General features: G+C 41.3%; 17 protein-coding genes across 40 annotated transcripts; 10 read left to right on the forward strand and 7 right to left on the reverse strand.

Annotated features, from left to right (window-relative positions):
- Positions 1-12169: 12169 nt before the first annotated feature.
- Positions 12170-19294, reverse strand: LOC147307374 (uncharacterized). The gene is made up of 6 exons (XM_086275481.1): positions 19198-19294; positions 18774-18881; positions 14318-14578; positions 14057-14217; positions 13724-13977; positions 12170-12821 (listed from the first exon to the last, which is right to left on the reverse strand). Exons 1-6 carry the CDS (start codon positions 19292-19294, stop codon positions 12671-12673), a joined length of 1032 nt encoding a protein of 343 aa, XP_086131607.1. The 3' UTR covers positions 12170-12670.
- Positions 19295-24117: 4823 nt separating this feature from the next.
- On the forward strand, positions 24118-27882 carry LOC147307375 (CD209 antigen-like protein C). Its single transcript, XM_086274283.1, has 5 exons — positions 24118-24124; positions 25849-26109; positions 26210-26370; positions 26450-26703; positions 27608-27882. Exons 1-5 carry the CDS (start codon positions 24118-24120, stop codon positions 27756-27758), a joined length of 834 nt encoding a protein of 277 aa, XP_086130409.1. The 3' UTR covers positions 27759-27882.
- A 15944-nt stretch (positions 27883-43826) lies between these two features.
- LOC147307376 (hepatic lectin-like) lies at positions 43827-48228 on the reverse strand. Of its 3 annotated transcripts, none has more exons than XM_086274660.1 (6): positions 48090-48228; positions 47610-47699; positions 45616-45882; positions 45375-45541; positions 44667-44803; positions 43827-44590 (listed from the first exon to the last, which is right to left on the reverse strand). In XM_086274660.1, exons 1-6 carry the CDS (start codon positions 48226-48228, stop codon positions 44434-44436), a joined length of 957 nt encoding a protein of 318 aa, XP_086130786.1. In that variant the 3' UTR covers positions 43827-44433. The 3 variants fall into 3 exon arrangements, with proteins under 3 accessions (XP_086130786.1, XP_086130785.1, XP_086130784.1); XM_086274659.1 differs by lacking the exons at positions 47610-47699; positions 48090-48228 and adding exons at positions 46150-46239; positions 46676-46830; XM_086274658.1 differs by lacking the exons at positions 47610-47699; positions 48090-48228 and adding exons at positions 46150-46239; positions 46661-46829.
- A 3652-nt stretch (positions 48229-51880) lies between these two features.
- On the reverse strand, positions 51881-54750 carry LOC147307377 (uncharacterized). The gene is made up of 6 exons (XM_086275482.1): positions 54591-54750; positions 53697-53804; positions 53187-53447; positions 52939-53099; positions 52734-52864; positions 51881-52582 (listed from the first exon to the last, which is right to left on the reverse strand). Exons 1-6 carry the CDS (start codon positions 54709-54711, stop codon positions 52432-52434), a joined length of 933 nt encoding a protein of 310 aa, XP_086131608.1. The 5' UTR covers positions 54712-54750; the 3' UTR covers positions 51881-52431.
- Positions 54751-60395: 5645 nt separating this feature from the next.
- On the reverse strand, positions 60396-63213 carry LOC147307378 (C-type lectin domain family 4 member E-like). 2 transcript variants are annotated; one of them, XM_086274832.1, is made up of 6 exons: positions 63114-63213; positions 62564-62653; positions 62100-62366; positions 61853-62019; positions 60760-60896; positions 60396-60683 (listed from the first exon to the last, which is right to left on the reverse strand). In XM_086274832.1, the coding sequence occupies exons 1-6, from the start codon at positions 63193-63195 to the stop codon at positions 60539-60541; spliced, it is 888 nt and encodes a 295-aa protein (XP_086130958.1). In that variant the 5' UTR covers positions 63196-63213; the 3' UTR covers positions 60396-60538. The 2 variants fall into 2 exon arrangements, with proteins under 2 accessions (XP_086130958.1, XP_086130959.1); XM_086274833.1 differs by lacking the exon at positions 62564-62653.
- Positions 63214-69165: 5952 nt separating this feature from the next.
- Positions 69166-77619, forward strand: nek9 (NIMA related kinase 9). The gene is made up of 23 exons (XM_086275921.1): positions 69166-69965; positions 70306-70483; positions 70580-70635; positions 70726-70796; positions 70887-70992; positions 71440-71571; positions 71661-71771; positions 71892-71956; positions 72035-72085; positions 72184-72376; positions 72458-72602; positions 73393-73593; positions 73763-73809; positions 73912-74073; positions 74190-74298; positions 74386-74547; positions 74670-74837; positions 74923-74982; positions 75075-75265; positions 75359-75517; positions 75613-75717; positions 75810-75863; positions 75963-77619. Exons 1-23 carry the CDS (start codon positions 69780-69782, stop codon positions 76140-76142), a joined length of 2892 nt encoding a protein of 963 aa, XP_086132047.1. The 5' UTR covers positions 69166-69779; the 3' UTR covers positions 76143-77619.
- A 190-nt stretch (positions 77620-77809) lies between these two features.
- Positions 77810-81964, reverse strand: LOC147307380 (uncharacterized). Its single transcript, XM_086275925.1, has 3 exons — positions 81739-81964; positions 79161-80411; positions 77810-77947 (listed from the first exon to the last, which is right to left on the reverse strand). Exon 2 carries the CDS (start codon positions 80317-80319, stop codon positions 79177-79179), a length of 1143 nt encoding a protein of 380 aa, XP_086132051.1. The 5' UTR covers positions 80320-80411; positions 81739-81964; the 3' UTR covers positions 77810-77947; positions 79161-79176.
- acyp1 (acylphosphatase 1, erythrocyte (common) type) lies at positions 81845-82763 on the forward strand. Its single transcript, XM_086275926.1, has 3 exons — positions 81845-82004; positions 82162-82249; positions 82375-82763. Exons 2-3 carry the CDS (start codon positions 82169-82171, stop codon positions 82588-82590), a joined length of 297 nt encoding a protein of 98 aa, XP_086132052.1. The 5' UTR covers positions 81845-82004; positions 82162-82168; the 3' UTR covers positions 82591-82763.
- A 922-nt stretch (positions 82764-83685) lies between these two features.
- On the forward strand, positions 83686-91573 carry mlh3 (mutL homolog 3 (E. coli)). Of its 3 annotated transcripts, XM_086275919.1 has the most exons (13): positions 83686-86580; positions 86667-86768; positions 86873-86952; positions 87085-87189; positions 87285-87369; positions 87459-87527; positions 87643-87751; positions 88411-88570; positions 88660-88683; positions 88801-88879; positions 88983-89134; positions 89238-89311; positions 91472-91573. In XM_086275919.1, the coding sequence occupies exons 1-12, from the start codon at positions 84087-84089 to the stop codon at positions 89307-89309; spliced, it is 3531 nt and encodes a 1176-aa protein (XP_086132045.1). In that variant the 5' UTR covers positions 83686-84086; the 3' UTR covers positions 89310-89311; positions 91472-91573. The 3 variants fall into 3 exon arrangements, with proteins under 3 accessions (XP_086132045.1, XP_086132046.1, XP_086132044.1); XM_086275918.1 differs by lacking the exon at positions 91472-91573 and having other exon boundaries at positions 83687-86580; positions 89238-89400; XM_086275920.1 differs by lacking the exons at positions 86667-86768; positions 91472-91573 and having other exon boundaries at positions 89238-89400.
- fosaa (Fos proto-oncogene, AP-1 transcription factor subunit a) lies at positions 90623-94370 on the forward strand. 2 transcript variants are annotated; one of them, XM_086275923.1, is made up of 4 exons: positions 90623-91572; positions 92267-92494; positions 92823-92930; positions 93051-94370. In XM_086275923.1, the coding sequence occupies exons 1-4, from the start codon at positions 91435-91437 to the stop codon at positions 93717-93719; spliced, it is 1143 nt and encodes a 380-aa protein (XP_086132049.1). In that variant the 5' UTR covers positions 90623-91434; the 3' UTR covers positions 93720-94370. The 2 variants fall into 2 exon arrangements, with proteins under 2 accessions (XP_086132049.1, XP_086132050.1); XM_086275924.1 differs by lacking the exon at positions 90623-91572 and adding an exon at positions 91889-92052.
- Positions 94371-94626: 256 nt separating this feature from the next.
- Positions 94627-99207, forward strand: LOC147307384 (jun dimerization protein 2-like). The gene is made up of 4 exons (XM_086274300.1): positions 94627-94874; positions 96722-96939; positions 97788-97892; positions 98005-99207. The coding sequence occupies exons 1-4, from the start codon at positions 94787-94789 to the stop codon at positions 98188-98190; spliced, it is 597 nt and encodes a 198-aa protein (XP_086130426.1). The 5' UTR covers positions 94627-94786; the 3' UTR covers positions 98191-99207.
- A 116-nt stretch (positions 99208-99323) lies between these two features.
- flvcr2a (FLVCR choline and putative heme transporter 2a) lies at positions 99324-129821 on the forward strand. 5 transcript variants are annotated; one of them, XM_086274295.1, is made up of 11 exons: positions 99324-100839; positions 119227-119368; positions 121161-121301; positions 122069-122136; positions 122408-122511; positions 123765-123875; positions 124687-124792; positions 124896-125007; positions 125928-125992; positions 126786-126905; positions 127215-129816. In XM_086274295.1, exons 1-10 carry the CDS (start codon positions 100276-100278, stop codon positions 126858-126860), a joined length of 1488 nt encoding a protein of 495 aa, XP_086130421.1. In that variant the 5' UTR covers positions 99324-100275; the 3' UTR covers positions 126861-126905; positions 127215-129816. The 5 variants fall into 5 exon arrangements, with proteins under 5 accessions (XP_086130421.1, XP_086130420.1, XP_086130423.1 ...); XM_086274294.1 differs by having other exon boundaries at positions 126786-129817; XM_086274297.1 differs by lacking the exon at positions 126786-126905 and having other exon boundaries at positions 127215-129814.
- Positions 129134-132645, reverse strand: erg28 (ergosterol biosynthesis 28 homolog). Of its 2 annotated transcripts, none has more exons than XM_086274301.1 (5): positions 132523-132645; positions 132113-132267; positions 130464-130554; positions 130256-130374; positions 129134-130139 (listed from the first exon to the last, which is right to left on the reverse strand). In XM_086274301.1, the coding sequence occupies exons 2-5, from the start codon at positions 132243-132245 to the stop codon at positions 130051-130053; spliced, it is 432 nt and encodes a 143-aa protein (XP_086130427.1). In that variant the 5' UTR covers positions 132246-132267; positions 132523-132645; the 3' UTR covers positions 129134-130050. The 2 variants fall into 2 exon arrangements, with proteins under 2 accessions (XP_086130427.1, XP_086130428.1); XM_086274302.1 differs by having other exon boundaries at positions 132113-132250; positions 132523-132632.
- A 758-nt stretch (positions 132646-133403) lies between these two features.
- On the forward strand, positions 133404-197598 carry ttll5 (tubulin tyrosine ligase-like family, member 5). Of its 7 annotated transcripts, none has more exons than XM_086275316.1 (32): positions 133404-133497; positions 134091-134230; positions 137431-137537; positions 137644-137726; positions 138509-138615; positions 138829-138959; positions 139093-139175; positions 141652-141721; positions 141812-141896; positions 143787-143888; positions 144002-144093; positions 144216-144323; positions 151179-151260; positions 151602-151663; positions 155835-155890; positions 156443-156484; positions 157336-157443; positions 157569-157660; positions 158200-158262; positions 158803-158951; positions 159243-159489; positions 160410-160527; positions 160945-161091; positions 161227-161318; positions 161405-161553; positions 161831-162394; positions 162481-162668; positions 164553-164680; positions 173859-174048; positions 177535-177737; positions 182567-182649; positions 197334-197598. In XM_086275316.1, the coding sequence occupies exons 2-32, from the start codon at positions 134172-134174 to the stop codon at positions 197393-197395; spliced, it is 3852 nt and encodes a 1283-aa protein (XP_086131442.1). In that variant the 5' UTR covers positions 133404-133497; positions 134091-134171; the 3' UTR covers positions 197396-197598. The 7 variants fall into 7 exon arrangements, with proteins under 7 accessions (XP_086131442.1, XP_086131445.1, XP_086131444.1 ...); XM_086275319.1 differs by lacking the exon at positions 197334-197598 and adding an exon at positions 188607-189603; XM_086275318.1 differs by lacking the exon at positions 197334-197598 and adding an exon at positions 184223-188560 and having other exon boundaries at positions 173865-174048.
- Positions 190651-202728, reverse strand: tgfb3 (transforming growth factor, beta 3). Its single transcript, XM_086275323.1, has 7 exons — positions 201944-202728; positions 197425-197588; positions 196075-196204; positions 195813-195920; positions 192489-192645; positions 191763-191916; positions 190651-191673 (listed from the first exon to the last, which is right to left on the reverse strand). The coding sequence occupies exons 1-7, from the start codon at positions 202287-202289 to the stop codon at positions 191515-191517; spliced, it is 1218 nt and encodes a 405-aa protein (XP_086131449.1). The 5' UTR covers positions 202290-202728; the 3' UTR covers positions 190651-191514.
- Positions 202729-203114: 386 nt separating this feature from the next.
- On the forward strand, positions 203115-218342 carry ift43 (intraflagellar transport 43 homolog (Chlamydomonas)). 6 transcript variants are annotated; one of them, XM_086275324.1, is made up of 11 exons: positions 203115-203231; positions 203802-203943; positions 207175-207276; positions 209909-209979; positions 211048-211095; positions 212216-212251; positions 213048-213094; positions 216704-216776; positions 217547-217622; positions 217751-217911; positions 218050-218342. In XM_086275324.1, exons 2-11 carry the CDS (start codon positions 203899-203901, stop codon positions 218057-218059), a joined length of 669 nt encoding a protein of 222 aa, XP_086131450.1. In that variant the 5' UTR covers positions 203115-203231; positions 203802-203898; the 3' UTR covers positions 218060-218342. The 6 variants fall into 6 exon arrangements, with proteins under 6 accessions (XP_086131450.1, XP_086131452.1, XP_086131453.1 ...); XM_086275326.1 differs by lacking the exon at positions 203115-203231 and adding an exon at positions 206671-206733 and having other exon boundaries at positions 203676-203943; XM_086275325.1 differs by lacking the exon at positions 203115-203231 and having other exon boundaries at positions 203704-203943; positions 217751-217813.
- A 21629-nt stretch (positions 218343-239971) lies between these two features.
- On the forward strand, positions 239972-265663 carry LOC147307390 (G patch domain-containing protein 2-like). Of its 2 annotated transcripts, none has more exons than XM_086275171.1 (10): positions 239972-240067; positions 242044-242691; positions 247953-248014; positions 248590-248748; positions 249065-249144; positions 249240-249304; positions 249396-249435; positions 249533-249624; positions 254763-254848; positions 262213-265663. In XM_086275171.1, exons 2-10 carry the CDS (start codon positions 242048-242050, stop codon positions 262356-262358), a joined length of 1374 nt encoding a protein of 457 aa, XP_086131297.1. In that variant the 5' UTR covers positions 239972-240067; positions 242044-242047; the 3' UTR covers positions 262359-265663. The 2 variants fall into 2 exon arrangements, with proteins under 2 accessions (XP_086131297.1, XP_086131298.1); XM_086275172.1 differs by having other exon boundaries at positions 254767-254848; positions 262213-262348.
- The last annotated feature ends 5342 nt before the right edge of the window (positions 265664-271005 follow it).

Below are 271005 nucleotides of genomic sequence, written 5' to 3' on the forward strand. Positions count from 1 at the left end.
AACAGAAGATGACAGCACATTAAAATGAACTGAAGTGATAATTACAGACAAATAGTTATCACGATTATTCTTTTTACTTTAAAACTATTCGGCCACTGCTGCGTTTTATTTATTTGAAAGTGGACTATTTTCTATTTGATGAATTTTCCAATTTCCAATTTTTTTCCCTCCTCTTCATAGCATCTATAAAACAGTTCTTGAAAGTAAAAAGCTCTTCATCTTATTAAGAAATCTTATTATTCTTGTATTAGGTATAAACGGACTATTCACCCCCCCCGGCTGCACTACAGACACATAAGCACGAGTGCGCATGTGTCTGTTTTTGTCCCAGAATACGGTCGGAGGGGCTAAAATGTCCCTGTTGATGTTGAAGGTTGGTGAACCCTGGTCTAGGGACTTGCTTGAAATGACATTTTCTCATAAATCAGTTATCCTGATGCTTCTAAAAGTTTAAACCAGTGCCAGTTTTTTGTCATGACTATTGTACAGATGTAGTTAACCACATACTGTATATGTCTGTGAAGGTTCTCAGTCATCCAGGTCATCGTAGTCAAAGGAGCTTGCAAAGAAAAGCGTCTGGACTTCTTTAAGTTGCTTGAAGACGTTTCACCTCTCATCCGAGAAGCTTCTTCAGTTCTAAGGTCAAATGGTGGAGTTTCCCACCTTGGCTCAGGCGATTAGAGGATCATCAGGGGGTCCTTTTGTCCCTCTGTGGGGGGAAACTCCCACTAGGTTTCTATCTGGGACTCTCCACCATTTGACCTTAGAACTGAAGAAGCTTCTCGGATGAGAGGTGAAACGTTCTGAGTGTGTTAGGGCAGCATAATTGTGACAAAGGTGAGGGATGTATGAAATATTCTCTTCACCAAAATAGATGTTAATAATTTAATAGTTCAAACTCATAGCTCCTGTAGTCTTCAGTAATGAGTTAATGTTATTTTATAGTTTCTTACTAGAAAATTTAAGTTCTTTAAATTTGTTACTTATAAGCCTGATGATAGTTTTAAAGTAAGATTTATGATAATTATCATATTTTAGCGTGTAAAAAGTGTAAATCAACGCTTTCCATTTATTTGATGAATGGTATTCTGCTGGTAGTCGTTGGAGTTCTTGGGATAACTGTGTCCATGACAGTCTACGTGACAAAAATACAACTTCAGTTTCCCTTTTCTGTAGAATTTCACAATGTCCGACTACCAAGAAAATGAAGGCTGAGCAACTATATAAGGGGACAAGGGGATTTTACATGTTGGAAATTTATTTTGAGCCTTTCATGGAAACATGCTAATGTGGTGAGTTTTGATCAGAACTGCTGTTTGTTCCAAAGTTTAGTTTGATGTTGGATATTTTACATTAAAGACACAAACACACAGATGTGATGTGATCGAAGCTGAAGAGGAGGACAAGAAGTTACTAGAGCATGTGAACAAAAACCATGAACAATGAAAGGTGGATATTGAGCAGCTAAAGACCATCAGTGATGGAATATTACAATTCTTGCAGCATTCATTCACACAGTCAGCTTACTGATTGCATGATCACTGCAGCCTCCAGGCTTATGAATTTAAGGTCAGCATCTTGTATCAGACTACCTCTTGTGAAATGATCACTTTTTTATTACTCTTAATTGTTTTACTGTGTTTATTTTTGCGTAGAAAACTTTTTGTCTGTAATTGTTGAGTTTGCATCTTAGTATCATGTTTACCTGAGTTATCAGACTGCTTCAGATTGAGTAGATCTCAAATCGGTTGGCAGAATAGGTTTTAAACCACAAAATACGGACATATTTAATTAAATATGTCCAAGGTAGTTCCCTCTGCAGATGTGCTCTCTCTTTATTTAGATTGTTTCTGACATTTACATTTGTCTTAGAAACTGTTTTTCAAAAGTTATGATTTTTAGAGGAACATATTCTAACTCTTTTAAAGAAGTAAACTGATAATATCATGCGCTGTACACGTGATGGACAGCAGCTACTCTGTCAGGCCTAAAATGAATAACAGGAAGCAGCCACAAAATTCACTTATTATCCCTTCAGATGCTCACCAACATGCTTGATCTCGTTTCTAAATTATCCAGTAACCCAGTTAAGTTGAAGTCCTATCCTAATCAAACAAATAAAATAAAAGTTATTAGGGTCATTCTATCTCCAATCAGCAACGTTTTTGAACATTCTCTTGTTGACCATCTCTGATTTGCATAAAATTATTATGGTCCAAAGTCTGAATATATATAATGATTGTTGCAGATTTCAGTTTTATATAAGAAATAGTTTTGAACATTGCCTCTTTCCACCCTGTTTTACTTGAGTGGACAGAGGCAAAGTCTGAACGTGAATGGAATGACTGATAACCGGATGAGGCAATTATTTTTAACATGAATATCTGAAAAACCAAGATCGATAAAGGCCTGGAATGATCACTACCTGGTCTTAGCATGAAAATGAATCTTTTCTGTAATTTGGGACATTTATATGAAAAACTGTCTGAGTTTTGGCTAATTAAAATATTTGTAAAAATTCAAGCTGTCCTGTAAAGTCTTATATTAAAAGTGATGATTTCACATAAGGTAAGATGCTGACCTTAAACCCATAATCCTAACACCTAACCAACCATAAGCGTAATGCCACGAATGCTGGAGGCTGCAGTGATCATGCAACTAGTATGCTGACTTTGTCAGTGAATGCTGCAAAAATTGTAATATTCCATCATTGATGGTCAATATCCACTTTTCATTGTTTATGGTTTTTGTTCACATGCAGTGGTTCTCAAACTGTGGTATGCATACCACTGGTGGTACTTGGGCTCCCTGTAGTGGTATGCGGGAAATCTCCCCCCCAAAATTTAAGATTAAACTAGAAAAATTTGCATTTCCTGCGAAAATGCTGTGTGGATGCCTTAACGCTGAAGATGTCTGCTGAAAAAAGCTGAAAAAGTTGAAAAAAAACAACAAAAAACATTGCCCTGAGCAGGATTCGAACCTGGCCCTTCTGGTCTAAAGGCGGCAATTCACCTCACTGCACCAAACTCATTCACACAAAGAAGAGGTGGAGAGAGTGACAATTGTGGTGAAATTAGCAGAAGCTGCTTAGAATTGTGCTGATAAGAGGTGAAAAAGCTAAACATTTGGCAGAAAAGAGGTGAATCAGAAGAATTTCTGCTGAAAAGAGGCAAAAAGATGAGCTGAAAAGAGGTGTAGAAGCAGAAGTACTTGCTGAAGATGGCTGTATGTGTAATGACACACTGGAGAGCAGTGACACACAAGAAAGCAGAGCGCATGCAAGCAGGGAACATGTGTAGCAACTGTCACAGGTAGGATTCAAACCTCTGCCACCGGGTCTCACGGCAGATGCCCTACCCTCTGAGCCAAATGAGTTCTGGTCACAAGCAAAGATATGATGAGAGGGACAATGTGCACTGTGGAGCAGAAGCTCAAATTAGCAGAAAAGAGGTGAAGAGGAAGAACTTTGTTGTGAAATGAGGTAAAGAAACTGAAATTTGTGCTTAAAACAAGTGAAAAAGCTGAACTCTGAAATCCTGCTAAAACAGCAGAAGAGGCTGACATTTTTCAGCTACTCATTGAGCCAAACTGGTTCTCACGTAACTGAAAAAAGGTGGAAAAGCTTACAATTCTAATGAAAACAGCAGAAGAGGCTGAGATTTGTGCTGATAAGAGGTGAAAATGCTGAACCAATCAGAGGTACTGCTTCTGTCTGCTTCATCAGGCTGTGTACTTGTATGTATTTCTGCCATAGACTGTTAACAAGAATGTGAGGTCCATATTAGAAAAGCTGCTAAAATCATAAAACTTTGCAGAATTGTAATAAATTATCAATATGAATTACCGGTCTGTGATAGTGTATAAATTTGTACTCAAAAACTAGGTGGGATAGAAGCATAATTCTTGCACTGGGTGAATCAGCGGACTTTGGTGTACTTTGACTACGATTTACATAGCTCTTTGTATCTCCGTCGCGGAGACATGACGAGAGAAGAAATGGCTTAATTTTCGGAGTTTGAAAAATGAGAGGAGGACAGATTTCCACCCCTCAAACATGTTTTTGCAGAAACACTGTAATTCCGCTTAAATAGTATGAAATAGCAGTAATACTATGATTTGGCAGAAATACTACTTTTTAGCACAAATACTATTGTACAGAATGGTGTACGTCAGTTTAATGCTGGGTGGTGCTGCAATAGTAACTATCCTCGGTCAGAAGGAGAGGCTGACATCCAGGGATTAGATTACCACAGGTGGAGTTTATTGGCGGTCAGATGGATGGTACAGGGAGGCATGGCATACAGTAGGAGGATGTGGAGAGGTGATATGGTGTGGTTTCTATGATTAAGAACACTGGCAACAAATTCCTCCACTACAAATCAGTCTGATACCACTTCTTACAGGGTTCACGTTTACTAAGGCACTACCCAAAAGGCGCCACAAGAGGGCACTCCAACACAAGAGATGACCTATTTACACTGTAAACACCCCCTACTTAGCCACTACATACTACAGTGATATTACAGTATACAAATTCACACAAATACTATGATTTGGCAGAAATACTATGACTTAGTAGTAATACTATAACATAACAGTTCAATGTTCTTGCACAAATACCACAATATGGCAGAAATACTATGTTTTAGCATAAATACTGTGATTTGGTATAAATACTACGATTTGGCACACATACTATATTCCGCAGATACACTATAACATAACAGATATTCTACGACTTAGTAGTAATACTATAACATAACAGAATTATTAATTGGGCACAAATACCACAATTTGGCAAAAATACTATGATTGGGTACAAATACTATGATTTGGCAATAATACTGCATTTTAACACAACTACTGAGATTTGATTGAAATACTATGATTTTGAAGAAATACTATTACTCCATACAAATACGATGCTTTGGGACAAATACTATGTTTGGGTTCCAATACTATGATGTGCAACAAATACTATGATTTGGCACAAGTACTATGATTTAGTACAAATACTATGATTTGGCAGAAATACTATGCCTTAGTAGTAATACTATAACATAAGAGATATACTATGGTTTTGCAGACAAACCAAGTTTTCTGCACAAATACCATGATTTGGAACAAATGCTATGATTTAGCAGAAATACTAAGATTGGGTACAAATACTATGATTTGGCAATAATACTGCGTTTTAACAACAACTACTGAGATTTGATTGAAATACTATGACTCCATACAAACACGATGCTTTGGCACAAATACTATGATTTGGCAGAAATACTATGACTTAGTAGTAATACTATAACATAACACATTTCCTAAAAAAAACTATGAAATTGCAGTAATTCTATGACTTGGCAGAGATACTACGTTTTAGTACAAATACTATAACAACGCAGAAATACTATGACTTAGTAGTAATACTATAACATAACAGTTCAATGTTCTTGCACAAATGCCACAATATGGCAGAAATACTATGTTTTAGCACAAATACTGTGATTTGGTATAAATACTACGATTTGGCACAAATACTATATTCCGCAGATACACTATAACATAACAGATATTCTACAACTTAGTAGTAATACTATAACATAACAGAATTATTAATTGGGCACAAATACCACAATTTGGCAAAAATACTATGATTTGGCACAAATACAATGACATGGCAAAAATACTATGATTGGGTACAAATACTATGATTTGGCAATAATACTGCATTTTAACACAACTACTGAGATTTGATTGAAATACTATGATTTTGAAGAAATACTATTACTCCATACAAATACGATGCTTTGGGACAAATACTATGTTTTGGTTCCAATACTATGATGTGCAACAAATACTATGATTTGGCACAAGTACTATGATTTAGTACAAATACTATGATTTGGCAGAAATACTATGCCTTAGTAGTAATACTATAACATAAGGGATATACTATGGTTTTGCAGACATACTATGTTTTTGCACAAATACCATGATTTGGCACAAATGCTATGATTTACTAGAAATACTATGAATGGGTACAAATACTATGATTTTGCAATAATACTGCGTTTTAACAACAACTACTGAGATTTGATTGAAATACTATGATTTAGAAGAAATACTATGACTCCATACAAATACGATGCTTTGGCACAAATACTATGATTTGGCACAAGTACTATCATTTAGTACAAATAATGTGATTGGGCAGAAGTACTATGTTTCAGTACAAATACTATGATTTGGCAGGAATACTCTGATTTAGCAGAAATACTATGTTTTAACATAAATACTATCTTTTGGCAGAAATTCCTGCTAAAAAGGACTATTTCTGCTTTTTAGCAGAAATACTGTAATTTGGCATAAATACTATAATTTGGTATAAATACTGTGATTTGGCACATATAATATATTCAGCACATATACTATAACATAACAGAAATATTATGATTTGGCCCCAAAACCATGATTTTGCACAAATACCATGATTTGGCAAATATACTATGATTTTTCAAAAAATACTATGATTTAGCAGAAGTACTAAGATGTAGTAGAAGTACTTTGCTTTAGCAGAAATACTATGATTGAGGAGTAATACCTAAACATAGGAGAAATATTGATACACAGACACACATACACAGACAGTAAAGGGAACAGGAGCTGTTGAGAGTCTGGGCTTGGTATATGTAGGTCAGTTAAATTAGCTGCACCTGCTGTAGTCAGCCCTTACACACGCAGACACAGAGAGAGGTGTGAGTTTTCTTCAGTGTATTTCTGACATTCAGGATTCCCCTCGAACAAATGGCCATAATTTCCTAACCGTAGAGGCTAGAACGGTCATTCAGACATTGTTTTGTTCAGAAGAGATGGGGGAATCTTCAGGTCTTCATAATTCAGAGATAAAATATAAATTATTAAAGATATATGACTTGTAATACACTGTAACTGAGTAGAGGCGAAGCAAAAACTGCCTTGACTTGCTCTCAAACAACCTTTGGTAACTCTAAATCTATATGGAGCATCAAAATCATTCTTTCACCGTAAGAAACAGCAGGCTTTGGTGAACAGTCATGGAAATTTTCAGGGCTCTGTGGAAATCCATCAAAAAGATATGATGAGAGAAAAAAGTGACTCATTTCCAGAATTTGAAATCTGATGAAATCTGAGCGAGGGACAAATTTCCTACCCTCAAACAAGTCTAACTCATCTCAGAACGGTAATAGGTGAGAAAATAATTCTTGAATTGTGAGCATCAGGAGTGTCTGAAGATATACCGGGACAAGCCTCATGTCTTAACTTCGCTTCGTTAAGAAGATATGACAATTTGAAAATGCCTCTCATTAGAGAAAACCAGCGGTGATTTTGAACAAACTCTCCATTGAGTTTATATGGAGAGTTTTCTGACTTTGTGTTACTCTGAGGAGATTTGCAAAATAACTATGAGTCCCACAACAATGATAGGGACATTTTCTGAAAGCCAGCAAAAATACCTACGTTTTGGTGTATAATCTGTGGGGCTTGAGTGGAAATTGAGCGAGTAGCAAGAAGTTGTTTGGACATGAAGAGAAAATTCAAACAGTTTCACTGTCCCCTCTGAGTTAATTGCATAGCAACCATAGCAACGCATGTATTTTCTGAAAAATCACAATTTTGCAACTGAAGACTTAAAGAGAGATAAGTAGAAGATCTGAAAAAGCTGAATCATACAGGAATAGCCCAATCATTTGAGAACGTTTTAAAGTTTGAATGGAGTTTCTAGGTGAAAGTATGAGGCAGTAGTTAAGTTTCAAAGACAAGAAAGTTTTAGCAGAATTGTGGAAGTTTCCCATTCATTTCAATGGGACAAATTAAAGGAAAAAAGTGTAATATTTTAAAAAGTATAATAGTAATAAACACCAAAAGTCATAGCCGGCATAAGCAGAAAGAGCAGAACAGTTTAGAGTTTGAACGGTGAAAATAGCACAAAAATTGTGGAAGTAGATCCACGGTGAAAAGTGTACGGAAACACCCGGAATAATAAAGAATAAAGAGAAACAGGAACTCAATAGTGTGGATGCCTATTAAGGCATCCACACAATAATATACCATTGCGGAGGTATGCAAAGGTGCCAAAACGCTGATGGAAAAAACACAGCTTTTTCCCACCGTACCAAAATCTCAGGCACCATCGATGAGTTGGTGGTCCTCGGGAGTATCGGTGGGGATGAAGAAGATGCCGTCAGTGAGTCGTGAACTATTCCCTGGATGCCAAAGCTTCTGGTAGCCAGGTGAATGCGATCTGCTTCTTCTGCGAGTTAGCGGTAATCCTTCGCGGCCAGCAGCAACTGTCAGAGGAAGAGGTGAGTGAAGACAAATCCGCTGTCATCCGATCCTAGCAATCACAGCATGCTCTCCATGAGCTCGAGAGCGATACCATCACCCAGGCCTGAGAAAGAGGAGTTTCTCGGCCCACTCTGCATTGGAGAGGGAGTAGCGCCACAGCAGCAGTGCCTTGAGAACGGTGTATTTCCCTTGGGAGGGGGGATTTGGGAGGAGGGTCATCACACAGCGGGTGGACAGCGGATCCAGCGAGGCCACCACATGATGGTATTTCGACACGACGACACGTCGGCTGAAACACCACGAAGAACAAACTGGGCTTTGACATGCACAAACCACGAAGGAGGGTCGTGAAGCCAAAAATCCAGCAGCTTAATCGCCGCAGCAAAAATTAAAACGTACAGCTCTGTTAGCACTTCTGACATAAATGAAGAGAGAAAACTCAACAGCAGTGGTGTTTGTAGGGCTACTGAATTTGGGCTAGCTAGTATATAATAATGTGCTACAAGGTGGCTAGCTACACAGCTATGGTTAGCACCCCTTTTTGGGGGGCTTGTTCAGATGAAATAGAACAAGATAGAAGCATCAAAGCATGTTGAAAACACAACAGCCCTGATAAACGCAGAGTAGTTTGTTCATATGTCATCACATAAGACCGGATGTTTTATTGCAGTACAGTTGTTATTATTATCACTTGTTCCATCCTGTTTATGACAGTTAAAATAAATAACATTCATATAATAAATAAAATTGTCTCGTGTAAACTGTATGTGGTGCTAAATAGGCCTATACTACTGTACTTTAATGCCGGTCACAAGGGTGGTGCTTCAAGAGCCATATATTCTATGAGGTGGTACTCATTGTGAAAAGTTTGAGAATCACATGCTCTAGTACCTTCTTGGCCTCCTCTTCATTTTCGATCACATCACATCTGTGTGTGTGTCTTTAATGTAAAATATCTAATATCAAACTAAACTTTGGAACAAACACCAATGCTGATCAAAAATCACCACATTTGTATGTTTCCATGAATACCCTCAAAATACATTTCCAACATGTAAAATCCCCTTGTCCCCTAATATAGTTGCTCAGCGTTCATTTTTTTGGTGATCGGACTGTGAAATTCTACAGAAAAGGGAAACTGAAGTTGTATTTTTGTCACGTAGACTGTCATAGTAACAGTTAATCCCAAGAACTCCAACGACTACCAGCAGAATACCATTCATAAAGTGTTGATTTACACTTTTTACATGCCAATATATGATAATTATCTTAAATCTTACTTTAAAACTATCATCATCAAGGCTTATAAGTAATAAAATGATTTAGAACACACCATTTTATAACCTCAAAATATTTTGCAGTTGTTGGAGATGACAGGAAAAACACTTTCAGTTTGAGTCCTTGTTCAGTCCTCTGTGGGATTTCCATTATAATATTGTTAGTTCTGCTAGAGCCACTCGCCGAGCTGGGGAACCACTGCATCTAGTGCTCCGATTACCACTGGGACCACTGTTACCTTCACCCTCCACATCCACTCAAGCTCTTCTCTGAGCCCTTGGTACTCCTCAAGCTTCTTGTGTTCCTTCTTCCTGATGTTGCTGTCTTTTGGTATCACTACGTGTATCACTATGGCCATGCTTGTTTACCACTACTATGTCTGGTTGTTAGCTATCGCCATTCGGTCCATCTGTATCTGGAAGTCCCACAGGATCTTAGCTTTGTCATTCTCGACCACCATAGGGGGCGTCTAAAATTTTGACCTTGGGACTTCCAGGACGTACTGGGCACAGATGTTTCAGATTACTACGCCGGCCACCTTGATATGGCTTTCCATGTATGCCCTTCCTGCTAGCACCCTGCTGTTTGTGTGCTGGATTGTCTCAGGGGCATCTTTACTGGGGCTACTGCGGTCAGTTGGGTCTTCACCTAGCACGCCATGGCTGACTGATCTCGATAGGGACAGTGTCATAGGGCAACTCCAAGGTGGTGTCCCAAAAAAACAACTTGCAGCAGTATTGGGAGTGAGCTCTTTTGTACCATCTCCAAATTAAAGACCGAGTTAAATGACATGTGAGAGACAGCTTGAGAAGTTTCAGTCCACACATTAGTTTTTTCATAGCTGAATGAAATTATTTCAAGTGGATGTTTGTGTCGAGCATGATCATCCCCATAAAGAATTTAAATTGTCTAGTAAGAAACTGTAAAGTAACATTGACTCATCACTGAAGACTACAGGAGCTATGAATAGAAAAATATTATTTTAATTTCAAAGGTTTACAGTTGTATACAAGATGTTTCCTGTTGGGTCTGTGTTTCCACAAGCCCCGCTGGTTTAGAAACTTATTCTCGTTAACAACAAAAACAAGACGAACATCTTTTACTTGCTAAGCAAGGGAGACCCAGCCGGTGTCTCAGAAAGCACTCTGAATCCTACCGTAGACTGACCCCAACGACGGCCTCCGCTTGCTGCCTTTTATTGGGAAAACAGTTCACACAATACACATCACAGCAAAAGCACCTCCCACCGTGAACCCCCAAATGGTTCTAAGACAAGGCACTATGTGTGTGTATGTATAAACATCGGTATGCATGTGCAAGAACGTGTGTGTGTGTGTCATGTGAGAATATGTGTTTCTGTGTGCGTGACTTCCAACTGTTTCTAACAACATCCTTAGTCATAAAATGGTAATCTCCCCCACACCCAATATATGGTTCAATTCCTGTATTGGTTCACCATGCACAACACAGTGAAGCCACAAAAGGGCAGGAAGCTTACCACACAAGAAACAGAATCTTCACAAGGGATGTGTCTACAATAATCCTCCCCCAGCACAGAGTAGCTGGAGAGGTGGTCAGAGACAAAGGAATGTCTTGATCCTATAGACTGAACTAACACCTTACAGATTTAAGAAACACAATGACAACATTCAATAATTAGACTTAACATTTCCAACCAGCTCATTTAAGATTCTGAAAATCTGAACTGCAGTACGATCACATTAGCCACATCAAACTCCTCTTTTGTTGTGCTTTTTATCCTGTGACTCATTTGTTCAGTCGTAACCATCTTCTGGCTTTTTTATCTCAACCAAAGAGATGTAAATGCCACAAAAGTGCACATAACTTTTGTAAGCTGAAGCAGAATTTCATAATGATTTGTGCACATTATTGATTGGTACATGTGGGTGGTCTCCTCATTACCACCATTCATTTGCCCATTCATGTCTCACTGTGTCTTGTGCTAAACTTGTCGTGGACCTACCTAGAGATGGAAAGCTTAGCACCATAACTAGAAAGAATGTTCAAACGAGCCACTACTGGTGCTGAAAATTTGGTAAAAAGCATCCCTGTGATGACAGTTAATGACTGAAATGCAGACTTCATTCATGGAACTGAAGAAGTTTAAATAAACATGAGTTTGAACTATTTTGGTAAAGAGAATATTTCATACATCCCTCACCTTTGTCACAATTATGCTGCCTTAGCACACTCAGAAATTAGTTTTTGAATGTGAAATATACGATTCATTAAATATTCTCAGACACTGTTTTCCCTCTGCAGATATGCTCTCTCTTTATTTAGATTGTTTCTGACATTTACATTTGTCTTAGAAACTGTTTTTCAAAAGTTATGATTTTTAGAGGAACATATTCTAACTCTTTTAAAGAAGTAAACTGATAATATCATGCGCTGTACACGTGATGGACAGCAGCTACTCTGTCAGGCCTAAAATGAATAACAGGAAGCAGCCACAAAATTCACTTATTATCCCTTCAGATGCTCACCAACATGCTTGATCTCGTTTCTAAATTATCCAGTAATCCAGTTAAGTTGAAGTCTTATATAATTCAAATATTCCAGAAATATGTTATTAGCCTTCCAAAATATTTTCTACAGTTAAAAATACTGACTAAAGTATAAATAATGACTTTGACTCTCTATTTATCATCTTTCCTTTTGTACACAGGCTGCTAAAAGAAACAGGTTATTAAAGCTGCAGTTTTAATTGTTACCAGGCACAAGTGTTTCTTAATGTGTTCATCAGCAGATGAGGTGTAAACAGACATACTGGTATAATATTGTGTTAATAATGTAAAACACTGTAAGTCTGTATATATTTTAGATGAACAATTTACTGTAGCATTGCTGTAGATAAATACAGGGTACACATATGGGCATAACAGTTTTAAACAGCAGTTTACTTTATATAAATGTGCTGAATAATGCTTTTTCATGTTAGCTGTAAGATTTGCTAATATGCTAAAAGGTTTATTAAATGCTTACAGAGATTTGTCTGATAGCAACTTGTGTTCATGTAAGATTGTGATGCATTATTGCAGATATTTTAGCTCAGTGGTTTTGGTGCTTTTTCACAAATCCATTTCATTTGGGCATCACATTTAACGTCGTTCCAGCTCTTGTAGAAGTTTGCTTTGGGATACAGCGCTGCACAGTCCTCATTGTTGATATCATTTGGCTCTCCATCATTCCAGTACCTGAAGCAAACGACAAGTTACACTGCTGAGACAGGATTTCCTTTCACGCGATTCACATTAATTGTTATTCACCTTTTATCTTATTCGTGTAATTTATCCTTCAGGAGGACAAACACAACTGACCGCTGATTTACACAAGTTTCACCGTGTGTATACGTTTAATCAGGCCTCCTCCTGACATTCTTTTGTTATTTCAAAAAATGATTACCTTGATATTAATTGTGTTTTAACTTTTGTACAGTTCTTTGTTGCTTTTATGTCTTCAAAAAGAACTATATAAACTTTACTTTACGTACTTTTCATTCTTAATGTGAAATTTCCAGCAAATCTTACATTACATGCTACATTAAATGAAAAGATGCACAGTATTCAAAGACCAAGAAGAAGTTTTTGTATATCTGTATGTGGAGAATGGACTAAGTGTATAATTAAAACAAAATGAAAACATAAAAAAGTAGAAGTACGAATGTATATGTTCATCTGTTGTATTCTATTTAATCAATTTAGCGTAGCAGGGGGACTGGAGCCTATCCCAGCCACCGTAGGCGGAAAAGGCCGGGTACACCCTTTGCTGTAGTAATGTAGATTGTTGTTTTGCATTGTGCATTGCATATTGCATTACATATGTATGTGTATATAGAGATGTGTATTTGTATGTATGCATATATGTGCATATATGTCATTGCTGTACATATAGATGATATTGAGCTGATAATTTTAATTGCATCAAAGGGATTGGATTAAATAAGTTTATAATGCCTCCTAACTCATGCTAGCAGGTAAAATAAGCTGTGTAGTGTTGTTGGAGACAACTCAATGTACAGTACACTTTTGTTGTTTATGTTTATATTTCTTCATGTTTGAAATGAAAGCAGTCATTTTAAATGACACTGAACTCTTACCCTTCAGCAAGTAATGTTCCATCCCACCATTTCCAAGTCCCTTCCTCATGGACGTCTCTCAGTCCGATCCAGAAGCCCATTGGGGGATGAGGCGTATCTTGATGATTTATTCTTCTGCTTATCCAATCCAGAAACTCAGGGTCTCTGTGAGGCATCCAAGGTATCACACGGCGAGGAACGTCAGACTCCCAGACCAGGTCACGAGTTTGTGTCGGGGCAGCTTGATGATTTATCAAATAATTGACTGTTGAGTTCTAACGAAAAAAGAAACAAAACCAAAGATAAATTTTCAGAAATCTGCATGAACACCGCTCCACAGAAATACTAACAAACCTCTTCATCTTGGCTGTCTATGATTATAAGATCTCCTCCCTGCAGCTGACAGAAATCTCTGGATTCCTTCCATGTTTTGAATTCATTTGACTTCAAGGGGAAGTAGTAACATACAGAGTTCATTAAAATCCATCCTGCAGGACAGTGTTTGCAGCCATCGCCTGTTTCCAAAAGAAAATACCACCATTATAGAAAATTATGAAACAAATCATTATGCTTTTACAATTGTATCATATACAGAAACAATGAAACCGGTCTTACTAAGCATTGATAAGCGTGTTCTCATGGCTTCAATTTCCTTTGTGATTTTTTCCATCTGACTTTTATAGTCATTGCTTCGTTTTGTCTGGTGTTCAAGCTCCCAGTTGGTTTGTGTCTGACGGCTCATCTCACTGTCCAGCTGCTTCCTGGCATCCTTCATGGTTTCCACTGCAGTCTTGTAAGTATCCTGGAGGTTGATGAGCTCTTTGCTGATGCGTTCGGTATCATCGAGCGTGAGGTGAGTGTCTGTGAGTTTGTTATCTGCAATTGTTGAATACGGTTACTGTTAGATTTGTATTGTTGATTGTCATTTATGCTTAGAAATATTTACTTATATATGCTTAGAGTTTTGTAATTAGTTGTAGATTGGTAGAGGTTTTGATCCTTGATAGTCTGCAAACTTTGTGTGTATTAGACAGCACTTTGGGAGCATGAGAGGTCATACCGTGTCTTATTGTTTTATGGTAGGATTAACGTAGTTGCGTCTGTTCTAGTCTAAGTGCTCTTTGTTTAGATGAACTGCAGGACTTCCTCACCGTGTTATCTAGGATGAACCATCTAGGGTGAGGCTACCCTCTTCCTGACCAAGGATGTTTGACCCTTTGATCAGCAGGCCACACACACACACACACACACACACACACACACACACACACAGGCAAGGTACTCTTTGTGTGTATGTAGACGTCATATGTTAATGAACTTATACATATTCATGTAACCTCAATAAAAGAACAGTGGTACGGGAGAACGGACGAGAGCAACTGGGGTCAAGCAAAGGAACGGCGTCTGTCCGGTTCTCTCCCATGCACGAGAAACATGAAGAAGCTTGCCTACTTGTGTCTTGCTTTGCAGTGTAATTACACTCAACAAAAATATAAACGCAACACCTTTGTTACTGCTCCCATTCCCCATGGGATGGACGTAGAGACCTAAAATTCATTCCAGATACACAATATAACCATCCCTCCCAAACAGTGGTCACAAATCAGTCCAAATGTGTGGTAGTGGGCACATCTGCTATATTGAGATAATCCATCCCACCTCACAGGTGTGCCACATCAGGATGCTGATCTGACATCATGAGTAGTGCACAGGTGTACCTCAGACTGCCCACAACAAAAGGCCACCCTGGAATGTGCAGTTTTGTCTCACAGCAAAATGCCACAGATGCCACAAGCAATGAGGGAGCATGCAACTGGCATGCTGACAGCAGGAATGTCAACCAGATCTGTCGCCCGTGCATTGAATGTTCATTTCTCAACCATAAGCCGTCTCCACAGGCGTTTCAGAGAATATGGCAGCACATCCAACCGGCCTCACCACCGCAGACCTCGTGTAACCACACCAGCCCAGGACCTCCACATCCAGCAGGTTCACCTCCAAGATCGTCTGAGACCAGCCACCCAGACAGCTGCTGGAACAATTGGTTTGCACAACCAAACAATTTCTGCACAAACTGTCAGAAACCGTCTCAGGGACGCTCAACTGCATGCCCGTCGTCCTCATCGGGGTCTTGACCTGACTCCAGCTCGTCGCCGTAACAGACTTGTGTGGGCAAATGCTCACATTCGATGGCGTCTGGCACGTTGGAGAGGTGTGCGCTTCACGGATGAATCATGGTTCACATTGTTCAGGGCAGATGGCAGCTGAGAATGTCCCAGTTCTTGCATGGCCAGCATACTCACCGGACATGTCACCCATTGAGCATGTTCGGGATGTGCTTGACCGGCGTATACGACAGCGTGTACCAGTTCCCACGAATATCCAACAACCTCGCACAGCCATTGAAGTGGAGTGGACCAACATTCCACAGGCCACAATTGACAATCTGATAGACTCCATGCAACGATGTGTTGCACTGCATGAGGCAAATGGTGGTCACACCAGATACTGACCGGTTCTGGGTCCCCAGACCCCCAATAGCGCAAAAAACTGCACATTCCAGGGTGGCCTTTTGTTGTGGGCAGTCTGAGGTACACCTGTGCACTACTCATGATGTCAGATCAGCATCCTGATGTGGCACACCTGTGAGGTGGGATGGGATTATCTCAATATAGCAGATGTGCCCACTACCACACATTTGGACTGATTTGTGACCACTGTTTGGGAGGGATGGTTATATTGTGTATCTGGAATGAATTTTAGGTCTCTACGTCCATCCCATGGGGAATGGGAGCAGTAACAAAGGTGTTGCGTTTATATTTTTGTTGAGTGTATATTGTCTTCAACGTTCCAGCGGATGGGTTCAAGCTACAAACCTATCAGTTACTTTTCTTATTCTTAAGTAACAATATTATAAATCAGGTGGTTTGACAACATTGTACATCATCAGTTTTATTTAGAAATGTTATTGTAGATTTCCAAGATTTGTACAAATCATTGTAGCATCAGTACAATGAATCAATAAGCAGGCTGGCAGCAAATTACTCACCTCAGTACATTTAGTCACAGACAGACACATTTTCCCTGTAACTGTGCCTTCGCTCTAACTTTTGTTGAAAATGTGATTTATGTGATGATTTTGCCTAATAGTAAACAGAAATATTTGTCTTTTTCAACATCCTTAGAAATGTTGCTCAACGGCTATCACCAAATGGAGCACTCTAAACTCTGCACTGGAAAAATATCCCTTACTTCACCTGTGATCACACACTTTGGTTTTCCAGTGCAAAGGCAGCTGGCAGAGGAATGGCCAAGGAAAGGAAAGACCTCACTGAGCGAAAAAGATGAGGACAAAAGCTTCAGTGCAGCTGGTCTCAGGGGATGAAGCAAAAAGCCTGATCTCTTAGCAAGGTGAGTTTAATGTTATGATTTATTTTACTTTTTGATGGTATGTTCAATGTATGTTACTTGAATTATACAATGCTCAAGTCATTTTCCACCTCAAGTTTCTCAATATTAAACCTTGTAGCTTTATTCATTTTATTTTTGGCTTAAAAGTAAACAAGAGCAACAAAAAAAACCCTAACTTTTTAAAATTCTTTCTGTTCCTCTTTTTTCCTCTGAACACATCCTGACCAGGTTCAATGAGACGGGGGAAGTAAACAGCGATACATTCACCCAGACTGCTGATGTTCCTGTATGAACTGAAAAACTTTGAACATCCAAGAAAAAGCTGAGGTTATTTTCTTTACAGCTCATATGGATCTTGATTGACTGAACATTCAGACTTTATTCAGGACTTTGCTACGGGGAGAGAGGTACCAACATGTGTGAGCACATGTGTACACACACACACACAGCATCTCACTTCATGCTTGCCCTTCCCCTAGGCTCTTGTGTCACTCAGCAGTTTGTCGTATTAATGTCTTATTTGTTGAAATTTACAGTCCATGAGCTTGACCTCATTCTCAGAGGCCTCGCTAATATTTAATGGTCATGAAATATGTCAAACTTTTCTCCATCCCTAAAGTTAAACAGCTGAGAGCATCTTTAGCGCAGCAGAGAAAAAGATGTGCACCATGAACCAGAGTTTAAGTGATCCATTTAAGTGACCCTTATGCCTTTGCTGCTGATGAAAAGTTTTCATCAGAAGAAACACTTCTAATTGTACTTTGCTCCTCACTGTCTTTGAAAGGTAAGCGTAGACAAAACAAATCCAGTAGATGCAGTCTATCTGGAAGTTTAGTATAGTAATCTGTCTTTTTTGTTTTAATGTTTTATTTTGTGTTTTATTTATTTATTATATGGGGGGGAAAGTCCTGTCAGCCTTGTGCTGAGAGGGCTGCAGTCATCGATCTTTTTTTTCTAATAAACCTAAATCACAGGATCACTGATCTGTTCAGTTTTATTCATGTAGCACCGCTTAGCTGTCAACAACTCTCATCTCAAGTCACTTCATATTGTAAGGTAGAGATCCTACAGTGTTAATCTAGGATAAAGTAGTCTCGGCTTCATTGATGAAGTAAATGCAATGATTCAACAGACAAGAATAGAAACCACAGCTTAACAATTTGGCTGATGCAAAGAACCACGAGGCAGTGATTCCAGCTTAAATGTATTCTGGATGTTGTTAAATATTCTTACATTTTTTGTTAATGTTTGCCAGGTATCCTGTTTAAAGACAACACTTTGAAGTCACTTCCATGTCTTTACATGAGGACAAACTCATTTCAAGGAAAATAAAAATGCTCAAATTTTAAAGATTGTAAATTATTGTTTAGTCATTTTATGAGGAGATGGATGCCGGCATATTTTAGTACAGTTTTGGAATTGACGAGAATAAAAAGAAAAGAATAAAAACCAATTTTGTTGTGTACTAAAACAAACAAACAAACAAACAAAAAACAGAAGGTGTTCTGGCAGAAAAATTATCAGGACTTTTTTCAGTTTTTCTGAAGTTTTTTCTTTTTTTGGACTATTGGCAAAGTTTGATAACCATTTGCTAAATTGCAAAAAAGAAATTATTTAATAATGAAAACATTTCTGTGCACTATAACTCATAATGACTTACAGTGGATCCCCAGGCCAACATTCAGTATCAGAAGAACAGCAGCAAGAAGCGCCAGGCACGCTGCAGCCAGTCTGTGGCGTCTCCCAGGACTCATAGTGAACATGGACACTAAACAGGCAGAACATTATGAATTTTCAGCTTAAAGGCAGGTAACACACATATAACTTGGTTGAAGCTTTAAAAGAGTAAAATGTGATCATTTTAGGATTTAATATTACTGTTTACTAGTAGTTTATTTAACATCTGCTCTGTACTCTTTATTTATGATTAGAAAAATCCTGTTAGAGCATGTAAACCTTACACGTAGTTGTCTCAGATCATCAGGTCCTGTCATTAAATCTTAACTCTGTAAAACCTACTTCAATCAAAAGAATCAGAAACCTGACTATGGGAGTGCAATGAATAAAAATTTGAATTATTATACCTTGTATCCTGTTAGACTGATGGTAAGGAGGATACTCTTCCTTGTGCAAATCGTCTTCATAGACAAGTGTCTGAAAACCACCATTTGTCTCCTCCATTCTCACTGTTCAGTCTAAATCAGTCATATGTCAGTGCATTTAAGCAACAATCTGTCACAGATTGTGACGCCTACTGCTGAGGTAATCAACAATCAGTTCCAGTGAAATCTGCTGTCTGTAAAAACAAAGAGGGAAGTGATAGATGTTATTAATGTGTGGGTTCCACAATTACTTTCCAGATACACGGGATGTGCATCTGCTGATCTCTTTGAGAGAATTCAAAGAATTTGTCCAAATCACAGCTGAAGGAACCCTCATCAGTGTTCAGTTGAATTTTATTTATATAATCAAATGTCACAAGAACAGTAGCTTCAAGGCACTTTATATTGTAAGCTATAGACCGCACAATAATAAGAGAAACTCCAACTATCATACAAGCCCCTGTGAGCAAGGGCTTTGGCGACAGTGGGAAGGGAAAACTCCCTTTTAACAGGAATAAACCTCCATCAGAACCAGGCTCAAGAGGGGCAGTCATCTGTTGGTGAGGAGAGGGAGACAGGACTGTGGAGCGAGTTGTTAAAGACTTGTGACACTGACCAATAATTTGCAGTACTGCTTGCTATTTTTTTCATGATTGCTGGTTTCTGATGTGTTAGGTTACAAATTACTTAGAAGCCAATTGAAGCTCAAACTTTTAATTTAAGCTGTCAAGTTAGCTCACTTATAAAAAACAACTTATTTAATATTTTCTGCTGAAAATCTAATGTGAATGCTGAAAGATTTTTGATATATGAGATGATATGTTTTTGTGAGAAAATATCAGCCAAAATATCAACTATAGTTTTTGGTTAAGCTTTTACCGTATATCATGATGTGGGACAGCAAACAAAATACATTAGAGCAAATAGCAGTACCAAACACTGAATATGATACTGATTTTTTTTTTTTTAAGAAAAAGAAAGAAAGCAAAAATTTGAGTTGACAGGCATCAAAATCAAGAAGGTTTTGGTCTCAAATGATGTTGTCAGCACTGAGCTGAATGCATCACTTGAAAAAAAAAACAATGATCAAAATCATCTATAGGTAGATTTTTACGTTTGAAAGTGTTTAAAAGTTATTTTAAAACACACTGTGGGGGCCGTGTTTGAAGCAGATTTAGTCTGGCCCAGATATTTTTGGGGCACACAGATGTACCTAGTAAAATTGCATGTCAATATGAGAGTGAGGAGAGGGAGAGTGTTTTACTCTTTGATTTTTTTCAGTGTTACATTTAGATTGTTACTTTACTTTCTAGTATTTTTGAGCTCTCACAACTTCACAAGTACAGATGTTAGTCACATAGATTTTAAAGCCTTAAAAACACATTTAATCAATTAACAATTTAAAAGTGCAACCAAATCAAATTTTGATCAATTCACATTGTTCCAAATATATTATATTTTCAGTATCAAACCTTCACCAGTTTTAAGTCTCTGGCATAGATTAAGAGAAACAAGCACCAGTACTGGGTGTCATGTCTGTTTTGCACCAATTAACAGGAGAAAACTTCAATAAGTGCGTTTTGGTTAAATTAAAATTCACCAAATAAACGTACAATATTGGTTTTCAGATGATCTGAAACAAGAAGTTCCGTGTTTGAGCATTAAAAAAAAATATATCGTCTTCTGCGAACAATAAAAACCTGAGCACAAGTGTTAAAATCAGGGGCGATTTTAGCCCATTTTTGGGGGTGCTTCAGCACAAATGAATCAAAGCACCCCCAAAGATTTCTTACTTTTTTGACAATATTTGCTGTTTGTGTGACACACTACTAAAATTATAAAAAGCATACAGTACTTGGTTGGACGTAACACTTTAGCAATAAAATTATAGATTAAAAAAAAGGAGCCACATTCAGGTAAACGTGTAAAATCAAGAATAATGTCGAATCAGTGTTTCAATATTTATATATTTTATTACATGTTCATGTGGTTTGGTTATTTGCCTTTTGGTTGAAAGTACACTGAGAGAGGACTTTTTGTTAGCGATCTTAATAGTATTTTTTTATATTAATTTAATTTTTCATCTAATTGAATACAATCTATTTGTGTATGATTGTCAGTCCGAAGAGGGAGAGAGGAAAGAGGGAACGTGAGGAGAAAGTACAAGGTCAGGAAGAACCAGGTAAGAAAACAGACAGGGAGCAGTGACAGGCACAACAGAAACTGAAAAAAACCTGATTTTACTCATATAACATTATAATTGATCAGGGAGATTAAAATTAATGATATATTTTTATGTGGTTCAGCCACAACTCTGCTAAAACCTCAGCCAGTAATAGGTAGGCCAACCTTTGGACCGTCCAGTTGTCTGTATGACTGCCGCAGTACGTGCATCACATTTGCTCACTATCAGAAAGAGCCAAACAGCCCTGGTGGAGTGAGGAGCTGTAAAGAGAAGCAGATGCTCTGTTTCTAAAAATGTTTTAAGCTTGTTTCAAAGATTCTGTACTGCAGCTTTAAATGTTTTCCAAAAGCACACAGACACTTATCAGTGTTTCTCAAACTTTTTACAGTGTGGACCACCTGATAAAAATGTCAAGCTCTCCTAAGGACCACTATGAAAGCATGAAACTCATAAATCTTACAACACGAAATTAGTATCTGCAGTAAAGATTTTTTTCATGCATTGTATACATTCTACCACAGGCAGAGTTGCCTCCATTTTTATATTCTTTTTTTTTTAATATTTTGTAATAATTTATTCTGTTTTGTGAGTGTTTTTTATGTATCTGTATCATATTATACAAACACATTAAAAGTGAATCTCTGTCCAAAAAATGCACTCAGTTTACTTCTTACTCACTATGAGCATCATTCATTATTCTCCCAGTAATTAAGGTTAGGATGTTTTTTCCTTTTTTATTCCAATCCATTCTTCTTTTGCAGCATTTAAATAACCTTTATCAGATTTGATGGTTTTGTTACAGACTTTTCAAAAAAGTGTTTTGCTTTTATTTCACAAATGTGGGATTAAATTGTTAAAATGTACAAAACAGTGATGTCATGTTTTATGATGAGGACCCAGGCAGAGAGACTTGATGAATTTAAGAATCTTATGATTTAATAAAGAAATTTGCAGACTTGCACAGAGATGGTAAAATTATGATGACTGATAACGGAGACGAAGACAACAGACGACGAGGACAGGGAGGATGCAGGGACCGAAAGAGACAGGGAAGAAGTCTCATTGTGACGAGTAAAGTGTATCTTGGCTGGCTGGGCAGCTCTCTGGGTGCTCAACACCCCCAAAGCTCTGATCCTAGAATTGCCCCTGGTTAAAATACAGTTAAAAGATACAGGTCAAAATTCATTTTAAAAATCCAAACACAAGTCTTCAATGTATTTATTAATGTTCAAACCTGCACTGTAATATACTCTGCAAGACTAGAGGACATAGCAACAACTGCTATAGTACAATCAGGATCATCTGAAGTAATTGCTTGAGCAGTAGAGTTTATCTTAACCTCTTAAGACCTGAACTCTTTAATGGCATGCATTTTTGATTTCTCTTTGCTATTTTGGCTGATTGGGACCTGATGAATGTAAAAACAAAGAATTACGTGATTTTTTTTTTTTCTGAGAAAAATGAGATCCACATATCAGGACATCCCCTTTAAATTTCGATAAAACAGTGGCAGTATAATGTCCTCGTAAGTGGATATCAGGCCCTTGTAGAGCAAAATGTAGTATTTTGTTCTAGACAACCCAAAATGTGATGTCCACATATGTGGACACCAGGTCCTAGGAGGTTGATGGCATTTCACATATCCATAGCAAATGGTTATCAAACTTTGCCAATAGTCCAAAAAAAGAAAAAACTTCAGAAAAACTGAAAAAAGTCCTGATAATTTTTCTGCCAGAACACCTTCTGTTTTTTGTTTGTTTGTTTGTTTGTTTTAGTACACAACAAAATTGGTTTTTATTCTTTTCTTTTTATTCTCGTCAATTCCAAAACTGTACTAAAATATGCCGGCATCCATCTCCTCATAAAATGACTAAACAATAATTTACAATCTTTAAAATTTGAGCATTTTTATTTTCCTTGAAATGAGTTTGTCCTCATGTAAAGACATGGAAGTGACTTCAAAGTGTTGTCTTTAAACAGGATACCTGGCAAACATTAACAAAAAATGTAAGAATATTTAACAATATCCAGAATACATTTAAGCTGGAATCACTGCCTCGTGGTTCTTTGCATCAGCCAAATTGTTAAGCTGTGGTTTCTATTCTTGTCTGTTGAATCATTGCATTTACTTCATCAATGAAGCCGAGACTACTTTATCCTAGATTAACACTGTAGGATCTCTACCTTACAATATGAAGTGACTTCAGATGAGAGTTGTTGACAGCTAAGCGGTGCTACATGAATAAAACTGAACAGATCAGTGATCCTGTGATTTAGGTTTATTAGAATAAAAAAGATCGATGACTGCAGCCCTCTCAGCACAAGGCTGACAGGACTTTCCCCCCATATAATAAATAAATAAAACACAAAATAAAACATTAAAACAAAAAAGACAGATTACTATACTAAACTTCCAGATAGACTGCATCTACTGGATTTGTTTTGTCTACGCTTACCTTTCAAAGACAGTGAGGAGCAAAGTACAATTAGAAGTGTTTCTTCTGATGAAAACTTTTCATCAGCAGCAAAGGCATAAGGGTCACTTAAATGGATCACTTAAACTCTGGTTCATGGTGCACATCTTTTTCTCTGCTGCGCTAAAGATGCTCTCAGCTGTTTAACTTTAGGGATGGAGAAAAGTTTGACATATTTCATGACCATTAAATATTAGCGAGGCCTCTGAGAATGAGGTCAAGCAAAAATCCCTGCTTGTGCTCATGGACTGTAAATTTCAACAAATAAGACAATAATACGACAAACTGCTGAGTGACACAAGAGCCTAGGGGAAGGGCAAGCATGAAGTGAGATGCTGTGTGTGTGTGTGTACACATGTGCTCACATATGTTGGTACCTCTCTCCCCGTAGCAAAGTCCTAAATAAAGTCTGAATGTTCAGTCAATCAAGATCCATATGAGCTGTAAAGAAAATAACCTCAGCTTTTTCTTGGATGTTCAAAGTTTTTCAGTTCATACAGGAACATCAGCAGTCTGGGTGAATGTATCGCTGTTTACTTCCCCCGTCTCATTGAGCCTGGTCAGGATGTGTTCAGAGGAAAAAAGAGGAACAGAAAGAATTTTAAAAAGTTAGGTTTTTTTTGTTGCTCTTGTTTACTTTTAAGCCAAAAATAAAATGAATAAAGCTACAAGGTTTAATATTGAGAAACTTGAGGTGGAAAATGACTTGAGCATTGTATAATTCAAGTAACATACATTGAACATACCATCAAAAAGTAAAATAAATCATAACATTAAACTCACCTTGCTAAGAGATCAGGCTTTTTGCTTCATCCCCTGAGACCAGCTGCACTGAAGCTTTTGTCCTCATCTTTCTCGCTCAGTGAGGTCTTTCCTTTCCTTGGCCATTCCTCTGCCAGCTGCCTTTGCACTGGAAAACCAAAGTGTGTGATCACAGGTGAAGTAAGGGATATTTTTCCAGTGCAGAGTTTAGAGTGCTCCATTTGGTGATAGCCGTTGAGCAACATTTCTAAGGATGTTGAAAAAGACAAATATTTCTGTTTACTATTAGGCAAAATCATCACATAAATCACATTTTCAACAAAAGTTAGAGCGAAGGCACAGTTACAGGGAAAATGTGTCTGTCTGTGACTAAATGTACTGAGGTGAGTAATTTGCTGCCAGCCTGCTTATTGATTCATTGTACTGATGCTACAATGATTTGTACAAATCTTGGAAATCTACAATAACATTTCTAAATAAAACTGATGATGTACAATGTTGTCAAACCACCTGATTTATAATATTGTTACTTAAGAATAAGAAAAGTAACTGACAGGTTTGTAGCTTGAACCCATCCGCTGGAACGTTGAAGACAATATAATTACACTGCAAAGCAAGACACAAGTAGGCAAGCTTCTTCATGTTTCTTGTGCACGGGAGAGAACCGGACAGACGCCGTTCCTTCGCTTGACCCCAGTTGCTCTCGTCCGTTCTCCCGTACCACTGTTCTTTTATTGAGGTTACATGAATATGCATAAGTTCATTAACATATGACGTCTACATACACACAAAGAGTACCTTGCCTGTGTGTGTGTGTGTGTGTGTGTGTGTGTGTGTGTGTGTGTGTGTGTGGCCTGCTGATCAAAGGGTCAAACATCCTTGGTCAGGAAGAGGGTAGCCTCCCCCTCACCCTAGATGGTTCATCCTAGATAACACGGTGAGGAAGTCCTGCAGTTCATCTAAACAAAGAGCACTTAGACTAGAACAGACGCAACTATGTTAATCCTACCATAAAACAATAAGACACGGTATGACCTCTCATGCTCCCAAAGTGCTGTCTAATACACACAAAGTTTGCAGACTATCAAGGATCAAAACCTCTACCAATCTACAACTAATTACAAAACTCTAAGCATATATAAGTAAATATTTCTAAGCATAAATGACAATCAACAATACAAATCTAACAGTAACCGTATTCAACAATTGCAGATAACAAACTCACAGACACTCACCTCACGCTCGATGATACCGAACGCATCAGCAAAGAGCTCATCAACCTCCAGGATACTTACAAGACTGCAGTGGAAACCATGAAGGATGCCAGGAAGCAGCTGGACAGTGAGATGAGCCGTCAGACACAAACCAACTGGGAGCTTGAACACCAGACAAAAAGAAGCAATGACTATAAAAGTCAGATGGAAAAAGTTACAAAGGAAATTGAAGCCATGAGAACACGCTTATCAATGCTTAGTAAGACCGGTTTCATTGTTTCTGTATATGATACAATTGTAAAAGCATAATGATTTGTTTCATAATTTTCTATAATGGTGGTATTTTCTTTTGGAAACAGGCGATGGCTGCAAACACTGTCCTGCAGGATGGATTTTAATGAACTCTGTATGTTACTACTTCCCCTTGAAGTCAAATGAATTCAAAACATGGAAGGAATCCAGAGATTTCTGTCAGCTGCAGGGAGGAGATCTTATAATCATAGACAGCCAAGATGAAGAGGTTTGTTAGTATTTCTGTGGAGCGGTGTTCATGCAGATTTCTGAAAATTTATCTTTGGTTTTGTTTCTTTTTTCGTTAGAACTCAACAGTCAATTATTTGATAAATCATCAAGCTGCCCCGACACAAACTCGTGACCTGGTCTGGGAGTCTGACGTTCCTCGCCGTGTGAGACCTTGGATGCCTCACAGAGACCCTGAGTTTCTGGATTGGATAAGCAGAAGAATAAATCATCAAGATACGCCTCATCCCCCAATGGGCTTCTGGATCGGACTGAGAGACGTCCATGAGGAAGGGACTTGGAAATGGTGGGATGGAACATTACTTGCTGAAGGGTAAGAGTTCAGTGTCATTTAAAATGACTGCTTTCATTTCAAACATGAAGAAATATAAACATAAACAACAAAAGTGTACTGTACATTGAGTTGTCTCCAACAACACTACACAGCTTATTTTACCTGCTAGCATGAGTTAGGAGGCATTATAAACTTATTTAATCCAATCCCTTTGATGCAATTAAAATTATCAGCTCAATATCATCTATATGTACAGCAATGACATATATGCACATATATGCATACATACAAATACACATCTCTATATACACATACATATGTAATGCAATATGCAATGCACAATGCAAAACAACAATCTACATTACTACAGCCAAAAGGGTGTACCCGGCCTTTTCCGCCTACGGTGGCTGGGATAGGCTCCAGTCCCCCTGCTACGCTAAATTGATTAAATAGAATACAACAGATGAACATATACATTCGTACTTCTACTTTTTTATGTTTTCATTTTGTTTTAATTATACACTTAGTCCATTCTCCACATACAGATATACAAAAACTTCTTCTTGGTCTTTGAATACTGTGCATCTTTTCATTTAATGTAGCATGTAATGTAAGATTTGCTGGAAATTTCACATTAAGAATGAAAAGTACGTAAAGTAAAGTTTATATAGTTCTTTTTGAAGACATAAAAGCAACAAAGAACTGTACAAAAGTTAAAACACAATTAATATCAAGGTAATCATTTTTTGAAATAACAAAAGAATGTCAGGAGGAGGCCTGATTAAACGTATACACACGGTGAAACTTGTGTAAATCAGCGGTCAGTTGTGTTTGTCCTCCTGAAGGATAAATTACACGAATAAGATAAAAGGTGAATAACAATTAATGTGAATCGCGTGAAAGGAAATCCTGTCTCAGCAGTGTAACTTGTCGTTTGCTTCAGGTACTGGAATGATGGAGAGCCAAATGATATCAACAATGAGGACTGTGCAGCGCTGTATCCCAAAGCAAACTTCTACAAGAGCTGGAACGACGTTAAATGTGATGCCCAAATGAAATGGATTTGTGAAAAAGCACCAAAACCACTGAGCTAAAATATCTGCAATAATGCATCACAATCTTACATAAACACAAGTTGCTATCAGACAAATCTCTGTAAGCATTTAATAAACCTTTTAGCATATTAGCAAATCTTACAGCTAACATGAAAAAGCATTATTCAGCACATTTATATTAAAGTAAACTGCTGTTTAAAACTGTTATGCCCATATGTGTACCCTGTATTTATCTACAGCAATGCTACAGTAAATTGTTCATCTAAAATATATACAGACTTACAGTGTTTTACATTATTAACACAATATTATACCAGTATGTCTGTTTACACCTCATCTGCTGATGAACACATTAAGAAACACTTGTGCCTGGTAACAATTAAAACTGCAGCTTTAATAACCTGTTTCTTTTAGCAGCCTGTGTACAAAAGGAAAGATGATAAATAGAGAGTCAAAGTCATTATTTATACTTTAGTCAGTATTTTTAACTGTAGAAAATATTTTGGAAGGCTAATAACATATTTCTGGAATATTTGAATTATATAAGACTTCAACTTAACTGGATTACTGGATAATTTAGAAACGAGATCAAGCATGTTGGTGAGCATCTGAAGGGATAATAAGTGAATTTTGTGGCTGCTTCCTGTTATTCATTTTAGGCCTGACAGAGTAGCTGCTGTCCATCACGTGTACAGCGCATGATATTATCAGTTTACTTCTTTAAAAGAGTTAGAATATGTTCCTCTAAAAATCATAACTTTTGAAAAACAGTTTCTAAGACAAATGTAAATGTCAGAAACAATCTAAATAAAGAGAGAGCATATCTGCAGAGGGAAAACAGTGTCTGAGAATATTTAATGAATCGTATATTTCACATTCAAAAACTAATTTCTGAGTGTGCTAAGGCAGCATAATTGTGACAAAGGTGAGGGATGTATGAAATATTCTCTTTACCAAAATAGTTCAAACTCATGTTTATTTAAACTTCTTCAGTTCCATGAATGAAGTCTGCATTTCAGTCATTAACTGTCATCACAGGGATGCTTTTTACCAAATTTTCAGCACCAGTAGTGGCTCGTTTGAACATTCTTTCTAGTTATGGTGCTAAGCTTTCCATCTCTAGGTAGGTCCACGACAAGTTTAGCACAAGACACAGTGAGACATGAATGGGCAAATGAATGGTGGTAATGAGGAGACCACCCACATGTACCAATCAATAATGTGCACAAATCATTATGAAATTCTGCTTCAGCTTACAAAAGTTATGTGCACTTTTGTGGCATTTACATCTCTTTGGTTGAGATAAAAAAGCCAGAAGATGGTTACGACTGAACAAATGAGTCACAGGATAAAAAGCACAACAAAAGAGGAGTTTGATGTGGCTAATGTGATCGTACTGCAGTTCAGATTTTCAGAATCTTAAATGAGCTGGTTGGAAATGTTAAGTCTAATTATTGAATGTTGTCATTGTGTTTCTTAAATCTGTAAGGTGTTAGTTCAGTCTATAGGATCAAGACATTCCTTTGTCTCTGACCACCTCTCCAGCTACTCTGTGCTGGGGGAGGATTATTGTAGACACATCCCTTGTGAAGATTCTGTTTCTTGTGTGGTAAGCTTCCTGCCCTTTTGTGGCTTCACTGTGTTGTGCATGGTGAACCAATACAGGAATTGAACCATATATTGGGTGTGGGGGAGATTACCATTTTATGACTAAGGATGTTGTTAGAAACAGTTGGAAGTCACGCACACAGAAACACATATTCTCACATGACACACACACACACGTTCTTGCACATGCATACCGATGTTTATACATACACACACATAGTGCCTTGTCTTAGAACCATTTGGGGGTTCACGGTGGGAGGTGCTTTTGCTGTGATGTGTATTGTGTGAACTGTTTTCCCAATAAAAGGCAGCAAGCGGAGGCCGTCGTTGGGGTCAGTCTACGGTAGGATTCAGAGTGCTTTCTGAGACACCGGCTGGGTCTCCCTTGCTTAGCAAGTAAAAGATGTTCGTCTTGTTTTTGTTGTTAACGAGAATAAGTTTCTAAACCAGCGGGGCTTGTGGAAACACAGACCCAACAGGAAACATCTTGTATACAACTGTAAACCTTTGAAATTAAAATAATATTTTTCTATTCATAGCTCCTGTAGTCTTCAGTGATGAGTCAATGTTACTTTACAGTTTCTTACCAGACAATTTAAATTCTTTATGGGGATGATCATGCTCGACACAAACATCCACTTGAAATAATTTCATTCAGCTATGAAAAAACTAATGTGTGGACTGAAACTTCTCAAGCTGTCTCTCACATGTCATTTAACTCGGTCTTTAATTTGGAGATGGTACAAAAGAGCTCACTCCCAATACTGCTGCAAGTTGTTTTTTTGGGACACCACCTTGGAGTTGCCCTATGACACTGTCCCTATCCAGATCAGTCAGCCATGGCGTGCTAGGTGAAGACCCAACACACCGCAGTAGGCCCAGTAAAGATGCCCCTGAGACAATCCAGCACACAAACAGCAGGGTGCTAGCAGGAAGGGCATACATGGAAAGCCATATCAAGGTGGCCGGCGTAGTAATCTGAAACATCTGTGCCCAGTACGTCCTGGAAGTCCCAAGGTCAAAATTTTAGACGCCCCCTATGGTGGTCGAGAATGACAAAGCTAAGATCCTGTGGGACTTCCAGATACAGATGGACCGAATGGCGATAGCTAACAACCAGACATAGTAGTGGTAAACAAGCATGGCCATAGTGATACACGTAGTGATACCAAAAGACAGCAACATCAGGAAGAAGGAACACAAGAAGCTTGAGGAGTACCAAGGGCTCAGAGAAGAGCTTGAGTGGATGTGGAGGGTGAAGGTAACAGTGGTCCCAGTGGTAATCGGAGCACTAGATGCAGTGGTTCCCCAGCTCGGCGAGTGGCTCTAGCAGAACTAACAATATTATAATGGAAATCCCACAGAGGACTGAACAAGGACTCAAACTGAAAGTGTTTTTCCTGTCATCTCCAACAACTGCAAAATATTTTGAGGTTATAAAATGGTGTGTTCTAAATCATTTTATTACTTATAAGCCTTGATGATGATAGTTTTAAAGTAAGATTTAAGAGAATTATCATATATTGGCATGTAAAAAGTGTAAATCAACACTTTATGAATGGTATTCTGCTGGTAGTCGTTGGAGTTCTTGGGATTAACTGTTACTATGACAGTCTACGTGACAAAAATACAACTTCAGTTTCCCTTTTCTGTAGAATTTCACAGTCCGATCACCAAAAAAATGAACGCTGAGCAACTATATTAGGGGACAAGGGGATTTTACATGTTGGAAATGTATTTTGAGGGTATTCATGGAAACATACAAATGTGGTGAGTTTTGATCAGCATTGGTGTTTGTTCCAAAGTTTAGTTTGATATTAGATATTTTACATTAAAGACACACACACAGATGTGATGTGATCGAAAATGAAGAGGAGGCCAAGAAGGTACTAGAGCATGTGATTCTCAAACTTTTCACAATGAGTACCACCTCATAGAATATATGGCTCTTGAAGCACCACCCTTGTGACCGGCATTAAAGTACAGTAGTATAGGCCTATTTAGCACCACATACAGTTTACACGAGACAATTTTATTTATTATATGAATGTTATTTATTTTAACTGTCATAAACAGGATGGAACAAGTGATAATAATAACAACTGTACTGCAATAAAACATCCGGTCTTATGTGATGACATATGAACAAACTACTCTGCGTTTATCAGGGCTGTTGTGTTTTCAACATGCTTTGATGCTTCTATCTTGTTCTATTTCATCTGAACAAGCCCCCCAAAAAGGGGTGCTAACCATAGCTGTGTAGCTAGCCACCTTGTAGCACATTATTATATACTAGCTAGCCCAAATTCAGTAGCCCTACAAACACCACTGCTGTTGAGTTTTCTCTCTTCATTTATGTCAGAAGTGCTAACAGAGCTGTACGTTTTAATTTTTGCTGCGGCGATTAAGCTGCTGGATTTTTGGCTTCACGACCCTCCTTCGTGGTTTGTGCATGTCAAAGCCCAGTTTGTTCTTCGTGGTGTTTCAGCCGACGTGTCGTCGTGTCGAAATACCATCATGTGGTGGCCTCGCTGGATCCGCTGTCCACCCGCTGTGTGATGACCCTCCTCCCAAATCCCCCCTCCCAAGGGAAATACACCGTTCTCAAGGCACTGCTGCTGTGGCGCTACTCCCTCTCCAATGCTGAGTGGGTCGAGAAACTCCTCTTTCTCAGGCCTGGGTGATGGTATCGCTCTCGAGCTCATGGAGAGCATGCTGTGATTGCTAGGATCGGATGACAGCGGATTTGTCTTCACTCACCTCTTCCTCTGACAGTTGCTGCTGGCCGCGAAGGATTACCGCTAACTCGCAGAAGAAGCAGATCGCATTCACCTGGCTACCAGAAGCTTTGGCATCCAGGGAATAGTTCACGACTCACTGACGGCATCTTCTTCATCCCCACCGATACTCCCGAGGACCACCAACTCATCGATGGTGCCTGAGATTTTGGTACGGTGGGAAAAAGCTGTGTTTTTTCCATCAGCGTTTTGGCACCTTTGCATACCTCCGCAATGGTATATTATTTAATCTTAAATTTTGGGGGGGAGATTTCCCGCATACCACTACAGGGAGCCCAAGTACCACCAGTGGTATGCATACCACAGTTTGAGAACCACTGCATGTGAACAAAAACCATAAACAATGAAAAGTGGATATTGACCATCAATGATGGAATATTACAATTTTTGCAGCATTCACTGACAAAGTCAGCATACTAGTTGCATGATCACTGCAGCCTCCAGCATTCGTGGCATTACGCTTATGGTTGGTTAGGTGTTAGGATTATGGGTTTAAGGTCAGCATCTTACCTTATGTGAAATCATCACTTTTAATATAAGACTTTACAGGACAGCTTGAATTTTTACAAATATTTTAATTAGCCAAAACTCAGACAGTTTTTCATATAAATGTCCCAAATTACAGAAAAGATTCATTTTCATGCTAAGACCAGGTAGTGATCATTCCAGGCCTTTATCGATCTTGGTTTTTCAGATATTCATGTTAAAAATAATTGCCTCATCCGGTTATCAGTCATTCCATTCACGTTCAGACTTTGCCTCTGTCCACTCAAGTAAAACAGGGTGGAAAGAGGCAATGTTCAAAACTATTTCTTATATAAAACTGAAATCTGCAACAATCATTATATATATTCAGACTTTGGACCATAATAATTTTATGCAAATCAGAGATGGTCAACAAGAGAATGTTCAAAAACGTTGCTGATTGGAGATAGAATGACCCTAATAACTTTTATTTTATTTGTTTGATTAGGATATTGGGGACTGTGCAGCGTTGTATCGCAAAGCAAACTTCTACAAGACCTGGAACGTTGTTCTGTGTGTTACCCAAATTAAATGCGAAATAGCAACAAAACCACTGAGCTAAAATATCTGCAATAATGCATCACAATCTTACATAAACACAAGTTGCTATCAGACAAATCTCTGTAAGCATTTAATAAACCTTTTAGCATATTAGCAAATCTTACAGCTAACATGAAAAAGCATTATTCAGCACATTTATATAAAGTAAACTGCTGTTTAAAACTGTTATGCCCATATGTGTACCCTGTATTTATCTACAGCAATGCTACAGTAAATTGTTCATCTAAAATATATACAGACTTACAGTGTTTTACATTATTAACACAATATTATACCAGTATGTCTGTTTACACCTCATCTGCTGATGAACACATTAAGAAACACTTGTGCCTGGTAACAATTAAAACTGCAGCTTTAATAACCTGTTTCTTTTAGCAGCCTGTGTACAAAAGGAAAGATGATAAATAGAGAGTCAAAGTCATTATTTATACTTTAGTCAGTATTTTTAACTGTAGAAAATATTTTGGAAGGCTAATAACATATTTCTGGAATATTTGAATTATATAAGACTTCAACTTAACTGGGTTACTGGATAATTTAGAAACGAGATCAAGCATGTTGGTGAGCATCTGAAGGGATAATAAGTGAATTTTGTGGCTGCTTCCTGTTATTCATTTTAGGCCTGACAGAGTAGCTGCTGTCCATCACGTGTACAGCGCATGATATTATCAGTTTACTTCTTTAAAAGAGTTAGAATATGTTCCTCTAAAAATCATAACTTTTGAAAAACAGTTTCTAAGACAAATGTAAATGTCAGAAACAATCTAAATAAAGAGAGAGCACATCTGCAGAGGGAAAACAGTGTCTGAGAATATTTAATGAATCGTATATTTCACATTCAAAAACTAATTTCTGAGTGTGCTAAGGCAGCATAATTGTGACAAAGGTGAGGGATGTATGAAATATTCTCTTTACCAAAATAGTTCAAACTCATGTTTATTTAAACTTCTTCAGTTCCATGAATGAAGTCTGCATTTCAGTCATTAACTGTCATCACAGGGATGCTTTTTACCAAATTTTCAGCACCAGTAGTGGCTCGTTTGAACATTCTTTCTAGTTATGGTGCTAAGCTTTCCATCTCTAGGTAGGTCCACGACAAGTTTAGCACAAGACACAGTGAGACATGAATGGGCAAATGAATGGTGGTAATGAGGAGACCACCCACATGTACCAATCAATAATGTGCACAAATCATTATGAAATTCTGCTTCAGCTTACAAAAGTTATGTGCACTTTTGTGGCATTTACATCTCTTTGGTTGAGATAAAAAAGCCAGAAGATGGTTACGACTGAACAAATGAGTCACAGGATAAAAAGCACAACAAAAGAGGAGTTTGATGTGGCTAATGTGATCGTACTGCAGTTCAGATTTTCAGAATCTTAAATGAGCTGGTTGGAAATGTTAAGTCTAATTATTGAATGTTGTCATTGTGTTTCTTAAATCTGTAAGGTGTTAGTTCAGTCTATAGGATCAAGACATTCCTTTGTCTCTGACCACCTCTCCAGCTACTCTGTGCTGGGAGAGGATTATTGTAGACACATCCCTTGTGAAGATTCTGTTTCTTGTGTGGTAAGCTTCCTGCCCTTTTGTGGCTTCACTGTGTTGTGCATGGTGAACCAATACAGGAATTGAACCATATATTGGGTGTGGGGGAGATTACCATTTTATGACTAAGGATGTTGTTAGAAACAGTTGGAAGTCACGCACACAGAAACACATATTCTCACATGACACACACACACACGTTCTTGCACATGCATACCGATGTTTATACATACACACACATAGTGCCTTGTCTTAGAACCATTTGGGGGTTCACGGTGGGAGGTGCTTTTGCTGTGATGTGTATTGTGTGAACTGTTTTCCCAATAAAAGGCAGCAAGCGGAGGCCGTCGTTGGGGTCAGTCTACGGTAGGATTCAGAGTGCTTTCTGAGACACCGGCTGGGTCTCCCTTGCTTAGCAAGTAAAAGATGTTCGTCTTGTTTTTGTTGTTAACGAGAATAAGTTTCTAAACCAGCGGGGCTTGTGGAAACACAGACCCAACAGGAAACATCTTGTATACAACTGTAAACCTTTGAAATTAAAATAATATTTTTCTATTCATAGCTCCTGTAGTCTTCAGTGATGAGTCAATGTTACTTTACAGTTTCTTACTAGACAATTTAAATTCTTTATGGGGATGATCATGCTCGACACAAACATCCACTTGAAATAATTTCATTCAGCTATGAAAAAACTAATGTGTGGACTGAAACTTCTCAAGCTGTCTCTCACATGTCATTTAACTCGGTCTTTAATTTGGAGATGGTACAAAAGAGCTCACTCCCAATACTGCTGCAAGTTGTTTTTTTGGGACACCACCTTGGAGTTGCCCTATGACACTGTCCCTATCCAGATCAGTCAGCCATGGCGTGCTAGGTGAAGACCCAACACACCGCAGTAGGCCCAGTAAAGATGCCCCTGAGACAATCCAGCACACAAACAGCAGGGTGCTAGCAGGAAGGGCATACATGGAAAGCCATATCAAGGTGGCCGGCGTAGTAATCTGAAACATCTGTGCCCAGTATGTCCTGGAAGTCCCAAGGTCAAAATTTTAGACGCCCCCTATGGTGGTCGAGAATGACAAAGCTAAGATCCTGTGGGACTTCCAGATACAGATGGACCGAATGGCGATAGCTAACAACCAGACATAGTAGTGGTAAACAAGCATGGCCATAGTGATACACGTAGTGATACCAAAAGACAGCAACATCAGGAAGAAGGAACACAAGAAGCTTGAGGAGTACCAAGGGCTCAGAGAAGAGCTTGAGTGGATGTGGAGGGTGAAGGTAACAGTGGTCCCAGTGGTAATCGGAGCACTAGATGCAGTGGTTCCCCAGCTCGGCGAGTGGCTCTAGCAGAACTAACAATATTATAATGGAAATCCCACAGAGGACTGAACAAGGACTCAAACTGAAAGTGTTTTTCCTGTCATCTCCAACAACTGCAAAATATTTTGAGGTTATAAAATGGTGTGTTCTAAATCATTTTATTACTTATAAGCCTTGATGATGATAGTTTTAAAGTAAGATTTAAGAGAATTATCATATATTGGCATGTAAAAAGTGTAAATCAACACTTTATGAATGGTATTCTGCTGGTAGTCGTTGGAGTTCTTGGGATTAACTGTTACTATGACAGTCTACGTGACAAAAATACAACTTCAGTTTCCCTTTTCTGTAGAATTTCACAGTCCGATCACCAAAAAAATGAACGCTGAGCAACTATATTAGGGGACAAGGGGATTTTACATGTTGGAAATGTATTTTGAGGGTATTCATGGAAACATACAAATGTGGTGATTTTTGATCAGCATTGGTGTTTGTTCCAAAGTTTAGTTTGATATTAGATATTTTACATTAAAGACACACACACAGATGTGATGTGATCGAAAATGAAGAGGAGGCCAAGAAGGTACTAGAGCATGTGATTCTCAAACTTTTCACAATGAGTACCACCTCATAGAATATATGGCTCTTGAAGCACCACCCTTGTGACCGGCATTAAAGTACAGTAGTATAGGCCTATTTAGCACCACATACAGTTTACACGAGACAATTTTATTTATTATATGAATGTTATTTATTTTAACTGTCATAAACAGGATGGAACAAGTGATAATAATAACAACTGTACTGCAATAAAACATCCGGTCTTATGTGATGACATATGAACAAACTACTCTGCGTTTATCAGGGCTGTTGTGTTTTCAACATGCTTTGATGCTTCTATCTTGTTCTATTTCATCTGAACAAGCCCCCCAAAAAGGGGTGCTAACCATAGCTGTGTAGCTAGCCACCTTGTAGCACATTATTATATACTAGCTAGCCCAAATTCAGTAGCCCTACAAACACCACTGCTGTTGAGTTTTCTCTCTTCATTTATGTCAGAAGTGCTAACAGAGCTGTACGTTTTAATTTTTGCTGCGGCGATTAAGCTGCTGGATTTTTGGCTTCACGACCCTCCTTCGTGGTTTGTGCATGTCAAAGCCCAGTTTGTTCTTCGTGGTGTTTCAGCCGACGTGTCGTCGTGTCGAAATACCATCATGTGGTGGCCTCGCTGGATCCGCTGTCCACCCGCTGTGTGATGACCCTCCTCCCAAATCCCCCCTCCCAAGGGAAATACACCGTTCTCAAGGCACTGCTGCTGTGGCGCTACTCCCTCTCCAATGCAGAGTGGGCCGAGAAACTCCTCTTTCTCAGGCCTGGGTGATGGTATCGCTCTCGAGCTCATGGAGAGCATGCTGTGATTGCTAGGATCGGATGACAGCGGATTTGTCTTCACTCACCTCTTCCTCTGACAGTTGCTGCTGGCCGCGAAGGATTACCGCTAACTCGCAGAAGAAGCAGATCGCATTCACCTGGCTACCAGAAGCTTTGGCATCCAGGCAATAGTTCACGACTCACTGACGGCATCTTCTTCATCCCCACCGATACTCCCGAGGACCACCAACTCATCGATGGTGCCTGAGATTTTGGTACGGTGGGAAAAAGCTGTGTTTTTTCCATCAGCGTTTTGGCACCTTTGCATACCTCCGCAATGGTATATTATTTAATCTTAAATTTTGGGGGGGAGATTTCCCGCATACCACTACAGGGAGCCCAAGTACCACCAGTGGTATGCATACCACAGTTTGAGAACCACTGCATGTGAACAAAAACCATAAACAATGAAAAGTGGATATTGACCATCAATGATGGAATATTACAATTTTTGCAGCATTCACTGACAAAGTCAGCATACTAGTTGCATGATCACTGCAGCCTCCAGCATTCGTGGCATTACGCTTATGGTTGGTTAGGTGTTAGGATTATGGGTTTAAGGTCAGCATCTTACCTTATGTGAAATCATCACTTTTAATATAAGACTTTACAGGACAGCTTGAATTTTTACAAATATTTTAATTAGCCAAAACTCAGACAGTTTTTCATATAAATGTCCCAAATTACAGAAAAGATTCATTTTCATGCTAAGACCAGGTAGTGATCATTCCAGGCCTTTATCGATCTTGGTTTTTCAGATATTCATGTTAAAAATAATTGCCTCATCCGGTTATCAGTCATTCCATTCACGTTCAGACTTTGCCTCTGTCCACTCAAGTAAAACAGGGTGGAAAGAAGCAATGTTCAAAACTATTTCTTATATAAAACTGAAATCTGCAACAATCATTATATATATTCAGACTTTGGACCATAATAATTTTATGCAAATCAGAGATGGTCAACAAGAGAATGTTCAAAAACGTTGCTGATTGGAGATAGAATGACCCTAATAACTTTTATTTTATTTGTTTGATTAGGATATTGGGGACTGTGCAGCGTTGTATCGCAAAGCAAACTTCTACAAGACCTGGAACGTTGTTCTGTGTGTTACCCAAATTAAATGCGAAATAGCAACAAAACCACTGAGCTAAAATATCTGCAATAATGCATCACAATCTTACATGAACACAAGTTGCTATCAGAAGAAATTCTCTGTAAGCATTTAAGAATTTTTTTTAGCATATTAGTAAATCTTCCAGCTAACATGAAAAAGCATTATTCAGCACATTTATATAAACTGCTGTTTAAAACAAGTTTTGCCCATGTGTGCACGCTGTATTTATCTACAGCAATGCTACAGTAAATTGTTAATTTACATTGCATACAGACTTACAGTGTTTTACATTATTAACACAATATTATACCAGTATGTCTGTTTACACCTCATCTGCTGATGAACACATTAAGAAACACTTGTGCCTGGTAACAATTAAAACTGCAGCTTTAATAACCTGTTTCTTTTAGCAGCCTGTGTACAAAAGGAAAGATGATAAATAGAGAGTCAAAGTCATTATTTATACTTTAGTCAGTATTTTTAACTGTAGAAAATATTTTTGGAAGGCTAATAACATATTTCTGGAATATTTATTTAAATTATATAAGACTTCAACTTAACTGGGTTACTGGATAATTTAGAAACGAGATCAAGCATGTTGGTGAGCATCTGAAGGGATAATAAGTGAATTTTGTGGCTGCTTCCTGTTATTCATTTTAGGCCTGACAGAGTAGCTGCTGTCCATCACGTGTACAGCGCATGATATTATCAGTTTACTTCTTTAAAAGAGTTAGAATATGTTCCTCTAAAAATCATAACTTTTGAAAAACAGTTTCTAAGACAAATGTAAATGTCAGAAACAATCTAAATAAAGAGAGAGCACATCTGCAGAGGGAACTACCTTGGACATATTTAATTAAATATGTCCGTATTTTGTGGTTTAAAACCTATTCTGCCAACCGATTTGAGATCTACTCAATCTGAAGCAGTCTGATAACTCAGGTAAACATGATACTAAGATGCAAACTCAACAATTACAGACAAAAAGTTTTCTATGCAAAAATAAACACAGTAAAACAATTAAGAGTAATAAAAAAGTGATCATTTCACAAGAGGTAGTCTGATACAAGATGCTGACCTTAAATTCATAAGCCTGGAGGCTGCAGTGATCATGCAATCAGTAAGCTGACTGTGTGAATGAATGCTGCAAGAATTGTAATATTCCATCACTGATGGTCTTTAGCTGCTCAATATCCACCTTTCATTGTTCATGGTTTTTGTTCACATGCTCTAGTAACTTCTTGTCCTCCTCTTCAGCTTCGATCACATCACATCTGTGTGTTTGTGTCTTTAATGTAAAATATCCAACATCAAACTAAACTTTGGAACAAACAGCAGTTCTGATCAAAACTCACCACATTAGCATGTTTCCATGAAAGGCTCAAAATAAATTTCCAACATGTAAAATCCCCTTGTCCCCTTATATAGTTGCTCAGCGTTCATTTTCTTGGTGGTCGGACATTGTGAAATTCTACAGAAAAGGGAAACTGAAGTTGTATTTTTGTCACGTAGACTGTCATGGACACAGTTATCCCAAGAACTCCAACGACTACCAGCAGAATACCATTCATCAAATAAATGGAAAGCGTTGATTTACACTTTTTACACGCTAAAATATGATAATTATCATAAATCTTACTTTAAAACTATCATCAGGCTTATAAGTAACAAATTTAAAGAACTTAAATTTTCTAGTAAGAAACTATAAAATAACATTAACTCATTACTGAAGACTACAGGAGCTATGAGTTTGAACTATTAAATTATTAACATCTATTTTGGTGAAGAGAATATTTCATACATCCCTCACCTTTGTCACAATTATGCTGCCCTAACACACTCAGAAATTATTTTTTGAATGTGAAATATACGATTCACTAAATATTCTCAGACACTGTTTTAGTCATTGCATTCACTTTCAAACATTGTCTCTGGCCACCCATTGTTGCCTCGGGGTTAAAATTGGTGGATAGAGGCAGTGTTCAAAAAATGAATCCTAAAAATATTTCATATATGAAACTAAAGTTTCACAGGAGTCAATATATGACTTCAAATGCTCACTCCAAATAATGCTACAACTTGTTTTTTTGGGACACCACCTTGAAGTTGCCCTATGACATTGTCCCAACCCAGATCAGTCAGCCATGGCGTGCTATGTGAAGTCCTCAACTGACCACTGTAGCAGGGTCTATGCTCACAGGTACTGCTGATCAGGCACCAATCAATGTGCCTGATCAGCAGGTCTTCTGCGCTCTTCTGGACAGAGATCTCGGATGTCATTCCTGGGATCTGCTGGAGCCACTCGCCTAGCTTGGGAGTCACTACACCGTGTGCTCCAATTACCACTGAGACCACTGTTACCTTCACTCTCCACATTTTCTCAAGCTCTTCTCTTATATGAATACTTTTTACGTATTGTCTGTTACATTCTACCTCTGGTTATAGCTTTCGACAATTACATTAATCAACAGTTACAGCCAATTACTGCAGAACTGTAGTTTTATCAGTTAAACAGGTAAAAACGATGTATGGATGTTTTATTAAATGCATAATTAGCAAAAAAAAATTTTTTTTTAATTCCAGCGAGCCACAATTTTGCAACTCATAAAAACAAAGTACTAAACAACATGTCATAATGTAACTGGGATTATAGGGGTGATAATTGTGGATTAATAGTTAATTTATAAATTAGATGTTAATTAATTGCATGTATAAGTGGATTTTGTTGTTATCATATAAAGCAGCACTGTCTGTTTCCTGCTTTATAGCTAAGGTAGAGTAATTTATTGTAAGATGTGCTGTCAATTTACTTCTTCAAAAAAAAGAGGATATGTGTTTCTTCGAAAAAATTGCATCATAGTATCTGTTAGTAGTTTCTTAGACAAGTTTTCTGAAGTCAGATCTAGAAAAACAAAATAAAACAAAAAAAAACATAAGAGCACATTTGCAGAAGGAATGAAAATTTGAATTTGTGTAATAGCTTGTATTTTTATTATTCTACTAAAACAGTGCGATTTGAAAAATATAGTGAAATCTACAGTCTACAGTATACAGTATGTCTACAGTAATCTACAATCTATACAGTATGTGGTCAAAGGAGCTTGCAAAGAAAAGCGTCTGGACTTCTTTAAAAGTTATTTTAAAACACACTGTGGGGGCTGTGTTTGAAGCAGATTTAGTCTGGCCCAGATATTTTTGGGGCACACAGATGTACCTAGTAAAATTGCATGTCAATATGAGAGTGAGGAGAGGGAGAGTGTTTTACTCTTTGATTTTTTTCAGTGTTACATTTAGATTGTTACTTTACTTTCTAGTATTTTTGAGCTCTCACAACTTCACAAGTACAGATGTTAGTCACATAGATTTTAAAGCCTTAAAAACACATTTAATCAATTAACAATTTAAAAGTGCAACCAAATCAAATTTTGATCAATTCACATTGTTCCAAATATATTATATTTTCAGTATCAAACCTTCACCAGTTTTAAGTCTCTGGCATAGATTAAGAGAAACAAGCACCAGTACTGGGTGTCATGTCTGTTTTGCACCAATTAACAGGAGAAAACTTCAATAAGTGCGTTTTGGTTAAATTAAAATTCACCAAATAAACGTACAATATTGGTTTTCAGATGATCTGAAACAAGAAGTTCCGTGTTTGAGCATTAAAAAAAAAAAGTCTTCTGCGAACAATAAAAACCTGAGCACAAGTGTTAAAATCAGGGGCGATTTTAGCCCATTTTTGGGGGTGCTTCAGCACAAATGAATCAAAGCACCCCCAAAGATTTCTTACTTTTTTGACAATATTTGCTGTTTGTGTGACACACTACTAAAAATATAAAAAGCATACAGTACTTGGTTGGACGTAACACTTTAGCAATAAAATTATAGATTAAAAAAAAGGAGCCACATTCAGGTAAACGTGTAAAATCAAGAATAATGTCGAATCAGTGTTTCAATATTTATATATTTTATTACATGTTCATGTGGTTTGGTTATTTGCCTTTTGGTTGAAAGTACACTGAGAGAGGACTTTTTGTTAGCGATCTTAATAGTATTTTTTTATATTAATTTAATTTTTCATCTAATTGAATACAATCTATTTGTGTATGATTGTCAGTCCGAAGAGGGAGAGAGGAAAGAGGGAACGTGAGGAGAAAGTACAAGGTCAGGAAGAACCAGGTAAGAAAACAGACAGGGAGCAGTGACAGGCACAACAGAAACTGAAAAAAACCTGATTTTACTCATATAACATTATAATTGATCAGGGAGATTAAAATTAATGATATATTTTTATGTGGTTCAGCCACAACTCTGCTAAAACCTCAGCCAGTAATAGGTCGGCCAACCTTTGGACCGTCCAGTTGTCTGTATGACTGCCGCAGTACGTGCATCACATTTGCTCACTATCAGAAAGAGCCAAACAGCCCTGGTGGAGTGAGGAGCTGTAAAGAGAAGCAGATGCTCTGTTTCTAAAAATGTTTTAAGCTTGTTTCAAAGATTCTGTACTGCAGCTTTAAATGTTTTCCAAAAGCACACAGACACTTATCAGTGTTTCTCAAACTTTTTACAGTGTGGACCACCTGATAAAAATGTCAAGCTCTCCTAAGGACCACTATGAAAGCATGAAACTCATAAATCTTACAACACGAAATTAGTATCTGCAGTAAAGATTTTTTTCATGCATTGTATACATTCTACCACAGGCAAAGTTGCCTCCATTTTTATATTCTTTTTTTTTTTATATTTTATAATAATTTATTCTGTTTTGGGAGTGTTTTTTATGTATCTGTATTATATTATACAAACACATTAAAAGTGAATCTCTGTCCAAAAAATGCACTCAGTTTACTTCTTACTCACTATGAGCATCATTCATTATTCTCCCAGTAATTAAGGTTAGGATGTTTTTTCCTTTTTTATTCCAATCCATTCTTCTTTTGCAGCATTTAAATAACCTTTATCAGATTTGATGGTTTTGTTACAGACTTTTCAAAAAAGTGTTTTGCTTTTCTTTCACAAATGTGGGATTAAATTGTTAAAATGTACAAAACAGTGATGTCATGTTTTATGATGAGGACCCAGGCAGAGAGACTTGATGAATTTAAGAATCTTATGATTTAATAAAGAAATTTGCAGACTTGCACAGAGATGGTAAAATTATGATGACTGATAACGGAGATGAAGACAACAGACGACGAGGACAGGGAGGATGCAGGGACCGAAAGAGACAGGGAAGAAGTCTCATTGTGACGAGTAAAGTGTATCTTGGCTGGCTGGGCAGCTCTCTGGGTGCTCAACACCCCCAAAGCTCTGATCCTAGAATTGCCCCTGGTTAAAATACAGTTAAAAGATACAGGTCAAAATTCATTTTAAAAATCCAAACACAAGTCTTCAATGTATTTATTAATGTTCAAACCTGCACTGTAATATACTCTGCAAGACTAGAGGACATAGCAACAACTGCTATAGTACAATCAGGATCATCTGAAGTAATTGCTTGAGCAGTAGAGTTTATCTTAACCTCTTAAGACCTGAACTCTTTAATGGCATGCATTTTTGATTTCTCTTTGCTATTTTGGCTGATTGGGACCTGATGAATGTAAAAACAAAGAATTACGTGATTTTTTTATTTATTTTTTCCTGAGAAAAATGAGATCCACATATCAGGACATCCCCTTTAAATTTCGATAAAACAGTGGCAGTATAATGTCCTCGTAAGTGGATATCAGGCCCTTGTAGAGCAAAATGTAGTATTTTGTTCTAGACAACCCAAAATGTGATGTCCACATATGTGGACACCAGGTCCTAGGAGGTTGATGGCGTTTCACATATCCAGTGTAAGTTATGCCCGTTGCATCTTCCATCAAAACGAGTCTTCCAGGGATTAAAGATGGAGGAAACTGCAACCCCGCAATCCTCTCCGTGGGTTCCCTGGTCATTGGGTTCGCCATCCATCCAGTACCTGAGAAAAATTCTAATTCATTTAAAAATATGTTTAATGAATTATCAAACAAGAAAAATATTGTTTCAGCTCTCACCGTTGCTCGACCTCTGTGACATTATTAATCCAAACCCATCTGTTCTCAGTCTCTATGTCAGTGATACCGATCCAGAATCCGCTTTGCCACCACTGATCACTGGTTTTCATATTTTGGATGTTGCTACTGATAAATTTCTGTGTAACCAAAAAGAAAAAAAAATCAGTATATTTGAATATTTATTTAGCTTCAATTTTGTCTAAGCTCAGTCTTTCCTTTTATGATGCTGGATTTTATAAGTAATGAATTATAATGCATTTGTTGGCACTCTGCCTTCTGTAGAGCAGCAAAACCCATTTTGTTCTACATCTGTGTTCTTCTCCTGATGTATCGTAGGGTGAATCTACCTCAGTTTGTGCCTAAATTTCTAAACCTTCCCAGTCAGCATTACTTTGTGTTCATTGCTAATACAGTACTGCTAACATGATTAGCCTGTTTGATTGCTGTTAGTAACAGAATGAACTATTGGTTTTCCTATCATGCTTGCTGGCTGTTTGTAGTGTGATGATCTTGTAACAACGATGATGCAAATAAATAATAAAAACATCATATACTTAAAATAAGGTGTGACTGTTTGGAATAATAAAGTTCTTAAGTCTTCATTTTAGCAAAGTTCAAATCCATGTTAATGACTTTCTGTCAAGCTGTTAACTTGTGTTGTTTAGTTACTTTTTGTCAATTTTCCTCTCTTGCTTATTTTCAACCCACCTGCTCTTCCTGGTTATCGATCACAACCAGGTCAGAGCCATGACTAACACAGTCCTCTCTGCTCTCATGCCAGTTCTTTTTGACAGTAGAGGACTCGGTGTAGGAGAAGAAATAGCAGGACGAGTTGAAAAGAGCCCAACCAGGGAGGCATCCGCCACAAGATCCCTCTGAGAGAAACAAAGGATATCTCATCTTCTCAAGTTAACACAAGAAAACATAAATAAGGATAAAAGTTTCTCACCTAAAGCTGATACATTGGACTTCAGGTTTGCCTTCTCCACTTGCAGTGCTTGCATCTGTTTCTGATAACCATCATTGACGGTCTTCAGCTGCTCAATTTTCACCTTTACTTCTTTGTGGTTGTTGATCGCACTCTCTAACGCCTTCTTGGCCTCCTCTTCAGCTTCGATCACATCGCTGTGGTTGCTTCGGAGATAGTCGAGCTCACTGAAGAGCTGTGTTACAGCTGGGTTGGAAATGTGCAAGGAGCCCTCTTTGACTTTGGCACCTGAAAATGTTTGTGTCAAAATATCAATAGTTGAATCACATTTCAAAGTACTGGAAAATAATCTTGACACAGTTTTGTTTAGAAGGAACTAAAATAGTTTTTTAATCAACAAACTAGAACATTTTCTATTTAAAAGATGTGTTACTGCTTGTGTTAACATGATTACTCTAAAATCTTATAGTGAAAGTGTGTTATCAGCAGTTTATCAGTAAGTTTCCAAATTAAAAAAAGTGGGAAACGAAACTTAATGTGAATTTTCACACTCACAGTTAACTCCAATAACAACAGCCGTTATCAACAGCACAGCGTTCAGCAATCCAAGGAACGGTATAATCGGTGGGTACTTTGTTGATCCACCTTTAGTAAATAAACATAAAAATATTGTAATGTTTCAATGTTTGGCAGAAAACACAATTGACTTACATTTTCCTTCTTAGCTTCTTCTGCTTTGTAGGCATGCTTGAACAAGTGAACTGTATTTCCTCACAGCTGCAATGAGTTTGCGGTCAAGCCACAAACCAGCTACATTAGAAAACACATCTTATTTACTGTAGCTATATTTAGGTTTATCTGACCTCATACAAATACAACTTCATATGCAAGCATCCTACAAAAGCACACAGGTTTAGCAAATATTTAAGAATGATTTCAACTAATGTTCTTCCACTAAAATAGGCAACACTGACTTCAGGAAACTACCTGGAAAAAAAAGATGAAATGGAAAGAAAAGAGGAGAAAAAGTGATGGCTAAACGAGTCACTGTGGAAGAAACTCGTACCTTGCCTAAATATACCATTGGACGGTGTGTCATTGTTCTCGTTTGGCCTTCTCTGTGGATTATCCATGACTGCAGTGTTGGTTGTAATGCCTACTGATCTGTCTGACTTCTCTTTTATAGCCTCAAAAAACTGACTTTGAATACGTAATGCTTGCTGTGGGTGTATCAGTTCTGCCTTGAATTCTGGGCCATTGACATCTGTTCGTGTTTCTGTGAAAACCAGTAATTTGATTTAGGATGGAGGTCGGCAGCCACATGTGGCTCTTTCGTCCTCAGCTGTGGCTCCCTCAAGTTTTGGGCGGAAAAAATAAAAGTAAGAAAAATTTGCATGTTACAGGGATAGCCTGCTTTAAGAAAACAGTCTGATGGTCCGTGCCACAGGTTGAATGTTGTGGGGAAAACAGAGACGGCCTCTCTGTGCACAAGTGAGTGCGAGTTACATCTGCAGCACGAAGTTTAAAGAGTGAGAAAAGTATGTTTATAGTTGGAGCTACTGCAGCCAAAAGAGTCTAACCGGCCCAGTTGTGAGTGGTTGTTGATCGCGCTCTCTAACGCCTTCTTGGCCTCCTCTTCAGCTTCGATCACATCACTGTGGTTGCTTCGGAGATAGTCGAGCTCATTGAAGAGCTGTGTTACAGCTGGGTTGGAAATGTGCAAGGAGCCCTCTTTGACTTTGGCACCTAAACAGGGAAACATTGCATTTTATATTAGATTAGATTATGTAAGGCATGTAAAGATCAACTAAATGTTGGATATTATAGCAAAACTGTTTAAAAATGATTGTCATGTTGAAATGGATGGGGTCAAATTACATTTCTAAGTATTTTGCAATCAAGAAAAAAAAAGGTATCAGTTCTCCTTATGGGATTACTCAGGGTCGACGTGCATTGTGAAATTCTACACAATAGAGAAAATAAAATTGTAAGGTCACACAAACTCTAATACTCACAGTTAATCCCAAGAACAACAGCGACTATCAGCAGAACTGCATTCAAGAGTCCCAGACACAGAATAACCCACTGGTTAAATCCATCTCCACCTATAATACAGGGTCACACATACATTTTAAAAAGACAAAATGTGTCTGAATTCAGACAATATTGCTTTTTGGGAGGAAAGGTTTTAGATAAATAAAACAATCTGAATTCATTTTTAATCAGGTTGTTGTTGACAGCAGCCGACAGCTCAAGGGTGCAGCAAATAAATGAAAAACCAGAAATTCGGATGACGTAACTCAGAAGGTATTTTAGCTCATTTTGAGTTGCACACTTTTAAATATATAAAATGTCATATTTGATGATCATGATGATGAACCTGAACTACTTTCCTTGTTTCTTATTAGTAAGGATTCTTCAATCATGAAAATCTAAACACTGATAAATTCAACAGAAAGTATAATAGAAGGCAACATATAATTTTAAGACCATACCGTTTCTAAATATTTTATAGTTGTTGAAGGAAACTGATCCTGTCTTCCTCTGTGTCTCCATTGCACTGCTGCAGGTTTTGTGCACTGCTCTGCTTTCTTCTGCCTTAAATACACGTGTGGGCATGTCCCATAGTCTCATTTCCTCGGTGTCCTATGAAGCTTTTATTAGTTTATTTTTTCATAGCCTAGAAAGAAAATCCAAATGTGATACAAGATCAACCAAACCAGTTCTGTTTGTACGATGACATAGTTTGCACTGTAAAAAAAAAATTGAAACTCTAACCCTTGAAGCTCAGTTTTTGTTTTTTGGGTTTTTTTTGCACAGAGCAACTATTAATAAAAAATTAAATGTGTATGTGTGTGTGATCTATTTATTATTATTTGATGTTTTTAGTTAAAAACTGTTGTCAGCTTACCTGGAAACCCTTTAATTAGAAAGAATGTGCAAATACTTACCAGTTGGTCCAATAGTGGTGCTTGCAGATTTGCCATGCTGTCAGATACAGTTTCAATAGCAACCTGTGTTCAAGAAAAAAGGTTTGCTGCTGCAAAAGCACAGAAACCATAGCAGAAGCAGAAAAAAACACTGTAGAAGCTCATGAGGAGCTTCTACAGTGACACATTCAGTTAGAACACACATTACCTTGTACCTTTTTTCTCCCTCACAACACGGATGAATCCTCCTCTTCTTTTAAGCATGTCTTAGTGTAATCCTTGGTGTTTCCATTTCTGTCACTTCTGCAGCTCTTTCATAATGTCTCCCAAAATCACTTATGGTGTGGTGTTTAAGTTGCAATGCATTTCACCTCTCAGGCCCATCATATAAATCATTCTTTTGGCATTTAACAATTACTTAAAGAGGTCATGTTTCACTTGTAAAGTATGGATATGGGTACGTTTGCACATGACGAGTTTATCTCTTACAAGTTGGGAGGAGACTAAAGAAGTCACACAAACTTTTGAGGTGGAGGCACAGCGACCGTTTACAAATAGGATTACAAATGTAAGCAGTGTTTTCTACAGCCTTCATTCTCCAGCTTCGGACTTACTTACCTCGTTTGAGGTGAGTCGTACAAACCCGGTTTTCTGCGCTGTCATCTATCGTCCCCCGAAATACAATAAGAACTTCATAAGTGATTTCTCTGATATTTTTTTAGCTGGGATTATACCCAACTATGATAGTGTTCTTATTGTTGGAGATTTCAATATACATGTATGTTGTCCTGATAAGCCACTGGTAAAGGACTTTTTAAGCCTTATTGACTCTTTTAGCCTGGTACAGTCCGTACGTGGCCCTACACATGAGCACGGACACACACTGGACCTTGTTCTGTCATATGGTCTGCCTGTCACTAACTTGGAGATTTGTGACTGTGCACTCTCAGATCATATGCCTGTGTTATTCAATGTTGGTTTTACACATACTGTAGTTAAATCTGGTGCTGCTACTCGGAGCTGTGGGGTTATTAACCCCGCCACTGCCGCGCAGTTTTCTGCTGCTTTTAATCAGCTCGGTGGCCCTTCTGACTTGGTCTCCTCTGACACAGAAGAGCTTAATTCCTGGTTTTATTCTTGCTGTCAAACCGTCTTGGACTCTGTGGCTCCTTTAAAAACCAGGCAGCCCAAGGCCAAACCTGAGCCTTGGTTTAATGAGAGCAGTCGTGCTGTTAAGAGGGAATGTCGTCGAGCAGAACGGAGGTGGAAAAAGGATAAACTGCATGTATCATTTCAAATTCTCAAAGACTGCTGGCATCGCTACCAGAACACTGTTAAAGAGGCAAAAAGGGAATATTTTGCAAATATTATTTCTTCCAACTGTCATAACCCACGTGTGTTATTTAGGACCATTGACACTGTTCTTAATACTCCATTGAATGTCTGTTTGGAAGTTTCTCCTGAGATTTGAACTGATTTTCTGAACTTTTTTATTTAAGGTCATCACCAGCAGGGCTCTTATCACAGCTCCTGACTCTGACCCCTCAGTCTCTGTCCCTTACGCTGTTGTTTTCACTGAGTTTGAGCTTGTGACGCTCTCCACTTTAGAGGATGTGGTTCGCCATATTAAGCCCACAGGTTCCACTCGGGATCCTGTCCCTCCACAATTCTTTAAAGAAATTTTTCCTAGTATAGGACAGTATGTCCTTGACATTATTAAAAGCAGTCTGTCTTCTGGTATGGTTCCTGCAAATTTCAAACATGCAGTAGTGCAGCCACTGCTTAAGAAACCTGGCCTTGATCACACAGTTTTAGCGAACTATAGGCCTATTTCCAAGCTGCCTTTAGTCTCCAAGGTTTTAGAGAAAATTGTTTTTAGTCAACTGAAAGATTTTCTAGATGAAAATGGAATCTTTGAGGTTTTTCAGTCAGGTTTTAAAACCCTTCATAGCACAGAATCTGCATTATTAAGGGTTTTTAATAACATCCTTCTGGCATGTGATTCTGGTAACCATGTTGTTCTGGTCTTGCTTGACCTAACTGCTGCCACTGACACAGTAGACCACAATATTTTAATTTCTCAATTAAATGATGTAGTGGGTATTGGTGGCACTGGACTTAATTGGTTTAGGTCTTATCTGTCAGATTGGTGCAGGGATAGCTCAGTAGGTAGAGTGGTTGCCCCATGATCGGAAGGTCGGGGGTTCGACTCCACTGAACAGCTACCCTGAGGCACCCGAGCAAGGTACCGTCCCTACACACTGCTCCCCGGGCTCCCCCTGCATTGGTGGCTGCCCACTGCTTCACTGGGTGAATGGGTTAAATGCAGAGGAGTAATTTCCCTACGGGGACTAACACATACACATTATTATTATTATTATTGTGGCTCAAGAGTTGGAAGTTCGTCATGTAATTGGACGGTTGCCAGTTCGAGCCCCGGCTCGGGGCACTTCACCCAATGCCTACTGGTGGTGGTCAGAGGGCCCGGTGGCGCCAGTGTTCGGCGTATCTCCATAAAACCTCTCTTGACATGTCTAGATGACATTAAAGCTTGGTTGGCTCTAAACTTTGTAAATTTTAACAAAAAGAAAACAGAAGTGTTGGTGTTTGGACCCAGTGGTCCCTGTGAGTCCTCCTCTGTTGTTTTAGGATCCCTGGAAGTCTATTTTAAACCTGTTGTTACTGACCTTGGTTTTAAGTTGGACAGTGATTTTAAATTGGACAACCAAATCAGAGCAGTGAAATCCAGTTTTTATCATTTCAGGCGACTGGCAAGAGTAAAATCTTGTCTTTCGAGGCAGCACCTTGACACAGTGATCCATGCTTTTATTTCTTCCCGCCTGGACTGTAACTCACTTTATGTGGGGGTCAGTCAGTCATTGCTCTCACGTCTGCAGTTGGTTCAAAATGCGGCTGCACGACTCCTAACAGGAACTCGAAAAAGAGAGCATATAACCCCTGTGCTAGCCTCTCTGCACTGGCTGCCTGTGTCTTTTAGAGTTCGTTTTAAAATTCTCATGTTTGTTTTTAAATGCCTTCACAGTCTTGCCCCGCCTTACCTCTCTGAGCTTCTTCATCCCCACATACCCTGTCGGTCTCTCAGGTCAGCTGACCAGCTGCTCCTGGAGGTACCGAGATCCAGGAGGAAGCTCAGAGGGGGCGGGGCCTTCTCTATCGTGGCTCCTAAATTATGGAATAATTTGCCCATGCACGTTAGAGAGGCCCTTTCACTGTCCACTTTTAAATCGCGTCTTAAAACCCACTTTTATTCCTTGGCTTTTAACCTCAGTGAGACTCAGTTTCTCTTTTAATTGAAGTACTTATTTAATTAATGATTTCACTCTTCATTTATTTGGTTTTTATTTATATTTCATGTAATTTTATTTTACAGTTCCAATGTACAGCACTTTGTGTCAGCTGTGGTTGTTTTAAAGTGCTTTATAAATAAAGTTGATGATGATGATGAAACATGGTTTACTAGGGTTTGTAATTAATTGACTTTGCAGAGAGTTGAAGGCCAGCATCCCAATGCAAAACACATAGAAGGATGCATCTTCTATAGTTATTACATGTTATTACAGGCAGCCAAGTTTCCTTTCGCAGTAAGTGATGGGACACAGTTACACTGTCAGCCAGTATACTCCTGTCATGATTATTTCTGTGGCTAATGATAATAGGAGTATTAGGAGCAGTAAAGAGTCGTCATATTACCAGTTATAGCTGCAACCACAGCCAGACAACAACTGTGCTCATGACATAAAGGGTGGACACGCTGAGAGAGAGCGATAGAGACAGTGAGAGGTACAGAAAACAAAGTGAAGACAAAGTGAAACCACCTTATGCATGTTATGATTTAAAGAATATGTGATAGTTTACATATCTAAGACTGTATGCCTTATTAGACATTTTAGCTCATGGATTCTGGTGCTTTTTCACAAATCCATTTCCTTCTGACTCCACATCTAACATCATTCCAAGCTTTGAAGAAGTTTACTCTGGGATACACGGCTGCACAGTCTTCATCATTGAGATTGTTCGGCTCTCCATCGTTCCAGTACCTGAAGTAAAAGACACTTTACTTTACAGAGCTAACATTTTCTTTCAATCCATCCACTTTTTCATCTTCCCTCTCAGCCACATATATTATTGAGGAGAAGTTCATTTTTTGTAAGTGGCAGTTTCACTGTGTGTAGCATACTGAACTCTTACCCTTGAACAAGAAATCTTCCATCCAACCATTTCCAAGTCCCTTCCTCCTTGGAATCACTCAGTCCGATCCAGAAGTCTGTCGAGAGCTGGGAGGCATCTTGATGATTTATTAGGAAATTTACTGTCGAGTTCTAACAAAAAAAAAAAGATTAAAATTAATTTTAAAAAATCAATATGAATGGTCTCCACAGAAATACTAACAAACCTCTTTGTCTTGGCTGTCTATGATTATAAGATCTCCTCCCTGCAGCTGACAGAAATCTCTGGATTCCTTCCATGTTTTCATTTCATTTGATTTCAAGGAGAAGTAGTAACATACAGAGTTCATTAAAATCCATCCCACAGGACAGCGTTTGCAGCCATCGCCTGTTTCCAAAAGATAATGCCACTATTATAGAAAATTATGAAACAAATCATTTTTATTATATACAGAAATAATAAAACAGGTTTTACTATGCATTGACAAGCGTGATCTTGAAGTTTCAATTTCCTTTGTGATTTTTTCCATCTGACTTTTATAGTCATTGCTTCGTTTTGTCTGGTGTTCAAGCTCCCAGTTGGTTTGTGTCTGACGGCTCATCTCACTGTCCAGCTGCTTGCTGGCATCCTTCATGGTTTCCACTGCAGTCTTGTAAGTGTCCTGGAGGTTGATGAGCTCTTTGCTGATGCGTTCGGTATCATCGAGGGTGAGGTGAGAATCTGTGAGTTTGTTATCTGCAAGATAACAAGACAGTGTTACTACAAAATAGGGTTAGTTCTTTTTACCGTTTTTCTTATTCGTAAATAACATTATTTACTGACACTGACAAACAACAATCATATTTTAGTACATAGTACAAATAATTTTAGCCATTTTTTATTTATTAACATTTTTTTGTTTTTGTTCTGGATTGTTAACAAAATTCAGTATCTGTTTGATAATAAGAATGATTCTGTGCATTGCACGTCCTCAGACTGACTTACAATGGACTCCCAGGCCAATATCAACTATCAGCAAAACAGCAGCGAGTAGGGCCAGGCTCACTGCAGCCAGTCTGTGACATCTCCCAGGACTCATAGTGAACATGGACACTATACAGAGAAGAAGAATTTTCAGCTTAATGACAATGACAAATCTTTCGTGACCAACACTTGCTTGAAGTACATGTTATAAAGGCAACTTAATGTATCTTTTTACTACTTGCTGAACTTAAATCATGTGTAGTGACAGGCCCAAAAGAAGCAGTCCAAAACAGTGAGTCTTTAATATTAATACAAAGCCCAATTTAAAAAAAGTGTTAAAAGTGCAGAAATGATAAATAAGAACACGAGAGCCAAGCAGCGCTGCACACAGGAAACAGACATGTTTCCAAATATGAAATATACTGCAACAACAAAGAAACGGAGAATCAGAACAAAACAGAACTCAATGAGGATGGGAAACAGGTGAGGCATGAGATGCAGGTGAAACTAATTAACAGTCTAGGAATGAAGGGAGGGAAGCAAAACGAACCTAAAATACAAAACAAGAAAGAATGACCAGAACAAGGAAACAAGGGCACATAAACACAGGACGAGACAAGGGGGAAGTAAGAGAGAAAGTAATAAAGGAACAAAACACAAATACTCCAAAATAGGAAAGTGAATTTAAATAAAGATCAAACATCAGACTAGAATAAACCACTCAAACTCTACAAATACTATACTATCAAGAACTGCTTGGTGCCTGAAAGTTTTGAATACTTAATTGTGAGAATTAAGTATTCAACTTATTTCAACTTATTTTAGCAGTGGTATGTTCAAACTTGGTCAAAATAACCAACAGACACCCGAATCAGACTACGGAAGCCCATTAAACACAAATTTAATTTATTATACCTTGGTGCCTGTTAGACTGATGATGATGAGGATGCTCTTCATCGTAGAAGTCTTCTTCACAAATGAATTCCTTAAATCCACCATTAAAATTACCACCCGTGGGTTCTCTCCTCTCCTCCATTCTCACTGTTCAGTCAACATCGGTCATATGTGCATTTGAATAACAACTGGCCTGAGATAACGCAACCTGAACTTGCTGATTTCATCAAAAATTATTGAACACAATCAATTCCAGTAAAATGTGGAATGTGTGGGGGGAAAAAAGGAGAAGTGAAATAGTTGTTATTCATTTTGCTGCAGCATTCACTTTTCAAACACAGAGGATTTGAATGTGCTGACTCTTATAGCCGAATTAACCGTCTTAGATGCTGGACAGTAATAATGTTTTCTGCACTGTCCATGAGTAACCCCCCACCCGCAACATACACACACACATTAATTTTTTAACAAGAATGCCAGGTTCTGAAATTATTTAAACACAACCTGAGACAAAGGACAACACAACATACACAGAGGTTCCCAAAGTGTGGGGCCCACCCCGTGTGTGTGTGTGTGTGTGTGTGTGTGTGTGTGTGTGTGTGTGTGTGTGTGTGTGTGTGTGTGTGTGTGTGTGTGTGTGTAGGGGAGGCTGAGGCAACTCTTGGTTATCCCTGTGTTTGGAGCAGGCGCTGGGCTCTCCAAATCACAGAACAAACACTTCCTTTAATGACTAACTACTCCGGAGATGTTAGTTCTAAAGTTACAGTGGGATCCAAATAATATCAGGCTGATCCTGCCACAATTTTTTCCCTCTGTTCAAATCACGGACAAATAGTATCCCACAGTTGTTTGTGTTTTTGAACCCATTTTGCACAAAAAAAAAAACAAAAACAAAAAAAAAACTGAGTTTTTAAAAATCTCAATTGAAACAAAAAGGAGCACAAGAGTCCAAACACACAAGAAAACAGTCCAAGAACACAGGAAAACAGATCAAAAACAAAACCAAATCAGAACCCAACAAGAGTCCATGAAAAGTTCAGGGGGCCGACCGTGCACATGGCAATGGCGGCGACGGGCAAACAGTTCTGGAGGTCGACCGTGCACACGGCAACAGCGGCGGAGGCAAAACCAATCAGGCGGCCGACCACTTGGAAGGTAGTGGCAGCCACTGAGCAGGTCCGGAGGTCGGCCGCGATGCCAGCGGCGGCGCCGAAATCTTTCCGGAGGCCGTCCCCGAAGGCCATGATGCCAACTTAGAGGCCCGGAAAACAGCCAGCAGAGGCGAGGCGGAACGGGTCGAGCTGGCTCTGGCGGTGGTGTAGCAACCGCAGGACCAGACAAGGCCGGACCAGGCGAGGCCGGACCAGGCGTGGATGAAGACACGGAGGCCGGACCAGGCGTGGATGAAGGGACGGCTGCGGAACCTGACGGCAGCGGGACGGCTGCGGAACCTGACGGCATCATCACCTGCAGCATCATCACTTGCAGCCAAGTGGTCGGCTGCAGGTGATGATGCTGCAGGCGGTGATGTGAAAGTCGCGGGGGATGATTCAGCAGGTGACGGCTGAACCGATTTCCCCGGACCATCAGCAGATGTGAGGATGTGCTGGCTGGGTCCTCCGGGACCCTCAGTTAACGAGGAGTGATGCTGGACGGGCCCCTCGGACCCTCCAGCAGACGAGGCATGAGGCTGGACAGGCGACTCGGACCCTCCAGCAGACGTGGCATGAGGCTGGGCGGGCCCCTCGATCAGCTGACCGGGCTGAAGGTGGCTGCTGGGCAGCTGACCGAGCTGAAGGTGGCTGCTGGGCAGCTGACCGAGCTGAAGGTGGCTGCTGATCAGCTGACTGAGCTGAAGGTGGTTGCTGATCAGCTGACTGAGCTGAAGGTGGTTGTTGGGTAGCTGACCGAGCTGAAGGTGGTTGCTGATCAGCTGACTGAGCTGAAGGTGGCTGCTGATCAGCTGACTGAGCTGAAGGTGGTTGTTGGGTAGCTGACTGAGCTGAAGGTGGTTGCTGGGCAGCTAACTGAACTGAAGGCCGGGAAACACACTGTTCACTTTTAAACATGGGCACAGGAGTAGGCACAACAACTTCTGAATTAACTACTCCTGAGTTACCTGGCTGGGGCTTATGAATATCTGGGATGACACACATGTTGTTTGCGCTCACAGATGTGTTGAGTTGAGGACGAACAGCGGTCTCTACATGCTTGACAGGTTTTGAAGCATGACAATCATCCAGAACATTCCTAGCCGGCTGTTCAGACAAAATCCCAGACTCCTGCTGGGACTGAATGCTGGCGGCGCATCCGCCACTTGCCAGTTGAAATGGGATCAGGGCTGGCAAAAGGTGACATGGAGAAACACTGCTGCGGAGTGGAAATGAAAACTGCACCAGTCCGTACTACAGGAGAAAAGGGAAGTGTGGTTGGGTGGTGATGGCTAGGGTTGCATTTCTTCTTTAAGGATGGATCAAACGATTTGGCGACAAATCTTGGCAAAAACTGCCGCTGACGTCGAGAACACCACGTGGTGAGGGCCTCCAGGAGGGTAGCTGAATCGTCCATTCCTGGACCGCTCATGCCAAACAGTTCGAAGGCTAGCCTCGCTCTTAGAGCTGTTATTATTTGCTTAAGTCCATTTATGTTCAGAAAACTGACGGTGGAGGCAGTGGACGACAAAAAATTATCAAAAAACACTACCTCCAGCTGCCTCTTGTAGGGGCTCACAGCGTGGATTATCCTCCAACAGTAATCCCATAGGTGCGCGAGATTCTCTCCCTCAGAGGTGAAAAGTGAGTCCGCTGGATCCATACTGGTCGCGTCGTTCTGTCAGGGCTCTGTGTGCGGACAGGCAGAAATGTGGATCCAAATGCAGGACTCCGAGACGAAATGTAACTAAAACCACAGCTTTTATTGCTGGCATGAAACAAAAACAGAAACCAAGCAGGAACACACAGGCAGGGTCTGAGGGTACAACGCGACACCGAGCATGGGAAAACACAGGGCTTAAATACACAGGGTAGTAATGAGGGAATGGGCAACAGAAGGGAGACACAGCTGGGGGAGATCAGGGCTAACGAGACGGGGGAGCTAAGCTGCACACACTAACATAAGACAAAGACTTTCACAATAAGACAGGAAACAAGAATTACTAAACCAGATGCAGACATGACACTGAGAGACAGACTAGACACTGAACAGAAACTGCAACACACATGAGAACCCAAAACCTAAGAACTGATCCCTCACCAAGAATAACAGAAACAGATCTATAATGATAATAAACAAAGCACCAGAACATCAGAAAACAATCCATAATGCAAAAATAAACCAAAACATAATAAACTCAAAATACCGGGTCCAACGGACCCAGAACCGTGACAGAAACAGCTGCGTTCTCAAAAATACCCGTGTAGGTGTAGCGTAAAGGGGGGGTTCAAGGTTCTTTATTTGTCACATGCATAGTTATACAAGTATAACACACAGTGAAATGTAACCTGACACGCTCCTCGACATGTGCAAAAATTGGGGGGGGGGCGTAAGAGGAAGAACACACATATATATATATATATATATATATATATATATATATATATATATATATATATATATATATATATATATATATATATATATAATGCTCAGTGAATACCTCAGGCAGCAGAAACCCAAGAAAGAGGAGGGAGACGAGGAACCATCATGGAAGGACAGGCCCCTGCACGGTATGTACCACCGGCAGATAGAGGAGGTGGCTGATATCCAGAAATCCTACCAGTGGCTGGACAAAGCTGGACTGAAAGACAGCACAGAGGCACTAATCATGGCAGCACAAGAACAAGCTCTGAGCACAAGATCCATAGAGGCTGGGGTCTATCACACCAGGCAAGACCCCAGGTGCAGGCTGTGTAAAGATGCCCCAGAGACAATCCAGCACATAACAGCAGGGTGCAAGATGCTAGCAGGCAGGGCATACATGGAACGCCATAACCAAGTGGCCGGCATAGTGTACAGGAACATCTGTGCCGAGTATAACCTGGAAGTCCCGAGGTCAAAATGGGAGATGCCCCCAAGGGTGGTGGAGAATGACCGAGCTAAGATCCTGTGGGACTTCCAGATACAGACGGACAAAATGGTGGTGGCTAACCAACCGGACATAGTAGTGGTAGACAAACAGAAGAAGATGGCCGTAGTGATCGATGTAGCGGTTCCGAATGACAGCAATATCAGGAAGAAGGAACACGAGAAGCTGGAGAAATACCAAGGGCTCAGAGAAGAGCTCGAGAGGATGTGGAGGGTGAAGGTAACGGTGGTCCCCGTGGTAATCGGAGCACTAGGTGCGGTGACTCCCAAGCTAGGCGAGTGGCTCCAGCAGATCCCGGGAATAACATCGGAGATCTCTGTCCAGAAGAGCGCAGTCCTGGGAACAGCTAAGATACTGCGCAGGACCCTCAAGCTCCCAGGCCTGTCAAGGTCAACAGCATTTCAAGTAGGTAACACCTTGATTATTTTCTTTATTTAGTCATTATGTTGTAGATCTGCTCCTGTGTTTGAGATCATTGTTATATCACAGGGGTGGCCAACTCCAGGCCTCGAGAGCCGGTCTCATGCAGGTTTTAGATAACATCCTGAGTCAACACACCTGAATCAAATGATTAGTTCCAGGCCTCTGGAGAACTTGAAATGTTGAGGAGGTAATTTAGCCATTTAAATCAGCTGTGATGGATCAAGCACACATCTAAAACCTGCAGGACACCGGCTCTTGAGGCCTGGATTTGGCCACTCCTGTTCTATCACGACTCAGTCTGGCACAAGCTTTAGCTGTCAGACCTCTCTTTTGACCCCAGAACGATTTGGTACACAGAGGAGTTTACAGTCAACTCGACAGTGATTGCAAGGTGTCCAGGTTCTGTCACTGTAAAAGAAGCCCAAATCATCACCTCTCCACCACTGTGCTTTACAGTTGGTATGAGGTGTTTGTGTTGGGTTGGTTTGCTGTATTTGGTTGTTACTAAACGTGGCGAGTACATTTTGGACAAACATCTACATTATCCTTTAGATAGATATGTGAAACCTATGCTGTGCTGCCTTTTTTACAATTGCACTGTCACTTTTGATGTGTAGTCTTTTTTCTGTTTTTTGTTTTGTTTTGTTTTTCACTGAATGTTGGAGACTTTGTCACTTCTTAGCATGTGATCTAAGAAATGAATTCCCCCCCCCCCCCTCAATGCAATCAATGTTTGTAGGATTTTGGAACTTAAAGATGGAGATTCATTAATGTTTCTTGATTTTTCTATGAGTGCTTCCCATATGGAAAAGATATATATAAATCTTACAAAGTTTGTATCCGTCTTGTGTGAAACTTGTATGAAAAGCATACAAGAGTGAAAACAGATATAAAATCCCTTGAAAAATTATATAAATGAAACTTATGTTTTGGATACTTCCTAAAACAATATATGAAAGTAATGAGAAAGTGGCCACTTTCATGAGTAAATCATATAAGCCTTATATGATTCACTATATGAAGTAGGCCACATCTTATGCAAGTCTTTTATAAGTTTTTTCTTTTCCATATGGGTTTCTTTGTGTGTAAACCTAGTTAACTTTGTTCTGACATCACTCTGATCTCTCCACACAATATTTTGATCTCTCTACACTGCCAAACACAATGAAACTGGGGCTCCTGTGACTCCAGTACACTGATGCTAATGTGGTACTAATGATCATAATGATTTAACTTGGTAGATGTACGAACTCCAGCACAGCAAATCTTTCTATTGGATGTAAGCGGATTATAAAACTCATGTGTCCATGTAAGATATAGAAATTTCCAAAACATTTTAATATTGTTTACTGAACTGTAATACACTTTTCATTGACTTTAATACAGTTTGAATGATACAAGTTTAAAAATGCCCCAAACATAAAACATATGAATCATTCCAGGTTTCTGGAGTGAATCAAGACTATCTTGATGGTACTTCACATATCCAGTCTAACTTATGCCCATTGCAGTTTCCATCATAGCGGGTCTTCCAGGGATTAGAGGAGGAGTAAATGATAATCACACAATTTTCCTCCTCAACATTTGGTTCTCCATCCATCCAGTACCTGAGAAAAGGCGAGACAGATAATTAAGTGGAAATGATCTATAAAAATCTATAATTAATAATCTGTCTTTTCTTACCTTTGTTCCACCTCTGTGACATTATTAAGCCACACCCATGTCCCCACTGTCGCTATGTCAGTAAGACCAACCCAGAATCCGTTCACCCACTGATGAGGATTGTTTTTTAGAAGTTTGATGGTGTTACTCACGAATGCCTATGTGAGCAAAAAAAGAGAAAAATACATTTAAAATTTAGTCAATAAAAATTGTAAATTGCCTACTTACAAAACTGGCCACGATTGCCTGTGGGATGCAAACACAGAAACTCCTAAACAGCCTTAAGGCTACATTTAAAAATCTTTGCTAATCACTTTCAGTGACTATTGTCAAAGGAGCTTGCAAAGAAAAGTGTCTGGACTTCTTTAAGTTGCTTGAAGACGTTTCACCTCTCATCCGAGAAGCTTCTTCAGTTAGCCACTTCACAAGCGCATGGCACAACACAGAAGAGCCACCTCCACAGGACAAGACTCAGCAGTCCATCTGCATCTTAAGGATAAAGGACACTCTTTCGAGGATGCCAATGTTCACATTTTGGACAGAGAGGACAGATGGTTTGAAAGAGGAGTGAAAGAAGCATCTATGTCCACTGTGAGCGACCATCTTTGAACAGAGGCGGGGTTTACGACACCAACTCTCTGCCATCTATAATCCAGTTTTGAGATCCTTCCCAGACGCCTTAACGCCCACTCACATGCTGGGCCATCTGACCTCAGGAAATCGCATGATAAGGTGGGGCCAGGTTTCACAATGAACACACCCGAAACTCTGGCTGATTGGGACCCACACCCAGTTTCCCACCTTGGCTCAGGCGATTAGAGGATCATCAGGGGGTCCTTTTGTCCCTCTGTGGGGGGTCACTCCCACTAGGTTTATATCTGGGACTCTCCACCATTTGACCTTAGAACTGAAGAAGCTTCTCGGATGAGAGGTGAAACGTCTTCAAGCAACTTAAAGAAGTCCAGACGCTTTTCTTTGCAAGCTCCTTTGACTACGATGACCTGGATGACTGAGAACCTTCACAGACATATTCAGTGACTATTGTATGTCTGTGGACGATGTATGTAGATAACTTATCTGTTTTCAAGCTTCTTCTCTCTTATTTTCAACCCACCTGCTCCTGTTGGTTATCAATCACAACAAGGTCAGAGCCACGACTAACACAGTCCACTCTGCTCTCATGCCAGTTCCTTTTGACAGCAGAGGACTCGGTGGAAGAGAAGAAATAGCAGGACGAGTTGAAAAGAATCCATCCAGGAGCACATTTATCACAAGAGTTCTCTGAGAGAAACAAAGGATTTCTTGTCATTTCAGGTACTTTAATGTATTCAGAGTTCACAGATTAAAACAAAACTTCTCACCTAAAACTGATATGTTGGACTTTAGGTTTGTCTTCTCTATTTGCAGGGCTCCCATCTGTTTCTCATAACCATCATTGACGGTCTTCAGCTGCTCAATTTTCACCTTTACTTCTTTGTGGTTGTTGATCGCGCTCTCTAACGCCTTCTTGGCCTCCTCTTCGGCTTTGATCACATCACTGTGGTTGCTTCGGAGATAGTCGAGCTCATTGAAGAGCTGTGTTACAGCTGGGTTGGAAATGTGCAAGGAGCCCTCTTTGACTTTGGCACCTACACAGGTAAGAGAGACAGATATATTAATATAATCAGTTCATCATTATGAAATGATTAGTGTTTTGAAATATGGAAAATGTGCATTTCCCCTTGTGTGGTTGCTGAGAGTTCAACAATTATTGTATTGGCTAACCAATATTGTTACACAACCAAGCACAAGTAAACCGTATCATCACATGAGCTGTTACACTCACACTTAATCGCAAAAACAACAGCGACTATCAGCAGCACAGCATTCAAGAGTCCCAAGCACAGTAAAACCCATCGATTAAATCCATCTCCACCTGCATGGTCAAACATACAAATTTTGAAAACAAAAAAAAGATTTTCAGATAAACACTTTTCATTTAAATCTGGTTGTTGACACTTGAAGATGATTCAGAAATGCAGCAAATAAGTAAAAAGCTAGAAATTAGACTGAAGTAACTCGGAAAAATATATTATAAAACTATCAAATTTAAACTATTAGACGTTTTATTCCCATCCTTTGGGCCATCTATTATTCTCCCTACGGCTTTACTAATGTGTAGGTAGCATAATGAATAATAATTATAATAAATATCACTTTAAAACTACAGTTATTTGGGCATAATACCACAAATTCTTCATTTGTTAAAAATTATACAACTACCAAAAAAATGTGAATACATAAAATCACAGGCTGATCTGCATTTATGAAGGAAAAGAGTGGGAAAACTGTAGAAATGCACAAAATAAAAATCAAATAGGAATTCAGTGCCATACCTTGTCCGGATATGTTGTAGCTTTTGAAGAAAACTGGAGGAAACGTTGGCCTAACTGATCTTGTCCTCTGTGAAGTCTCCATTGCAATGCTGCAGGTTCTGCCCACTGAGCTGCTTTCCCCTCCTTATGTACAGACACAAGGCATGTCTCATGGACTCACATGCCTCATGAAGCCTTTATCATTTTGTCATAGACTAATTAATATGAAAACTCTCCCTAAACATTTTGGATTAATAGATAAAAAATAAATATATAAAGTCCCCATCAAATACACTGTGTGCACAATTATTAACCAAGTTGTATTTTTGAGGATTAATTTTCATTATGGATCAAGGACAGTGCTCTTGGTCAATCCAAAATGTTAATTAATCTAAACCCAAATGTTTAAGAATGTAAAAGTGAGGTTTTGTCTTTAAGAGAATATTTATATATATATGTGCAGAATTATTAGGCAACTAAATGAAAAAAATGAACATTTTCCCATCTCACTAGTTTATTTGCAAATGTTACAGTGAGAATAATAAAACAACTCAAAATGTACACTGTGTAATTTTGAAAATGTAAAATGTGTCAAAATAAAAAAAATTTTTTTTTAAAAATCAGTGACTAATATAGCCATCCTTCTTTTCAATCACTGTCACAAGCCTTCTATTCATGGAGTCTGTCAGTTAACTTTTTGTGCAGCATCCTTAAGGCCTTTACTGGCTAGCCATGCAGTGGAGTACTTTGATGCATGTGATGGAGCATTGTCCTGCATAAAAATCATGGTCTTCTTAAAAGATGCAGACTTTTTCCTGTGCGACTGCTTCTAAAAACTAACAGTAGGTTTTGGAGTTGATTTTCAGGCCATCTTCAACCTGAAGAGGTCCAACCAGCTCATCTTTAATAATACCAGCCCATACCCACCTCCACCTTGCCGGCGTTTAAGTCGAAGTGGAGCTCTGTGTCTGTTACTGATCCAGCCACTGGCCCATCCATCTGGTCCATCAAGAGTCACTCTCATCTCATGAGTCCATAAAACCTTTGAAAAATGTCTGTTCAGATATTTCTTGGCCCAGTCTTGACGTTTCAACTTGTGTGTTTTGTTCAGTGGTGGTCGGGTTTCAGCCTTCCTTACCTTGGCCATGTCTCTAAGAACTGAACACCTTCTGGACACTCTGGGTAGGTTGCAGTTCAGGAGCATGGCAGCACTGGAGGATAATGGGTTCCTGGTAGCTTCACGTTTGATTGTTCTCAAATCTTTGGCAGTTAACTTGCATCTTTTATGCTCAATGCGTTGCTTGCAACCCTGTTGGCTATTTGCAACAAAACGTTTGATGGTTCTGTGGTCACGCCCCAATATCTTTGCAATTTCAAGAGTGCAGCATCCTTCTGAAAGACTTTTTACAATTTTTGACTTTTCAGAGTCCATTTAAATCACTTTTTTTTGCCCATTTTGCCTGAGGGAGAGAAGCTGCCTAATAATTATGCACACCTTTATATAGAGTGTTGATCTACTTAGGCCACACCCTCACTCATTATGCAAATACAGATCACCTGATACACTTAAATCCAATAAGCACTCAAGTTTATTCATCTTGAAGTTGGAAAATATGCGTAAAAAATATGATATGGCCAAAATACCCACTTGCCTAATAATTGTGCACACAGTGAGTGTATGACTGTTTACATAAAGAACTTAAATTACCTGTTAAGAACATAATTTCCAAATTGTCTCCAACTAACAACTTCAATCAAGAATGATAACCTGTTTTTAAAAGATGGTGTGCATAAGAACAAAAAATCAAACAATTACACTTACTAGACACTTTATTAGGTACACCTTGCTGGACTTTTGCCTTCAAAACTGATTGACGTCTTCATGACAGAGATTGAACAAGGTGCTGGAAACATTTCTCAGAGATTTTGGCCTGTGCTGACATGATAGCAGCTACTACAAATATGTTGGCTACACATCAGTGATGCAAATCTGTCATTTCACCACATCCCACGGGTGCTCTACTGGTTACTGTGGAGGCCATTTGAGTACAATGAACTCATTATGTTCAAGAAAACCAGTTTGAGATGATTTGAGCTTTGGGACATGGCGCGTTATCCTACCTCGTTCATGTCTGACTTCTGATATGAACAAGGCATTTCTAGAGTCAGAACTGGTTCATATCAGTTGTTCGTGGTTGTTCAAGTCAATATGTATGTTTACAACTATATACTCTATGTATAGTCCACTAATAGAAAAAAGCATCCACAGCTATAAAAGTGCAAAACCTTCTGCACCAGGCGACAAATAGGAGGCTTGTAAGTTGACCAGTGAACTCCCCACACACTACGACAGCTGAGTCTGATTGCACAACATCCATAACACATTTCCATTTCTGTTGCAATTTTCATGTAGGCTCATGCTTTCAAGCTAGCTTCAGAAGCTGAGGAATGAGCTCTTTTTTGGTCCCGAAGCCTGACGTGCCTGGGCCTGTCTTCTCAGCATCCCCCTCAGTCCCACTGGTTACCATAATTGCTGCAAAACCACTAAACTACTGTGAACTGCATAATTAATTTGAGCTTGTACTGCAATAACTTATTAGTGATGTGGTTTTGAACTTTTTCATTACCAAAATACACAAATCAGTGTAACTTATATGTCAAGCGCATGTGTAAAATTCAGAGTGGCTTTATTGGGTGTGCCTGGACCCCCACTCACTGGATATTTTCTCATTTTACACCACTCTCTGTAAATACAAGAGATGGTTGCGTGGAAAAATCACAGTAAATCAGCAGTTTCTAAGATACTCAGACCAGCCTGTCATGCACCAGCAACCATAACACATCCAAAGTCACTGAAATCTTCTCTTTTTTCCTATTTCATCATTTGATGCTTCAGCAGGTCATATTGAGCATGTCTGCTTGGCTAAATCTCTTGAGCTGCGGCCGTATGATTGGCTAATTAGGTATTTGCTTTAACAAGCAGTTGAACAGGTGTACCAGTGACCAGTGATAGAAAGTAACCAGTGAATGTGGATGCCTACTGCCAATTTGTGCAGTCATCGTAAATATTAGAATATGTTCAGGACAAACTTGGAAAGACATTTTTGAGCCATTGAATAACCAAACAAATATTGCAAATTATACTGTGCTCTTACATAATTTATTAAGACTAATTTCAATATGGATGTTTTTTTATGTTACACAAGTGAAAAGATTTTTTTATTACTAGCTGTGAAAAAGCTTAATACTGTGCATGTACGAAATGTACTCCTTTCTTTTTTATGCAGTGGTTCTGACAGATGTTGAAATAATCTTAATTCTCTAAGTGCATGTTCAGCAACTTATATAGTTAACATTTGACCCAAAAAGAGGGAAATGAAACTTCTGGTGTCAAACAATAACAAGTGCAGTAACAACAGGGGTTATTAGCATTCAGCACTCCTGATGATCAATCTGCAAAAAATGGACATAAAAATGTTCCAATTTCTCAGTTCTCATTTCTTCTCTGGCATTCCTGTTCATCACTAACGCTCTGTGTCTGTGCCAGTCCATTAAACGTAAACTGGAATCCCTGATAACAGAAAATCAATTCAGTTCAGTTTTATTTATATAGTGCCAAATCACAACAGCAGTCACTGTTGTCACAACCTCAAGTCACTTTGAATTTGCGGTCAAAATATTGAAAACTACACCGAACGTGTCTTGGTTGCTATGCACTTACAGGTTTGTATATCTGAAAGTATTGTGGCCCATCTGATCTGTGGATCATAAAAGTACAACTTCACACACAGACAGGAGTGACTCAGTCACTAAATTATTTAAACATTATTGAAGTCCTGTCATGCTTTCAAGATATTCCAATTCCCATATATTATTTCCACTTGGGTGTTTTATTGAAAATATGCTTTCGTTTAAATGTCATATGAATCTTCCCTTGCCTCCTGCAAAGAAGGAATGTGAAACTGACGCCCTTCAGCCACTTATTTGGCACACAGTGTTTTACACATTACTGACAGAGCTAGGTATATTATACCCAATATAACATGAGTATCTTCCTCTTTAACCCCCCTCCCCAAAGGAGTTGTTTTACGTCTTCACAAGCCACCCGGTGGCCTCATATAGGCATACGGATGAGTGATGAATGCTCTGAACTTATATTATAGATACCCGGGATGTACGAATTTAAAAATGGTGAGCTGAGAGACTTTAAAACTGATAAGTATTTGTTTTGTTTTGTTATATAATTATTATTATTATTATTAGTAGTAGTAGTATTATGGTTTATGCTATTTGTATATGCACAGCATATTGTGAACCCAGGTTTTATGTTGAAGTGCATTATGGTAAATGGCCTGTATTTGTATAGCGCTTTTACTAGCCACTAAGGACCCCAAAGCGCTTTACACAACCAGTCATCCAGTCATTCACACACACATTCACACACTGGTGATGGCAGCTACATTATAGCCACAGCCACCCTGGGGCGCACTGACATTATAAATAAAGGTGCTATGGTATTAATGAAGTTCCTTTTCCTTGTACAAAAGAGGGCTTATATAACGACACAAACAAAATTAATTAATTTTCAAATCATTAATGTAAATAATGATATTGGTCCAAAATTCTTCACACCCTTGTGCTTTTAGCTTAAATATTTGTAAACCCGATCCGTCCTACAGGGTGTCGTGGTCTTTTTTGGTTTATGTAAGTATTCGCCCCCAAAAAACCTAGTTAAACAGAATTAAAATTAAAACCAACTTAAAATTATCTACTTAGCCTTGTCAGAGCTGTTAAAAGAAGGCTATTACTTAAAGTCACATATTTCCATATCCTCCCAATGACAGGCTAATTTAATGTACTTTTCTCTTGCCATACTGACTCATGCTGACTCCCATACTTTGCTATTACAGTCTCTAAGTGACCCCTTATGGGGCAAGGAAGAATCACTTTTTTCTCTGTTGTATTGCACAGTGCATCTGGGACTGTGCAGTGACTTGTATGCTGCTCACGTATACACTGATTAGCCACATAACATTAAAACCACAGAATGGACAGCTACAGTGAAAGAAGACGCTGATCATATCATAACACTGCAATGTTCTGCTGAGAAATACTGAGACCTGCAATTCACATGGATGTTATTTTGGCTCCCCCTGCAGGCCTTAAAAACAGCCAACGTGGAAGAGCTAAAAAGTGCAGTTCCACTAATGCCCACTTGAAGCTGACTCAAAAAGAAAAGCCTCATAGACTCCCAGAACCAGAGGATGATTTAACAGATTGTTGTAATGCATGTGCTGCCTTAAAATACAGTGATAGTTGACAAAGCTATAAAATTATTAGTCTGTCAGAGTAATTTATTAATCTGATAGTCCAGCAACACATGCAATAATTAAAATCAGTCAATCACCTTTTATGGTATCACCTTTAATCAATATTAGAGACTCCTGGTGACCTTTTACTGCACTACAGTTGAGAGTGTGTTGACATATGTCATAACTGTGTGGTAGGCTGCCTATACAGTGGCTGACAAGAAAAGAGTGCAAAGGGTGCAGAAGCATCAAAAGCAGAGCAAATACCTCAGGAAACCACTTCTTTTCTTGGTTGGAAGGACATTAATGCAGGTTTCTAACACCGGCAATACTCAGTTTAATTGCCCAGTGCAATAACTTGATATATATGTGACTTTAGTATCTTGTCAATTTATTGCTGTTTATGGCCTCCCCATCTGAGCTGTTTTATTACGTTGTTGCTTCTATATTGTCTGTTTCATTGTGTTTTACATGTCTTAACATGTCTTCAGATGTAGCACTCTGAAATTTCGCCGTACAGTATCTGTGCTATGACAACAAAAATTAATCTTTTTAATTTTTCATAAAAAACAAAAACAAAACTAGTATACATGTCTTGCTTGTCCTGATGCATATTTTATGGTACGTGTGTTAGTGTATAGTAGCTACAACTGTAGGCACAGGGGTCAAAATGAATAAATAAAAATAGTAATACATATGCAAGACTCGAGAAGGCCGAGAAGTGTTGATGTTTCAACCAAGAGACAGACCGCGCTTGACAGTTTCCGGGTCTGAGCGCGAGGAAAGGATGGGCGAGTTGTCGGTGTTGTTGTTGTTTGTGTGTGCGAGGTCAGCTCATTTTAAACGCTCGTAACTTCTGTATTTCTTAAGAAGACCTCCCGAAACTATTTTATCAGAGTATCATGTACTCAGCAATTTAGTATTTGACTCTGTCGGCCGGGCTGTAATCTCGTTTTGCTAACTTATTAGCCAAGTCAAGCTAACTGACAAAACACACCAGTAATGTTCCCGGAAATAAGCGTCGTGACCTTCAATATAAAACGCACAGCGACACGACAGAAGTTAGATCGTTTATTTTGAAAATTCACAGAAAATTTGACTGAACGTTCTCATTTTTGTTGTGTCGTGCTTGACACTAGTGCAACTACTGTAGTTGCACGCGTTTAGCTACGTTGTCTATAACAGTCGTTATATTCTATAAGTAGCTTTGAGAAATCTGACTTCACCCGAAATTTGACGGGTTTTTTTTTCATTAGCCGACAGCTGTAGCATGTTAGACGCGTGTGCGGCTTTCTAGGAGTCTTCCAGAAAGAGTTGTCGTCGGGCCTGTTCAGGTTATTTCCATCACTGCCATTGGCTAACAAGTTTCTAAAGAGAAATGTCACTGGAGGGCTATGAGAGACATCTGGACTCGATAAGCTCGGATTTGAGCAGCGGGTCTGTGGTCAGTGAGCGATCAGCTTTAGCCCATTTTAATGGCGAAGAGGAGAAGTTGCATTACATTCCTATCCGGATCCTGGGGAGGGGGGCGTTTGGTGAAGCGACTCTGTACAGAAGGACAGAGGTAAGCAGGGTATCAGCATAGCCTGATTTTGTTCTCGTGATTTATTGGCATGGTTTTCTTCATACCTAATGCTATGTGAGGAAATGCCTTGCTAATATATTATGACCTGCAAGTGTCTTCTATTAAAATTGAATGCCTCACTGTTCTCCTCTGTGCACATCCTTGGTATTTCTCACTGTGGCTCTGAGAAATTCTTGGGTGAAAACAAGATGAATGACTCTCTCATGCATTGCCTGTTAGTCCCTTTGTAATATGTATCTGCAAGATTAGCTGCTATTCTAATAACATCTTGAGACCTCTCTAATTGAGGCTCTTATTTATTTGGTTTGTTTCCCTATAGGATAACTCTCTGGTGGTATGGAAGGAGGTCGACCTGAACTCACTTTCAGATAAGGAGCGCAGAGATGTCATGAATGAAATAAGCATCCTCTCCATCCTGGAGCACAAAAACATCATAGCCTACTTCAACCATTTCATGGATAAAAACACTCTGCTCATTGAGTTGGAGTATTGCAATGGTAAGCCAGTGCACTGCTAACCTCTGATGATCTGATTGAGGTTAGTTTGGGTGTTGCTCATCTGTGACCGGGTGATAAATTGTCCTGTCATTGCAGGCGGAAATCTGTATGATAAAATCGTCCAGCAAAAGGGGACACTGTTCAGCGAGAAGGTATGAATGGACTATGACAGGCTGTTTATTTTAAACAAAATTGTTATGTTCTTTGCTGTTCTATGTGAATCTTGAACATGTTTTCTTCAGGTGGTCATATGGTACCTGTACCAGATTACTTCAGCAGTGGCCCACATTCACAAGGCTGGGATCTTACACAGGTAGGATGTTCGTGCTCTGACTGAATGTATCCGGCAGATGATTTTCGCAGATGAAACAATATTTTTTTTCTCTCTTTTTGTAAATGGCAGAGATATCAAAACTCTCAACATTTTCCTGACAAAGACTGACCTTATTAAGCTGGGCGACTACGGCCTCGCAAAGAAGCTAGGCTCCGAATTTTCCATGGCGGAGAGTGTAAGTTGTGGCTCCCTCCCCGACATCTCTAAACTGGAGGCTACGATTAAGGAAATCTCAACAGTTGTTAATCATCCGTTCACTCTATTTACACTTGGTGTAGCGGGAGTGTGGTTCTTAGATTTGTGCCTGTTTTACATAGATTACTTAAACATAGATTCCAAAGATAAACTTGTTCTGTTGCTTTGTAGCTGAGGCATAGCTGAGTTTAGATTATCTTAGCAAAAATAGCACACATACTGTAAATGGAAGCGAGTAGGTGTATATGTTTAGCATTCATTAGCCACCTTGCTGCTGTTTACTAATGAGACTCTGCACTAAATGCAAGTGTTTACTGAGAGTTTGCTTTGCAGATACATGCCAGGGTGGTATAGTTTATGAATCAAGTTGAGATAACATGTTTCACTAATGATCTTAATGCACCATTTCCTTCCTTTGTATGTCCAGTGTGTGGGAACTCCATATTACATGTCACCTGAATTGTGCCAGGGAGCAAAGTACAACTTCAAATCCGACATTTGGGCCATGGGTTGTGTACTTTTTGAACTCCTAACACTTACAAGGACATTTGATGCTACGGTAGGTTTTCAGGCTTTCTGGTAGCGAGCGTAAATTCTGGATTTTTGACTCGAGAATGTGTTTATCATAATGTTTTTCTTTCTTTTCAGAACCCTCTGAATCTCTGTGTGAAAATTGTCCAGGGCAACTGGACTATGGAGTTGAACTCGGATATTTATTCATCTGCAATAGTGAAACTTGTGCATGAGTGTCTCGATCAAGTAAGTGAGAAGAACAATCAGAGTGTTGTTTCGAGTTTAAAAACAAACGTCTGACCCCAGGGATAACACTGTGGTTAAGTAAAGAGCTGATTGATATCACTAACCCTTGTGATCTTTCAGGATCCTGCAAAGAGGCCCACCGCTGAGCAGATTCTCGGCCAGCCATTAATTTCCTCCTGCCGACAGTAAGAACGCTTCGAATCCTCATATTGCCTCATTATAATAAAAATCTGCCACTCATTGACAGCTTCACTGTTTAACAGGGAGCTTGAAGAGCGAGTTTGCCTGCTAAATTCAGCCATGAAGAAACCAAAGTGAGTTCATGATTCCTCAGCTGTGTGTTCACCATCATAGAAGCAGGCTCGACATCTTTCCAACATGATTTAAATGATTTGTTGTGCTTGTGCAATAGGCTGAGCACAGTGAGCGAGAGTCCTGTCGCGGTGGTTACTCAACGCTCGAGGGATGTGTATTACTGGGGTGGAGGGAAGTTCACTCCTCAGAAACTAGACACGTTCAAAGCAGGCAGCAGTGCCCAGTATGTGTGTGCAGGAGAGAACCACTTTGCGGTTGTGTCAGTGGAAAAGGAGCTGTATACCTGGGCTGTAAGTATTAATCCATCGTTCTGTGGAAGACATATTTGATCTGGTTTTTGCTGCACTACAGGGAACTTTTTCCACCCTCAGAATGTACAAGGCGGGGCTAAGATGGTGGGCCAGCTAGGGCACGGAGACCAGGCCTCGTATCGGCAACCAAAGAAGGTGGAGAAGCTGATAGGGAAGGCTATCCGACAGGTGGCATGTGGGGCTGACTTCACTGCCTGTGTCACTGGTAAGTGAAGAGGATTCCTGCTAAGGCCTGATTTATAGTGCTGTGGTAAATGTTTGCAGTAGCTGTAGCATAGCCATATAACACTGCACCCTAACTGAAGCTGTATCCTGATATGCAGTTTACCAAAACTACATGTCACAGTGATGTAGGTACCTTAATGTCACTCACTGGTTTGTGAAGTCTGCAAACAAGCTGTCCTGCAGCTGGCAGTGTTGGGGTCATTACACAAGATAAATAATGTGTTACACGTTACTTGTTACTTTTATTTAAAAGTAATGCAGTACATTATTTAATTATGATTAATTTTGAGGACACAGAAACTCCTTCAGCATGCTGTCTGTGAAGATGCTTGCAAAGAGTCAAAGATGTTTCTGTCCTGCATGCAGTTTCCACTTTACCATCACACTCTTATCCCTTTGTGCAATAAAACGAAGAGTAATGTCCATATCTGGCTGTTTGAGAAACTGCACCTCCATGTTGGCCTGGTTTTTCAGCCTGCCACCCGGGTTGCCACTTGAGTAATGCAGACTGCAGTGTCTGTATATCAATTAGCACAAGGACAGTGCCTGGAGTATGTTGTGAAGTCTTTTGTTTTAATGCATTTCAGTAAAAGTTAGTGTTGTTAAACAGTTAAATGCAGACACATCAGCACATAGAGTATAAATGTAGCGTGTGGTGTTACCCACCACAATGTAGGCTCTGCAAAGGTTCAGCACAGCACTACAAATGAAGCTGAAAAAAGAAAACAGGGTCTGTAAAGCCATCGAAAATTCCTCTGCCTCTTTTGCAGATGAAGACCAGATGTACATGTTCGGGTCGGACTATTATGGCTGCATTGGAATCGAGGGCGAGCTGGGCGTGGAGATTCTGGAGCCAGTTCTTCTGGAGTTTTTTGAGGAGCGACCGGTGCGCCAGGTTTCCTGTGGAGACAACCACGTGGTGGTGCTGACTCAGAATGGCGACATCTACTCGTGGGGCGTAGGAGAGTATGGTACATAGAGTTGCTGTTTTTAGCTGATGTTTGTAAGCATCTACCAGATTTCCTTCTTTGACTTTCATAATTGTAGCCAGTAGGTGGAAAAAGTGTCACTTAAATGTACTGCATTTTAAGATTGCATCTCATCTTTAATCTCTTTTTATTTATTTTTTTCACATGGCAGGACGTCTTGGCCTGGAGTGTGAGGATGATTTTAATTCTCCTATGCAAGTAAGACTTACTTCAGTGTCTTGGCAGAGGCCTCTCAGGAGCTGGTTAAATACAAATGAATTTAATGTTACATCTGCTGTTTGTTTGTTTGTTTGTTTTCAGGTGGAGATTCCTAAAGGTGCAACTATCTCATCAGTGTCGTGTAGCAGTGATGGGACTTTCTTTTTGACCGAGATGGGCAAAGTCTTGGCATGTGGAAACAATGACTTCAACAAGCTGGGGCTGACTCAAGGATTCTCTGGAATCAAAAACCACCCCGGAGAGGTAGTTAGCTGTATTTAAAGTACTATAATAATAACAGTCTTGCGCACCGCTTTGTGCAGCTGTGCTTATAAATGCCTTTTTCTTTCTTTTTCTTTCTCTCATGTTTGGCAATCCAGAGTTACCAGGGGATCCCGTACATCACCACACTGACCTTGGTAAAGCAGCTGTCTCACTTCAAGATCCGGACCATAGCTCCAGGGAAGACACACACAGCTGCCATTGATGGTACAACAAAAAATAGTTATTATCATTTCTCTTCTAAAAAATAACTGTGTCAAAGAGGTTTCGTTCATATGATTTTTGTCTTTGCAGAACGTGGTCGTCTGATCACCTTTGGCTGCAACAAGTATGGGCAGTTAGGCGTGAAGGACTTTAAGAAACACCAATGTGTCCAGGTCCTTGTTGGCCCGTTTGGAGGGAAGATAGTGACCAAAGTGTCTTGTGGAGATGGATTCACCATTGCAGCCACAGAGGGTAAGAGCATGTGCACTACTGTGGTTCATGTATTGCTAACTATTATGATATTTATATCAAGTATTTGTTTGTTTGTTTTTTTTCCTCCTCAGAACAGTATGACATAATTTTTTTTCTTGCAGACAATCAGATCTTTGCCTGGGGAAACGCAGGAAATGGGAGACTCGGGATGCCTGCTGATAAAGGATTCGGCTCTGAGGTTTGCCCCGCCATGCCGAGGCCAATATTTGGTTCCCTCCACCACGTCCCAGACCTTTCTTGCCGTGGTTGGCACACCATCATCATAATGGGTCTGTCTAGAAAATCACTGCACAGACACCAACAGAAGTTATTTCATAAAACAGCTAATTAATGCCCGTTTTTTCTAATTTGTAGAAAAAGTACTCAACTCAAAAACCATCCGCTCAAACAGCAGTGGACTGTCGACCGATAGGGGTAAATACGTTTGTTGACATTTGTGTTCTGATTAATTTTGTTTTCTTGAAAGTTAATTCGTGTGTGTGTGTGTGTGTGCGTGTGTGTGTCAGGGCTGGCCCATGAGGAATCTCCATCCACGTCCATGGATCTGGACATCGAACTTGGTGCCGAGACGGAGTGTCGCGACAGGGGTCTTGGGGGTACAATGGAGGTTAATACAGAGGATTGCTTCCTGGAAACTCCAATGATGTTGATGGCGAATCAGACCGGGGACAGCTCCTGCCCTCTGTGGCTGAGAAAGGTTTGTTACTGTGGAAGCACAAATAAATAAGGAAATCTTGATTTTTATTTATTTATTTTTTTATCTTAATTTTGTGATGTTCTCTTCCAACAGGAGCTCGAAGATGCAGAGGTCATCCCGATACCAGACAACTCGGAGCCTCTCACTCCAGGCCAGCTCTCTTCCTTCTCTAAGAGTGTTACTTTACCGTATGAAGAACTGAAAGAGCTTAAAGCAGCTGCAGCAGCAGTCGGCAGCATGAAGGACCTACCGGTAAAGCAATCAGCTGCTGTTTAAATACGATTTCCACTAAGCACTCTTAATAAAGTGGCTATATTCACTTTAAATTCTCTGTGTTGGCTTTACAGACAAAACGAATGAGCTGTGATAAGGTGAACGGACTGGAGGAGACTGATGGCTTGGCAAAAGGAGAGTCTTATGGGTGTTGCAATTCAAGTAGTGAGCTGACACAGGTAACATACTCAAGAATCCGAAGCGTGAGTAAATGCGGCATTCACCGCAGTGCTTCGATGACAGTAAACCCTTTTGTTGTGGTTTTTTGCAGCTGCGAGAGACAGTCGCCCGTCAAGAGATGAGAATCCAAATGCTTGAGAAACAGGTGATTGTTTTTGGTTTATGTTTCAAATCCAGTGACCTCTGAGCTCACTTTGATTGTTGTGTTTAAATAACACCAAGCACACATCTCTGCTGCCTGTAGATCAGTGAGCAGCGGCTGGAGAATGAGAGGCTCTGGGCGGCCATCAATCGTTCTGCGCTGCAGGGAGCAGTATGCGACAGTAATGGAAACCATCCCTCCGCTCGTACGCCCATGGATGGAGGAAGAAGAAGAGGCGGGCTCACAAATCACGGAGGCCGATCTGCTGGGGCCAGCGTGTGAGGCTTAACGCGCAGATGTCCTGGCCATGGGTGAAATGTCAAACCCTCCTAGCACATACTGAGTTGAGCAACGTGAGGTGGACGGGCAGCAGAGACGTCATCCTCATTTCCACTCAGAGGTTACATGACAGATGTTAGCACAGTGCTAAGTTTCACGATTACATTTTATTGCATAGGTGTAATAATGTAAAGATGCATCGCACACGCTCAGTGCAAGCCAGCCTGATCCTCCAGACAGGAAATGTTGGCTGGATTCAACAAGAAGCATCAGACCTTAACGCCTGGGAGAGACAATCTGGTCATAGTGTTACACTGCCACGTGCAGCAGACGGCAAGTCTGCACATTTGGTGGTGGTTTTGTTCCGTTTTGGTGACGCTTCAGTCCTTTAGTGCCTCAGAAGTTAGTATTTATCAAATACCAGGTAAGGCTAGCTTATGCAAATGTATCCAAAGTGTATGTATATGCAAAGGGTTGTCAGTCTGTATGCTGGCAGCTTCTTCCAAAGTAAAAACATAACATGTACATCATGTTTTGTTCCACTTTTTACATTTTCATTTCTTCTGATATTCCTAAAAGGTGAAAGCGCTAAACAGAACTCAGCCTCTAAACCTCTTTTGGTATTTATCGCACATTTTAGCGATTGCAAACTTATTCGAATTAATTCATGCAAACATATACATACAGCTTAAATTGCATGTTTTATTGTTGTATTAAGAGCACTTGTGTGAAGCAAAAAAACTACTGATTCTTTTTTTCTTTTTCTTTTTTTTAAATACGAGTTAGTTTTCCTGTTTTCTTTGTGACACTGAACACTTGAACAGTTTGCGTAAAAACAATTGTGGTCTTTCAAACATTTATTCTGTAGTTGAACATGAAGCTATAACATTTTTCTTTCTTTGTAACTGTTTTGTCTCTGATGCTTTTTGAAATTTCCTCATTTTTTGTTTGCAATTTTGTCATTTGTGAAAACAAAAAAGTTTATATTTCATTTTTCTTTTTTTGTAGCTCTGTTGAATCCATTTATTCTCATGTTATGAGCTGTGTGTGTGTGTGTGTGTGTGTGTGTGTGTGTGTGTGTGTGTGTGTGTGTGTGTGTGTGTGTGTGTGTGTGTGTGTGTGTGTGTGTGTGTGTGTGTGTGTGTGTGTGTGTGCGCGCGCTCACATGCTTCAAATATCAACTGTGTAACTCCAGAGTATTTTTTTTTTTAATGTTGGGGGAAAAACATCATACATTACAGAGTGCCTTAAGCTATTAAATCTTGAATTTGTGCATATATGACTGCTGTGCCTTAAATTGTTTTGTTTTTTGTTGTTGTTGTGTGTTCAGTTTTTAAAAATACGGTTTACTTTTGTTTTTCTTTAAATAGTTTACTAAATACTGCTGGGATGCAACGGTTGTAAAAAAACAAACAAAAAAAACTGTCTATGCTTTGTGTACAAGCCATAAATAAAACTGTTATCTTTCATTCTGAGTGTACAGTCAGCAGTTACCACACTTTATTGTGTTACTATTTATTGATGTCAACATTTCTGCTTTAAGAACATGAATTATATTAGACAATAATGAGGGAAATATTGAAATGGCAGCAGATGAATAAATTCTCCAAAGTGGCCGATCTAATAAGTGACACCATCATCATAACAAGGTGACTTTTGATGTGCTGACGCTCACAGATCTCAGGCTCGCTGTCAGGGGAGGATTTCTTGATCCGTTTTGGCTGCGATGTGCCAGCTTGGAGACGAGCCTGAGGCAGACTGCTTAGGTTTCCCTGGCAGTTTTGTGATCTGTTCTTTTTATTTAAAACCTGGACAAAAACAAATACAGTTCAAAATAAAATCCAGTACTCATAACAAGTCATGAGTATATCGAGGGGGAGAGCTTAGGTTTAGTAGTTTGGAGACAAAGTTAGAGAAGAAAGACTGAGATGGTTTGGACATGTGCAGAAAGAAAATTGGATATACTGAAAAAAGGATGTTGAATAGAAGGGAAAAGAAGAACACCACAGAGGATGTTCATGTATAGAGTGAAGGAGGACATGCAGAGGGTTGGTGTGATAGAGGATGCTATAGATGCTAGAGATAGGGTGAAATGGAGACAGATAATCTGCTGTGGTGACCCCTAAAGGGAGCAGCTGAAAAAAGAAAACGACTTAAACTTCGTTATACCTTAGTTATACCTGACTACTACCATGTTGAACCCCCCTTTTTTGCCAACAGAACTGCCTTAAGTCTTCATTGCATGGATTTAACAAGGTGCTAGGAGCATATTTGGTCCATGTTAACATGATAGCATCACACAGAACATGGTGCATTATCCTGCTGCAAATAGCCATCAGAAAATGCGGGTACACTGTAGTCATAAAGGGATGGACACAGTTAGCAACAATATTCAGACAGGCTGTGGCATTTTAATGATAGTTGGTACAAAGAGGCCCAAAGTGTGCCAAGATTTTTTTTCCTTTTGTTGATGCAAAATCCTGACCCTACCAAGTGAATGTAACAATATAAATTGACTGATTTTGCATGTTTTCTTTTTTTTAGATAAATTATTGTCAAATTTCGGTGACTGTGCAATTTGTAGCCTCAGTTTCCTGTTCTTAGCAGACACGAGTGGCACAGGATGTGGTTTTCTTTAGCCCATCTGCCTCAAGGCTTATCGTTTTCAGAGGCTCTTCTGCATACCTTGGTGGTAACAAGCAGATTTTTGAGTCACTGTTACCTTCCTGTCAGCTTGAGGCAGTCTGGCTTGTTCCTTGAGCTTTAGCATCAACAACTGCCGCTCAGGTTTTATCACTATTCTCTGTAAACCTTAAAGATTGCATATCCCAGCAGACCAGCAGTTTCTAAAATACTCAGACCACCCACGTTCCCAAATCTGATGCTCAGTTTGAACATCTACAGGTTTTCCTGCCCATGAGCTGCTGCCATCATGACTGGCTGATCATATATTTGCATTAATGAGCAGCTGAGCAGTGTAGCTGACAAAGTGTTCGGTGAGTGATCATGTTAGTGTCTTACCTCTGGACTGTTGTTTCTAGTGTGTTTTCAGGAACTGCTCTATCTGGGATCCTTTGGTCCTGTTAGCGTACGAGTTGAAGACTTGCCGGCATGAAAAATTCACCTTCTCACATATTCGGACGTGCTTCTCTAATCTTTCACTCGCAAACTTTCTGTTGCAGACTTTGCAAGGAAAAAGCTGGAGGCTGACTTCTGTGCTCTCCATGAGCACGAGCTCTCCCTGTTGTGGTCCACTCCATTGTGAAGGTCTAGATGGAAGAGTCGAATCCCAGAGCTGATTTCCTCCTGCCCCTCTGTGGTTTCCTGTATAAGGAGTTTTCTGCAGATTCACCTGAGGCACATCACTGTACTTTATTTTTTCTATTTCTCCACCAGTACCACAATCTGTCCCATCTCCTCGTTTTCCTCTGGTATGCTCTTTCACATTGTGCCATCTTGATTTGTTCAGTTCTCCACTCACTTCTTGTTTGCTGGATATGACCTTATAAGTGCCTTTATTTCCTTTCCTGTTAGGCTGAATAGTTTCTGAATCGTCCTGCTGTTCTTCCTTTGTAGTCCTCATTCTGTCCTCAGTCCTCTGATCTTGTTTGAGCCTAACTTGCTTAAAATCATCATACCTTCTGTCCTCCATCACTTTATCTGTGCCTCGTGCTAGCTCTCTAAACTGGAGCTCAGACATTCTGGTATTAGTTTGAGCTTCTCGCACCTGAGCTCGTCCTCTGTTGTGTCCCTCCTCCCTACTCGTTTTCTCATTACCTCCAGCATAGTCAGCGCTGGCCCTCTGGAGCTTTTGTCTTATTTTTAATTCAACTTTCAAGAGCTTCTCCTGCAGCATGAGCTGTTTTGCATGGATTGCTTTGGTCATCTGCAGCTCTTCACTGGGCAGTCTGTCTGACAGTGAGGCTACGGTGGTCTCTGTGATGTCATGTGAATGATGCTCCTGGGGTAACAAAGGGGCTACTGGTTGAGTAGAAACTGTGATGTTTTCAAAATCATCCAAATCGAGTGAAACCTGAGGCCTGCTAGGTCTTCTATGGCTCACAGGCTTGTTTGGAAATGGATGATTTACTGCATCTGCTTTCCTATTAGGCACGCCACATCTTTCCCCTGCAAAGTTGTGGTGCCCCTGAGGAGTGTCTCTTCTTCTATGTGTGTTCATGACTTCATCTGTTGTTACAGATCATAAGCTGTTGTTCCACAGATTCAAAGATACCTGAATCCACTATATGGGGTCCTTTTATTGTATAATTTCTGTGCAAAAAGCAAGCAGAAAAGGGAAAGGGTAAGGCTTGTACAATATCACTGCCCCAATTCCAAAAAAGTTGATGTATAAAAGCTTATTTAAAAACAGGATGTAGTAATTATCTGAAAATCTCATAAACCCACATTTTAGTCACAACAGATCATAGAAAGCATATGACATGTTTGAACTGAGATAATGTTATCAAATAGCAGTTTTACTGTTTCATAAAAAAATATTTTCGCATTTCTGAAAAAGTTGGGATGAGGCAACAAAAAGTCGGAAAAGTAAGTAAAAAAGAAATTCTTGAAAAACATTTTTTAGTTCATTAGATTTATCTGCAAAAGCTCAGTAACACCACTGGGTATAAAAAGATTTTAGAGAGGCAGGCTTTCTCAGAAGTAGCGGTGGGCAGAGGTTCACCAATCTGGAAAGAAACTGTGTCTGCATTTGAAACCTTTCAATATCATATCATATACAGTACATATTATCATCAAAAGATGCAGAGAATTTGGGGGAAATCTGGGGAAAAAATAGAGGGACCATTACGCTTGTTATCAATTCCAAATTTTAAAAGCTTTCAGCTCTGAGGGCATGGGGGTACATTTATGCCTATGCAATTGGCAGCTTGCACATTTGAAAAGGCTCCATGCTCAACCCTGAAAGGTACATACAGGCTTTATAGCAATGTATGCTTCTCCATGTGGTTCTTTTGGAAGGAAGGCCTTGCATATTTCCAAAAGATGATGCTAAACCACATACTGCATCTAGTACAGCAGTACTGCATCCACGAGCTGCCAAACTGGTCTGCCTGCAGCTTGGACCTTTCACCAAATGAAATCTTAAACGAGTGAAGAATGGGATGACGGCCAGCCTCTCCCAAAATTTCAGCAGCTCTAAAGAAATGTTTCTGCCATCACCTTTATTAAATGTTTCTTTTAGTCTAGGACTAGGTTTAATCCATGCTTGTAAAACAGGCTATAAATGCAGGGGGAAAAAACCTCAAGTACAAAGGTAATTAACGCACTGCTTTAAAAATATCTGTGTTACAGTTCAGTTTATCAACAGATATTTAGGCTTAATTTGGCGCATGGTGAGATGGTCAAATGCTTCAGAAAGAGACAAGCATGTTTATTTATTTATTTTTATTAAAGTGTTTTTAACGGCACAAGATAGGTTTTGTTAACTTTTTAACAACAAAGACCATAAATGTGCGCTCGACTAATAATTCAAAAAATACCGATATGTTCATGTCTTTGTCTGCAATAACATTTATTAGATAAAAAATAGAATCCAGTTTCAGAAAACTCTCATAAATATAATCTGCTATCTACTTACCAGCATACCGATGTATATTTTCCTTAAAAATCCTGTCCTTCCAGCGTTTACATTTGTTGCCTAGATACAAAGCTTCTCGGTTGTTTTCTGATTGGTCCGGTAAACAAACACCACTTCCTGTAATCCTCTGTTCCAGCTCAGTAGGTGGCGATAATGCAATTAGGAACTCAAAGAAGAAGAGGAAGAAGAAGTGGCGTCTCGTATGTTTTGAATTTGCAGTAATTCGGAACTGGGTCGGTGTTTCACGGCTTCTGGATAAAATTCAGGTAAATTAAATGATAGCGAGTTTTTGCGCAGTAAAGTAGCAGTAATACTAAGCTAGGTGCGCTATGTATTATTTATGTTGGCATAGCTTCAGTCACCTGTGATTACAAATCACCTTTAAGCATTAAAGGACTGCCTTTTTTTTCTTTTTTTTTTAAGATCCGTTATGGCCGATGAAGACCTAATTTCAGTGGATTATGAGATTTTTGGCAGAGTGCAAGGTGTATTTTTTCGGAAATACACGCAGGTGAGTTTGACATTGTCCCTGTATTCCTATGATTACCATTTTCTTACTATTATGACATCTCTTTTGCCCTCCACGATCTCAATAATAATAATAATAATCCCTTTTGCTTTTTTTTTTCCTTTCAGGCAGAAGGGAAGAAACTTGGCCTTGTTGGCTGGGTCCAAAACACACCAGCAGGAACAGTGCAAGGGCAGCTACAAGGCCCACGCAAAAAGGTGAAGGAAATGCAAGAATGGCTGAGATCCACTGGGAGCCCCAAGTCACAAATAACCAAGGCAGAGTTCAAGAATGAGAAAGAAGTTGACAGCCTAGAACATTCATCTTTCAACGTAGTAAAATAACTGTGCCTTTAATATTAACTTATGCAGATGTTTTATTTATTTAGTCTTTTTTGTTTTTACTGGTTGGAATTTAACATTTAAACTGAATGGGAGGAAGAGGTGTACTGCATTCGTTTGATCTCCTAAATGTTCACGGAATATGTAACAACATTAATAAATGGGAACTTCCTTCATTGGGACTCACATTGTCTGATTTTATTGCAATAACAGCAGTGAAGGAATATTCAACTCAGTCAGCTTTAACATGCCTGGTTGTGAAGGACCTATACTCTGCATTTAAAGTGGTTAGCGGAGGTGGCTACATTGTTCAAATTTTTTTTATTTTTTAGAAGCCTTTAACAAAATTATATTTGTTCTCATGGTCATGCAAACAGGCACATGTGTGTGCTTGCCTGTTTTCAAAAGAAAGCTGTAATAATAACACCTTTTCAGGGTTCATCAAAAGCTCTTAAAGACTATTTACGCATAAGGTAACATAAACTATTTTGCTAAATTATCAAGATACTGATACAAGCTCAGTTATTCCAAGGACAAACACCCTGATATTGTTGGGTCTTCTGGTTTAAGATAACAGGTAAACGCCACACATGCCAATAAAGTGGGTAGGTCAGCAAATAATTTGACTTCATGTTGGTATGAAAAACACAGGTGTATCTGATGTGTCTGTGCAGACTTACTGGCACACTTGTACACAAACGGGGCATTTAAAGTTATTAATAAAATGTGTTTTTCCACTGTAACTTGATGTATCGAGACATGTTAGGATGATGTTGCAGGCCTGGCCACTCTTGAGTTTGCTTGAGTTTTATCCATATCGAGGTATACAGTGGGCAAGCTAACTGAGGGAGATGTGACTGAAATTGTTTTATTGACTTCTTAACTGCAGAAAGGAAAACTGACTGGGTGTATAAGCACATTGAACAGCACACTCCGTACAGGAGGTGGCGGTATGCAGTAAAAGCAGGCTAACTTACGAAAGAAGATGTCTGGTAAACATGGCACATTCAAGTCAACGCGGTGATCGAAATTTTCCAGTAAAGCTCCGAATTCCCAGCTACAAAGACGCAAGTGTAAGCAATCGAAAGGGGTGACTATGACAAACTGTAGACATTAATATTAGCATTGTATATAGCTGAAGTCATTAAGTCATACGCATAGAAGTTTCCGAGTCGACGCGAACGCAGCAGTAAATTCAACCACACCAGAAGGTGGCAGTATTATAATATTAGCCAGTTTTAAGCGGTTTTGGCCTGTGTTTTTGTTTCACGTTGACTGTACACAACAGCTGAGGTATTTGAGGGCATGGTTTTATTATGCTAAATATTTTATCATATTTAATGAAATATGAAAGAGGTTTTACTTCAAAATGTCAAAAAGTCCCCTTTGGAATTAGCTAGCATTAACTACTTAGCAACGGTTAACTAACTTCTTACTTTGCGGTCGCCGGTACAGGTGATAGACCACAGATACAAAGAGAACTGAATTTAATTCCCATTATGATTAAGTGTTTACCCAAAGAGGTTCAGGGGAAGCTTCGCTCCGGTGTCGCTATCCCCTCGCTTCAGCAGTGTGTGGAGGAGCTGATTTTAAACAGCATCGATGCCGGGGCGACCTGTGTGGGAGTCCGAATGGACATGGAGGCATTTAAAATTCAGGTGATCGATAACGGTGCTGGGATGAGCGCCGAGGACATGGCCTGTGTTGGGAATAGATACCACACAAGTAAATGCACTTCTGTGGCGGACCTGGACAACCTCAGGTGGTATGGTTTCAGAGGGGAAGCCTTGGCGAGTTTAGTTTCTTTAGCCACACTTGTTGAAATCTCCTCCCGGACCAGATCATCTGTAAAAACACACGTTAAAATATTCAAGGAGGGGAAGGGCTTGGAGGTCTTTGAAGCAGAGGCTGCTCGACCCTCAGCGGGCACAACTGTCATCATTTGTAACTTCTTCCACAACATGCCTGTCCGAAGGAAGAGGGTTGATGCCGTCCTGGAGGGTGAGAGGATCAGGCACAGAGTGGAAGCTATTTCCCTGATGCACCCCTCTGTTTCCTTCACCCTGAAGAATGACTGCACAGGAGCCATGATGGTGCAGCTCCCGAAAGCAAGAAACACTTATCACAGGTTTGTTCAGATACATAATCTCGGGCGAGCAGAGAAGCTGGGAGAAATCAGCCACACATACAAACAGTTTGAAGTGATGGGTTACATTGGCAGAGAGGGCCACTACAACAACAGCTTACAGTTCCTGTATGTGAATGAAAGACTGCTGTTGAAAACACGTATTCACAAGCTGCTGAATGTTCTCCTGCGCCGACTGACCAGTTCGAACCAGAAGAATGACAGTCCGGATGGGCAGTCTGTCATCAGAAGTCCAAAGCACAAGCGAAGCCAAGATCTGTATGGAGTGTATATCATCAATATTAAATGCTCTTACTCGGAGTATGACATTTCCCTCGAGCCTGCCAAAACTCTAATAGAGTTCAAAGACTGGGATGGCATTTTGCTCTGTGTTGAAGAAGCAGTGAAAGCTTTCCTGAGGAGGGATAACTTGGTGGCTGTCATTACTCAAGACGACTTGGACTATGCATCTCCAAGAGTGTTTGGAACTGGCAAAACAGAACCAGAAGAGAACGGTGACAAAGGTGGCCAAACAGCTACCACTATTTCTACAATGGACTGTAGCGTTGGCACGAGACTGGCATCTGAATCTGTTCATCGTAATCACACAGGTGACAGTGTTTCTAAAGATGGTGTTTGCCTGGAGGCTAGATCGGATAAAAGTGAACAACCAGGCCAGCAAAAGATAAGTACAAATGAGTTGCAAAGTGTACACAGTGAAAAATGTTTAAACAATGCATGTAGCGATGAGCTGATGTCTGATCTGGCTACAGTGGAACCTTTATCTTATAAAATTAATAAAGAAGTAGAGCCCGCATATAGTGAAGCTGGGGAAGGTTCTAATATTTTGCATATTTCAAGAGAGCTACTTTTAAAAGAAGGAGATGACAGCTTCATTCAACAAGCCCAGCCTGCTTTAAACTACACTGAGAGAATAGTACCTGACTGTCAGGATACAAGCTGCCATGCACAGACTTTAGTAAGTAAGAGAAAGATCAGATTGTCTGATCAATATATTCAAGAGCGTCTGCAGAGTTGGGACCTTTTGCAAAACAATAGGCCAGTATTTCAGGAGGAAAGTTTAACAGTAAAATCTGAAGAAAAAGCTTCTGTTGCGAAACGCAAAATCTCACTAGACACAAGCAGATCTTCTCAGAAACAATACAGAGACTCTTCCTCTGTTGTCCCCTCAAAGATTTCCAAGATAATTTCATGCCATAAATTGTCTGGATCTCTTGACAAGTTTCGACGAACGTGTGTTAAATCTGGTGAACTCGAATCACAGTTACCCAAGGCTCATTTGAAGAACGACACTCCTCAGACAGACCGCGTTGTTTTGAATACATCAATTTTCCAGGAAGTTCAACAAGAAGATGAGATGCAGGACAAAGATGAGGCAAAGAACAGCCTCCAAAGCCTGCCAACTCTCTCTATTTTCACTAAGATAAAACCAGAATCAGCACAGAACCAAGGTAAAAAATCTTTGGCAGCTAAACTCCGTCATTTGAAACAACATGGGACTGATGATTCAGAGGTATCATTGGATTTTTCCAGAAGCATCTCAAAGGATACTATCTGTGTCAGTACTGGAATTGACAGTAACCAAGATAGCAATGAGATTCCCTGTGACCCTGAGTTCAATATGAGGCCAGCCTCAGGTTGCATTTTAAACCCTGAACTTGCTATGAATGAAGAGGCTATCACATCGAGCGACTGGCTCCAGCAGTACGACGCATCTGTCGGAAAGACGGTTTATGTGAACAGAGTGACCGGGCTCAGCAAATATGAGGACCCAGCTATGGAGGAAACTCAAGTGCGCTGCACGTCTGATGTCACCAATATAGCAGTTAGTGTCATTTCTGAAATGGGTAAGTTAGCACACAAAATTGCACATATGCACATTAATACAGATAATTTGTTTACTGTTTTAATGCATGCCGTCATGTCCATGTAGGGATGGAATACAGGTGTTACCCATTTCAGGTGGATCTAGTGTTGCCATTCCTGCCTAAATCCAGACCAGAAAGGGTGATTAGATCAGGGCCTGATTGTAGAGGTACCTCACAGATTTATAAGCGTGTAGGCTGTAAGGTCATGACCTCAGATAATGTACAAAATGCAGTTGATAATTTGCAGCCTTTTATTATCTCGTCTTTACAGGTGATGTTGGTGAAAGCTCAAACTCGCTTTTTTCATTGTACTCAAAATGGAATAATCCCGTGTTTGTCCGCCCTCCAATGGTAATGAAAACACATTTTTACTTTGTATTAACTCGATTTAGTAATGACTCGAACTGATTGGCTCATAGCAAAACACAAAGTCAGATTTCACTTCGGTGGTTTTGTTTTTGATACTACATCATCCCTCCACAGGTCGGTGTGGATATTTCCAGTGGACAAGCTGACGGACTGGCCGTAAAGATCCACAACGTCCTTTTTCCATACCGCTTCTCTAAGTCCATGATTCACTCCATGAAGGCAAATTAATCTCTCAGCTGTTACCACTTTTTATTAGCAGTTTTACAAATTTCAGTAAAACGCTGTCATAAAGCTGTGATGCAATTCTCCTATAGGTTATTCATCAGGTGGATAAAAAGTTTCTTGCGTGCCTTATTAGTACTAAGGATGACGAGCTGGTGGAACACACTGAAACTAAAGGTGAAGTTAGAAACATTAAATCTTTGTCATTTATTGTTTTCTTGAGACATGTTTGTTTATTTATTTGTACATTTTCAATTACAAAACAGGAAACCTGTTGGTGCTGGTAGATCAACATGCTGCACATGAAAGAGTGCGACTTGAAAATTTAATTGCAGGTAAAAAAAAGAAGAAGAAGTGAACAGTAGTTTAGTTTTGTTATTGAAACACTGATAATGCTGTTAATAGGTGCTTATTGTAATTCTGCAGTCATAGCTGTTTGTGCTGTCACAGATTCATATGCAGATGACCCAGATGTCCCAGGAGAGAGATGCCTGTGTACTTCAACCATTTTGCCACCTCTTGGGATCAGTCTAACAGAAGAGGAGATAAGGCTGCTTAGGTATGGAAATCTATTGGGTGTATTGGGCAACAAGCAAAGAGGGAAAGCCTGCAAAGACAGAATACATATAGTAAATATCTTCCAACACCCCTCATTTCTTCATATTTTGTTAGGAAAATGGGAAATGGGTGCAGTTGTTTATTGAAAATGTTCATGGAAATGGAGTATATGAGGCAAAAACAGAGTTTGTAAAGTTGTGATAATATTTGGTGACCACTTTTATCCTTAAGAATGGCCTGAAGTCTTTTAAGCAAGCTTTTCTTTCTTTAAGTAGTCTTCAGGAAGGATTTTCCAGACTTATTGAAGGACGTTCTTTGGATGTTGGCTGCCTTTTGTTCTGTTCTCTGTCAAGATGGTCCCACACTGCTTCAGTAATGTTGTAGTCCTCTAGGGAGGCCGGTCCATGAATGATAGTGTTCCAGCATATATTTTTTTTCTATCCAGGCATGTTTTTACTGTATTGGCAGTGTGTTTGGAGTCATTGTCATTCTGAAAAACAAAGTGCCTAGAGATACAATTTAATAAATGGTCAAGTATACTACTTTATTGTATTTTTTGCACCACATGCTTAAGCTTTGTAGACTAGCAGTAGTACATAGAGTTTGTGTTCAGATGTTATTTAGTTAGTACTCATAGACTGTTCTTGTATTTTCCTACAGGTCCTGTCAGCCACATCTAAGGAGTTTGGGCCTGGAAGTTCATTTTTCACGGGCAGCAGATCTAAAAGTGTTTGTCGGGAAAGTGCCATTGTGTTTTATGGAAAAAGAGAGTAATGAGCTGAGGCGAGGAAGACCATCTGTTATAAAGCCAATTGCTGAGGTAAAACTGTTTACTGTTTCACTGTTTTTGCTAAGTGAGGCTTTTACAAAGCTGTTCTCTGATATGTACCGCTTAATTTTATCTGACAGGAGTATCTTCAAGAGCAGATTGAGGTAAGCTAGTTTTTTTTCTGTTTTCCTATGTACTAAAGTTCTGTGATGCACAATGGTATGTACTATTTGCTTTGGAGTAATATATTTGGTTTGGTTTGGTCTTTTTTCATTCCCCAGCTACTCCGCTCAACAGGTAGAGTGAGAGGAACTTTGCCTCTCACTGTTCTGAAAGTGCTCGCCTCACTGGCATGCCACGGTAAAGACAATCAGCTTCTCTCAGGCCTTGAATATATTTTTTCTGTGATTCTGAGCCTGAAATCTTTATGCTTGTTATTTTTATACATGCTTGCATTGAACAGGTGCCATCAAATTCAACGACACCCTAAGTAGAGATGAATGCCACAGCTTGGTGGCATCCTTGTCTGCCTGCCAGCTGCCCTTCCAGTGTGCTCATGGCCGTCCATCTATTGTTCCCCTCGTAGACGTCCTTCATTTGGACAAAGACCACACGGTACCAGAACACATTGCACATTTGAACTCTGGACTAAAAGTCAGATTCAAGGAAATGTCCAGTGCAATATTGTGATGATGACTAAGTATTGTTGTCCTTGCAGGAAGTCCAGAAACCCAATCTCCGAAAGTTGAGAAGAATGTATAAAGCATGGAAGCTATATGGGAATGCTTAAGGGTGTGTATTTTGTTTTTAAATGTGTTGTTTTGTTTCTAAGAAGAAAAAAAAAGATTCATAACTTATTAAATGGTTCAGATATTCCTGTTTCTTTGCCCAAATTCTATGGCTCAAGCTTTTTTCTTGTAATCTAAAGCAACAGAAAGTCATAGTAAGATATATACAGCACTGTGAAAGCCTGTTTGCCCTCTTACACACTACTTAGTTTTTTGCATATTTATCACACTTAATGTTTCAGATCATCAAACTAATTTTAATATTAGACAAAGATAATCCAACTAAATATAAAATGCTGTTTTCAATTAATTACTTTATATGTTGAGGGGGGGAAGCTATCCAAACCTCTCTGGCCACATATAAAAAGGACTGTAAGTATAACGTATGTAACATGATTTGAGTAACAGTAAGTTTTGTTAGCTGTAGTAGTTTGGATTTTATCGTGTGGCGCTCACAATGTTATAAATGTCAGTGCTATGAAAATCCTTCACATCTTTGCTTCCACATGCGCATCATGTTCAGTTTAACAACTTTATTCTGGGAGTTTTCAGTTCCCACAAACATTTTTTGCCTATTATGTTACTTCACAAAAAAATTGCTGATAGCTCATTGAGATATGATTTATTTAAAATAATAGATATTACTATAAGAAATTCTTATAATTAATTCTTTTTGGCAGACTCAACAAGGTGCTGGAAACATTCAAGATTGTTGACCATAGTAATATGATAGCATTACACAGGTCATTTGAGTATGGGGACACGAGTGTCATGTTCAAGAAACCAGTTTGATATGATTTAAGCTTTGTGACATGGTGCATTAACGTGCTTGAATCAGCCACCAGGAGATGGTGCACTGTGGTCATAAAGGGATGATCATAATCAGTAACCGTACTCTGGTAGGCTGTGCCATTTAAATAATTCCCAGTTGGAGCAAAGGGGTACAAAGTGAATTAATAATAATTGGAGAGCTATGTTTAATTGTCTTAAAATGTATAGCAGCTTTTGGGTGTCTTTGCAGGCCTCCGCGCCTTGCAGCAGCACATTCTTGCAGACATGTTCTAGAGTTGGGCGGCAGAGAGACTTGAAGCGAGAGCGCTGTCGGGTACAGTAGGCGCACAGCATCGACGCAGCGCTGCTCCTTTGTTGTGATTGGAGTATTGAGCAGCTGTGTTGCAGACCCCTTCTTCCCCCACAGTTCCGGGTCATGCCACGTGACTTGCCCGCCCCCACATGTCCCTCCCAAGTAAACAATTCAGCATCATTTCATTATGTCTGTGAACAATCCCTGATTCTTATCATCGGGGGGGGGGGGGGGGGAAAGCCTGAGCTCGACAACAGATGCCTGTCACACAGCTAAAACCTCCCAGCATAGTCCGCATTTTATCAATGTGAAATGGCGAATGGAGATGAGATGGGTTTTTGGATTCGGATAAATTATGGAGCTAAATATAAATGCGAGCTGCAGTGTGTATTTTAAAATGGTCGAGCAAAACATGTCCACTTGACCTTGGAATCAAATGAGGTTTTATTGAAGAGGAGCCGTTTCCACCACGGCTCTATTTAACCTTTGACTAAATTGATACAGCACGGCGTTAAGTTTTTATCGCCCAGGAAATGGTTACATAGGCATATTTATAAATAGACTCGCGTTTTTCATCCCATATTGCATTAATAAGAGGCCGATAGCCATTTTTGTGAATGGGAGAGAGAGAGGGAGGGGAGGGGGGGTCTGGTCATCTTGCGGTGCCTAACTGGCGTAAATAAAAACAAACCAAAAGGGATAAAGTGTCAGATATCGCTCATGGAGTGCATATAATGGTGGATAAATGTCAACAGGATGGCCTTTTACTCCAAAATATGCCTATGTGGCTGTCAGTCTGACCCCCCTCCGCGGATGGTACAGTCTTGGTTCATTCATAAAATTCTAGCAGAGCATAAAAGGAGGGGCTTGCATTCTAGTCGTCCAGTTACCAGGTAGACTATACCTGGAGAAAAGACCCGAGCTGCTCTTCCCCAGCGGAAGGCCACAGTCATATTTGTCATTAATCAGGACTCGTGCGTGTGCGTGTGTGTGATTTTGCTTTTCTTTCTTTTTTTTTTCTTTTCTTTTTTTTTCTCCTCGTGATGTATCAAAACAACCTGACGCCTGACATGGATTCAGTCTCCCCCACCTGCCGGGCAGAGTCTCCTGTCGGGACACTCTGCCAGAAGACGCCAGAGGAGGCGAGCTCTCCAGCGTCCTCCACAGAGAGCAATGCAAAGGTATGAATGGCTTTGTTGATCATTTATTTAACACGCTACCCAGGAGGCACCCCGTTTAAAACAGATTAAAGATCACCATTTTCTCTCTCTCTCTCTCTCTCTCTCTCTCTCTCTCTCTCTCTCTCTCTCTCTCTCTCTCTCTTCTTTTTTTAAAGTGAGCCACAGACTGGATGCTCAAATGCTTTCATCTCTGTGGTGGGGGGGAGGGGGAACTGATTGATAAGATTTAAATTAACTGGATGCGGTTAATTTTGAAGCATCATATTTATATATACATATATGCCTATAAGACGTGAGACATCGGAAATCTGTGCATGTGGAAATGTGACAAAATAGCCCTGTAGGTCGGTTGTTATGATTCCGACGTCCTGGGACCAAAATGCAAGCGTGTCGATGCAGCGGTTCATTGAGAAAAATAAATCCATTCAGGAGACTCCACAGCATCTCTGCGTCAGTGTTGACGTCAGAAACAATGATAAAGTCAAATATTGATCTGGGAGAAGGCTATTTCTGGTCGGGTATATTTCAAGAAGAGACACCACATGCAGGGTGTCCTCTGTTTTAGACTATAAACAAATGATTAAGAGGCTTTTATTGATTTTCAGCATCACAATCAGAGCCACGTGAAACCTCTGGTATAAATGAATAAATGTAACTGTAGTCCTCATTGTCAGTACTATCTCTGCTTTTTCAGGAGGTCTGCCAAGACATGAGCACTGAAGACACTCCATTTGTTCCAACGGTTACAGCAATTTCCTCTACCCCAGATTTCCAGTGGATGGTCCAGCCTACGATTATTACATCTGTCTCCCCGTCTCTGGGTAGCAAGCAAGCCAATGAACCGCGAAGCTCTCACCAGGCAACACCCAAAGCGGGCGGGAGTAAGGGAAAAAATGCTGCCAGAAAGGGGAAAACAGAGCAGGTAGGTTAGCTCCGATGAAGTCTACCTGCTATTGGACAGAACAGTCAATAGTGTCAATTTGCATATGCCAATCTGAATTCCTTGTGTGCAGCCGAGCTATTGTGCATGCTCCTCTGGTGCCGTGTGCGGGCTGTGTGCCTTCCTTAGGCAGTCAATTTATATTCAGGTCACAGCAAGTCTGCAACAATAGTCTATTTTTAGACGCATTGCAGTGAAACATGCTTTTGCCACTCTTCAGAGGGCGAACTGGGAGCGGGTGTTGTGGATTAGGGGAAGAAATGGCTGGATTCTTCGTGGTAATGACTGAATTATTTCCCTTACATCCCAGCTGTCTCCTGAGGAGGAGGAGAAGAAGAGGATAAGAAGGGAGAGGAATAAAATGGCTGCAGCAAAGTGTCGCAACAGAAGGAGGGAGCTCACAGATACACTGCAAGCTGTAAGTAAACAGTGATTAATTTGCTCAGCTGTCATTTACACCTACTGCGGTGTGTTTTGCTTTTTGTTTGTTTGTTTGATTTTCCACATGGATGATTTTTTGGTGTCGATCTGTTTAAAGGAGACAGACAAGCTGGAGGAGGAAAAGGCTGCCCTGGAGACCGAAATAGCCAACCTAATCAAAGAGAAAGAACGGCTCGAATTTATTCTTGCTACACATAAGCCGGTGTGCCAGGTGTCAGAAGAGCTTGAATCCATTTTCCAAGAGTCCACAGGGTCTCCAGGCCTACCGCCCAGTCCAGACGAGGACAGGCTTCCAGAGGATGGCACGCAAGAAGCTCCATCACTCCAAGACATGGACGACCCCAGCGATCCGTCCACAGCCATCTCTGGGAACTCGAATATTTTGCTGTGTGCAAGTGCTGAAATCAACATCTGTGATCTCGAGCCCTCCCTGGACCTTAAGGAGGGGCTACTGGACAATATTTTACCCACGCTGGAGGAGAAGACTCCCATGGAGACAGCTCGATCCGTGCCAGACATAGATCTGAGTAGCTCTCTCGGGGTCTCGGACTGGGAGACTCTGTATAAGTCGGTTTCCAGCGACCTGGAGCCTCTCAGCACTCCCGTGGTCACCTCCACCCCTACCTGCAGCAGCTACCTGTCTGTGTTCACATTTGCGTGCCCTGAGCTGGACTCTCTCACAGAGGGACTAGACAGCCACAAAGGTGGAGGAAGCAAGGGCGATTCTGTCGACATCCTCAACTCTCCGACTCTCCTAGCCTTATAAAATGCAAAGAGGCGCTGATCTGTTTGATCTCTTTCTGGTCTCTCTGTTTGCAGGTTCCCGACGTTGAAATGATATGAACAACGTATGCTGTAATGCTTCAAGGAACACATTCATGAAAAGTCTTGTACATGACTAAGCAAACATATAAACTCTCTTCAGATACATAGTCAACAGAGTGATGTAGCTAAAAGCATGGCTTTTAATTTAACCGAAAGGACTGAAGTAAGTTTTGATTTTAAACGCATGCTGAAAAATTCCAAATAATTTTCAAAGCTCATATCTGATCTGTTACTAGATCTAAGCTGTAACGTGGAATTTAATGTAACAGTATGGTTTTGTGTTTTTTGGTGTCAGTAGTGTACTGATTGATGTAAATGTCTTTACATATCCATCTAAGTACCTGCGTACCTCATCAAGTGTGGTTTGACCTCATTGTTAAAATGTTGAAAGTTTTCCATGAAAACATTCAGTGCTATATACTATTATATATATAGATATATATATCTTATCAAGATGTAACTTATGATTTATTTTTTTACCTTTCAGACTTTGACTTATTTGTTTAAATTTAAAAACAAACAAACAAGTAAAATGGGCATATATTGCTTAACTATGCTGCTGAATAACTACAATAAATCTGCGTTCACAGTGGTGCTCGGTGCTGATCACTTTGTGGACTTTGAATTATGAGGGGGTTTTTCCTCCAAAGAAACTTAAAGTAAAATTCCTTTAAAATATTTCAAATACAAATATTTTTATTTTATTTGTAGTACCCTTTAGATATTTGCTGTTGAAGAAGCGGAGGTGGGAGTTCACTGTAGATCAGTGGCCGTACTGTTTTTCCAGCGCAGGCCTGCATCTGAGTCGTATTATTGTGGTTGCAGCGGCAGCAGCAGTATGCAGCCTCCCTGTTTCTTTATGGGAGGAGCGGTGCGACTTCCCCACTTCTGCCCCCACTATGTAGGCTACTTTTTTTTTCTAACATCCCTGCTTACGTTTGACTGGCATAGCCTAATTTCCGCATTCCCAAATCCTCCCAGATTGGGATCACGTTTAAAATCGGGCTGATGCAACGATTTCCACTTTTTAAAATATACTCTCGACCCTCGGCTGACCAGAAGAAAGGACATTTGTTGCACCTGGGATCAAAGTCAGGTCGGTATACAAAACTTCAGAAGTCGAGAGTTGCATATTTAATTTATTTATTTATTTATTTTTGGTACATGCTGAATAGCTTATTGGCGCGCCACACATAGGTCATAACGAGCATAGTTTGCGAAGAGGCAGCGGGCAGGTCTGATGTTTTCGATTATACGGTGCGATCGATGCATTCTCTGAATTTCTCTGTTAAAGCAAACCTGACATCTTTAGTGATCGTGCTGCAGAAAGGTCATTTTCTTTTGTTTGCATGCTCCCTTTTCATGAATCACGGCGTGCACAATTCAGAACAAAATGTTCTTGTTTTGTCTAGTCCGCCGTTTACATTAGTGCCTCGCACTGATTCTCAAAATACGGGTTATCCGAGCGGCTGTGGACGGAAAGCTGTAACATTTTATCACTGCAGGTCTCTGATGGAAACACAAAGTTACGTAAGATGGGCTTAATGCCGCACTGTAGAAAAAAAAACTTCCGCTTTCAAGTTGACCAATTCAGCTACACCACTATATAACTGGTCAAGCGATTACATTATTAAACGGCTCTAAATGTGCTTTCATGCATAGCCTGGGGGTTTCAGCATTGTAAACAAATAGTCTGGTGATAATAAACCATGACCAAGCGAGTTGTTTCTATGGGACATTCAGGATTAGCCATTAATAAAGTGACTATTAGTAGAGAAAGTTTAAAACCACCTTCGGGGCCCCTGCATCAACATTCAGATGGCAGTCACTGGCTCATAATGTGTGTTTGGGGTTTTATTTTGAGGATAGAAAAAATGATAAGCAAAAGTTACATTTGGCTTTAAGTGTTTTTGCTTTCATTTCAAGCTAAACTGCTCACACATTATTTCTCCGTTTTATCATGGCTGTTATGCTTTAATTGCAAGCAGAGTTTTTTTTTTTTATGGCCTCTCTACTTCCTCTTGGTCTTTATAACCTGAACTTTGAGGAAGTTGCAAAACTAAAAGTTATTCCCATGTGAGATTATTATGTAGCCTGTGAGTTCATGTTCTGAGGAGAGCCACTGCGATTTGACCCCCCTCTTTAATAAACATTAGTCTACACAAAGAACACAAAGCCAGATTGCTGTTTCTTGTGGTTATATATTTTAATTAGAATTTGCCTTGGTTGTTTTTGTGATGTGGGATAAAGGTACATCAGAAGTTTTTTGGGGGGATTTCATGTGACTTGGACATCCGCTGAGCTGCTGTAGTAACTTCCTGTATGTTGGGTGGCTCTCACCGTCTTTGTATATGCTGAAGTGTCCTTGTCTACATATTTGCCTGTGCAAAACTGTGGTAATGTGTTCACACAGTTAACTTTGTTTTTCAGCTAAAGAAAGCAAACTATTTTCTTAAACGTTACTGCATTATGCTATATTTTGGCTGCATAATTTCACGTCTTTATCCTCAATTTTGGCTCTCCCCCTCGATATGTCTCATATTCAGGAAATCACAGTCACCCTGTAACTATTTCTTGGCAACTGCTACCTTTAGCGCCCCTTGGAATAAAGTAGAATTTGTTTGAGTCTAGTCTTTGCAGTGTTGTTCACCTCTCTTTTTGGCCTTGTAGCATTAGATGATGTACTTTCTTGCCATGATCCCTGAAGTTTTAGAAATTGTTTTTTAGAAAATATTGCAAAATTGAATAAAAACAACATCAGTCCACCTTTTGCAAATGATTCATTGAAGCCCTCTAACAGATGGTACATAATGCACTTATATTTGTTATCAACTCATAAATGTAAAGCATTCCTGTAATGTATTCAGTTTTTTATGTGTTTTCCTTAATCTGACTTGGTTTGTTGTCTGAGTATATCTCCCGTTTTCTCCCTCTCCCGCCTAGCTGTGGTCACGACCGAGTCTGACACGATGCCAGGACAAATCCCAGATCCCTCTGTCACAGCAGGCTCCCTGCCCAGCCTGGGCCCACTGGCTGGGATCACAGCCACCACGCTGACTGACAAGCTCAAATTTGGCGACCTCCAGGAGTTTGGGACAATGCTATCACCTCTGCATTTCCTGGATAGTCTGGGGAAGAGGCCTCTAATAATCAAAACTGAGGTATAGGACACACTAAGCAGTTGATAACCGTTATCCTTTAAACTAAGGCCACGTTTTAAGTTTTTACTCAGCTTACATGTTCTTTTTAAACGTTCATTTCTAAAAAGTGGCTCCAAGGTGTGCTTTTAATGTATCTGCTGTTAAAAAAAAGGCATGGAAATTGTCTGCTAACTGTGTTTAAAATCTCGCTTCTGTATCCTAAAGAAATATGTTTGCTGTTTATATTTTATTCAACAGGACCATCTAGTGGACACAAAGGGACATGTAGTTTATAGAGCAGGTAGATTAGTAATAGTGGCAGAAGTACAGGTAGTTTTTTTAATGCTGTCCCAAAGTAGTGTTTACAAATAGAGTTAAAAACAACAACACCCTACATATATAAAACAATGAGAAGAAATGGCTTTTTATATGAACTTTCCCGCTGTGTCAGATGTCCGTGAGAAATCACGTCCTCCATACACTTGCACAGGTTTTCTTGGGGAGATTTGACTTCTCCTGCCTTAAAAAAAACACGTCGGGTTCATCAATTACCTGGCGTTCAAGGATGCTTAGGCATGCCAGACTGTGCCAGGTTAAAAAAGGCTTTTTTTCTATTTTTATGCATACCATGACTGAAACAGAAGGACTTGCACGCTAATGTAGAGGGAAAAACAAACCAAAAGGTCTTTAGTTTGGGGAAATGTCACTTTGACTTGTTTACAGTGATAGCAAAGAAGAACCCAGTAGGTTAAATACTAATATTAACACATACACATTCCCATCCTTACTCTGTTCATGGACTGCCTGCTATTGTATGGCAGATTAATTGTGCCTGAAGGTGTGTTTAAAACTCTTGTGCCTGTCTCTAGAGAGACGAGGAGGAAGAGAGGAGAAAACGAAGGCGGGAGAAAAACAAAGTGGCTGCAGCTCGCTGTCGAAACAAAAAGAAGGAGAGGACAGATTATCTACAAAAGGTGAGGCACATCTAAGGAGCCTCCTTTGCATGATTGCACACTCTCACATACTCAACTTGTGTCTCACTCTTTCCACAATTATTACTTTGTCTTCCTTCCAATCCCATGGCAGGAGTCGGAAAGGCTAGAGATGTTAAATTCCGACCTTAAAGCCCAGATCGAGGAGCTGAAGCTTGAACGACAGCAGCTGATCCTCATGCTCAACCGCCACCGCCCCACGTGTATTGTCAGGACAGACAGTGTCAAAACTCCGGAGGGTGAGGTGAGCCCCCTGCTGCAGCAGCTGGAGGCCAAGTGAAGGTTGTAGTGCGAGTTCCTACAGTTTACGATTGGGAAGAAGCAACAAACTAGCAGCACTTACGTTTGGGGCCTCGGTCGTGGAGGAGAACCAGCCACTGAGCGCTACACCACAAAATGTGGATCCACTGTGCTTAGACACTGTTTTGGCAGTTAAATCAATCTTCTTTCATAGTCTTTTTTTGTTTTGTTTTTGTTTTTTATTGTTCCTTCTTGCTTTTTCATTTATTCTTCATTTTCGTCTTCACAGGTCCAGCCACAATTAGTGTGAAAGTAAAGAAAAAAACACAGCACAACTTTTGGTAGAATTACAAGCCACACACGAGGCATTACTTTGATATATTTCCAGTAATTACACCTGTGTTTTAATGCTTTTTGTTTTGTTTTTTTGTAGTTAACCCTAAAACAGAACTGCATTCGATCAGTCAGCTGCACAGATGATTATTTGTTGCTGTGTGGGATGAAACTAAGTCACTGTTTCCATGCAGGGAAGAGGCGATACCCCAAAGAGACAGTGTTTGTAAGTTATCAGGCTACAAATAGACATCTTTGCAGCATGATGTGACCTTGACTGTCCTTCAGTTGTTAAAATACATGCAGGGAATTGTAGAAATATCATTGAAATCTGTGGGGAAATAGTTATATATGTATAAAAAAATAACTACTGGAATACATTAACCATCACATGCAGATGATTTTTTTTATTTCTGTATAAACCCACAGTCAAAGAAGCCTTTGTATCGCATAAATAACCTCAAGCATTTTTCATTTGTTGGCACAGCAGCTGAACATTTTTTCTTTATTCCATTGTTTTTTGGCGCAGGCGTCATGTATGCACATACATATATATATATACAAGTGTTTACATTGTACTTTATTTTCTGTTACCATATTGTTACTAGCAATTATGTTTATGTTTTTATTCTTTTGTATATGGTGTTATATAAGCATATAAGCTATCACAAAATCCCATTTTGTATTTCCTTAAGAAATAAATGTCTAGTTTCTTTTTTTTAAATTATTGAATAACATTTTTTTGAGTCTTGCAAAATGGAAGACGTTTTATAATAATATTTTGTGCACAAAAAAAAAAGTTTCAGGAGCAAAGTTTCTGGTAAACCCTGACATCTTGTGGTGAGCTGCAGCACAGCTCATTAACCTTCCTGCTTTATTAAGTGTGCCTATGCCAAGAGGCACACTTAAATATCTTTAAACTACTTAAAATGTATTAACTATAATATATTGCTCCATACCTCTCCACCTTTTTTAGTCATGATGGATTCTTTGTAGGTCCAGTAGTAACTAATGTGCAATAATAATAAAATACTACTTTAGATTAAATGTGGACCATCGTTTGGTTTAGACATGTAAATCATTTTTTAAATTATTGAAATAAGAAAAACACCAAATTCTCAGCATGCACGAACAAATAAGCACAAAGACGCCCGTTGTTGTTATCAGAGGGGATTTAACACGCAGATTAAAACCGCAGTGGCTGAGGCAAAAGGAACTAAAGCTTCAGGAGAGAAGTAGGCTGACAGCAACGTTACTGTAAGTTAGCTGAGCTCCGAGTGGGTGTTTTTTGCGGCATAGTGATAATTTGCTGTGTTGCAACAGGGGATGAAGTCGAAACATGCAACAGTACTGACATGAGCAGCTCAGACAGACTGCACTGTGTCGTCTTCAGAGGTTATCTCTGCTCTGTCATGTTGAGGGTTTCTCTCAGAGCTCCCGAGGAACAGCCACTGTCATTTCTTATCTCAACAGCTGGGTGGAGTAAAAGTCGGTGTCAACACGTTCTTCAAAGGGAATTTCTCAGAAAGCTCAAGTGTATATACTCAGGAGCCGGTTAGACATCTCAATTAAAGGCTGATCAGTCTAAAGGGGTTCGAGGCACAGAGGAAGTCCGACAGCTGAATGGTTTTTGGCAGTGTCACGTGGAACGAAAGTGATACTTGGGTTTTTTCCCTCCTATTTTCGTTTTGTTTTTTTTGTTTTTTTTTTTCTTTATTAAAGGACATCTTAAGTAGGTTAGTGTCGCGGTGGCTGTGCTTCAGTTCAGTTCAGTTCATTTCTGGAGCAGATAATGGGGGACAGGTGCGCTCCGGATACGACGGAGAATGGTCCACACATGGGAGTAATAGGTCCAGCTGCCGCGGACCCCATTGAACACAGCGGGATCATAAACAGGGAGAGCGACTTGGGGGTCACTACGCGTCTATACAGGAGGCGATGGATGATAGTGTTCCTCTTCAGCTCTTACTCTCTGATCAACGCTTACCAATGGATCCAATACGCGATCATCAGCAACATAATTATGAAGTTCTACAAGGTGGAAGCCTTCGCGGTGGACTGGCTGTCTATGGTCTACATGCTCACATACATCCCCTTCATTTTCCCAGTCACCTGGCTCCTGGATATTAAGGGACTGCGGGTCACAGCGCTGATTGCGAATGCGCTCAACTGCGCCGGGACGTGGATAAAGGTGGCCAGTGCCAAACCGAGCCTATTCTGGGTCACCATGCTTGGACAGTTTATGAGTTCCTTTGCCCAGGTTTTCATCCTCGGGATGCCCTCCCGCCTGGCGTCGGTGTGGTTCGGAGCGAATGAGGTTTCCACCGCCTGCTCCATTGGAGTTTTTGGCAACCAGGTGAGTTAACACAGGGAGTCGGTTAAACAGACCTCAATTTCTGTTTGTTGCGTAAAACCCATGAAAAATAATGCCTAATATCTGGTACATTTATAGACATTAGTAACTTGGAGTAGACTGGCTCAATGAACATCTTAGAGTGGAATCAATTTAAATATTTCCATTTGGGCCCAGCTGACTTAATCTTATCCTTCCAACTTTATAGAACAATAAGTTATGGATTTAATCAAATGCAAATGTTAGGCTGTATAAAACTAGACGTTTTGATAAAGCTTGTAAATAATGATAGAAATGTGCCAATAATGATATTCTGCTTCTTTGGCTATGTTTTTCCTGGTGCCTGGTTCCTGTTGTTTTTGTTGTTGTTGTTGTTGTTGTTGTTGTTTTTTGGGGGGGGGGCATTAATTTGCGCTGTGATAAATATCAGGTGTGTTTTCTTCACTTTCTGCAGGCAGTGAACTGTGGGTTTTGGGGGGTCCCTCTGTGTCACCTGGTATACTTCTTTGTCCACCAGGCAAAGAGGCCCTGACTAAATCTGATCTGTAAAAACTGAAGGAATTTGTTTTTGATTGTTCGAAAACAGTGTGAGTGATGGATGCACCCACTACACCAGTTATATTTAAACCGCACCGTCAATATCAATGAATTGCCATTGCAGTGGTTATTTCTATTTGGGCGTGTTGTCCTTAATTGGCAAACCAAATGGGGGAGACTGGGTATATTTGTAAAATTAAGAGAGTTGTAGCACCGCCAATCCCACCAATCAGAGATGAGATAGGACTCATATGGTCACTTCGGTGTCTACCCACTTCCATTCCTGATTTCATATGATGATTGACATGGCAGGAAACAACTGCGTGTAGATTTTTATTGGGGGGGGGGGGGGAGGAGAGTACAAAAGTAATTGTTTTGACCAGCACTAAACTTTGTTTATTATCCAAATCCCAAAACCAAATTCAGTGTATTTATGTAGCACATTTAAAAACAGAAAGTTTGCCCAAAGTGCTGTACAGAAACAAAAGGATAAAACACAAGATAAAACCACTGCACTCACATAAAAACATAATAATACACATGATAAACATATCAACTCACACCAGTCTGAACGCTATTGAAAAAAGGTGTGTTTTCAAAATGAAGATCCCTGTCTAATATTTAAAGGCAGCGTATTCCAAAGTTTGGGGGCCATAATTGAAAAGGCTCGTTCTCCTCTACATTTTAGCCTAGATTGATTTTGGGACAACCAACAGCAGCTGGTCAGCTGATCTGAGGGTCCGCGAAGGAATCTAAGGCTGAAGTAACTCAGAAAGGTATGGGGGAGCAAGACCATTAAGGCATTTATAAATCAGCGCTTTGAAATCAATTCTGTCATGAACAGGAAGCCAATGAAGAGAAGACAGGATTGGTGCCTGTGGGTACCAGTCAAGAGGTGGGCAGCAGCATTTTGAACGAGCTGAAGACGTGCAACAGATCCTTGGCTGACTCCAACATAAAGTGCATTACAGTAGTCAAGCCGAGTTGAAATATAGGCATGTATTACCTTCTCCATGTCACGTCTTGACAAAACTGGCTTCAGCTTTGCTATTTGCCTCAACTGGAAAAAGCTTTTTTGCAACACAGAACTAATATGTTTGTCCAATTTAAAATCTGCGTCCATAATGACTCCCAAATTTGTCACATGCTATTTGATATAATACCCTAGCCAACCACAATTCCCAAGCGGGTTGCATGAAATATTATTAGGTCTAAATACAATCACCTCCGTTTTACTCTCATTGAAACTCAAAAAGTTCAGAGCCATCCAAGCTTTGACATCTTCAAGGTAGTTCAAAAAAATTGGATGGAGCCTGGGCCATTTGGTGCTAAAGGCAAATACATTTGGCAGTCGTCTGCGTAGCAGTGAAAGGATATTTTGTGTTTTCTGAAAATAGACCCCAAAGGGAGCAGAAAACAAATGTCGGCATTTTATGTAAAAGTCTGAAAACTAGTGCAAAAATTAATTGAGTTACAGATGCTAAAGCAAACAGCCAGTCTCCCCTACATGTGTTTGCAAACATGTGAAATGACACTGTGCACACAGGATGTTTAACCGGTTCTTTTAAGATGATCTGCCCGCTCTGTGGCTACATCTCCACTGAATTTTATTCTTGTTTACTTTGCACAAGCTGATGATCACTTCACATCCTTACAAGTCACTTAATACAAGTCCTGTACCCAGAATCCTTGCAAGCTACAGAGAACTAGTTTACTTACTGATATACAGGATAGTGTTTTCATATGTGACAGTAACACAGACCCACCAATGTTTAAGTACCTTTTTACAGTGTAGTTTGAGGGATTTGTGAAGAAAAATTATCAATTCTATTCAATTCAGTTTTATTTATATAGCGCCAAATCACAACAGAAGTCGCCTCAAGTCGCCTTCTGAAGAGTATAATATAAAAAAAGAATTCTAAACTTAAATAGTAAACTTTTCACTGCACTCGATGCAGCCTTGTCAAAATCGGAGTACACTCGATGATTAAATAGTTTATAGAACCACCTTTAGCAGTGATAGGTTGATGTAATCAGTTGCTATGGAATTTTATCAGTCTCGTATCACTCTGAAGGAATTTCCACTCTTTTTTACAGCATTGCTTCAGTTCATTGGGGTTTGAGGACATTCATTTCTGCAAGGTCCCACGATCAGACTGAGGTCTGGACTTTAACCGGGTCATTGCAACACCTCGATTCTTAAATTTTTCTGCTATTTTGTTGTGAATTTGCTGCTGTGCTTATTTTGGGATGATTGTCTTGTTTCATAAATCAATTTTGGCCAAGCTTTCAGTCAGACAAATGGTCTCATGTTTGCATACTTTAGCATAGAGAGTGGTTCATAGTTGACTCATTGACTGCAAGTGCAAAGTCCTGTGCCAGCAAAACAAGCCCGAATCAACAACCTGCCACCACTGAACTTGACAGTTGCTATAAGGTGTTTGTGCTGTTGTGCTATGTTTGGTTTACACTGCGCATCACAGTCAAATAGCTCCAATTTTGGCTTGTCTGTCCAAACGATATTATTCCAGTAATTTTGTGGTTTGTTCAAATGCAACATTTGGAAAAGTACATGTTGTCTGTTAGGAGTCCTCCCTTAAATGTTGCGTCATTAGAAAGCCTTGCTTGTGCTCTTGACAGTAGGATTCATATAGATTGCATAAATTGTACTTAACGTAGAGATTATGCTCGCCTCAGAGGACAAGGATGAATTGCTGGGAGGATAGAAATATATTTTTAAAAAATCCCCCCGAGCGTGAGATTTGACAGGTGGGGCAACTGTAAAGTCAGGTTTCCAATTAGAGGTAACGAGATAAGCGATAACTCTTTATTGTCATTCCTCAGTCTAGTACAATAGTACAACAAAATTGGAAACTGTCCCACTCGGCATTACGCACAACACAACACAACAAAAACAAGACAACACAGTAACTTAACTTAATAAATAAAAAGAAATAAAAAGAATGACTGTATGAATAAAAAGAATGAGTCTATGTTTTTATTTCACATTGTTATTATTATTATTATGTTATGGGCCCCCCAAAAAGTCCAGGGAGGTAGCCAATCAGGTCAACTGTTAGCACTGATTAGGGCTATTGCCCTGTTGTAAAAGCTGTCCTTGAGTCTGTTTGTCCGCGACCTCAGCAGCCTGAATCTCCTGCCCGACGGCAGCAGCTTAAACACCCTGCGGATGCTGCGTGCCCTCTTGAGACAGCAAATGCTGTGCAGGTCCTTCAGATAAGGGTGAGGATGTCCAGTGATTTTTGGGCCATATTAATGACCCTCTGAAGTGCCTTTTTGTGTGCCATGGTGCAGCTGAAGAACCATACACAGATGCAGTATGTCAACAGACTTTCAGTGGAGCAACGGTAGAAGACGATTAGCAGCTCCTTCTTCAGGTCCATTTTTCTGACGGTTCTCAGAAAGTGGAGACACTGTTGGGCCTTCTTTAAAACCGCCGAGGTGTTTGAGCTCCATTGGAGGTCTGTCTATGTGCACACCCAGGAACTTAAAACTGGAGACCCTTTCCACACGCTCCCTGTTGATGCTGACAGGCTGCAGCTCAGACTTCCTCCTTCTGAAGTCGACTACCAGCTCTTTTGTCTTGGTGGTATTGAGGTCCAGGTTGTTGTCTGCACACCAATCCGACAGCCTCTGAACCTCAGACAATGGTGTCTTCAGTTGATCTAATAGCTCTGTATGTGAACTGGAGCGGGACATTAGTTAGCGATCGTGGCTCAAGAGTTGGGCGTTCGCCTTGTAATTGGAAGGTTGCCAGTTCGAGCCCCAGCTTGGACAGTCTTGGTCGTTGTGTCCTTGGGCAAGACACTTCACCCGTTGCCTACTGGTGGTGGTCAGAGGGCCCGGTGGCGCCAGTGTCCGGCAGCCTCGCCTCTGTCAGTGCGCCCCAGGGTGGCTGTGGCTACAATGTAGCTGCCATCACCAGTGTGTGAATGTGTGTGTGAATGGGTGGATGACTGGATATGTAAAGCGCTTTGGGGTCCTTAGGGACTAGTAAAGCGCTATATAAATACAGGCCATTTACCATTTATTTTTATTTCACTTAGACTTTTGTTTCAGTTTAGTTTCTGTTAGTTTCCAGAGTGGACTTCCTCATTTCAGTTTAGGTTTGTTTTTTTAATGATTAATATTCGTTTGCATTCGTTTCAGTGTTGGTTTTTCTGTTTTGTTTTTTGTAGTAATTTCTGTATGGAAAGCATATGCAAGTAAAAGTCAGTAAAGGGATTACAATAAAAAAACAGATATTGTTGAAATGAGATGACTCCCAGTGTTGTAGACATCAAAGCTACATCAGGAAAGTTGTAATAAAACATTTACCTAACGTAAAAACGATTTTGTTAGATTTAGCCAATTAAAAAAATGTGTCAGGTTTAGAAAAATATCACCGCTTGCGCTGAAATCCAACCCTTTGCTGTTTTCTTGGTTGCCCCGCTTGCCTGGACAAATGTATACTTCCTGTTGAAATACGTAAGTCACAAAGTTGTGCTGCTTGTCACGAAAAACACTTGAAGCTCCCTACCCACGAACACAAACGCCAACTATTTCATGTTTGTTTGCTGGGAGACCGGGCTGGTTTTGAACGAGGCATCCAAATGGGAAATGACGTGACCACTGTCGCCATCTTTTGCTGGGTCAGTGTATTTACTTCCACGCAGTCTTTCCCAGGTATCATAATCTCCCAGTTTTGTTTTTTGAGTGATTTGTTTACACTCTAATGTGCAAAACTTACATTAAATTAACTAAATGTTTTCGTATATCTATTTTTACACAGCTCATAACGCATCATATTGTTCCAGGAAGTACAATAAAGTCTTATTGTGATTAGGGTTGCCAACCGTCCCTTAAAATACGGAATCGTCCCGTATTGAGCTGATAAGCGACGCACTTTGTCCCGTAATACAGTGAGAATCAAAAGTAGTCTATAAATGTTAATGGAATTAACGCTTTGTTTGAAAACATAATTCCCAGCCCCTCTCCTGCTTTGTGACCAATGAGCTGACAGCACACTTATGACAATTCGAGTATGACAAGTCAGATTACCGCTCATCTCATTGGTCGAGGAAAGGTCGCTTACGGAGAAAATACCGGAAGACAACAGATGACCACAACAAGAAGCATGGCCAACAGGGAAACAAACGCCGACACTGCGGTGCAAGTCTCGGATGACAGTAAACCTAAAGCTGGGCAGACACTGTGCTAGGGCTGCACGATTTTGCATAAAATGAGAATCACGATTTTTTGGCTTAGAATTGAGATCACGATTCTCTCACGATTTTCTTTTCCAGTATAAATATTTATTGCACTTATTAACTGCACATCAACTTCGTAACAGTTAAGACTGAACATAAAAACAATAAATAAACATAAAAACAACAAATGTCTCACGTTTTGTTGTTGCCGCAAAATGTTGTACTGCTTGAAATTCCGTCTCCACCGTTGCTCGACGCTGCGTGTATAGAGCAGGTAGTGCAACAATAGAAAAATAGTTGCGGGACGGCACTGTGTAGCGTTTGTCTAGGGTGTTGATCATTTTCCTAAATCCCTCGTTTTGCACAGTGTTGATGGGAGCCATATCTTTGGTCAGGTGATAAGTGATAGCCTCCGTAATGTCTTTGTGCCTGCGGGAGTTCGACGTGTATAGGGAATGGTAAATGACCTGTATTTGTATAGCGCTTTACTAGTCCCTAAGGACCCCAAAGCGCTTTACTCAACCAGTCATCCACCCATTCACACACTGTAGCGCTGTATAAGGTTCCCGTTATTGATGTTTGGGTGGTTAACCGGGACGGATTTTCTCCTGTCACTTTCTCGTCATCCCTGAAGTGCTCTCCGTTGTTTTTTCCCTGCTAATTTTAGCATCACACGGCACAGCAGAGTACGTCCCGGATCAAAATGCGGTAAAATCGTCGTCTTTTTTTTTTTTTTTTAAATCGTTGTCATTTGGAAATGAGATCACACATAAGCATGAATTGAGATCGCGATTTTCTAACGATTAATCGTGCAGCCCTACACTGTGCGATTTTCAAACTGCACGATTGACTCGCAGGGGTTAGAAGTTGGTAGGTCACGATGCAGGGTCTCACCCGATGCTCTGATGCGACCTGAGTGCTCACACTGTGCCTCCTTAAAATGAAGGTTATAACAGAAAATCTGTCGCTCCCCCTCTCTGTCTTTCACTCACACAGACACACACCACCACCATCAACTTTGCTAAATTGCTAATGAAAAACATGATCAGGCAGCTGTGATTGAGCAGCAGTGTAAATCCAACTATTTTCACGGTTGTTGTGGTCGTGATAATTTTGTGATGCCACATCGAAAAGGCTCGGATGAGCTTTCCAAAGTTCTACAAGTTGTGCCTCCATCGCTTGTGTCCAGATCACACGCTGCACTGCCGTGCTGCGCAGTCTTTTTCACCGACGTTTACGTGTTTGCGCGTGAGCAGTGTGCTTCTCGTTACCCCACCTATACTAAACGATGCACGATGAAGGCCAAAATCGGGCCGATCACCAAATCGGTCGCACGACTCAAAAATCGTCTCAAAATGGGCCAGATTCCATGTGTCATTCTGTCTGTCTCTCAGTGTAAAGTCTGCATGCTTGTTTTGTAATTCATGTTTCCTGTTTTATTGTGAAAGTCTTTGTCTTATGTTAGTGTGTGCAGCTTAGCTCCCCCGTCTCGTTAGCCCTGATCTCTCCCAGCTGTGTCTCCCTCCTGTTGCCGATTCCCCCGTTACTACCCTGTGTATATAAGCCCTGTGTTTTCCCATGCTCAGTGTCGCGTCGTACCCTCAGAATTATGCCTGTGTGTCCTTGGGCTCAGTGTTCCAGCCTCACTCCATGTTTGTTTTTCTGCCAGCAATAAAGCTGAGGTTTTTTGTGTTTCAATTCTGTGTTTGAGTCCTGCATTTGGATCCTCATCTCTGCCTGCCCGCACACAGAGCCCTGACAGAACGACGCGACCAGTAATGGATCCAGCGGACTCACCGTGGAAGCGCAGCTCCCGTTTTGACGGGACTCTGCTAGCGCTTGGAGGGCCTCCGTGCTGCCGTTCCTCGCTGGCAGCCTACCCTTCGGCCCACTCGTCTGCTTCCTCCCCGCGGACGCCCAGGTCTCGCAGAAAACGCTCCAGCCGGTCCCGGGAGGATTACTACGAGCCTGCAAGCAATCAGCTCACGCCTGCACAAGCCTTTTACAAGATGTTAGGGATTATTATCGTGCCGCCTGACTCACCCAGCATTTCCACATCACAGCAGGAGCAGCCACAGCAGAGTCCTCCCTCGTCACATTCCGCCAGCGCCGCTCCCTCTTCAACAGGGAGGCAGCGAACACGCAGCCAGCACTCACAGCTCCAGCAGGAGCCTGGGATTCAGCTCAAACAACCGCCTAGGGTGAGTGACAGAGTCTCCCTTCATTCGCCTTTTTTGTCAAGGGATAGACAGACTGTTTCCCCCAAAGCTGCGAACGCCAGCTACATGAACACTACAGCTCGTGTTTCTCCGGTTCGGGAAAATAAGAGTTTTTGTTTTAAGAATGACTATTTTCCCATTGGTTCAGAAGACTGTGCGCCTGATGTTTTTTCAGATCCAGGAGTTAAGACTGTTCCGTCTGGATCTGTTTATTCTGGAGCTATGTTTATTCAGTCAGCTGCCCGTCCGCTTTCAGCTCAGTCCCCTGCTCAGCAGCCGTCTGTAGCTCAGTGTCCTGTGTTTCCTGCTCAGAAGCCGCCTGTAGCCCAGACACCAACTCCACCACCACCATTTTCGCCTCAAGCTCAGTTAGCCGCCCGGCCTCAAGCTCAGTTAGCCGCCCGGCCTCAAGCTCAGTTAGCCGCCCGGCCTCAAGCTCAGTTAGCCGCCCGGCCTCAAGCTCAGTTAGCCGCCCGGCCTCAAGCTCAGTTAGCCGCCCGGCCTCAAGCTCAGTCTCCAATTCCACCACCGTCGTCATCCCAACCATTGTTTCAGTCACCCTCAGTTCAGCCTCCTGTTCAGCAGCCACTAGCCCTGCACCCTGTGTCACTTGCTACCCCGGTACAACAAGCTCAGTCAAATCAATCTAAAAGGAACTGTGTTTCATCAGTTTGTTCTAAGCAGAGCAACAAACCTCATGATAATGTAATCATTCCTAAAAAGCTGGCCAGTTCAGAGACTGTGACGCGCTCCAGGGCCTCCCCAGCCTACTCTGGACCCCTGGAGGCTAGGAACCCAGCTGAGGACTGCACCCGGCTGTCACTGCCTGAGCAGAGTCAATGCTCTGGGCGGCTGAAGTCTGCTATGTGTTTGCCAGAGGCCTGTGCGCCTGCTGGTCCTGTTCTGTCCCTGCCAGAGGCCCGTGCGCCTGCTGGTCCTGTTCTGTCCCTGCCAGAGGCCCGTGCGCCTGCTGGTTTTGTCCTGTGTGTTCCAGGGGCCCCTGTGCCCACTGGTCCTGAGACTGTTCTCGCTGGAGGGCCCGAGGAGCCCGTCCAGCCTCCTCCCTCGTCAGCTGGGGGGCCCGAGGAGCCCGTCCAGCCTCCTCCCTCGTCAGCTGGGGGGCCCGAGGAGCCCGTCCAGCCTTCTGCCTCGTCAGCTGGGGGGCCCGAGGAGCCCGTCCAGCCTTCTGCCTCGTCAGCTGGGGGGCCCGAGGAGCCCGTCCAGCCTTCAGCTGCGGTCTCATCATCCTCGCCCGCTGCGGTCTCATCATCAGCATCATCATCAGCATCATCATCTTCGTCTGGTCCAGCCTCCGTGTCAGCATCCTCATCACCTGCTTCGCCTGGCCCAGCTTCCGTGTCAGCATCCTCATCACCTGCTTCGCCTGGCCCAGCTTCCGTGTCAGCATCCTCATCACCTGCTTCGCCTGGCCCAGCCTCCGTGTCAGCATCCTCATCACCTGCTTCGCCTGGCCCAGCTTCCGTGTCAGCATCCTCATCACCTGCTTCGCCTGGCCCAGCTTCCGTGTCAGCATCCTCATCACCTGCTTCGCCTGGCCCAGCTTCCGTGTCAGCATCCTCATCACCTGCTTCGCCTGGCCCAGCTTCCGTGTCAGCATCCTCATCAGCTGCTTCGCCTGGCCCAGCTTCAGCATCCTCATTAGCTGCTTCGCCTGGCCCAGCTTCAGCATCCTCATCAGCTGCTTCGTCTGGTCCAGCCTCCGTGTCTCCATCCACGCCAGCTGCAGCCTCCGTGTCTCCATCCACGCCAGCTGCAGCCTCCGTGTCTCCATCCACGCCAGCTGCAGCCTCCGTGTCTCCACCCATGCCGTCGCCTGGTCCGGCTCCGGCTTCAGCTTCGCCTGGTCCGGCTTCGCCTTCAGCTTCGCCTTCAGCTTCGCCGGGTCCAGCCTCCGCATCCGCTTCAGCGTCGTCTGGTCCAGCTCCCGCGTCCTCATCCTCGTCTGGTCCAGCTCCCGCATCACCAGCTTCGTTTGGCCCCGCCTCTGCATCAGCCTCACCTGGTTCAGCCTCCGCATTCGCTTCAGCGTCGCCTGGCCCAGCTTCGGCTTCAGCCTCTGCCTCATCTGATCCAACCTCCGCTTTGCCTGGGGCTGCAGGGGCCACGCAGCCTTCGGGTCCCCTCCTACCACCTCCACATTGTCGGTCATCTGCCAGGCCGCTTGTTGGGCATCATCACCACCGTGGCCGCCCTCCGGACTTCTGTTGCCGCCACTGCCTTCCGCGTGGCCGGCCTCCAGGCTTGCATTCCCGCCGCCGTTGCCATCCGCACGGTCGGCCCCCAGAACTGCTTCCTCGCCGCTGTTGCCATCCGCACGGTCGGCCCCCAGAACTGCTTCCTCGCCGCCGTTGCCGTCCGCACGGTCGGCCCCCAGAACTGCTTCCTCGCCGCCGTTGCCGTCCGCACGGTCGGCCCCCAGAACTGCTTCCTCGCCGCCGTTGCCGTCCGCACGGTCGGCCCCCAGAACTGCTTCCTCGCCGCCGTTGCCGTCCGCACGGTCGGCCTCCAGAACTGTTCGCACGTCGCCACCGTTGCCGCGTGCACGGTCGGCCCCCTGGACTTTTTTGTAGACTCTGGTGCTCCTTGTTTTTTTTTTTTTTGCTTGGGCCTGTCCCTCCATCCTGGACCCCCTCCGCCCGCCCTGGCCTGGTGCTTTGTTGTGCTTTTTTTTGTTTGGGGCTGTCGGGAGCCAGCCCTTAGAGGGGGGGTACTGTCACGGTTCTGGGTCCGTTGGACCCAGTATTTTGAGTTTATTATGTTTTGGTTTATTTCTGCTTCATGGATTGTTTTCTTCTCGTAGTGATGATGATGATTATTATTGTTTCTGTTTATCCGTGCTTAAGGATTTGTTCTCAGTTGTATCTCACGTTTAGTTTAGTTCAGATTCCATGTGTCATTCTGTCTGTCTCTCAGTGTAAAGTCTGCATGCTTGTTTTGTAATTCATGTTTCCTGTTTTATTGTGAAAGTCTTTGTCTTATGTTAGTGTGTGCAGCTTAGCTCCCCCGTCTCGTTAGCCCTGATCTCTCCCAGCTGTGTCTCCCTCCTGTTGCCGATTTCCCCCGTTACTACCCTGTGTATATAAGCCCTGTGTTTTCCCATGCTCAGTGTCGCGTCGTACCCTCAGAATTATGCCTGTGTGTCCTTGGTCTCAGTGTTCCATCCTCACTCCATGTTTGTTTTTCTGCCAGCAATAAAGCTGAGGTTTTTTGAGTTTCAATTCTGTGTTCGAGTCCTGCATTTGGATCCTCATCTCTGCCTGCCCGCACACAGAGCCCTGACAATATGGGCATGTGCAGTGAATATCAGCGCTATGTGGCCAGAAGTGTGATAATATAATTTATTTTGTGTAATAAACAACTGCAAGGATGGATGATTACAACAAATTGATGACTAATACATAAAAGTAATACATAGATGAATAATGATGATGAGTTAAGATGCGTAATCATGGGAACAAGTGGGTTTACAAACAGGAGCAGCTGATTAGCATTAGAAAAGCTGAAATAATACCTCAACTGAAGCCAATTGTACTAAATGCACTAAATGTGCACTGTTACAAGAATGTTTTTCTTTCTATTGTTTTCTATTATTTTAAGTTAAGCAGGACAGAGTGCTTTTAAAGAAAGATTTACTTATATTCTCAAAAGTTAAGCATGACAGGCTTCTGTTTAAGAAAGAGACCTGTTTTACTGTGTTAATGTTGTCATTTTGAGCTAAAAATAAATGGCTAAATGATCATTTGTTTCCCATATGGTCATATCACAAAGAATATCTGCTTAAATCAAATTCAAGTCAAATGGTTAAAAAATAATTTCACACACAAAAGAGCTACCACACTGGGAAGGGTGAAGACAACTGGGTTGCCCGGCCCTGGCCACGAGGTGTCCCTTATTTATTTTTCAGGGAGTTGGCAACCCTAATCGTGATCCATAAATGCCAAAAAAAAAAAAAGATCTTTCCGTTATGGAGCAGGATATTCCTGAAATTATTTTACAATCGGCTTATCAGTAGTGTTTTACCTTTTTATTGCTCTGATTGTATGAAAATAAGACGATAGCACTGCCAACAAAGCAAACCTGGTATTTCCGCAACTACTGTTTCGTCTTTCATTCAGACATTGTCAGTTTACAATTTCACATGACAGTGTTTTCCCAAAAGACGCTTGTCGGCAGCCACGGTGGCGCGCGTTTGTGGTTGTAGTTTCAATATCCTGAATGAGTTTTTGACTGTTCTTTACTTCCCTTCGATCCTTCCGTGGATTTCACAGAGAGGTGGTGTAGATAGAGCCTGGAAATTTCCAGCGTGTTTAAAGACGCACTGTAAGAAAAGCCAGGCTTAGAGCTGGATGTTGGACTATATTACTCATTAACACAGAGCATCCATCAGTATGAGGACTGGATTTCACTACTGTATTGTTATTACTTTGTTGTTACGAATTACATTCTGTTCAGCAACACTTTTTAATAATATAGTACATTTTAATATTTGATTACTTTGATTAATGCAAGTATTAGTGTTTGATTTGCTTAGCAAACAGTATATTATGCCTTATGTTGAAAATAAGACTAATATGATCAGAATTAATCACGGCTGACTGAACTACTGTCCTTGTGTCTGAATGCAGGGTAAAAAAATTTGTCAGTAACACCACCTTATGACAAGGATCGAAGAACTTAGAAACAATATGATCGCTGGCTTTGATCAGTTGTTTTTGTGCTCTATTGTTGACAAAGACAAAGAGCAGTAGTTTTTATATAGCGCTTATATAGATTCAAGGACTCATTGCACACACTGGAAGGTAATTAGTGTCACCTTGTCGTGCATCCACGTGAGTACAGTCAGAAAAAAACTCATGAAAAACTCATCTATGAAGTATGAGACACTTGGCTTTACATTAAAGTGGCATTCAGTAGGTGGGGTTCTCTAAGAGTCTCAAGTCTAAGTGTCTCAAGTGTGGGCAAAAATTATCATGGTTCACAGTAATTTCTATTGTGTGTAACTGTTTCCTCCATTTATCCATTTAGCCAAAAATGGCTCTTTACCAAAAGTAACGAGCCATTTTTGTAAATGTAAGGTGCAGAAAGTACAGATACTTGTCTAAAAATAGGCCTCCACCTCAGTCTCCCTGAATGGTGGAACTAGGGCAATGTTTTTGCCCACATCAAATGCCGGAGGTGCAGGAGCAGGGAGAGAATTATCTGAAGGATTGCTATTGTTGTCTTCATCCTTCACTGTAGGTGGAGCAGAAGGCTCAGGAGACAATTTGTTAGCTTGCAACTCCAGTTGACGCAACCTAATAGATGTCTCAGCTTCTAGCTCCCGACACTTTAACTTGAACTCAAGCTCATCCTTACGTTCCCTTTCTTTGGCCTCAAGTTCAAGACGAACTAAACGTACCTTTACGCGTGCACTAACACTGGGATTACTAGATTCGACAGAGAAGGGCTCAAACCGTGGAAGAGAGGTTGGTGGCTTTCCCTCACCTGGTCTGACCACCGTAGGTGTCCCCGCCCCCTCCTCAGCACAAACCTGAGGATGACCAGAGGTTTCGAGGAGCGACGCGGCATCCCCCGAGTCCACCTCTAAGGGGAACACGCCTTGCCCAACCAACCCACTGACAACAAGAGTCTTTAACTCGCTCTTCTTCATGGACTTGGCCACAAGGATGTCATAATGCGCGGCAACAGCACACAAATCCTCCTTCCGACATGCATCAAGCTGGTCCAATGCAGGCCTAGCTATAAAATCACCCAGGCTAAACTGTGCCATAACCCAAATAATCCCGGACGAGCCCCCACTTATGTTACGCCCCACTTAATGAACGGAGTGTCAACTGGAGTGAGGGGTAACACAAAGTGAAAGGGAACACATGAACTACTGGAGAAAGAGATGTCAGTATACAAGATTTATTGCCTAAAACTACTACAGTACAAAAACACAGGGAAGCTCTTTTCTTCAGGGTCTCCAAGGCCAAAACAATAAACAAAACACCCCCTTTTAGCTAGAAATCAAAACCAAGTACTCACTAACCAAAAACAAAATACAATGGCTGAGCTCCCTGTCTAACCAAACCAGGAGAAAACAGGTGAAACAAAAATGGCAGAGAACCCCTACCTGCTTCCACAATGACAAACTAATTATCACAATAAGGGCACACCTTCGCTCACAATAAAAGAAAGAAAAACCAAAGTTCACAGAGGGTAAGTTCTCACACACATACACACAAAGGCCCGCTGCCCAAAACTCTACAGCTCACAGCTCTGGCAACATGAGGAAAATGGCAGGGGGTGTGGCAGTTTAGGATGGCAGACTATATGCCGTGGCTGACGAGCTGGAACACACCTCAGCTGCGGCTCATGAGGCAGACCTGCAACACAAGAAAAGGAGAAAAACAACTCTTCTACAGAGGGAGAGCCACTAGAGGTCAGCGACCGTAACAGTAGGGAATAAAAGTAAAAAGTTGTCACAAAAATACATACTCGACTAAAGTACAGATACCTGAAAATTTGACTTACCATCTCGGCTAACTACACATTTAAGATACACTTCACCAAAATAAAACCAGAATATCAAATCTAAATGTAAGCGTTTAATTTTATCTCTATACAGGTTACAGTTTGGAAGCTTGCTTGTTCTGCTATCTTTCTGTAATGGTTAATCCACCAGTATGTACAAGCTCTTTAATTGAAACGACTTTTTTATTTTTTCAAATTTTCTGTGTAATAAAGAAACAGGAAAAATAATAGTAGCCCATGCTCAAAGAAATGTGGATATAAACATCTTCAAATTAAAGCTGAATCTCATACCAGCAGTGCACTGGCATGTGACTTAACACAACATAAATGTGCCACTGTGCTAATCCCTCCTGACTGCACTGTGTAAACTGACCATCCTCAGGTCTGCCAGTATTGTAATGCCAGAGACAGATGACATAATACAAAGTGATTGCACATTGGTAAATCCAATTTAGGAACCAGAAACACTCAACCTTAATAACTGGTCAACAAGCAGTGTGTTACCGTCACTTCATGTTTCAGTGCTCAGGGACACTTCCCCTCTGTGTCACAGCATGGCAGCTGTGCACATTCAGTATTCCTCTCAATGAACTTTAACTTGTCTGACGCATTTATGTATCTGTGAGTGTCATGTGCCTATACTTAGCAATAAAACCAAGTTGCTCTTGTAGTTCGTCCTTACATTTACATGCTATGCTTTTATGCGATCTCACATGGAAGTAGGAGTTTTAAATGAAAAGTAAAACGCATCCTTGGTGTTAAAACCACTAGAGAAGAAGGCCGAACCCCGACATTTGCAGCTGGGTATGTAATTGTTGACTGAAATCAGAGCCTACTCATATACTGCTCATTATATTTAAACTGCACCCCAGATTCACCTCTGGTAAATCAGCCAGCAGTAATAGGAAGTAATCTCCAGTTTAGGATCAGCGGGCGAGCTTGGTTATGATCACCATTTAGGAAGTTCCTGCTGGGTGGGAGGGCCTAGTCAGGTAAGCTGCCATGGTGTTAAGAGAGTGCACACACAAGAAGAATTGTTTGCTCTTCCCTTCAGCTGTTGAGAGCCACACAAGCCTGAAGGAAGAGGGAAGAGTTTCACTGGGAGCAACATGAATTCTCAGGATGAACTTTCTCATGAGTGGGCGGACAGCCTCGACAAGGCCAGGGTCAATGATTGCACCCCAACGGGGAAAGAAAGAAACAGCTTGCGAGAATACGCGCACTGCCTGCCTCTGGGAGATGGTGATGACACCTTGGAGCCATCAGCCATCGACACCGCGCGGCTCTTTCCGCTCATGGAGACCAGGCTGTACAAACGGCGGTGGGTGATGCTCTTCATCTTCAGCGCCTACTCCATGAGCAACGCCTTCATGTGGCTGCAGTACGGCATCATCAGCAACATCTTCATGCGCTTCTACAGCATCGGCACCCTGGCCATTGACTGGCTCTCCATGATCTACTTTCTCACCTACATCCCTCTCATCCTACCCGTCATGTGGCTCCTCGACAATCGAGGCATCAGAGATGTTGTGGTGGTGGGGTCCGCCTACAACTGCATCGGGGCCTGGATCAAGACGGGCTCGGCGGACCCCAGCATGTTTGCTTTGACCTTCTTTGGACAGTTCGTGTGCTCGGTGGCCACGGTTTATATCCTGGGCATCCCTTCCAGACTTGCATCTCTGTGGTTCGGGCAGCAGGAAGTGTCCACCGCCTGTTCCATTGGGGTTCTGGGAAACCAGGTGTGTCTTTGTTTACCTGCTGGGTTAAAAAAAATGTGTGTATGGTGTTATTCACTTTTCTTCTTTAAAGTGGGCGAGAGTGAATGAGAGCTCTGTCATCTTTAACTCTTTGTGCAGTATATTAAAAAAATAGCATGTTTCTGTTAGGTCAAGCTATCTTGATTTGTGATTGAGTGTCTCTCCTCCTGTGGATTCTTCTTTCCAACCTTCTTCCAGAGTCCGCAGGTTTAACAAAGCCAGTCACCTTCTTTGCCACTGGTGAAAACTAATGGCTAGTAATCCCTTCAGAGTAAAGGTTCTTAAAGAAACGATGAACCCAGCATGCAGTACATGTTAGCATGCTGGATGCTGAACCATTTTAGTTCTATTAAAGTACTTCACATACCAGGCAAGCAGTATATGGGAAGTAGAAGGGCATGGTTTACGTTACACTGAGCATTTTTACTGTTTAAACATTACTTGGATTACCAGTATCAAAATATGAAGTCATAAATTCTTCATTTACAGTGAGATTGCACTAAGAATGCTGTGTGCATGGCAAGGTAGTCAGGTCTGCTGGGGCGGGTGTGTTTCACTGCTTTTGCTTTCCTTTTAAAAATCCTGAGAACGGCATTAGACAGACAAAATCATCTGAAAATTCCAAAAAAGGTCACAGGAAATGTCAACACGCATCAACTGAAATCTAATTTACCTTAAATTTACCCACAAAACATGGAGAGTGATAGTTTTATGCAATTTTAAGTCATATCTAAAGTAAAGAGAAAATAAACAGAGCAAATGTGGTGTACTTGGCTACATATCAGTGCTTTGTGATCTCTCCACAGTCTCTAACACTTTTCTCATCTTATTGACCGCTCTGAGCACGCTGTGGTGCCCTTTAACCTCCAAAGCTGAACCATGTCCTCTCCCTCCATCATTAGACCAAACACCGGCGCTTGTCATGAATGTTCTTGTTTTGTGCTTTAAACCCGCTCCCTGCCGATGAAGATGAAAAGGACGCGCTGCTGTCGATGTTTACTTGCTCACCATGGCTTAATTGCTTTGGCTGCGGTCCCTAACACTGGATGCTTCCAAGTTTTCAGGCTGAAGTCGTTTTATGTAATACCTTGGACATTTAGAAACAGTTCACATTAGCAAAAAATTAGGTAAGGGTTCCAGAAAAGCCTGTGACGCTTTGAAGATCAAACAGACATCAAACTTCAAGCGAGGTCACTGTAATTTGGAGCCAATGAACAATGAGCCTGTTTTGCATAGTTTTGACGAGGTTATAAAAAGTCTTTAGTTTGGTTCAAATGTGTGACTGTCTGCTGTGAATATTTTCTAGAGCTTTTTCTAGTACACTGGCAACAAGGTAAACATTATAGCGAAGGTTCTAATCTGTCTGAAGGCTGTAGAAGGCAACAAGTGTAACAGTGGGTGTAACATTCTCAGACGACTGAAGGGATCGTACATATTTCTGTGTTTCCACTCGTCAAACACTTCACAGGTTTGTTACTCACAATCGGGAATGTGTCGCGTCACCTTTCCTTCTCTCACCTTTCCCCTAGAGTGGAGGGACCACCACCGGTGTCCCTTCTGGAATGTTCTTGTGACAGTAGGAAGCCGAGGATGTTGGCACTGCTGCTGTGGTATTCAAATTTGGAACGTTTACCCCCACTCCCTTCCCATTTACCCAAGATCCACTAGAAGTGTTGCTTTTCACTGAGGTTGGCTGGGGTTTTAAAAGTTACATTTAGTGACATGTAATCTTCATGTCAGGCAGTTTACAAAAGAATGGTGACTTACGGTGTTACCTGTCTCTGTTAAACAAAAAACTACAGACGGGTTTATTTTGCTACAAATGGCAAATATGCATATATTTTATGTTTTATAATAAGAGGTGTACCATCACTCACACTGATTGCAGCAGTCAGTCAGATGCCAAACAGGCATTGACATTTTCTGCATCAATTACTTATTTCATTTTTTGTTTATGTTTTTGGGGTGTTTCTTGCTTTTTACAGGGCATCATATCAAAGTGCAAACTTTACCCTTCTTTATGTCTTCAGTGACGTGTTTTGCGTTATAGCTTTTTAAAAATTTGGACATATGTGTCTGTGCGCAGGCATCACATCAGTCCATAGTTAATTATGTGTCTCTCGCTTACAGTTGGGTATTGCCATTGGGTTCCTGGTTCCACCCATCCTCGTGCCTAACGTGGATGACATGGACGAGCTGGCACATCATATCAGTATCATGTTCTACATTAGCGCAGGCATGGCCACCGCCATCTTGGTCCTTGTGGTCATCGGTAAGTGTTTAAAGGGAAGATGAGTGTTTATACATGTCAGTTATGGCTGGAGCCTTTGTAGAACCATTTTGACCATTTCTGTTTGAAACCTAAAATCGTGTTGAAGAACCTGGAGAATTTTAAGGGGAAGAAAATCAGGAAAAGAACAGAAAATCTGTGAGCACAGAATCATCAGTGAATTTTATGCATTGGTCTCCTGTAGACACTGACGCCACTGTTTGCAGCTTCCAGCCAGCATTGATGTGATCTTGTACTGCCCTTTCTGGCCTTGGAGACGCATGGATCCAAGTCTTGATTGAGCCTCACGTTTGTGTAAAAGAGCTAATGGGTTAGAGTCCTTGTCAGAGCTCTTTACTCACTCATGCAGCAATCGCCCACTGCAAGTCACCTTAAGTGTCACTCAGCGCCCACAGCTACTGGTGTGAAAATATATGAAGCAAAGCATCATCTTGACAATTTGTAGTTTCCAGTGTTACCTCACCTTGACTCCTTTGTCCACTAGAAGAATTACACTGCTGTTTTAAATGAGAACACAAAAGAGTCTTTGAAATCATCTTTGCTGCAAAGTTCTTGATATGAACATCCAGACTTGTGTATGGCAGAGCTTTACACAGAGATGTCTGCTCCTCAGCCAGCTCCGCTGGGAAACTGAGCCTGCCCGAGGTGTGCTTTCTAGCGAAAAACTCAACATCCCTTCAACTCCACCAGATGAGCAGCTGCGGTAATTGGTGTAATTGTCCACATTTTGATGAGATGAGTTTTGACACGACGTGAAATACAGGCAGGGGCTCAGGGAGTCATAGCAGAGTTTTATAAAATCACCCCCCCAGCTCTGTTAAATTCTCTCTTCACCTCCACCAAGGACTAAAAGTCAGAGAAAGTCAGAGAAACAGTGGTGGAGAACCAGTCCCTTGATTACTTGGATATGCTGACTAAATAACTCAAAGCAAATCCTTGGGACACAATCACCTGTGACTGTGACCTTTGAGGTCAAAGGTTTGTGATTCCAGCTTTTGCTGATTGTCGTGTCACGTGCGGAGAACATCTGTGTTTCACTTTACATACTACGCAGATATATCTGCTTGTCCCAATCAAGCAGGTTTTACTTATTTAAAAAAATATATAATCACATGTGAAGCACACACTGCCAATTCTAACTGCACATAATGTATATTTATGCTGTCAGGAACATGCATCATATTTGGTAACTCACTAAACTCAATAGTGAAAGATTAAATGCAATAACAATACAGAAAGTGTTACGGAATCAATAAATAGAAGAAATACTGAAAATGTCAACCTGTTATTCAATAAAACCTGTTAATCTACGACTTATGATAGGAGGAGAAAAGTAATAACAATAGCCACCTATATTTGGTTAAATTTGGTGGCTGACTTGATGTCCAGGGGGCAGGTCAGATGTCACCCGCTGTGTTAGACACTTACCTGCATTTTCTTAGAAAGGCTCAGTCGAGCATCACATGGACCTTGTACTGGAGAGCTGGCAGGTTAAAGATTATTCCAAATTCTCACATGTAACTCTGTTGGACAATGTCTAAAGATGTTCAGGGCTGCTGTACGTGTGTTAAAACCTGCTTCGGAGACTGATATCTTATCTTTATAAGCATGTTTACTCATGTTTGGAGTCCACTTTTGCTCTTACCTCAGCATCACACTGAACTTTGCTCTTTGCCCCAGTCCGGTGTTTTTCCGGTGCTGTCCTACTAAATCTTATATCTTAAAAACTAAAGTAACCTCCAGAAATGCTGTGTTTGTTTGTGTTGCTTTTCAGTGTTTCAGGAGAAACCTGAGATCCCACCCAGCCAGGCCCAGGCACAGGCCAGGAACATGCAGCCTGATGAGTACTCCTACACAGCCTCCATCTTGAGTCTGCTGCGCAACAAGCCCTTCATGCTCCTGGTGGTCAGCTATGGTGGGTTCCTCCCTCTTACCCGTACTAAACATGCAAACTGTAGCAGTCAGCCCCACCATTTCTAGGACTAAACTTTTACCCTGGCAAGAGTTAAGGATACTGTGCATTATGGTCTATGTAACTCTCGTTCACAGTCCTTATCGGCCTCTGAGCACATATATGAGCGAGTCATTAAAACGAATAGAGTTTGTGTAGCACTGATCTGATTGTTTTTGGTGATAGCATTTTTTGGCTCAAAGGTCACTAATTAGTGACAACATAGGAAAGACAGACCAAAGTTGTTCATGTTAAAGGGCTGTTTGAGTGTGTTAGCAGCTGTTTCTCAGACTATAGACTTCTTGCTTTCTTTCTAATCCTTTTAAAATCCATTTCCTCTCCTCCATCTTTAGTTTTTGCCAATTGTCTACCTTCAGTTATTATAAGAAGAATCCTGTGCTGAGTTTCACAAGGCAGTTGTTTTACTAATACCCACACACACACATTTATTGATTCACGTGTAGTCAGTTGGAATGCTAACATGATAAGCTGCTGGGAAACAGAAATGTTCATCTTTCAGTTTAAAGCTTTCAAAAAAGGAGAAAGTTTTTGAGTAGGGGGAGTATACACCCTAAAAATGCCCAAATAATCTGATTATAATGTCTCTTATATTGTGTGAAGCTCTCAAGAGTTTTTAGGTAGAAGCACCAGGACCCATCTGGTCCCCACATGAGACCACCTTTCTGTGCAGATTGTCTCAGAATAAACTGTTTTCTGTTTGTGGTCTACAGGCTTGAATGTTGGCTGCTTCTATGCTATTTCCACACTGTTGAACCGGATGATCATTGAGCACTATCCTGTAAGTCCCTATTATAGCCTTTTTTTTTTCATGTTTGTCAACTTTATATTTTCTGTCTTACCTTCTCTAGTCTTCCTTGTGGCTTATGCTCAGATTGAATAGGCCCAGCAGGTAGACACTGTCTGACCGCATTTAACACTGAGCTATAAAGCATCCAAAGATATGGTCCTGACACAGATAACAGGAGTATGATTGTTACGGCTCAGTGCTTCTAGGAAATGACTGCATATTGTGACTTCACAGGTGCAAATGCCAACATTTTCTCTTTCAGGGTGAAGAGGTGAATGCTGGGAGAATCGGTCTGACCATTGTCATTGCTGGCATGGCGGGCTCTCTCATATGTGGCATATGGCTGGACAAGACCAAAACCTACAAGTAGTGTATTTCTTTTAAACCCCGTTTTTCAGTGATGTGGACTAAGATCAAACACAGAGCTGTGTTTTCTAACAAGAACCTACATTTGAGTCAAATCCTAAATATACACCATGTCCATCAGAACATGGCTACACTGTGATCATAAAAGGCTGAGTATAAAATGAACTTCACACCATTGCACCATCAACAGCTTAAACCATTGATACAAGGCAAGATGAATACATGATTTCATGTTATTTATTTTAACTTTTGACCCTACCATCCGAATGTCACAGCAGAGATTGAGAGTCATCTGACCAGGCGACACTTTTACAGTCTTCTATTGTCCAATGGTGGTGAGCCCATGTAGTTTAAGATTCCTGCCGTTAGCTGAAGGGAGTGGTAAACCATGGCATTCAAATAAACTAATGTCATTGTTTTCTACAGTCAGATTCTGATGGAGCTTCATGTGCACATGTAAAAAGATGCTCTTCTGAAAGGCAATGTAATTTTCAGTCCTCAGGATCAGCATTCTCACTTCTTCTCTGCAATGTTAGCTGTACTTTAAAACATCGACTCCTTGCATGAATGTCCTTTAAGTCACTCATCCATTCACAGAGAGATGTCCAAGTGAATTAGACCATTTGATTAAAAGAGGCACGTATTAGGATACAACATAGCCGAGTTTTCTGTGTGGTGTTGCTCTCTGCTTATCTGAACTGGCAGGCTGTACTTTACTGGTACTTCAAAGTAGCTTCTCAAGCCTTTTGCCACTGCATATGATGGAAAAACAGTAATCATACATTACTTCTTTCTACAAAATGACCACTTGCTTTATTCTGCAAGTTAGTGATTTAGTGTTGATAAACTGCCTTCATTAATGTGGCATAAAAATGTTTATGATTAGAGGAAGATCCTCAGTCCACAGATTCCTCACATGCCATTAGGATGGTTATCTGTCAGAGCAGTTAAGCCCAGATTTAGAATGTGGATCCAGAGTGAGCCGGAGGACTGTGCAATATTAACAAAAATGTTTTGCTGCTTGTTTTACGCGTGGTTGTACAAGAAGCAGCTTCAACAGAGTGAATTTGTTTTTGCAGATTGGCGTTGTTGTGACAAGTCGTTGGTGACACAAAATAATGGCATTCATTTTTTTTGGGGGGGGGGGGTTGAACATTATCGCTTGCGTTAGTCCTTATTGTGCCCGTCATAACATGTGCTATGATACATGGCTTAATGTCTTAAACTTTATTGTTATGCTCCTGTCTCCACAGACAGACCACCTTGGCCGTGTATATCCTTTCTCTAACTGGGATGCTGGCCTACACCTTCACCCTCAACTTGGGTCACCTGTGGGTGGTGTTCGTTACAGCTGGAGTTTTAGGGTAGGTAACCATTAAAGAATATGGTAAATGGCCTGTATTTATATAGTGCTTTACTAGTCCCTAAGTAGACCCCAAAGCGCTTTACACATCCAGTCATCCACCCATTCACCACCATGGCCATAAACATCACAGTAGGCTCTAGCAGCCAACAGGTAACAGAGCTGTGAATGATCTCTTATATTCTGTCATGCAAATGTGATGGAGGAAAAAAAAGATGTTTCTCATACTTTTATTTATTTAAAGAAAACATTTCGGCAAGCGTCAGCAAAGTGAGAAATGCTGAGGGGCTGCCAGCTGTTTCTGAAGCTAAAGGGTTTCCGTGGAGCTGGAAATCCATTTATTGGAAGTGTTTAGAAAACTGCTTAGCTAAACAGAAGCTTTATTGGCCCATGCGGGTTGGCATAGCATTGACACTAGTTTTAACCTCGGGGTAATGTTGAATCATATTGGTCACGTTTAGAGTCCCGCTCGAAACTGATGAAGCTCTGTGTTGTTCAGTTTCTTTGTAGCAGGAATGCTGCTTTTTGAGCAAAACTTAGTGTTCCACAGTCCACAGGCTTTGTCAATAATTGCTATTTATGGTAAGCTGATTATGCCCATATCTGGTTTCCATAGCAATTCCTTTGTCTGCTTTTCACCCAGAGAGGATGTATTAAACCTCAATATACTTGTCCTACTTTTACATTTGTGGAGCATTTTTTCTGCTGGTTTTTGGACAGTTAAAAATAGTTGAGTCACAAAATTCTACGCTGAACAGATCAGACACTTGGTTTTATATTTTAGTTCACCTATATTTTCTGTCTTTCTCCAGTTTCTTTATGACAGGATACCTGCCTCTGGGTTTCGAGTATGCAGTAGAGCTCACCTACCCAGAATCGGAGGGGACCTCGTCCGGACTGCTTAACTGTTCAGCTCAGGTCGGTAACGTTCAGCACGTATGACTGCAGAGAACAAACAAATAACATATCATAACATGTCATGTTGTTTGGGCCTTTAAAGAGCTTCTCACTCTCATTTCAGATCTTTGGAATCATTTTCACCATAGCTCAGGGAAAGATCATGGATTACTGGGGAACTTTAGCTGGCAACATATTCTTGTGCATCTTTCTGCTAATAGGAACAGTGGTGACAGGTGAGATGTTAACCTCATCTCTGTAGATATCGGCTGTTTTCTTTCCCATGTCTGTGTGTGATACTCAGACCAACTTATGTGAAACCATTTTGTGTAATACTTGGACTTGCAAAGACTCGTCTCTTTCATAGGCGTATGCTGCCTCCTAGTGGCTAAATGACTTTTCACACTATATTAAAGTTGTAGTTAAAGAGGACCAAAAATACCTATTTTTTAGCGCTACATTTTTATCGTTGCTCTCTACTAGAGTAGCTTTGCATGATTCACAGCTAAAAATAACTCATATGCCTCATTGTAAGCCTTGGTGCGGCCTACTCCGAGTCTGAAACAATCTGACCCTTCCTTTTAAGTCAGCTTTTTTCTGTTTATGTGCTCTGCATGCCTAAAGTGACAAAGGTAAGGATATACACTGTCACTGACATCATACAGAGCTAAGAGCAGAAACCACATGTTTAGAGGCGTCTGCAGCGGGAGGTTTTGTCTTGTTGGAAATGCCTCTAAATGCACTGAACTTATTTGAATAGTAGGTCTTTTTTCCTTAAGACCTTTTTGTTATGTTCTGACATGTAAAACCTTAATGGCAGGAGTACCTTCTTTTTACCACAACCATGCTTGTTAAGGTCTTACTGTCTAACTGTGCATATCCTTCGATATCCTTCCTCCATCCTCTCTGAGTTGTCACAGGAAGGGGGATATCTTTGATTCAATAATCTCTGAGCACCAAAGGATATTCTGCATGCTGACCCAGAAAATTAGTTTTGAAGAAAACATGTTATATAAAATACAAGAAGATAACATGGGAGTAGCAATTTTAAAACTTCCACACCAGTATGCTGTTCTATTTAAATGTAACTTTATTTTGCACAAAATTAATCATCAGTAATTTAATGTGTTTCATAATATTATTATTATTATTGCAGGATTTATCAAATCCGACCTCCGACGGCAGAAGGCCAACCAACAGGTTGAGGTGCAGACAGTGAGTGTAAGTACGACTGTGTGTGTTACATGAAGTTAGAGGTGGGATGTGTGTTAGAGCCCACCCTGGCTCTGGATTGAATGCGCTCTGAGTGGTTTTCTGCTGGTGGCTTCTCTGCAGTCACTTACATTGCAGTCTGCTGCGGCAGGCTTGGATGCAAAGCGAATGCAGGCGGTCGTCCCGCTGCCCTGGTTGCAGCTTTCTCCGCAAGCTGCTAAAAATGTCGTTTTCTCTCAGCTATGCTTCGTCTAACAGCTCTCTGGCTCGCTCTCATTAAAAACACGTTTGCTTATTCTTTGCTTTGAAAAGCGTTGCTTTGGTTTAATGCTTACAACGGGTGCAGTTGAGAGCTGTCAAATAAATATTTTCAGCTAAAAAAACTTATATTAAAACCAAGTATTAAAACTAAATATGTGGTGACTTTTGTAACTTCGGAGATGTTCATGCTCACCTGTCGCCTTGCTTTACGTCAGGCTCGGGACCTCTTGCTTTCTTTCTTTGGCCTTTTTGTCCTTCTGATATTCCAGTTTTAACACTACAAACGCAGCTTAAACACCAGTAATCCTGCACACCAGTGGAAGTCAAAGTGATAGTAGTGCAGTAGATTTAAAGAGATGTATCTAAATAATAAACAAAGCAGAACTAACGATACATGCAGTTTCCTGATCAAAGGCTGTGGTATAGCTGGGTGTGCAGGTGTCTCTGGATGCACTGGTGGTGTGTTATGAATGAGAAGGTGGAAGATGAGGGGGACCCCTTAGGGCCCCTCAGAGGTGTGACCCCAAAGCTATCATTCCAGCCTGCAGGCTCCCTGTCATCGGTGCAGGATTACGGGGCCACGTCGTGCGGCAGCCCCTGGCAACGGCAGTCTTGACATTAACCCACAAGCTCACAAACACCAAAACACACACCTGCCAAGGTAGGGTGAAAAAAGGGTTTTAACGATTGTGCACACAATCATGTTTGCATTTACTTGAAGGTGTTACCGGTTAAACTGCAGCGTATTGTACTCGACTGCACAATCAGCCCTTTAAATCGCACAAACAGACTCGGTGTCATTGTGGAATTAAACGTTTATCCGGTGATTGCAACTCATCTGAAGTTCATTGTGAAAAGACACGTGATGAGGTGTACTGAATGTGAAGAGATGTTTGTTGCTGATATAATATTGATGTTGAACTCTGCTGCCACTTCACTCATTTTACTGCATCACGTCTGTCCTTTGCAGACAATTACTGCTGATCTGGAAAGAGGAATCTCTCCACCTGAAATCTTGAAAGAGGTGAGGTTGTGAGGAAGACAGATATTTCTCTGTCCAAGATCTCAGAATATCACCGTGTACAGATTAAAAACAAATAAGACACATTAAAAAACAACAACAAAAACTGACATATCGAGACGCACAATCATGCACAAACGACTGAGGAGCTGAAAGCTGTGAACTGTAAGAACATGGAGGCTGAATCACAGAGAACAGTGTTGCTTTACGGAGTTCTGTTTGGACTCTGTGATGCAGAAATCCACATTGGTATTACACCCCAAACCACCATGGGGGAATGCACTTTCAAGGTTTTTACATCATGGGATGATGGCATTTTACATGTCTTGTTAGGTGTAATGTATCTGCCACTTTAGTGACTCCAACCTTCAATCTAACTGAATGCCTTTCCTAGTTTTCTTCTGACCGGTGTTAATGTAGTGTTTTATGCATTTGACTGGCAATATTGAAAGTTTTCTAATATATGACCAACATTGTGTGTAATTGAACTCTCTCTTTACATTGATGAAGGTGTCTCATGTTAGTGTTCTGTGTTTAGAATATGTATATTCAATGCAGATTAAGGACTACGACGTGTTTACCTGTCAGGCAGCCAAGTCACCTTTCGCCTAATTGAGGCTTTCGTATCTGTCGTCTGCCGTTCAGGATGACAGTATTACTTGTGAATACTGCTGATGCAATGTATCTGAGTTCGCTTTGGGGGGGGCGGTCAATATTGGCCCCATTTTACTGTGACTGACTTCTTTAAAAAGACACAAGAGGCGAGAATGTCCGGAACGCAAAGGATGTCAGCACAGCGGAAAATAAGAACAACACAATGGGAGATTGCGACTAATCAGATCTACTGCCCTTGTCATTTTGCACACTTTTTATGTGTACTTTTTACTTTTGGTACTGTAGAATTATACAAACAGGCGACAAATCGAAGGGAAATCCATCAGAAATATGTCTTGGGTGTTGGGCCAATACATGCCAGAGTCGGAGTAATGCAGCTCAGTTCTTGTGGAAAATATTACCTAATTTTGTGTGAATAATTGTAGTGGCAAGCAAACATAAGATGGCCAAAATCTCCTCTTTATGGTCAATGTGGTTAAATTCTGATGACTTTAAAGGCTTAACACATCTTATTTTTTATAGTCATTAAGTGTCCCAAGTGTCCAACAGATGTGGCCTGATCTGAGCACCACTTTGCACAGTTGTGCACCGATCCTGAGTGGACCTAAACAGTGCCAATCAAATGCCCTCCACCTGTTAGAGCCCAGGGTCAAAGGCTCAAGTGGTTTAGTGTTTTCCTTCGTTTTGTTGCCTGTGTGTATTTTATGCTGTGTAACCAGTAGTTGTACAAATTTTTACTTCAGGTATTTTTAGGAAGTTGTCTCGAAATGTTGATATTTAATTAGGACTTTTATGTGTCTGTGAGAGGTTCTAGTTAATCTTAGTCTTAGGCACTTTAAAGTGCTGTGAATTTTCCACACCCTTAGAGTTTTTGCTATTTTGGCATGATGTGTAGTTGATCCAGTCAATAAGGAAAAAATGAAACTGCAATACAAACTATGGGATTTTGAACACTGTACCAAAAACAGAAACTAAATTAAGAACAAATCTATATATTTATAGATAAATAAGCCCTAGCTAAATGTGTCTGTGTATTTTTGTATTTCACCACAATGTGGCCATGTTTAAATCAGGAGATTTATGCTTTCTTTAACCCAAATATGAGAACAGAACAAAACTGGGATTTCAGTCTTTAGCACAAACCGTGCAAAAACACAATTACACCTTGAAGGACACTTCAAACAAAGGACTACAAGACTACAAAATACTATTGCCACAATTATTACAGCAATAAAAAGCATAAAAAATCAAGATATTTTTAAAAATTAAGTTTTATACAAAGTTATTTGTGCATAAATTTCCAGGATGTACAAATCTTTCACAGCACACAACAAACATCAAACCAACCTCTGCTGTATGATTTTTCTAATGAGGTGCGTGGTTTTCTTCTGCGTAGCCTTCCGACATCTTTGGTACATCTGGGCTTGCTTTGATTGAAAGACTAGAAAACTGTACTTTCTATGCTCTGGTGCAATAAAACAATCATGGTGACGAGAAAATGTGTACTGTGGTTCTGTTTCTACGGTCAGTCAGCGGCACCATAGCAAAACCGAGACTGAGAAAGAATACGCTATCTGTGCTGTTAAGACAACATAAAACTCCAGATATTGCTCTTTTAAATATGAAATTATTACAAATTCTAAAGCAGCACACATTGACCACTGTATTGTAAGATATACACCAATCGATCACAACATTAAAACCACCTGCCTAATCTGCTGTGTTCCTCTTGTGCTGCTAAAACAGCTCTGATTCCTCATGAAGGCAGGGTCTTTGAGGATGTGCTGATTGGGAGCATGACAGCAGCAGTTGTCCCCAAAGATCAGCCTTGCTGGGGCACATCCTACAAAGGCTCATTTGGATTAGGGACTACTAGCGTCTTCCTGTGTTTGAGCACATCATCAACTGCAGTCGTGGACCAGGAATCCCAGGTCCCGACGTTTCCCAGCAGAATATTGCAGTTTCACAAGATAATGTTATTTATTTGACCTGTGAGGGGTTTTAATGTCATGGCTGATCTGTGTAAATGTAAATAATGTCACAGTAGAAAGTGAATTTACATCAGTATATCCTGTTCTTCAAGGCAAGAAGCAGCACACGAGGACCAGTTCACAGAAGGCTGGTGGAGGTGGATTCAGTTCAACAACAAGAAACTCCAGATTGCTGGGACTCAGTTATGCTTTTTCTGTCGCGCTCCAACTTCCTCCTGTGTTTCTGGAAAACACTGGAATCCAATGAGCATTCCTATGATGGAAAAACCTGCAAAAACACAGTGATGTACTTTTAACTGTGTATTCCAGTGTGTTGTGATTTAACTTAAGACGTCCTGATGGGGAGTCCAACAGAGGTTATTATCACTATTATTCATTACTCACTAGCCACAATGAGAGGGGCCATGACTCCGATAGTCAGCGGTGCAGTTTTATAGATAAAAGCCTCAGATAGGAAGTGGCCCAATGCCAGGACAAACGTCCATAAGGTGATGTGATACAGCCTGCAAGAGCCAGGGTTACACAGTGAATAACCCATAGACTTCCACCAGAAATGAGTTTTTATGGTGCAGGAAACAACACGATGGCTTACGTTCTATTCTGGATATCAATGGCACAGGCACAGCGAATGATCGATGACAGCAGCGTCCAAATACCAAAGGTTCGAGCTTGGAGACCATTTACTGAGAAATTAAATAAATACAGATACAATATATTATGATAGAGAGCATCCATTATTAGTTGAGAACAATGCAGGAGGGTTTCTTGGAGCATTTCTTTCTTTCTTTTTTTTTAACCTTTTGAGCAGGTTTAGCTGAGGACATTGATTTATTATCTAATTCTAAGATCCTATACACTAACCAGACACTTTATTAGTTACACCATGCTTGTACCAGGTTGGACCTTGTTACGTTTTCAGAACTGCCGTAATTCTTTCACAGCATCCCAAACGTGTTTTATTGGATTGACTTCTGGTGACTACAGAGGCCATTTGAGCTCAGTGAACTCACTGACATGTTTGAGACCAGTTTGAGATGATCTGAACATATCCAGTAGATGGGTACACTTATGTAATCATGGCCACAACAATACTCAGTCAGGTCGTGGAATTTAGCACTCAGTTAGTGCTAAGGGGCTCAGAGTGTCCCCCCCAAAATACCCCACATCATTACACCATCGCCACAAGCCTGAAAATTTGGATTTTGGATGGATTTATACTTTGATGTTGTTTTACAACAAATTCTGACCCTATCATTTGAATGTCAAAGTAGAAAATGAGACCACCAAACATTTTTCTGGTCTTCAGTTGTCCATTTTAGCTGATCCCTTGTTACCTCAGTTTCCTGTTCTTAGCTGGCAGTGGTAGCATCTGCTGCAGTCTTTTGCTGCTTCAAGGGTCCACATATTGTACTGAGTTGTTGCCACATGTTTAGGTGGTGAGATAGCAGTTGAACAGGTATACCTAATAAAGCGTCCAGTGAACGTAGAGCGGTGTCTGGTTTGTTATGCCACCTGTAAGTGCATTTTTCTGGAAATGTGCCGCAGTACAGAAGTTTTCTGCAATACTACTTACTATGGTGAAGATTATAAAAAAACAAGATTTTAATGCCCTAAATTACTATGGTTTATTCAAGTTTTTAATACAAAGTAAGAAAAGAAATTCAATATTGTGATTTCACAGGATTAGAATTATTGTTGCAGTCCAGATCAATGGGAATAACAGCAGCTAACAGCAGCTTATAAAAGGCAACATAATACTACAAAGGCTACAAGGGCTAATAATTATTATAAATGAATGCTTTCAAACTAAGTATATATTTTCCAATCTAAAGTGAAGTCTTGCTAATAACTACTACTATTGGTTTGGCTCCTATTAGGGAGAAATGGCCTTGTATATTCTGATTATGATTAATAAAACATTTATACGTGCTCTATATAGACTCTGCACGCCAGTGATATGCAGGCTAATAGGTAATTAGTTGATGATCATCACGTGCATTTTAACATAAAGTGTTGCTTGGTATTCGAAGCGTGTGGTGTTTGCCTAATTTATACTAATACTAGAGTCACAAACTAATAATCACGTTACTTTTAAGGTTGTCAGGTTGCACATTCCACTTCTATTTTTATCTGTATTTACTGTACAGCACTTTGGTCAGCCTTGGTTGTTTTTAAATGTGCTCTATAAATAAACTTGACTTGACTTGACTTCTGTCAGAAAACAAAATCCAGTTTTCTCACCAAACTCTGGCATGCCTGTGTAGAGCTTTTCGGACAGAAAACTGTGATCTCTGAAACTCTGCACGGTGTTTCCCATCGCGATGACGGACACCATCACCAGCCAGCTCCGCAGGACGTTCAGAAAGCGACTCATCTCTTCTGTGTGGAAGAAGCACCTATCAGAGAGGAAAACTGCCGGTTCACTGCAGGACACACCACTCCGAACTACAGGTCAGTACAAACCCCGGTTATATAACATTAGCATTGGACGGAAGAATAGATGTATTTCTATTTCATGTCTAACATAAGACATTAGCTGGCAATACATCAGTAACTCATATGACATAACAAGCTAACCCTGGATTAAGCAGGTTTATACAATTAGCTAGCCTATTATACTTTAAAACATCACGAGTACGTCATGTATTTACCTGACTGCGCCTGTCAAACTATCATATTCCCGACAAAACAGGAGTATACTGGCGCTAGAAAAAGTGGGACTGAAGCCAACCGAGTGGCGAGTCTTTCAATCTTGGCTCGTGGGGTTAACCAATAAGAGCGCTTAAAATGGCTCCTGTTAATCGTACCATGATTGTGATTGGTGATTTCAGGCGTTAGGGTTCCGCCTATTTTCCCCTCTAACCAATCTACATATAGCAATCCTGTCGCGTGTGGACAGTGCTAGACTGCGTCCAAACAAAGAGTAGCTGTAGAGCAAGAGAATTATGCAGGTGACGTGCCTCTACGAGCAAGGCTTGCCACTTGGCAGCCACCTTTGTAACGTTTCCGAGCACTTATTCCGAATCTAAATCCCAATTAATTATATTATTAGGTAATTGTGAACATGAAAAACTGCATCTATAGAAAGACCTATGAAATAATGCAAAAGACGTTCGAATTTTGACTCAACTAATCTACGACTAAACACGGTCTAAAATACGATTTTAACAAGCATTTATCCACTGGAAGTATATATACATTCTCTCACAATCTTAATTCAATACTCTTTGAAAGCCATGCATTTCTTTTATATAAAAATAGATGTAGATTTGAGGGGTCCCAGTATTTTGGAAAATGCTTTAAAAAAGTTATAAAATATTATAAATGTTATTAAACATTAAGGCACACCAGCTCACTGTGCAGCAACTGAAGCAACACAACGATATCAAAATATAAAGAACATATGAAGGAAATCGCTCTTTGTAATATTTCTATTGAAATGTTTTTGCCTATTTATTTTAAACGTACGGGCAGTTCAAAGTTTCGTCACGTGGATCAATATTGTCGCGCGCATGCGCCTTTCTCTGTTGCTATCCACTTGTTGTAGTTACAGGAAGATTAACGGCGATTGCTGGACTTGGCGATACCAACTAGCTTACTGTTAGCAGCCTCCACAGAAATTCAAGGCAAGTTTTTGTGGTCCGGGTATAGTGGTTAACTCATTTGCCTTGCATGTGAAAGGTTCCCGGTTCGTTTCCGGGAGGAAACAAACCCACCCTCAGAGTGTTATAAGCTAATGTACTCTCAAGTGCTGGTCCCAGCCCAAAGGAAGGGCATCCGCGCGTAATAGTCAAAATACGCGGATCTATTTGCTGTGGCGATCCCTTGGGAAAAAAGCGAGCAGGCGAAAGTACCTTCTTTCTGTTGCTGTATGTATTTGTACTTCATTATAAAAACCTCAGTGGTGTCAAATTAAGCAGACTTTGCGTAGTTGACAACGCGTGCAGGCATAAAAGTAACGCTTTATTTAGCAGTCTGGTTTTGTCTTAACCATAGACTGTCTATAACGTGTTAAGATGATTTCACTGCCACAGCAGGCAGACTTAGAAAGCAGCAGCGGTTCTCAGGTGAGAGCATGCTAACTGTAAATCACTGTAGGACGCTGTTAGTGTTGCAGTCTTCGTGTTAAGCTGTCGTGGAGCAGAGTGTTATTAATACATCGGCGTTTTTATGAGATCATCTTAGAAGTGACTGTTGTGTTTGCCCTTGGATGTTGCAGATGCCAGGGTAAACACTAGATACCGGTACTTGGTCCCACGAAGATTTCTCCGGGCAGATCGTACCCCCCTTTGCAGTGAAAATGCCAGCCGTGATCCGTGATAAAGAGGACTCTGAATCCTCCTCAGAAGACGAGCAAGAGTAAGTACAAGTTAGCAGTTCATATTAATATGTCTGCTGCAGAATAAAGGACAGCCTGTGATCTAAACAGAGTCAAGGTCAGAGGTTATAGAAGCACCTGGGATTATCTGCTTTATATCACAAATAAAACAAGCTGCCTCAAATCTGTCTTTTCTCATTTAAAGAAAAAAGCAACAACTCTCTCAATCAATGCTATTGGTGCCTTTGTTTTGAGTATTTTGTCCTTCAAGAGGAGCTACTGTTGCTTGTTTGCAGACACACTGGAGAAGAGTAGGATATTGCTCACAGTCCCTGCAATCCCTGTGGGACTTGGCAAGTCAGTTAACTTCTTAGCCTACTGATCCTCTTGGCATACTGCATAAGATTTCCAAATAATACATCTTGTAATATGACATTATGGTGAACTAAAAGCATTGTTCATTTTCTCTCTCATTGCAAGTTACCAAATCAATTTAAGGTGAAATGTAATCGGTGAGGGATTACAGAAGATGTCCTGAGCTCTGTTTAATCATTTATGTCAAGATACATGCAAACAAAATGACACCTTCAGGTGTCTTTCATTCTGTATAATTGATGACTGTCATTTAGACAAATGAGTATATATCCCTCTGCTGTGGATGCATCAGCTGGTCTTTGCTTTCTTGTCTCGGTCTAATAATTCCCTCTTAAGCCGTGCTTAGTCATACCTTTCTGGGTTCCTCTGTATCTGCTTTTAGGCTCCATCTCCTAAATTAGTTTGGATTGCTTAGAGTTAGCATTTAACCTTCAGGCTACCAACGCTGCATTTATTGACATGGCAGTAATTATACATTGAGATGCTACAACATGGTTGTTCAAAAATATCTACCCCATAAACACATCTCAGTTCCATTGCAAGAGTAATATTGCAGTAGTTTTTTTTAAACAACTGCTGTCTGCAATTTTTTACTTGCACACAAAAAGTCTTGACACCATGAAAGAAGTGTTGACCTTCCTCAAAAACACAAAAGGAAAGTCACCATGACTGTGATAAAAGGACAGTACTGTTTTGGTGCGAAAATGAGAAATAGGTGCCGCGGTTTACTGAAACAGCAAACACACAAGGTAATATAGTATATAAAGCAAAAACAAAGTTTTTACAATTCTAAAGAGCTTGAAAGTCATATTTTGTTTGACCGCCTTTATTCTTCAGCACAGCCTGAACTCTCTTGGGCAAGTTCCGGGCATCTTGAAGGACTTTCAAAGCTCTTCTTTGGATGCCTTCTGTTCTGTTCTCTGTCAAGATGATCCCACACTGCTTCAATAATGTTGAGGTCCAGGCTCTGGTGAGACTGATAGTGTTCCACTGTGGGTTTTTTAATCCAGGTATACTTGTACTGCCTTGGCATTGTATGCGGAATCATTGTCATGCTTAAAAATGAAACTGTTTGCAATGAGATGCTTTTCAGATAGTGTTGCATTGTAGAAGAAAATGTGAAACCACTTTTCTTTGTTTATAATTATATAAATAATCCACAACATCACTGGCTGAAATGTAGCCCCAAACCCTGACAGAGCCTTCAGTGTGTTTTACAGATGGCTAAAGACAAATTCTGGATTCACCACTCCGTAAGGCCTGTTGCTGTGCAGTTCTTTTGAATTTTGGCATTTTTCTGTCCTTTCTCCCTGTTTCTCTTCCTTAAGACTGGCTTTTTGACAGCCACCCTTCCACTTAAACCATTGCTAATGAGGGCTTGGTTTAGAGTAGCAGATCAACTGAAGAGCCAGATGCATCTCTCAGGTCGTGTGTCAGATTTGTACTTGTCCTATTCCTTAATGAACATTTCATCTGCTGTAGATAGTTTTTTTAGACCTGCCACATCTTTTTCTTCTTTAACTTGTCCAGTTTCCCTTTTAAGGACACACTGCGCATCTCGCTACACAAACAGTTCAGCTAATAGCTCTTTGGAAACAACACTGGTTCACGCCTTGAGTTTGGTGCCTTTTAATGCTTGCTTGTATTATAGTGAGCAAAATGCAAAGAAATTGTGTACCAGTTTTTCTTAAGTTCAATTTAAAATGGACAAAATAACAGGAGTATGCACAGTTTCACTTCTGGTAAGTAAGGTTGCACTCTTTGCCTTAATTACAGTGTATGCGGACCTTCATGCCACATGGGATGGCTACATGGTATAACATTACAGGCTGTCACAAAAGATGCACAGCACACATAAAGGCGAAACCATCCATTGGAAACCTACCATGGCAGAAACACAAGTCTACAGCACAGGCCTTTATTTCAACGTTTTGTTGAATTTAATAAAAACAGAAAAATCATAATCATGAGAATAAATGTTTTACAAAATGCACCCTGCACATGCTGATAGATGTCTGTCCAATAAGCCGTTCTATTTAAAATAAGATAAGATATACTTCATTTAGCCCATGTGCCAAAACATTAAAGACAACCTATAACAAGTTTAGATAAAGTACAATAATGCAGTAGACGTGGGACTGGAACCAAAATGTAATAGAAAGAAATGTCAGTTCCTCTTTGAATTTTACTGTTACAAATATCAACAATGCTTTAAAAGTACTAATATTGCACGATCATATTCAGAGATGATGGTGGTGATGTTAACACATTCTTCTGTATAAGATCTTAACATCTTGTGTGTATGCAGGTGTCTGGGTAGTCTCGGTGATGGCTTACGCTCATGATAAACAACAAGCTTAAATACTATCAAAAGACTCCTCTTAACAGTGAGCAACCCAGCCGTGTCAGTGCGATAATCTGCGATATTGTCTCACATACCTGGATACTTGAGCTAAGGGCAGCAGTTGCTTGCATGCCCCACCTCTCCCACTTGTCAAGGCTGGTCATACCTGATTGACTTCTACTCCATCATCATGTCACCTTATCTTATTTTGACCCCCTGATAAGCAGGCTGTGTCTGGTACTGTTAGACATTCTCGACTTTTACAAGGGTATTTGGAGTACTGTACATGGGTTTGTTATTGCCCAGCACCTCACAAAGCTCTGTGTGGTCCTGCCTCTATCTGCTTGACTGAAATAAACACCACGTCACGAGGCATTCCCGCAGCCTTAGGTAAGATGCCCATATAGGTCAGTTCATGTCATCCTGGAAGATTTTGGGCACTGAAATTCACCCCAAAGTGCATCTCTGAAACTTTGCTCCTGTTATTTTTATTAAGTGTCTGTATAATTTGTCACCCACTAGAGACCATCCCTGCATCTCATGGGGCAGCCTTAGCAAGACCATCCCGATTCTCCTGTTTTTCCCTGAAGCTGTTGTTTCAAAAGATGGAAGCATATCTTCTGTTGGAGGTACAGTGCAGAGTAATAAAAATGACATTTTGGGGGGAATAAAAATGACATTTTGGAGCCTATAAAAGTTCAATGCTAAGAATATCTTGTTGTGCTTTTTGCACAGAACGATATAATATGGCCTTCAAGATTGTGCGCACAGAGAGCCGCCTGGTACGAGAAATACTCACCAATCACGGATTCCATGAGGTAATGTTCTCACTTAAATCGTACAACTTTAACAGATAATCTTGTAAAAATACATTGTTTTTCTTTTTTTCTTTCTTTTTTTTTTTGCGGCACATGCAATTGTAGGATACGCTTTACTGTAGGTCTGTTAATCTTCATTTGACTGCTGGTGACAAAGCCCGGGAATGCACCCATGGAAAAAAACAAAATGACCTCAAAAAGCATTAATCTGGTTTCACGAGGGCACACAATCCCCGTTATTGCTCTCTCCAAGCAGCTACAATTAATTCCCTTTTTATTTCATTTCAATGCTTCTCGACTGCTGCTAACCCATCATCAAAAGGCAGACGAGTGTCTACCGCAGCCCGGACAGAGCCAAACTTTAATAAGCCTTTATTGCGAACATCTGGCTCTCCACGGGACGCGGACAGAATGGCCATGTGAATCCCGCCTCCTAACAAATTGTTGGAAAAATACACAAATAAAGAGATAAAATAACATGACAGTGATGGAAATCTGTGAACTGGCCTTCCCTTTTGAGATCGTGTCAAAAGCGTAAGTCGTACAGTAGTTCGTGGGGTTAGTGATGGGGTAATGGTGGTGATGCTGGAGTCTGTTTCTTAGATTCAGCCGAGCAATCAAACGTGATGGACGTCAGAATACGATGCTTCTGTTGGTGGCTGGAAACTCTTGAGAGCTTACCCTTTTAATGATCCCTTTGCTGGTGTATTTTACTTTTTGTGCGCTAAATCAAAATCATTTCATCTGGCTTGTCTGCTCAGTTCAGTCTTGCTATTTTTCAGGTTCACCCAAACAGCAATGACTTCAACCTCATGTGGACAGGGTCTCACCTCAAGCCTTACGTACTACGCAGCCTTCAAGACTTCCAGAAGGTCAACCACTTTCCCAGGTATAATAGAGGTTTCAAATATAGAGTGTGTTTCCACTGTTTCCTCTGTTATAAATATCGCCGTATGAGGCAATGTGTTTGTTGGCTTTCGCTTGCAACGTGCGATTTATTTGGGACCGATGTCTTTATGAAGCATGAAGTGAATCATACCGTCAGGCCCAGGGTGTTCTGTAGCCGTTATGTGTTCCTATATTTGTTCTTCCACACGTCCAGATCGCACGAACTGACACGCAAAGACCGTCTCTATAAAAACATCCAGCGAATGCAACAGACTCATGGCTTCAAAAACTTCCACATTGTTCCTCAGACCTTTGTGCTTCCCGCCGAGTACCAGGAATTCTGCAGTAAGATACCACCCACACATAATCCTGTTCGTCTTAGCAGGGCTATATTTATGACATGTTTACAGTCATTTTGAATGACTGCAGTTCTCTGCGTTTCCTGCTTTCCTCTTCTTCTTTTCTTTCTTTTCCTCAGATTGCTTTGCCAAGGACAAGGGCCCGTGGATAATTAAACCAGTAGCATCTTCAAGAGGACGAGGTATCTACTTGGTTAGCAATGTGAGTTTATTTTATTCTTAGACTTCTGTGCCTTTTGATCCTTAAAATGTGAACACTTCACACTTTTCTCTCCTTTCATTTTCCCCTCTCCCCAACCGGTCACACCAGATGGCCACCCTCCCCTGAGTCTGCTGTCATGGCTGCCAAGTGCTTGTTCATAGCAGATAATTGGCTCCCTGGCCTTCTGTCTGTAGTGTTTTAGTCTTTTCCTTAACATATAATGTGTACTGTGGCTATTACACTGTTTTAAATGGCTCTGAGTCTAATTACATTTTTTAATTCTAAACTTCAGTTGTCAAAACCTTCAGAGGACTTCAGTGATATAATAAATATAATTTGACAGAAAAATACTTCTACAAATTCCACCTCGTTGTTTGTTCCTGGTGCTTTGTGGCTACAAACCTGGGTGGTCATCGAGGAAAAAAGAAAGCAAATTAGTGGACTTTGTGTTGCAAGTATGCTGCCAACCTAGTGTTTTTGAAAGGTTAAGAGTAAACCTTAACCTTTAAGTAAAGTAATTTTGAGTCACGGTTATAGGTATTTTTCTTTCTTCCTTAATTCCCTGTGTAGTTTAGTCTTGGTATACTTGGTACTGCTGATCCCCAAGTTTGGAGGATGTCAACTATTACTTCTTTCCCACCTGTGTTTGAGCTTGGTGTGACTGCACTGGCGTGTGTTTGCAAAGATGGGGAAAGTTATTCCACATCGCTTTTATGTCGGACTAGTGTCGGATGTTGGAACTCGGAAGTGATGTCACTCCAGAGTTAGTGCATTCCAGTGCTAAAGTTGGAAAAGCGAGAACAAAAACAGGATTTGTTTTGATTCTTAGCGAGATAAAGCCATCCAGGTATCACAAGCAATACAACATAATACTTGTTTTTTATGTGGGGTGGCTGTAGCTCAGGAGGTAGAGTAGGTCATCTGCTGATTGTCTGCTGATCAGAAGGTTGGTTGTTCGATCCCTGGCTTCCCCGGTTTGTATCTATTAGAGTATGAATGTTAGTTAGAAAGCACTGAAAAGCATAGAAAAGAGTCTGTGTGTGAATGGGTGAAAAAAGTGCTTTGAGTGCTCCAGGAGAACAGAAAAGCACTATATAAGAATCAGTCCATTTACATACTTCAAACCAGCATTGGGGCACATTCTTGGGTAGAGCCTGGTCAGTGCTTTGTGTATAGCTTTTTTTATCAAGTCACAAACATACAACATTGGCTATGGAGATTTTACAGTTCAAGTTGTACTACTGTTTACAGTAGTACACTTTACATTCATTGCCACCATTGCAGACTGTTAACTGGAGGTTGGTGGGGCTTCTCTGACTTTCTGAATAGGAAATATGAGTTGAAGGGGGCATTCGAGATTAAATTTCGGACCAGGGACTCAGAAATCCTGATTTCTGACCTAATCTGAAATGCACAGTTCTTCTCCCCAAAATAGCCTTTTCAAAAAAATAAAAATAGTGTTGGCATATTTGTAAAGTATGAAAGATAAAACAACACTGAACACAATTAACTGAATCTTTCTTTGTTAATGGGGACTCCAGCACTGGGACTAGTGTTTAATAGTAACTACAAAGCTAAAGCCAGCAGAGTTTAAGAATAGGTTAACACGGACTGAGAAACGGGGAGAAGAAAACAGCTAATCTTAATGCCAAGCAAAGCTCAAAACAATAATACTGACTGTCAGTCAGCTCTTCTGTTGTGTGTGTGTGTGAGAATAAACCATGTGCAAGCATGAATTCGCATTAAGGGTAAAACCTTAGTGGGAGTTAACTATAAGCACACTGACATAAAAAAGTACCATGTGAACTCAAACAGTCACTTGGCCAGATGTTATCTAAGTGTGGGGGTTGCACTGATACAGCTGTCTTCGAAGTAAGTATCAACCAGCGTTTCAGACATTAATAAGCTTCGCGGAGTAAATCACACACTTTCAAGGCCCCGGGCTCTTGGAGGAGCTCAACAAGGTTCTCACCCTTGGAAAACATGTGCACGATTCTTCTTCTTCTCAGGCATTTTTATGAAACAGTGGAAAGAATGTCAGAGCGATATTTGGAGAAAAGAAAGAAATACGTTCATCTTTTTTGCTTTGCTTTTTCTCTGAACTGTAGCCAGCGCTGAGGTTACTCCAACTCCTACCCCCCCCGCCCTTTACCCCATCTCTTCTCAACTTCACCACCTGCAACACATTTCAACCTCATAAATGACCCATCTCCCACCACCAGATTGTGTTTTTATAGGCTGTTATTGAAGCTTGACCCGCTATGACCAGCGTCACTGAAACTTTTCTTCATCTTATTATCCTTTGATGTTTATGGTTCACTGCAGCGTCTCGTCAGCCCAATGAACTTGAGTATTTAATGCAGTTCTATATGAATCATTCGTGGTGTTGTAGCTTTAAACTTGTGATAAAATACTGCCCGCATTTTCTTCTGTGTTCATCATATCTTCTTTTGTGCGTCCTGCTTCTCATCTACAGCCAAATCAGATTTCCATGACTGAAAACATTTTGGTGTCTCGCTATATTAATAACCCGCTACTCATTGATGGTGAGTTGTTACAGTTATATTTTTGCTATTTTCTTTTGACAGATTTGCACTGAACAATTTTATGACTTAATCTAATTGTTGTTTTTACAGGGTTCAAGTTTGACGTTCGTTTGTACGTGTTGGTAACGTCTTACGATCCTCTCCTCATCTATGTGTATGAGGAAGGCTTGGCTAGGTGAGTGTTTTTACCTTTGAAATGGTGACTAATACAATAGAAGCTATCTCCTGGTGCTTTTACATAAGATTTTATGTTGTCTTTTTGGTATCCATCCATCCATACAGCCATACATCTTGCTGTTTATCTGCTTTTAGCTGATAGAGACGGTAATTTTATTTTTTATTTTTTATTTTTTATTCCTATTTATTCTATTTATCCCCTTTGTATATTTTATTTATATTTGTCTCTGTATTTATATATGTGTGTGTGTGTGTGTGTGTGTGTGTGTATATATATATATATATATAACAATTCTGTAACTGTAACTTCGGTCGTTGCTGTGCTTTTTTTTGGAAGTCGAATTTCCCAGAGGAACCCACCCGAGGGATTAATAAAGTTCTATCTTATCTTATCTTATCTTATCTTAATTTAAACAAATATATTAAACAAATATATATAGACTTCCCTTTCTCCAGCCACTTCCTCAGCTCTTCTGGGCTGTGTTACCAAAGTGTTCCTGATTTAGCTGAGAGACAAATTCTTTTAAGTGTGTCCTGGGTCTGCCCCAGGTTCTCCTACCGGTATACCCCAAGACACCTCACTTAGGAGGCACTCACAATGCTTCTTATGTAGAAGTCACCTTAACTTGATGAGATGATGATCAAAGTCTTCACTTTTATTTTTTTGCAACTGAAAAATAACAGTATGTTACGTCTTTATGATTCAACACCTACATTTCCACTCTGTGTTGTTTGCTGTTGCTGGCGTCGCCACATCACGATGCATTTGATTGACACACTTCAACTGCAGTTCACACACTTCTCAGAGTCATCCATAGGGTTGTATTTGACTTTCTAGTTGGTCAGTTCTGGCTGGATGGCATAGATAGAACAATAAGTCACCATCATCTTCATGTCCACTCAACACATTCTTTTACTAAATATAAGTTCTTTCTCTCTTCTAAAACCACCAGTTATCAATTTAAAATTCAGTGATGTGAGATTGTCCTTGCCTCTCACTCTGTCAGCCCTGTGAAGGACTAGCGAGCTGTCCTCTTGGCTTCTGACAGTTTGAATAGGCTCCCCTAATTTAGATAAGTGGTTAACCAACATGAAACTTCCTGTTTATATGTGTCACGTTATATTAGGTTTTTGTGCCACGTTGCGTGTTGTTAAGGAAAACCTTGTTTATTATTATGGATCCAGCGGGACTTTGTGAAACACTACATTCATCTTCCTTTAGCACCCACAAGAGGGCATCCTAAACTTTGCAGACTGCCTGTGTGGAGCGTGTGGCTTTGGCCACTTTAAAACAAAGCGCTCTATTGTTTCACTTGTAGGATGTGCTAATCAAATGTTTGCTGATTGTGACATTGTTCAAAGCTCATATCTATCACGACTTTATGTAATTGCGCTCGAGTTATTAGGCCTGGGTGTTCAGAGCAATAATAATTTCTTTAACAAAGAAAGGCTATTGTCAGACACGGTTGGGTCAGGAGAGGGTTGATGATTTATAGAATGACTGGCTCCTCACCTCGCTCTGATAGAGGTGCGTGCTCATGCTGGAAACACAGTGCCACTTCCCTCTTATTTGCTGGCTTCATTATCAACTGTTTTCAGTAAATCATGGCCGAATCTTGAATCCCACTTTTATCTCCTGACATTCCTTCACATGTGTTGGTATTCAGGTACATGGTGTGTGCCAAAGGAATTCTCATTATTGCACATGTGGCATCCACTCCTCTCAAACACTGTCAGAAACTAATCTCTTTCCTTATTATTTATAGTCAAGTGTCTTACAAATGTGGATGTTACGGCACATGGATATGTAGGGGAATAGTTGGATTACGTAGAAGGATTTTCCCCCCCCCTTTTTCCTCTTGTGTAAATAAACCCTGCTCCTTCACAGATTTGCCACAGTTAAGTATGACAGGACTTCAAAGAACATCAAGAACACATTCATGCACCTCACCAACTACAGCGTGAACAAAAAGAGCAGTGATTATGTCAGGTAAGTCCCTTCAGTGATCAAAATACAACGCGGTGCTGTTACGGGAAGGCTCCCCCTCTGACTCATCCATTTATTACGGCTGGAGTGTTTGAAGCTCATTTCTTTCTTTTCAGTTGCGATGACCCCGAAGTTGAGGATTATGGGAACAAATGGAGTATGAGTGCAGTGCTGAGGTATTTGAAGCAGGAGGGGAAGGACACCACATGTGAGTTAGACCTTCACCTTGTTCTTTTCATTTTTAATATCCATGCAATGACGACAGAAGTAACTTTTCAATCTGTTTTCTTTTTTAAAATATCTTATTTTCCTTTGATGTTTCTGTCGCAGTGCTGATGAAGCAAGTTGAGGACCTCATCGTCAAAGCTGTACTGAGCGCTGAGCTACAGATAGCCACCGCCTGCAAGACATTTGTTCCTCACAAGACAAACTGCTTTGGTAATCATTTCCTATTCTTCTTAAAACTATCTTTTTTCCCCAGCCACAGTTAAAACAATCTAGTCCCCCAAAATATGCTTACACCTGCTACAGCCACTGTGAATTATGGGATCCAGCTGCGTTTCCAAAAGAATTTGCTAAAATTCTGAAAGACTAGTCTGAATGTGAAGGCCATCAGCACAAATGTGGCTCCTCAAGAATTTCTTTTGAATGAAATTTGAACTCCGGGGGGAAAGAAAATCTCTCTTTTTGCTCACGGTGCAGAAGCACTCACACATACTTAGTCATACATATTACCACACCCCTCACATTTCTCTTCAGCTTCAGATTCATTGTCCAGCAGCTCCTCCATACTATTTGTCCACTGAACCGTGCTGAAGTTGTAGACATTCATTCCTCAGTGTGGAACCTTCCTGCATGTTTGCTGCCCTCTGACTGGCTGCCGGGTCGTGGACGGCCTGTTGACTAAAGCAGGAATTTGCTTCCTCTCCTCTGTTGCCATTCAGCCTGATTTAGACTGACTGTTTTCTTGGCTAGTCTTGCCTTGCAGTGGGCTCGTGTGAACTCCATTTTGGAGCCATTACCCATGTTAGTGTTGGCACTAATTGTCTGTGCTCTTTCTTCGTGTCTGGCAGCCTTTCTGAGATTTTGGGTTTGAAAGCGAGTACACTGGCCTAGCTTCTCTCAGCACCACTGCCTCTTTTTCACTCTCTCCCCCCCTTTTCTCTTGCTGTTTCTTCTGCCGCGTTATGTTTATAATTCGCCCTTTCATGCTCACATTCTCCTCACCTCTCAGTTGTTAGAAAAATAAAGGACTCCACAGTTGTGACAGGCCTCTTAGACGTAATAGTCCTACAATGGGCGGTTGTTTGGGCTGTACTGGATGCATATCAGCAAAATATAACCATCAGACATTCGCCTGCATAAAGATGCTATCTGCACCCTGAGCATCACTGCAAGGTTGAGAAAACACACATTAACCCAGGGTGTAAAAGGTGACCATGCAGGTATTTACTTACCAAGCCTCAACCTGGCTTTCATACATACCTGAGAGACACTGTATACAACGCGATGACATATTTTTGGAGAGAGGGGGTGAAAAACAAGAATGGATAAACAGGTTTGCTTCTGTTCTCATTCATTATTTTTGTCAGTGCTTGTATTCTGTTTTTGTGTTTTGTTTTGTTTTACCGGGCGATCGTGGCTCAAGAGTTGGGAGTTTGCCTTGTAATCGGAAGGTTGCCGGTTCGAGCCCCGGCTTGGACAGTCTCGGTCGTTGTGTCCTTGGGCAAGACACTTCACCCGTCGCCTACTGGTGGTGGTCAGAGGGCCCGGTGGCGCCAGTGTCCGGCAGCCTCGCCTCTGTCAGTGCGCCCCAGGGTGGCTGTGGCTACAATGTAGCTGCCATCACCAGTGTGTGAATGTGTGTGTGAATGGGTGGATGACTGGATATGTAAAGCGCTTTGGGGTCCTTAGGGACTAGTAAAGCGCTATATAAATACAGACCATTTACCATTGTTTTGTTTTTTTAAATGCATTCACAAAAATGCTCCACAGATGCATGCAAACAGCACACTAGCAACTGAATCTGATCTTGCACCAACCTGTAGACGAGTAAGAATGTGTTCCTGTTTTATATTGTTTTGTTCATAGCCTGCTTTGAAACTGAACTAAAGGTGAACAAGTGGTAAGAGGTGTTTACATTAATATTGCAGAAACCCAAGTCTGCTTCATGTATACAGTAGCTGGACTGAACAATAACAATTAGGTACTGCACCTTTTGATTAGGACCCATAATACTCTGGAGTCTGTTGTGAGCATGGCCATTATCGTACTTCATCCGTATCAGTTTACTGTTGAATTTAGTGCAGTTTTGTTGTCTTAGATGGCCTCAAGCAAGTTAATTACAGCATTCATAGTCTATTTACAGGATTATATTTCCAAAGATAGACAGTAGACCACCCTCATCCTTTCTCTGTTGATCTGTCTCTCCCAGTGTGGTCATGTTGCTCTCTGTGTGTATGTGCATACATTATGAACACAGGAACATGTAGAAACCAGTATAAACCATGTGTTTTCCAAACATACAAGCTTAAAGCTGTCTAAGCTTCAGGCAGTCCAGTCCGATATCTTTGTGGGCTTCTTTTTCTTGTCCCTGAAATAAAAACCCACCCTAACCACCTGGGAGTCATGTTCACTCAGCCACTGTCAGCTCCTTTGCTTCTCCTCTTTCACTTATCCTTACTATATTTTCCCACTTCACAGCCACCACTATCCTCAGCCTTCTTCCTGGCATGCCTGTAATAGTAAACAGGTAAAGCGTCAGAATGCGTGGCAACAAATGCATGTGTGTTAGCTCAATGAACGTGCTGATAAAAGCAGCCATTGTTTAGAGTTTTAATACAGTCTGTTGCTTGTCTGGAAGGGAGCCATGCGAGACCATAAAGCACATTATAATCTTAATTTACTGCAAATTGTTCCCTGCCATTTTAATGTCTATTAATGGCTTTAATACAATGTTTATTGTTTTCCAATTGGATTTCTTCCCTTTGCTTGAATTGCACGGTGTGTCTAAATGCACATACTGTAACAAAATCTTTTTATAGCTCCGTAATGTCTCATGTGGGAAGAAATAAAAACAGCAGTTTTTTCGTTTTACATTGTAAGGAGTGGGTGTAAGTGTGTGTGTGTGTGAGTGTGTGTCCGTGGAGAGAAAATGCCACCCATGCAGCTCTTTACCGCTGCTGTGTGATTAATGGACAGGGTTTTTTGCTGAGAGATGCTGATTATGAGATGTTTTGATCTGATTAGCCAAGCCAAAGGCCTATTTTATTACACACAAAACATTCCACTTACTGGTCCTATGTTTCACTGAACGTCCCTCATTAAGTGCTGAGTGTGGTTGGATCTCCCGTCTGCGAACCACTCTGCCTGTCTTACATTTGTCAGATACTCCCACACTTCACTGCGGCACAGTGTTTGTTTTCCTATGATGACAGTGCAGCTGCTGTGTAACTGAGTGTTTTCGAGAATGATTAATGGTTTTGGGTCCCACTATAACGCTATAGAGTGTTAACAGCGACTTAATTTGTTGTCCTGGGAGTGTTTTCTCGATTGTGGCTCTGAGGCGTGCCTGTTAAGCTCCTTGCGACAGCAGTGAAACAGTTCAGCGCCATTAATTTATTTCTGAATTTAATTGTCCTTGCTGTGAAAAGAACACACATGAAGGAAATACTTTATGTTGATGTTGTTATTGTGGACCAACAAGCTGCATGGGCAGGGTGGGGGAGATCATTGTTTTTGGGCATTTGTCTGTTGTGGTGAATTTTCCAGCAGCGCCCATCCAATAACAAAAAAGAAAGCACACCAAAAAAACCCCTCAAAAAACTCTTCATCATCCCTTTTCTCTGTCATATTTATTCTCTCCCTCCCTCTTTAATGGGTGTGATGTGGATGTTCGCTGCCTCTCGTCTGCTTGTCTGTGATGCTTGTTGTGGGCTCTCTGTGGGCACATTTAAAAGTGTTCCCCTGGCAGCGGTCGAGCCGCAGAACAAACGTGCCTAACAGTGAGCGCTTCGACAGGCTCACAGGGAAGGAATGGCGTCTGCTACTAATTGGGGGAAAATTTGTGACACATGGAGCCTGCATGTCGGGGGGGACGGTGAGGTGGTGTAACACCTCCTGTTTTTTTTCTTTTGTTGTTGTTGTTTTTTCTCCCTGTTGTTGTGGTGCCACTGAAGTGAGAGCGTAAGCTAAGCCATTTTATTCCAGCGCTCTTGTCTATAAGCTTTATGATACACACACTCTCTCCCCATCTTCCTATAAAATGGATTGAATGGTATAAAGCTAGCAAGTGGAAAATAAAATGCTTTGCTAAGTGAGCACTGCTTAGCAGTGGGGGTCCCGTCCATCCGCAGAAGTTAAAGAAGGTAAAGATGGCAGTGGCAGCTTATGTTGCAGCTTTTGGCTTGTGGGCGTAAGGCAGACTTTGCTCATTTCCATCACGAAAATAGTGTTTGCACTTTCACCAATTTGGACCCTATGACACTACCATAAGTTCAGCTCTCAGTGCATGTGATATACAGTGACCCAGTGATATTGTGCTTCCCTGATGTAAAGAAATGTTCTCAAGGTGTGTCCTGAAAAAATTACATTTAACAAACTCATTCAAAGGTACAGTAAGTCATTCTTTGTTATTTAATAGAAAAAAGAATGTTGGACTCATTAATATACATAGATTAATGTGCAACTAAATCTTCTAGCAAACTGATACATTCTCATGAATGTAAAGAATTAATCCACTAAAAATATATAGGAGCAGGTGCCAGTGTGTGGATTTCAACATGTTGCCCATCATCTCGAATAAAGTGGCTGAGATGGACATCGATGTTCCGTCTAATCAAATTTTATTTATGTGGCGAGAGATCAGTCACTAGCTATTCAGGATATTCTCAACAACTTATAGTATCGCTGTCAGTAGACAGAAGTGAGCTTTACTGACTCATCGAGTTCTATCAGACCTTTTCAGCCTTCTCCAGTGTTGATCGATGTGGACACAAAGCATGTAGACAGCTGAGGTAAACAGAGGACTGACCGCCTATACTCACTACACATGAACAACAGCCAGAGTTGTTTGTCCTACAACAGCCACTATATCTGGGATTATGAATTGAAATAAGACAGGTAATGCCGCGTTCCAGATACCTCGGAACACTCCCAAGTTAGGATCTTCCAGAAAAAGCTAGGAGAAACAGGATTTGTTTTGGTTCTTGGCAAGGAAGAGTCATTTAGGTATCACTAGAAATACAGCATACTTATTTTTTGCACTTAAAAAACACATTCATGTATCGAGCCTGATCAGTTCTGTGTATGGCTTATTTAGCAGTGGAAGTACAGATTAAAAATTCACAATTTTACAAACATTTAAATTCAGCACCACCTTCTTGGATTACTAAGTTGGGGTATGTCGATTTGTTCTGATTTTTCAAGTTTCAGTCCGAGTTGAGGGGGCGTTTCACAAAAAATCTCTGAATGGGAACTTCCGACTTATTCAGCAACGCACCATAATAAAAGAGAATTCAGTATTCAGTTGACTGCAATCTGAAATCTATTAACACCTAGTGGAGAGATTTTAAACACTGTTCCTTTAATGTTGAAAATAATTTTATTTACAGCAAACAAGAACCCTATGCCACAATTTCAGTTCAACATATTTTCTCTGTTGGTCCAGAGCAGATTTGTTTCTTACAAAAACTGCACGGCTGTTGCATTTCTTTTCAACAGAAACAGTTTATTCATTCAAACACGAATGAGCAGACAGCTTTACATTGCATGCGGATAGCCTATAAATTACATACACCAAACAGACATGTTTGTATGAGTCATGTTTTCGCCATATAACGAAATCCATATAACCTTTTATAAGCATATGCTCCTATAACCCATTTGTCACTCACAGAAAGGAAATGTAACATCTGTCCTCAGATACAAAATGCATTTCATTCTAAAATGAATTGAAAGTAATAAATGGAGACCCGCATTTTTTACCAAAATGAACAAAACTTCTTGACCATTTCTGATGAATATCAAGCAGTTTTACTTGACATCTGCCTCCAGGATTTTATTTTTTGTTCCAACATCTGCAAGTTATTTAGACATGCTCCAGTGTACATACTATACACATCTCATACAACTCATGGTTTGTTTAATGGTTAACTTCACGAGTTTTTAACTATATACAACATCACATAATTACATTTACTCATCCTTTTAAACTTGATCTGCTCTGTTTTATCAATGTGATACTGAGTGTAAAGCTGGGGCCACTGGTGGCTGTCATGCTGGCTTTTGTGTGCTTAACACTGGCATTGACCTGAGATGTTAGAACAAACAGTGCTGCTTACAGCAGCTTTGAAACCTCCAGCCACCCAGGCCTATTCTCAACATAGCCTGTTCTTTTGAAGTGCCATTAGAGGGATTTTTTCTCTGCCTCTTTGGCTGGGCTTCACGCTATCCCTGTAAAATACTGCGGTTTCCCTGCACGCTGCTGCTGGGGCCGATGGCTCGTTGGCTTATTGGGTGACACTCCCCAGAACAGTGTGAGAGCTTTCATATGGCACATAGGGCAACTCTGCCACTGTGAGCCATATATCAGTCAGTGAAACAGGAGAGAAAATTGGAGTAGAGTGGATTAATTTTTACATGGGGAACTGCCTGACCACTTTTTTATTGTGTCACTCAGTGCTCAGCTATAACTGGGGTGAAATATATACTATAATAATATATTGTCTAAGGCTTTCTAATTCCCTAGATTTTGCCACTGTAAGTCATGGTCCCAGTTTAGTATCTGAATGTATTTTCCAAGTTAAAAAGATACTAACTTATGATGGTGCTGGAACTCTTTCTGGTGACCATTAGGGCAGTGTCCTTCTAGGTAATATCTAATGAAACTATGTACATTTGACTTTAACCTTCTCAACCAAAATTATTTGCTGGACAGTTTGTTTTTGAGCCACCATCTTATGTAAGAATCTTCATGAGAGATGTGTATATATATGCTTGGTTAAAGCATTTGAGCCAGTCCCTCAGTAGCAGGCACTGGTAAATGTTTCTTTCTTGAATGATTGGGTATATAACATGCGTGTAATCAATAGCAGAAAGTCATGGGCCATGTTGCCAGATGCCACATAATGAGGTTATGACAGAACTCTGGAAGTGCTTCTGACTTTGATATCCTTCATCCTTTAACTGAGCAGATCTGGGAGATTTTTTCTTTTTTTTTTTAGTAATCCTGTTTCTGCTGACTTCTTTGTCTGCAGTAAAACCTTTTGATTCATTTTGTGTTTCCCTCTATAGAACTGTATGGTTTTGATGTGCTCATTGACTCCAACCTCAAACCCTGGTTGTTAGAGGTGAACCTTTCTCCCTCCCTAGCCTGGTGAGTGACTCAATTACTGTATTAAATTGTTGTCATTTGTTATTTCAGGAGGATCTCTTTTCCAAAACACGCAGTACTTTGCAAAAGTATTGAGACACCCCTCATTTCTTTATTATAGTTTGCTTCAAAGGAGCCAGCCTTTCTTTTATTATTTTAAAGTGCTCTTGAGCAGTAGTTCTCCATGTAAAATGTAAAGCTGTAGGTGTTTTTTTTTTAATCATCTCAAGGTTGTAAAATGTTCCTAATTTCAGTGCCATGTTGAAGGCACTCAACTGATGAGCATTTTAGTCTGACATTATATGCCAATAATGTTTTTGTTTGTGAAATCTGCTTATTTACAGTGATGCTCCCTTGGATTTAAAGATAAAGGCCAGCATGATTGCAGACATGTTTTCACTTGTGGGTGAGTGCATCCGGCAGGAATGAATGCAGCTTATATTTAATTCCACAGTTTTGCACAAGTGGGTGGACTTTATAGACAATCACTTCATTTAAAATGTGCACTTTGAGCTTGATGTAGACTTGCATAGGAAATGCTGGTGAATTAAAGTAGCCTCAGGCCCTGATACCTCACACATTGGTGTTTGACTATTAGGAAGCAAGTGCTTAGGCTTAGGCATAGATAAAAGCCCTTGTAAGAATGTGTACAGGTATTGGTGAATGGGGCTTGTAGTGAGAAAACACTTTGAGTGCTTAAATAGAAAAGCGCTATATAAGTACCAGTCCATTTACATGTCTGTATCTCCATATTATCAGCCACTAAATAAAAATCAAAGGACAAATCTTGGGAGAATATCGACATTAAAAGTTATGGGGAAAAAGTAAACATTAACAGATGTCAGGTTTAAAGCAAACAGTTGCATTGGTACATGTTAACAATGTTAAAAGGGCAATTACGGGAGCCTTTTTGGAACTTTGTAGGCATCGATCTGACTAAAGTCAAAAAGAATAGTTGTTATAATTCACAACTTGTGACAACAAAACAAGATTATTTTTTTATTGCCTTTTCATATTATCCTAATAAGGACTTATAAATAACTACACATAAAATATTAGCGAAGTCTGTTGATGTTTTATGTCTCTAAAAGAAAAAAACATATCTTTCAATGTATTGAATTTTTAAATCACCAAATATCGTATCAGTATGAATCTTAAAAATACTATAACGCTGACGTTCCACACCTACAGTAAGCCATCAATATACAAATCGCAACGCAGAATGAAGCTAGATTAACTGTTGAGTAACAAGGAGTCAGAGCCTATAAACAAATTGAACTGAAGATTTAGATGTTCTTTAAGGTTAAATTTTGCATTACTCATGCTTAAGCTCTGGATGGAAAAATACTTAGGCACAATTAAGAGATCATTCAGTGAGCATTTATTGCACAAGTATATATTTGGGGAAAAGACATTATTTTGGCGAGGCTAACATGAAACGAAAAGTGCTGCAAGTATGCTTTTTTTCTGTGCTAGTGTCACTAAAAGCCATAACTGCTAGTTGCTTCTTTTAACCAGCAGGTTTTAAGTGGAGACAGTCGACTATTGTTTAATGCTTAATGTTTTCCTGCATTCCACGAGTTGAGTTTTGCAAAGTGCCAAAAATAGCTGTATGGCTTCCTAATGGGCGCTCCACTGTTGAAAGAACAAATCGTAGCTTTCATTAATTGACATTAAATGACTTGCAGACAAAAAACGTTAACGTAAGCCTACTTTTTGTGGTCATTAAGCCTGGCCCAAGGCAGAGATCAACATTGTTTTTTAATGTTTGCTGCAGGGAAAGAGAGATACTGTGTCTTTGTTATGTTTCCTCCCTTCTTAATTATAAATTCTCATGTAGATGAAGACTTCAGATATGAAACTATAGGAGCCCACATAGTTTTAGACTTTATCCTTTTCTTTGTAGATACAAAATAAATCCGTATACGTGGGGAAAAAGATCTTGATTATTTAACTTTACTTAATACTCTTCTTTATCCTTGTTACCAGTTATATTTTACACAGAGCATACTGATTAGCAGGCGTCCATCTAAAATGGCACCGAACCATTAAGTCTATCTGTGGTCACAGCCTAATGATATTAAAGGAGTGGTGATTACGCCCATGTGAGTGAATGTGTGCACACATGTGCATGTGCGTCTTAACCCTAGGCCATACTGTGGCTTGAAACCCTCTCCGCTGGCTCATTAAATGAAAGGGTAGAATCATAAATTGCCAGTTATCTTTGGACGGAGACGTTACTGCGCGTCTGGGGAAAATAAGCGGTGGCATGTAAAACATAGCACATCTATTATGTACCAAACAAACTAAGTCGCTGTTGGCTGATAACACTTGGGCTGCCTCCCAGACCTGTAAATAATGACAGCATTCCATTTGCATTAATTTTCTGCTTGCGTGTAGCTGTCAGTTCTCTGTCACCAGTGTTTGTAATAATTGCCGTGTTTAGGCAAGAGCATGGTGGGGGCCTGAAACTTACCTGACGGCTTGGATGAGGTAGAATAAATAGCCCAGAGCTCTAAGCTGTCAATAGATTTAATTCACCCAAAGTGTGAGAGCAAGATAGAACATAAACCTATTTATTTAAAAGGTCACTGTGACAACTAGTTAGCTATGAAGGAATGTGGGAATCAATAAACAAAAGATTCTAGATTTAAATCTTTTAGACAGGGTGGGAACGTCTTGCTAAGACTGGGGCTCCTCATGGTAGTACATGCCCAGAAGACCTTGCACAGGAGGCGCCCAAGGGGTGTCTGTCCGAACAGATGTCCGAACCTCCTTTCGATGTGGAGGAGTAATGGCTCTACTCTGAATCCCTCCTACAGTAAATGACTGAATTCACTAAGGTAGAGCCCATTCATCTTTAGCCAGAAGCTCATTTACACTGTTGTATCCACGGTCTTTTTCTTTTGGTCCCTTTACTGTCATGTCTCTTTCCCATCACTCGTGAACAAGATCCAAAGGTATTAAACTCCTCCATTTGGGGCAGCATCTTGTTCTTGACCTGGAGTTGGCACACCACCCTTTTCCTGCTGAGAACCGTGGATTCAGACTTGGGGTGCCAATTCACATTTCTGCCGCTTCACACTCAGCTCCAACCTACTCCAGTGCAATCTAGAGGCCACCACCTGATGAAGCCAATACAGCCACATTCTCCCAGGAGGAAAATGGAGTCCCCACCCTTGAGCACCACACCCATTATCTGCAAGAAGTGTAAATGACATTCAGTTTCCTATCCTTAACCTAAACACATGGTGGAAAGTAACTGTTTTGTCCACCAGGGAAAACCCCAGCATATAGGCAGGGACCTGGGGGGATACTAGTGCCCCTACCTGCTGCCTCTCCTCGAGGGAAACTCCAGATTGGAGCAGAGTCCCATAGATGGGTTCTAGACCCAATGTGTGTGTTCAGGTGAGCCCAATTATATCTAGTGGGTATCTTTCAACTTCACACATTAGCTCAGGCTCTTTCCCCATCAGAGAGGTGGCGTTCCATGTCCAAAGAGCTTATTTCACCAGCTAGAGATCAGACTGCCGAGGCCTCCACCCTTGAAAGTCACCCACCCACCATACATTGCACCTGAACCCTGTAGTGCCTTCTGCAGGTGGTGAACCCAAAAGAAGGTGGGCACATGTTGCCTCTTTGGGCTTTGTCCGAATGGGCCGAATGGACTAAAGTTTAGCCACCAAGCACTTCCATGCTTCCTCAAGGGTGTGGCCCCAAGGTTACTGGGGCCTCAAGGGTGTGGCCCCAGTAACCTTGTACCAGGCAGGGTTAGAATCAGTCTCGCACAGAGTCGCAAAGGTTTGAAAATAATAATGTTTAATTTATAAACAAAAACAGACTGAATGCCAGTTCTTGCGATCACTATGAATCAGTCTGCACTGATGAGCAGAATTCATCTGCAGGAGACTTGGCTCAACTTGTTGCCAACTTTTTTTAAAGTAGTTATATTCCTATGTAAAAGCAAGGCAGCTGAGCATCTTTGCCAATTTGCTGTTAAATAGCTGATTTTTCCTAATTCCTCACATTTAATTACCAATTTATCCCAAACACATTGCATGCAATTGTCAACCTAACCCTGTTCAGTTGTAAAGTCATAAGGGACTAACTCTTCTAACTCATCTTGATGCACCAAAGTTTTCAACTGTCTGCGAGTAGTCACAGACCAACTCCCCATCTTCAAAGCAGGCATTTCAAAGGCAACAATATTGCAAGTTCCTTGCATATAGTCGCAGTAATTTTAGTTGTACAGTGATCTCCAACTACTGTTTTCTATAGTGTGACTGTAGCTTAAGAAACAAACCCATTCAGCATCAGGGCCTGGGTTGCATTATGCTGCAGTGGGTCCCTATTTTGAAACACTTCTTTCTGACCTAAATGTATTTTTAAAAAATTCATGTATTTGATATAGCATGATATTGTTTAATTTATTGCCTTTCTGTCGCTCTATGCTCCACGTTGGTTTCTTGCACAAACATTAAGAAGTTGATGCAATACATGAAGGTCATGGGAATGTAACATATTTAAGACCTGACGTCATAAACATGCCCCTTTATGGCTCTTCTGTATCCCTGCAGGCTTTGTGTGTCAGGACCCCCTGTCGAGACAGCCTCGCTCTGACCAAAGAACACAGGTAGTGGTGGACACCAGCACACACGCGAACACAACCGTCAAGCCAAGCATTGCACTCATTCACCCTTCCTTGTGAAACATTCCCATTCTTGTCTTCATGTCTCTGTAGTTACACTACATTCCTGCCACTGCCACTGAGCTCTTCTCTTACCCTAATGGAAAACTCACTGTAATGCAAAACAACTGCTAATGCAATTACAGTGTTTGAGTGACCTCAGTTTGTAAGTGCTACACTCTCAGTGGCTTATTGTTTTATCATTTCTAATCAAGTGACTAATGCTCTCTCTAGGCCTTGTTGCCTAATGATGCCACAACAGCTAATACACTTGGCTACCTCCACTCGACTACTGCACTAAGATCTGGCAAAGGACCTGCTGGAGGGATATTACTAAATCAGACAGATTTCTGCTCCACCTTATATTGTGTAAAAGGCCTGTTTAGACATAAAGTAACAATGTTTCATTGTTGTATGTTGATGTGGTTTGGATGTTGTCTGTATGTGCCTTGATACAGGCTCAATGCTGATGCAGTGTGTTCACCCATTTCCTCTTAGAAACTTTTTTCTGCACATCCAGCCACTACACACAGCAGAGTGGTAAGCTTTTTTTTTTGTTGACTCAGACGTATTAATCTTCCTTTGCTTTGTCCCTTTGCAATTCCCTGATGCCTGTTTCATTACCGGTAAGAAATCGCTTGCTGCTTTTTGCTTATTTGATTATGTGGCTAAAGCAATTTTTCACAGGGACAGACAGATGGCTTATATAAATCCTTAATGCTGCGTTTATAGTCAAAGCTTCGTTAGCAAAAGCACTTAACAAGCCGCAATGCGCTACTTTGCGTAATGAGTCGAAAAACTTTCTTCCCGATGCTTCAGGCACACCTAAATCAAGCCAAACACTAGCTGTTGAAGAACTTCAGGGGCCCATAGAGAACCTGTCCTATCCCTTCACTCTGATCAGGGGCAACAGTTGAGACCTTTTCTGAGGGATTAAGCCTTGTCACTTTTTGGCTGCCTTTGTATCCCCACTATCCGTGTCAGGGTAATTAAATATAATCCCCCTGCTATTCAGATGACAAATTTTATATGTGATCATGCAGGGTTGTGCCCCTCTATCTGGCCCGAGTTCCAAAACTGCATGCCAAAGTTGTCAGTCACAGCCTAGTAGTGCATGCAGCAGGGAGACAACCAGAAATGCCACTGCTTAACAAAAGCACTCTATTTCTGTGGCGAAGACAAAAGAGGAGAACGGGGTTTTGGTTATCTGTGATGTAGCTTCTACATTTTCAACTTAACATACAAATAGATTTTTGTGGATTACCCTTACGGCCTTTTGTTCATCCTGATTATGAAGCACCTGATTTGCTTTAACAAAACTGGATTGAAAAGAGGAAACATATTACACCGTTTTTATCAAAAACTGTTTGCATCGTCTCCGCTTCTTGTAGCGACAGAGGCTGACGTCAACCAACATCTCAGAAACCGAGGATCTTAAGGACAAGCGAGGAGCTAAGCATGGCCAAGGAGACAGCACTCTGAACCTAACTGTTGAGGAGGTAAGGTCTTAATAAAGATGTTGTGTAAAGTACTTTTAGTATAGGCTGTGTAACTGTATTTTTTCTGTATAAACATTGCTTCTTTTTTTTAATAGATGGTATTTTACTTTCCTTCACTAATATAGATCAGAGTGCTGCGGAGGATAAAGGAAGAGTATGAAAGACGAGGAGGTTTCATTAGGATCTTCCCCACCGCGGATACATGGGAGCTCTATGGGTAATCTGAGCCAGGAAAGAACAGACAGATCCCTTGTAGGCCGCAAGGGAAGTTTGTCTGTAATGTTACTCATTACTGATACTGTGCTCAGATAAGCAGGACATTTAGCTTAAAGCCAGACTAAGCGACTCCTGTTTGCATTTGCTAATTTAACCACCAAACTACGATATAGCTCCAGAGTCACTGGAAACTTGTTGGAGTCTATGTTCCAAAAAAAATGATCCCACAGTGACTTTATATTAAAATGCTATTAAACTCCTATTAAGAGAGGAAATCCATCATTGTGCTTAAAATTTATATTCCTATATGAGGATTAGTTGCATGATTAAACCTCCGTTAGCAGCAGGGTATTTTGTGGCATTTTTAAAAGCGTTTTATTGAACGGTCTGGGGAGCTATTGGTGCAGTTAAGACCCGTTCCTTCCACAGGATCACAGAAGTCTCATTTTTAACACATTTGCCACAAATAAAGACGCTGGAGCTCACTGGGGCCCCTGCCTTTATGATTATTGTAATTTGCTTATTATCTTCTTCTCTCAGAGGATATCTTGAGTCCAAGACATCAATGAACTTCGTGTTGGCGAACAGACTTTTCCATGGAAGGTAAGCATTTCCACTGTGGTCGGGATGGGAAATAAATCTCTCCATCAGTTTGTGGAAATGGTGGGATTGTAACGTGGCATTTGTTTGGTCTTTTGACTGGATAGGTGAGACGAACAGCTGAATAGATGACACACAGTCAGCTTTTCCAGCGCGCGCCTGTGTCTATGTGGCATTGTGGCATTGTGGCATCGATTCGGGGGCAGGAAGGGAAAGATAGTCACAGATGAATTGTGCCGTTTTATTGAACCGCATTTTTGTTATTGTAGTACAACGTTCATTTAGGTTATTTGAATCTGCGCAGGCTTTCAAAATTTAACCACAGGTTTGACTGTATTGACTGGAGATTTGTCCCCCGACTAAGCTAAGATTTTCCATATTCATTAGGTAGTGAGTTCAGGGAGATGGTTGCTGCTGCAGTACCTAACTTAAAGTTGAAATTTACAGCTGTTTCTCTGCTTTATACTTGTTGATAATATCCATATAAATCATTATTCTTGTTGTTATTATCATTGCGTTGACACGTCTTGCTCTGCCTCGCAGGAATGTGAATGGGAATGTGCAGCTGCAGGTGGACGTGGTCCATGGCTGTCACGTTGTCCAGTATGAGAGGAAGCTGCTGTCTCTGGAGGCACGAAAGAGGAGACAGCGCCACCTGACTCATGGCTCTGCTGCAAGGAAGAAAAAATCGGGTAAACTCAATGTGTTCTTTCTTTTTTTTTTCCTTCAGTTTGAAATAACTTTTTTTTTTCCAAAACTAGGAAGAGTGTAGCTAAGTAGAACAACATCTCACGCTAATGCACTTTTGGTTCCAATAAATAACTCCCCTGTGTCTCGGTAAGGTTGGCCAAATATGACTCTGTATGAGTTCATTTCATTGCAGCAACAATAAAAAGCCTATTTTGAGTGCATGTGTGTATTTTATCCCAAATGCCAGTGATGCAACTGACATTTGTCTTTTCTTGCTGTGTTGCATACCTCAGGGAAGGAATCCAAGGCCTCCCTGACTGAGAACAGCAGTCAGGAGGGAGAGGAGTGTGCTCAGGAGGAGGTGAAACAAGCTCTTGAGCCAGTTTCACACAAGGCTTTGGTAGCAGAGCAAAGAAAACAAGTGGCCACACCACTGGAGCGATGCCACAGTAAGGCTCAGTCCAGCTCAGAGGCAGCCGTGCACAATGCCAGCCCTACAGTCAACCTGCTCAACATCCTTCAACAGGGCTGGGAACTCAGGTCAGTTTGCATTCTGGGCTGCTGCTCCCATTCGTCCTCATTGAGTAAGGAGTAGTGTGAAGTTGCAGGTAGAAACGAGGACGAACATTTACACGTGTTGATGTTTTAATTCCTCTCACTACCTCTGACTGGCTGGGCCTCAACGAAAGTCAGTGTTATTCTTGTACACCATTGAGTCCAGACATAATAGTTTACTTTTTAACTTTTTCTGCTTTGATGAAAACACAGTTTTAACTTAGATTGAAGCACATGGCACTTCAGTAAAAGGGGGCATGAAAAAGTGTTAAGGTTCATGATGGGTCTGCAGAAGGTCCCGCAATTTAAGTAGTTTGTGACCGTCTAGTAAATAAACGTTGGTTTATTAGCACAGGCAGTAGCTTTCCTTTTCCTGAGCTACAAGTAAACAGTCATTGTTTGAAAATGGTATAAAAGCAGATGTAAAGGGTTCAAAATTTGCTGAGGATCAAGACACTCACTTTTCTTTAAATAAAGACACGCAGATACAATATGCTTTCACCACTGTACTTAGACTCAACAAAGGCTGCAGTCTCCTGTCATTTCAAACGTGTGCCTGAAATTATAATTTCAGGAAGAATTACGATAACAAGTCTGAGTTTGTAGAAATTCCTTAGTGCTTGCCAGGACTGTGCACGAAGCTGGGAAATTATAGTATAGCATGTCTTTGTTTGTGTTTGACAGCTACAATGTTCTGGCAGTACTCTCTCCAGGTTCACCTGGGCCACGAAGACAGTTTGTCATTTTGATACTGATACAGGACAAGATACAGACAAGATGCACTGTGTTCCAACAGCATTCTGTTATCAGCTATTGTTGCATATTTCTATTTTTCATTGCTTTATATTTGCTTTGCCTTTGATGCTTTTTCCTCTCTCTTTTCTGCTTTTACCTCTCCTCTTCAGCAAAGTGCAGGCTCGTATTGCTTTCTCCTCTTACCTGCAGCGAGTCCAGCAAAGACTGTTAGCAGAAAGCAGAGACAACACCATCTCAGCTTGGCCCGACAATGGCAACGATCAAATGGTACAGCTATAGCATTTTTTTTTAACTCCTTGTAAAAAATGAAAGCAATCGAACACTCTGTAACTTTGTTTTCTCTGTATGTATGTGTGCATGTCAGTTTCCCTTATTATTCCTCTGTTACTCATCTGCACCATGGAAATCTGCACGTGGCATTTGTAGCCACATAGAAGGAAAACGTGGACTCTGTAAAAGAGAGTCTGTTTGGAAAGTTTGCATTGTAATGGCATACATCATCATCATCATCAGCAACCTTAAAAAACCTGAGGAAAATCAGTGTAAAATCGTGCCTATCTCTGATCTTTAAATTCAAAAGTGTTTTAAAGTGAGTCAGACCCAGAGTTAAGACGACAGAGACGGCTCAATGAATCAGTGATTCGGGAAACTGATGATAAAAGTTTTTTTTCTTTGTCTTTACAGGAGCTCGTGATTTGCTTTCTGAGAAAAGCAGCCAGTAACCTTCAACAAAACATAAAGGTAGTCTTGCCCAGTCGGCAGTTACCACTCCAAGACCGCAGACGCATCCTGTCCCATCAGTTAGGGGAGTTTATCCACTGTTATAACAAGGTACCCCTTCCCAGACTGTAGAGTCATTGCAGAATTACAATTCAGAGAGGTGCTTGAAACACAAAGGACATTGAGCTGTTTATTTCCAACAGTCAAAGTACATCTGCAGTTCTGTTCTTTTCTCTATGTTCCCAGGAAACTGAACATATGGTGAAAAAACAGGAGATTAGTAAAGAGGAGCGTTGTGTTAATCCTAAAGTGTTTCAAGAGTACATCAGTGCAGCCAGGTTAGTGATTTGGCTCAACTTTTTTGAGCCAAGTTTTCTGTTACACACATTTATTTCATGTCTTTTTTTTCTTCTTGAACTAACAGTGAAAACGACCTGGAGGAAGTACTGACATTCTACACGCAGAAAAATAAATCGGCCACCGTCTTCCTAGGAACAAAAGTCAGAGGCATTAAGAAAGATGTTCGTGAAGCAAATGCCTCAAGAGATTCAGGAAACTGTGATAATTCTAAATGTGAGTTTCTTGTTTCTTTTCCCATGTATGCTTTTTGTTTTTTCTACTGTACATCTGGTTCATGTTTTAATTTTTTATCATTCAAGCATAGTAAACAGGAACTGTTTAGATTTGTGAATCTAGAACAGTGAAAGGAAAAAAGATTGAGTCATCTGGGGTGAAGAAAAGGTCAGCTTCAAATGATTAGAACTTACTGCGGGAAAACAAATGTGTGTCAGAGCTGAGGAATGAGTAACTGATGATAAAGGAGCTCTGGCTTATTTTCTCCTTTGAACAGCTTTGGCCGTGGAAGCGGATTCAGAGTTGTCGCTCCTAACAGGGAAAGTCAGCTCCGACTCAGACAATAAGGCCACTGATGGTCAGCCTTCTTTTTGTTTGCTGCCTGAAGACATACGAGCTGAAGTAAGAATGGTTAAAACCCAGCAAGAAGTCCAGTCGTCTCAACACCGCTCCAGTTTTCCTGTGACCTTGGACTGCGTGCACAATCATGTGCAGCACTGCTCTCCTGCATCCCTGCCTCTTCACTGTCCACCGCCGCCTCCACCTCCTCAGCCACCATCTTATGCACAGTCCTTGGCAAAGTCTCACCTCTGCCATTCTGAGAGTATTTCTGACCCTCCCGCATACACCTCTGCCCATGTGGTCACACAACCTCCAAGGGTCCTGTGGACGGCTGCGCCCACGGGCTCAAATGCGGCGACTACAGGGCCATCGACACAGGTGCTCAGAAGAATTCAGTCCTTTACCTCATCCATGGCTGGCTCTGCAGCGGCCTCGTCCGTTCCAAGTGCCACACACATCTATAGCCAGAAGCTCTCTAGACCCACATCTGCAGGCCAAGGTAATCTTTCCTGCACGGCGTGCTGGTGTTTCAAATCAAATTCACAAAGATGTTCTCACCTTTTCCTTTTTGTTTTTCTTTCTCAGTGATCAGGAGGAGCACTTCCAGTAAGCTCAAGTCAAACTCAGTGGGAGCTTTCAGGGAGTTGAGCACTCTGACCGCCCAGGCCCAGTCCAACCAGCAGGCCTTCATCTCAGCCCTGCAGAAACTGGCAGACAAGCAGGTTGCTCACCACTATGCCAGCTCCAGTCACATCAACCTGCTGACACAACATGTAAGTTTATTATGCTCTCAGCTTCTGCAGCCCTGTGACTCAACAGCTACAACTACTTTGAGTAAGAAACTATGTTGAGTTATTAAGCAACTGTAAACTGATCTGTGTAATGGTTCATGTAAGGAAGAAGAATCTGGCCGCTCTGCAGTAGTCCTCTCACTGTGAGGTCTTTGATATTTCTCTTTGTTGATGTGTAAACCTGGCTCAGGCCCCACGCTGATCGGCGGCATCTAACTGCTTATTCATTCAGCAGACCTGTTGGAGCCCGAGGGTCTGCACCTTCCTTCTTCAGCCTTCAGCTCGCCTGCAGTCTGCGGGCTGGGGTTGGTATGGGGGTGGGTCTAGGAACTGGAGTTTGAAGCTGGCCGGCCCAAACAGTGGTGAGCAGCGTCAGCCCCTCAGCTCTGTGTGAGGTCTCATTATCAGAAGCACCATGGGGGAGTGATTTCTGTTGATACTTAACAAGCAGCCACCTTTTTTTTCTTCTTTTTTTGTGGTAATTGATGCTTATAAATCAAGGAATGTGGCAAATTGGCACCAAGCAGGGGAGTGGCAACTTGGTTGTCTCTATCACCACCTTGTCGCATATTTCCCAAAGGTTTGCCCTTCAGCTTTGGGAGCCCATCAACCTTTCATTCTTCCTCCTGTTCCTTCACCTCCTCTTCTGCATCGCTGGATTATTTATTTATTTATTTTCAGTCAGAGATTTTTGCGATGGCACCAGACCACACAGGCGGCAGTTTTATGGCTTCCTTATGACTGTATATTATTCTGTCTATCTGAAAGGTGTTTGCTGTATTTCCTGTCGGTAGTTAATCCTCAACATGGCAGCAGCTTATTTTTCAGAGTAAAGTAGTTCAGTGTTTTGCACTTAAAGGCTTAGAGTACATTTGCTTTTTGCTTTTTTTTCCAGGACTGAGATTTGAAGTCATTAAATCACTTGCTGGACTAAATGGAGAACTTTGTAAACATGAACAACACCCTGTTGCACAGTTGACTCCGTAATTACTCACTCTCATGCTAGGGCACATATACAAAACAGAAACTGAAATTGAGTAAAGCCAGACATGCTGAACATCAATGAAGTGAATATACTCCTGGGCTGTGATATATTGATGGGCATATATGTGCATACACAGCTTGTGCCTTGAGTGAAAAGATTTCTTTTGACAGATCTATACTCCCATTTTGGTCTCTTGACATGTTATAATACATGTTCTCCAAAGGTTGTTTTAATTTCTGCAGATTATATTAAACACTTTATAAAAAAATATGACCAGTCTACCTTAATAAACCCCAATAAACCAGAGCTGTAGCTATGTAACAAAACGCCAACACTCTCTTTATTAATGCCATGCAAGGCCCAGCAGCTTCAGTTTTTTTCCCATTGGTCCTTTAGTGCACAGAAGGAAATAAAGTAAATAAAGCACCGCAGCGTTATGTTTAATTCTCCCACCAGATTTCATCGAGCATCATTCCCAGGCTAGCACAGAGCAGTACTGGGGCGCTTTTGCCACACAAGTGCTGATGTGGTTGCAAACACTGTTGGCCTGGAAAGTCATGATAGCTGATTCTGTTGAGGATGCAGGAGGGGGAGGGGACCGCTTAGATTTAGTGCTGAGCGGAGACTGGCTGCGCCATGTGCTGTGTGTACATTTCACACAGCCCCCAGATACGAAAGATGGAGGTGATTGGCGTATGAAGAAACACAATGTTCCACCTAATCTTATTCATCACTTCTCTGTATTTAGACATGGGATCACTATTAGCGAGATGTTCGGTTGTACTTATACAGAAAGTGCGGTTACAAGTACATTATGCTTGTAAAATGCAATCAAGATGAATCCTCCCTTCAAGTTTTTAAGCCTTCCTCTCTGCCCACAGTTGACCAACCTGAACCTGGCGAACAAGATGCTGAGCAGAGAGAGCTTCACACTGAACCCTAAAGCTGCTACAATCCAAGGACCAGTGAGAGCTGTTCACCCTGAAACAGATCTACCGAACAGCACTGGGTGAGTCCAAGGAAGTATAACTTACAATAATCTCCCCTTGGAATAATGGTTTGGATCCAACATGAGTTCTCAACAAAGAACTCTTAAAATCCAGATATCCGAGATGCTTTCTACTGCATTGTAAAGTCTGTATATGCACAGAATGTGAGCATATATAAAGTCCCAGTACAGCAAAGGCCTCAAGCTAATTTAAGACGACCAGTAGATTGACAGCTGTATGGTTTCAACTTTGGGCATAAAACACTTGAGACAGCGTCAAACATGTAAGTAAAGTAACATTAACCAAAACCCTGACAGTGAAGCAGAAGAGGAGGTGAAGGAACAGGAGGAAGAACGAAAGGCTGATGGGCTCCCAAAGCTGAAGGCCAAACCTTTGGTGCACAGCGACTGGAATTTCATTTTAATACGACTCTGTTCTTTAAAAGAAAAATTGGTTTAGCCACATCTGAAAATTGCATTTGTTGGATATAGATGCACTGGAAAGCACACTTTATTTACATTTACTCTTCAGAATTGGTTCACAGATGCCTCTCTGTTAGCTCGCTTTTGCATTTAGCACATATGGTGTCTCTGCTACTTTGCAAAAGCTTCAGTGCTGCTTCTGGTCAAGTTTCACCATTGTGCTCATGTGTACTATTTATTTGCTCTCCCCTGAGGCAGCAGACACAGATTAGTGCATTACAGTCTCAGTGGGGTTCACTGCCAAGGTAAACAGCGTGTCCTTCCTTTGACAGACTTAAGTTTGAGATGTGCACAGATGTTGGAGTCAGGACACACAGAATCTAAGAATGCCTGAAGCATTCAAATTAATGTTTAACTTTCATGAATATTCTTTGCTATTCTCAAGATTAATGTTTGTAAAAGCTTCAGAAAAGCTGTTCAGTGTGACTCCTTTGGCTAAACTACTGTCTTGGGGATTGTCTGCATAATCACTTTTATGCTATAATTACTATAAGTACTGTGCTTTAGTGTAGTATATACAGTAAGTATAAAGCCTGTTTGGTGAGGCTTATTACATTCTAAAGACTTTTTAAAGGCTTCTGACAATTTATTAGATTAAAGAAGTTTGTCTCTGGAAAGGGAATGAGAATTTCCAACACCTCTTTGGGCAGGCTAGTTTATCTGCAGGCAGGGAATTGGGTCTTTTGTTCCCCTTTTTAGCTGTGCTCCGTGGACATAAGTAGTTGTAGAATTGGCTGCTGAGTGTCGGCGTTATGTGGAGCACGCTGGCAGCTGAAAGCGTTCTGTTGGAGCGGTGCTGGAGGCAGTGGTACAATGTCAACACCCACAAAGTCTGTCTACTCAAGGCTCTCGCCTCAGTACCCACTGAAATTCCTCCTTCTTCACCCCGGCTCACTGCGCTGAGAATAGGAGGAAGGAAAGAGAAGGAAAATGATCGCATCATCATGGCTTATGGCACCAGACCAGGATTATAAACCTATAGGCAAAGAGGGGAAACCTTAAGTGTGTCATCTTCTTCTTTTATTTGCTTATGTGTGAGTGGCAGTGTCTCAGACTGCTTGGCCCTGATTTTGGACTCTGTTTTTCCAGTCCTGCCCTTCCTTATGTATGGAGCTGTCAGGGAATTCCTGGAATGTCTGGCCTTTTCCCTTTTAAAAATGTTTTTATTCCCACAAACTAAAAAGAGACTATTAATAGCTTATATCATTTTTACAGATAGATTCATAACAGAAATCACGCTTTGAGCGATGCAGTCCTCTGACGGATCAGAGTTACAGTGTGATTTCAGACATTGCATTTGCTTTTCCATATCATGTTTAAACACTTCATTCATCAGAAAATAAACTGGCCCACGATGCTCTTGCAAAAGAGATTCTAAGATTTAAAAATGTTTGTTCAGGTTTGCCTTTCAGCTATTCACATTTCAGAATTACACTTTCACAAATCTAAAGAGAGAATATAAATTAGCGTTTTCTTGCAATACAAAAAGCTCTTGAGGGCCCCGGAACACCGAGCCCTTGGTTAGGAATTATCTACATGAAATGTCTTTAATAAGATATTAGGATAAAATGTCTTGATTTCATCCCGACTCTGTTTCTTAAAACACAGAATTTCCTGAGCCCCCTCCCCCTACGTTCGGGCTCATGGCTTGTGCCAAACATACTGAAACTGTTAAGCGCACTGGCTCTTAAAGCAACCACAGGGGTGAAGTATGATGGGTTTCAAAGTGTAGCATGGCTCTTTGAAGTGCTGCTGCCAGGATCTGCCAGGTATGCTGCATCAGCACTCTTAGAGCTCCTGCCTAAATTCAGTGTGCTGACAGTCAGGGGGCTTTGAACCCATACGGCCCATCTTCATATACTTATGGGGTAAGTTGGTGATCTCTTCCGGTGTCGGACCTCCTGGTACATTTATGATCATTTACATTCAGTGTACCTATAAATTGAGGTGTTGGATTACTTTGAAATACTTGACACCTTTTACTTTGTTTAAAAGTATTTTCTGTTACTTAAGTTTGCTAATACCGCTTGTGGTCTGAGTTTGCACTGGACCTCCATGTGGTCATGTATTATTATTAAGTCAGCAGCTGGTCATGGTTGGTTCTCATCATTTGTGTTTGTTATGTGAATAGTTATTGCTGTCTTATTACCAGAGCCGCAAACGTTCCTCTCTGTTTTCTTCCCCTCTACGTTCATACCAGCTTTGTGCTTTGAGAAATGCCACAACCCTGCTTACACAAGGTATTTTTAGTCCTGTTCAATACTTTGTTAGATTGGTGTTTTACTTGGTTGAATTTTCTAGAGGCGAATGATTCCAAAGGGTTTTAAGGCGGTCCATTTTCTAAACCAACAGCTCGAGTAATCAGAAAAACGCTGGTGAAAATGTAAAAATTCTTTGATGGGGGACAGATTCCCACAAAATTGGTCTGATGTCTCTCTTCCTTTGAATTTAAAAGGAGAGATGTTTTTATTCACGTTGATTGAAACCAGATGTGGCAATGGGAAGGCAAACCCTTAAGGTAAGAACAAGTGAAATTCCAGGGAACAGATTTAGTCATTCAGCAGAAACATGCACCTTTAAAGCAGTTTTCATTCCCACAGTGTGCAATATGGTTATATGTACTGTATATAATCTGCTTTATGGAACTGACAAATGTGTGACCGTGAATTAGGGTTGGGTTGCACCAGCTATTTTTAAATCCATTGCAGGTTTGTGTGGAAAGCCCTTACTATTCGTCTTAGGATCACTAACAAGTATGAAGTTACTGCTCAAAATTTAACCTTTAAAGCTGGTAAATACTTCATATTCTTAGAACTACTGTCAACAATGTAAACAGGACATGCAATACAGAGCACTGAGTTTTAATATAATTTCTAAATAACATATATGTGTTTGAATGTTTGTGTGTGTCCCTTCCCTTGTCACAAGGACTTGCTGTAGCAGGTGGTTCCACATGTTTGATTTGGCCCTTCCTGACATAACTCCAGAGGGGATTTGTGTCTCAGGCTGGAATTCAACCAGTGACATTTTGCTTGCCAATCTGTAAACTACGCTACTGAGTCACTAAAAACAAATAAACTAGTAGTAATTTCTAGATGTATGTGTTAGTTTGTTTTACATTAGACATGCAGGGAAAAATCTTTGTTGCGTGTGCAGGAAATGTTAATATCCATCGATGCATTGTAAAAAGCATGTAATCTTATTATTGATTACAGCAGAAATTCCTTTGTCGTTAGAAAACAACTCTCTGAACTCGACTTTACAAAGAGAATCAATTGGCTGCTTCTCTTTGTTATCAATCATAGTAATCTGAAGGTCTTAAGTTTTTGGATTACTGTTAAGACAAAATCATATGTTTTTTATTTATAAAATAAAAATAATAAATGTATTCATTACAAAATATGCAGGGAAATTCATCATGATAGTATTTTTGGTTATTATGAAACGGGAGCATACTATTTCCATCAGGTAATATGTTGTGGTATCTTGGCCATCATATGTATGCTGCCATCAACCACTTTAGTTACAGTTTGCCTTTTGTCTTCAGATTTCTTCATGGCACAGATTTTACAAGCTGCTGGAAACATTCCTCAGAGATTTGGGTGTATGATAGCAGTTGGCTGCACATCCATGATGTGAATCTTCCATTTCACCATATCCCAAAGATGCTCTATTGGACTGAGATCTGGTGACTGTGGAGCACTTTTAAGACCAGTGAACACTGTCATGTTCAGGAACTCATTTTGAGATTATTTAAGTTTTGTGACATGCCGTGTTATCCTGGTGGAAAGGACCATTAGAGGATGGGTCCAATGTGGTCATAAAGGGATGGAAACGGTCAGCAACAACACCCAGGTGGGCTGTGGAGTTTTAGAAAATTCTCAATTGCTCCAAAGGGGTTCAGAACCTATCCTCCACCGTATTACACCATCACCACCAGCAGCTTAAACCACTGATACAAGACGAGATGGATTTCATTTTTTTTTTTACATCAATTTCTGTTATATTGTTTTCAGTAATTCAGGTGACCCTTAACCTCCCTTAGTTACACTACAATAGGCATAAGCTGCTGGGGGCTGGAGTATCATGGGGCTTGACCTTATAATATAAAGCACTTTGAGGTAACCGTTGTTATGATTTGGCGCTATATACTAGAGCAGGGCGATATGGCCAAAAATATTTATCACGATATATATTTGAAAATTTGCGATAACGATATAACCGACGATATAATTGATGCGAGACAAAATACAACTCCACAACATTACTAGCGCAAAAAGACAACCTTCCATTTATTTTCACTTAAACAAGAAGCTGGTTTTTATGTACATTAAAGCTTTATAAAAATGTAACAGTGCAAATGCAAATTCCTTGCTGAAAGTTTAACCAAAAGGCATTTCCAGTAGAAATGGGCTGACATATCCTGAGCATAACCATGTATAATATCCACTGAAGTTAAAAAGAGGTGCTTTGCAACATTAAACTGCAGTGTGCAGTACGCATTTTTCGGACCATAAGGTGCACGGGATTATAAGGCACATTAAGCGAAACAAAGCAGTCAGATAAATCAAACTTTATTAAACTCATTCTTCTTGCTTCCTCCACTTCTGTACCATTGATTCATTAATGTTGAATTCTCTGGCAGCTGCTCTATTCCCATGTTGTTGCAGTATATTAATGACTAATCTCATATTGTGGATGGATTATCTCAGTTGTTCTCCTGACTGAAGTTTGGTCCGTTTACAGCATCCTGCCATGCGATTGCATTTGTCTCTAACCATGAAGAACCTTCACGTTAACTTTTATAAGTGGAAAAGTGTTAGTGTTCGTCCTCCAGCTTCACTGTTTATGTTATGCTAACATAGCTGTGTCGCTAGCGATCACGTAGCACATCATTATATACCAGCTAGCCCAACTTCAGTAACCCTACAAACGTCACTGCTGTTTAGTTTCCTGTCTTCATTTATGTTGGAAGTGATAGCAGAGCTGTACGTTTGATTTTTTTCAGAAATCTCTCCGTCAGAACATGCAATATCATGCTTAGGTAACTAGCGAAACTAGCGAGCTAACTTCCGCTAGCTTCCTGCTAACTTCTAACTCCGTTAAATGTAATAACTTTTGTTTTCATGGATGCCTGGAAGTTAAACTTTATAGTTACACCTGGTAAAGCAGCAATGCTGATCGTTTTATTAAAGATGAAAGAATTTAGACAGTTTTTAACTCTAAGTGATGCTGCAGTGTTGTTTGACCTGAAGCATACGGAGTTTAGGACCCAGATTACTCCCAGATTTAAGAGCATCTTAGTCCGACAAATACGACAATAACAACGGCCGCTTGCATGTTCTGCAAAAAAATGTGCTTTGTTGTGTATCTGACGGACAAACACCAAACCAGTTCCACATCACTGAAGTTGCACCATTTTTACAAACCAATTCTGGTTCATCTGTTTCACTCAACAATCGGCCATGTGCGTATGAAAACAAAGGCACTGCGCATGCGCGTTTTACTCCCATTCTATCGCGATATTTCATTTTCCTATCGTTGCCTAACATTATACCGGTATTACCGTGAACGGTATAATATGGCCCAGCCCTACTATATACATAAAATTGATTGAATTTGACTCAGCCTTTAGTGTAAATGGTTATAATCCCTGTTTTGTTTTGTTTTTTCATTTGTTTGTTTTTTTAATCCATTGATTTTACTTATCCAGAACTGTTTTATAGCTTTCCTTTTTTGGATTTTCAAGTGAAGTTGTGTGAGTTTAAAACAGAAGTGTTTAAAAAGTAACCTATCATCCTACTTGGAAGAAAGCACTTGTAGTTTTCAGTACCCCACATTGCTCACCACTGCCCTAATGTAAGCCTCATCATCCCCGGCACTGCTGAACTCAACAAATTGTATTTTAAGAACAGACCTACTTGGTGTCATGTTTTTGCAATAAAACACGATAAACAAACACTGATTAATGGTTGGAAATACCCCTACACTCTTGAGGCTGCTAATGTTTACACTGACCAGGCAGGGCTTTGAGATAATCTGGCATGATGTCATCTCAGACGGTACATTTTCCCACATTCACACTGAGTTAGATTGATGCCGCACATGTGCTCAACTCGCACGGCTGTGTTGTTCTACAGTAAGTTATATCAGCATATTAAAGGATGGCGAGCACAGCGGGGAGTAAGCTGACACCCACGAGCAGAGGTCCGGCAGTGAGGGAAGTCCCAGATAGCTGAAGCTCCGCACATGTGCTGTGATGAGAAACTCAGATGTAAAACTATTCCGCTCACTCATTTAAGAAAAAATAAAAATCAGATTTTATTGGTTGCTGTTTTGGACAAAAGTGCTTCCTCCTGTTTTTAAAATTCATGGTCATCTGTAGTAGTTTTTTTGTGTGGTGTTGTGTTGACAAGTTTCCCCCCGTCACCCCCCTCCCTTGTGAGGTTTTATAGCGACATTGTACTCAAGGAAAGCCTGTGCTTTTGACCTGAGACAGTCCATTTTAGACCATATGGTAATAAAATGGTAGCACTGAAGGTCCCCGCGGTCCAGTCTGCAAACTGCAGCCAAGTCAAAGGAAATCGCTGCTGTAAACAAAGAACAAGTTCTTGTTTTGTCTCCTGGTGATGTAGAATCTCTGGCCTTGCAAAGTTCACAGACGAGCCTTTGTTTCCAGGAGCAAAAAAAAAAAAAATGTATTGGCCTTTGGTCACAGCAGTTGTTTTTGCAATATATGTGCTATTATGTGAACTGAGAAATGCATGGGCGGATAACATGTTCACATGAGTTTAAGATCCCTTGTGTCTTGGCCACACAGGGAAGGAATTTATTTTTTTCTTTTACATTTTAGCAACACAAGATTATTATCCCACACTATGCATTGTTGTTCAAGATTAATTGAATTCTAATTTTAGCACTTATCATAGTTTGGTCCTAAAAATATTGTAGCTATTGTGAATCTAAGTGTGCAGTGTTTTCTTTAACTGTAGACCAATAGACAAATGTTATTGCATGTGGGAGGAATTTCCAAGAGCTTTTTTGTCATTAAGACCTCCAGGGATCCCATTTCTTTAGCTGTACGCGTATCTCTTTCTCTTTTTTCCCCTTTTATATTTTTCCTCGCAGCTCCCAATAGTGCTCTTTTATGGCATTATTTTTGGCTGAGGTGGTGTATATATACAACAGCACACCAGACTCCACAGACTCGATTTAAGCATGTCTGAAGGCTGAGGCTGGTCACTTCATTGCTTTAACAGTGGTCAAAAACGGTTGAAAAAAAAAAAAAACTGAAACAGGCTTAGGCCTAATGACAGATAATCCAGTTACAAACTTGTGGAGCTCGTCAAAAGGTTTGCTTTCCAGGTTGTGGTTTTGTGATGTGGATGGAACGTGAAGCGAGGAGGAAAAGTTTTTAGTTCAGCCTGTGTTTGCCACAGGCTTGCCCTCTGCTTTCACTCTGATTTGCACACTTTGATTTGAGGCTCTGTGGGCACAGCGGCCACTGGTTAGGATGTTGTGAGATGTCTTGTTGTTTCACTTTTTACTGGTGGTCTTGCATCTCAACATGGAGTTTATAGCTATTGTCACATCTGCCTGGAATGCATGGTAAAATAACTGACGAGGTAGCAGTGAGTAAATATATTAAGCTATTTGTGGACTCATCCTTTGTTGTTGTGTAACAAAGCATGAGTTATAGTAGAGTAGTAACATCTGTGTTTCAAGCAAGCATTTCCTTATTTTCTGTCATATATATTAAACAACAGTGGATGCCTTGAATCACACCAAGGCTTGAATGTGTGTTCTTCAAATGGCATGCAATTGCTAGGGTGAAATTGGTTGCAAAGTTATATACAGTGCTGCACTAATAAAATACCTTGTAATTGGTTTGGTTGCTAGCTGGTAGCCATGGTGGCCCCTCAAACTGCTTGCCAAGCAGCTGTAAAAATGTAAACATTGTGACATAAAACAGAAACACCGATCGACTGCCTTCAAATGAATAATTGGTTGGGAAGGCATTACTTTTATTTTGAAGGTGAGTGTTCTCTGTTTGTTGTTGGCATTGCACCTTTTCACATTTCAGTTTTGACGGTTAATGGTTAGTAAAGAGAGTAAATGGTGAGTGTTTGCAGACAAGTTGTCATCTTCCTTGCAAACTACAGGCAACCGTAGAAACCTTCTAGATCTTCTAGACTGCATCTGATCTCACCTGGTGACCAGTTAGGGAATAATATTTTACTCTAGCAATCAGCGGTTACTAGGGGGTCACCAACAGGTCTCTAGGCCTGTGAAACTGAGGCCTGGACATGGTCAAAGTTTCAAATAATGATGTCAGTGTATGCATAGGTAACCCCTGTGAGTCAAAATGTCAGGATTCAGGCTACTCTAAATCCTTGGTATCAAAGAGTGTTTCCTGTCTTGGATCTGCACGCTGTCAAAGAGACTGGATGTCATAGACAGAAAGCTCTAGCCGTGAGCACGACAGCCCCACCCATCTGCTGTTTACAAGGGGTAGCCAGCCAGTCGAAAGTTGATCTAAAGAGAGCGAAGCTAAAACTGTTTGTTTGTATTCTTGCCAGAAAATGTCTTTAAAGAACACTTTTTGGGGTGCAAATGTCACTGATATGCAATTCAGAAGAAAGAGTGACTTTGTTTTTTTGTTGGTTTGAAGTATATTACTTTTTCACCCTGTGTATCTGTGTCACTTCTCTCTAAGCCACAGGCCGCTAAAGGAAGAGGACTGGCAGATGCACAATGACTACAGCCTGGTGAGAGGGGTGACACCCAAGCAGCACTACCAGCCCACCCAAGGGAGCTACCAGCTTCAGTTTGCTATTCAGCAGTTGCAGCAACAGAGACTTAAGGCTCATCATCAATTTCTGGACCAGACCCGCTGCGGACATCAGGTAAGATGTATCATTTTCTTAGTAAAGAATGTTTGTTTTCATTTAGCATCTTGGATGCTAAACAAGTGCACTGCTCATTTTTCCATTGGTAGTATTTGCATTTCTATTTTTTCTTCTTTCTTTTTTTTAAATAAAAATAGCACAGACACTTGTCTGTTAACACAATAAGATTATTTTTCAGATTCTTTTCTTTGTTGGTTTTCAGTAATGGCACCATGTAGAACTTAACCTTAAGAACTTTTAACCCATAAAAACCTCAATATTTGTGTCTGTATAATTTATGTCCTTACCTAAGCTCTGCACTTTGCAAAATAGTGCAAAATGCACCCACGTTAAGAGAAGAGATTCCATGTTAGCCTCTGGAGAGCTATTTAGAGGTTCGCCTTCCAAACTGTCTAATAAAACAGTGTTTGGTGGAGACAGTAGCTTAATTCTAAAGACCAAAATGGAACAACTCTCTCCAATATCACATCATTTGAGTGAATGACTCTACTAGGCATATGGGAAGGTGAGTAGACAAGAAATTCTACTCTTGAGGGTACCAGCAAATCTTGACTTTTCAAATAGCTCCATTAGTTTTCCTATTTTAAGACAAATAAATTCGGAATATGATTTTCTTAGCAGTAGAAATGTAGCGGCAAAAAACCTTTTAGTTATGGCTAACAAGCCGTGACAGATGTGATTTGGCTGTTTTTACAGGGAGATTAGAAAGTTAGAAAGGCCTTAGCGTAGGAGTTTTTTGTTTTTCTTTGTTTGTTTTTTTTTTAATGTTTAGACTAAAAAAGAGTGGCTCTCGCTTTTAGCGCAGTGACTTTGAAAGGAGATCTCACCAAGAAGGAGGATGTATGTTTCCATTTTCCAGAGGATTTGGTGGACTGAATCTATGGATTGAGAGAAATGGAGACAGGACAGTGCCATGGGACAGCTTAAAGGCTGGAATGACTGGATGCGCCCAATTTTTTCCGAGTACTGGAGTTGGCCTCACGTCATTGTTTCTCATCTTGGTTGGAACTTAATTAATGCAATTGAGTTGATATTTCTTTTGGCTTGGTCGGCAGCCTTACGTAAGGCACTTTATGATTCCTTCTCTGTTCCGTTCATCTCTTCTCGTACTTTAAACACATTTAACCACGTTTGTCTTATCTGTGACATGCTCCACCATAATTCAGCCATATAGCGGCATGAATATGTCTTACAATTTCAAATCCCTTGTGCCTTTAAGGACTTTATGTGTACAGAGCAGTACAAAGAGTCAGAAGACAGAGCTTTTTTGTTGTTCACCCTCTTAAACTGAGGTAATAGGAGGGCTGACTCTAGATATGGTTGTCTCACCATCAAGTCAGGCAACCCTCCCTAAAATCTTGGCTATCCCACCCCATTCATTCCCTTCTCCCCAGCTGTCATGGCAATGTGTGCCACTGCTTAGCTCTTAGGCAAAATCGTTTTGCATGGTATAGACCTTAATCTGCCAAGGAATTTGTCAGTGACTTGATTTCATTCTTTAGTGCCATTAGATAGGGGTTTTGATCTTTTTGATACAAATGTATTTTATCTCAAATTCTTGGATTTCCTGGTCTTGGGAGAAAGTTACCAATACTTTTTGATAATATAAATACACAAAAGGATGTTCTTAGTCGAATGTGGGTGCTCGTGTGCATACACGTTCTTCAGTGTGAGAGAAAGAGACAGGGGTCTGTTCCGGCACTCCAGTCCACGTTCCAGTTACTGGGTGCAGACTGCACGGCTCCTCCACAGGATTGGCCCGGGGCCACCTGGCAGCCAAAGAAAGGTGCCCTTCCTGGCCCCGCTCAAGCTGAATTGTGGCCATAGGCCTTGCAACCAGGAAACTTAGCTTCTCATTTATCAACACAGAAATTACATCAGATATTCCCTGTCGGCCCTTTGAACGGCCACACTGTGAAACTGGAAAACCATTAGCTCGTTAGATAGCCGTATAAAGCTGCAGAGAAAATAGCGTGGACGTGAGATGTGGAAGGAATGTATGCGAGCATTCCCCGGCATTGCAAGGACAGAATGAAATGTGGCTCTAAAATATTATGTCAGAAAGACAACAGCATTTTCCCTCTTCACAAGCCTTTGAAGAGATCTTGTATAAACAAATGAATAATGTGAAGAATTTGCTTTTCACTGGAGCCAGCTGCGAAAAAATGTCGAGCTTGTTTTGATACCGGATGGCATTTCATTAATATCTGCACTAATTTATGTCAGGCACTTTGATATTTCACCTTAATGACCAAAGGCCACATTTTTTTCCATGACTCACCCATTCCAAATTTGCTCCAACTTCCTTAGGCCTTTTTTGGGAGGGAGTTTGATTTTTATTTTGTCCTAAACAGTTCACTACACACATGTGAGGAACAATCCGCATGTCAGTCTGTGGCACATTTAACCAACCGAGGGAGAGTTGTTTTTCTTTTACTTGGCCTTTTGAATTTTGTGATGAAGCAAATGGCCCAACAGTGATCTATCGCTACATGATGCCAAACAATTAAAATGAAACGTTTATTAAGGTTAAAATAAACAGGGAGAAAAGGCTGAGATATTTTAAATTACACAAGAGGTGGACTGAACATCAGCGGCAACACGTCTGATGAATGATGGAATGAGGATTTGAGGTCAGGAGAGATGTACTACAGTGATTGTCTATAGCCGTCTGTAAAACACAGCAGAGGCTCTGTCTTGGTTTTGTGGCTCCATTACACCCATTGGTGTTGGAGATTTTGTCAAAACTGACTACAAGGACTACATTTAAACATGTTAAAGAATGAAGGCAGTCTTACCAAATATTGATGTTCAAGCTTGTTAGAATTGAACCAAGTCTGTTTTTACATTATACATTATATTATATATGTGTATAACATGTAAGTTTACACATGTTTCAATAAATCACTGCACCCATTTCTCAGTTTCAAATGAGAGGTGGCTCAGTACATGAGGGAACATACTGTATATGTTTTGTTTCTTTTGCAGCTTTGTATACAGCCTGCGGTTGTACACAGTTAATGTCTTGACCAAGTATGTTTCAAATTACACATCAAATTTGAAACTTTGAAACTGGATTTATATTTCAGTTAAGATCTTTGTAACATGTTTATGTTCTCTCAAAAGCTGAGTTTTACAAAAGCTTGCTCGTTTTTAGGGTTAGTAATCACTCCACAGCCACCATCACTGGTCCAGTATCATTTTAAACCATTGAAGCCACAACTGTATGCTCCATGTTAACCTCTCTCAGCTAGTTATTGAAAATCCTTTGAATTCCTTAAAGCAAACTATAATATCACTAGATTTACCAGTGAGTAGTCATCCTTTGTAGTTGCTCTTATTGTACTGTACTCTGCCCAAAGTTTAAATTAAAGGTCTCAAACCTCTTTGCTTTGTTGGTTAAGTTTCAAAGTAGCTTGATTATTGTAGTAGTTTGATATTGCCCATAAGTAACCGACTTTTGTTTTCTTTTTGGTTTCACAGGCTCAATTTCCAGACCAGACACCACATAGCCAGGCTCTCACAAAATCATCCAGCTGCCCTCCTTCCAGCTTTCACACTCTGCCCAATCAAAGCCATGGCCTAAGCCATGTCCAGACCTGTGTTAGCCCAGCTCTTGCTCCAAAGCCACCCAGCGGTGCCCGAGAGGGACAAGTCAGGAGAACGACTGCAAAGCGTCTCGTCAAGTAAGACAAATGTTGGCTCTGGATCACTCTGTTTATTAACCATATGACAGTTATAGAGCATTGTTAAGTTAAATGAAGCCAAGGTCATCTGAACCTCTACTGACATCACCCGACAGAGGTAAATGTCTGAATGTGAAGGTACGTCACAGCTGGACTGGTCATTAAATGATCGAGCGAGTGGGTGTCAGTGGTCCTGCCTACTGTCCGCTCTGCTCAGAAAGCTTCTTCACAGAAACTAAGTGCAGTATTTAACAGCAATGAAGAAGAGTGAAGCGGACTATCTCCATTTTTTTGCTACACGTGAGAAAGGGCAAGATCGGACAACGTCCCAGCCTCCTTCGCCCTATTACACTTCCCATAGTTCATATGTGAAAACTGCTCATTTAATTTATCGCAGACATAGTGCAGTGTGGTGGCAGGCCCTCCACCACCCCCCCCGCTTGTGGAATGAGACAGAGTTCATGGGATTGGTGAGCTCAACAGGACATGGCTAATGCTAATGAGAGTTCGAATATGCGTGTAGTGGAGTGCTCCCAGTCTTTTGGCCGCAGGGTGTATCTACCCGTTCAGTAAACAACCTCATCACAGGCCTGATTTCTGCCTGAACCGTAAACAAAACGTGGTTCAGTGAAAGGGCCTGGACTCGGAGCGCCGTTTAAATCCTGTTTGGTTTGGAGATAAGCTGAAGACTGCATAAGGAAAAATAAAAGGAAAGCAGTGAAGCCGGGCTGAACTGCCAGCTATTTTCCTCACTTATTTTATGACTTTATTACTGCAACATCTGGCAAAATTACCCAACAACAGCAAACCTTTGTGATCGGCGCTGACTGTTTGTTTAAAGTAGGTTGTTGCAGCGGTGAACTGCTCTTCACACTTATTTAATGTTTAAGAGGAAAGGATACCGCTGGACTGGAACACGGGCTGTTTTTGTAGTATTCCGGGTAAGCCCTTACAGTGTGTGAATTACCCCAGAGTCCCAACAGTGCATTTCTCTGTTTGACTTAATTCATTCATTGCAAGTTTGCAGGCCTGCTGATGCCGCAACCGAGCAGAGCCCTGGCTCTGCTGACGTGTTACATCCAGTCATCTGACTGGACTGGACAAACTGTACCTGGCAAGAAAATAGTTAAGAGGGCAGTGCCGTGGTGTAGGGGTTGTATAGAATAGGTTAGCGAGGCCATGTAGGTGCCGTGTTTGCTCGTGTGTGTGCATGTGTGTCTTCCTGGCAGTGGTTGTGTTTACCCTCTGCATGTGGAATTCCTGAGCCCCCTCACACTCTTCTCTGTCCTGCATTTTTGCGGTCGACTAGTGTGACAGTGGAGAGTGTGGGAAAAACGGAAGCTTCAGGACCAAAAATGCGCTGATGGAAACAATGAAGAGAAAGAATAAAGAGAGGAGAAAAGAAAGAATGACAGAAGAGAAAAAAAAAAGGTTAACTCTGTCCAGGAGAACGGAGATGATTGTTTGCAGAAAACGGTGGGATAATAAGTTGCTTCCCTTTATTTCCAGCCCACATTTTAGGGGCAACTTAATACCCCTGTTATTGAGGCACATCTGAAACACATCCCAGTATAGGCTTAAGCCCCTCCAGCTTATAATAGTATCACTGTGCTGGATGTGTTCAAGCAGTTCAAGGTTATCCACCTTGAACACCTTCCTCCAGCCAACTGTAAAACTGTTGTTCGATATAAATACACCAGCACTGGCTTTGGCTGGTTTCCCCACCGCTGATGATCATCGACAGCTTTTAGTTAAATCTATTGATCAGAATGAGATTTGCATTTTTGAACATTTGTGATCCAATTTGATCCAACCAAATAGTTTCCTTCAAGTAAAAGTTTATTGGGGTTGTTTTTTTGGTCCCAAAGTTGGAAATGTTATCCACCGAGCGGGCAAGGTGACTGTGTAAAGTCACTTTTAAGTAAAGCTGAACGGAGACTGGTGCACTCTCATGAATGACAGTGCCTTTGATTTTAAGCTCAGCTAACACACTTGAAGCAAATGTGCAGCTTGTTGGTATCACACTCAACAGGGCAGGGCTCTGTCTGCTCTATCAACATACCACAGCTGCCAACTCGAGGGGCTGCAAGAGCTCAAAGTGGTATGACTTCAGTGAAGGCTTTGAAAGGAGCAATTTGTAACACAAATAAATGAGCCTGTTTGGTATTTTGTTTGCAAGGTTTGGTTAGTCGCAGCTGTAACTACGGAAACCCAGGCTGTCGTGTGGCATTACTAATAGGGTGACAATTACAGCAGCACCATTAATGTCAGCCTAGCTGCTGCTTTCACTCCCTATTAATCAGCCACAACAGTAGTTATTTTCACGGGATACTGTATACACACAGAAGCTGCCAAACGTGTGTTTATGGTTAAACTTTATCCCCTTTGGTCAGTTTGAGTAACATTAAGTCACGCTAACTACCTGAGCGCACCGAAAAGTAAAGCCGCACATCTGCTGTGTTTACATAAGAACTTCAGCTCTGTGAGAATAGCGCGAAATTTTCGGCACTGGGTCATGTGTCATGTGCGCACACTGCAAGTTCAGAGTCGGTTCTCACCAGCAGTGTTTCTGGCTGCTGTCTGACTCTTGAAGTGACAGAGTGAGACTGTTGACAAAGAAAGTGATGTGAAGAACCCAGAGGTCAAGTTTTTTTTTTTTTTCGCCCCCCTGAATATGAAAGGGGTTTCTTCCTGTTGAGTTATGCCTCGCTTAAAGTGGGCCAGTTCTATTTGTGGTTGTGTAATGGTATGAAAGAACAACTGTGCAGCCCCTTACAAGGAGGCAGTGTGTACCCTCATTACCTTATTAATGCTCTTTTGGCAAGCTGCTGTCCTGGGGCGAGAGGTTAATGCCAGCTAAGCTTTATTTATTGTTCCCTCTAAAAAATGGTTAGCAGATTTAATGTATAAGGTTGCAGACACGTCTGCTCCTGCTTTATGCTTCAGTAGCTCTTATAATGATTTTCTGTTTGAAAATGTTATGTTTGCAGCCGGATTATGTGAAAAGGGCAGTGCAATTCCTTGTTTACGGTCGTCAGACTGTATGTATGACGCATTGTAAGAATTCTGGGCTCTGCCTCCGTGTTCCTTTTCTCTCTGTAATCTTTGCTCATAGTCGACATAGTCCCTAATCACTACAGTGTTCTTGCCAGTGTGACAATCACATCACCAAGGACAAGGAGAAGGAATTTCTCCCCTTCGTGTCACAATAGCTCCTGTGAGGCACTCAGTAAACACTTAGCCTCACCAACCTCCAGTGACTGCACACAAAGAGCAACTGTTAGATGCTGACTTCACTTTTCTTATGACAGAAGGTGGCTTGTCAGGCATTTTATACACAAATGAGTCTTAAAAAGCAGAAAAGTGTCTTGGTTAGGATGACATGAGCTGCGAGGATCAGAACATGTAGCCTCTCTGACCAATAGATACTAATTACCCAAGTGATACTGTAGTTATTATGACATTTTATTTCATTTATAGTATAGTATCAAGCGATATTAACAATTTGCAATCTATTGGTATCTGCTTTTCTAATAACCAATAAATGATGGTTAAAAAAGTAAAGAGGAGACAGGAGAAACACCCTTCAACTATATTATAAATGTTGGCATTGCATAGCTTGCAATCTGCAGCTTCCTTGTTGGAAACGCACTGCTTGGAATGCCACAACACAACCAGCTGATCTGAGCAGAGCCTGGCAGATCATAAATGAGTACACAAATAATTACACTTAAAACATTTAAGGGCATCTGTTTTTTGTTTCATGTGTTTAAAAGAAAGAAAAATATCAGCTCATATGTCGAATCTCCAAATATCGGTATCAGTTATTAAACTACTATAGAAAAATACCACACTCCACCAGGTTCTGCTCCGAAATATTTCAGTGTTGGCATTTATCTTCTTGGCACAATTTGAATTACCACAAAGGCTGTTTGGAGTACTTTGGCATGTGTGTACATGTATATGTGCGTCTCTTTAAGAGGACAGATTTTGTCCCTGTGGATAGCACTGCAGTCCACATTATACCTGGATTTGTGGTGGCAAACATACAGCCCGTGGGCTATAACCGGCCCATTAAAGGGTCCCATTCGCCCCACTGGAAGGCTTTAATATCAATGAAATCCACGGTTTACTACACAGCAGTGAAAATCTGTGCAACATTAAGGGCATTTCTAGATCTTTAAAAATTGTTTAAATAATAAATAACGCTGCTATGTTAATGAGATTGGGCTGTGCGTGATCCATGAAGTAGATTGATTTGGATGAACTCTAGATGAACTACGATGGGAAAAGGTCTTTTAGCTTTAGGGAAGGAATTGTCAGCGATCCTTTGGTACTCCTGCTTCCAGCACTCTTTCATTCAGTACTCACAGCTTTTGCAGCACACATTTTTGAGCTCTGGCTTAACACACCTTTATAGCTTTGTGACTCTGTCTTGAACAGTTGCAAAATGATAATATTTCGAATAAAAGTTGGGGGGGGGGGGGAGAAAACTCTTTTGCAATGGCAAAATGTATAAAAAACCTTTCTCTGTAATAGTCGTAGATACAGAGGGTGTCTCCAGGACACACACAGGGTGAAAACCAAACATGCTACAGTATTGCAGCTGGAAACAATCACACACGCTGAAAACCAGTTTTCTTTATATATTTAGTTTGATATTTTGCTAAAAGCAGAACATTGGCATGAGACATGTGATGTGTACCACAGCTTGGATGAGCGCTGCAGAGACGAATTTGGCCTTTGCAGTGCAGTTCATCTTTGCATAACTCCTCTGGGAATGATAATTTTTGGTCTTCACGGATTTTTGTCCTGTGTCTGATTAACAGGCAGATGTCCTCAGAGAGTTCAGCCAGTGGAACCGTTGCCAGCAGCAAGCAGGTGGTCTACGAGGCCATCTGCGGTAAAACAGGTGGGTTTAATGTTGCAGTTCCACATATTATGCTTAGTGCTCTGCTGTAGTCCTCAGGCAGGAGTGAAGTTATGCCCACTCTATGCCAGTGTTAGTGATTACAGCTAGGCATAGTGGACATTCCCCATGGAGGTCTGACTAACACCACATGATATTTTTACCCACCTCCTGCTCATTCAGTCGTGTGCAGGATCCGTAAATGTTTTCGACACACTGTAAGAAAGTAAATAAATAGATACATACATACATAAAGGCATTGTTAAGTGATTAATTAATTACAACCCTGTTAGAGGAGTGAGGCTCTATTAATTAGGTCTTACAGTGATTTGTGCCCCATTAAGGGTTTGTGCCAAAAAGAGTTAAAGCAGCCAGAGCTGGAAGAGCAAAAGCAAAATTTCCATTGCAGTCATTTTCTGTTTGAAGAAGACCTAGCATGCCGTTTGCCAGCTCCATGTTTTTTGCTTCTTGTGCTTTACTAGAGAAGTTTTGCACCAGTAACTGTTCAAAATAGTTCTTATTTATCTTATACTGGGTCTTGGTGCAGGCCCTGAGTTCATGCTCCATCTGAAACAAGCTGATTTAGCTCCTCCGCCTTAAAGGCCGCTGTCCCTTTAAATTGAATCAAAATCAAATCAAATTTATTCACAGGACAAGTCAAGACATAAAACATAACCAGAATACTTTTCTCTTACGTGTTTAGTAAATACTATAATGTCATTATTTGAAACTTTTTCTGTGTGACAGTGTATAACAGAAGATAAGGTAAAGCATAAAAGGTCCTCTGTAGTTGTACAGTCCTGTGCAAAAGTCTTGCATCACCCTTCATTTCTTTCTATTTTTCCAGGAAAATGTCGTTTTTTGAAACCTGTGCAAACATACATACTCTATTTGTATGTTGGCTGGTTCTGTTCTCTGTTAAGATGACCCCACAGTGTTTATAATGTCGAGGTCCAGGCTTTGGGGAGGTCAATCCATGATAGTGTTTCATTATGTGTTTTTCTATCCAGGTATGCTTTTACTGCTTTGGCAGTGTGTTTAGGATCATTGCCATGCTGAAAAATGAAGCTGTTGCCAAACAGATATTTTCCCTGTGGTATTACTAGTGAATCAAAATCTCATGGTACTTTCATGTGTTTGCATTTTTGTATTAGTGCTGACACCATGACCATGACAGAGCCTCCGCCATGTTTTACAGATGGCTGTGAATACTCACTGTTGTACCTCTGTCCTTTGTACAAAAGAAATTGAAATTTGGATTCGTCACTTCATCCGATTTGTTGCCAGATGCAGCTCTCAGGTCTTGTGTCAGGTCTTTGCTCTGACTTTTTTCTTATTTCTTAAGGACTTGACTTTCACAAACTGTTCATCTACTGTGGATAGTTTTTTTAAGCCTGCCACTTCTTCTTTTGGCCTCCTCTTGTTCAGTCTCCTCAACTTTTTTAAAGATGCTGTACATGCAGCGCTCACATATGCCACGTTTTGGTTAATAGCAAAAAAAAATACTATTTTATGTCTGAAAATGAGGGGTGGCTCAAAGCTTTTACACAGTACTGTGTGTTCTGCATGTGTTCAGATCCAGAGGAACGACACCACTCTGGGATTAAAAGGCACAGCAGTGAAGACATCTTTTTTTGAGATCAACGGATGGGAACATTTGGGGCATTTCCATCTGTTGGCCATTGCCATGCAGTTGTAATTACTGTCCATTTGCCAAATGCTGTACCGAATAAATAACACCTCTCAAGAGAATGACAAATGCAACTCAGACTTTGTGGGTTCGTGCACTCACGTGTGTGCTTCTGTCATCTTGCCTTATTTCCACAGCTCTTTCCATCCTGAGAGAAGTGTTGAGCTTATTGCAGTGATATTAAGCAGTTTGCGCTTATGCACACATCTGTTTGCCTGATCACGGGCTTTTTCCACAGCACTACTATACATTAGCATTAGAAAATCACACCATTCTTCACATCATGTCAGTGTCGCAGTCAAGCGAGATCAGCTTGTTGGAAAAACGCAGTAGCTGTGCATCGACCTGTCATCCCTACAACTCCTATCCACACTAAAACACACACACACACACAAAATATTTTTTTAGTTCTCCATTTTCCTCCTCTTCCCAAACTATGAAACCTGGCTAAGGTTAACAAACATCTTACAAACTCATCAATTACTGTAACTGGATCCTTTGGGAGCAACTTCTGCATTTAATGAATGCATTTTTTTCCACTGTTCAGGGTGCAAAGGGTGCTTCACTCATGAATTAAAACATATCACTAATATATATATATATACATACATACATACATACGTGTGTGTGGAGAGTTAAACCACTTAGTGGTGCAGGTTTAACCATGCGTTTTTAAATGAGGCTGAGGGTAAAACGGAGACTCTGTGTGGTGTTTTGGCAGAGGGAGGGGTTATTGAAAGGGACACAGCCTTTGTGGAGCTTCAGAGTGCATCAGGTCTTTCTGCCTGCCTGTACCTCTGTTATGAGATGACTGAGCTCCCCTGATCGACTCTGACAGGCAGTTAGAGCGAGTCCAAATGGAGAGCATTCTCTCTGATCAGCTGTCAGCCGTCATTAATCACACTCTCCCTTTATCTCTCTCTTGTGCTCTCTCATAATATCTTCCTCTCTTTGCTCCTGAAACCCTCCCTTTATCCTCTGCAAACCTTTTCTGCTCACTAACCCCCGCCTCGCCCTTTTCCCCACTTCTTCTGTGTTGATTTTTGACATGACACGAGGGCGGGATTTTGATGAAGACCAACCGGAGCTAACAAGACGAGATCGTATCGGCCACATGTGTTTCAGAGTGCTTCCCTTGAAGTTTCCTTGAAGCTCTCAGTGCTCCACAGTCGGTGACTGTGAGGAGATTTATTGCTTGAGTTTGAGAAGGAAATGAATGCTGAACTTGGGTCAATTTAATGGAAGTCTGATCATGTCAGGACAGATGGCTTAGGCCTCTCTCTATCAAAATAAGACTGTGTGGTGTATTGTTAGGATAGGAAGGTAGTTTTTGGCTGCCATCCCTGTTTTCAGATATATTATGTAAGTTACTGGATTTAATTTACCAGATGGATTTGTAATTGACTCACTCTACTGAACTATGTATGTGAGTAGGCATTTTATTGGTAGATTAAGATTTAGTGTAGGGTATGTAATACAGTGGTGTGAAAAAAATGTTTGCCCCTGTCCTGATTTCCTATTTTTTGTATGTTTGTCACACTTAAATGGTTCAGATTGTCAAATAAATTTAAATATTACACAAAGATAACACAGATAAACACAAAATCCAGTTTTTTGATGAAGGTGTTTATTATTAAGTGGGGAAAAAATCCAAACCTGCATGGGCCTGCGTGAAAAAGTGATTGCCCCCTAAACCCAATAAGTGGTTGGGCCACCCTTAGTATCAACAACTGCACTCAAGCATTTGGGATAAGTGGCATTGAGTCTTTTACATCGCTGTGGAGGAATTTGGCCCACTCATCGTTGCAGAATTGTTGTAATTCAGACACACTGGAGGGTTTTCAAGCATGAACCACCTTTTTAAGGTCATGCCACAGCATCTCAATCAGATTCAGGTCAGGATTTTGACTAGACAACTCGTGTTTTTCTTAAGGCATTCAGAAGTGGACTTGCTGGTGTGTTTTGGGTCTTTGTCCTGCTGCAAAACTCAAGTGCACTTCAACTTGAGGTCATGAACAGATGGCCGGATATTCTCCTTCAGGATGTTTTTGTAGATTGCAGAATTCACAGTTCCATGTAGCAGAGTAAGTCTTCCAGGTCCTGAGGCAGCAAAAAAAGCCCCAGGATATTACACTACCAATGCCATAGTTTACTGTTGGTATGATGTTCCTTTTCTGAAATGCTCTGTTAGTTTTGTTCCAGATGTAACTTGACTGAAACCTTCAAAAAAGTTCACCTTTTGTCTCATCAGTCCGCAGAATATTCTTCCCCAAATCTTGGGGATCATCAGGATGTTTTTGGCAAATGTGAGACAAGCTTTCGTGTTGTCAATCTTTCTTACTGTTGAATCATGAACTCTGACCTTAACTGAGAGATGTGAAGCCTGTGGTTCTTTAATGTTGTTTTGGGTTCTTCCGTAACCTCCTGGATGAGTCGTTGAAATGCTCTTGGAGTAATTTTGGCTTCACCATTGTTCCAAGTTTTCTCCTACTTCTACAACGGCTCTCACAGTGGTTCACTTGAGTCTCAAACAGAGCTGGGCAGTAACGCGTTACTGTAATCCGATTACTTTTTTCAAGTAATGTAATTAGATTACTGTTACTTTCCCGTAAGCATGCTGCTGTACTGCGTTACTAAACTGTGATTTAGTTTGTGAGAGTGTCTCATGACAATGACGTACAAGTGTGTGACGTCCATGGCAGCAACAGATGTGTGTAGATCAACAATGGATAATATGGAGTCCGGGAGAGAGCACGACCGTGCAGTGTTTAAAGCTTGGAAGTACTGACATTACTTTAAGTTTGATTGCGTAAAAAGTGATAAAAACATTAGCGTCCACAGTACAATCTACATGGGAAGAAAACTTCTTTCCGCAGCGAAAAATTAAACTTCAAATCTGAGCAAGTACCTAGCACGCTGCCACGAGAGTGTGAAATTCACAGGGAAAGGGGTTAGGGGTTGCAATGTGCATAAAGTTAACAGATTAAAACTAAAAAAAAAAATTTAAAGGAGACTTTTTCATTTGATTCAATTTTATATCATGAAATATGCAGAAAAATAGAATTGGGCTTTAAGGTCTATTGCTTTTGAATTACTTTTGAAAATAAGTAATCAGTAACTTTAATGTAAAGTAACTGGATTGCCTTCTTGGAGAAGTAATCAGTAATTAGTAATTAATAACTATTTTCAAGTAACTTGTCCAACACTGGTCCCAAGGCCATTCTTTGAGACCCTTTCCAGACTGACTTTGTTTCTCAGGTCTTTCTTCAGATTGTGACATGATGTACTGCCAGGTTCACTTTGTCAGACAGCTTCTATTTGAGTGATTTCTTGATTCATCAGGTCTTCCAGTAATTGTTTTTGTTTTTAGTGAAGCTGAGCACGGCTTTCCAAAAAATGTGATTAATCACAGGTAATTCATGATTTAACAAGAGGGGCAATTACCTGGTCCTGTGTGAAAAAGTAGGCTTGTATAACCTTTCTCCTATAATCAATGATTATAATCAATCATCATTTAAAAACTGCATTTCCTATTTACTCAGGTTATCTTTGTCTAATATTAAAATTAGTTTGATGATTTGAAACATGCAAGTGTGACAAATATGCAAAACACTAGAAAATCAGGAAGGGGGAAAACACTTTTTCACACCACTGTGCAGCGTTGGACTGAAGTTGTTGTTAGTTACCGTTTCAACCTTTTAAGTTTAGCTTGCTTGACGATCCCTTGATTTCTCCTTCTCGTTTCAGTTTCATTCAGAGTGGGCTATAAAGCAGAGAATATTGTCCCTTTATCTTTCTTTTGCTGAGCTAGAGGAAGCCACTTCCAGCAGCCCTGTCATCGGGTTGGAAGCGAGGGAGATGTTTTTCGTTTTCCAGCTCAGTCAGTCAGTCCTCGCAGTGTAAAAAAGCACCAAAACAAACTGTGCAGAGAGGGAATGAAAGGGAATACTGTTTGGGAGCACAAACACAGCAGCTCCAACTGTACTTGGAATGTCTTTTTCTACCGGATACCTGGCTGCACGCCAGCCGATAGGATCAGGGGGTGAAGGGGTTGAACACGAACAACTGAGCTGACTGACGAGATCAGCTGGTATCCACCTTGACCATGAATAATTGAAGAGGTGGACTCCACAACGGTTTAGCAAACTCTTCTGAAGAAAAACTCTTTTGGGCTTCTGTTTCTGTACACATGAGGGGTAGACCTTTGACTGCCTTTCTCACTCTTGTTATTTCTTCTTCTTTTTTTTGTTCTTTTAAAAAAAAAATAAAGGTCTTTCTGCATACCGCAAGCTGTTCCAGGATCAGGAGCCCACTCACAGATGACACGAAGGCGACCAGAGGCACGTCCTGCCACTCTGCAGGCCTGACAGGTGTCTCTGCATGTAACTGCATCTCACAGAGGTTTATTCTGGGACGGGACAACAGATAAAAGTATGCCACACATCGAACAGGGTCCTATTAATTTCTCAATGATACAGCCACAGACATGCAAGAGGATAGTGTGCCAGGCCAAAAATGCCCGGCTTTGACGCAGGTCGGGATTTTGTTGCGCAGCTCCACCCCCTCCCCTCATCGCCCTTGGCTACAATCAGTCCGTATCCCACAGTGCCCGCCCTCATTCTCTCCATGCTGTTGATGCCACAGGAAGATTTCACTGACAGATAGCCTTCAGCAGATGGTTCTTCAAGCCCTGTTGGTATTTTAACTACAGGATTCGTTGTTTTATTCTGTGCTCAGGCAGTAGCATGTCCACCACAACCATGCGTGCACATTTTTCTTCTTTTCTCTTTTTCTTTTCTTTTTTTAAACACAGGTGATATGCGGGTTTTGGTAATGAGAGACCTCTGTTAAGTTTTTGACAAGCATTGTTCAGCCCGCATGAGCAACTTCTCATTTTACAGTCATGAATGATAAGTGTGCAGAGAAGTTCTTTTCATGTGTGGCTTTCCAGCGTTAGACACTCCTGACTCCCACTCCTCGCTGGAAGCCACACAGTTGCCAAATCTGACTCCTCTGCCTTTTCGCCCTGAGGACATGTTAAGCATAGCACCCTTTTTCTTGTGGGCCTGCTAATAAAATGTGATTGTATTAATGTTGTTCCCTTGTTTGTATCTACAAAGATGACCCAACAGGGATGTTCAGGTTTCATGTAAAGAATGCAGTCGGCTTGTGATTATTCCTGTAAACTGTTGAGATGCTGATATTGTTTTTCTGGATGGACCAAATTCATTATTTTTGATTAAAAAATAAATAAATTATTGTCATTACATCAGTATTTATTTACTGTACATTGTCCAGCGTAACCTTTTTGGCCCATTTCTGTAGCTCAAAGCCTAAAATAAAAAGGAAAAGATCTATAATGAAGGTCGATGCTGCACCAGGAGACCAGTATCCTCACAGATATTCTGTGGCTTGGGACCATATAGTGAGTTCACTCAGGGGTGTGTTTATTTAAAAAAAAGAAGATGTGAGGTAGTGGTCAGCAGTTTTACCATGTGTTTATAATAACTTTGGCTGAAATACTTGAATTTTGTGCATGATTTTCTCACATCAGCTGATGACTATCACCTGGGTGAGTGTGCACAGATTGTAGTTTTCAATGCAGTACAACAGGTCAACTGTTTTAACATGTAACTTGACGGTGAATGTTTTTGTAACATGTGCTCTTTGACGTCATGTTGTGAAGTCCGACCTATTAAAGCCAGAACTCCCAAAAGCAAGATCCAAATCAGTGTGTGTAATGTAATGTGGTGACAGCGTTGTTTACAATGTAAAGAAAAGAAAACTGAGACGAAAAACAACTCCTTTCCTCTAATAGTAAATATTTATGTTTTATTAATACATTTAACAGTAATTTGCTCATACAGGTGTCCCCTCTTGGATTTTCCCTTTATAGCTAATGTCTCTCCTATTCAATTCCCATATTAAGAAAAATACAAAGAGGCCACTAGGATGAGTAAATCACTGTATGGGATGTGAGTTTTTGAGACATGCTTAGAAAACATAAACATTTACTACAGGTGTTTTTTCTTTGTTTATTTTCCATATGGGCTGTACCATGTTATAATCTCTTTGACTGTTTACAATATGCATGGAAATGTAGTATTTTTGGGACCAGTGAGGCTGTTTGTAGCAAACAAAATTGAAATGAATACTTGGAAAGCATTAAAAAACACGATGACTGTGACTCTAACCACTTTTGTTCATTTTGTTCGAACACTTGAAATTCAGCCCCTGACCTTTTGAAATAAAAACACCCTAAAACATGTGTAAACTAAAACATAAATACCACAACAGTAAAGGAGAAAAAAACGAACTGTCCAACATTTTTAATTAAAAAAAAAAGTGTTTCCAAGAGTAATAAGAAAAACATTTACAGTTTGTGATCTATTAAAGTTCACTTAGTGACATTACATCATCTCATACAACAGAAAAGGCTTCATTTAAAAACAAAACAATCCCTGGAATCACCAGTCCTGTTGCATTATAGAGGTAAACATAACCATGGAAATACTACTTTGAAATAACGATCGGTTTCCAGCATGTTGTCTTTTCATTTAGATCATTTTTAATCGACAGCATTTAATCCTAAACAAACAGTGTAGGGAGCCGCGGCGCGCACAGCGTCAGTTTCCAGCTCGGACTTTTTGAATGTGTCCCGTGTGATGTGTTTGCTCTCTTTTGGCGTATGCTGAGTTTAGTCTGCATTCTGAGTCCTTCTCTGTCTCTCCCTCTCTCTCTTTTTAATGCATCCTTGAGAATGGATCAGTCATTTATTGTTCTGTTTCTCTTTCACTGAAAATGGCCTTTGATTACCAATAGTCGTGGACATGAGGTACAAAATGCTGGAAAAACAAAAAAATATGAGAAACACTGATGTCAAAAAGTAATTAACTACCAAGAGGTCTGATGGGTTTGAGAGCGCTGTTGGTGAAGTGGTGTATGACAGGTCTTCTAAGTATAGCTGTAGTGGACTCCATCTCTTTTTTCGTTTGTTTTTTAAGAGCTTGGGCAAAGCTAAAGCATGGGAAAGAGGTACTCATGGAGGCCAAACTGTACATTGCCCGCTTTAATTCCTCATACCCGCTTCGGGCAGTGCTGGGAGTGATCAAATCCCATGCCTTGCTTCTCACAGGGCACCCCCCCCCCCCCCTTCCCTCCCTCGAAGACCTTGAAGTTTAGCTGCACTTGCAGGACTTGACGACCATGTTTGAAAGCTGCTCGACTTTCGGGGAGCGACCCACGTAGTAGAGGATGGTTAGGGGCTCCAAGTCCTGAGGAACACAGCAGGGAGAGGCAGACGCTTCGGGGTTCAAGGTGTTGTACAGGCTCAGCAGCTGTGAAAGGAAGATGACAAAAGAGATGAGGGTTGGCAAGCACATTTCCAAACACCAAAACGGATTCGAGAAGTGGCACTTTTTCTCACCGAGCTGTGGGTGGTGTCTGCACTGCGTAGGTAAGGACAGGGACCAGAGCAGAAGTTGGCATAGTACCCTTCGGGCTGGTGTATCCACCTCCATCCCAGATCCTCACGGAAATTAATATATAGTTGTCGCACGCAGCAGTTCTCCTCGTAATTGCTGCAGAAATGAAAGGGGGAGACAATGATTACCCTCTTGATTTGGAGGATAACACGCAAATTTAAGTATACATTTTCCGCCCCGTGGCCTCAGTCAGAGATGAGACTCAAGTTCAGAAATTCCAGTCTTAGGTGTGCCCTTTTTTTTCCCTCTTGGAGTCAGCCCAGGTGTCTTTGGTACTGCCTGTCATAGGAAATCCAGAGTTGAGGAGACGGTGTGTAAGAGGCGGTAGTGTTTGCTAGTACCGAGACAGATCCTGACTTGTATAATCTAGTACCTCCGCCATGCTCATCTGGGTGATTAACAAGTTTATTGCATGTATTCTTTGTGTGTTCTGCGCTTATTTACACGTCTTCCCTGTCATGTTTTTTGAAACGTGACAGCTGATATTTTAATTGGATGCGGGTGCTTTATTCAAGTGTCCCTGGAATATTAGCCCAGTAGGCAAATGTCTTAAATTGTCAGCGCAGGTGCAGCCAGAGAGAAACGGTTTTGGGAGAATTTATTTTAAGATGATGAGCAATAGTCTAAGTAGTGCATTACATTTTCCAGGGGGAGCGAATGAGGCTTACTTGAAGCAGTAATTGGTGTCAAGTGCCCGCTTGCGCCTTCGGGAGGAAGCCTGGGCATCCAGCCTGTGGGGAGGGAGCATCATGAGGATGAGGTGGGGGTACAGCTGCTCCTTTTGGCTTTTCACACGGCTCTGCTCGTCATACTCTGCTTCCATCCCTGCAGGAGGAGGGTTTTTTTAAAGATATCAAGGGGAAAAAAACTACACATTTTTTTTAAAGACTCTTCAACAGCTGATGTTAGTGAAAGTAAGATTTAGTTTCAGTCAGCATAATCAGTTGTAACTCTTACATATGAATACTCTCCAGGCCCAACTTCATTCACTTCTGTCTCACTTTTCTTCCCTTCCTGGATTTCACACTGGTCCCTCTAACTTCCTTTCTTCCCCTCCATTCTCCCCCTGGGCCAGTGTCTGCTCATCCACTCTATCCCTGATAGCTAAAGCAGTGGATATCTCAGGAGAGATGCTGCTGGTGGATATGTACGGCCCTCTTTAATTTGGGGCCAAACGTCTGAGCGCCGTGGCAGCACATTCCTTGTGGCCAAGCCAGTCAAGAGCGTTCCCAGGACCGAGGGCCTGGGGGCCCCAGCGCTAAGTGAGATACCAGATCGATTGTATTCCCATGCTCTGTGCCTCTCTCTCTTCCTCTTAGAAAGGAAACCCATTATCTTAACAAAAAGACCTCAGTGAGTTTTGCTGCTAGAGGAACATGTTGATGACTGGACTGGAAAGTACTTTTATAGACCGGTTGCATAATAATAAAAGTATTGTGAGTGATATTTTATGACAAATGCATCCTAATTCACCATGAGAAACATTTTTGTAGAGCACACGAGGACTCCTCATCAGTGCTTCAGGCAACTTTAATTGAGGCAGTAAATGCACTAAAACAAAAGATTTCTTTTTGAAATGTAGGCCAAAAATCCAGAAATTTCCAGTCTACCTCCTTTTGTACAAGTATCTCTCTGCCAACTCGACACAGCATCAGCAAACAGAGCAAAAGATTTATAGCTGTTATTCAACATTAATACAGGGAGTGCAGAATTATTAGGCAAATGAGTATTTTGTCCACATCATCCTCTTCATGCATGTTGTCTTACTCCAAGCTGTATAGGCTGGAAAGCCTACTACCAATTAAGCATATTAGGTGATGTGCATCTCTGTAATGAGAAGGGGTGTGGTCTAATGACATCAACACCCTATATCAGGTGTGCATAATTATTAGGCAACGTCCTTTCCTTTGGCAAAATGGGTCAAAAGAAGGACTTGACAGGCTCAGAAAAGTCAAAAATAGTGAGATATCTTGCAGAGGGATGCAGCAGTCTCAAAATTGCAGAACTTCTGAAGCGTGATCATCGAACAATCGAGCGTTTCATTCAAAATAGTCAACAGGGTCGCAAGAAGCGTGTGGAAAAACCAAGGCGCAAAATAACTGCCCATGAACTGAGAAAAGTCAAGCGTGCAGCTGCCAAGATGCCACTTGCCACCAGTTTGGCCATATTTCAGAGCTGCAACATCACTGGAGTGCCCAAAAGCACAAGGTGTGCAATACTCAGAGACATGGCCAAGGTAAGAAAGGCTGAAAGACGACCACCACTGAACAAGACACACAAGCTGAAACATCAAGACTGGGCCAAGAAATATCTCAAGACTGGTTTTTCTAAGGTTTTATGGACTGATGAAATGAGAGTGAGTCTTGATGGGCCAGATGGATGGGCCCGTGGCTGGATTGGTAAAGGGCAGAGAGCTCCAGTCCGACTCAGACGCCAGCAAGGTGGAGGTGGAGTACTGGTTTGGGCTGGTATCATCAAAGATGAGCTTGTGGGGCCTTTTCGGGTTGAGGATGGAGTCAAGCTCAACTCCCAGTCCTACTGCCAGTTTCTGGAAGACACCTTCTTCAAGCAGTGGTACAGGAAGAAGTCTGCATCCTTCAAGAAAAACATGATTTTCATGCAGGACAATGCTCCATCACACGCGTCCAAGTACTCCACAGCGTGGCTGCAAGAAAGGGTATAAAAGAAGGAAAACTAATGACATGGCCTCCTTGTTCACCTGATCTGAACCCCATTGAGAACCTGTGGTCCATCATCAAATGTGAGATTTACAAGGAGGGAAAACAGTACACCTCTCTGAACAGTGTCTGGGAGGCTGTGGTTGCTGCTGCACGCAATGTTGATGGTGAACAGATCAAAACACTGACAGGATCCATGGATGGCAGGCTTTTGAGTGTCCTTGCAAAGAAAGGTGGCTATATTGGTCGCTGATTTGTTTTGTTTTTGAATGTCAGAAATGTATATTTGTGAATGTGGAGATGTTATATTGGTTTCACTGGTAAAAATAAATCATTGAAATGGGTATATATTTGTTTTTTGTTAAGTTGCCTAATAATTATGCACAGTAATAGTCACCTGCACACACAGATATCCCCCTAAAATAGCTCAAACTAAAAACAAACTAAAAACTACTTCCAAAAACATTCAGCTTTGATATTAATGAGTTTTTTGGGTTCATTGAGAACATGGTTGTTGTTCAATAATAACATTATTCCTCAAAAATACTACTTGCCTAATAATTCTGCACTCCCTGTAGAGACAAGCGTGTGTCAAGATCCGCTGATAACTAATGAGCAAAAAGACATAAAAGAGCACCACCACTGAATCAGCTAGTCCTGAGACCCCCTAATGTAAATCATCCGAAAAACCACCTGTGCCTCTGCAGCACTAATGAGAATAAATGGAATTTTTCAACAGAAAAATAGATGCCTATCTTCAACGCTCGACAAATCAAACAAAAGCCAAACAAACTGAAGCGCTATCTGGCTCGTAATCATTAATACAACATCTCAAGAGACTGAAAGATCAAAAGCAGAGAAAAATCCTGACCAAACACAGACTCAGAGACCACAGTCTGGGCCAGGGAGTTGGGCCAACACACGAGTCTCGGAAACCTATAGAAAGAGGCCGAGTCTGAGACTGAATTCCTGGAGCTATTTGTTAGATTTCTGATTTCACAGTGAATGAAAGCAACAACAGTGAAAGTGTTGCAGTGGAAGGTTTTCAGTTAGACAGCCGAGGAGAACGATTGTGTATTTTTCTTGCTTCCAGTCATAGTGCTTGCGACGTTAAGTTACACTGCTTCATATTCATTGTGGAGAGAAGAGAGAAGCCTCGTTCTCCTCATTTAGTTCTTCACTTGTTTTCCTAATTTTACCTGAAAACACTCTTCTTGATTTATTTACCTGATCACAGTTTAAAGCCTTGTTAAAAGCACAACGTTCATAACTCTGTGAAATCCATCACAAGTTGGGTATCAAATGCAATCTCACCTTTGAACTTGACCTCAAGTACCTCATGGGCATTCTCAATTATATCGCCATTAGGCCTGAAGGTGTGGCAGGGGCAATGCACACTGATCTCCAGGCCGAGATTGGTCCCTGAGGGTGGGGGGAGAGGAACAAGAGCAGAGAGAAGTAAGGAGCAGACATTTTCAGCCCTGAGGCCGTTCTCCTTTGTTTCACACGAGCCGGTTATTATTTGGCAGGACATGTAATAAGGTGTGATGCGAGGAAAATGTGGTGTCCCACTCACGTCGATTCATCAGCCACTCTCTCACCGTCTCCGTAACATCAAAGGAGACCCACTCAGGCGTTCCCTTGGTCAGGACGTTCTTGCCCCCAATGTAGCGCTGTTTGGCTTTGGGGTCATCTTTCTGGAGGATCTGCGAGGAAAGATGAAAATGTGACCCAGCTGCATAAACTCTTTTTATTTTTACACACACATGCGCGCACAGAATCGAGACTGTCTGTCTGAGCCAGACTCTCCAGGATGCCTTTGGGCCAAATGTCTACTCTTCATGGAAAAAGTGACTCCGTGTGTTGATATCCCCATTTTGCAAGTTAATGCCTGTGTCTTACCCTCTTGCCAGTGGGAACCTGGCCGTCCTTCGAGTCAGCCGTTTAAACTTTGACTTATCCTTCACACACAGTGTCAGAAAGTATCTCTGAGGGCATTTAAAGCTGCCGCTCTGTTAGAATGTCGACGCTCCCACTGGGCAAAGACTGACAGCGGAAAATATAGTTTGTATCTGCACCAGCATGTATTTGAACAAAGGTGTTTATCTGTAGGGAGAAATGTGTTTGGGTGGTGGGTATGAGCGGTGCTATGGATAACCAGGTTTCTGAACAATGTCAGCATCTAATCTGTCTTCCTGTGGGAACGAGGGGCGGCAGGGCTGCCAGCGTCAGCCCTCTGCCAGTCAGTTCCAGTCTAAAAAATGTGGGGGCGAGTGAGTGGCTCCATTTACTCCCCCCAGTGGGCGACCCTGCCTCTATCTCCTCCTAGGCTCCTGGAAACAATCTGAAGCCCTGACAGTCTGTATTCAGCACTGGCCAGAGCCTTGCCTCAGAGGCGGTATGCAGTCCGGAGACGCTTGTCTCCCTGGCAGGAAATGTTGGAACCTGATCATTACTTCTAGTCTCTCATGGGAGATTAATGAGGAAACAGAAAAAGAAAAAAATCTATTCCTGCCACCCCACACGAGCCTATACCAGATGTATGCATTAACACGCTTCTAAAATGCTTAAGATCACAGAGATTTATATATATATACTCCGTGCTTAATCCTACATGGATGGACAGCTGCTTTGATTGACAGCTGTGAAAGAAGAAACTGCTGAATGGTAATCTAGGGTTTCTTAAAGACGGCTGCACAAGCTCTTAAATCTGTCCTGATGTAGAATCCATTTGATTTTAACCACACGGAATAATGATCAGCACTTGAAAAGAGAGGTTGAGGGAGCCGGACACCCTAATATAAATGTTTTCATCTTTCTCACTGACCCACACAGGCCTTCTGAGAGAAATTCAGCTCTCCCCCTCTTCACCCCACCCCACCTCTGGACTCTGCTAATAGTGCAAATGAACGGCCAGTTCACACACCTGGTAGAGCTCAATCCTCTGCTCGTTTCTCCTGGCGCTGGGGTTGGGGATCCGCAGGGCTCGAAACTCAGCCCGGAATAAGTTGGTGGCGTTCTTCTCCATGATCGACACATTGAAGCGGAATATCTTGGGGGTGATGCCCCTGGGGCAGTTGGGGAGGTCATCTGCAGGTAAAATGGAAAGAATGACATAAAAGATCTGATTTGTTTTTGGTTTTTTTCTGTATTCCCTTAAGCTCCTACTTCACTGTGAAAAGCACATTTTCACAGTGACATCCTCACAGGGGTGGACATGTTTATTGAGCCGATAATTGATAAACCTTTTGCCGAGGATTCCCTTTCTACAAATTTGAATAGTTTAAAGATAAAAGCAAAAGTTCTATTTTTTTAAAAGAAAAAAAAACAATTTCTAGTCTATCAAGGGAGCCATTACCGCAAACCATCTGCTTATGCTTTGTGCGGTCCGAGTTAGCAACAAGTTGAAGTCATGAAATGAAAACCAAATGTCCCATGTGTTAGTGGAGCAGGCTACAGTGGGACAGCAGCGTGCTCCTCCTCCCACCAGCACTTGAACCCAACAGGTGCTCCGAGGGCTCAGCCAGAAGCCAAGTATTCCCTGGAACTCAGAGGTTTAGCTGGGAACATGCGGGCTCACGTGCTGGAGGAGAACAGCACCTGAGCAGGCACCGAGGAGAGAGAGAGACTCCACCACACCAGGGAGAAGCAATAACTCACTGGACACTGTAACATGGTGCATGTGTGTGTTTATGACTGAACACTGACCTTTAGCACAATCGGCCCAATGAATGGCCACACCGCGATCCCATCTGAAAAAACTTCCTGCTGCATTGAAGCCTTTCTCCTTTTTATACCATAATACCATAGAGCAGTTTATTATTTTAACAGGCCCAGCATATGCACTGTTGAGCAAAACAAGCGCATAGCAAACTTTTTATGAGCCAAGTGGAAACAGTCACTTACAGCCAAGCCATGGCTAATTTATTACTTCAAGCTTAAGCTTTATTACCAAAGCCTCGGATTTGCTGATGGTTGAAAGGGGCACTGCACCTTTAGCTGATTTGCACCTCGAGCAGATTTGGGACAAATGGAAACTCAGAAGTGAGGCCGTTTTCTGTGTCATGCAAAAGGAACTTGCACATCTCCGAGTATCTGTACTTCATTTGACCCATAATCCTATTTCAGTGTCCTCCCAGTCATTATCTGATATTTCCACAAAGTTTTTTTTTCTTTTTGATTTTATTTCAGCTTTCCCTATTTATAGTTTGACCTTTCAGCATTTGTCCCCAGCCAGATATCTGTCCAGCGTTTCCACACAATCTATAAGGAGGAAACCTCAGTAGCCCTTTTCCTCCCCTCACTCACTCACTGCTCCGTCTCCCCCACAGAAGGTGGAAAGCCCCACTTCGAGGGGAGATTTGAAATTCTAATCAAGTCTTTGGTTTCCTTTTTGGATGACCTCATTTTTCCCATTGCAATGGTTTTAGGTGGATTTCACATTATGGCTTATTTTTGCCAAGGGTCTGAAAGGTAATTTGTTCCATGTTGGTGAGTGGAAGGGGATTGCTTGTATAATTAAAGTGAGATACAGTCACAAATTGATTTGACCACCACTCCCGACTCCCCCGTCCATTTTTAGATGATAGAGTTTAAGGCTGAGTATCAGGATGCTGACACAAGCTTAATGTATTAACTGTTTGACACGGCACAGGTTATGTCAATAAGCTTCTCCAGAGTTTAATTTCTACTAGTAAAAAAAATCAAGGTGTATAGTTTTCCATGCCAAACAAAGCAACACTCTATATTTTAAACACTGTATAAGTAATTAAAACAACTTCTCATGTTATTTCTAAAAACGCTGTAAAATAGCACACTGCTCTAAGGTCAGAGCATGCTTATTTTGAGTTTTATTGGGAGAGGCTGTCATTAACACATCTGCAAAAGTATATTTATAGTCACACTTTTAAAAAAACCTGGATAACAAAATGATGCCCGCCTGACTCCATTCTCGCATTATCACCCAATTAATTTGAACATATGGGTTTCAAAGGATGGATTAGGGAGTAAAGTTGTCCAAAATGCCCGAAGACAGACATTTGAATAGTTGCTGCTGCCTCGCCCAGACGCTATCGACCACACCTCAGCTCCTGACACGCGTTCAGCCTCCGGTGTCTGGGATTCTCTCCATGACACGGAATCTCCCGGAACGAAGCTCAAAGGAATCACCTCTCTTTGCTCTTTTGCCCAAAGGATACTTGTGATGTCAGTCTCTCCACAGCTTTGTGGATGTAAACAAAGGAAACAGAAAGCACAAGTCAGCAGGTGCTAGCCAGCTGCTGTGGTGTCTAGATCTCATAAAGCAGAACAGAAATTGCATTAGCTGGAGTTCTCTTATTATTTTCCTGAAATTGCTGCATCTGGGATGTGAATTTGCATCATGCTCTAATGGAAAAGTTTGATTTCCCCTCCCCAGTTAGCCGAGGGTTTAATGTACCAAATTCAAACGTTGCTTTTCATCAGAAATAAGTCCATTCCTACATCGGACTGCAGATATCAGCTATGGCAGTGTGGAGGAAACAATGCAATGAGTGACGACCCCCCCCCCCACTCTCCTCCTACTGGATTGAAGATGAGGAAGCAAAAATGGTAAAGGCGTGGGGGTTTGATGGAGCCATGCTGTTTCTTTGGAAGCAGACCAAAGACCTCTGTCTCTGTTTGTACAGATGACATCATCTTTCTACTATCCCATATATCAGACACTCTGCTGTCCTCAGAGTTGGTCCTCATTTTTTCTCTACTGACCCAACACTGAGGCAGTGATTGGCTTGAAATTTCACTGAGGCTGCAGGCTCCAATGAGCTAGTCAAGGCCAGTCAGCAGACTCTTAAACTGTTATTGTGTTGCAGGTCGCCCCTCAGTTCAAATATGTCTTTATCTAATTTCCTCAGCAGCACTATCCCCACCGGCTTTGTGATGCACCAGGAAAAAGAAAAGGAAAGGAAGCTCCAAATTCCTGTTCTCACTCAGTTTTGTTTCATCTGCTCATAAATGGCCAAAGCTTTGAATTGCATCGCATTGCATTCGCAGTCGTGTCTAGCAAAGCAGTCTGGGTGCAAGCGTCGCATTAAAGAGTGTGTGAAAGGTTTCTGTTTAACTTCCTAACTAAGCACGAAAAAAGCCAAACTTGACTTTTTTCCCTAAACACTCCCACCTTCCAAAAAGCAGCGAATGCAAAACTCATTAGATTCAGCAGGAATGAAAATGAACTACACAGCAGAAATACCAAGGTGACAGACATTATGTTTCTGCATACTGCAACATGCCCAGCTCTCCTTAAAATTACATAATGGAAAGGAAGAGAAGACTGCTAATTAATGCATGTGGCACCTTCTGTTAATTTAAACAATCTGTGACTCTAGTAAGCTGTTTGGGAAGAAAGTGCTGCCAGTGTGTTCATGTCTTGTATTATCACCTACATTATGGCCCACGGTGTGAGACCAGTGATGTGTCCTGGGCACCTGGCCATCACTGATCCCACTCCTTAGACCTCTGTTTGTTTTGGGAGCTCTGACTACCTCTGACCAGTGGATAAACCCGGAGCTGTGTATTTTGAATGTCAGAAGCACTTTGTGGGACCTGTGAAATGGATTTGATTCAGGGCTTCTGCTGGAACCGGCAGAGGTTCTGCTCAGCGTCACAGCATTGCACAAACACCTGTTGATTTCAGAATCACTACACCGTGCGCTAACCGGCCTCTGACCGTGAGTGGGCACCAATCCAATTGCTCCACTTAGGCTTTCTCTGGAGAATCTGCAGCTCAGCGGGCTTCTGCTTCTGATTTCTGGAACAATCAATGGGCCATAGTTTATACAGGAAATACCAATATGGATGAACGAGGGAATTAGATCATAACGCGGAGCTACTTGAAGGAAATAGTGGGGGGGAAATAGAAGTGAGTGACAGTGGAAGAAAAAATATTGGGGATCTCACGGCCAGAAAAATGGAAATGAGGTATTGGAGTTGGCAATAAATAGCAGATTTAACAGCCTGAGAATTTTCCTCGCTTAGGAATGTGTCAGACTAAGGCTGGGGTTCCCATGGATTTGGTGTGAGGTATGCATGAGGAATTGTGCTCATTCCAATTAGACTGTTTACTTTGCCCTTTCCTCTGCGCGACGCCACGGAGCGTCTGCGCGTAAAAAGCCGCACAGAGAAGAATGGACTTTCACACCAACCGGAAAAAAATATTTGTCTTTCACCCCTCCCCCCCCCCCCCCCCCTTGTAACCTCGCGTAATAATTAGGTTGGACATCGTGACAAAGATAAAAAGCGTTTGCGCAAGTAACTGGAATGATTTGGGATTGCGTGTGGTCATCAACTCTTCTTTAAAGTTCAAAATAAACCACAATTATGCATCTACACCTAGAACAGGAGGAGTTTCTACTTTATTGGCTTATAAAGGAAAAATTGGAACATTCATAACCCCAAAACAGTACACTCACTGTTTTCTTGTGGCCCATTGATCATGTTGAACTTGTAAATCTCTTTGGCGTAGTACTCTGTCTCCGTGTTATCCTGTCCGCAACTCTGCTGCCGGTCTCTCCCCAGCTCCTCAATGAGCTCCTTGGTGCTGTTATAAAGTGCCAGAACCTGAAACGGTACTTGACTTGGACCTGTTGTTTGAGGCGGACTGGTCATTCGGAGTTTACTGAGAATCTGTCCCCGGACGGCCTCCACTCTCTTTTTCTTTATGTGTTTGATGTCCACTGTGGTGCAAGTGGATAGCAAGAAAGTCACTGTCACACAGTTTGAGAGGAGGAAAAACACAAGTGCTTTGCCCAGATTCATATTTTAATCTGCGTTCGCTCACAGCCGAAGCCTTGTCAAGTAATATTAGAAGAAGGAGAAGAAAAAAATATCCCTTTTTATCTTTTCATTGAAGTCGCGAGTGAGTACTGTTCCTGGAGGAATCCCATTTTCTCGAGTGCTATGTCATCTTTGCCAAATGCGCATTTCCATGGGAGCGAATCCGCGCAATTGTGCAAAAAGGTCTCGACTCTTCAACAAAACTCTTAATTACACTCTTCATTCCCCCTTGTCTCATTCAGGCACCTCTTCCCCTCTCCTTTCTTTGTAGTTTACAGGGACCCGATCTCTCCACCGCCGTTTAGTTGCTCCATTGCATTTGGGGTCTTTCCATCCACTTGTGCAAATATATATATGGAGTCAGTGCGTCTTTGTTGTCTTCTTGCAGTCCAACCTCAAACACACTAAAGACGCTTTCCACGCTCACTCATACTTTATACCCACCATCGGTGACGTTTCTGAGGGAGGGGCCGCGAGCTATAGACCGAGTGCGGACAATGTGCTCAGTCCCACTCCGTAGTAAGATAAATAAGACTTTGAATTTCATGCTGCCAAACAGTGTTTGAATCATACGCAGCGTAATATTGGGCAATGAGATTTCGCAAGAGAGAAGGGTTGCATTCATTTGTCAAGTGAATAGCAGCATTTTATGGATGTGGCTGAAATTAAGTCACGTTCTGTTGTGTGCCCCACGCGCGCTCACAGCAGTTCAAAAATCTAAACCTGAGGAGGTTTACGTGCTTAATATTTTTAATCGTGGGCAAAATAAAGTGCCAATGAAGTAAAGTTCAGAGTTAACATGCAGAACTTCTGAGGGTGCGCAAGGGAGCTGCGGTCCTCTGCAGGCTGCTACCGTTCAGCGCCTCCCCAGTATCATAATGAAAGGAGACAGCGACATCTCGCGGACCACGCGGGGAATTGAAGGTACAATTTGATTTCATCTTTATTTTTTGCCTGCGTCCTCAAATGAGATATTTTGCACTGAGGACAAGAGTATCACTTTATCCATTTAGAAAAAAACAACAACAAAACAAAGAAACAAACAAAATAAATATAAAAATAAAAAGCGACAACAATACCTCCTGTTTTTCTTTAGTGATGTAATTTTTACTCTTAAAAATGAATTCATATTATGAGTTTTAAATATATATATATTTGCTTGTTTGTTTGTATTTCCGGACGTAATTATCCAAGGATTTTTTTTAAAATTATTTTTTATTTTTTGGACACACCATAATTATCTGTTGACTCACCATTAAATCAGAGAGAAAAATGGGGCATATATTCGGAGTAGGCGTCTTATTTATTCAACAGTAATGTCTGGGGAGCTCCAGTAGTACAAGGAAACATTGTTATCATTACTTTATATACGTTCTCACATACAAACGAGCAGTAGGGGCATTATAGCAGATTCCCTATCAATATCAATACACGCATCTATTTGTTTGTTTGTTTGTTTGTTTACTTACTAACGATATTTGGGGCGGTCCAAAGGCACTTTCCTCCTGATTTGCGTTACCATGGAGAGCGTTGCTGTGTGACGCCTGGTGGTATCCAGGAAGAAGGTGAACTAGCTGGTAGGAGGAAAAAAATGGACGATAATTTCCAACAAGAAGATGGTGGAACGGCAAGAAATGTAAGTAGGGTCTTATATCATTAAAATGCACATAGCAAGGTAATGGGAGGAAAGTAGCATTCATTCTGAGCTGAGTTGTGGGCACTGTATGACGGTGCAGCGATGCTAGTTAGCTAATTAGCTTTCTGTTTCGCTAATGCGAGCATCAGTAATAGCCAGTCAGTAAATGATATGCCAGTTTAACCTGTCAGTTACCTGCTCAGAATCATCATCATTCACTGTTTTTGAGCACTGGCAGCGGGAAGGTTTGTCTGCGTATTCAGCTAACTTTAACTTCGGGGTTAGCCACAGATGATGCTAGCTGAAATTTCCCCCACAAACATAGCTCAGTGTTTTGGTAGCTCCGTGTAAACTCTGACCTGGTTCTGTGTCTGGCATTACTCCCTCAGAAAACGTACAGGGAGCATGCATACTGTGTTCCCACTGCTACCGGTTTTCTCCATAAAAGGCAAGAATGCCTGCTGTCCTGATAATGTTTCGGGGATACACTCATCTCTTTTTGTTGGTGCTTGTGGTTCACACACGTTCACATTTCTATAAACTACACAGAAAACATGACTTCAAATCTGAAATAAGACCAACCACTTTTAGTTGACAAAAAGACAATGTTTCATTTGAATTATACTATGTGTCTTTGGACTAATGTAAATATTGATACGTTTTTATTGATAGTAAATCCAATTTTTTTTAATTAATCATATAGGTGATATTCTTTGTGAATCTACTTTTTTTATTCCTCCAACATGTAAGCTTCACGGGTCACTCCATGGAAAATGGGTGCCTCCCACCTGAACCCCTCAGAATCAGATGTTTTGTTTTAATAACTTTAGTTTATATTATATTTAGCTTATATATTGAAGCCATACAAAATTCTGCCTATATGCTATAAATGTTTTCCAAGTTACAGGTCCTTGAAGTAAAAAAGGGGTGGGTTGAGATTTGACGCTTTTTTATTTCCTAATTTTTTTTCTGGCAGTTTGTGCCATCATACTCTGTTACATATACTGAAGCTAGGCACTTACGATTTTCATGGCTGAAAAACAGTTTTAAAAACTGCAGCCACATCACTTGTACCCACTCCAAGTTTCACAATCTAAAACCAAAATCTTGTTTTTGTTTTGCGGCTATGCAAACCACACCCATTCATAGTTGTCTTTCACTCAGTATTGTCATGGTTTTAATTCCTTGAACAGATTAAATGGGAGTGGTAAGAAGTGATTATGTTGAAACCGAAAGAATCATGGCTAGAAGATGAGCCTGGTATCAGAATGTAGGTAAAAATGTATCTTTGTTTCTGTTACTTTACATCATAGACATTACTTTGATACAGTTTTGCTATTTGAACAATGATCTGTGGAAAGATATTGATCCTCAAAGTTGTAGAAAATGTCATGCTGAACCAAAATAACATTTTGGTTTCAGATTGTAATATTTGGAGTGGGCGCTGTTTTTAAAACTGCTTAAAGGTACAGTGTTTTAAAATCTCACCATGAGATATTAGTAGATTGCAAATTGGTACATAATCTGCTGTCAAGAAGGAAGGTGTGATTTGTTTAAGGACACTTGAGCCTAACATTAGCTGGCATAATGTTAGCTTATATCCAGCTGTTGTTGTTGTTTAGCCGGCTTGTTGTCAGCTGTCTGGAGCAATGACAGTAGAAAACAGTTTTCTACTGTCACTTGTCTGGAGATGGGAGGGTCCCATGTCTAATCTTCTGATAGTAAGTAATTGCGACAATATTAGGAATAAATTAGCATGTTTTCATGTGTTAGAGGATCAGGATTGAGGTGAGGAGGAAGAAGGGGAAATAAGGGAGAAGAGACTGCACTGATGGCAGGGAAGGACATAATGAGAAAGATATGAAAAATCTACATGTGAAAGTGTTAAATGGCCACATATAATTTGAAACATCTATTTTTGATCTTTAAATTAAAAGTGTCTTATATGGTGTTTTCATTTTGGCCAGTCTTCTGCAACATACATAAAAAGCAATTAGGCAGAAGTACGATGTCCATCTCGGCCACTTTATTCAAGATGGCGGGGCAATGTGGGAACTTCCAAAAACCTAATTATTTTAGTTTATGAAAACACATCAATTTGTTGGAAGACACAGATAAACACTATTCAGTGTATATTTATAGTACTACATTGTCTTTTTTCTGTAACCTCAAAAAATTACTCACTGTACCTTTATTTTCTTTTATTCCAGACAATTTCTTGTGCATCTCTTGTACTTAAGAAGTGATGAGGGCTGAATAAACCAAATCAAAAAGCACCAAATTTTGACCTTCTGCTGCTTTCTTGCTCCTAGGACCTGTAAAATGTTCACAGTGGTGTAGTACTTCTAGCTGCTCGGTTATTCCCAGTAGGTACTACAGCAAATGGATCCACATATGGGATATGGCACAGAGTTTACAAAAACGGTCCTTTCTGACACAACCCTCCAATTTATCCTTATCTTATGACTGTCTGAGGCTGGGTTGTGTTTTCCCATATGGAAAAGATATATATAGATCTTATAAAGTTTGTATCCGTCTTGTGTGAAACTTGTATGAAAAGCATACAAGAGTGAAAACAGATATAAGATCCCTTGAAGAATTATATAATGAAACTTGTATGTTTTGGATACTTACTAAAACAATATATGAAAGTAATGAGAAAGTGGCCACTTTCATGAGTAAATCATGTAAGTTTTTACTATTTCTTTTCCATATGGGTTTTCCCAGGATGTTAGGGGAATGTTGAAAACACTACACCACTGACCCACCGGACGTTTTCATAGTATGGAGGTAAAAGTTTTCATGGCTTCGTAAAATATTCTGAAGTTATTGTGGAGAAAAAAAAGCAAACAGCTATTTCAGATTTTTGACATCATTTCAAATCTTTAAAATCTGTACATGTGTGCATGAGTGGAAAACAAATGACTCAGGTGTGCAAAAGCTCCACTTCCATGAATTTGACGTCATTGTTTAGCAATGTGCAGCTGTTGGAAAAAAGAAAACATGCCAGGAATTGATAAGGTTGGATGCAGAAGTTTCCAGAGAATTAGACCGTTTGGAACCTCCTTTTAACTGGAACCCGTTCTTGATTCCCATCCCATTTTCAGAAAACATTTAATGTGACAGTTAAAGCAAATTAAAACCACAAATTATTTTATAAACCCCAAATAACTGTGCTAATGTCTGTCACATACAGTGGTTTTACATGTTGAAATTACACACATTTCCCAGGTTGCCAAGTCTGGACGAAGAGCTCGCCCTGCGGCACACCAGTCATCGTTTGAAGAGACTCGTCACATAAGGAAGTCCTCCACCTCTGCTTCAGCAGGAGAGGTATGCAATCATGTGATAATAAACCTCTGCGTGTTATAACATTCATTTACAAGGTCATAAATATGCATTTTGGTCTTGTCTCATACATGAATTACAGGATGATGATGAGGTAGGTAGCATAAATTAAGCGATGACTTTGCATGGCTTCTAGTCCTAATGCTCAGCTTATCAACTTTATACCATTTCCGGTTATCTTACATTTCTTTTATCATGAAGTGTTTTACTTCAGTTCATCTGATTAGATTTGATAGGACTCAAATTACAGCTCACCTCGAAGAGCCAGCTTGACACACATGGTATAAAGTTTGATTGGAGTGCATAATGCAGGTGATGAGATGTTTGAGTTGCTGTTTTTCTACTTTAGCAGGTTTTAAAGTGCTCCGAAACACTCAGAATAGCTGCTCTTTATTTGTTGGCCTGTATATGTTGGCTCTTATGTGTTGCATTAAGGGTTTGAAGTGTTACTTCATATAAACTCTAAATCCTTTTAACCTTGTGAGTCACAAAACATTGTAGTTGTCTTCAGTTGGCTTATTTAGTATCACCAGCAACTGATAAATCCTCTCTTTCTACAAGTGCCTTTTTTACACAAATCACTTCAAGTCATGGCACAGTTTTCATTGTAAAGTTTGCTTCTTGTTGCCCTTGAATCATGTTGCATGTAATCATAAGAAATCAGATCATAAGTGACAGTTGAAATACAACAAATCACTTCACTGTCGTTGGCATTTATAGGATCAGTCACATCTCCTGGATTGGCAAACTGTAAACCAGCCAGCATTCCCAGAGCAAATATTCTAGCAATGCCCTTGCTTTAGGCTAATCTTCCCAAATTAGGCCAACTTTCCTAATGTATGAACCGGTATTCTCGCGCCCTCTCTGACCTGCTGTGCACATGCAGTACATTTTTCCAGAGTGTCGTGCGACTGGGTGGCGTTTTTGCAGTCTTCGTTTATCAAACCCGTTCTCTTCTGCCCGAAATACCCAACTGATTGGTCGCATTCCCGACATCCTTTTAAACAAAGACTCATTGCTTTTATGGGCTCATAGAGTTCGGTCACTACAAGTTCCTCGCCCTAGAGACCGTCATAGAATCCCAAATTAGAAACCTTAAGGCCTAAGCTAATTGGCGTAATAGCCATAACTATTTTACTACAGCTGTGAGCTTCATATTTGGTCATGAGGAATTGGATGCTCGCAGTTTTTGTTTTGTTTCTCAGGACTATTTTGGTCCTCCCCATTTTTGTTGAGTGAAATAACTGCCACAGGATACATTTATTGCACACAGGATGCACTTGACCTTATTATCTCATCCCTTATGAAAATTCTCCATTGTTGAAATGCCACATATGAAACATCAAAGAGATTTCACATCATGTGAAAAAAATGTTTAAATGCTGCTCTAAAAAAGCCTCCATAATTGTAATCCCTTTTTTGTTCCTATTAAAGAGACAGTTACTAATTGCACAAAGTTGAGGGAGCTCGTTCAGCCTCAGCTCTCTCGATTAATGGTAATATACAGTGGAGCAGAGTGGGCTCCCCCTCCCTCTGCCCTGCTTAATGGTGACATTCAGATTTATAAATGGCTTCAGTAAAGGAACCAGCCATGAAAGATTATTTCCTCTTTCATCATAAATGAAAGAAATTCTTCACGAACACTTTGTCCTCTGCAGACCCAATTTAGTAATGAGAAATGTTGTCCCTCTTTTTCCCTAATTCATTTGTCTAGTGCCCACCCTTGTGCGCGCTGAGGAATTTATTCATTCAAACGCTGGCCTCAGGGTCCCGGTCTCAGGATCAAGATTCTTACTCCGTTTACTATTTTCAGAATCAAAGAAGTAGACAGAGTGGGAGGTCATTTTTTCCCCTCTGGCTCAGTTTTAGGGTCAGACTTAATTCCCACACTCTGCTCTATACGTTCTAATGCTTCAAATGGTTACTGCTGAAAACTATAATAAACTAAACTATTTAGCGCACATGCAGTAGACAAGCGGTCCCCAACCCTGGGCCATGAACGGTATCGGTCCGTGAGTCGTTTGGTACCGGGCCTTGGGTGTGAAATTCATGGTTTCGCCTTTTAGCGTTTTTTTTTTTTTTTTTAATTGTTTTTATTGTTAACTCAGTTTCCCTGGGTCTTTTTCTGTGTGTTATGTATAAATCTTCTTTTTTGGTACCGGTTCTGGATTTATTTTGTTGTATTTATCCGCGACACCTTAATGGCCGGTCCATGAAAATATTGTTGGACATAAACCGGTCCGTGGCGCAAAAAAGGTTGGGGACCGCTGCAGTAGACGATCCTTTGCTCAGCAGATCAGGAATGTTGTTTACTCCACAGGTGGTTCGATCAGCATACCTTAACAAGACAGTTTCTTTTTTCTTTTTTTTTCTTAACAATTTGTGGATGAATGCTTCAATTTTGGAATACCTATTTATGAAATGTGTGTTTAACATGAGGCCACTGATTCTGATCAAGTTTACCCCAACATCTAATGAAAACATGCCGCTTCTGTGCTATATTTTCCGAGACTAAAGCCTCATAGGAGTTTGAATGCTTTCATATGTATTTACTTATCGTGAGTGTGGGTGAGTAGATATTCAGTGAAGCTGTTATTGAAGTTCTTCCTCCTTCCAGGGCCCTCCTCCTAAACCAGCCCGGCGACAGGGCGGCTGGGCAGAGGACAGCTCTGGATCTGGTTCTGCCAAGTACGTATTTTCACGTTCGCCCCCTCCATCTCTTGCGACTATAATGAAACTAAGCTGGGACTCCAAGCCGTGGTCTTGTTTTATGTGTTATTAATGAACTCTCATGCTGTTGAATGAGCTTATTTATCAGTGCATATTTGGCACTCGGGCTGTGAATCAACAAGGTTAGAGGGAGCCTGTCTGAGCAGGCAACTCTCCATTCGTCTTCATCTGTGAGCAAGGCGGTAATTGACATGGTTAATGCATCAGCCACAGGAGGGCACTGTTAGTCAGCTAGCCACTTCATCATGGGGGTTCAAGCCACTTAATCACCCCTTACCACTGCAGTCTGCTCTTTACACAAGGATCACAACATGGAGAATTCATGAAATATGTTGAACAGATGGAAGGTGTTTGCCAAAAGGCTTCGTCTCAGACTAACACATCTAAATCGCAATATTCTCCTTCACTGACTCAATATGAGATGTTTTAATACACTGTAGAACAGTTTGTTCTTCCAACTGCCATTGTGCTTCTTTTGCTCGGTCAGTGGAAGTGGGAGCACAGGAGATGCATTGAAGTGAACAGGCTGAGTCAATTGTATTTATTTGCGTAGTTTGCTGCACCGTTAGTGCAAGCAGGGAGAACGGCAAACTCAATAGATCTTTCCTTTCTCGCAGAAGGTCAGCGTGTCGCTTCTCCGCTTTTGCGTAACCCCCGCTTGATTCCCGGTCTCAAAGTGATTGAAATACAGGAGGTGTAAAAGGGGTTTGCACGTGCATTGATCCTCTCTGAAACAAAGTAAGTAATGGTCCCCCCTGGAACCAGCAAGGACTTTTCCCTTCAATGTCACCCCTCATGCTCAATCACCACCGCCCTCCTCCCACTAATCCCAGCGCAGAAATCCCAGGATTTGTCGATCTATCACTTCTAATTGACACTAAATGATCTGTCAGTTTATTGATGAACCTTTGAAACCAGGTTGTCACAATATATTTTATCCCTAACAACTTTTTCCAGACAGTTTTACCATGTCTATCGCTTTGCCTTACATGAGTCTTAATCAAGGGGCCTGTAATGTGTCTTAAGTGTCGCCACCCCCGCCCCGCAGACAGGACACCATCCAAGGGCAGGCAGGTAGGCTCCCTCAGCTCCTCTCTCGCTCTCCTGATTGGACTCTGCTGGCTTCAGATCGGCTGGTTTGGCCGCAGATAGTGTGCAAAAGATGGACAAAGCAGTAAATGAGCAGAGAACTGGCAAGATGAAGTGTTTAAGATAATTTTTCTTACTGGAAAAAAATATTATTAACGCTACTCATAACAATATAATATAAGATATAGGACTTATAGTCCAGTCAATTTCATTACGTTGTTAAAGCTTCACTTTGGATTCGCAGGTTTTGTGATCTGTGATTAAAAAAATCATACCACATCATCCTATGAACTTAGACCCATAACTTCAACCAGGAAAAACATCCTTTAATACCAACACCCCCTCCTGCCAAAAAAAATAAATTAACCTCAGGCAGATCAACAGGAAATGAAATCCTCATGGTGAAAAAAGATGATAAGATATCACCTTTGAAAAACAAGCTATGAATAAATGTTCTTATTTGTTGCCATTGTCGTTATTGTCCCAATGTTGGGACAGATTTATTTTTATAAGAACCTCTTAATACTTGTTCTTGATAAAAATACAAAAGGATTTATTTATGGATTTAAGTATGAGCTTTGTATCGATCTGCACATAATAGCTGCTTGTGCTCTTGAGTTTTGGACATGCTAAAGAATTAAAAGAAAAAAGAAGTAAAAGGCTGATTGAATCACCTTTAAAACCACTAGGGGTCACTACTCAACCAGGAGAACCAACAAATGTATTTAGCTCTATGAAGGAAGATTAAAAATGATATTGGAAAAAAATTTTTGGGTATGCTTTTAAAAAATACACATAACTTACAATGTTTTGTTTTATTCCTGCATTTGTGTGATTATATGCTTTGCATATTAATAATGCTGCATTTTTGGTATGCCAGCGTGCATCTTTTCATACTGAGGGAAAATAAATGGAGAGAAGTCTGTAAATAGTTGCTGAGGCTGTTAAACTGGTATTATAGGCTGAGAAAACAGAAGACAACTACTGTCTACTCCACTAACACGGATGAAAAAGATATGCCTACTGTTAGTTTGAAAGAAATACAATTTAATATGTGTGTGTTATTAAATTTGTGTGAAAATTATTTTTCTCTGGTGACGTACAGATCTTCGAGAAGACCTGCAGCTGAGGACCTCGAAGAGTAAGTAGGAACAATATTTTATTCTTTCAGCTGTCAGATGACTTTCATAACTGTCAGCACTTTTTGTATAAAAATAGGCCAGTTTAAATTTTTGTTCTTTTCGCAGTAAAGTGGAAATGGCACTCTACTTCCCCAGTTGTCCTTGGTCGTAACTAATCCTCGCCTTTCCAAGAACAATCACTTAATATGATTAAAATCCAGCATGACTGAGTTGCCGTCACTTTTACTGCTGTTTCCCTGTTATTCTAGTCCCTTCCACCCACCCTCACACAATTGTGTGACCAGAATAGGCATCCACATGAGAAGAGGCAGGTAGAGGACATAGTCCTGTATGTTTGACTCATCATTGCAGCTGGAGCTTGGTGCCTGGATGGCTATAGTGAGACAGAGGCTTTGTGTGAAAGTGATGATGTTACTCTGCCGAAAAATCCCTTAGGTTCTGCTTCTGTCACAATTGTCTTGTCTTAACAATACTTATTCAGACTGTGCCTCCAGCTGGGTTTTTTTTTTTTTAATTCTTAGAGGTGATCTTGTCTAGGACAGTCAGGCTGTGTTAACCCAGACAGCACAACTGTGTGTCTCATAGCAGCTTTGTCAGAGGCTGTTATTCTAAAGTCTGACTCAGACTGTAGGAAACTGAACAAGCACCCTACCTATCATAAGAAAGAACAAAAACAGGCCCATCATCAAAGAAAAGTCTAGGAGCCAACTCACTCACTCACTCCCTATGATGACTGTTAAGATAGGGTTTGAAAGCATTAAATAATTCATGCTCTCATACTTCCTGTTTCTACAGCCGCCGTCTGCGACCACAAACTCCCCAGGGATCAGATGATGAAGGAGGTAAGAGCACCCTTGCAATCCTCACTCTCTGTGCCTCCTTACGGGCAAAGTGGAGCCCTCCAGTGCCTCACCGGCACATTCATCCTCAGAAAGTAGAGCAGATAAGCAGGCGGTCAGATCATTGCTTTTCACTGGTGCTCAAACCATATTTCTCCCTGAATATAGCATGGATTTGTGTGTTAGAACGCTGACTTTGACCACTGAAAGTATGAGCGCGGTCCTTTTGATTAACGTGATGAGGGAATATGCTCATTTGATGGAGAGTTGAGGTTGTCCAGCCATCAGCCAGAACAACACAGTTAATCACAAAATGCACACACATGGACACAAAGTGTCAGACTGGTGCTGTTGAATACAGATCCAGTGGTAACACTGCTGCATTGACTAAGTGACCTGAGGGCTCGTGTGCACCACAAACAATGTTTGGACTGAGGGAGGAATTTTCAGCAAGGTGCTGCTGAAGATAAATACAACATTTTGCAGTGCAAAGCAGTAATGGAACAGGGTTAAATAGGCTAAGTTAATATTAGTTGGCATGCATGCTGAGAGACGTGCACATGAACAAATTGAAAACCTTTTCTGTTAAAACAGCCATATTGTCATTTTATTAGGAAATAAAATAAGAATACTACTACGATTAATAAGAAGAAGATGAAAAAAATACCTAGTACGCTGTAGAGTGACTTTTGAGAAGATGACGAGAATTCATGTTTAATTCTTTGTTCATGAATCTGCTGAGTTTAAAGAGTACCAATGTTGTCACAATGACATGCAGAGATTTTAAACTGTATTATTTATTAATAACTCTTGGTAATTCCACTCAGTTGTATTTTTCTGATGTGTTTTATTTGCTTAATTTAAAAAGTAGAAATCTATTCCAAAATACAAATGATGTTACAGGGCAATAATAACTATTGAATTTCAATTTCAGAAACTGTTTTTTATATACATGTAATTAATGTACTTCTATATTGTTTGTACACACACGATTGTACTCGATATTGTCGGCACACTGGCTAAAATGGACAGTTGATTGAAGGGTCCAGAGGTTTGGTTCTCTTGCAGTTAATGCCGCTGGAAAGATTATTACTCTGTGAAGGGAGACCTCTTAATACAGAGCTGGAGGCAGGGGTATTGGAAATTACAGTGCTGAGGGTTAGTGAGATAGCCCCTCCGATCTTGATTATGTCCCCTACCCTTATCCCTTATGTCCACTGGCTACAAGCACAGAGAGAGACAGAGGGAGAGAAGACCAGGCTAGCCCCAGTCCCCTGCTCCCTTCTCCCTATCAGCTGCCCCCACAGCCTCCTGCTGGTCACATAAAATAGCACCAGTGTCGCAAAGACACTCATCTATTTCATGTCTCACCGTCTCCCACTTAAACTGTGACGTGTTGACTGTTGCTGTCCCGTAAGCCTTTCAAATGGATTCTCTGGCTGGGTAATCATTCGACTGGACCCCTGCGTAGATTATAGGGGTCCGAAGTAAGGCGAGGACACGGCCCGTTTGCCAGAGTCGCTGACTGGCATGTGCTGCCGGGAGTATGTCTACATTCACAGCAAATTATCCCCTTTTGATATTTACATGCTTCAGCGAGGAAGTCGGACGCGGCCGTGTAATAAGAATACGCGTGGCCTCTCGCTGCCAGACAAAAGCCACCTTGATACATGTCCAGCTGAGTGAAGAAAGCCAGCATGGATAATGCGTGCCATGCTGAGGGAAATATGCTCGTCCTGATGGAGTTGCCCTTTGCGTTGGAAGAAAACATTGGCTTGTTTGCAGCTGCTTTTATGGGCCACTTGACATCTAGTAATAGGTTGGATTTGAAGCTCGTTTTAAAAAAATGTTGTTGCTTTTTTTTCTCTTAATAATAGAGTTTGCACATAGACAGCATATGCTTCCGTGCTTCACGTCGAACTCTCACGGAGTGTGTTATTAGTGCGTTACTCGCTGAAATGGAAAGAAAGAGAGTGTGTGTGTGGACAGATAGACAACACAGGAAGCTGTTTGCAGAGCTGGATGGCAAAGCTTTTTGATGTCATTGCACTAAGACCATTAAATTTGATTGGGGGTCCAGGGGGGACGGATTCTGCTGAACGCTGTGCTTTGTAAATGAGAGGACAAAGTGTCACCGGGGCCTCATGAATATGAAATACCTGCGCCCGCATTTATTTGGATATCAGAAACACAGATGAATCTTGTCAGCGGCTAAACGAGCATGGCATTTTTAATTTGGTTTAATTAAAAAAAGAGAAAGAAATAAGTTATCGGCAGAGTGTGAGGCTTTTGGGCTTCAGCAAAACTTGGGGGGTAAGGTTTTGACCGGTCTACTCTTTTTTTTTTTTAGGATTTATCCATCTCAGAATGTTCAGAATCAAAATATTTTTCTCCTTCTTACATCTAAATTTATGTTTGCTTGAATTCTTTTTTTTTTAGGGGCTATTTTGAAGGAATGGTGACATAGATGCCAAGATATTTCCTCACATCAGATGCAGACTTCCATCTCCTCACCTCTATTTAGCTCCTCTATTGACTTTCCCCTCAGGGTGCAGTACTGTGGTTAGAGATTACTGACAACCCTCTTCATGCAGTCCAGCTCTCTCTTTTTCTCTCGCTATCTGTCAGGTCTCTTTTCCCTCGCTTCCACTCCCCCACTTTCTTTCTCTGTCACTGTCCACACTCTGCTCGAGAGCTAATAAGGATGTGCACTTTGCTGCCACACCAGAAAAATACTTTTCAGGAAAGACACATCACACCCAAAGCTGGGACACCTGTAAAGCCTCTACTGTACTTTTTATTTTTTTTGAAATATATATTGTTTGTTATCTGTACAGGCACCTTTTCTGTCAACAAGCGGCAACTTACTCACTATAAAATCGTTGGAGAGACTTTTCTGTCTCTTTACTGCTTATGTCCAGCTATCCAGACTACTCTCCATCCCTCTCTTATTTCCCTGCCTTGATATGTCCATCTGAAAAATGCTGTGAAAGTTTGCCCTCTCCTTCTTGGGAGTGAAGCCATCCTCTGTCCTGTTGCGTTTTGCCAATTAAAGCGGGTTCCCACTGTTTGAGCAGCGGGCTGGCGGCTCTTGGCACCGCAGCCCCTGCCAGGCCGCACTGTGACTTCCGACCCCACACAGATGGGCCCGCAAGCAAATACTCGTGCACATGGCTGGATACCGCTCCAGTCGGAGTGGCAGAGTGGACATGGAGGTCGGCCTACCGGCCACCGCAGGTCCTGGGGGTGGGCGGCACTGACAGGGCCCAAATGCTAAGGTAGCAGGGGGTGCTTTCTGGGGAGCCCCTGACCAGCACCCCTCTCACAGCAGGATGAGCTGCTGCCTTGCCTTCTGAATATTCATGGCCGCATGGCTATTGTGACAGGGCAGCTCTTATGTGGATGTAGCACACAAGAGGGAGGGGAGGAAGTGCCGCTTACAGGCACGTAACCTTCTAGCAGCCGTCCACAGGGAATTTACAGTAATTTAAACAATGTGTTTGTATTGGTAAGAATACTAAATGGTCGTTTGATGATTATTTGATGTTCTTAAATGTGCCACTTCTACAAATGTATCAGATGGACTCTGCTTTTTTTATTGTGTGTATTTAGACATCCCAACGATTCCTGATCTGGATGAAGTGCAAGAAGAAGATCTCACCATGCAAATTGCAGCTCCACCATGGTAGTTAATTCCTTAAACTGTAAACACTTTCAAACCACTTAATCACTTTGGACACACACACACACACACACACACACACACACAGAGTGTGACTTACAGAGCCCCAACTCTATGATCTTAAACCTCTGTCCATGCACAGAGCAGTGGCTCAGTAGACTATTCTAGTGTCTTTCATGTTAACTGTCCTCCATTGATGCTGTTGCAGAGTGCCTTTGCTATATCAGGCTGAAATGGAGAAATAACAGTTGGGTGTGATTTATGCAACTCTCTTGCCAGGATCCTTACTAACCGGGCCCTTTGATTTACAGGGCAGTGAGAGACACGTCGACATGTGTCGAATATGTTGCAAGGCTATGACAGCGGTGGAGGTTATTAGGCTGGGGCTTGCTCTCTGTGCGAGATAATATCCACATTGAACTCATTGCGAGGGCAATGTAGCGTGTAATGTGCAGTAAGTAGGACTGGCATGCACTGCTAGGCCCCGGCCACTTTGAGAGCCCCCCCACTTAATTCCAACCCACAGATAAGCAGCTGGGTTTCAATTTAAAGTGTTTAACACTTGGCAACCATCTCCTGCTCTCTCTGGCCTTTGCTTGAAATCTTAGAGCTTAAGTGTGTGAAAACTTCAAGCTCATCTAAGCCACTTTGCAGTCTTGCTTTGCATGTATTCTGAAAGCAGGATTTTCTCTGTGACATGCTGTTTTCACCGAAATACAAGTTTGTTTACAGTATAAGTGCATCAGAAGCCTGACTTCCTGTCACTCTGTTAGTGTTCAGGTGAACCGAGTAATGACCTACAGAGATCTGGACAATGATCTGAAGAATTATTCTGCATTCCAAACCTTAGTGAGTCAAAGACACCTTATTTTTTTAAAAATAACTTCAATGTTCTCCTGCGCCTTCTCTTCAAGGTGGCAACTCTCATCACCTCTGTTTGTGCAAGCTAAGTGAATTTTACTGCACTGTTTCCTCAGGATGGAGAGATCGACTTGAAGCTACTCACCAAGGTTTTAGCACCCGAGCAGGAGGTGAGGGAGGTGAGTGAATTTTTAGTAAATATAGCTTGCGAGCTCCCAACGAAAGGCCTGTCCAGCTGTTTCTTGAGCACCAGGGGAGGTTGCTGTCTGTCTCTCAGGTAATCAAGATTTATGATGTGTACATTAACACCCTCTGCTCCCCCCCACCACTCTCTATTCCCCGTACTCACTTTCTTGGTATGTCTCGCTCTGCCTCTCTAATTCTTCTTTTCTTCTGTCTCTCTTTTGCTCTGCAGGATGATGTGAGCTGGGAATGGGATCATCTGTTTACAGAGGTGTCCTCGGAGCTGCTGATGGAATGGGATCAAGGAGAGAGTGAGGAGCTGGCTGTGTAGCCTGCAACTCGAGGAGGACGCTTGAACTGAGACATGAAGTTGCTCTAGTAGGAGTGAACATCCCACTACAGAGAAGGGCTATCAACTTACAAACTTCAATTACTGTTATTTTGTATAAAGTGTGTGTACAGCATTTGGTAAATTTTATAAATAAATAAAGTTGTCTGTGCATGGAGCAGTACAGTGTTACCTTACCCTGTCTTTTGCTTTTTTAAGTTCACTCGCTCACTTTTTTAGTTTGTTAGTTTTAACTCAAACAGCCAAAAGGCAAAGTGAAAATAGCAGGTACAGATAAAAATTCCCCCACTCTACTAACAGCATTATCAACACCTTCATACAAGTCCAAGGTTGATAATCAGCTAAGCTGAAATCCACTTGATTGTGTTCAAATTAACATTCCTCATTAAAGCCTACAACCTTATTGTTATTGACTGTGCCATTGACTTTATCTTCCAGCTCTTCGATAGGAGCAACCCCTTCTTCACTATTATCTCAAATGTATTGAACAGAGTTCCTATTGACACCTGGGGGATTAGCATACATTATACTTTTTTACTGGATAAAGAGGAATAGATGTGAGATAGGAACAAGGCAGCTGCTAGTGTGAGGTGTGTTTTCTTTAAAGCCAGAAGGCCAGGACAATGGAAAGGAGATGTCTCCATGTCTGAATTTAAAATGGCATTGTGTTCTAATGGGATCACAGTTGGCGTAACGTGTGGCTTCAACATGTGGCGATCATGTGTATCAGCATTCAGTTTTGCCTTTGGTTCATGTGTGCGAATATAAATGCAGACCTCCAAAGTCAGGCCGGGTCTATTAGGGAAACGGCTGTAACATTTACAGATTGTGATTAGGTTTATTTCTGAGGCAGAGAGCGGTCTCGTGACATTTGGAGATGCACAGAAAAGTCCTCAAGGGCACACAATCTACGCATCCAACAGCTCAATCACTGCCCATCACAAATAGATCCAGATTCTTTTTCGTTTGGTGGGCCTTGAATCAACTTCATCAGGAGTAATACCTCAGGACGAGGCTATCACGCGGGATATTTGTGCTCAGAATATTTGTGTGTGGCAGAATTTTTAAGTGGGGCCCTCAAATTCTGTGAGTGCTTTCTCTCTCTCTCTTTTTTGTCTATCAGATATACAAATGCACACTTTTTTACCGCCTCCACAATTGGCTTATTTAGCCAGACTTAATGAATTCTGCCCATATGCCCTGAGCAGCTGCTACGTTGCCCCTTCCTCCCGCCCCTGCCGAGCTGCGAAGTGCCCATCCATGTAGAGACAACCTCTAGCTGTCTCTCTGGAGAAGGCTAAGCCTGCCACTCCTCCGCTGGCAGCCAGCCGGTGCTGTCTGAGGTGGACCGCGGACGGGCTGAGGACTCAGATTAGGGCCCAGTGATCACGGGTTGCGGTCGTCCTCAAATGATTGGCCCAGGCGTCGGTGGATCAGAGAGGGGATTAGAGGGAGAGAGAGAGTTGCTGTTTGGCATGTGCTTGCATCCAGCTTCTCAAAGTGACCTCTCTCTACTGCCTCATCCTGCTGCTCTCTTACTTTATTCTCCCCATGTCTCTCTCTGTGTATACTGTATATATCCTGATGCTGCAGCGAGGCTAAGGATGACCTCTCACTGTCTGGGTGCAGTGGATTCAATCACATCAAAACAAGCGCAATGCACGCATCATTTCCAGCGAGGAAGACAATTGTGTTCTTTAAGAGCTTTGTGGTGGCTTTTGGATGAAAACGGTGTCGCCGGGAGGTGAGCCGAGTCTGAGGCCATGTTGATTATGTGTATATCAGATCAGATGATACAGGCCTCACATGGGTTTAGGGTGCAATTTATTTTTCCCTTGACATTTTTCTATTAAAATAATGGAGCCATTACCGCTGCAAAAAAACATCCACACTGCTCCGACGTGTGCTTCCGTAATCCGATATTTCACTGGAAATGCCTCAGTAATGATTTTTGATTTGATGGGAAACACTTTGGAGGAAAGGGTTTCCAGAATTTATGGGGTAAAAAAAGAAGTTTTCTCACTTTAAACTTTATTTATAAAGCAGCAATGTTTGTGAAACCTTAAGGCAAGCATGGCCCAGCTGAGCACAGTGAATTATTTTGGGTTTAAGTAGGCTATTTATCTTTGTCTTTATTGGGTCCCTCATTGGAACCGACTTTTCATTTTGTGGCAAAGAAAACACATGAGAGGAAGTAATAAAAGCTTAACAGTATTTTAAAAGAAGAAGAAAAAGTAGAAAGGTCCGTTTATGTAATGTTTTTTCCCTCCGCCCCTGTTGACTGGCTTGTCTTGATGTATTTTGATATTGGGCACTAATTGGAAGGATAGACTAGAGATAATATCCTTCCAGCTCTACCTAATATGCTAAGGTGCTGACAGGAGTTTATACATCTTATCTGTTCTCAATATCTCCCTTCCATATGGTTCAAATCCAATATGCTGAGGTGTAATTAAAGAAAATGGGGAGATGTAGAGATAGCTTCAGCCCGATGCCGGGGCCCCTCAGACACAGAGTGAGGGGTGAGGACAGACACGCTAAAGCTCAGAGCAATATTAGGTCCGGTTCATTCCACCAGGGGCCGCGTGCCTGTAACAGGTTCCCTATCAGTGACCTGCCCAGCTCTGCATCAGTCAGGTGCCGCGAACCAGCCACAAGAGGACGATTATCAGTTTAAAAGGAAAAAAAAGCAAGAACAGAAAGATATGCCCCGCTTTTAAGCCATGTTTTACTCATTAATTTATAACAAAGAAAAAAAAATATATGCAAGGTCAATTTGAATTCTGAAGCCAGAAATAATACATGCAAATGCAAGCATATTCAAATGGAGCTCGTGCCCTTTGAATCAAACCTCAAAAAGCAACCTCGGTATTGATTTGCAACAAAGACTCCATGATATTTCAAGTTTAAAGGAGAGATCCTCAACACACCACTAAGGCAGTCAGATCAATATCATTTTTTGATCAAAAGGGGGATTTGCCTTTGAAATGGCCAGATTAAACAGATGTTTTATTTTTCATTAGTTATACTGCACCTTTAAAAGCCCGCGGGGGGGGGGGGGGGGGGGGGTTCGTGTGTGTGTGTTTGGGGGGAAAGGAGGGGAGGGGGAATTACTTCACAGAAGAGACAATGGTATTTTTTAAGACCTAAAGTTTGACGGCTGAACTTTTTTTTTTTTACTCTTTACTTAATGTTCTATCGTTCGAAGTACCAATTTCTTTTCTTTTCTTTTCTTTTGTTTACCCCAGGTGGGCTCGGACATGAAATGGCTGGGATGGTGGCAGCTTGGAATGCCCCTGGGTATCTTGCTGCTATGGTGTTGTCAAAAGACCTGGGAGGGGGAGTGAGAAGGCTAGGATGGTCTCTTTTCTTTTTTCTTTTTCTTTTTTTTTTAAACCAAGAAAAAACAAAGAAACTGAGCTTCTGTTCTCTTCGTTACAAAGAGATCGGCTGAATTCATTTATTATTATTATTATTATTATTATTTCCTTCTTATTACCCCTCATATGTTTTGGAACCGCTGCGGGTTGGAAAAGGCAGGACAGGACAAGGGTTTGAACATGAAATACAGTCAGGCTCCACATTTGTCATGTATTTTATTATTTCCCTTCCTCACCTCTCAGACCTGTAGGCAAGGTCCTTCATTTTTCACATGACTGGTTTTCTTATCATTGTGGGCCCTCTCTGCTGGCCTACGAGTGACTTAAAGGCAATAAAACACAAAACATTCTGTAAAACACAGATGCCTTACAGTGCCTTTACGGGGAATTATGATAATAACTCAGGGATGGTTGGAGTGGCCAGGTCATTGTGGATGTGGGGAAGGGGGGCTAGGGGCGATGGGAGTAAGTTCACCGAGGTTCTTTGAGCAGGGACAGGTCAAGGTGGGCTGTTGGGCCTCCCCATCCGCCCTCCCTTTCCCAGCCTCCCCAGTCATAAACTCTTCCTATCATGCAGGATGCCGGCTACAGAAGGTACAAAGCAGAACCTCTTTGTCTTGTAGCTGCTGGGGATAAAGCAGTGGCTGATGGGAAAGCGGTTGCGTTGGCCCCCTGGCAACGGCGAGGTCAGCTGAAGAGTTGATCATAGCCAGGAGAGGAAAAACCCCTGAGTCAACACGACTCTGCAGTCTGCCCCCTGAGGGTCAGCTATCCTGTGAACTTGGTACTTTGTAATTTAGTTCCTCTGAAAGAGAAGACAGAAGGTGACAAGATTTTAAGTCGTCTTATTGCTGAACTGTCTGGTTATGATTTTTTTTTTTCGGTGTCTGGATTTGTTGCAGGGTGGAGGGAGGGGCTGGATGTAGTCCTACAACACCTTTCGAGTGTGTGAATGAGAAGGAGTGAGGACAGGAAACGAGTGTGGGCTCCACCACTGAGGTGCTGACAGAGGGGGGATAGAGGGGGCTGAGGCTGCACCTGTTCCGGCCCAGCACCCTCCCAGCAGGGCTTCGTCAGAGTCTCGGCCTTCTCCTGGCATCTGGGATGGGGGCCAGGCCCAGTCCCACCTCCAGCGTTTGCTCCACCTCTTCGCTGCTTGTGGATGAGAGACGAGAAACGCTGGAGGCTCCATCTGCCGAGGGCTCGCTGCGGTCTCCGCGGCCCGCCTGGGGAAGGGGGTTGCCGAGCCTCCACGACTCTGCCACGGGGGTCTCACAGTGGTAGACCACAATGCGGCACATCACGCGTCACATGCCAGCTGGCCAGGATTTCTCTCCTGTAAACAGAGACTAATGACCACTCAACACACACACACATAGAATAAATATCCCTTGGTGGAATGGAGGCGGGTGAGACTATGTAGGTGAAAAGACTTGGTTTGATTTCGTTAAAGGAGAGCAGCAGAACAAGGGGGTTCGTGTCACAGTGGGACATTGCTAAAGCTTCTCTCAGATGCTGACTATAAGTCCACTACATCACAGTCATGCAGTTTCCTGCTTACACGCAGCATCACAGGCCTCCCAGTGCTCTGCAAGCCTCTGGGCTCCAACAGGTCCACCCGCTGAGTCTGTAAAGCTCCCCTGTTGGATTTCTATTGCGTGGAACTGCATGGAGCAAAGAATTCAGCCAAGGAATCCTGTGATGGTTGGTTCTCCAGGCTGAAGGACATTAGTATCTCTATACTTCCTATCCGGTCTCCCTAGAATCTCCTTGTCCATGTCTCCAAAGCTCCGTTTTCCCCACATTCAATTAGATTATAATTATTTTTCAGAACCCAGTAGTTTCATATATATGCCCCTCTGTCTAAATTGCCCCAATGTCCCAAGCATACACTTTCATAGGCATATTTTTTTATATTCCTATATATAATTATATCAGTTGCAGGCTAGGAATAATGTGACATTGAGCGTTATTCCCCAGTTAAGCAGGGAGAGTGTAGAGAGGTCGCACGAGCTACACTGAGCCACTGGCAACCCAGGCCCTGCTGGTCCAACAGAGGATCTTGGCTTCATCTGCAAACTCGCAGTAAATATCTGGCCATCATTTATTTTAATTCACTCCTTTCTTGCTCAGATGGAATGGATTCTTAACCTTGTAGGACAAGGACACCCGCATGCTGCCTGCCTTGCCTTAGCTGCTAAATTATTCTTCATTCTTCAGGGGGAATAAAAAAAAAAAGGGAAAAAAAGGAGTCCGGCGTTGTTCAAACTGTTAGCTCCAATGAAAAGCGTGCCTGAAAACATTGTCACTGAACCCTTGGACAAGGAAAAGAAGGGGAGTGGGCAGTGAAAGACAGAGTGGGAGAAGTGGGGGAGAGAGAAAAAGGGGAGGAGTGGTGGTGGGGTAGTCAGCAGCCTCCAGAGTGATTTATTTGCCAAATCAGGACACAATGAGTCGATTATGAGTCCTCTAATAAGAGAGAGTGTTTGGGGACCCACTAATTGGGCATGATTGAGTTGCAGTCTGGGAGCCGGGCGAAAAGGGAACCTGGTCGGCGGCTGTCATGCAATCATCAGCTAATCAGAGCTTTGAAATTAAAACTGCGTGTTTAGGGTAGAGGACGGGATAATGGCAGGGACCTGCCGGTGCTCTGAGGCAGCCTGAGGAGCCTGTCACTGTGTGTGTGTGTGTGTTTCTGCATGTTTGTTTGTGTTTGTCTTTAGGAGTACAGTATATGAGTGTGCGACGTGAATAAGGCAGATTGTATTGACAGTATGTGTGTGTGGCTGTGTGTGTTTGAGGCCTCTCGTCTCTGACTGTCATCTGCACTGGTCCTGATGAGGACAGTGAAGGAGATGTAATCAGCCCAGCCCTTGTGCTAATGCTCATACAGTGTTTGTGTGTCTCTGAGTGCACATGTGTGTCCGGCTTTGTATTTCTAGATATACTAAATGCATGTAAAAGGCCAGTGTATTTAAGTGTGTAGGTCAGTCATTTGATTTTATTGAATTAATTACATACAGTGTTTTTCGCCGATAATTTCATTGAAAGGAAGGCTTTGCCGAGCAGATCGTTGTCCTGTTTCTACCCCCAAAACTCTGACATTAATCTCAGTTTTGAGCGGCTGTGCTCACATGTTGTCACTAGGGGGCAGTGTTTATCTGCAGTGCGTCGCGAGAGCACACGGACAGGACTAATTGATGTCAGGCGCTTCTTCTGGTTGTGTTGTTAAGAAAGAGATGGAAAGCAGAATATACCAGAAAAGAATGCGGTTTGTGCTTGTGTCTGTGAGGTAAGAAGGAAACAAAGCTTTTATTTAAGTAAGTAATTAAAAAGCGGCCTGTCGCACAGCTGACAGTGAAACATTTTCTTGATTGGCGCGCAGAAACCTTCAACGTAAACCGAGGCCATTATTATTATTTTTAAGTCATTAAACCTCCAGAACACGCCACACATTCCCCTCACTATGCCTGTGTCTTCTTCTTCCCCACCTTTAGTTTAATGTTAACGAGGATTGGGTTTGTAAGTTCAGATTTAGGTTTCTCTGAATTATTCCCCCTCCCCGTTTATATTATTAAACGGACTACTAGCTACCAGTAAACTTATCCAGTTAGAGTATTAAATTATAAAATATCTCAAAGTTTTCTTTTTTGTAAACACAGAAAACAACTTGGGTTGGTGGTAAATGGGGATTATAATGTGTGTTTTTATTTTGTGAAATCTTACATTTTTTATAATAGGTTATATACATGCATGCCAAATCTTCGTTTGCTGTGTAGAAGTATTTACATTTATAATTCATCTTTAAATTTCCATTTATACCTCTGGTTGCTGTTTATTATGATCCAAAATATAATTATATTAATGCAGCACTTACACACTTACTGAGTGACTCATAGATGCCTGATGCTGAGTCTATAATATGTAAAATGTGTAACTCTTTTTTTCTTACACACCCAGTTTTAATGTGTAATTTATGATTCTCTGAGCCACCTTGTATTCAGTCTGTATCTACAAATGACCTGCCTAAACAAACAAACGCACACAGTATTTTTCAATCCTCCTAAGGCCTTGTCTAATTGTAAATGCATCTTACATCTAAAGAAGGCCTCACTATAAAAATCTGAAGTGGGTTTAGGCATAAATGGATTAATTCCCAAAGAATGTCCTTTGCTCTTCCTCCCGTAATTTCATTTGCAGGGTCCACAGGATGAATAGCCAAGCAGGCAGTGATGTGGAACTGGAGGACAGGCCTTGCGGGGCCTGGTGCTGCTGCACCACAGCCTTCAGGTTATGTTACCTTGATAATGTCACAGCTGCAGGAACCACACCGCCCACCGTACAGGACACAGGAAATCCAATTATCTGTCTTCTAATGTGTGGGAATTTTACGCTCTCATTTCTTAAGCTTTGGCTTGAGTTGTGCCTTAGGGCAAAACCTACCTGAGAAAGATTCCTGGGATTGTTATTTATTTATTTTCTAAGAAAAGAAACACATCCATTTTCACTGGAATCAGTATAGGAAAGTTAGACTGCAGCGGAATCCAGAATGGAATTGTTTTCCTGATAAAATGCAGAATTATAGCTCATTAAGTTGGATTATAATGTAAGAAATACTTTTGCTGGTCACGTGAAAACAGGTAAAGAGGAGCAACCCTAATTTGTCCTGGAGTTCGGTCGCTGTGATGGCTTGCATATGGGAGCAGGTCCTCCCACCTGCATGGGCCCCCCAACTGTTTTTGATTTAATTAAAAGGAAGAGAGTGCATCAATTTCAACTGCGTGGCAGGGAGATGACAGTACACAAATTGAAAGTAAGCATCGCAGCGGAACAGGAGACGGGACGCTGGCCTATCATTAACATGGAAGACAATTCTGTGTGCAATGTAACAAGATTAGAAACATTATCATCAGTCCACCGCTAGACATGAAGCTCAAGCACAGGAAAAAAAAAGTCTCAAGAAGGCTTTTTATTCGGGACAGGACTAAGTGAGACCGGCTTTAGAAAACAATAGAAATGTGGCATGGCTGTCATAACATTCAGCTGATTGCACACCTGTAGAGAAAAGTTGGGTTTTTTTTGGGGGGGGGGGGGTTTATAATGCCTGGGGGAAAAAAAGTGACACTCATCCCTTCGGGAGGTTTAATGTTTCCTGCTACTTTACCCCACACAGCAGCGATTATGGATCTCATAAGTGATTATGGATCTGTCCCCCCATCCCCTCCCTGCTGAATCTCCAGCACATATCTTTTGTTTTAGCGAGAGGGTTTGGTTTCGAGCAGATCTGAAGGAATGTGAATGGGCTCTGAGCTCGAGGAGGAGCCCCCATTAATGAACAGTAAAGACAGATGAGTCTCGCTCATGCCAGGCAGGTTGCCTCAATTGGATTAGTGAAGCCGGGGTTGGGATGGATAGCTGTCTATGTGCCAAGTGGCCATTAGCTCGGCCAGGATGCCAATATGAGTGTATACAAAAAACAGGCTCAGGATTCCCCTCGGCAATCTCAAGCTAGAGTCAGCAGCTGACAGTATCTGAGGCAATAAACTTTAGTTACGTGCTAATATAGTGATAAACATTTATCAGCTATGATAATGGGGGGGTTAAATGGTTGATTTAATCCTGCTTTTATTGTCCTGAAAATACAAATATCAGAATCTGTTACAGGTCATTTGTCAGTGGCTGTCACGCTGCACTTTATGAATGGAAAGCCGCTCATTCCTGGCATGTATCAGAGCGAGCTGATGTGTTTCCAAGGCTGATGTCATGTTCTCCGTGGGGCGATGATGGGCACTGTACATGTCAGTGGACACCAAGGGCCCTACTCCAACCAACTATACAAATGGGCAGAAGTGCGAAGAGCTGGGGAAATGTTATCAATCACTGTACGTCTCAGAGGAGCTGCTGGCGTTTGTGTAGAGAGTCCCGCTCATACTGATACATATAAAAGGCTGTGTGATGTATTAGAGCAGATGAGCAGGGGCTGGGTCTGACACATGACTGACAGCTCATTTGACAGCCCCAGGAAAGTGTGCAGGGAAGTTTCAATCTAATATAATGCTGCTGAAGGAATGAAATGGTGGTGTGAGATTATGTCTTCATGTTATATCCCCTCTAGGACAACGCAGACTGAATGGGATGAATATGATGCGGCTGACCCCCCGCCTCGGTCGAGAAGGAACAGGTGCCTTATGGGTGCCAGACGCCACAATCGACTCTAGGTTGAGACCTCCTGACCCATGACTTTCTCCACAATCCATTTCAGTCTAGTGAACCAGGTTTCTGAAGGAGGGAAAAACAAGAAACTGAAACCTTGATCAAACCTGTACCTGTGGGTAAACAAAAACATGTTTGTTTGTTTTTTTTGTTTGTTTTTTGTGGTGTCCTGCATTATGAATCAGCTGTCTCATGGGGATTTCCACATAGGTAATCTCTGTCATTCAATCGCTCCACTGCAGATGCTGGGTCCTCCAGAAACAGGATAGCCACAAAACAGACATTAATATTAAGTGCCAAGGAGATCAGCTTCTCTTTGACCTGCTCTTCTTTCTCCTTTTTTCATAAGAGCAGAATATTGTTAGGTCACATGCATCTTGAAATCAATACTCCGTACTCACCGGTGTACGTTTACACTCATAATTTTCATGCTAAGCTACTTTTTTGTCTTTTTTTTTTTTTAATACAGAGACCATTTTTATTGATATAATATTAATGGAACCAAAGCTGTCTTCTAAAAATACTCCTGCTTACCAAACTCAGAGGTCACTGAGGTCACAGAACTTTCCTTAATTACACCAGAAATGTAAAATTATTTTACCAGAAAGCTATTAAAGCCCAGGAGACTCAAACCTCCCAATGCGTGTGCCCACAAAGATCAATCATAGAGGGCTAATTAGCCATTTTACAGCTATTAAAAAAAAAAAGAAACTCAGCCCTTTTCATTATGGGCCATCTATTTTTCCAACATTATGGCCTTTTTTATTTTTCCCCCCTCAGCTTCTGGAAGTTATTAGAAACTTCTGCTGCATGGAGAAATAAAGCATCAACTTTCCGTATTAGATGTGTCAGGCTTTCTTCCTCTCCGTCCACGTTTTATTCTTAGAATGAGGTCAGCAGTTGGCCCGCGAGCGTTGAGTGTCAGCTGCTGTTTTTCCATTGAAACAGACTATACTCGGGTGTTTAGCCCTCTGACAGGCCTGACGTCGGCCTCCTAGCAGCCCCAGTGACCACAGAACCTGATCTCACACAATCAAGCAACTGTGTCAGCCCAGTCTAAACTCGCTGTTCCCAAAGGTGTCTCTCTCTCTCTCACACACACACTTTTTACTTTTTACTTTGTGTACGTCTCCTCTTTTTTTCCCCCTCCTACATTTCCTACACTTCAACTTTTGCACCTTCTGATGGCGTCCATATTTCCCTGCTAATCTGCGGAAGCCCTGCAAACATTCGTATTGTCTAAGTGATCATTAAAATTTATGGCAAGCTGACTTCATCCAGCTTGCTAGGCCTCGTCGGCATAAGTCATAATTATGTGATGACATTGTAAGACGGAACATCCACGCTGGCCCACTCGCCCGGGCTTGTTAAATGATGTAATTAGCCTACCTAAGAGGTGAACACTCCAGATTGGATAAGTTATTAAATGTTTGGATGAACCTGAGCTCCATTTCCCTATCACTGTCTTCCCCTCATTCTCGCCCCCTCCCTTCTTCCCCCATTAGCCCATTAGCAGTTATGTGATACTATATGCTGATGGGGCAGTGGACAGAGAAAGTGGGTAAATTAAGCCTGACCACTGGTTGTGTTATGGGCTGCTCTTATTATAAGGTGCCACTGAAGGACACTGCAAGGCTTAAGTGTACAGCGCATCAGTGACGGACACGCGACCAACAATGACCCGACGGTACGGCATATTTGTGCCGTCAGTTGCATGCTATGTGCTGATTACGTTCATTAGGATCTTCTATAAGTCATGTGACTCGCTGTTCTCACCCCTGGAAACTATTGAAAGTGACTGTACTGTACAACAAACACAGGTCAGACGTGTCAAATTTAACCCATCAGATTGCTCAATTTGTCCCCAGTTAAGCTGTAATGGAAGGCAGCGCACTGAGGTTGACAGCGCGCCTGCCACCGGGCCCTTGAGCCTCGGTGTGTGCGTCACTGTGCGGCTGTGTGTGTGTGTGTTGTGCTCCACCAGAGGGTGTCACCAACCGTGACTGTGTGTTATTCACACTGACGAGTTCCACTGTTCACTGTCACCTCTCATTGTGAGGGGAAATAAGCCTGTGGAGAGAGAGCCTGCCACCAGGGGGGAGGGTGGAGGACAGAGTGGGGCCCCCTTACAACCACAGCCCCAAAGACTGGCTTCTCCTTCAAGCTCAAGATTGCTAAATATCAGCATGCATATTGGGGATAAGAGGAGGATGTTCAGATAGACGCTGAACAGTCTGACTGTGGTTTCTAACACATTTTTACAGACAGAGGCGGAAGCTGATTTGTGTGTGTGTGTGTGTGTGTGTGTGTGTGGGGAGGGGGTGGGTGTTATGGTGTTTGATTTGTTGTGAAGACTCGAGCAGCAGGACTCAGCAGAGTCCAGGTTGGCCCAGCAGGCCCGCCGAGAGTGACACTTCCTCTCTCTGTCTCGTCCTGCGGAGAGCCTTGACAGCAGGGACCTGGTGCTGAGCCGCGTCCCCGTTCATCATCACCAGAGCCAACCACCCACAGCGGGCAGGGTTGGGGGGGGGAACTCAGTTAACTCTGTCACCCCACTGTCCCTCCCCCCTATGTGCCTCTGTCCCCCCTCCTCTTCCTCCTCTTGCTCTGTCTTTGGCCCATCTCCAGAGAGACTAAAAAGCCGGTCTCTCTCTCTCTCTGCTCCCCTGATTGTTTTTGTTCCTGTGAGCAGACAAATAGAGTTTGGCCTCTTACAAAAGAAAATGCTCAAGCTCATCTGATCTTACTGCCCTAAGGAGTGGCCTGGCCTGAAGGGCTAGTGATTGGAAAATTACAGTGCTGCTCCAGCCATATTGTCAGGGAGTCTAGTCCAGTCTCTTGTGTTTGTGTGAAAGGCCATCAGATGTGTGGCCAGTTGTCCGCTTTTAAGACCGCTGTTGGCTGTAATTGTGTAGGAACCGTAACCGTGGTAACTTCCCCAAGGATAATATGCAGTATTTATATAGAGAGTAAATATTGCTGATTGGTTATGTTTTTACAGAGCAGGTAAGCCTCTCTTAATTTTCTTGTTTTTAAATTAAGGAGCTTTGCGTTTACATGCTTTATAAAAAGAAAACATAAATTAGCCAAAGTCTAGTCTGCAAATTCAGTGACAGACATCAGAAATTTGGTCTTTGAGTGACAATACCTGTTGCAGCTCCAGAGTGACGCTGAAGCCCCCTGTCCCTGCCTCACAAGTGGCTCTCTGATAAGTGATTACAATTGGGGAGAAAGGAGGAGTAAAACAAGGGCCTTGTCAGCACAGACCCTCCAGATTTGAGGTCAATTTCGCTCCCTGATTGCGTCTATTTTTGTGGCGGTTATGCTGGGGGAGGGAGAGACCAAGTGGGAGAGTTTACCGTCGCCCGTCGAAGCCAGCATCATCATCATCAGCTGACGAGCAGGCGCCGACCCCCGACTTGCCTGACGGTTTCCTGCCCCCCCGCCACACACTCCGCTCCTTTTACTCTTCACGCCCGCCCCTCCAGCTTTTCCATCGTCCCCTATCTGCGCTCCCCTACCACCCCTTGGCCCTGGCCCTCTGCCTGCTCTTTCGCTCACCCCCACCCCCTCCCCATGTTCGCAAATCACTTCTTCCCGTGTCAGCAGGTAAATTGTTTTGTCCTCCCATTCCCAGCTTTCATTACCTTGTGTAAATTAAGCGATATGTCGTCCACCGGTGCGCGCCAGAGCACTCACCGCGCCAACGCCAAAATCATGAGATTTGGCATAATAAATGAAGACAAACTGGCAGTAGCAGTGCTCCTCTCCGCGCGGGCTCGCCTTCATTATTCGCTTAACTTGCCGGAGAAAATGACTTAACCCTGACCTGTGTATTACGTCCCATATTCACTCCAGATAAAAGCCTTTTTACAGCACACAACAATTTATATTCCAGCAAAGAGGCTGCTTTTCTCTGTCAGTTTTCCAATCTCAGCTCCTGAACACACGTCATTAAACTTGTCTTGCCTTCCTGTATTTGTCCATCAGTCCTTCTTTTTACATAAAATCTGGCAGCATTATTCTGGGATTTGATGGCACCCACTCATTTTTCCCCTTGGAATGTTTGATTGGAAGAAATATAGCCGGGCCGGGGCTATCTCCTCTCTTCTGTGGAATCATGCACTTGATGAAATAGTGTTCCCTCAGCAAGAATAATAAAAACAGACTTGTGCATTACAGGGGGCTCTCAATCTGCCAGCCGGGCTGAGCTGAGCCGAGCGAAAAAACCCACCCTGCCTCCTGACAGATTTTTATAGTTATCCCAGCAGATAAATGGAAATGGTGACCAGGCTGGGGAAGGCCACTCTGGGCTGCAAGCCTGGACAGAAGCATGATGTGTGGCGCGAGCGTTAAAGGTTCGGCTTCTGAGACGAGCATGCTGCCACCGCCACATTTGTCCTTTTGCAGCGTTTATGAAGAGAAACCTCTGGGAAAATGTTCCTTGTGGTGCAGCACAGATATGTTTGACTGAAACACCCACGTTAATGCAGTTTGCATTAGAAAACCTTACAATAGCGAGGGAGTAGGAAGTTCTGCGTCACATGCTGTGGTCTAGCTCCATTGAGAATGAACTGTAGAAGATGAAAAGGGTGATTGCAACTGTCCTCTGGGTGATAGGTGTTCACTTTCCAATTTGGAAGTGTCAGCATTACTATAATATCAAGCTCACTTGAATGTAAAAGGTCATAGACACTTTACATAAAGTCGTTCATTCACTGTTACTGAAGCACAGCCTGCAGTAGTTAAAGTGTTTCAGTTTGTGCTGGAGCACACGATGAAACTTTGGTGTTTTCACACAATGTAGAAGGCCGCTGCAAAATCAGTAATACAGTTACCTTTTAATGCAACAGAAAAGAGGAAATACAATAAAAATATTGTGCAAACATATTACTTATTTGCTACATTCACCTAAATAAATTGGACTTTAAACATGTAAACATTTTAGTTGTTTTTAAGCTGCAGTCTTGTTCAGTCTTTTGCGTCTCAGTGACATTACATTAAATACAGAACAGCTTCAGTTTTCTTGGACTAAAGTGACGAAGGGAAGAAAAAAAGTTGCTTCTCTTGTGTATCCTGTGGAGCTGGGGGGAAAAAGTTTGACTAGCTGTATTATATTCACACACAAAAAATGTGAAATTAAATGAAACCAGGCATGTAACAAGGATTATGATTACTGAAATAAAGAGAAATTCTTAAAGGCTTAAATGGAGGTTAAAAAGTTCCACTGTGGTTTGCACCTTAAGGTTTTGCCTTCTGGGAAGATAATCAGCCATAAATGGTGCTCGTTTCCACTTAACAGGCCCTGATTAATCAGCCGAACTGCATGGGCTAATCAATCGACTGCTAGTGCTTTCCGCACTGGACCTGGAGAGCTTCATGTAGTCTGAGTAATCCTCCTTCTCTTACTCCTCTGTTCAGCGGCAGGCGTCGTGGAGAGCAATACATTTGTGAGGGATGAGCACAAAAAGGCCCACAGTTGTGATTTTGTAAATTGGTGTGAAATTCAAGGCTTCTTTCTATAACCCTTAAATAGTGCACGTGCATCCCAGTTACATTTTATTGTCTTGTTTGTAATTTTTATTAAAAATGAAGAGGTTTATTAGAAGCAAATGAGTAAAGAAATTGCACTTTTTATTTTCACAATATAAGTCAGTTACCTCCTTATTTAGCTTATAGTAGTGTTAGCTTTTTTGTTTTACTGATATGAAATTGACCAGACACACTTATATAATATATATAAGCATACTTAAGCATGTAAAAAGGCTATCAGCGGAATTGTCTTTTTGTTTTGTTTTTACAGAAATGGCATCAGTGAAATGTTAAAGTCTTCAGGAAAGTTTAGATTTATCTTCAGAACTGCCAGTTTTAATTATTTCTACTAATGCGTCTGTAATAGACAAATCAGAAGAGCTCAATATTTCCCTCATCCCTTCCCGGGAGGTGAAAAAAGATCAACTTATTGGCTCAGCTTCACCTGCTCACCTGCTAAATTGAAATGTCAAACATGTAAAGCAGACTGACACTGATGCAGTTCAGACAATGTACAAACGGGTCTCCAGATACGCAGCACAACAAACACTGTGAGTGTTTGATTTGCTTGTCAACAAAACTGTGCTCCTGAGGTTTGTGGGCCAGCTTTTTAGATAGTGTTGTTAACGGCATATGTCATTTGAGGATTGAAAACTGGAGCCATTGAATCTTAATGAGAGACCGTTTACATTCAGCCCTCTGCACTGTGCTTTCAATGTGGTTAAACTAGGCTTATGTTAGGGAGTTTATAACCAGTCTAGAAGGTAGGCAAAATTTAAATGTGCAATGTTTTACAGTGTATACAATGTTTATGCTCTAATAATTAAATTACATTCACTTACAGATGGTCTACAACGGTGCTGTCACCCATTTATTGTTTATGGAGCCAGAATGTAGCATATTTGGAGTAGCTGTTAATTTACAAGCGAATGCTAGAAAGAGTTGTTAGCAAGCTGCATTTAGAGTGTATTACATGGACATGGATACCTGCCAATTAGTGCTAAATAAATCAGTGAAACAAACAAGTTACTAGATGTTCACTTACCAAAACTGTACCACAAACTGTTGGCGCATCTAACTGCAACATTATTGGCTTGATAATTGCATTAAAAATACTCAAAAGGCAGCGGTGTCGTAAAAATGGGTGATGGGTCCAGTTCAGTGACTCCACTTAATGGATGTGAAGCCAAGGAGACAGCTATTGGCTACAGCCACCTGCCTTAACTTCCACCTGAAAGTTAAAGTGGCCACACCCACAAGAATCTTTTATAAAGTGAAAATGGAGCCTGAACACCTAATTGCCCCCAGTGCATCCACTATGGTGTGTATGACAGAAAGCACTTAAAGACAGAATGAAGAGTTAGCAGGTTGGTAAGTCACATTCACTTAGGACTTCTGGAAGTAGTTCTTCAGCTGGAGCGACGTATGTTTTTAGGTTGTCATCATGTTGGAAGATCAGACTAAATCTTCACATTTATTCATGATTCCTTCCACCCTGATGAGATTCCCCTCCAGAAACACTCCGAAGCATCCCCACAGTATAATACTCCCTCCCCTGTGTTTCACAGTGGGGATGCTTAACCTTCGTGCTGTAGGCCTCTCCCTTATTTCTCCAAATCGAGCTTCCAGTATCCATAATGTTTCTGCAGGTTGTCCTCAGCATATTTTAGTGTGGCTTAAAAGTGTCGCTTCTGCAGAAGAATTCTGCAATTCCCGACTTTCAAAAGTCGTTCACTCGTGTCTTGACAGTTTTTCTGGGGTCTGTAGACACATCTCATAGTATTTTTTCCAGACTTCTTACCTTTGCCAGGTTTTTTCTTTACTATGTGGCTCTCTTTGAATTTCTTAGTAATGCTTCTGGCTTCAGCTCTTGACCCTTGAAAATGCTGTCATAACTTTGTATAAACATCTCCTGCTTTGTGAACGTCAGTAATTTTTTTTCTCAAGTCTAAACTCATTTTTGTTTTTGGCACTATGCTTTCTTGAGTGATAGCTCAAACCATTGCTGAAGTCTTTATAATGTGCGTAAATTCGAATGTAACCTGAGTTTCAACTTAATTTTCCAAGGTTAGAGGATTACAAAGTTAAAGCACATCACTGCACAGTTAAAAGATCAGTTTTTCAGGGGGCTAATAATTTTGACCATGGTATTTTTTTTTTCTGGAATAATTCTGTTATTTTGTTTAGATTAAATTAATTTATTCTTTTTAAAAAATAAAAATTAGTATATATAGAAATGTTGAAAATCCTTTGCTTCATTGCTTTTGACAAAAAAAAATCATAGTGGAAGCAATACATCTGTCCTCATCTGTAACTTAAGTCTTCTTTTACTTGCAGTTAAATATTTTTGAGCGATGAAAAAGATGCCACATAACAATAATCGAAACATATTAACAGACACCCTCGTAAGATTAGTTTTCTAAAGAGAGACAGATCTGTCAGAGAACTCTTCAAATCGTTCCCAGATCGGTCTAAAACGGCTCTGACAAAGATGATTTAAAATGTAAAGAGCTGGCGCTCAGCTCTGTAACCCTTCCCCTTCTCTAAAAGGACAGAGAAAAGAATGATACAAACAGAAGGGGAAAAAACTCAAATCCAACTCATTTTTTACTGTATGAAAGTTTCACAAGGTCGTTGGGAGAGTCATGTTAACACAATACCTGAATACAGATTTGTTTCCTTGTTCTACAAGTCACGCAGACTCGAGTCTTTAAGCGATCATTATTACCATACAAATAGACAGATCTATTTAACAACCCCCTTTTTATCGCATAACACTTATTCTTTAGTGTTGCTCCCTGAAAGGCACTGAAATGTGTCTCTCCCCCTACTTACTCTTCCCCTCTTTCTTTTTTTCTTTCTTTTTTTCTCCCCGGGAAATCGTCTCCGGGTTGATAAAGGCTCAGAGCAATAGAAGAAGCAAGGCTGACATCTTCTTAAGAGATGATAGGAGAGCCAAATCAAATAGGATGGAGCAGTCACTCTTTTCACAGATAGGTAGCTCATTTCTGGTGGCTGAGAGTTTGCATCCCTAGTGACGCTCTGCCTGGGAAAGATAGCTCGCTCGGACTCCATTCATTATTTCATTCCCTGTCTCCTCTTTTCACATCTTAGCTACTTCTTTCTTCTTCTTCTTCTTTTTTTTTTTTTGCTTTAATGAGTTGCCTATTTTTCTCAAGTGTTGATGGCGATCTTGGAATTTAGATTTGGAGACAAAGTGTTTAATCACAAGCGTTTTTCATTTGCCAAGAAGAGGCAAAAAAAAAAAAAATCAATTATTTCTATTAGACAATGCTGATTGAAAATGAATGGAAGTGGTAACATTTTGAAACAAAGGCTCCACGGAGACAAAGATAAGTGTCAGTCTGCTACCCCTGAGGTGTGATGTGCGGTTTGGCTTAATAAGCAGTTTGCAAAAACATTAGCTATTAAATCTTTGCAGAGGGTTGATACAAACACAGCAGTTTATTAATAATAACAGCTCATAATTCTGTACTTTTAGTGTCACATTGTTCCTCGCAGAGTCCATGTTGAGCTTCCGATGTAGCGAGCTTCTTTATTTTTTTTGTTTTCACAAACACGTACCTTGACTCATAAAGATGTAACTTCATCAGAGGAAATTGCAGGAACTTTCCTCGTCCAATTATTTATTGCAACACTTACTGAATGAAGCTTCCAAACTCCATATGATATTCACTTTGGCACTTTGTGAAGAGCACTTTGCTATCGCATCCCTCACATTCTCTGCAAATCCCTTAGAAAATTATTTCTAAATATTAACTTCTCTTGCAGAGAGCTCATTCAAAAGAAGAATTACACGACAGATAAAACACTTTATCACCAGTGAAAGACTAGACAATGTACGTTGAGAAATTGGGAAGAAGGCAGAAACAATGAATATTAAGTGCCTAAGAATCCAAAGCTGCTGACTAAATTGAAACAGTATATCCTGAGGGGGTACGGTTTCCAAATTGCTAATTACTGCCTCTGAAAGGGGGCAGTTTCTGATATGTTTGCTTGTGAAAGGCTGCCACTTAATGAAGCAGTGGCTAAAGTTTTTTTCCCCCTTTCTTTCTTTTTTAATATTCCCACACTCCAGCTTTCAGGGCTCTCTCCGGACTTTCCTCCCAGGCCAGAACAATGGCGGGCCCAGGAGCCCAGCTTCCCCACAGGCCCAATGAGAGGAGGCCGGGGGCTGGGTACTGAGGGAGCCGCTCAGCATGCTGAAATATGGAGGCGACAGATAAGGTGGCAGCGGCACAGAGAGGCCCTCTCCCATGGGCCCAAGGGGAAATTTGCAGTTATTAAGAGGAAGATGAGAGCGATTAAATGGCTTTTGTACTCATTTTCACTGACTTTTCTTTTTTATTATTTGGGCTGCCTTCATCTGATAGATGAAAGAAATGGTAAATTACTTTTTTTTGTTTCATTCAGCAACAACACTAGCATTGAGAAAACATCATTACAGTGAGCTTCAATCATAAAACACTTATTAGTCTACTATTGTTTTAAAAAGTGTGGCTGCAACAGAATTACTGTAATCTGACATCTGGAACTACAGTAATTACAAATTTAACATGGTTTGGGATTTTGGTTTGAAGAAATTGGACAAAATGTAACATTGATACATACACAGCATGTGCATGTTTCTATGTATGCAGTCATTTTATGGATGAACACAGCTGGGAGCAGCTATAGAAGCTTGTGCAATTCAACAACAGCCATGCAGCAAATAGAAAGCTCTTTGATTTTGCTTTTACTCAAACTGTGTGACAGATAATTTCCCACTGAACAGCTATATGACACACTGCTCTGCAATGCACTGTGAGGTCTAACAGTGCAATCCAACACAACGGTGCCTTAAAAAGAGAGTGAGTAAATTGCATACTCACAACACAGTGCAAACCTGTTGCTAATAATACCTCAAGCCTTCACATAGTGTTAGATATGCTTGAGAAAAGAGCAGAACAGTGGTGCAGTGTCACCTAACAGCAAGGAGATTCCTGGTTTGAACCGCTTCGTCAGCTGGGGCCTTTCTGCCTTGAGCACCCCCACTTACCCACTCACCAGTGCAAACCTAAGCTGGGCAAGCAGTTAAGAAAATGGATGGATGCTTTAAAAAGTCTCCTTCAGGCATTTTTTAGTAGGATTTTTTACCTTTCGAGATGAAAAAATAGGACGAAAAATGTTTTTCCCCCGGTTTACTATAGCATCCAATATTTCTCCTCATTCAGTCAAAGTCAGCCCTCACTGTTGGAGTATTTGCATTGCTGACTTCAGATTTAGGTAACACACTTATGAAGTTGACTTTGGTTAATGCTAATATTACACAGTGCTGTGCAAAAGTCATGAGCCATCCCTTGTGTCTTTATTTGGGGAAATGGGTGAAGAGATTAATTGAAAAATGTGTAAGCATAAATGGAAATACAGTATATAAGGAAAAAACACAGTTTGAACAATTCTATTAAGCTTGAAAGTCACTGTGTGGTATGACCACCTTTATTATTCAGTATAGTCTGAACTCTCTTAGGCAGCTTTCTTGTAATTTCTTTAGGTAGTCTTCAAGAATAGTTCTCCAGGCTTCTTGAAGGACATTCAAAGCTCTTCTTTGGATGTTGACTGTCTTTTGTTCTGTTCTTGACCCCACACTGCTTCCAAAAATGTTAAGGTCCAGTCTCTGTGGAGGCCAATCCATGACTGATGGTGTTGTAATTGTGTGTTTTTCTATCTACTTATGGTTTTACTGCATTGGAAGTGTGTTTGGGATCACTGTCATGCTGCAAAATGAAGCTGTTGCCAATCAGACACTTTCATCCTGAGGGCCAGATGCATCTTTCAGGTCCTGTTTCAGGTCTCTGCTGGGTTTTTTTCTGTTTCTTCGTGCATATTAAATACTATCAGACTATCAGGTACAAGGACTGGATTGAAAACGAGTGAAAAATCAGCCAATGTCCAAAGAAGAACTTTGACAGAACTTCTGAAAGCTTGAAGAACAAATCTTTAAGACCACTTCAAAAATGGGAAGAAAGTCTGGCTACTTGCAAGAAAATTACAAAGAAATAAGACATTCGCACTATATCTCCAACTCACGGGTGCACAATTTTAAGTTTCATTTTTGACCAACATAGAAAAACAGTGCATTAGCAGTGTTTAGCAAAGATAACAATCCATAGTTTCTAAAACCTCTGAATTCTACACAGTGGAAGCAAAGGTATCCAGCTAAAGTTACCCAGCAAAACAGGAGTAGAGTCAACCTACTAACACTGAGAGGTGGTCTGACGTTAACATGGAGCTATTTCTTTAAAGATATACAAAACATACAAGATGCAGTTTTACATTTAGTCTCTGAAAAACACACATGATCTAAACTGAATGGGACTTTCTCAGGTACTTCACTAACTAAATAAGCATAAGCTCGTTCTAATTGCCCCTTGTGACCGTCAGCATGCAGTTCCCCTACAGACCTCCTTTCCTACCCCCACAACTTTTTGTAAACGCTGATGGAAGAAAACTTGCACATTTTATTATTATTTTATTATTGCACATTATCTTCCACACCAGCACTCCGTCGGTTTCCTGAAGTGATGCCATAGTGACCAGACGCTGGTGTTATCTGCCTTGCAGGCTGTATTTCGGCAGCACTGTGCAGTGGCGCACTGTTTTTTTGTTTGGCGGAGTCACAGCGAGGCGGAGCCACCCGATTGGCTGGACTGCAGGGCGGAAGTGCGTCTGGTGTCCCAGCTGTGCTGAAAACAAAACAAGACAAGCTGCGACTGGTGAGTGCTCGAAACGCAGAGGGGTGTCTTCTCCCTGGCGTTAAATAGCATCCGAATAGATCCGCGCACACCGTGTCCGTGAGGCGGCCGTTGTGTTCAGCGCGTGTAAACCGCTTGTTTTGTTGTCAGCAGTGGACACAGAGATGTGTGGCTGTCCTTGCGCTGAGCTCACGTGTGAGCTGTTGTTATGTAACACAGGCTGAGCCGAGCGTGCGGATACTACAGCCAGCCTGAGCTGTTGTTGTGCTGCACTGATGTTGCACAGCTACACAGTCGCTTTTCTTTACTGCTAATAAAACGTGATGTCAATCGTTTTTCTTTTCTTTTAAGCCGATGATGACCTGCAAATGCTCGTAAATGCAGCGCTTTCTACACCGCTGCAATCAAACACGGAGCAATTCCGGTGATGATGAGCCCACCACGAATTTATGCTGCTAGACTTAAAGGGGGGAAAAATCAACCTAGTGATGTTTTATAGCGCTAAAGCTATTGTGGATTTACTTTGTGATTGTTGCGAGGAGGTGGTGGGTTCCTTTCTTTGTTTGTGTTTTTTGTCCCATGTCTTTAAAAATGTGGTTATGACTGCTACTTGGGTCTACTGAAATGGACCTCAGTCATCATGCCTGAGATGGTTGGGGAGGTATAGTTCATAATGCTGCTGATACACAAACAGGTAACAAATTACTAGAAACACATATAACTGCATTATTAAGTCCCTCTGGAGCGGTTTCACTTTGCAACTCATTCTCCAAATGAAGCCACAAACCATTCTTTCAATAGATACTTCCATATTTGGCAATTTAATGGTGCTCTCGTGACTGCAGGGTTTGGCACATCATTTATGTCTTCCTCAAACCATAAGAGAACCCGCCCATAAAGAAAGAAAGCAATTTTGTATTGATTTGCAGGGACAGGTGGACCCCAGCTGTCCTAGCAGAGTGCCCACTGCTGCACTAATGATTACATAATTATAAGAGTAGAAATATATGAAATAAAAAGGGAACAATGGCGTGTCGTTTAGTGGCAAGTCCAGCAAAGTAACAACCTGCAAATACACTATTTCCATTAGACTTTCCCAATGAATGGTTTGACTTGTTGTTTTCTTTACACCTTGAATATTTACACTCACGGGCACTTTATTAGGAACATCTTGGTAGTCCTGGATTGGACACCCTTTTGTTTTCAAAACTGCCTTCATTTTTCATGGCACAGGTTCACCCAGGTGTGCTGTGGTGTTTAAACAATAAAAGCTACTGAGGGGCCCAAAGTGTGCCAAGAAAATCCTCCACACCTTTACACCACCAGCAGTGGTCTAAGTGTTTGATTTGATTTCAAATGTTGCAGGAAAAATGGGCAATCATGAGACCAGACAACATTTTTCCAGTTTTCTACTTTTCAGTTTTGGTGACCTTGTATGAACTGTAGTCTTAGTGTCCTGTTCTTAGCTAACAGCAGTGTCATCCAGTGTAGTTTCTGCAGATTCATTCAGAGATGCTCTTCTACACATCTTGGTTGTAATGAGTAGTTATTTAAAGTTTCTGTTGCTTTTTTATCAGCTCAAAGTCAGTCTACCCATTCTCCTCTGGCATCATAACCCATTCCTTAGAGATGGTTGTGAGAAAATCCCAGTAGATCAGCACTTTCTGAAATACTGGGACCAGTCGATGTGACTGCATTTAAAGTCACTGAAGTCACATTTCTTACCCTTTCTGATGCTCAGTTAAAACTTCAACAGGAATACATCTACATGCCTAAATGTACTGTGTGATTGGCTGATTAGATATTTGCATTAACAAGAGGTTTGGCATGTGTGCCTGCTGGCCAGCGAGTGAAGATGCTGATAATCAATTAGAAAAGTACATCGGACGTTTCTGTTGTTTCATATAAACCTCTAGCCTGCGCTTTAAACCTGCAATTTAACATGACAAGTCATCCAAAGAGTTTAACTGGTCACTAACATTTCCATTCTTTTCCAGCACCATGATGGATGAGCTGGTGCAGGACCTGGTATCTGCACTGGAGCAGACCTCAGAACAGAATAAGCTAGGAGAGCTGTGGGAGGAAATGGTACTTAGTCCTCTGCAGCAACGCCGTCAGATCCGCCGTCGCAGAGGCCGTAAGCGTTTTCGCGAGTCCACCCTCTACCCGATAGAGCACAGGCGATGCTGGATCGAGGCATCCGAGTCCAGCTTGGACGAGGCTAAAGAATACAGGGAGAACATCACTACTTCTGTGGCCAATTGCAGTGACTCTGACGATATGACCGCATCCACCCGATGGCCGTCCCTCATGAGAGGCTCAGTCAGGGCGAGGCAGTCCTCCTGGCCAGAGTCCGACTCCTTCACTGAGAATAACCCCGGACGTCCACTCAGGAGGCGGAGGAAAGTTAAACGCATGACCTCAAATGTAACCGTCAGACTGCAGTCCACTTTAAAAGGTTCTGGCTTGGACAGGAAACAGAGGAATAGGCCTTCTAAGGTGCGGCATCTGTCAGGATCAAAGAAGCGGTCTGGTGGTTGGATGGGAGCAGACAGAAAGACTGAAAGAGCCAGACTGATGGGAAAGGAGTGCTGGGAGAGAAAGAAAGAGCACAGAGATGCTGCAGACGAGAACATGTCTGATGGGTAATTTTTTACATTTTCTTTTTTCTTTGAGGTAAACCCAACTTTTGGCCTCCTCAACCCAACATTAAGAGTCGTATTAAGCACTTTGGACTCATTAATTGTGAAAAATAACATTTTCAGCTTTTCGAACCCAACATTTAATTTACAGTTGTGCAGCGAGCAAAATGTTAACCCTGCCCTTGTTTAAAGAGTCTCAATTTAAATCATGCTGAAAAAGAAGCTCAAAACTCTAAAAGCCCCTTTTACCCTTTAAACTGAAAGTTACCAAGGCAGTTAAACCCATAACATAAAAGTCATGGGCATAACTACTATCAGACAGAAGCAATTAAACAAGGCGACATTTAGGATGATCTATAATGCCTGTCTCCATCTAGCCAGTTGTCAATATTCAGCATGTCCTCAACTAAACCGAAAAAAATGTATCACAATCATGCCACTCCGCTTTAAAGTATTGAGTTGACATTAAAAATGAATGATAGAGTCTCTTCATCCTCATCTCGTATAGCTGAAATGATCATCAGGGAGGGATCTTTGATAGTTATGCCTCCGGGCATCTGCCAGCTCATTATTTTCTTTCAAGAAATATTGTCACAAATAAATGAGTGACTTGGCGTGGTATTGATTTGTTTTGAAATGAATTCCTGTCTTGGGCTGGGTAATTAAAGCTGTGCCTGTCCCACAGTCCCAGAGTGCACCGTCTTGTGCGCATTTTATTTAGCAAAACTAAATGTGGCTGTAACTGGCAGCAGAGAGGGACATTATATTACTACAGTAAAGAAAACATTACCATATGTTGCTTTAGCTTAAGCCCAAAAACTACCAATGACCTCAATTTAAGTTTCATTCACCGCTCTCTGTTAAATATACACATTTAATAGTACTGTGTGTTGAGAAGTAAATAAAACAATTAGATTATTTCTCCTTGTTTTGTACATTTAAGAGGCGTTAACATGTACAGAGGTAGTTTTTGTATCTATAAATGCACCTATGCATCTGTAAATTTCTTTGCATTAGATTTTTATATATGCTTCAACTTAACCATATTACATTATGGTTATTTATCTTGCAGTAGTAGGTACTATACATCCATATATCATATATAACATGTTCGTTTTCAGAGAGGTCGTGCCACTTATGATCCAAACTCTAAGCCTTTATAAGATGTAACTGAGTAGGTCATTAAGAACTGAAAGCATCCCCATGCAGATGCCCTGCTATAAAAGCCCAGTGTGTAACATGTTTGTTTTTACTGGGTTTTAACATGCGAGTCTGCAAGGATTGATTTGCTTTTGGACTGAGCCTCTAGTGGCCACTAGGGGGACTGCAGTTTTAGGTCCTTACAAAGTGGCTTCACTTTTCAGGCCCCAAGGTTGCTTTTTTTTTTTTACTTTGAAGATCATAGTTGCACAAACTAAACAAGGTGACACCTGAAAAACTGCTTGTGATTATAGCTAAAATGAGATAGTCTCTTAGTACCCCTAAACAAAATGGTACAAGGCTATGAAAGCCTAGTTTGTTTAATGACTGATTTTTACTCTAATAGATGCACGTCTTCAGTATCTAGGCAGTGGTGCATGTCGGTGGCATTTATTTGTCATAATAGAAGTGTTTTTTGAGTACACCATGTCGTGCTCGGACTTCTGAATTTTAACATTTGAATACAATAGCAGAGAGTAGAGAGTATTCAGGAAGCAGATTCAGACACGGACCTTGACTCAGGAGGCAGTAGCTGATATACACACACCCTATCCCATTTCTGTACATTATAGTCATTGGGTTGTCAGGGATATAATGCTACAATACAGTTACAGTTATAATACACAAATGCTTCTCAGTGCTGGTCAGATACACAGGAACAGAGTCGGTTTTTTGAAGCGTCGTACATCCTGTTTACCATTTCTAATGCCATCCAGTGGACTTTCATAACATATTTCCTTTGCTGATCTCATTGTCTGTTGATCACATAAAACATGTGTGAAGAAGACATTTGAGGGAACCCATAATGGGACGGAGAGAAGGCTTTACATCTTCAGGTTTAATTTGTGCTGACCTCCCTAGCCCCTAAACGGTACTTGTTTTCTTACTTTATGGAAAAATCAATAGCCGTTCTGACAGAAAACAGCTCCGGAGAAGAAATAAATGGGAGCACCATGGCACGCTGTCAATCATTTCTCACTTGCACAACGCCACCACTGTTGATTGCTGCTCAGTAGACTGCCACACTGTACTGAGGGCTGAACAATCTAATGGTTAAGTCCTGGCAGAGGCAAAAGGATATGAACAAATGGCAGCGGTGATGAGGGGTTGACAGTGGTACAGCGGCTATATTTATGCTCTGAGAGTGTACGGTCCATTTGATGTCAGACACTCATGACATTCTTGTAATGTCTTTTGAGTCACTTGGACTTTTTTCTTCTTTCAGTTTTGATTCATTCCTTTAACCTTTTTCATTTGGAGCCTCTGGTCTTCTAAGATCTCCCTCATCTCAAGGTCACTCGGCTTGTGTGCACACCGAGCAGGGCTTTGCCTTCAGCCACCCAAGTGCAAGGAGAGCAGATGTTGGTAGCTCCAGTTGGGCTCCACATCCTTGATTAGACGTGGCTCAGCCTGCTGGCAGTGAGGCCACCTGGCACCCAGGCTGTCCCAGCAAGCAGGCCTCACCTGTGGGTAGTTGCTGTCCCGGGCTCGGCCTTGGTCTCCAGCTGTGTGCTGCTTCTGGTGTTGTTGATTTCATCCCTGGCATCAAAAGCAAACAAAATCTACTGTGGGCACTTCTCTCTTACTGATATCATTTACATTTTAAAAACTCAGTGAGGAGGGCTTTTTTTGGGGGGGGGGGGGCAGCACGGCATCTGCAGAAGTTAATTTTCATAAATCTCTGAGACTAATCCAATTACTGCAGCTCAGGGAGGGTGGGATAACCTTATAATCAGACACCCATGGAAGAGGGCATGGATTTGGGTTGGGGCGGCTTGTTTGAAGAGCCCACAGATCCATTGTTATCAGCACTTTGCCCCCCTCCGACTCTGCCTCTTCTTTATTCCTCTGCAGAATGAGCCCAGGCTCAATAAATGGCGGCTTGCCTGTAATCTCTGTGCAAACTGGTCTGCCTCTCCCAGGAGCTGAGGATTATAGCCTAATGATTAGTGCTCATCTGGATACTGTGTTTTGCTTCAACTCTTTGGATTGTAATAAGACAATACAGCTGTGAGGGAAGCTAAGTCCATTTCTAAGTGCTGGAATGCAGTTTTTTAATTTCGTTTTGCCCTTGTCTTTGTTTTTTCTGGGCATATTTATTCTAATTATGGTATTTATTACAGAAAAGTATTGTTACATTTGATCAGATAAGCTGCAGTTTCATGGAAGGATTTTCTTGCTGCATGCAGCGAGACAAAACCAAGTTTGCTCAAAACGTTTGTCAACTTTTCTCAACAAAGGTCAAAGAAGAAAGAAGAGGTGTTTCTTTTGGTCCCAAGAAAAATGGGGACCTCAATTATTTATAACATTAATTAGAGTACTTAATGGAAACGGTCTCACATCGGCCCTATGCTGCTTCAAGCGACATCACATTACACCTTTAATACGGATAAATACTTAATGGGAGTCTCTAATTAATTGTTTATACTTGTGATTCTTTTTCAAACTTTGCACAAAATCCCACAATATGAAGCAAAACAGATTTCTTATTTGAAAATGGGAAAGAACATCCTGAGAAATTCCTGTGAAAGGTAATAGACCAGAGCATAAAAGGGGGGTGGGGGGGGAATGCAGGTGTTGGCTGTTGTAGAGCTTTAGGCAGTGTCCTCCTCTGATGTTGTGTGCTCCAGATGCCAGCTGATATGTCCAGAGGTGGGGTACAGCTGAGGAGAGGCCGGGGGAATCGGTGAGGAGAGAAGGTTGAAGGGGAGGGACGGTTTAGGACTGCTGGGTTAGGGCAGACATCTTCCAGATTCTCTGGAGAGGCCTGTTCCCTCTCACATCTGCTTCCTGTGGATGTTAGGGAAGAAGCTGCAGGACCATCTGGCTAGGGAGGCAGGCAGGCAGACAGGCTGGATGGGCATTTTCCTGATCCTGTCATCACTGACAGGCTTCTGCAATATGGCAAAGCACCATATCAGCGCATATCCGACCCTCCAGCTCTCTCCTACAAGCAAGGTCAGCGTTGATAAACAGGAAGCAAAATGCAAGCTGGTCAAGAGAATTAAGCGCCTTTTCTTTCAAAAAGTTGCATGAATACCAATTTGACTAATTAAATGGATAAACCAGTGTGTGGCGCTCAAGCTGATGATGATATATCAAATATATGCCAAAATATATATTTCCTTTAAAAAAAGTGGTCAAACAGAAGCTAATTAAAACAATTAGTACTGTGGCTGTTGGAAACTGGTGTGTGTGTGTTAGAAACCAGTCACCCAGGCTTACTGGTATTCAGAACAGTACATGCAGCGTGTAGTTAATCAATAAACCCATGTGCTACATGTATTTAAAAACAACGGCAGAAAAAATGGCCTCTTTCTTCATCTCTTACTGCTCCTTCCTTATCCTCTGACCTTGAACTGTCTGGAGGTCCCAGTTTGAGGAGGATGAAATGTGAAAAAGAAAGAAAGGCCACAGTTATTTGGGTGAGGGGCAGGGGGCACAGAGGGTGTGGAGGGAGCGTAACGGGGGTTGCCCCGAGGACGTGGGGAGGACCGGCAACGGAGCGGTCTGTGCAGAGGCAGCCCACGCAGCAGATGTCGGCCAGTTGTCGAGGCGGCACGTCTGTGGGTCGATCCGCGTGTGGGGCACACCCAGAGGGAGGGGCGGACAGGGGAATGCGTTTCGCTCTCCTGTCATCCTCCACAACGCAGGCCAGATTAGATTGGAGCTGACAGCGGAGGATATTCAATTAGATTGTTCATGTCACTCAGTGGCTTCGATCAGAGTCTCTCCTGATGCCTTTGTGTTTGCTATCACAACAAGGGAGATCACAGCACGCTCTGTCTCTTTGTGTCATTTCCATTTATGTCGACCTCTAGATCCAGACTTCTTCATTATTTCTATTATTGAATGTTGCATGTTAGATACTGACATTACAGGAGATAGCCATTTTTGGATTTTCATTGTTCACTTTTCAGATGCTATAGCATTGCCTGACCTAAAGAATCTACGAGGTGACAAATCAAAGTGGAGTTCCCGATCCTCAGATTTTTATTGATATTGACGTTAAAGAAGGAGTTTCAATGGGAATCATTCACATGTGATGTTTTTTCTCTTTGCAGGGAAACCAGCAGCACATGCAGCAGCGACCCTGGTCTGTTCACCAATGATGAAGGAGGACAAGGTATTAAGAGACAAATATGTATTATTAACATGGATTCAAACTAGAACGATGACGAGCTGTCATATTTGGACAATACCCTGCTCGGCTATGAGGGAATGCTGGGGCTAGAGAAGGCGGTTTAGATACAATGGGCCGGTTGCTGGGCACCCAGGCGACTCTAATAAGACGTTGTCATGTCGTGTTAATGAGCGCCGAAGCCTTTGCTAATCTCATTAGCCGTGGTGGGGCCAGGCGGCCTCTGATTTAACAGTTGTCACTACACCTTGACTGTGAGAGGCATGGTTCCTGTGTACGCTTTGCTGAGTGACAGGTCTGAGAAGAGCTCGCCGTCTGGGGAAAAGCCCGGTGCTGTCTGGTAATGCGTAGTTAAAGGAGTAGTTCACCCCGCAGCTTGTAGGATGCTAAAAATGTGCAGTGACTTAGCTTCTCTCAGACATCAACACAGCGTTAAATGAGAGTTATTGTAGCTTATGTCTAATATTTACTTAATGTTTTCAACAAATTGCTTGACAATCTTCATTATTGTCAGAGTGATTTGCTAACTGATGGAAGATCTTCCCTTCCCCTCTGTGCAGGTGATGACGAACAGAGTGACTGGTTCTTCGAGGGGGATTGTGGAGTTGGGACGGGTGTGGCTGGCCTGCTGCCCAGCTGGGACTCTGACAGCCAGCTTCCCCTTGAGGACAACCATTCCTCAGCCGCCTTTCTGCAACCTGCACGACTCTCTGACCGAGGTTGCAAAGAGCAATTCTGTCTTCTAGATATAGTATTAGATTTTGAAACGCTCGAGTCTGCATCTTTATCACTGCAATAAAGCGCTGTTGAATATTTGACTGGTACCACGTCAGTATGTAGCGTTGGTCCGCAAATCACTACCTTGGCTTACAGGAGACACTTGAGTTGTCCTATAAATTCTTTTGCTTGTTTAAAAAAAGAAGAATGCTATAAAATCAGAATTTTTGATTATATTGTTAGTGTAACCAATTCAGTTTTTCCTTTATTCATGTTTTTGCTAAACCATAAAGTGTTGTTTTTTTTGTGCCATTGCAGGGTATCATTCACGTCTTAAACGACTGGCTGGCTCTGCTGCATGCTGCGTCAGGAGGGATAGGAGGCGGCCTCCCAGCAAGGTTAAAGAAAGCTTGAATTTCCCTCTTCAATAATTACCGTTGCACAGTTTTCGTGTTTTGTTTCTTATTGTACATCTTTGATTCGTTTTTCATAGGCCAGCAGCATGCCAGTGTTTGTAGAGCGACTGAGACACTTTTCCCAGGATCCTTACCAAAGAGAGTACGAAAGTTTTTAAAACTATCTTAGAAACATAACTCTTAGACATCAACTGTATTTGTTTCCATGATCGTTTTTTCTTTATCTCCTCTAGCTTTTGGTTGCCTTCTGTTGGAAAACGAGACCGAAGCCAGGTGTGCAAGAATAACACATTTTTTTTAGCTTTATTATGTTTGTTTTTTTTAAATAAACTGCATATTCTAAATATTATTGATTCTTTCATTTTTACAGATGAACCCTTTGTGCCCATTACCAGTGTGTCCTATTGACATGGTGCCAGAGAGCCCCCATCTCAGATGTTCCTCCTCGGTCTTCAGAAACCGGTAGTTGATGCTGTTCACACGCCTGCACCATTCAGTCCTTTTAATCAGAGCTCAATATATTGATGGGGGAGTCAATGACCAGCTCACTTAAGTGAATCAGTTACAGAGCGTTAATTGGAGTGATTTCTGTTCAGATGAGACTCTGTGTGTTAACCTTCTCCTTCCTTATTAAAATGACCGTGTGTGTGTGTGTGTGTGTGTGTGTGCGTGCGTGCGTGCGTGCGTGCGTGCGCGTGCGTGTGTGTGTGCGTGCGTGCGTGCGTGCGTGCGTGCGTGCGTGCGTGTGTGTGTCAGGAAACAACTGTTTTCCCTCTTGTGCCTGACAATTCACTGAATTCATTTCATGCTTCAAAGCTGCAATATTCACATTGTAACTACTCTAGAAGGAAATTTAATCGTCATTCGATGCTTCATGTAAACTATTGGCAGTGACGTGTAGGACTCAGAGGTACACATACTGTAACTACTGTGTTTACATATATTCTTCAAATATATTACTACGTAATGCATTTGAGCCATTCCTCATTCTGTTATATTTTTCTAGAAAATGGGAAATGCGTGTAGAGATTTATTGAAACATTATGAAAATACAGTATATAAGGTAAAAACAGTCTGTACAATTCGAACAAGCTTCAAAGTCAATTTTTGATGTGTGTGTGTTCAACACAGCCTGAACTCTATTAGGCAGCTTTCTGAAGACTACTTTAAGTAGTCTTCAGGAGTAGTTCTCCAGGCTTCCTGAAGGAAATTCAAAGCTCTTCTTTGGATGTTGGCTGCCTTTTGTTCTCACACTACCTCAATAATGTTGAGGTCTGGGCTCTGGGGAGGCCAATCCATGACTGATAGTTTTTCTATCCAGGTATTCTTTAACTGGATTTAAGTGTGTTTGGAATCATTGTCAAGCTGAAAAATTAAGCTGTTGCCAATCAAATGCTTTTCCAGATGGCACTGTGTGGTGGCTCAAAAAAAGGAGGACCCACTGCACATCATGCTGTTTTGTTTTGGCTGAAAGAATCTTGTGCAAAAATACAATTTATATCTTTCAAACCGTGTTATCTTTGGCAATTTCCATAGAATTGGCTACAGAAATAGGAAAAATTGTGTTTTTACAACAGGCTGCTTGTAACAAAGTGCCTAAAGAAGCAATTTAAAATGGTTTCTTTGCTAAGTTGTCTGTTATGCGTAGACAAAAAACTGGTTCATCTTTTCAAATAGGTGCATTTTTATGCTTGAATGATTCATAGGACAGTATTATTTGGCCTAACTAGCAAAAAACATTCCTTTGGAAATGGTTGGGTACAAGGACTGGACTGAAAATGAGTGAAAAAGCAGAAATCCTGGAGAAATCCTGCTTACTATATAGCTGGGCCTTTTTTCCTTTTACGCTTTGCAACAGATAACTTTTTGGCAAATGAAATGAAATTCTGGTAACTAATACTATTTTGATGATGATGATTTATATAAATAAAAAACCCGACGTAAGTATGAGAAATGTATTTGGAGGAGTTGTACTGTGTAAACCCCAAACAGATGGGGTGTGCAGTTCTATGCAGTAAACTTCAGAAATGTGGAATCTGCCCCCCAACCCCCCCAAAAAAAAAAGATTTTCATAAAATTAGGGAAAAGTAATGAACTATTAAGGTGAGAAAATAATGTTAAAGTTTAATCCCAAACAAAACATTGCCTGTTTTGGCCTAAAGTCTGAGCTAAACTTACAATAACATGCAGGTGGTGCTCTGCGTCACTTTAAATCGTTTTCAAGGTCAGCGTTTGCAAATGGAGAAATGCTACGTGTTGACATAGTTGTAATGCAGATTAATATGCTGGCATTTCTGGGACTGCACGGAAACATTTAAAAAGGTTTATCCAGGAGATGTTTGTCAAAGCATCACATCGCTCCCAGTCATCCCAGAAACTGTTGGATCTGCATGGGGGACTACTGAGAAGCCGAGCAGCCCTCTTGGCTTCGAGACTGTGGGACTCCTCATTGTATTGTTTTCACTCTGCCTATTTATGGCGCATTCTTAATTTTGTTTCACACGCACTCCTTTCCTCCCGCTCTCTTGGGTTATTTCACAGAGCGCTCCGTGGCTCCTTGATGAGGGGCAGAAACACGGCTGCTATGAAAAGCCCCCGACTTCTTAAGGCTTTCTTTCTAAACTGGCCCTTTCTTCTCCACCTGAAAGGTTCCTTCAGATTCTAGTTTAAGGCATTGTGAATACTAATTTCTCTCTATTAAAAAGCCCTCATATCCCTGCCATGCTCTCATTTGAATGACAGACTCAGGGGAGACCTCTTAATTCCTTTATAGTGGGATTCAAGACCCTTCACTTCAAAAAGTATAAATCATACTCCCAAATGAATGAGGGAGAGGGGGATTGACGAGAGGGGCTTCTGATGTGTCCCATTGGACGGCACGAGCTGAATCCATCTCCCCAAGCTGCTCAATTCCGCTCTCCAGCGAGATGGCAGCTTTGTCCCGATGACCCAGCTTTGCACACATTGCACCCATTTGGGTACTTTAGACTTTCTCCACAATGCTCTTGCATACAAACAGTTAGAAATGTTGTTCGGCATGACAACGAGAGCCGTCGCTCGTGGCCGTTCTCGACAAACTTTAGACAAACCGTCAGTTTGTGATTCGCATAATTTGTTTTGTAACTCTCACCTGTGTTATAAGTTTCCAGCGCTCAGCCCCCATACCGCACGCGTGACTTTTCTTTGTTTAGACACCCTTGAGAGAAAGTGAATTCTCCGTGGCCAGAGTTTGAGCATTTAATCTTGTGCTGTATTGTTGGGATGATATTGTGATTTTTGTTGTACGCAAGCCGACAGCAGCAATCACACATTTGATATTAAGTGATAAAGGCTGCGTAAGGTTGCATGCCATTTATCCTCGCATCTGCGCGTGAATGGGCGCAATGCTTTGTGGGATTTTGGCTGTAATGCTCTGAGCCGCGTTAAAATGCACAACCATCTCCCACCTGAGCCAGGCGGCAGCAGCTTTTATCTATTGACTTATTTATTCCTAAATGACACTTGTGCTGTGAGATAAATCATAGTCTTATGCCATCCCTATCCCAGTTTTCTTTTTAATTGTGAGATCACAGTGTCAGCAGTTAGTATATTGGTGTGAGTGGCCTATTGATTATTGATTTGGAGCTATTGATTATGTTCCCTGGAGACCCTAATCCTTTCTGATTCATTTGAATGCCTCTATTAATCTTGAGATCCTGCTCACACCTGAAGCGCCATGTAACCTAATGAAAATAGATGGCCATTTTGTAACAGCGGCCTTTCACTCCTCTTTTGATTTATTATTTTTAATTGATATATTTGCTTTTGGATGTGGGCGCCAAAATTACAATTGACCCTGTGTCAGTGCTGTTTTACCCCGCTCTCTTAGAGACTGCACTGCATTTAAAAGTGTCTCATGTGACCTGAAAAAAAATCTATTTTGGACACTTTTTCCCCCTCAGTGTCCTTGTGGTAGAATTTAGTAGTTGCCGACCATCTCTGTTACTTTGTACTTGTTTTCTCTTTGCTCATTACCTCTGAGTCAATCTTTGCTTTCTCATTACAGTTTCAGTAAATGTAGGCCGTCATCTGTCAAGCTGTTAAAGCTGATGAAGAAACAGATGTTAAATAATAACACTGTTGTGCTTTTTTTAAGCATTTCTCTCAGTTTTGCAGTGAGCCATGTAAAAGGCTTATACAAAGCCTTTGGTTTCTGCTCTGAGATGAATGGTAGTGTTTTTCCTTGGTTAATGAGGCAGCTGATGGTATTCTCATGTTTGATTAGCATTGTGCTGAGTGGCTCACTGGGCCCCTGGCGGACTAGAAGTGACTCTGCATCTTAGCTCTCTGTAACGCCGGGGTGGGCGGGCGGGCGCTTGAGGAGGGGGCCAACATGTCTCGGCCTCAGCGCGAGGAGAAAAGAGATGGAGGGATGGACCACCACACATTAAGACCAAATGCATCAGGGTATTACTTTTAATACCGCGGGCGTGCCTTGTGAAATAATGCGACGTTTAAATGTGGATCGATTTTAGAATTAAAAAGTTAGTTTGCAAAGATTTACTGTGAGGAGTTCAATGCCTGAGCTCTTTATCAGGGGCGCAAATGGCTGGTTATGTGCTGTCCGACAGAGGTACGATTGAGGGATCGATAGGCGCGTGATTTACTAACTGGAGTACAGGTAATCAATAAGTATAAAAGTAAATGAAATATGCATTACTGGGATTTTATTAGAGAGGGGTAGCAGGGAGAGAATAACGGTCAGGCCATTTATTTTTATATCTATTGATTATACAACATAGAGACTTCGCTCAAAGCATGCTCCGCACAGCTCTCAACGCCCAGCGCCTGCACACCCGTCATGTGATTTATGGGTGCTGAGGTCATGGAACACGCCGCAGTTAAAAGGCTGGTCTGACGGGGCCTCATTGTAGCATGTGCCTGTTAGGGTTGAGCTTTAGGTAGCCACAGTCTTGGTTTGTACCAGCTAAAAAAGAGAGAGAGATCTTTTATGCATCCTTGTTGTTGAGCTGCCATGAATTCATTTTTACATTTTTATCCATATTTTCATAAAGGATGCTTATCATTCTTTATGGTGCTAAATTAGCTCAAATATTTAAGTCTGTCAGCGTCTCTTATCAGGGTTCACTCATCCTCTCTCTGCTCTACACAAACACTCGCACTGCCCTGATCACATCAGCTGCTGCCAACCCCCTTGTGATGGAACAGACCTTGACCTTAACTTTACATCTCAGAAGTCAGGGCTATTAAGCTCATGGGGGAGCTTTTCCTATTTCAGGGCCCCTGACATATGACACACAGGAGGCACAGAGCAGGTGTAATTTGTTTATGTGAACTCTGCGATGACTCGGGCGCTCGCACCCCAGCATCTCACATTATTCTTGTGAAAATATACATTAATGAAGAAAAATTAACACACGGCAAAGTTGTATTGAGGTGAAACGCGAAGCTGCAGCGTTTGCAAATGTGCAGCGGTTGCATTTATCGACTTTTACGAAACTATTAAATTTCTTCATGTTTATGTGTTTATTCTAGGTCGGAGCTGCATCATAATATTGTGAGTAATGTGTTGTTTTTTTCCCTCTCTGTGTCTCACTCAGACAGACTAGTTTCACTCCAGGACTGCTGTTCACAGGAGACGTGAGGAAGCGGAGGGAAACCGAAGCTGTGTCCATCACTTCATCAGGTAACACTCTCCACCCCAGTTTAGCACGTGACACAGCTCAGAGAATGAGGTAAAAGTATCATGTTTGAATTGCAAAAACTTTATACCTTTGCGTTTTGTTTGTTTTTTAGCCATGCTGCGAGTAAAGCTACTTCGATGTCACTGCACCTCAATAATGAACTCTAATTACTTAATTGATGCCCTCACTTTTCCTCCAGTTCCAAAAAGATTTGTTTAAATTTAGTGAATGATTCAGGAGTTAAATGTAGCATTCAAAATGGTGATAGGTGATTTTTTAACTATTTTCCTTTCTATAACACCTTTAGTTTGTAAGTTTTGCCTCTGTATAAAACCATGGTAGATTTTCTTTTATACAGTCAGTATGTAACATATATGGTTGAAGTCCGTTTTAATAGGAATTAGAGCCATTTTTACCCCTCAGCTGTAAAAGGCTGATGGGGTATAGCCATCATGCTGCTGGGCGGGCGAGTCGGGGGTGTGGACACCTAAGTTTGTAAATGCGATACCTCGAGAATGAGGTGACATAGGAGCTCCAAATACAATAGACGTAGCTCCTAAAAATGTCAGACCTCAGTTTGAATCTCAGTGACCTTGGCCTCAAGTTTAAGGTTGGAGGTCAAGATTTCTGGAATTTTCAAGTTGATACCACAAGTGCATTTACTAAATACTCTGGATGATTTTGAATCTTCAAGGTCACAGTAACATTTTCTAAAAATCTTCTGAATATGATCACTTGAGAACAAGATGATGCTGGATTTTGAAATTGATGCCATGGGTATCTATTTTCATGCATAGTCCCTCATTTTCAGAGGCTTTCAGACTATTTGTACAATTACCAAGTTGTTTCATGGCCAAACGAGGCATGTTCCCTTCTGTTTTTTTATGACATCTTAAGTAGATAAAAGATCTGAGGTTTATTCCAAGGGTCAGATTTACTAACATGTTGCACCAGCCAAAATTACTTTTGGTACTACAAGGAAAGTGCGGTGACAAGATTCCATGTAAGAGGTGAGAACTCAGAGATTTAAAAACAGACGTGAATGCAGAGAGACCCACAAACAAGAAGCAAAGCAGAACATCTCATTGGAGGAAACAGCATTTGGTGCTGTCTATGGTTTCTACACTTCAGGCAGTTAGTGTCTGCTGCAGCTTTTCAGCCATGCATTAAAAACAGTCCTTTAAAATTTAAAGTCATGTTAGTTTGTAGAGCTTGCAGAGAACCTCTGAATGCTTCAGCTTTAACGTGACTTTACAAGGTGAGAGCATTAAAAAGTGCATCATTGCATAGGAGTCAGATTTTCAGGGGGATAATAATACTGAGCCTGGTTCTTTTATTTCTGAAGTAATTCTGTTATTGTGTGTTATTTATGGTTTCTAAAGGAAAGTATGTTTAGAATTGCCCCAAAATCCCTCACTTGTAGGAAAAGCATTTGACAAACTTTTCATTTCAATGTGGCGGGGGGCTAATAATTTTCTCCTCATCTCTACATCTATACCCCCTTTTATATTTGACTGCATTTACTTATGTACTCATGAGCTGTGTTTTCCATGGTCACAGTTGCCTTACACTCCGAGCAGCCAGCGTTGCGTGTGTGCTTAGACCAGTGGAGCTGCCTTTTTTCATTAGACTGATGGCTCGGGGCCTTTTGTCTTTGCTGGATTGAAATCTGAATTGGTTTGTCCACCTTTTCTTCTCGCGTCCCCTCTGTGTGCTCCACTCCTGCAGCTGCTGTTTGTCATTTAAATAACAAATGCTGGTGGTTCTCTGATTTAGTGAGGGGTGCAGGCCTCTGATGTATATTAATATTGCTCCACAGTGCACTGTACCAGGGTCCATCATTCATTTGGATAAAAGAGGTGGAATTTAAAAACAGCCACTGCTTTACATGGATACAGATTGCATCCATTTATTGCAACGAGTGATGGAGGGGCCAGCGACTCCGTCCTTCACCTCCCAAGTGCTAAACTGCTTCACATAAAAGTAAAAAAAAAAAAAAGGACGGACCCCTGGCCCCTAAGGCCCTCTGATACTCAGCATGCGGAACGAGGGGCATACCTTGTTTGTCAAAGGTTAACAGGCCCACGGTCTACTGTAGTCATTCTTCATATGTTATTGTAATGTAATCTTTGTGTAAAAATGATCATAAAGCTTTTTAAAAAAATATATATATATTTATCATCTTAAATAAATATATTTATCATCTTATATGTAAAAGACAGAAGTAGAATCCCTGATATGCACATCCCCCTCAGCCCTGTTCAGAGTGTTTTCCTGCTTCTTGAGTCTAGTGCCCCCTGTCCACCATGATTTATCATGCATCCCATGTCGTCCAATGTCAGTTTCTGCAGCTGCAACTGCTCTGTATAAATCTTTACTTTGGCAGCCTGCTGCACCATGTCTCTCCTCAGTAATCTCACCTCCCACCAGGAGATGCACATTCACCCTGACAAGCTTTCACACGCTCTGTGTAAAAATTTTTGGTTTGCTGCCGTTGTGACACGAGCGCGTATAGATTCGGTGATTTATCGAGCAGAAGCGCTGTCTGGTAAACATCTTGTTTGCATGGAAAGATTGTTTACTGCATTCAGTAAAAAGCGCAGCACGGCTCGCCGTGTTGCGTTTAGTGAACACGACAGCTGAGTCTTCGAGTTAGCCAGAGGAAGTGGATTGCTGTATGTGTTAGTGGCTGATTTGAAACTCTGTAATCAGGAGTGAAAATAGTCTGCGACTGAAGGTATCCTCCAGGACTCTATAGGGAATCACTGAGGTGGTACCCAGCTGTTGCTTTGTCTTCTTTCTTTAACCTTTTAGCACCTTCACGGCAGTGCTTGAAGCCTGTTGTGGAAAAAAAAAAGACAACAACTTATCAAGCCAGGTATCTGTTTGGATTAGATGACCACTCGATTTCTCAGCCTTAAATTGACCATTTTCTACTTTTCTCACCACCTCCATCCACCCAGAAATCCAACCGAGCCCCTACTAGATTTGGAATAAAGAAAACCTTCTTTCTGCTCTATAGGATTTGAAAAGTATTTTTAAAAAAGTGATTACAAAAATGCAAAATCAAAGTTTGCAATTATAAATGTATTAATAATTGCATTGGCTTTTATTAGCGAATTGTGCATTTTAGCACATGGCGCTCATTGATGGTGAATTAGTATGAAGAGCATGTACACGCTACACAATTGGGGGATTATTTGTGAGTCAAGAGATGAATCAAGAAGTGTAAAGATCTTGATGGAATTTAATATCCTTGGCTGGCCTGACACACAGACTAATTAATTATTGCAATTTTACTCCTCCCCTGCTGTCTCGCACAATGCCCTTCATCTTTATCTCTATAAAGTCGATGCTAGTTTAAAAAAAAGCCTTAATTTCTGTAGTGTGTTAGACGTCAGGAAGATTTTGTCTAAATAAGTGCGGTTGAAGTCAGTTTGCGCTTAACCTTGTCAGACCGCTTGTTATCTTTATATGTTGGTAAGTACCACATGTGGGTGTCCATGTGGAGGCCTGCCCCACGGTCAGCTTTGCTGCCTCTCCTCTCCCCCTCTGTCTTCATGTGTCTCCTTGCCTGAGCGAGACGGCTGCGTGACAGATCACCTGCATTGGAGGCCCGCCGTGTTCCTGCCCGGTCCGGCCCCCTCTCATTAATGCCCAGGCTGGTGCGAGGGCCGTATGGCAGCACAAGACAAATAACGCTACCACTCAGCCATCACTTCTGCTGACAGAAATGCAGCCCACCGCACTATTTCGCCCTCTCCGGCTCCACTCCACACCCTGCTCTTGTCCTTCAACCCCCCCTCCGTCTCCACCTGCACCTGCCTGCACGGCTCTACCAAACTTTCATGGCGTGCTTTTTTCTTTTTTTCAACTGTTGCTGGAGGCCCAGCTTAACACTGAAACCCACATGAGTTGATGTGCTATAACCACAAACCTGCTGCGGCTGTAACCGCTCTGATTGTTTTTCTTTTTTTGTATTCTTTCATTCTTCTGGAGGTAGATTTACCCGGCTAGACTGTCAGGTGCTTCTTGTTTGTGTGCAACCCTTCTCACCAGGAGGTCTGATTTGAACGTCCCTTTTATTTTTTATTTTCTTTTGCAAAAAGAGCAGAGTGTGTGTGTGTGTGTGTGTGTGTTAGTACACGGAAGAGAGAGAGAAACACAAAGGCTAATCATTAAAGAGCTATTCAGCCCTGTTCATTTAAGTGTGGGAATCAGCAGGCCCATTACTGTCAATGTGTAATTAGCTGATTAATAAAGGGGGGAAGGGGAGTGCTCCAGGAAGGCCTGCAATGATTGTTTTTAGAGAGCATCACATGAGAGCTTATTATTAAGATGGTAAGATGGTTCCATTCAACTTCCCATTATCGTCCACAATAAATGTATGTACTGTAATTCTCCCATTGACTGAAAACCTTTGCATTGTAATGTCTTTATTGACCTTGATGTAAAACCAGTTGAGTGCAGGTGGTAATCTTTTATTCATCATTTTTAGATTACCTTGTAATCACATTAATACACTAAGATGCTAAACCTGTATCTCTTCACATGGTACACTTTGGATGCTATTTTTATATTATTATATGAAAAGTATAGTTGCTACAAAGACGACATGTTGTCAGCATGTTTTGGACCTCCATCGTGCACTAAATGCACTAAATGTTGTCAGTGGTGACAGCTCTGGGTTGCAAAGTTTACCATGCGCTCTTTACTGTTGAGTTAATACATTCAAAATGGGATTTGGCATTTTTTTGGTAGAAATAAGCAGGGCTTAGTAAACATGTTGATTTAGATAGTGTTAAACCTGTGTATTCTCACTGAGTACTTTAATAGGTATAGTTGTTAATATGATTTTAAATGCAAATCAGCCAATCACATGGCTGCAACTCAATGCATTTAGGTATTAAAATGTGATCGAGATGACCTGGTTAACTTTAAACCGAGCATCAGAATAGGGAAAAAAGGTGATTTCAGTGATTTTGAATGTGGTATGGTTTTTGACATGAGTCAGGCTGGTTTGACTATTTCAGAAATATTTGTTCCCACATATCCATCTCTATGGTTCACAGAGAATTGTTAAAAACGAGAAAATATCCAGGTCAGTGGGGGAAAATGCCTCCTCGATGGCAGACTGTTTTGAGCTAATAGGAAGGTGTCAGTAACTCAAATAATCACTTGGTTCAACCAAGGTAGCAGAAAAGCATCTCTGAATGCACAACGCTGGACCTTGAAGCTACACTGGGCGCTACTCCTGTCAGCTAAAAACAGGAAACTGAGGCAACAGTTTGCACAGGCTCACCAAAAGTGGACAATAGGAGATTGGAAAAACATTTCCTGATCTGATGAGTCTCCATTTCTCCTGCAGCATTCAGCTGATAGGGTCAGAATTTAGTGTAAACAACAACATGAAAGCATGGCGCAATCCTGCCCTGTATTAACAGTTGAGCATTGTTTAAATGCCACAGGCCACCTGAGTATTGCTGCTCACCATGCCTATCCCTTCTTGACCCCAGTGTACCCATTGTCTGATGTTTGCTTCCTGCAGGGTAACGCACAATGTCACAAAACCTCAAATCAACTCAAACTGGTTTCTTGAACATGTCCTCAAATGGCCTCAACAGTCACCAGATCTCAATCGAGTGCACCTCTGGGATGTGATGGAGTGGGAGATTTGCATCATGGATGTGCAGTCGACAAATCTGCAGCAGCTGTGTGACGCTGTCATATCAATATTTATACACGATCATACTGTGAGTTTGAACTGAAGACGAACCTAAAGTTTTTCAGCGTAAGCATCTATTATGTTGTTTTTGTAGCATTTTCAGTTAAAGACTAAATAATTGGCAAAACACTTTATTCTATTTTGTTTTTAAATTTTACCCAGTATTTATTTTTGTTCTATATCTAAAACTATATCTATAACCTACCAAAGCAGTGATTTATAAAAGGAAGCAAGATAATTTATCAGTTGATATGAAGAAAAATATTGTAGTTTTTATGCCATCTAATGGACTAGCTCATTTAATCTGAAGTAAAACTTTGAATTCAGGACTTACATTTCAGGATTTCCACATAAAAACACACATATATTAAAGATCGGAGCACTTCCTCCACCACTGCATTCAATGTAATTGGCTGAATATGAGAAACATGAAGACTGATTATTCCACCAGCAGGAATGTTCCAACTTTAAAGCGTTTTAAAATAGTAGTATTAACGTATGAAATGGTAGTTTTAAAAATATTTATTTATTTAAATGTTTGCTGATTTGATTGGAAATACAAATGTGCATACTCCTCAGCAGCAATCAGTCATCATTCCCTCAGGAAATATTAATCATTTACCTTAACCTAAACATGACCTTGACTTTGAGTTAGTATCTGGTGTGTCTTATGCATTTTAACATACTCAGACTTAAGTGTTTCCTGCTGTTTTTTCCTATTTGTCCAGTAAGAAATCCCCTGAATTTTGATCAAGTCCTCTGACTATGTTTAACCTGAATGTTTGTGTTGAACCTCAGCAACAGTTAGTCATCATTCCCTCAAGAAATATTAATCAATTATCTTGGCTGCTGGATCAGTTTGGAGAAGAAGTCATCTGGAAAGAGCCACAAGCAGATATAAGGAGAACGAGCAAAAGCACATACCAGTGAATGCTGTAATGCCTAATCCTTTGAGACAGCCCCGAGCCACAATGTCACTTCTAGTTCCCTTGTCCTATGTTATGGGACTGCCTGGCAAATGTCTTGTGTGACCGCCGCTAACTTTTTTTTTTTGGTGGGGAGGGTGGGCGGAGATCAGGAGAGATTTATTTATCAAAGTGAAGTAGGAAAAGCAGGAAGGCATGTTAGCGAGTGCAATTGTTTTAGAGTTCCTCTGTTTTCCACGAAAATTGGTCCCGGCTCTCTTTCTGATATTTCTCTTCACTCGCGGCGAGAAAAAAGCTTTTAAGGTGCACGAGATCAAGAGAAAATGGGATCCTTTAAAAAGGAAGGTCATCAGCGAGATGTGATGTGTGATGAATTAAGAGTTCAGAAACACAATCAAACCACCATAAGAGAAGCACAGATAGGTTTCGTTTTTTAATAACGTCTACAGTCATATGGGGGTGAAGCGGGTTTGCCTCACGTGACCCAAAATTAATATTTAACCTATTAGAAGAGGATTGCTTCAAAGTTTTATTTCCATCTACCTAAACCAGGGAGCGATCTGTGAGTCATGTACTAAATTTAATCATTTTTGAGAGGCTTGAAACAGTGAAGGGCAATGTGATTTATTTATCTTTTTGTTTGCTCTCAGTGTTTGGTTACATGTCCAGAATATGATATGTGCTTTTCTTTTTTTTTCTCTCTCCTCCTCTGCAGCTTACAACCCTTTTTACCTGGATCACCAGAGAGAAGAGGCACAAGGGCCCGGTAACACCTCAGCCCTCGAAGCTGTGGGACCAAGCGTACCTGCTTCACAATCCTCCACTTGTGCTCAGCCTGAGAGTTTATCTTTGCTCCAGTAGGACTGAATGGGACTCGAGAAGTACCATCTGAAGTCTGGAGGAAAGTGACAAAAAGAAGCTATTGTGCCAAGGAATGAAAAAGGCTTGAACTCCTATTGCTGCACAAACTTTATAACAAAGAAGTAAAAAAATACAAAGCAAATCATTAGTCTTCAAATCAGCATGTTACTGCTAGATCCAGTCCTTCCAGGTAGTATATTAAGCATGACAAATGTTAATGCAATCAAGCCTTGTTAAGCCCTCTGCCATCTCTTCAAGGAAGAAGGCAGCTTCAAGAGGCTCCTCGTTTCACTCTAGACTCGGCAGCTCCTCCTGTTTCCAAACAGAGTTTCCAGGCCACCTGCTACCGCACAATCCAACAATTATGTCCACTCTAGTTGCACGGCATTTGTCAGCAGGAACCCTGGGAAGGATGGTCAGGTGAGGATGGGTGGGCTAAGGGAGGGGGGCAGTCTGCTCTATTCTAGTGTGGCTGTCTGAGACAGAGGAGCATCACAATGTTTAGCTACCACATGCTGCTACAGGGTTCACAGAGGCGACCACCGGTAGCGAGCCACACAAAGTACAGGCCTCCTATTAGCATGGATTTGAAAAGCTACAGTTGGTACAAAGGTGCTCATTAGCACAACACAGAGGGAGTGTAGTAGCGGTCCTCGGAGGGCCGCCTCTGTTCTCTCCAGGTTACCTTCTATATTCAAATTTTGCCCAAATGTATTTAAAGTTCAAGGCCAGCTGCAGATCTGTTTGAACAGCCTGTTTTTCAGCTGTGCTGGATGGGCTGCTTTTGGAGCTGTTTAGAAGGAGCGCAGAGGCGAACGGAGAGAAGTGGAGAAGCTCTAGGAGACGGGAGTGGACATCCGTGCGCGCTGTATTTTCACCTCCCCTTAGGATATGGATTCCCCCACCTCCCGCAGCATCAGATGCATTAAAAGATCAATCGCAGCATACAGAGAGATCAAAAATATTCATACTAGCCAAGATGGTAAACAACCAGTTTATTTTTCAGAAAAAGAAAATACTGTGCATGTTGTGAGATACATGACAAACCATAAAGATACAGCCTGACTCCATTTAATAGTGTTAAAAATGCATTTTACACGGAAATTCTCACCTGAATTGAAATATTATTTTGAATGTTTTTTTAAAGGAAAGTTTAATGAATCTAAAGAAGTTACCAGGTATGCACTTTCTCTACTGATTACAAGATATCTTCTTAGTAAAGTGAAGTGCATAATCATCAGCTTCATAACGCGTCTTTTTCCGGCACTTTAAAGCCTTATTTAAGGGAAGAATCGCATTTAATAGAATGAGATTTGCCAATTAACATGAGTTATATGTCTGCAATAATCCATCTGAGAAGGCTTTATGTGATCATGTTGGAGGGGGATGACATTTATAAATGCTGTGTGTGCACACTAGTCTAAATGGATGCCTCACACAAGACATCCTGCCACAGAAATCAGTCAAAGTGCAGAGACCAGCCCACCCCTTTCCCCGTCTACTGCTGCTGCTTTTCCTTCTGCAGCTTCAGTCTGCCAGTTGTAACCAGGCCAGGTGGGAGTGCTTACGGTATACGTCTGATTAATAGGAATAAGAATAATTAGACCAAAAAAACAATAACGTGATGTGTTCTTCCCCTCAGCTTGTTGACAGGTATTGACTGTGCAGTGTTTTAAGGAGAGCTTTGCGCTGTTGTTTTATCCAACAGTATGTGTTTTGGTGCCAGGGCTCTGACAGGGGAGGAAGATGCATCAGGTCCGATACAGTTCCATTAGTAGGAGGGAGGAACACCTTACATGCCACCACGGCAATTAACAGTCACTATAATGACATCTCAGCCAGACCTTATGCCACGAAATGAATTTCCAATGGCTAGGAAATGGTGGAATGGCATCCGTGCAGCCAGTCAATTGTCCTGTTACAGTTAAGGAATCCAGCAGGCTAGTACCACTCATATTTCATCCCAGGTAAAGATTACCTGTCAGACCCATGGGAGATGTATTGATCTGTTTTCCTTTTTCCGCCAGCAATCACCTGACAAAGGCACCTAGGAGGCGAATGAATGAGTGATGCCTGGTCTGTCTGCTTCGGCGTGGTGGCTTCTAGTGTCCACTGATGGGTGGAGAGGTGATGAGGAAGAGGAGAGATAATGCAGTCATAAACTCTGTTTGAACCTCCTCTGTATGCATGCATGGCAGCCCCTTTGAGTCGAGGGTCACAGGTCAACAGGGAATTTGCTTTTTTTTCTCTCCCCCCCCCTCCGCACCTTGCTTGTCGGTAGCATTACTTCTTGCTGTGTGCACCGATGATAGAAAGACATGCAAAAGAGGCCCTCTGGTTCCTGCTGACAAATGCATGTTGCGAATCAACGTAGTTCAGCTCACTCTGGATTTCAAAAGCGATCCTTTTGGATCCGGTCGCCCTTTTAGCGACGTAATCTGGCCTTGCGTGGTCCTGCGATGATCACAGTGGCAACGATCGACGTATTTGACCATTACAGTATGTTCCCTTGGCAGCTAAAAAGTATTAAGATATTTACCTTGTTTAGTAGAATGTCAGAGTTGATATTATCCATGAAGCCATGCGTTTAAATTTGCTCTGCATAAAATGTGTAGTACTTATGATGTGATAATTATAGCTCCATTAATTAAGGATTTAGGTGCAAGAACATTTAATTCATAAATGCAATTTCTCGATAGATAGTACACTAGATATGTCTCTCTAATTTTTTTATTTTTTTTTATTATCACATTTTTAATTTCATTTACAGGGATTTAAATATATCTAGCTGATATCAGGGGCCCAAGGCAGCTATCCACATTTGATACGTAGTGAAAATAGCATCTTATCTCATAGGCTGTTATCTTTATGTTTAATAGCAGTGGGGGCATGCCTAATTGCTTTGCAAATGATCTGAAGAGGATTACTCCACCCTTAGAAAGCCTGCACCATGTCGCTAGATCTTAGAGAGACATTACAATAGTAAAGTTCAATCAAATCTGAAGTGCAGCTCTGTGTTTGTGTTAAAGTACATTCTGGGAACAGCTGGGAACACTCTGCAATGGAGGAAACTTTGCGTAACAACATCATAGACTAATCAGGATGATGGATGTTTTAGGAAGGTGTAATTCCACTAATGTAATTTGTGTATTTTTCAAGTGATAGTGGGATTTTTAAGGACATCTTGCCTTTATGCCATAAGTGATATATGTGATATATTTATTCTTCCATGTCAGTATCAAATCCATTTTGAATACTGAATTTGTGTGCAATAAATACGTCTTGGTGATCAACATTTTTTGTGGGATTTTTTTGTGAAAATTGTGGCCTGAGATTTGAGATGAAGGTTGCTTGATATGCAAATATTTACCGACTGATGTAGAAAATCTGCAAGATGGAAACAACCAGCAAAAGGCCTCTGTGTGTATTATTGTAGGGTCCACCTTACAATATAAGGCGACTGTTGTTGTTGTGATTTGGTGCTGTATAAGTAAAATAGAATTGAAGCTAAATAGTTTGATATGAGGTTTTAAAATAAACAGCGTGCAGAATCATGTGACTAGCGTGGCTAGCGCTAGCCTCTGAAGAGATAAGAAGCCTTTCCTTTTGCTGTATGATTCAAAATTTGACATATTTTTGCTGTGAGATTTAGGACCTCACAGTTTATACACTATAAAGTGATACAGTCAAATAATGAACTGCTTAGTTGGTTATGAAAGTAACATTCAATGGCTGCTCTGGAATACTTGTCATTGCAGATTGACAGTCCCTCCAAGATTTGTCAATGGCTTTGTTGAATACAAATGTTAGTGTAGCTTCAGTGTGGCTGACAGAGAAAATACTCCCTCAGCCGCTGGAGATTATCGGTAGATCCCCCACTGTTAATCTTCCAGCTGAATGCTGAAGACCGGGGTAGTCACTTTGCCACGTGTTGAGAGTCGAAGCAATTCTCTCTCTGCTCACTGGTGGTCCATAGTTACAAATCACATCATCAAGTGTCTGAACACCCATACCCACCTCTTCTCCAGCAGATTGATGGTGAAATGGAGGAAAAATCAATGGCTTCCCTCCCGTCAGAAGGAGCCAGCTCTGTCATGTTTTGGAGTTTGATGTTACCCTCTCTTACTTTCTTCCGACTACAGGAAATTGAAAGCTCAGTTTGAGCGAACTGACACACCTGGAGTCTCTCAAGTTGATATAATGAATGATTTCAATCTGCCGCCTTACTCGTGAAGTATCGGTTACGCCTTTTAAAAACAATTCTGAACCACTAGAGAAGATTACAGTGATCAGGTTGAGCTGGTTGAGTTTTTAAGTAAATGATTGTTAGTCTTCCAACCGAAGGCTTCTGTGTAGGTGACCCTTTGAGTAACAGCAGTCAGTTTTCCTGCTAGTCCCCCCCGCCGACCACCTCCATCACTTCATCCTTATCACTGTGACACACTGCAACTGTGAAGCAAGGTTTCATTCACTGCATTCAGTGAAATGAGCAAACATCACTGAGCTTTTTCACTTCGACACTTATCCCCCTTCCTCTAATGGGAAATTCAAATATCACATATCAGCTGAATGCAATATTCACTTAGCGAGAGATAACACTCTGCCTGATGTGTCTCATGTATCCGCTTCAGAATGGGCACGGCTCAGTCTCTGACACCAGATCTGACCGTGAGACTGGGAGTATAAATTCTGTCTGAAGCTCGTGTGCTGCCTGTTCGCTCGCTGCTTTATTGGTGCATGTGTTGGTCCTCTTGTATTCCCTCGTGTATTTGAGGGAGAGCAGATTCCAAGGCATCTGCGCTTGTCCTGCTGCTCCCCGGACGTTTTTTACACCGGCACCATCCCTTTTCATTTCGGCTGGCATTCTAATCAGAGCGTTATGAGCTTCAGCGGGTGAAGTACGCAGAAAGTTGTGTTTCCTGACAGCCAATAAAAACCTTATAATCTCCTTGATTCAAGTGGCCCACCGAAAAAAAAAAATACTAACTAGTGCTATCACTCAGACCGCCTCCCTCCCTTTTTCTTTAATGCTCTTTTTTATTTAATATATAGCCCATGAAAAATGAGAGACTCCCGCTTGGCCGTGTAGATATTTTGTTGCTGATGATGCGAGACGAATTTCCATCACAGCTTTGTTTCCAGCGGGTGAGCGGATAATCTTTTACAGTGCAGGGAGGGAGGGCGCCACTCCCATCAATCTTCAGGGGTTATAGCGGTGGCGTGGTTGCCTTACCTGACCAGAACACCTCCACATCGTGGCAATAGAGGCCTATTAAGGGTCAGGAGCCACGAGGGGGTGGGGGTGGCACACCGGAAGCTTACTGACAAAGCAGCTACCTTCCAAAACCCGTTTGAACCCCTCTGGAAACAATGCTTCACCTCTCTTCCATTACTCCTGTCATTGTTTTTATGTCATTTTTCTAACAAGGCAGTCACATCTGAGAGAGAAGCATTGCTTTCCCCACTGACAGCCCTGTGAAACGTTTCAGCCAGAGCCTCAGCTGCTCCTTTTCTCGACGCTAAACTGCTCCAGAGGTTTCACCCTTCTGTGCTTCTCGATTGTGTGCACTGTGTGCTGTAGAGCAAAAGGTCTCCGTTTTAGTCGTGGCATACTGCCCGGGCAGCCCCTTGAGAAGCATCCCCCACCCCTCTTGCACTGGCGTAGTAGCTTGCAGGCGTGCTGCACGCTCCTCTTCGCACCCCACTGCCCTGGCAATCGCCTACTTGCACCTCTCCCCCGATGGAGATGATGCTGCCCTGATTGACAATAATGGGAAGTGGCAGAATCAATGGGAGACAAGAGAAGGGGGTGTGCGTCAAATTCTCCAGGAGTTTCTAGTCACAGACCAGGGGGCTCTGGCACCAGTCACCTGTCATCCCTGCAGCTCCGGGATTAGGGCCTGTGACAGCACAGGCATCCTGAGAGAAAGATGCTGCGGTCATCATCGTCCCTGACAGCCTGGAAATGGTGCCTCTCCCGCACGCTTAGGACTACATATATGTCTCATTAAGGGCTGGATTCAAGCAACACAATGCTTTAAGGGAAGTAAATGTGCTGGAGCTTCTAAAGTCTGCATGTATAGATGAAAAAACTCTTAGGTTAAGATAAAATTACTGAACACATGATACTGTATATAGAAAAACCTGGAAGAAGTGCGTGACCTATCCTCTAATGAGCCATTTAACAGAGTGCTTTCAAAAGGTATCTTATTTCAAGGATTAAAATAGCAGTTCACCTTGTGCCTTGTGGCCATGTGACACGTGTGTGTGTGTGTGTGTGTGTGTGTGTGTGTGTGTGTGTGTGTGGAGCATTGAATGGAGGGCAGGTGGCAGGTGTCAAGACAGAAGGGGCACTCTAATTGATCAGCAAAAGATGCACATGAAGAAGACGTTAAAGCAAAATGAAGTCATAAGAGTGGATTGAGACATTTATTAAGTTAGACGAAAGGCCCTCAGAAACGTTGAGATTGTTTATTGATTTTTGTGTTTTGGCTGGCTGCGCCGGGGTAATCGCTCGTGCTTCTGCCACCGAGGCTACGCGGGCTCGAGCGCAGCCAGATGTTCAGGTGGAAGCGCTGACTTCCTCTAAAAGAGGCAACTTTAACCAGCAGAACACAGACTTCATTAGGGCTGCAATTGTTCTAGCATTTATAGAAGGGTCCTGACCTGATATGCTGCCAGTCCATTAGCTGGGAATGCCAGCAGCACGGAAATGCTGGAAGCAGTGAATTCTGTGTGCTAAGTTTTTCCACACTGGGTGAGCATACTTCTTTCTTTGCTTTTTACTAAGAAAAATACTGTATAATAATTACTGGGAATATTTGTTGAAATTCACATGAAAAACACTGATCGTATGATTTTCCATAGCTCCTGTTTCATAAAAGCGGAAGTGAAGTAACCTGTTTGAAAACTTTAAATTATTTTTGGACCACGGTCAGACCATTTCAATGTTTTATGAGATTTTAAAGACTAAGCCAGGGATGTCAAACTCATTTTACATTATGGGCCCCACACAGCCCACTTTGTTCTTAAGTGTGCCAGGCCAGTGAAACTACAGGATAAATGTGTTAAACTTATAGCACCCCCTTGCCCAAAATGTCCTGTAATTATGAAATATAAACTTTCTGCAAATTAATAATTGCAATTAGAAAAAAATCTATAAAACTTACAAAGCTACAGCTACAAATCTAAATCCATTCATAACCTCAATCAGCTGTCCACTGGACCAGACTGGAGTCTTTGCCAGGCCAATTCTGGCCCCTGACCTTATGTTTGACACTCCTGGACTAAACAATGAATAAGGAAATTGTCAGATAGCTGACAATTAGTTGCAGCTCTCTGTTATGTATGTGGATATGTATCAACTCAAATCACAGTTTATATAATTTCTGTGCCAGAAAATTAAATAAAAATTATTTTCCTATTTCATGACCATGCTGCAGTACTGCTTCGCATGTGTGTGTGTGTGTGTGGTGCTGGTGAGTGTTAGGTAGAGTTCAACCATACTGGTGACATCAATCTGCCTGTTCTTTATTAGACGAAGCAGTGAGGTGTAACTGACTGCATTGTCCACAGATGGACTGGGCCCCATAGCACACGGGACCCTGGTCAGCCACCCTTACAATACAATCAATAACCACACACTCATTATGGGAGCCTTGCCTGCCTTCTCCTCCTGCCTGCTCCATGGAGCCTCTCTCTGTTTCACCCAGTCTTTAACTCCCCTTTTCAAACTACATTTTAATCTTTCTGCCTTTTCACGTACTTTTTGTTTCTACCAAAACATCACATTAAAAGCCCAAACTGAAAGTGCTGAATAGACACCTACACATCTCAGCTCCAGCTTCCCACGCTTGTTCGATGTTCTGTTGTCAGGCTGGACACTAGCGGATGACAGTGATCCAGCACAGAGCCTGGGGCCAATAAATGGTAATGCTCTCCACTTGCCTTCCTCATAAAGCATAATAAAAGGAGGTTATAAATCCTAGCAATTAGCTGCGTCCATCAGTTGCCTTAATTGGAGTGTCGTGACTGGCTAGGGGATGACCTTGTGTGCCAGAGAGCCAAGACAGACGACGAGGCCAGAGGGGACATCTATGTGAATGTGGAGGACTTGGGCGCCTTTAAACCACCTTTATCTATCAGGCCGTACCGTATTTAGGCCCAGATCACATGGTAGAAAAACGTTCATGCTGACCGCAACTGTGATTATGGAAACAATATGGCTGGTGCAACAAAGCCCCAAGACACCAATAATCCCTTTGATCAGTGAACACAGGTGTTCTGAGTTCAATAGCCTCCACTCATCCCGCTGTGCAGCACTTGTTCTTTCTTCCCCTCTGTCTTCCCGCAGGGCCCGGCCACCACACCTTTCCTCTCAACACCTCAGTCGCGTGCTCTCTGCGGCCACTCAAACCTGAGACTTCAGCTTCCGCTCTCGCTACGAAGATCCACTATCTCGTGACACCGCTCTCCCTGAAAGCAAACACTGAGGCCATTTGTCTGTGCGCAGACGCTGATGTGTCCTCACGCTGTGCTGTCTCTCCCTGCTCCCATGCCTCCACCACAGGATTAGGCAGTAAAGACCGGTTAACCAACCGGCTGTCAGGGACGAGTTTCTCCCCGGCTGACTGAGAGCTGACGACAG

This window comes from Aulonocara sp. 'chitande type north' Nkhata Bay, linkage group LG19, assembly GCF_057382095.1.
Source record: "Aulonocara sp. 'chitande type north' Nkhata Bay isolate Kocher_YH1m ecotype deep benthic linkage group LG19, A_spYH_male_GT1.1, whole genome shotgun sequence".
Lineage (NCBI taxonomy): Eukaryota > Metazoa > Chordata > Actinopteri > Cichliformes > Cichlidae > Aulonocara > Aulonocara sp. 'chitande type north' Nkhata Bay.

Bases quoted from the DNA above. Each gene is read 5' to 3' on its own strand.
- tgfb3 (XM_086275323.1), bottom strand. From the start codon at position 202,289: ATGAATCTGGGCAAAGCACTTGTGTTTTTCCTCCTCTCAAACTGTGTG. The intron at 196,205-197,424 runs GTGTGTGAACTG...CTTTCCTCGCAG, and splicing joins AGAGGATTGAGCTCTACCAG to ATCCTCCAGAAAGATGACCC. The intron at 192,646-195,812 runs GTGAGATTGCAT...CTCCTCCTGCAG, and splicing joins ACTTGAGGTCAAGTTCAAAG to GGATGGAAGCAGAGTATGAC.
- LOC147307384 (XM_086274300.1), top strand. From the start codon at position 94,787: ATGCAACGATTTCCACTTTTTAAAATATACTCTCGACCCTCGGCTGAC. The intron at 94,875-96,721 runs GTCGGTATACAA...TCTCCCGCCTAG, and splicing joins GCACCTGGGATCAAAGTCAG to CTGTGGTCACGACCGAGTCT. The intron at 97,893-98,004 runs GTGAGGCACATC...ATCCCATGGCAG, and splicing joins GGACAGATTATCTACAAAAG to GAGTCGGAAAGGCTAGAGAT.
- LOC147307378 (XM_086274832.1), bottom strand. From the start codon at position 63,195: ATGGAGACTTCACAGAGGACAAGATCAGTTAGGCCAACGTTTCCTCCA. The intron at 62,020-62,099 runs GTGAGAAGTTTT...TGTTTCTCTCAG, and splicing joins GTCCAACATATCAGTTTTAG to AGAACTCTTGTGATAAATGT. The intron at 60,684-60,759 runs GTAAGAAAAGAC...GCCTTTTCTCAG, and splicing joins GTCACAGAGGTGGAACAAAG to GTACTGGATGGATGGAGAAC.
- mlh3 (XM_086275919.1), top strand. From the start codon at position 84,087: ATGATTAAGTGTTTACCCAAAGAGGTTCAGGGGAAGCTTCGCTCCGGT. The intron at 87,528-87,642 runs GTAAAAAAAAGA...GTGCTGTCACAG, and splicing joins ACTTGAAAATTTAATTGCAG to ATTCATATGCAGATGACCCA. The intron at 87,752-88,410 runs GTATGGAAATCT...ATTTTCCTACAG, and splicing joins GAGGAGATAAGGCTGCTTAG to GTCCTGTCAGCCACATCTAA.
- flvcr2a (XM_086274298.1), top strand. From the start codon at position 116,449: ATGAATTCTCAGGATGAACTTTCTCATGAGTGGGCGGACAGCCTCGAC. The intron at 119,369-121,160 runs GTAAGTGTTTAA...GTTGCTTTTCAG, and splicing joins CTTGGTCCTTGTGGTCATCG to TGTTTCAGGAGAAACCTGAG. The intron at 122,512-123,764 runs GTAGTGTATTTC...CTGTCTCCACAG, and splicing joins GACAAGACCAAAACCTACAA to ACAGACCACCTTGGCCGTGT.
- nek9 (XM_086275921.1), top strand. From the start codon at position 69,780: ATGTCACTGGAGGGCTATGAGAGACATCTGGACTCGATAAGCTCGGAT. The intron at 70,993-71,439 runs GTAAGTTGTGGC...TTGTATGTCCAG, and splicing joins AATTTTCCATGGCGGAGAGT to TGTGTGGGAACTCCATATTA. The intron at 72,603-73,392 runs GTAAGTGAAGAG...CCTCTTTTGCAG, and splicing joins CTTCACTGCCTGTGTCACTG to ATGAAGACCAGATGTACATG.
- LOC147307375 (XM_086274283.1), top strand. The intron at 26,110-26,209 runs GTAAGACCGGTT...TTTTGGAAACAG, and splicing joins AACACGCTTATCAATGCTTA to GCGATGGCTGCAAACACTGT. The intron at 26,371-26,449 runs GTTTGTTAGTAT...TTTTTTCGTTAG, and splicing joins TAGACAGCCAAGATGAAGAG to AACTCAACAGTCAATTATTT.
- LOC147307374 (XM_086275481.1), bottom strand. From the start codon at position 19,294: ATGGAGGAGACAAATGGTGGTTTTCAGACACTTGTCTATGAAGACGAT. The intron at 18,882-19,197 runs GTATAATAATTC...CTGCCTGTTTAG, and splicing joins TCAGTCTAACAGGATACAAG to TGTCCATGTTCACTATGAGT. The intron at 13,978-14,056 runs GTTTGTTAGTAT...TTTTTTCGTTAG, and splicing joins TAGACAGCCAAGATGAAGAG to AACTCAACAGTCAATTATTT.
- erg28 (XM_086274301.1), bottom strand. From the start codon at position 132,245: ATGAGTCGCTTTCTGAACGTCCTGCGGAGCTGGCTGGTGATGGTGTCC. The intron at 130,375-130,463 runs GTAAGCCATCGT...TGGCTCTTGCAG, and splicing joins ATTGATATCCAGAATAGAAC to GCTGTATCACATCACCTTAT. The intron at 130,140-130,255 runs GTGAGTAATGAA...GTGTTTTTGCAG, and splicing joins GGCCCCTCTCATTGTGGCTA to GTTTTTCCATCATAGGAATG.
- acyp1 (XM_086275926.1), top strand. From the start codon at position 82,169: ATGGCCGATGAAGACCTAATTTCAGTGGATTATGAGATTTTTGGCAGA. The intron at 82,250-82,374 runs GTGAGTTTGACA...TTTTCCTTTCAG, and splicing joins TTTTTCGGAAATACACGCAG to GCAGAAGGGAAGAAACTTGG.
- LOC147307377 (XM_086275482.1), bottom strand. From the start codon at position 54,711: ATGGAGGAGAGGAGAGAACCCACGGGTGGTAATTTTAATGGTGGATTT. The intron at 53,100-53,186 runs GTAAAACCTGTT...TTTTGGAAACAG, and splicing joins ATCACGCTTGTCAATGCATA to GCGATGGCTGCAAACGCTGT. The intron at 52,583-52,733 runs GTAAGAGTTCAG...CTTTTACTTCAG, and splicing joins GGAAGATTTCTTGTTCAAGG to GTACTGGAACGATGGAGAGC.
- fosaa (XM_086275923.1), top strand. From the start codon at position 91,435: ATGTATCAAAACAACCTGACGCCTGACATGGATTCAGTCTCCCCCACC. The intron at 91,573-92,266 runs GTATGAATGGCT...CTGCTTTTTCAG, and splicing joins CCACAGAGAGCAATGCAAAG to GAGGTCTGCCAAGACATGAG. The intron at 92,931-93,050 runs GTAAGTAAACAG...ATCTGTTTAAAG, and splicing joins TCACAGATACACTGCAAGCT to GAGACAGACAAGCTGGAGGA.
- LOC147307376 (XM_086274660.1), bottom strand. From the start codon at position 48,228: ATGAGACTATGGGACATGCCCACACGTGTATTTAAGGCAGAAGAAAGC. The intron at 45,883-47,609 runs GTGAGTATTAGA...AAACATTTTCAG, and splicing joins TGTTGTTCTTGGGATTAACT to GTGCCAAAGTCAAAGAGGGC. The intron at 44,804-45,374 runs GTGGGTTGAAAA...TTGGTTACACAG, and splicing joins TCGATAACCAGGAAGAGCAG to AAATTTATCAGTAGCAACAT.
- LOC147307380 (XM_086275925.1), bottom strand. From the start codon at position 80,319: ATGAACACACATAGAAGAAGAGACACTCCTCAGGGGCACCACAACTTT.
- LOC147307390 (XM_086275171.1), top strand. From the start codon at position 242,048: ATGATGGATGAGCTGGTGCAGGACCTGGTATCTGCACTGGAGCAGACC. The intron at 249,436-249,532 runs GTGTGCAAGAAT...TCATTTTTACAG, and splicing joins GAAAACGAGACCGAAGCCAG to ATGAACCCTTTGTGCCCATT. The intron at 249,625-254,762 runs GTAGTTGATGCT...TGTCTCACTCAG, and splicing joins TCCTCGGTCTTCAGAAACCG to ACAGACTAGTTTCACTCCAG.
- ttll5 (XM_086275316.1), top strand. From the start codon at position 134,172: ATGCCAGCCGTGATCCGTGATAAAGAGGACTCTGAATCCTCCTCAGAA. The intron at 137,538-137,643 runs GTACAGTGCAGA...CTTTTTGCACAG, and splicing joins AAGCATATCTTCTGTTGGAG to AACGATATAATATGGCCTTC. The intron at 155,891-156,442 runs GTAGTGGTGGAC...ATTTCCTCTTAG, and splicing joins GCTCTGACCAAAGAACACAG to AAACTTTTTTCTGCACATCC.
- ift43 (XM_086275324.1), top strand. From the start codon at position 203,899: ATGGACGATAATTTCCAACAAGAAGATGGTGGAACGGCAAGAAAT. The intron at 203,944-207,174 runs GTAAGTAGGGTC...CACATTTCCCAG, and splicing joins ATGGTGGAACGGCAAGAAAT to GTTGCCAAGTCTGGACGAAG. The intron at 216,777-217,546 runs GTAGTTAATTCC...TCACTCTGTTAG, and splicing joins CAAATTGCAGCTCCACCATG to TGTTCAGGTGAACCGAGTAA.